Here is a 247,841-nt window from a genome sequence, read left to right as displayed (position 1 = left end):
GAGGAATATTACTTTGACTAATCACTCAATAAGTTACTGATACAATCAGGAAAGATGGGGGATAAGTGCTTTCCAAGCCATGTTGTACCGTGGGAAGCATGCTCGGGGGCTGTAACAGGGAATTCATGGGCAGGCATTTATATGCACCTATTTATCATTTTGGCTTAATTTCCTAGGCAAATGAGGCTCGTGCAATCAAACTGTCTGTCAGTTTGTGCCTCGTAAGGACAAGCAGTTGGCCACGTCGTTGGCCCATTTCAGACAAATTTCACCAGGGTGTAGAAATGTTGAGCAAAATGAAGTTCCTGCAGGTTTCGAGAAACTAGAGGAGCAATACAAAAAGTACAACCCCACAAGTTCCCTAACAGAAAGAGAGGCTACAGGCGCTCAGACACAACTGAATAACAGAGAACTTGTTCAGGGGAGAGGTGTTAGAAATATGGCATTTCTCTGGGACAGGGTTCTCACCATTGACCACAAGATGTGGGAAGCCAGCCCTCAGTAAGTTTGGACATCACAGAACTACATCATGTTTAATTTGTTTGTTTTCCTCCTCTGAATGTAATTCTCTTGTATTGTCTTTCTTTTTTGCACTGTCAGTTTTGCTGAGCTTGATTCCGTGATTACTGTGTAGGTAGGGATACCGGTTTCTAATAAAAATGATCATTGAACAGCTTTGAGTTTTCCCAGAATGATCCAATGAACACAGCAATTAAATAGATAGGCAACAGGTCTTTTATTATTTTTTTCTAAATCCTACCAATCAATGGATCAGGGATCCTAAGTGATGGAAATGTACAGTGAAGGTTGTCCCACACAAGTCACAGCCCATTCGTTTGGTTGCCAGAAATTAAGGAATGTACTGGCAAGGCATATGTTATTACCTCTCCAGCTACAAAGTACATTCCAACTGCAGATGTTTAGGCAAGAATGACTTTTTTTGTCCAGTGACTGAAGCTTACTAATGCCTACAAAGATTGTTTTAACACTCGCTGTCATTTATTAGTGGTCAGGAACTGAAGGAATAAAAAGGATGGACCTGAAGAGGTGAATGCTTCTGGGAAAAATGCATTTATCCTTGCCTGAGGTCATAGTTTGTGATGTTAGGGGAACTCAGGCTTTTTATAGCTGATCTATCAGCTGCCTGTGTCTGAGTGTCCAGCTTAAGTAATCAGTTGAACCCTGATTGCTGATGTCCTAATTTGAGGTGAGGACAAGGAGGGCTGTGTTTTAATGTAGAAAGTGCTATGCTACTTAGTATTCTGAAAAAAATAATAATAAAAAAATAATCTAACATAAAGTATCCCAACTCAAAGTTAACAGAGCTCTGATGTTTGTTTTCTGGTGCCTCAGTTCTGGCTACAGAACAGTAAATGGTGACTGACTTCTACCTCATGGATTCACCTAAAGATGCATTTTTCTAAACCACTCAGCATTCACGGGAGGAACAGGGATAAAACACTGGTCAGAAAGTTCTGTGTAGATACATGGAATGATTTAAACAGCATTCCATAGGGAGGTGAGAAAATGCAGTTACTGGTGGAGATGAGCGAGGAGGCTACCGTCACATTTTGAATATCTCGTTTGTGTTGTTTCCTGAACTGAATAGCCTTGTCATTTTACTGGCTCCAAAACATTATTCAAGCAATTAGTGCAGGTAAGCAGATGCATTAAAATGTGCAGTTGTTTTAACAGGACTAGGAAGTAACGGAGCTGTATATGCCACAGATCTACAAATTCATCATGTGTGACACATCTAGGATGCACTTGGAATTGCCGTACGTTACATCATTGCCATGACGTAACGTCATTGCCGTGCAGCCACCACAGATGGGCTCCAAGGGGCAGTACTCCAGTGTGTCCTGTGCTGGAGCTGTCAGTTGCCTGTCAAGGCAGAACAGCTTCTAATAAGCACTGGAATTTGATCAGCTTTTTACTGCAATCCCCAGAACAACACCCCTCATTCCATTACATGCTCCATTGTCCTTAACGTGACAGCTACCATAAAAACTGATACTAAACACTTAAAACAAATATTAGGATCCCGAATCATTTAAATACCATGTTAAATCATGAATCGATTTTAAGCAATGGTCAGATGATCCACCTTATAAGAAATTTGCAATTGGAAACCTCTGTGTTTCTGAGGGCTGGTGTTTCAAAAAAAAAAAAAAAAAAAAAAAAAGAAGTGCTTAATGATAATATGAATATTCTTATGATATTAGAGCCTTTAGGCATTTGTGTAACAGCATGTTATTTGCATAGAACAGAAGTGCTCTGAGACAGGGATCTGTGTGTATGTTGCTGGTGTGTGTTTTGTTCACACCACAGAGTGAAACGCCAACAGCAGCGCTCCGTCTGCCCCGTGCAGTGGACGTGTTGTGTAGTACGAGCAACTACATGTAAAAGTCACGAGGCTGGGCGTGCAGAGAGGTGGGAACAGGAGAAAAATCTCGCTCCTGGAGGAGCACCACAGTTTGGACACAGAGGTGTGGTGGCTTTTCCGTGCAGTAGGGTGGTGGGAAATCCTGTGTCCTAGCTGAAAAATTCTGTTAGGGAAGTGGGCTTCCCCATTTTACTGTTTCAAAAGATAGCAGTTGCATTCCATCTTTTATGAGTTAGAGGAAAATGTTGAACTTGGGAACGCTGACTACAGACATTGTTTTTTCTGATACGTAGAATAATCCCCAGTGATTACATTTTCCTGGTGCCTTTCCCATTGGGCTGACCAGACTGGAGGCTATGGCAGATGGAGGAGTAAATAGGTCAGTGAATTTTGGATTGTTCCATCCCCTGCTTTTTCCAGTCTTGTCAGACTTGTCCATTTTTTTTCACAGTCTTCTGGTTTTCTAGCACCTGAATAAAAGCCAGGATCTGATATCCTACAGCTGTAAAACTGTCTGGCCTTCCAGGAAAGAGAAATCTCATCTTTGTAATTGTTTCCATTAGCATTGCTCTTCGAGATAAGGTAGTGACTGATGAACTAGTGTAAATATCATTGATGTTTATATCTGTGATATCTTGGTGATTTTTTAAGGGTCTGAAATGGAGACTTTTAAGCAGAGTTTGGAAAGAACTGTTTACTTTGTAGAGTTAATTCGGGGAGAGAAAACAAGTACTCAGCAATGTATGTTTAAAACCTGAAGAAATGTAGATAAAGAACTTTAATTGAAATTAAAAGGAACTTGAGACTTTAACAGCCATGTTCACATTCATTTGCATTTTCGTGGGACTACCAGCAGCTCCATTAGTGATATTATCATGGCTTGCCAGACTCAGAAATAGAAACTGTTTTTCCAGTCAGTTACAAGGTTATCCCAGGATTGTAGTTTTATTTTAAGTTTAGTTCTTTCCTTCTAGATTTTGTGCTGCTTTTATAAACCAGGAAAATGTGTGCAGGCTCCTTTCGCAAAGTATGAGTATCTATCCTAATTGTTAGTTTTAGAAGTGCTTTACTGTTACGTTACAAAATAAAATGAGTTCCAGTGCAAAACAATTTCACACATTTGTTTGGGAACATAGAAGAGTACACAGGAGTGGAGAAAAAAGATGAATTTAAGAAAGATTTGTCAGAAAAATCTTGATCTCTTCTTTTGAAAGAGTCGTAACTTTTGTGTTTCAAGTGTCACTGTTGAACTTGGTAGGAGTGGTTGCACTTAAACACATAATGTACCTGTTTGCAGTGTCCAGGCTCAATTTGTAAAAGGTTATCCAGGAACTCACTGAGCTCTTGCTAAAGAAAAGAAGTTTTTAAATTAAGTGAAAACCCAGTTAATTTATTGTGTTTCAGAAAATGCTACAATTTCCTCTTTTTTTTTTTTTTTTTTTCCCCTGGTCTTTAGGACTTCACTGTGTGAGGGTTTTTTTGGTTGTTTTTTTGGTTAGAGTTTACTTTTTGTGCAAGTATTTGTCTTACCAGTAGCTCAAATGCCTTGAAGAATTTAAGTGGAATTCTGTACCATGTGAGCTGCTGGAGGAATAACATGATCCTGGTGTTCAGGTGGCTGAATGCACATGGCTGGACACCTTACCAGATGTGATGATACCAGTCCCCGGGTTTGCAAACCTTTTCTCCATTTCACTGGTACGAGTATGGCTCTTTACTGTATTTTAAATCATTCACCTTGGTGCACTGTGAATATTTTATATCTTAGATATCCAAAATTACTTTAGTCCTATTGGTGAGGAATTACTCTGGACTGCTTCCTGTTGAGACGGTGGTATTTTTTTTTTTTTGTTTGTTTGCTACCAAAACCTAATTGAGCCACATTTTTCGTGATTCAGTTTCTGTTTGAGTTCCCTTCTAAGGGTTTCTTGTAGCACTGTCTCCTCCTCCTCCCATTTACCAGGAGATAAATGCCTGCTGGCAGCTTTCAGTCGCTGCCACATCAGTTTTCCTCGCAGCTTTCCCTGGCTGTCCAGCTCATCAGTCAGTCTGGGATAAGGGATATTCTTGCAGAGGTTAGATTTGTTATGCATGCATATATAAGTGAGGATGACAAAGTAAGGAACCACTAAGCACCTTTTATATGGAGGTAGTCCTTAAAGCAGCAATTAATGGTTTTGTCAGTCAAGTTCTTGAACTAGCTGTGGAAATGACACTGGAAATTGATCTTTTTGTCTGTGAAAAAGCAGAGCTTGTCTTTTGGCTCGGATCCATGCAGCACTGTAATGACACACACAAAAAAAAAGATCCCAGGAGTTGTTTGGTTTTGCAGTTATTAAAACCGATGAGCTCAGCGTTTGGGAATGCTGCAAAAAGGGAGAGAAAACCTGGAGTAAGGCAAGGGAAACTCATACACAGATGGAGAGAAGAATCTCAGATAGTCGATGCCACCTAGTGGGAGCTCTCCAGAAGATTGAGCAGACACCCGGCTGCTGCTTTCCACCTTAAAGAAGCTTCGTAGGGGTTAGGCCGTGAAATAAAGCAATCATTGATGAGGGTGTGGGTGCTCAGCAGCACCAATAAGCACGACAGGGGCTGCGTGAGATGAAGACAACAGCTGGTGGACCATGTGTGGGTGAAAAAAGTGAAGTTAATTAAATCTTTGATAAAGCTCTGTTACAAGGGGACTCGTGTCTTCTAGTTAGCTAACAAAAAACCCCCAAACACGCTGCTCAGTCAGTGTAGAGGAGCTCTTTGCCTGTGATGTGACACAAACTAACTGCAGGATTGCTCTGAAAGGTGAGGGAGAGACATGAGGCAGTGTGCACACGCGTGATTTATTAATCATACCTGAATTGTAAGTGCTCTGAGGCAATGAAGCTCGTAAAATTTTGCAAGCATTTACACAACACGTTTACACTGTGAATAAAGAAGTGCTATGGCTGCTATTAAGAATTTTTATATGGAATGCTGCAACATAAATAATGAGCCTTGTGAGTAAAAATCTACTCGTCTGTGTTATCAGACGTTCTTGCATTCTGGCCATGATGACCAACAGCCTCCAAGAGGCATGAAGTACAGCTAAGTGCATGACTTCTTTGATTTTTTTTATTTGATTTTATTTGATTTGCTTCAGAGGTGATGCTGTATTCAGCCAAGTGTGTTGTGTCTGTGTGTTGCTCTTTTCAAAGCCTTCCAATTCATTGGGTGACTCAAGCAGACTTATCAGAGGGCAGCAATCTCAGATATTACATTCCTGAAAGTTTCATGCAAATCGGCGGCTGGGTAGAGGAGAGCAAGCCGTGAGGGAAAGGCTGGAATGTGGTATCAACTAGCATCTAGTAACATGGAAAAATACTGGAAGCACAGGAAAAGCCACCATTACTTTTCATAGTAAACTATAAAACACAAAACTTTTGAAGATAAGCTTCTGTTGGAACTATTTGTTTAGGCAAAAGTAACAGAAAACTGGTAGTAAAACAGGAATGTGAACAGGATTAGGGTATTAAGCAGCACCGGTGGTTTTACTCCGGATTACACTCTGAAGTGGAATCACATTGCTGGAGCACAGTCATCAGCATACCCCAGCACGCGGCCTGGTGCCGTGGCACCATTTAATGCGACAAAAGTTCCTAGCTGGAATACATTTGCATCCTGGCAGAAACCCAAGGACAGTGTTTGTCCTACCTAGATTTATCTTGCCATTTCGTAGTAGAATATCCTATTATTCTGTGAACATATTCTTACTATTTTCCACTCGTTCTGTTTTAAACGTGAGATAACCTTGTTCCCAGGTGGGGATTCAGAGCTACAATATGTGACCGCCAGCAGATCGAGGAACTGATGATTCCTCAAGAAGGTGCCCTGTGAGTTCATGAGGGTGGCAATTCACATAGTCCTAGGAAGAACAAATAGGAATGGACTGAGCTCCCTGGGACTCCTATGCCTCTCTCATATCCAGGCTCAAAGGGACTTTCCCTTCCTCCCCACCTGTTTGATCTGAAAAGACGAGGTTTTGACTCACGGGGCAGTTAGCCTGGCATCTGTAGGAGTCAAAGGTGTGTTTGCCATAAGTCAGACCAATACTTAAGAAGGAGAGGGGGAGAGAGAAGAGATACCAGCAACCTAGTGGCCCAGATCCTTGGTGACAATCCAGTGCATGTCTCAAATCCCCAGAGAATCGGGTGCACTTGGGAACCTGGATCGCTGCTGTTTGTCTTTGGATGTTTTGTGCTTTTTGGCGACTCTTATACTGACCTGCTAGAGGGGTAGGACACAAGATTTTGTAGGGCGAGTTGTACATGCATGTTATTTCTAGCATGTTGTTGTTTATTATCTACGCTTGAAGAGGAACCTCCTTTTCAAACGGCTCCACAGAAGTTTCTGTATTTTAAAATACCAAACTTAAGAGTTTGCATTATCCTTTTGGCTTTTCTTCTTACATATTGCATGATTCAAGAAAAAGCCTGAGCATATAGGGAGGAAGTGGCACAGACATATTGCTCATGATGAGAGCACTAAGCAAATGGAAAACAGAAAATAGAAATTTGGCAGAAGCAGTAAGGAAGATTAAAGTACATCTGGAGTAGAGCTGTGTTATTCCAAGGGGTAAAATAACCAAAACAATTGGAAATCAAAATACATTATTGGATATTTTAGCATTCAAATATCAGCAATGAGGAGAGTGAATTTGTCAAATTTTGGTAAAGTAGTATTTTATTATGTTGAGCTTTCTACAGTGACTCAGGTAAACTTCCTGGTTGCTTAAAATTTAAACTTGTTTTCTCTATAATGTGCCTCAAAGAAGGGAGAAGGCTGCTGTAGCAAAGCAACATGACTTTTGAGTTCATACAGTACCTGTAGAACAAACATGCTGATAGGAAGCTGATGGTTTTCTCCAGTTTTAGATAGCAGAAATGTCCGAATTTGAAGGTTACAGTCAGGTAAAATAATTCCTGACCTCCTACTCTTAAGAATGGTTGATTAAAAGTGTAATTCCTAATCAAATCAAATATGCATATGTATTTACTTAAGGTCTTCACTTCTCAGAAGAGGAGCATTCTATGTAATTCATATTATGTGCATAAAACAAAGACTGGAATTCCTACAGACAGTTTTCTGGGGTGACATACTGGTTCTGTTAAAGTCAACATCAGATTATTGAATATAGTATACTCAAGATTTCACTTTTACTTTCTTTTGACTTCATAATTTAATATATGATTACTTTGTTTTGACTTGACTTCTAACCTAATGCATGACTAATGCTGATATGCAGTGATAAAACTTCCTGTTAGAGTAAATCCCAAGAAACTCTAGAGATTTTATTGTCCATTTGGACTCACACCAGTGTTACAGTGGAGTATTTTTCATCTTTATTTCCACAGTAGAAGCAAGAGGCCCCAGCTGAAATATGACAGCCAGGCTGTGTTTTGGAGCAGTTTAGATCCAGAGCCAGACCTGTGTTCTGCAGTCTGAATCTTTTTCTAATTAAAATACACTTGATCTACTGTTACAGTGTTGAAGAGCTTTTGAAGTCAGACTCTCACTTTTTCGCTTTTGCAGGGTATTTTGAGGGAAGAAGGTTGTCTCTGTTTAATAGATTATAGTAACCGTAGACTAGATCACACTGTAAGTTTCATACTCTGCTTTGATTTGCTTGTCCTAAACATGAAATTTTTACTGCATTTGTCACAATGCTATTTAGAGACATATCAGATTTCAAAGTGGGCTTACTGAACTTTCTGAATCTGTCTTTTTTTTCCTCAAGTCAGCATGCACTGTCTTTTAGGGCTCTGTTCATGTGTCTCAGTGCAAATTTTGACGCTAGTTCAAGAAGTGGGTTTTATATGATTTTCTGAAGACATGAAGCCTCAGGATCAGTCAGGATTACCCTTCCTCTTTGGACACATGACTTATATCCAAATATGCCAATATTTCTCTATAAATATCAAAGGCACATGGCCTGGTCTGCAACAAAGTACATCTTTTAAAATGGAAAATAAATTTCTGGGTTTTGAGCGGGAATTACAGTATCTAGGATATTTTACTTCAAAATAGGTTCCTTTCCTTATTTCAAGGGAACAGCTAAAACCCTGACTTTAACTAGCTTCACGCTGCTAGCAAGGTACTTTTTATAGCTCACTTCGAAACCCATGCAAATATATCACGTTAGCTAGCTCGTTTGTGTGTGATGCAACAACACACAGCCGAAAATTTCAAGGTTCACAGAGGCTGGATGACACTCCATAATACCACTTTTGGGGAAAACAGTTGTTCCAGAAGAGCAGGACTGGGGTTAAGCTTGATGTTTGGCATATTAACTACCTTCTCAGGCAAGCTAGTACTCCCACAAAATTCCTGCTGAGTGAATATAGGCCTATAAATTTCATGGGATAGTAGAGTGCTCTGGGTGACCTGTATGTGCATGTATGGAAGCTACAGCATCTGCCAGGTCATTGTGCTGGCTGCTGTCGGGGGGCCAAAGCACAACTGAGTGCGCAGACACCGTCCTGCTGAGAGACAGTAGGTTGCCCTAAACATCCCCCTGTCTCAGGCTTCTCAGTTCAGATCCCTGGAGAAAACCTTAAAGTTGCTTCAAAAGTTAACCTGGAACATTAACATTTCTTGGTTCTAATAGGCAAGTTGCTTTTATGGCTATTACAGGTTTTCTCACCCTGCACCATTGATTTTCTCACTGTCTCCAAAGTACCTCTCTCTCTCCTGCTGCTGCCACAGGGTCAAAGGAGTTTGCCTCTTTCATTGCGTTAGCCTAACCCTAACATCCCTTCTTTTCCCAAAGTGCCAGCACCCTCTGTCTCGCAGTAATTGATTAATGTAGTTAAGTCAACTCTTTCCTTGGTGTAGGCAGCTGAAAGGCTGGTGCTTCTGGTTTAGCACACGAAAAAAATGGAAGACTTGCAAGAAATGGGACTCAGTTAAATGAGAAGCAGGAGAGAAGGAAGCACGTGGATATCGTTTGCCTTCTAAAAGGCACATGTAGAGTATCCTCTGGTGATAAACCTGCAAGTGGCATATGCTCAATATTTTTAGCTAGTACAGGATTTCTTCTGGCAATAATATACACTATTCAAGGTGGCAAAGCTGTTACCACTGATCACAACTTTTCTATGCAAACATGTAAAAAACTGTAGAGTGTGTTCCAGCTGGTTGGTGCATACCCAGGTATTATGCCAAGACTGGAAAGCCACAGGCTAATGATAATAGTCGTAGGTTTTTTTCACTTACAAAGGAGATTGTGCAATTAAGCATATGTATAGCAGTCTTATATAACAGGAAACTTCACCCAAGAGATCTGGTTGTACATCTTGAAATCACTGGAAATCTTTTTAGTACTGCATGGCCCCAAACCCTCTATTTATAAAACAGATCCAGAACATGCATCCAAGCTTTCTATCCTGTTTCCGTGCCATAATGCTTTGTTGGGACACAATTTAAATTCCTTTGAACTCAAATTCTCCTTGACTACAAGAAACATTGACTGGGATCCTGCCTTTAAAAACAGCAAAGTAAATGAGCCTCTATGTTCAATCACAAATAGTCAAGCCTTTGTTATCTGAGCTGCTTTTAACATAAAGATCTCCTCTGCCAAAAAAGAACAGCCTATTTGTCAAAGCTCTTTCCTGAGATGGAGGGATAAATCTTGTCAGAGTCCTCAGCAAGGCACTGTACAGATAAAACTTACTTGAGAGATGGCAGATGGAGGTTACAGTCTTCTTTGAATCAGGGAAAAGAAGAATTCAACCATGGCTTCTGCACACTACGTTAATCTCCTAACCACTGGGCTTCTGACTGTTTTGGATACCATGTTGAAAAGTCTTGATGTCATCCCAAGCCAGATGGGGATCATACTGTAAATCTCCTGTTTTTGTAGGCTGGGAGAGAGTTTCTCTCTTCAAATAACGAGCTGTTTTTACTGAAACAACCAATTAGGAACGTGCTTCTGCCAATTTATTTTCCTTTGCACCTGAAGATTGAGTCTGGAAAAAAAATTTTTTTTATGTTGTACCTTGGTTATACTGCTTCTCTGCCCAGTATCTTATGAATACCTTCTGCATCAAAGTTCATGTGGAGTTTACTTTGAGGCCATAGTGACCCCTGAGATCAGGACCCTGTTGTTGAACCAAACTTGGAAAAGGGATTACAAAATACAGGGTATGACCATTTCATTTTGGACGTGATAAGTGTGTGATAAAGAGCTTTTCACTAGTGTATCTCCATCACTAGAGCCCCTCTAGTAAAGGCCAGTAATGCTGCTACAACTGAAAAGAAGAGGGTGATGGGGGAGACAAAAAAAAGAGGCAAACAGGCTAATTGGTGATACTCAGCTCATTAGTAAGCTTTTTAAAACAAGGAAAACACACTAAAAGAATCCTTACTTGGAGTTTCCCAGTGTGTCTTATTTTCTATGTTCCTTCTACAATGCAGCTAACTTCTGGATGAAGACCACCTGTGTTATGCCATATTATGTGTTTCTGATGCATATTCATCAGCAAGAAGTTTATCCAAGCTTTTTTAGGAATCTCCATTTGGATTGAGAGATGTGTGACCTGTAACTTCATCTTTTCGTGGCAATAAGATGAAGGCAAAGGCAAATGACTCAAATATATTTGTGGTAGTATTTGCAGAAACGAATCCAACAAATCCAACAAATCCTTCTTGGCTTCTCCATAACCTCTCAGATGCTGGATAATAACTGCTTCGAAGTGAGTACATAATCCTCTTTTGGGGAGTGTTCAGTGAAATATGACTTCATATTTTAAGATGTGGCAGTGATGTGGAAGCCTCTGTATGCAAATCAACTGCACTGATCATTTTGTGCCCATGAGAAATTGTTTTACTTTTTAATGGGACAGGAAGCACTGACTACAGTGCAGTCATGTTACATGTTAAAAAGGAGCAGTATGTTTGTTAGCCAGTTTTAACACCTTATAATGAGCATATATAGTGACAGAAGTATTTCTTACAAGTACAGCCTGGTGGTGAAACGCCGAGATGTTCTGGCTCTCAGTTACCACAGTACAGTCCGACTTTCTATAGGTGGATGTCATGATGGTTGGTTGCTTTTAAGACTACTCAGGCGTGGTTATCTTAGAATCATAGAATGGTTTGGGTTGGAAGGGACCTCAAAGATCATCTAGTTCCAACCCCCCTGCCATGGGCAGGGACACCTTCCACCACATCAGGTTCCCCAAAGCCTCATCCAACCTGGCCTTGAACACTTCCAGGGATGGGGCAGCCACGACTTCTCTGGGCAACTTGTTCCAGTGCCTTAGAAATTGTGAAGAATTTCTTCCTTATCTCTAATATAAATCTCCCCTCTTTCAGTTTAAAGCCATTGCCCCTTGTCCTGTCACTACACATCCTTGGAAAAGCTGGTGGTGTATATCCCTGTACACCCTTGTGGTTCCAAAGTTCATTCTTATCTTGTGTTTAGCTGTTACAGCGTATGGATGGCGCTGACGTGAACTTCTCAGCGAGAGCAGAGCATCTCTGATCTGTACAAAAGAAATTGCTCTGATCCATCTGGTGTTTCCCCCTGACACAGGCATTTTGTTTGCTGCCCTTCAGGCCGCTGAACCCAAAGGGAACCCGTTTGAGATCCGCCCTTGCTCTCCTTCCTTCTCTCCTTGTTCAGTGATCTGCTTTAACTATAACTTCTGTACGTTTCTGCCCTGTTTGCCCTCTGTGATTCCTCAGCAGCAGCAGCATGTGCTCTGCTTTAGGTTTCTGCTGCAAGGAGTCAAATCCCAAGGGTCAGGAAGCACCGTTCTACGTGACTGTTCCACCGGGAACCTTCGCTGGCGCCCGGGAGCCTCGCGGGCCGCTCCTGTGGAGGCGCAGAGTCCCGGAGGTGTCCTCCCGGCACAGAATTCCCTCCAGCGGGAACGGAAAGGTGGGACCGGCTCGCCCTCGGCGGTGCCCTCCGCCCGGTGAGCGGTCAGCGCCCGTGCGGCGGGCGCGGCGGTGGCTCCAGCGCTGTCCGCCAGGTGGCGCCAAGGCACCACGGCTCGCGACAGGGCCCCCGGCTCCGCGCGCCTCGGTCGCGACAGGCGCCGGCGACAGCGGCGCTTGGCCGGGCGCGGGAGCGGGAGCGGCGGGGTCGGGCGCCCTGTGCTCGGCCTTCGGCTTCGTCCCCCTTTGGCCTGGCAAAGCCAAGTCCTGTGGCAGCAGAACCACTCCGGTTCAGGTGTTGGACTTAACAAATCTCCAGGTTCTCCAGAAGCTGGCTGCGGAGATGGAGCTAAACCCCAAAGAGCTTCCTGAAAAAAATAATCCTGGCTACCGAGTTCCCTAAAGCAGCATATCCTTTATGTGGATACAGGAAAGTGCTGGGTCCAGAAAATTCTCCTAGATCGTTGAGAGAGGATCTTTCAACCCATCCTCACGTTCCAGGCCACCTCTGTGTCACCGCCCCATTCCTGGTGTCCTCCTTCCCTTGGGTGCCACAGGCTTCCTGCAGAGCTAAAGCTGGATGGATCCTGCTCACTAGGTGGTTGGCATCTGCCTTCCAGAACCTCTCTTCCCAGTTTTCCGTCCCTCTCTCCGCACACCTGCTGAGCTGGGCAGTTCCAGGTGTACCAGGAACATTCGTCAGCTCTTGGGAAAGGATCTGCAAGATGCCGCAAAGTGTTAGTGCTCGTGTTCTGCACTGCTCTGATCCGCTTCCAACAGCCTCAGAAAAAATCCTCGTTCAAAAAGTACGTCTGGTTTCTGATGGTTTGGGCTGGCTTCTGGGTTTGGAGATGAATTAACCAGTGTTCTGTCACAAAAGCCTACTGTCTTCAGGGTGTGACCATTTGGTACACAAGTAAATACAACAGGATTTTTGCTTATTATGATCTTTTTGTTATCTGCATCGGGCAGATTCTGGCATTTTATGCAGGCAGTTTGACTGAAGAGCTTAGATACTTGGAGCAACAGCGTTTCCTCCTCCACAAAGTAGGCCACGAAGATGATCCAAGGGCTGGAGCACCTCTGCTGTGAAGACAGGCTGAGAGAGTTGGGGCTGTTCAGCCTGGAGAAGAGAAGGCTCCGGGGTGATCTTATTGCAGCCTCCCAGTACTTAAAGGGGCTACAGGAAAGCTGGAGAGGGACTTTTTACAAGGGCGTGTAGTGATAGGACAAGGGGAAATGGCTTTAAACTGAAAGAGGGGAGATTTAGGTTAGATATAAGGAAGAAATTCTTCCCTCTGAGAGTGGTGAGGCACTGGAACAGGTTGCCCAGAGAAGTTGTAGATGCCCCATCCCTGGAAGTGTTCAAGGCCAGGTTGGATGAGGCTTTGGGCAACCTGGTGTAGTGGAAGGTGTCCCTGCCCATGGCAGGGGGGTTGGAACTAGATGATCTTTGAGGTCCCTTCCAACTCTAACCATTCTGTGATTCTATGATTCTATGAAATACTATATTGATACTCTCCTTCCAATTCACTTGGCAGTAGACTTTGTCCAAGAAAAGTAAAAGCTGGTTGAGGCCACCTGGCCACATGTCCCAGTTTTATTTCAAGCCAAAAAAAGAAACGGTGAATAGGAAATAAAAAAATAATTTAAAAAAAATCCTTCCCCTGTTGTTGGAGATGTCATCCTAGAGTTCAAAGATGTTTACTATGTCACTAAACAAGAAACTGTAACTGTATGTGAATGTTCATCCAAACTTCCCACCAGCTGGTACACTTTCCTGTGTTAGCTACGTGTCCTTTACTACCTGAAACAAAGAACATTCTGTTGTACTGTACTCGTGGCTCGGGCACTGACACAGGTCTCAAGATAATGATGCTTGGAGCGTCCTATCTCTGCTTCTGCTTGACTTTGGGCGTGTTACATACTGTCTTTTTCTTCTCTGTGAATTAGGGATGGTCAGTTGCTTCTCCCCAAGTGTTGTTTACTGATACTATAGAAATGTAATCTCTGGCTGCATGTTTTTTTACAGCTGGTTTTGCCTCAGTGGGTATCCCTAGATGTTAATATAATGGAAAAAATATTTGACTGCTATAATTTTTTATTGCCTTTTTTTTTTTTTTTTCTTTCTGCCTATAAATTGCTGATAACATTCAGGAAAACTTTTCCAGAACTTTAAGGCATCGTTTGCCAGAGGTTTGTAAAGTGTTTTGAGATCTGCAGGATGAACATGCTAAAGCAGTGCCAGGCGAGACGATAATAGCCGATGTTTATTACCTTGATACAACCCGTTTCAGTGGAAACAAGTCATAAACTGCTTGTACCCAGCTGATGGAAACTGGGGTCTTACAAAACTTTCTAATTCCCTTCTTCCCCTACCCCAGCTCTTTGTCCTGCTTTTCACTGACCTCCTGTTCTCAGTGTGCTGGTGAGTTGCTTATTTTCAGCGCAAACTGGATTCACACAACCCAAAGCTTGCATTGTAAGTGAAGCACTTTGGTTTATGTTGCCTCATTATTTTTCTTCGCGGTACACCATGACACAAGGGTGTTTTTTGCAAAGCTTAATTGAAACCAACAGGTAACTGTCTGACTGCACCAGTTAGAAATGACCTACGAGGTATCAATTTAGTATACTTGGACTGCTTTTTTTGGCTCGTACACAAATATTCATGGCAAATTGGTTAAAAAACTATCGTAATAGAGTTGCTGTGGCACTGTGGGGTTATTTGTGTCTCAGAATTTCACCCCTTAAACTCTAGGTTTTATTTCACAAATAAAAATGCATTTCTGTTCATTTCTGCTGAATGGACATTTTACTACTGCGTAGTCCCAAATTTACCAGGAACTGCTTGAACTGGAGGCCTTCTTCAGGGCCCTAAAAGGAGAGGAAAGTGGAAATCTCTGTACATGGAGGCTCACCAGGGCAGCTCCAAACGGGGCTTTTGGTCACTCACTTTTCTCAGAAACAGCTTTTATAGGAAATGTTCATGGAGGAAAAATCCTAGTAATTTTAAAAGCATTGGAAACATATTTTTCTTTTCAATGGACATCTGTTGTGCTAAAGAGAAAACAGGGCTTAGAAAATAATGATGACTCTGTAGCTCCATATTATTTTCACTGTTTGTACATACCCAGAACAGACCATATTTGTCAAAAGTTTTGCTAAGCATTAGTAAGTGTTGATGTAAGTACAATATGCTGAAGTGTGCTTGTAGAAATCACATAATAATTCATAGAAATATAAGCAAAAGACAGAGCATCCACAGCAGTCTGGAGTTCACAGTGCTGGAAGGGAGCTCTTAATTCTATAGAAGAAATTATAAATGCTCCTGAAATGCAACTTCTGCCACTTTTGTTTGTCATTGACTGTGCTTTATTGGCAACTAAAACAAGTCAGTGATGGCATGAGGAATGTGCTGAACAAGGTCAAGTACATTTTAAGGCAGCAATTTCTTTCCTTGGTAACATAAGGCATAGACATTTCAACAGCTAAGTAAAGGTCAGGATGATTCAGGGTTAGCCTTAAAAGTGCTGGCCTTAAAAGAGTCATAAACACACAATGGCCCAGAGTTTTCTATTGTTCAACTGTTTTTATTGCTGATTACTCCAGAGTGAGCACAGGTAGTCAGTAACCATAAAACGTCCTGTTGGCTTTACACCTAAAGGGAGGAGAACACAGTGAGGGTTTTTTTGAATACCCAATTTTTGTACGTTGTAAACATGCCAGAAAAGCTCTATGCGTTATGAAAATTTCTTCTGGAGTCTGGGAGTTAAAAATTGGCTGGACTAGGTAGTGTCAGTCTTTCTTACAGCTTCAACAGAAGTTGGACATAGTCTCTTTTTCTGGAAGATAAGATTATGGGCATTTTGTTTGTTAGAAGAAGTTGTTTCACTGTGTGAGAATAATTCGTGTTTCCTAAGTATACAACATTTCTTTAGTATGCCTTTTCTGCAGTCGAAATGTGGCTGTGTCCTGTCCATCATCTGTCCTAGAAATGGAAAAATGAGTGACAGAAACGATTTGTTAAAAGTTGTTAAAATTATTCCACAAATGCTACAGGAAAGACACGTTGTTTATGTAGTTGCACCCAGGTATATATCCTTAAAGTGAAATACACTGGGGAAAAAAGTGGTCAATGGGGTGTGTTAAAGGTCTTTTATTTTCACAGCTGCTTCACTTTGCCAGCTTTGATTTGTAAATCTGTGGATTCTGGAACCCGAACTAAATATTAGTGGGATGCCCCATATAACCACAGGCTAGAACTGGAGTTTGCTCAGCAAAACTGTCATCCCCCACCTCCAAAGATCAGGTACTTTCTCAACATCCCGACCTGTCTAAGGCTTAATGGTAAGAAATATGTTTTACATGTCTAAGCCTAATAAAACAAAATCATCCCAGTAGGGAACAGGTGGAAACATTCACATTTTCTGGAGTTTAGACTGGTATATCACAACAGATACTGATTTCTAGAGACCAGTAGTTTATTATCAGTTTATTTCTCATAATTAGTCTGTCTGTGTACTCACATGGACTTCATGAGTCACATCTCAGCTCATTATCTTGGGAAACAGACCTATTATTTTTGAAAGCCATCCAGTCAATAAATTAGCTTGGAAGAAATGATAGTCCAAAACACCTTTTCAATAGACTGCTGTCATGCTTGGTTCCTATCAAAGAGAAGCCTGGATTTTTTGTCGTGACATATGGATTAACGGAGCCTTCCCTGCTGTGAGAAAACAAAAGGCAATTGGTGATGCATGGAGCAAACTGATCTTAAAACAGAGACATCAACAAAGAAACATGACAGCGTGAAAAGACAGAGTACAGTCTGCTGTCCACATTTACAAAGTCATTCTGTCTGTAACTCCAACATACATCTATTGTCTGTTTTTTTCCCAAATCAGTGACAGTGTTCCTTAACTGTAGCATCTCAAAAACACCCTGCACCTCAGACACAAGTAGGGGCGTGTTAACGAGTTTCTTTTGGTCTTGATCATGCTTTGGTGCTTGCTGTTGAGACACAATAAGCTCACCCAGTGTCAACAAGGAATAATTCTCCAAGCACAGTTCCTTTCTTTGCTCTGGCTTTCCTTTGCTCTTCCACAGCACCGAGACTGTATAGAAATTTCAATGTGATAGAACAGAACAAGCTGATTTGTCATATTTCCCCCTCATTATTTATGCATGGATTTGCCTTTTACCTGGTATAATTTTATTTTTTTTTATTCTGTTGTACATGCTTCTGATAAATTTAAATAGCTCACTACATACCGTTTAATGTGACCTTGTACTTGCCAATTACATCTCTCTGATGCATCTTGTTTCTAGGTACAGTACAGAGGCATAATGCAGCTGGTTCTCAGCTGGTGTAAGACAGGGGCTCTGTGCTGGATCAGCTCGTGTCTTTCACCAGACACTGAGGATCAGAGGGTTGTTAGGCTGTGGATGAAGGAAAGTCCTTGTTTGACAGTAGAAGTGACACAGCCATGATGGCTTTCTCCTAGGAGTGCATTTTCATGAATTTTGAACTTCCTGACGTGACTTTTAAAATTTTGCTTCAAATGAATCTTGATCATTATCTGCTGTTCAGGTGGACTAAATCTGTATGTTGGTATTTTACGCTTTAAGGATCTAAACATTTTTGATTTAGTGTCTTTAATAACAAATGTTTAGTTTGAATTTTAGAGAAACAGAAGTTTTGTTTCCTGTCTCTTTAAAAGTATCTCTCTTCTCTGGAATTCAGGATACTTGTGTCAAAAAGTTAATAGTCCATTGTGCAGTTGTTGTCATACTGGCTATTGCTTTTAAATGGGATTGATTCTTAAAGAACAGCTAATAGAGCTCTTTGCCCACTATCCACTTGTCATGGCTGTAGATAGAAAGAAACCTTTCAGCAAGAGAAACTATTGATTTTATTACACCTAGTACAGACTGTCATCAAAATAGAACCAGAAAGCTTGATCCTTCCCTTACTAATTCCTATTTTACACTTGTAATTCCTCTAGCTTGTTTCTATGAGAAATAAGTGAGAGAGGCTCACAGAACCTTCTGCAGATGGAAGGGCTGGAACTATCGTCCCTTAAAACATTGTCCCTTAAAATTACTCACAAGAGAAGCATATGGACTGTGTGACTTGCACAGAAACCCTGAGAAGTTGGAAGAAGAAAATGGTCAGATCTTACTTTACCCATAAAGCCTTTAATTATGGATGATATCTACCTGCTTGCATAATTCCTGTAATGTAAATATACCTGCATATCACATGCATTAATGGATTTGTCCTTAGGCCACCTTGGCAAGGCAGGGAGAATTTAAAGGGAAATTTGAAATTAAAAAACAACCTCCCAGTGCCTTAAGAGATGGAGGTGAAATACAAGTACTTAAATCCTGGCAGTGCAGTGGGAATTGCAAGCCTAAAGCTCGTGATGGCCACGTTTTTGATAGGGATGTTTCCCTAATGTTTAACATTCTGTTTCAGCTTGTGTCTCTGTCTTAGCAGGGCTCGGCAGCTTTGCCTGTCCCATGCTGACATCCCACTGTGCAGACTGCTGCCTGAGATAACCTCTCCAGAAGACATGGAGCCGATACCTGTCTTCATTAGAGATTATGCTGGAGGATACAGGTCTCTATCCTTGCCCAACAGTTCAAAAGAAGAGATTTTTCTTCAGTGTTTCCTGTACTTCTGCCAGTCTTCCTCTATGGAAGCACCTGACAAAGGAGAAATAGGGATGAGAAAGCAGGGATTTCTGGAGAAATGCTGTGAGAAAGAGGAAGCCAAGACAGGAATGTAGATGGATGGAGCTGCTTTGAGCAGCTCTGGCTCCTCAGTGCAGTGCAGCGTGATGCAGGAGCAGAAGGAGGCACTGAGCTGAAAAAGGGATGACTTGATCTTGATCCCTCTTCTAAAGATTGCTGGTTTATCTAGTGATTGCTTGATGTAAAAATCAGGATATTTCGAGACTGCAAATTCCAAACGGACATAGTTATTTTCACATAGGCCATTTAAGCCCAGAGGAAGGTGGGATTTGAACACCTTTGTCTTTTATACAAAAACATGTCTTTGTCTTTTATATTTTTCTGTTGGATAATTTAAATAGCTTTCTTCTTGGTGATGCTGAGGATCCATTTCTTCTTTGCTGCAAGATTAGGTGCTGCAACTCTACTTTCGGAGCTAAACAGCCTAAAGTTAATTTGTTTACAACTTTACAACTCTCCTCATGACTTCTTTCAAGTCACCTACGAGCTTTGAGAGCAAGAAAATAAACCTAATGCCCCATATAATTTTAAAGCCTAAGCTATCAAATTCTGGTTCCTGTGCTGTATTTACTGACTTTTAAGTGAAAAGAAGCCTTCGGATGGACAGAATAGTTTATCAGTTAATAACGTATATCGCTGCTGTGCTCAACACTCAAAGAGAGCAAATGTGAAAAACACCATAAATTTGAAGATTCCGGCTCAGTAATGCTGCAACAGCCAAAATACATCATAGCAGTTCAGGAAGCAAATTCCATTTTCACTGGGAATTATAAGAAAATGTATACAAAGAGAAACTGCTCTTCAAACTAGATTTTAGTACATATCTGTAATTCCTAATAACAGGAGCAGATGTCCTGGGGGGCTGCTACTGACTTCAACACACACGTAGCTGAGTGGCAGGGGAGAAGCAACAGAGGTGCAGAGACATCCCCCTTTGTCCACATCATGTCCAGACCGAGCTCTGAATGTCAATTGCATATTGCCCTGGTCCAAATTATCAGCTATAATACGAGCTAATTGATGTTAAGTGAATGTTGTCTACCACATCAGTTTAACGAAATTAAGTGTTTCTGGCATATTTTCCTACCATGAGTTCAGCACAAAAGCGGAAAGAATGCTGTTGCAAGGAATAACGTAGTAGGAATGAGATTTTGTTCTTCTGCAAAATCAACTTTGCAATTGCAATTCCATCTCCAGCCTTTTTCCTGCAAGCATCATTGCTGGAGATAAAGGTCTTGTAAAGAAAATTTAGGAAGCAACTTGCTAATGGTGTACAAAGATATAATAGAACCTGTCTTGTTCTTGTTAGCCCTGCAGTGTTAACCTTGGTAGATCTGGCTTATCAGAAAATATATGGTTATAAAACAAGGTGCTGCTATACTGAGGAGACAGTTGACACGTATTTTTCTATTTCTAACTAAACTATAAAACGTGATCATTTCCCTTTGTCAGTAAACATTGCAAATAAACTCAGCTAGCAAGTTTGGACTACTACTACTACTACTACTTACAAGTTTGTAATTACCCATGCTACAACAGTAGATGGGTGTATGCAAACTTGTGTTTTGAAATTGTAGCTGGCCTTTGCTTTTATTCAGCCTCTAGATGTTTTTCTGTGATCTAAAAGACAAATATATATTTCTCTCCTCCTAAGAGAAAGCATCACAGCATGCTGTAATGTCAGGGTTTGTTTGCCAATTTTTGGTTATTATTTATATTAGCATAAGGCTAAAGAACCCCAAGCAAGGTTCAGGATTCTATTGTACCCAAACACAAACCAAACAGATTATTCCCACTTCAGAGAGCAAAAGGCTGAGTTGTTGGAAGTCACTGAAAGTTAGTTAAATTGACAACCTCCAAAGCTATTTCATATAGTTACTTAAGGTAGAACCTAATTTTTAGCATGCGAGTTACTAGAAAAAGATAAATGTGCTATTCTTGTACCTGGGTCTGCAGCACACTATGGTTATGGTGATAGGATTCATAATTAAAAGTCTGAAAAGTACTGCCTGGTGACCAAATCCAGTTCCCTGTTATCATATAAAAACATATTTTAGAATTCTTGTAATGGACTCACAAAGTTCCACCACTAGTGGAAAAAAAAACTAGTAGCTAGGTTTTTTTTTTTTATTTTATTTTGCTCATATTCCTTGTGTTAGGAAGCTAGTCCAGACACTCACTTGTTAAACACTTAAAAACTCCCCCACAAATTCCTGCTCTAGCATACGTGTATGGCTAGTTTGGTCTAGCATGTTCTTATGCCAGCGTTGTCTGCCAGCTTTGCCAACATTTTTGTGTGTCCCTGATATTTATCCTGTCCCACCCTTCTTTTCATAGCGTGCTTTAAGAGAGCGGTCACATAACAATCCCTCTTTCTGCCCCAACCTTCATTCTGCTAGTTTAAACAAGCCTTATTTTTGCTTGTTCTGTTCATCCTAATAGGCCTGCTCCATACCTGCATCATGTTGGATTCTTTTCTTCAGACTCCTGAATAATCGAGACTGTACGTGGTATGCCAGCAGACCTCCTAGTAGGAGCAATATATCTTTATTGCTTATGTAGCACTACGTTCTAGGAGCATACTAATTTTTTTTTATTTTTTTTTTTACTGCCTTCTCACGCTACTGGCTTACAGAATCGTGTGAGTGACTCCATTTCTTCTCTTTGTGTGCCGTGGCAAATACAGCAAAGATTGTTGTTATTATTAGTCCCTAAGTGTATCCTCTAGCTTATTGTGGTTTTAGATTTCATTCACGTTTTACTTCAGCCTCAAAGTCATCTTGTTTTTCCAGCATGATATTCTCATTCTCTCCGACACCTCTCACCTTCTCACCAGCAAACTTCATGAGGTTATGCCTATCGTTTGTGCCATGTGCAGAGATAGCACTAATTTTTTGCCCTGAGACTCATCCTTGAGAGATTCATTAGTGGGCTTCCTATAACTAAACAATTCCCTTTTGAACACAACTCACCGTTGTATCCTCCTTAGCTTTTCTTGTTATATGGTGAGCTGTTTGAGGTTCAATTAATAATTTTCCACATGTAATAAATGCTTCACTGAAGGCTGTATAGATTAGAGTTTGCATCTAAAAAGTCAATAATAAAAGAAGAATGTTGAGTTAGTTTGGCAGGATTTCGCTTCATAAACTCTTTAGAATTTTATACCATCTCCATTGATATTTAATTATAGTAACCTTCAGAAATATTTTTGATTTTCAGAAAAATTCTGAGGTCAGTCTAAAAGCCTGTAACTGCTGACATTGCCTTTTACCTCCGTATATCTAGGTGCTTAATTTATTATTGTCTTGATACTTATATTAATAAAACATACTTGATTTGTAGGACTTGATCCACTCAATGCCGATTTTGTTGGAGTGCAAACTGCTTTTTTTGACTGTTCTATATTCTTCTCAGACACTTTTCATGTAAGTCTTTGTAGCGATGTGAGTTTATCCACAAGTTAATAATTGGCACAGAATTATTAGTTGGGGATTCCATTCCAACACCATTTTGTTGTTGTTGGATATGATCACGGTACAACCCGTTAAGCTGTAGATAAACAGACATGCAGGCATGTGTGAAATATTTAATTGCCACTTTCTTGCTGCAGTCCTGTGCTTGCTGTTTCATGAAGCATGGTCAGCGCAATTCCCATACTCAGAATTATTTTATTTGCATTTAGCAACAAATACTGCTGATGCTAATATCTGTCTCCCTTAAGAATTTAAAAAGAAAGCTTATTAAACCATTTTCAGTTCATCAACTCCCTGTAGACAAGAGCATTTAAATCCTGCCTTGTAATACGTAAATACTTATATATATGTGCATGGCAGTATAAGGTTAACTCTGTGTATTAAACGAGCTATTCCAGGATTTGCATGATTCCTTGAGAATAAAGGAAATTAAATACCTTTTTATGTATCATAGTTACTACAACGAAGAGAATCCGCTATGCTTCTCAAATATCCATGATTAGGAAAACAGGATCTATCTACTGCCAACTTTCTTAATAGTTCATTTATTCTTTTAAGAGCGCTTGGTTACTAACATTTGTTAGGGAAGCATGGGGGAAAGCTTGAAAATATCTTCATACTAACTGCAGCGTGCAGGCATCATAGTCTAGACTTGACATTTGAAAAGTTCCAAAAGTTCAGGAGTTAGGGAAGGATCTGGATTGAAGAGCTGCAGCACCATAAGGGAAAAATATGCCAATATGATTTTTTTTTTTTTTTTAAATCATGGACTCTGATATCAGAGTACTTTTGGAATAAACATTTCAGCATGCAGAATTCTCTTTCCTCATGTCCTTTAGTGTGAGACTGAAGTCAGACTGAGTGGTGGTGTTCACAGAATATGTTTGGGCACCTGAGTTTAACCCGTTTTGGTTAAAAAAAAATTCAGATAAATTTTTGGGTTTGTAGATCATATGGGTCGCTCTTGTCTATGGATAGGGGGCCCAGGAGGAGGGAAGGAGGGAAAAAACCTTCACTTTCTATCAAAATACAACAAAGTTACCTGAATTTTAAAACATCTGAAAATATGGGTCAGGTCTTGCAGTTCCTACTGATTCAAAATACATTCTGCAGTCCGTAAGTGTTAATAGGGGGAAAATAAATACAAAATCTTAGACTTTTTTGCTTGGATTTCAGTTTCATCGTTCCCACGAAATTCTCCTTGTTTCGGTTGATAGTTGGTAAATACATTTATAGTAGGTCCCTCGGAAAAAAAAAAAAAAAAGCACAGACAAATGCTCCTTTATGCTATGGATACAGCACCTTTCAAAGGCAATAAAAACATGAAGAATAAGGAAAAAACTCTCCTCTTTCATTTCATCCTTCCCTCCTCCTTTCCCTCTGAGCCACTACATTAATTAGCTGTCTGACTGATTACCCAGTCAAGGACTTAAGAGATCAATGGTGACAGTAGCCAGGCAGGTAATTTAGAGGAAAAAACCACTAAAGTGATGCTCTAATGTCTTCCCGAGAATGAAGTGTGGTCTAGTTGTGTCAGCAGAACAGACAGAGAGGGAAGTTACACTCAGAAACACGCGACTGAGTTTCAGTTCTTCTGCGACAAATTACCTAAAAGTGTATTCCTGGGATTTCATTAGCTCCTAATTGGAAGCAAACAAACAAAGCATTTATTCCTTTGAATTTTAGTATTTTAAGTACCGGTGATGCGCTCAGCACTGTGTTAGACAAAGGAGAAAATATAGGCTTTCCAAGCAGCTCCCATCTGAAATACATGAGCGATTCCAAAGGGACGGGGAAACCCTGAGGAGAATTCGACTTCTGAGCACTTTTTTCTTTGATATATTTTGCAACTGCATTTTCGGTGATGTAGATGAGAGTTACTAGTTTTAACATCTAAAAACCAAATTTTGGGGGGGCTGCCTACCCCAGAGGATAAATTAGAACGCTTGAAGTGTTAGGGCTGGTTAAGACTGTAGTTTTGCACGCAGCGGTTGCTGGAGTGTTGTTTTTGCCTGTTCTGTGTGGCTGAGTTCAGCCCTTTCATACAGCCGGGGCACTCATGGAACTATGCTATGAACTAACTGAAAAATTCATTAGGTGAAACAGAACTCTTTTATCACATATTGGAATATTTTCCGAATTTATTTGTTTCAATTTTCTTAGAGAATAACTCTTTGAAATTTCCTACCCTCTGGATAGATCAAGAATATTTGAAAACCAGATTGGGTTGTCTACCTGTGTTTGGTTGGCTCAGTCTCAAAGGGCTCTCTGTATTTCCTGACTTGATGAGCCTCTAAACCCTCCTAGCACGGATACCCCAAATTTGATTTCTGTGAACACATAAACATGTAGGTACTCTGCTGAGTTTTCGAACGAGTTGCTTGTTCAGCTGCTTGCAGATTTTCAGGAGGGTAATAGCACAGCCAAAAGAAAATCATTAAGAAAAGATTTGTTAAAAAATTAAAAACCATTTCCTCCTAGAAAATATTTAGTAGTATTTGCACTGCTCTGTGACATAGTGGATTGCTCTGAAGTTTCTAAACACTAATTCTTTTCTTTGTGTTGAGATGAGGCTGGAACAACTCCTTTAGGTTTATTTGAGTTACATCTGGCTCTCACCTGTGTAGGTCAGAGAAGATGCGATTTCCCCCCCAAATATGTGATTTGAATTTGAATGTACATAAGTACACTAGATTAGCCACTTATTGGAGTGTCATTATCCCAAATCCAGAAATAGATAAAAGTACTCCCAGCTGTTATTGCCTGCCAACATAAAACTTACTTTAGGATTATGTTGTCAATAGCGTGTTCTTGATAGGGTTTTGTTAACTAATGCTAAAGGGAAAAACTAAGAAATTAGATCAGCGGCCTTTTTATAAGTAACTGTGAATGTGGGTAACATTTTATTTTCTCAATCAGATGTAATAGCTCCCTACAGAAATATACTCCTGACTTGAATATCAATGGATCTCTACTTATTCTGACAAAAAGAAACACTTTATTTTAACGTTTTTTCCCTTTTAGAGAGACTGCTACGGGGTGAAATTGTTCAGAGCCTTTTTATTTTCCTCCCCTTCCAAGTGCTCCCGCTCTCTCCTCTGAATGAACCCAGACATCGATGAAAACCGACGTTTCTCTTACACCGGGCGAGCGCGGCTGGTGACTGTTGGACGGGTGGGGTGGAAGTGACTGGGGAACGAGTAGGACATTGACAGTAAATTCCTACACAAGGCACACCTCTGGAACCACGCGTGCCCGGCCTCTCGCCGCCACCTGCCCTGGCACTTGCAGGGCCACCACGAGGGTCCCCATGTCCAGTCCCAGCCAGGTTTGCTCCAACACCCGTTTGCTCGTTACGCCTCGTTCAGGGGTTTGGCCCTTTGTGGCTGCTAATGTCCGTGGATGGCTGTGCTGCTACCAAGTAATGGAAGAGGGGGTCACAGGGCAGAAATGCTCAGAAAGATGGAAATGAAGCAGGAATTTCAATTCAGAGCTAATGGATGGGGTTCGGAGGCTTCTATTAGCAGAAATTATCACTGTATTAATGTATTTCAGGCAGCATTTTTTACAGTTGAATATGGTGTTATTTTCCTAGTTATCCACTCCCTGACAAGTGGTTATAATCAAAGCTGTCTGTGAGCACTATTATCAGAAACTTACTATTATGTGCCGTAGGAAAAAATATCGGGGAACGACGCAGTGCCAGAAGGCTATTATATGTTTTAAAGATCTAGTGCAACGCCAAGTATTTATTTATATACCACTTTTACTTCCTGTGGAAGAAAATAATTTGAACTTAATTTTCTTGTCTTACCCAACTGCTTTAGAAAATGTACCTCCTGAAGTAAGTCCATAATTACGATTAACAACACGGGCTAGATCCTCAGGTACTGTAAATTAGCGTTCCCCCATTCACTGCAGTGGAGCAAAGCCAACTCATTGCCACAGGGAAAGCTTCCAATGGCCTTGGTGTGCTGCTTTACATCTTCAAGGGTATTAACCAACCTTCTTTAATACAGTATCATATAGAATTTACTCTATTTGGCAAGAACGAACTTGGAAAACGGATAAATCTGGCATTGTGTTCCTAGAAGTCTTTAAAATTATGTTGTAAGCAAAATTAATCCTTTCAATATATTCTGTTGATGAATGAAATCAACGAAACTGCTATTGCTCTGTTATGTGGTCTGGCTTTGTTGACCAACTTCATTTTCTTCTTAAATTTCACGTTAGCCGTATACTTGAAAATATTACTGTAATTCTAGCATAGCTCTTAAAGGTTATTGTGAAGGAAAGAACTCCAGTGAGACAACATAAAAGGGAAGTAATTACCTAAAAATGTTTATATCTGCATAGTTGACTATGAAACATGAAGAGAAAAAAAATCACAAACCATAGGGATTTTGAGGATGAGGACATGAGTAAGCAATAACAAATTCTGCACTTCTCAATTAATAAATCCTCAAGAAAGGTAAAGATTAATCAGATTAATTTGAGCAACAAAATAATCAATAAATTTTTAAAAACATTCTCTGTTCCAGGCTGGTCTGCCGTGCTCTCCGTCCAGTTGGCATTGATGAAAACGATGGTCAAAGACTAAGACTAGTGAAGAAAAATTCAGAATTCCTGAGGATACACTGATAGTTCGCATCTGAAAACAGGTACTATCCCTGTAACTTGTTCTTTCCAAATTCCCTGTCTCAGCATCCCCTCTCTTTCATTGTACACCTGGGAATTGAACAAACAAAGTCCAAATAGGTTTTTGGAACAATCCTAAATCAGGGATACTGTGAAGACAAATGGTAAATGTCTGTTACCCCAGCTGCTAAGTTAATTACTGTAATGGGAAACATCTTGAGAGAAGCATTGCATATGGTTATTAGCAATTAACCCACCACTCCAAAAACCACAATTCCTGCTAATAACAGAACACAGCACAGCCTTCCTAATTACAATCTCGGCACGAAAATTTCTATCAGAAGGGAGTGTTAAATCCTGTAACTATGATTTAAAAAGACTGGAAATGGAGATACTGAGGATTAGACAGAAAAAAATTAAAATACAAAAGGGTGGTGTGTTACTGATCCAAAGATGCAGGCACACTCATTCATGCTTGGGAATATACCACAACTTTCATGACATCTGTGTAGGAAGACAAAACCAGAAATGAAAATTAAAATGTTAATAGGGAGGGAAATATGCTTTAAGATGGAGACGATAGGAGGGGTCTTCATGAGAGAGAACTTTTCTGCAGAATTCATGATCTGGACAATGTTATAAACAGTGTGCTGAATTTGGATTTTACTGGAATCTGTCAGAACAATTTTCTAATCAACAAGAGAGGAGAGTAATGAAAACTATGTATTTTCCATCCCATGGAAAGTCCTTCAGTACTACATAGAAGACATGAGCTGTTTTTTTCTGACCTTTCTATACAATAGGATTAGATTATAGCTCACCTACACAAAGCCACCGAGGGGAATCGGCACTTCAGCTGCGCAGTTCAAAAGCTTCTTTAGCAGAGCAAGATGCAATTTAATTTACTCCTTTCACCAATTAGGAAAGGGAACTCTTTTGTCGACACGTTCCGTGCTTGGTTTGGTGGTGGCTATGATGTGGTTTGTAGGTATCGAGATCAAAGACGCACAATTGTATAGCAAATAAGTTTCATAACAGTAGGCATGTGTCTAGTTGGTCATGGCAGGGATGTGAAACATAAAGAAGTCACTAATGCTGCATCCACTACCCTTTTTTCCTGACGTAGCCCACTGTTACCACTGTAAGAACTAGAATAAATGAGTCTGCTTTTACCTCTGTATTATCTGTGTCGGCTCTGAAGATTTAACTGACTCGGGCACAGTCGGATCAATTATCCCAGTAGGCTTTTGAAACTGCTTTCACCAATGCTGGTTCCCTGCAACTCTTGCTCATGTGAATCATCCCATTAAAGTCAACAGCTTTGCAGGATATTCTCAATTAAAACACAGCTGAGGATAAAACATTAGATAATATTTGCAGGAAGGGCACATTGCACAGACTGGGTTTACATTTCAGTTCAGGAGGACGTCAGCGTCATACTTGCTCAAGCGACGCCTGCAAGGCCTTCTGTGCAAATTGCAAGGAGGTTTTGCACCACTCCGTCTTCAGAATTCAGCTCCAGCTGCATTTTGCTGTGTGGCCCCAGGCAAAGGTCTCATCCATTAAGTAGCCTTCACCGAGCAAGACACTCTGCACTTCAGTACCTCCCAATTTGCATGTTGCTGTTCCATTATTATTAATAACTGGGTGTAATAAATGTTGTGTATAATTTGTAATGATCACATACAGGTTTGAAAAATAATGTCGAACAATTTATTTTTGAGTTCCCTAAGATGGAAAAGAAGTAGAGTATTTTTTAAAGACTAATTTACCTCTTTTGGAAATAGCAGCTGAGCAATAAGATCCTTTGCTATTTTGCCATGATGCGATCCTGAAAATAATCCAGGTTGGGATGACAGCTCAGGCCGTAACGAACACTCAGCCTTGACATAATGAAGGTCTATTATTTTATGAAGAAAGATTTTCTGAGGTTTAGGAAATAAAATGATTAGAAAACTATGTGCTCTGCAGGAGGTAATGAGATTAGCTCAACGCAAGGTCCTGCAGAGTTAAAACTACTCTAGACACAAGAAAGGCTTAGCCATTCAATGGAAATTTCAGGGTACAATTAATCTCCTCTGAGGTCAGATAAAGGCTATATGTTTTCTTTACCATGAAAAAGAAATCAGTTGATAAAATCTCAAGGGGATCCTGTCAATGCAAGCTTCAAAGCAATGAACTATGTAAAAACAGATTTCTTGTTGTGATTGGTAAATGTTTACCTGCTTCAGCAAAGGTCTTGGAAAATAAAAACCGTAAAGGAAGCTGTGCTTGCAACGTGTGTGTAAAGGAGAAGAAGCCAGTGGATCTTGTTACGGGACTGAAAGGAAGACAAATTAATGCACTGTAAAACTGAGGCCGACCCCTAACCCGTAGGATGTCAGAGTACCCGTGCGGTTCTCTCTGTCGCAAACCTGTACAGGAGCCAATTTGGAGCAACTTGAGACCAAGCCCATTCCGCCGGAGTGGAAGCCGATCGCAGGTGTCTTCAGCATCGCTTGGCTCAGGGCCCATCTGCTCATTCACAGCCCAGTGCCTGGTTAGTCATGGGTCTCCAAAGATAGGAAAATTGTGGTGTAATGGACCCCGAGTCCTATGTTAGATCATAAAACGCTTAAGGTGTGTTTTTCTCATTCTTTATTTGCTGCTTTGCACAGTTCCCTTTCCAGGTCAGTTGGTCTCCTTTCTCTCACCAGTAAAGGGGAAAGAGTTGCCTTCTGACAGCGGTAAAGGTCTGGAGAGATCATAAAGATGAGAGGATGGGTGGTCTAGAGGATAGCGCACAACTCTGGGGTTTAAGAAACCACTCCTCGGTTCCCAGCTTTACATTCTTGCTGTCCCTAACTCTCAGCAGTAGTGGCGTTATCCCTCCCTCATGATGTTGGATGCATTTATTTTCACGGTTGCCTCTTTGAAGTGCTCAGATGTGATTGCAATGGACGCCACGCACAGAACAAAGAAGAACCAGAGGAAAAAAAAGAGAAGCCAAGATGCGTCTCTCGCAGTAAAGAAGAAAGGGCTTGGCATCCTGGGGGGGGTGGTCGGCTCTCCTCCGAGAACTGGTAACCGGCGCGAACAGGAGGTTTCATGGAACTTCGTATTATTATTCAGTGAGAACAAATCCCTCCTTATCTCCACCTCTCTGTGTTGTGCCCGACACAGGAATTCGGACCAGGACGAAAGTCCTTTTAAAGGAGGGGAACCGAAAAGACACTGCAGAGGAGGAGAGGCTGTAAGAGCACGGGCAGAGCCGGGCGGGAGGAGACCCAGCGGCGATGCGCTCCGAGCGCCTGGGGCTGCGCGGGTCGGGGGCAGGGAGCACCGAGACGCCCCGCCGGGGGAGGAGGAGGAGGAGGAAGGAGAGGAGGAGGAGGAGGGGGGGAGGAAGAGGAGGAGAGCGAAGAGAAGGAGGAGGAGGAGGAGGAGGAGGAGGAGGAGGAGGAGGAGGAGGGCACGGCGGCCCCTCCGCCCCGAGCAGCGGGGAGCTGGTGGGGGCGGGCCGGGGGCGGGCCGGGGCCGCCCAGCCAGTGGCGCGCCTCGCCGCCGCTTTAAATGATTTGGAGGGCTGGCGGCGGCGGCTGCTGCGGCGGGTGGTGGTCCCGGTGCCACCGAGCCGCGGCCGCCCACCGCCTGCCTCCCCTCCCTCGGCGGCGCGATGGGCGCGGGGCCGGCGTGCCTGTACCTCTGCCTGTGCTGGGCGCTCGCCGCCGGGGCGAGCGGGGCGATGGAGCCGCGGCTGCAGCGGGGCATGTGAGTGGGGCGGCGCTGGGTTGGGGGTCGGGGGGGCTCGCAGCACCGCCCGGGCGCGCTGCCTTTGTCTCTCGCCGGGTCGGGGTCCCGGGGTGCTGGCGGAGTTCCCCCCCGCTGGGAGCTGCTCGGTGTTTATCGCGGTTCAACTCCGCGACAAAGAAAGTTTAGCGGGGTGCGCCTGCAGCTTCGCCGAGGCGAACCAGGCTTCTGGTCCGCGGAGGTGTTTCTGAACGGCTCCTCGGGAGACTTCTAGCCCCGGAGGGGAGGCGGGCGGGCTGGCCTGACTTGGATTCGAGACCTGAGTGAGTGCGTCGGATCGCTGAGTCTGCCGCTTCCTTTCCATGGGAAAAGCGGACGGGTGGCAGAGCTGAGCCTGGTACAGCTGCCCCAGCCCGGGCTTTCTCGGGGATGACGGTGGGCTTTACCTGGGGGAGAACAGCAGTAGCATCAGCCCAGTAAGAAAATGTAAATCCAGTGAGGAGGAATAGAGACCACGCGCAGCCAGAGGTGAGGGTGATGGAAGGCATCCATCCATCCCAGCTGCGAGCACAGCTCCTTTGCAGACACAAAGGAGTTCGGCCCACACGTGTACGTACTGGTGCCTTTGCAGCAGGAAGTTTCTGTGAGGTGTTCTGCGTGGCATGGGCACCAGCTGTCCTTTGTTGTAAGTGCAATGTAACATTTCTGTCAAGAGGTGGTTTTCTGGTCGAAGTCTAAAGTAGAATAGCTGACAGTGTGTGTGAAATCTGACAGTTAAAGTTTTTGCTTATGGAAATTGAAAATAATTTCTGGAAACTGCTCCCCGGTTTGTGTTGGGTACCTTTTTCTCTGCAAAGCTCCTCTTGTATTTTTAAGGAATGTTCCCCCCTGGCCCCAGCGACCTGACAACAGCCTTTTCAGACATCTGTGTATATCCTAATGTCTAACCTCTTTTCTTTTCCTGTTTTTTTTTTTTTTTACGTAATCAACTTCATCCCATCCTTTTATAATTAATTTTTCCTGTATTTAGTTTCAATTTAGTTATTTCTTGTGTCACAAAATTGAAATTTCTAAGCCTATTGCTCATTAGCTTTCTATGCAATATCATGTAAATATGTATTTGCTAGAAGTGCTTTTATGGTGGTTTATATTGTTCTATTTTGCTAGAGCACTAAGTATCCATCACAATGTTTAGAGAGTCAAGTTTTCATTTTCTGGTAAAGCATTTTTCTTTAAGTGTTCTGTATTTCTTTCAGGAAAGCTTCTTGCTCTCTTTACAAGCAATTACTCTACTATAAGGAAGAATACTGTTGGCCTACATTAATCTATTTGCATTTGGCATATCAGTAATAACTATGATTCTGCACTTTTGAAGCTGGAGGTGGTGTTAACTGTGAATTGCCTCCAAACATTTTTTTTTCTTTTATCTTTTTAAAGATAGTGTCACTGAAAGAATATAGGAAACATTCCCTTCTGGAAACTATATGAGGATATTGGGCTGGAGTCATTGGGAGCAGCAGTGCACTGTTAGCCAGCAGCAATCAAAAAAGCCCACCCAAACCCCTATACCCCTATACCCAAGAGCCTTGGGTGCTTCTCCCATGAGGTGTATTCCTGCAATTACTATAATTTTTATTGCTTTCCTTGAGCTAGGGCAAGTGTGTTACTCCAAACTTACTTTACACTATTTAGGGACTTTACCTTTGATGTGGATGGAAAGACAAGAAGTCATTATTCCTGAGGAGTAAGCCTGCCAGCTTTCACCAGGAAACAGTGAAATGTCCAAAAGGACACTTTTCATGAATCACCTTTTTCTAGTAGTTCTGTATGGTTCTTTTGACACTGGTCATCTGCAGTCAATGGAATAAGAACAACAGATGTATCTCTTGAAACATACCATGCTGAGTGCTTGCTTCTTTAGCGTGTGCTGTTGCTTTGAGATCTTATGTGGCTGAGGATGTACAGAATATTCTTTGTAACTGTTTTTGTTCTGCTGTTAACTTGACGATTTGCTCCTAGCTAAAAATGCAAGGGATCTGTGTGGATGTTGGTATTCTGCTTCCAAGCCCCCTGAGGAGATTTAATGTAGAACAGATTATAGGATGACTAGCTATTTCCATCGACTACGTTTCCAGACAATTAGCCCTTGATGATCTTGTATTAGAAGTTAAGAAAACACTGGAACGACCAGAGAACAAATAAGCAGTTTTCATCAAAGAGCATGCTATTTAGGCCTTGAAATGAGGAATTAACCATCCCTTGTCATAAAAAGCATGTTTTTAGCAGCTCACTTTGCAGTGAGCTCTACAGTTCAAAATTGAGCTATATAACGGTATTATAAGTGTGATATGTCATTATCTAGTATTGAGTTTACTTTCAGGATGGTGTTTCACAGAAGGAGGTAGTTGTGGGACAGTGCAGAAATAGCAACTAAGAGTAGAAGGTTTGAGTTGCTAACAGAAGTGGTAAAGCCCTTCCTAGAGAAATATTCCACCACAAGTTTTAGAAGTACAGATGTTTGCTCATAGTTAGCTGTCCAGGACAGAGCAGAAGGCAGGAGTGGTTATGAGGTATGTGCTAAGAACCCACTTTGTGCAATAAATATTACCTTTCATAGTAAGGACTGAGACACAGCTCAAGAGCAGATTCTTCCCTTCCCAAGGGACACATGAGTGAGGACTTCTTTGGAAAAGTCATGAGATGAACTTCATCCCTGTCAACATTAAGGCCACTGACTTGCTCTGTGGTTTTGCAAATCCAGGATGATATCTAAAGGGTCTGATTTAGTTTTAAATGATCCACTCAGTCTAGCATTAAACCTGTTTTTGTTCAGATTTTTGAACTGCTCAAGTTTTTTGAGCAGTTGCATATTTTCACTCTATCCATAAGCAAGTAAACTTGATCACATTCCAAAGAACACCTGGATGTAGAATGGATTCTTGGCTGAGTAACTGTTTTCCAGTTTCTTCAATTCTATGGGGCACTGTAGGCTTACTCATGCTCCTCCAGATAAATTACATTCCCAAGAGCAGAATCTGGCATTCACATGGTATCTACAGTTGCAACACCCAAGCAGACTTGGTCCTTTAACCGTAACAGTGATTGAGCTACAGATACAGGACTATTGTTGCACTGTGTCTCGCTGCAAACAGGTTGTGGAAAATATTTCAAAGGACTGTAAATAACAATTGTTATAGGCAAGTAGGTGTAATTAAAAGGGTTAAGTCCACTTTTTTTGAGGACTGGAATGCATTTCAAAATAAACTGCTGGTGTATAAAGCATTTCCATACGAAGAGATGCATCTGAATTTTGATTGCTACAGTGGAATGAATTGCATGTCATTTTGAATGTGTTGGAATGCAGTGCAGAAAACAAAGTAATGCAAAAAAAATGTTTCTATAAAGTATATGGTGATACAGCTTAAGCTTGGAGCCTGGAGTTTCGTCATAATACTGTCCAAATGATGTGAAAAGTAGGTTGTATAATCATTTCTTGGTGAGAAATTGTCTGTATTTTCACCTCCAGTGATGCCAATTTGCAGGTGTGAGGAAAGTTAAAACAAGGGCTTCAAGTATGTTTAGTTTTTGGAGCTGAAATGAGTAATGAATGTAGTAGAATTGCCTTCTATTTCTTTGAATGGGATATCATATCTTGACAGATTTGGTAGTTAAAAAAGATTGCAGGTTTTCTAGTGAAAATAAGGACCTGATTTGACACTGTGATATAATTTAAATTTATATCTTACATTAATAAGATTAAGTTAGAGGTTTCTTATCAACTCTTTAAACCTTGGTTGAAGTGATACTGGCAACCTAGAGTCGCTGCTGAATTCTGGTTTAGACTACTGAGTTTTACCTAAACACTTTTTTTTCAGCTGAAACAAGTACTTTTTCCTAATCTTGCCTGCCTAGAATCTATAAGGTTGCAGTGAACCCTCAGTATTCTGGAATGGTAGCTACCTCCAGCCTTTGAGGTTTGGATAATGTGACATGGTTTAAATGCTTTGGCATCAAAGTTATGACAGTCTCATCCTGTTGTCCCCCTCCCCCTCCCAATACTTTAATATCCAGTAATTGTTGTGAGGAAAGAAAAATAGATCTTGAAGACTGATGTTTCTTATCTCTGAATGTGAGCATCATGCTGAACAAAAAATAGTCATTCTAGTCTGTGCACTACAGTGTCTTGCCACCAGATAGAGCTCATGCTGGTCAGCATTATAACGCACAATCACATTTTTCAAGAGTTTGTACTTCAAGCTTCTGTTTCAGAGTTTGTAGAGGAAAATTAATTTTGAACTTACTCTTTTAACAGATGGTAAAGGGCTCTTTTTTCCTCCCACAGTCTATTCATTGGACTTAAGATAATGAATGTCATCATGCTATAGTTCTTTTCCTGATTTATGGCATGTTTTCCTGTTCTTCAGGAGAAAAATGAGATCGAGGCTTCCTGCTAAACTCTGAAGTAACCATAAGACTATGAGAATACATTATCATAAAATGTGATAGCCTGAAGTTGCTGTATTTATCAAAAATGAACTTGATCTCATGATTGACTGGAAAATGTTTTGCAGTTTTATGAATATGTTTTCGTATCAGAGACACCGCATAATGTAACTACAAGGGGCTTAAAAATTTGCCACCCACAATAACATGTATCTACTGTTTGAGTCTTAAATCTGCAGGTTTAAGGTGGGTAAGCCCCTGCTCCCTTTCACTTTTAATGGGATTAGGTTCTTGCATTACTCTTCAAAAACGCACTCAAAGAGGGAAGAACTTGCCAGCATTTCTGTAGGTTTAACAGTGCTGCATTATGAAATGTTGATATAGTTTAGTTATTTATGCATACATTTGTTATGTGCATGTACTCTGTGTTTGCAATATTTCTGATTTCTAGGAGAATTGCCTCCTTTTTGCTTTGACTTCTCATTTCTTCTGTGTTGTTTATATCTAATGCTGCTTATTTATCATAGTTCTAGACATGCCATGATCTGGATATGACAAAGAGCTTAGAATATTTTTAATAAATTTGAAGGAACCTCCTGGTGAGGAGGGATAAGATTATTTGGTAATGTAAAACCTAGTCTTTGGATGACTCTTCAGCAGAATCTCCTGTGATGGAAGAGTTTTGGCTCTTGGAGAGTTAACAGACCATATTGCAGACTCGTGTTATTCACCAATTAAATACCTTCACTCTTTGAACACAGTTAATAGATTTCCTCCTTCTGAAATGTAAGCCTGTTATTGCTTACATTCTCTCTAAAATCTATTGGTTTCAATTTATTTCTGAGGAGAAAGAAATTTCCTTTCATTACTGTTAAATCAAAGCATTTTAAAATTGCATACTGAACATATGTGGTCTTGGTTTTATACTTTGGATTCTGTGCTGGTCTTGGTTTAAAACTTGTTCTTAATTGTTCTGGAGGTAAACTGGAGATTTTTGCCTTTTGCATAAGATGATGTGTGCTTTTGGATACAATGCATACACAAGATGAGCTGTGCTTTTCATTGTATTTCTCTCAGGGCCTATGACCTATGGATGAATATTTGATCTCAGGTGTGTGAAAAGAGGAGCATTATTTAGTAGAAGCACCATAGTGCCTTCCCTTTAAGTCAGGGCAGAACTTGGTGCAAATTGTTACTCAGTAGAGAACACCATGCCCAGACTGTGTTTTTAAGGACGCAAATTAAGTCAATATTGAAAATATATTGAAATATCTCAGGCTATGCTTGAAGGCTTTTTAAGGTACTTTGTGGTGTTGTCTAACAAAAAAAAGTGTCTCAAATTATGAAACACTTAAGTATTTTGGACTTAGTATTTTCAGGTGAGAATATTCCTTACAATACTCTGCAGTAGTTATCCTCCTATTTGTAGTTACTAGCACTCTTTCTGCCTGGCAGATGCATCATCAGTTGTGAAAAATACAGTTGCATGAACTTGACACTTATAATTGTATTCTTCATAAGACAAATTCTGTCCATTTCTTTTGTTATTTCTGGAAAATAACACCAGGAGCCATTGGGTTATTTACAACCTCGGTATAAATTTCTAGTCTGAAAGATACGAATGCTTGTTTGGATTTTTTCCAGTTTACCAGTGTTGAACACTAATCCAGTAATGCATGCTTGTTTATTTGCTGTGGGGTTTTTTGTGGCTAGAATTCATAAAATATTTAGCTCTACCAAAATTACTTAATGTTAAAAAAAAATCAAGTGGGCATTTGCATCAGTGGTGTCAAGCCAAGGATTTATAAGGGAGTAAATGACTTGGAATATTTTAACACTTAAAACATTGGCATGTAAGAACTTAAGTTTTCTTGCATATATTATGTGTTACTTCAAAACAAGCTTTCAAGAAAAGAGATTTTTGGCTCTAAACTGTTAAAATCTGGCATCCACCAGAAACGCAGTGAACAATTCCTAGATACTGATTGCCAAACTGAAACTGAGGATTTCTCTACCTTCTAACTGGTTTCACTGTCAAGCAATGTGGCACTTGCTGTAAACCAAAATGAGCTTTCTCTTCTTATGACACAAATGGTATGACATTTTTTCAGTGATTTTGATTTTAATATTTTAGCATCATGTCTTCCTGTGCCTTCTTGCCAAAAGCAGCTCAGGTGTGTGTACCTGACAGATTTACTGGGGTGACTTTTATTACTCACTCTTCTGCAGTGAAATGATAATTGAGATGGGTGTAGTTAATGTGAAATTTCATCTAGAGATGACTGCTGCTGTTTGATGCTTTCCTTTTATAATTTCACGGTTTTTAACACTCAGTTTTGTCTGAATTCTAGACAATTATTTGCTTTGTCTTAATGATGAGTACATGTGAACTATTTCTTAGCCTCCTTATATGTGACTTCCCATATGTCTTTCTAATTACATTAGAATTGGATCCTTGGGACAAAGGTCCTTAAATTGTCTGTGAAGCAATCTGCATGCTAGAAGGGGTTGTCAGTGCTGTGTGAGGCTTGGCAGGCCTGGTCAGTGATGCTGACATTCTCCTGGATGCTGGGTTTTTTAAGTCACTTGTTTAAAAATAACACCAGTGTAGAGATCTGTGGAGGTGCACAGAAGACAAGTGACAATAAAGATCATAATGGATTTAAGAAGATGCTAACATTAGGTAGTCTCTTCAATTGTTGTGCTATTATTTTTAGTAGTGAATTTTCATTTGTGTACAATAAGACTCATGCCAAAGCAGCCATGTTATGGGATAATCAACTATTTTGGGTACAGTAGATAAAAGTAATGTGCACCCTTCCCTGAACATGAATGAAGACAGGCATTTGGAGGTTAGCAGAGATGTATGCTAAAGTGATGACACCACATTTGCCCTCCTGTGAGTTTGTTTTACTTGGTGCTTTACCTGATCCTGTAGATGCTAATTAGTGCCTGCAGAGGTCAGCCAGTAGAAGAAACTGTAAAACTGGGTGTTGCTGGGGGCTGAGGCTATGTGACACTACTTAAAAAAAAAAAAACCAAAAAAACTGCTTGATTTAAAATGCAAAAAAGGTGACTTGGCAAATCATAGTTAAATGATTTGGATGTGTATGTTTATCTTCAGCTATTCTTGCTAATCAGAATAGATTATTCTGTCTTGGAGGAGGGAGGAAGATAGTTAAATAGAAGCTAAACGACAGGCGCTGCACTTTGATAGCAGTAGGAACTAAAAATCTTATTGTTGTTATAATAGCTGAGTGTGTAATTAATCATCTCATATTGATTTGCTCTTAATCTAGATGCAGTGCACAGAGGCTGAAAGAACTCTCCTGTTATTTAGCTGCTCTGTCTAATCAGAGAGAGGATGTGAATAAGACACAGCAGTGCATTAGTAACCTGTGGGGTTAGGAGAGTCTTCTGTGCTGGACCTTCGTCTGCAGATCCAGAGAAGGGTAGTGATAATGAGACCTAATCTAAATGAGCTTGGTGTTTACAATCCATATCCCAGTGGGCATATAAACATCACAAATATCGATACAGGACCAGTAGAGAGCAGGGATTGATTAGTGGTCAAGGGAGCAGGATGTCCTAATTGTCTCTGGTAGCGCTGATTAATTTTATCTGGGCAATGTGGGGAAATGAGCCTTAAAATAGATTAAGGGTAGAAAGGGGAGCTTTGCAGTTTAAAAAGGAAGAAAAGCCTTCTCTGTCATTCCAGCTTTTGTTGCTATTAAGCAATATATATCTAGAGATAAAACTTATCTATATCTTTGTTTCTATATAAATAAATATATGTAACTTGTTCTTTGGACCTTTTGTTTTTGTGACCTGTTTCCTAATTTGACTTTTTTCTGTGTTCAGATGAAATTTGCTGTTCTTTCCACTTGAGAACATTTATTTCAAATTTTTAATCCATATCCTATTGCATAAAACATCGTGTTGCAAACCTCTCCTCTACAGTGCAGCATGTTTCTGCATGGTGCCAACCTGCCTTTCTAGAGGTCTCTTTCGTAAGAAGCTGGGTGTGTTTTGCTGGTGTGGTTAGAGGTGTGAGGAGGCTCAGACAGTTTTCCAGCCTGAGAAGTTTCTAGCCAAAGCCATTGTAGCAATGTACAACTATGTTCTGATCAACACCAGTATATCTCTAGAGCAAAACCATTAGTTGTTGTCACAGCAGTGGAGAGTTTAGCCCTGACTATAATATTGGTTTCCTAAGGGAAGTTCTCACTTGACCTTTTCAAATTAAATCTGGAAAAGCACACAGACTATGCCTTTCTAAACTTTTAATAACAAAAAGGAAAGGAGCACTGACCAATTAGTGGATGGAATTCTGTATTTTCAAATAAGTCACTTCTTATGACAGGTTCCATCTATTGATTGTTTCATGGGAAGATCAATAGTGTTCAGGCTGCAAATTCTTCAGCTGAGGCAATGCAGGCTGCAACATCTCATTTCTAGGAAGATGTTAAGAGCATTTTGGCTTAGTGTAGAAGGTGGTGTCATTCACTTAGTCTCTGTGGAAAGACCTGAAATCAGCCAGCCAAATCATTCTTTGCTTCGTATTCATTAGTGTTTTGATTTAAAGTTTGCACTGTTGAAAGAAACCTTTAGGGATATCTTGATGTGTGTTTGCGCTCTCACTACCATTAACTTCTACCCACCTTTAGCTTCTTGATTTGAGCTGGGAAAAAGTGGATTGATAGGAGACATTTACTTTAATTGTCATTCAAAGAGCCAGGTGTTAGGATTATGCTAGGCAGAATAAGAAAATGAGTGTCGCAGAAGTAGGATGTAGCTTTTGAAATGGTGGAGCTGTTCTTTCTAGCTCTTATATATTCAGTTGTCTTCCTGTCTCCTCGCCTCCGTTTGCCCCGTTTGGACCATGTCTGCCAGGAGCATGTGCAGAAAGCAGCTTCTCTGCTCCCATGAGCAGATGGCCTGTACCTGTAGCTGTGTTTTCTGCTGTTATGTGAAAACCATGTACTTTTCACCCTAAGAGCCCATCTATTGCTATATAAAATTATTTATGCTTGGGTGAGTGTGTGTAAAAGAGGTAGCTGCACTGATAGTCTTCTCAGTCTTGTGGAATCATGGATGAGGATAAAACTGCAGAGAACCTCTCTTGAGAGATTGTGGACATGATGTTTCTATCATCTGTTCTCTGCCAGGAGTTGTGGGAAGGCTGCAGTCCCTTCTCAGGGGAGGTGAGTTGAGGTGACACTGGTGGTGATGACAGCTTGAGGCAGAGTATGTAGCACTGCAGCTCAACAAATGACCACAATTGCCAGTGCCTCATTGAGGACTTCAGGGATGCTGGCTATATGTCCAGGTGCTGTGAGATGCTGGGTAGGTGAGACCAGAGTCCACTGAGCTTGTGGGCTGCTTCCTGGAGTGGGCAGCAAATGGTTAGTGAGCAGAATAAAAGGGGTGAACATGCAGTGAGACTTTGAATAACTGCTTGAGCCTCAGGAGCTTCCTGAGCCAGGCTTGCCATCTTTGTATTTAATACACCTCCATGGTTACCTTTTTGACTATATTTTTTTGTATGAAGATACACATTCCTTTTTAAATTTTAAGTACAGGAATAAATTATATCTCACCTGGAGATGCTTTTAATTTTCTCTGAACTTTCCCTGTTGTGCAGTGGTTCACAGACATCATAGCCATATGATTAGCCGAGGCTGTTCTTGCTTCGTGTTGGTCTAATTATCTGTTTATTAGAATCTTAAGTCTTGAGCTGGAAGTGTGTAGGGTGTCTGTGTTTAAAGGGCGGTCTCCTAATGCGAATATTAAGAGAGCTTTCTGGCTTGCCCAAGTCAGACTGACAGGCTAATAATAGCCTTCATGTTAGTCTTGGCTAACTGAAAGCATCAGTATAAAAAGGCTTTAAGGGACTGGTGTATCAATCAAATCATAGAACATGACATGTATTTGTGTGTTTTGCTTATTTTAACACTTAAACTCCCATTAAGAAATATTTTCTGAATGCCAAGGGCATGGCAGTAAAGATAGAGCTGCTCTCCTCTAACATGCCATTACATCCACTTGAGGTTTCAGGTTAGTCTTAGGTGGCCTCTAATTAATAGAATGCCATAATATACAACTGTATTTTCAATAGCTGTAGTCTTGTTCAAGAAACTGTTCTTCAGTTTATAGGTAATGTACCAAAGAGCAATGAGTCAGATGGCTTAAAACCTGGTGTGTTGACTGTGCGTGGGGGAGTTGTGAAGATGGCAAATTGTTGGAGAGGGCATGTTTTATTTCCCAGCTTTGCCAGCAGAGGATTACATGTTATGCAATTGCTGCAATTTAATTATAGTGTAGCAGAGGTTTTGATATCTGCCTTTAAATTATCCCAAGGGCATCTAGGAGGAATGACTTACTTTGAATAAGTCTTAATAAACATATGACTTTATGCTGCTGGCGCGTGTTGTTCCGTGAGTGCCGTTTGTTCCTATTAACTATATCATAGAAGTCAATACAGCTATTCCTGGAAACATGGCAATAGCACATGAGTAAGAATTTATAGGATGGGCTCAGTGTGTCATTACAACAATTGTCAGCTTCTCTCTTTTATTTATGGAAGAGCGATGCATATGAATGTACCTTTATCTGGAAAGTTTTTAGGCAATTCTAATAAAAGGAGATATGCATGAATTATCAGTACATGATGTTCTATTCACTAGAGGGAGAGTCATTTTAAAAAGCCTGCTAAGTGAGACTTGGTTGCTAAGTAAGGCGAGGGTTTTATTAGACCAACTGACGTAATGGAAAAAAGCAGGCAAGATTTTGGGCATACAAAGACCTCCTTTGGATGTGAAACAAACAGGAGACTTTGCACTAAGAATGGTTTGGGAACAATTGCCCTGGACTTCAGCTAAATATGTTAAATGGTGGGGTAATTTGAAAGGAAGGGGTAGCTGGGACATGTGGGATGAATTGCAGGTACTGGAGACAACATGGGAATGTGGAGGAAGGGTGCTTTCTGGAGGAGTTTAAGGCAATCGGAAGCTGTGCTGCTGCTGTCTTCTGTGTTGCTTCATGGTGGTGGCTGCAGCGAGGGCAAACTCGGGATTGGGAAATAAAGAGCAATATAGAAAATGGACTCTGCAGTGGAGGAGGAAGAACATGAAGCAATGTGGGAGGGATGTCCACTGAAAGTGTGGTTTAGGATGATGGAGATGAGCACTTCCTCCAAAGCCTGGCAGAAAGAGGTATTCTAGTTCAGGACACTAATTTCTGTCAAGATAAGATTTTCTAGTACAAATATACTCTTTATTCTCTTTCCATCTTGAAATAAGACAACCAGAGCATACAGTTGTGGACTTCCTTCTCGTAACTTTATGTGGACTACCTGGAATTGCTGGGGGGTGGCTGGTTTGTTTTTTAAATCTGATCTGATTATCTACTGGAGTGGCCTTGCTGGGAGAAGGTCCTCTTTACCCTGAGGTGGATGTCCCAAGTAATTCCCCTTAGCTCGAGAGCTGCGGTACCTTTGGGAGACCTGGCTGGATTTCCCATTCTGAGTGTGCTTTGCATGACCACTGGCCTCTGCACAGCACTGGGAATATCATGGAGTTGCTTTGATTTGGTAGGCAGGGTTTCTTCTGAGTGTTTAGCTCAGCAGTAAAAATGATCACGCTTATAGTATTTTCCTGTTCCGCACAGGCTTAATTTAATGATGTTTGTAAACTACCTGAAGACCTGCAGATGAAAGATGTACATTTTTATGAGAAAGGCTACCTTGTGTGGTGTCCAGATATAATAGGGAGCTGTAAAGTACTTTGGACCTCTCAGAAAAAAAGGCACCATAAATCTGGAATGGGATATTAACAATATCCAGTGTCACTAATGATAACTTCAGCTGCCAGGCAACTGTTGGGCTAGAACAGTTCTGTTTTAGCAATGCAAAACCCTCTCCTGTTTTCTAGCACAGGCTCACGTTCATATCTCTGACAGAGAAAAAGAGCCAGTGTTACTCTCTTTGTTACACTCTAGCCTGAAGAGGGGTCTCAACCTGAAATTTGAGGAAGGACCTCTCTGCCAGCTAGTATGACACAGCTGCTGGATGATGTTTACCATTTGCCAGAGTTGGGTATACAAGGTCCCCGTTTCCTCCCTTTTGGTCATATAGGCTTAAATTTGCAAACCTTGCCAGCTAGAGCAGGCTGTCTTGAACTGATGATTTAATTATTCTGTTAACAATTTGTAAACTACTCAAAAAAACCCCAAACAACAAACCAAATCAAACAAACCACCAACAACCAATCACGGAATTATTTTTATTTTTGATACAGTAGGCTCCTTCCTTAAAAGACAACAAAACCCTCCGTGTTCTGTGGCTTTAGAGAGACCTTGCATGCTTTATGCATTTATTTTCTGACATGCTGCATTTCCTAATTTACACCAGGGCAAAGAAATCAGAATAAGGCTGGCAGAATCTCTGCAAAACCTTCAACATGTAACCTTTTTTTGGCCCTCATACCTCCTGAAATCCTGCTATTTTTGTAACTAGAGCTAAGTAGCAGGATGAAGATTACATGTCCTACAAAGGAATGCTTTTTTCCTCATTATTTTAGGAATGATTAGCAGAGAACAACAATGCTTCCCCTTATAAATTTCACGTGCTTCCCTGAGGGGACTGATAGCAAAGGAGGGCTCTTACAGAGTATATGTTATCCATAGCAATAGTTTAGATCATCTTACCTGCACTTGAGTCGATGGCAAAACTTCCACTGACTTGTGTGGAGCCTGAATTTCATCGTATGATTTGTTCAGTTTATGTACAGTTTTCCAAGGCAAGCACTGTGTTTTCATTGCATGTATATATAGAGAGAGGCTGGCTATTCAGTAGCTTTGAGCTGGGGAGGGCAGTGCCTATAGCTGTCAAATTTTTGGTTCCCACCCTGGCACATCAGCTCATATAGGGGCTGTTGCACGTCCAAGACCTAGCGGGGGGGACTTCAGGGGTCTTGGCATCGGCAGAGCCTCGGGCTCCCTCACCTCACTCTGCTCCTGGTACCATATTTTTAGCAAGAGAGCTGTTTGATCAGTTTGAGGTGAAAAAAGTCACAGAACTTAGAAAAGTCAGTATTTTTAAATCACAAATAAAATCTAACTGTTATTAACTGTTATACATAGCATAGTTTTATGTCTATTTCTCTAGGCACCTAAATTTTGTGTTAGAAATAATAGAGTATATATTTTTCTTTCCCTCAAGGCCAAATGTCTGTCCAGTGTTTGAGTTGGCACTGGTGGGACGCCAACAGCCGTGTGTTCAAGCCTTTAGTCGTATGGTCAAGATGTGGAAACAAGGTTGCACAGGGAGGAGGTGGTGTATGGGCTATGAGAGAAGGTAATATATTAACTGTCGTTATACATGAATTCTGTTACTGAACTTAGTATAAATTCTTTATAACTCTGTGGGTTTTTTTTTTGAGAGAAGCTGTAAACTGTTTCATCTCCTGAAATAGTTTAACTTAGTTACGGATGTGTTGTGTCCTACTGAGACTTGAAGCAAGTCTGTTATTACTGAGTGGAAAACACAACTTTTTTCTGTGTTTTGGGTGGGTCATGAAGTTCTTGGCTGGCTTTAGATGACAATTTTATATTGGAAAATGTTCCTGTCTCATCCTGTTTCAGGTGAAGTCCAGCTGTCAAGTCATCTCCTTTGAAAAATTGAACTTCTTTCTATTTCTGTCACATGCTTAGAACTGATGGGAGATCTGACTGCCCCAACAGCTAAAACCAGAATTTATTGCAAAACAAAGTTACTCACTTCTGACTAGCCTGAATACAAATTCATCAGAAAATATGTGGACAAAGTATATCAGAGCTATTGGATGTTATCAGGATGCATTTTGCTCTATTTGCTTTATTCTTAACAAGAACTACTGATAGGGGCTGAAAAATGTATAGTAAATATGATGTATGAGGACTTTTTTTTTACTATGAGATGTGACTAAACTGAATAGAAGTTGTGACTGTTCTCTTAAACTTACTCTTTTCAAAGGTCTGGGTACTACACAGTTTACAAGCAGGTGTACAGAATGGAGCGTCAGATGGTCTACAAGTGCTGCCCTGGCTGGGCCCAACGTGACAATGAACCTGGCTGTTTGCACTGTAAGTGGACAGCAAAACTATGACAAGGCAGGAGAGATGATATCCTTAACCTTGCTTTCTTACTTCGAGGAAGATGGATTTTGTTTCTTACTGTTTATAACTGGGATTTCCAGTTATAAAGAGGTAATCTGTTGATGTGGAAGGAAACTCCTTTTGAAAATAGGAAAGCTGTCATACACAAAACTACCGAGTATCTCTAATTTTAATCAGAACAGTGGAAACTCAATTTCTGATTATAGTTGTTGCAGCATTTTTGTGCCAGCCTGGCTTTGACAGGCCAACCGAATTTATTGCTGTTTCCTAAATTATGCAAAGAAATCTGCTGCAAAACACTTGCTGCTTGGACGTACCACTCATCACGGGGTCTGACTGGTTTTGGCTTTTTCACTAGTGTTGTTGCCATTGAAACAATTGTGTTTCTACCCCATGGTTCCTTACCTGATGAGAACTTGTTCCTATCAGTAATTTGTAATCATGACTGGATGCTTTCCTAAAAGATGGGATTTAATTTAAATGACAAGGAACCACTCCAGCCACTCTTCACAAGACATGAGTAGAAGATAGTGATTTACTCACTGTTTAGTTTTGTTAACTGTTTTGTCAGTAATTGTATTTACTGTATGAAAGTTAGCATCTGTTCCTATGTATTTTTTAATCTTCATACCAACTTGGGGGATGCATTCAGAGAACTTGCCTTTGTGATTGTCTCTTTGTATTTAAAAAACAAAGCCAAGCCTTAGAGGCATTCCTGTTAGTTTCAGCCTGAATCTACATATTTGGTGTGCATCTGTTTTTTTTGTAAGAAATCAGATATGTTTACAATCTGTATCTTAGTCTTCAGTGTGAAGGAATTTAAGGTATTTAAGCGCCAGTGGCAATATAAAATTGCTTTCTTCCTGAAACAGCAGTGCAGACTTGCTTTGAATTCTTTAAGGCACCAAAGTAGTTAAATTATTCTTTTATATTTGATACTCTTTTACAGTTTGGCTCAAGTATGTGGAATTTAACTTACTCTAAATAAATAATATTCTGCATTGGAGGAAGGGAAGTGGTGTAATTCCCTTGAACACATGTAACATCTTTTACTACACCAGTGTTTCTTTAACCATTGTTGAATTATTCTCTAGCAGTTCATGTCTCTCTTTTCTTTCTAGATTTAGGTAGTGTTTTGAATCCTGAGAAACTGTCTTCTGCCTCTGAAGCATATTTAGGTTAAACTGCACTATCTTAGTCTTATTTTTATTAAAGCTAAATGTCTTCACATCAACATGGTAGTTGTAGCCATGATAACAAGTTCTATTGCAGTCTAACCTTTCCACTTAAATAAAAAGCTGGGTTTCTGATTTGAAATGCCAGTTACAGCAGGATTGTGCCAGAAGGAGGCAATTCTGGAGGATCCTTAGCAAAAACCAACAAAACCCCAATGCTGTTTCTTTCTGTTTGTGTGTTAGTGCTATGTACTGTTGGCACTTGCTTCAATGGAGGGAAATGTTCTGAAGCAGGATCCCAGATGTGCCAGTGTCCTGCAGGATTTCAGGGTCCTCGCTGCCAGTATGGTGAGTCAAATGTAAATTCTCTCAAATGCATCTGGTGTTTGGATAAAATGCATGTTTCACAGTGTTTGTTAAAACACGAGCATTTTATGAACCTTGACTTAAAGTTGCCTCTGCTGCAGCCCAACTGGTTATTTGGTTATGTTCCCGTTTTCCAGAATTTTCCTTGTTTGGTATTGAATTTTAAGAAAGCAAGATGAACAATTAATTTTGTTCATATCAGATAAGTTTCTGTAATGGATACTACCATTGAATATCAGCAGTGGTGTCCAGCTGGAATATCTTTCTATTGCTTCTGAACTTGCATGTTTTTGTGGCACTCTTGCTAAATTTCTCAGCATTGCTTTTAGCCTTGTGAGAGTGAATTCTGAGTCAAAACAGTTGGGCAATAGGTAAAGAATGTAGCAAATGAACCCAATGTGCTTATTTGTAGGATTTTTTTTTTGGTGCATCTGAAAGTAGGAAGGCTGGTTTTACAGATCGCTACCAAATATTTCCAAGTATTCTTGAAATAATGTATGCACCAGTCCTTCATTTCAGTCTTACATTTCAGTAACTGTCTTCCAGAATAGTATAGACTAAATTCTATCGACTTAGATTATCACCCACTCTCAATGGGAATCTTTTTCTCTCACATGCTGGTTCACAATCTGATAAACCCAGAATGGGTTGTCTTGTGATTTATGTGAAATAAGACCATCACATACTCTGTAAAGCTCTCCAAAATTATAGAACTGCATCCATTTGGCTTCTTAAGGGGGACAAAAAGTCGTTCCTTCAGAGTAGGCTGTGACTGGGACAAAGGATTTCTTTTGTATTAGACAAATGATTATTTCCTTTTCAACTGAAGCACATTGTGTTTTGTTCAAAGAAAGGCAGAATTTTGAATATTTAGGTTTTTTGCTTTTAAATTCTAATATGTTCATGTCCTCACTTGGCTTGTCTGTCATGAAGTATAAGTGAGGAAGGATGTAACAACTGTTCACAACAATCCCTTTAAGAGCTGGAAAGCTAAACTCTGTATTTGATACATAGCTTGTATCATGCTTGCTTCATAATCTGTCATATTCTGATCTCTGGGCTCCACCAAGTTTTATATGATGGACTGGGTCTTGTGTGGGCTCTCTGCACCAAAACAGCTTTGTCTGTAGGGGTAGCAGCCTCCCTCAGTGAAGGTAATAAAGCAGCTGGAGTTGCAGCAGGCATGGTAAGTGGGAAATGCAGAAAGTCAGCGAATGCTACAACAGAGTTGTTTTAATTGAAGCCTGGTCATAGATTGTTCAGCCTGGAGAAGAGAAGGCTCCGGGGTGATCTTATCGCAGCCTTCCAGTACTTAAAGGGGGCCTACAGGAAAGCTGGGGAGGGACTTTTTGCAAGGGCGTGTAGTGATAGGACGAGGAGCAATGGATTTAAACTGAAAGAGGGAAGATTTAGATTATATATAAGGAAGATATTCTTCCCTCTGAGGGTGGTGAGGCACGGGAACAGGTTGCCTAGTGAAGTTGTGGCTGCCCCATCGCTGGAAGTGTTCAAGGCCAGGTTGGATGAGGCTTTGGGCAACCTGGTGTAGTGGAGGGTGTCCCTGCTAATGGCAGGGAGGTTGGAACTAGATGATCTTTGAGGTCCCTTCCAACCCAAACCATTCTATGATTCTATGATAATTCTTCATTTATAAGCAAGCATTTAAATAAAATGCAGAGCTCTTTACAATGAAACTTCTGCTGACATCAGAGCACAGTGTACCTATGTCTGCCTTCAAGTAATATTAGTTAAGTTAAGCAGACTCCAAGGGTGATGCTGCAATTGTGTATTTCTTCACTGCCCATAGAAACAACAAGTTTTATTTATGTAGCTTGGTAGGAACCCGAGTGACACCAATGCAGGTTGCTCTGTTATTGACTTACAGTATAGCTGCTGCTTCAAGGTAAGCAGGATCAGCATCTCCAAGGAGCTCATAATAAGCTTTTACCAAATGCAATATAAGTCTCAGCAAATTCTAAACTGTCTTTGCTTAGTCTTTTGAGTCTCCTTCTGTTGCCTGGAAATACGTACAGCACTGAGGCGTTTCCGAGAGGCTGATTATGTGGGTGTAGCTTGTGGATAGCACAGGTCAGATTTTCAAACTGAAATGAGATTGTGCAGTCTCCATTTCACAGACTGGTGACTGCAGACACTGTAAAAACCATGTGAGGTGTCCTGCAGTTGGGTGGAACTTTATCTTGGTGGTTTGTCTTCTTTCTGTTGGTTCCTAAGGTTTGAATGGAATTTCAGTAGTCATCATTTTCAGGTTTATACAGTAGCTGCTATCGCAGCCTGGCAGGAGTGAGTTTATAAATTAAATTCTGAGGGAGAAAAACCTTCTTTCAGAAAGAACGTTATGGACAAGTCATGTGCCTGACAAAAGCAAGGTAATTTAGAGTGTAAGGCCTCTTAACCATTGCAGGTGTTGCCAGTCAGATGCTTCTGAGGTTTGTATCACATTTGTTGCAAGCAAAACTAAAGAAAATGTACTTTGGAACTAGCAGCTATAGCCTCTGTCTTTCTGGCTGATGTTGGAAGATGTTGGAACGTTGCTCTTTTAAAGTAGCTTGAATTTTAATGTGACTGCATTATCTAATGGTAATATATTGTGGTTTTAAGTGATCCAGTCTGTCCCTTCTTCCTTACTTACCTGTGCAAACTTAATGTAAAATAAACCGTTTTCCATCCAACACTTAACCTAAAGGAAAAGGAATCTCTCTTAGCAGCATCTTTTGCTTTGAGGATTTGGTGAAACAGATGAGTGCTAGGAAAACCACAGTTTGTTTTTGGAACATGTGCTATAAAATATTAGTGAAAAAGATTTTACTATGGTATGTGAAGCTGTCCAAGGGGACGGTCTTTGGTACAGAGGCACACTTCTTTGTATCTCGAGACTGCATCCCTCAATTGTCGCTTTGGCAGGAGTGTTCAGGTAGCCCTCTTGAGGATTTCCAGGGGAAGGGAGGTTCTAACTGCATAGGATACCACAAACTGCTGGCAGAAAGCTGCCTGTTGGGCATCCTTGGTTGTAATCCTGGTTTCTGTTGATTTTGGTGTTGCGCCTTCCTGTCAATCTCAAGACAGAGGAAGAACCATGGGCATTTCATAACTGTACTTGCACTCATTTGAGCAAAATTGTTTCCTGTATCCCATTCTCTCCAACCTCTGTTTATCATTTTTCTGTTTCTGTCATTCAGTGTTGACAGCTAATTCTAAAGTTTCAGTTGTGCAGTGGCTCTCATGATTTCCCTTCTGGGCACTACAATCCACAGCAAATAGACAAGAAGTTATTACAAGAATATTTTCAAAATCAGTTACACTAAAAAAAGGAACATATATCTTGAGACTCTTCTAATCTGATTTTTTTTTTGTTGCATTTACATTTGCAGTTAAGTTAGTAAGTAGGTGAGGCTCCTGGAAGTCAAGTTGCAATATGCCTTGTCCTGGTCTGTCCTGCTGAAGCTTGTGACAAATCATTGAGAATGACTTATGACAGCCCAGTGCATCATAGCAATCTGTAGCAGAGACAAATACTTACAATTGGCATGATCACATCTAGTTACTTTTTAAAGATATGTGGTGTTTTAGCAGCCTGTAACATGACATTATTTCTGATTAGATGCTGAAAGGATTATGATTCCTGTAACAAACTTTATGTGGTTGTGACTAGAAATGCATTACTGCATCTCTTGTATACTCCACTCCATAGTTTTATTATTTTACCTACACAAGCAGCAATAAAAACTTTGAAGAAAGATTTATGAGTGAAATGGCCGAGCTCTTCATATAGCCATTACAAGGATTCAGTAACAGATTGAGCTGTCTCTTTCATTGTCTGCTGCAATTTGTCTTGTAGTAATAGACTTCTATCAATTACAGTGTAAACTTGCAAACTGTATTTCTTTCTATTTTTTTAACTTGTTTGGAAGTTGAGATTCCCATTTCTCTTGAGCCCAGTGAAAGGGAGGGAAGACTTGTAAGAAAAAAGAAATGGTAAAACCCAGCGCCAAGAAGAAAGTCTGCTGCAGTGCTGGCTTCATTGTTATTCACTAGTTGTCCTGGTAATCTTGTTCAAGGCTTGCTGGCCACCTGAGCTGGACATGGAAGTAAATTAACTTTGTTTAGCTTGTTTAATTCAGCCCGGAGACTTGTACTTGAACTTGCAGCTAGTGAAAGCATTCCAAATTCTACAAACAAGGGTAACTTTATTTACTCCTTGTGTACATAAAATTGCTCAATGCAAAATGAGGGGTTAGTTTTGACTCTTGAACGTTTTGTCATCAAACATCAAGTTATCGCTGGTTTTACCAAGTACGTCCTGCTGTTTTAATACTTGAAGTAAAAGCAAGAGTAAGAATTGAACAGGCTTTATAAATTCATGACTGAACAAAATCCCAGCATTACAGAGGTTTTGCAAGAGGCTGCCATAATTAGGAAAAAGAAGCTACAATTGAGAACTCTGAGAAGATGGATGTTATCAGAAGATGTTTAAAAGTAGGTGAGAAATGACCAGGGCAGGTTTGTCAGGAAAGTCATCTTATGACAACATGAGGTTTGTCAGCTTAATCATTTGAAGAAAGCTGAACACAATATTCCAGTGTCTTACAGATTAAGTGTCAATATATTTAAATTTTATATTGTAGCGTTTGCTGTAATACAGGTGAAATTTTAAATTATTTTACACTGGCTGATGTAGATTACTGAAGATTGCATAATTGGGAAGTATTTACCACATCTTGAGAGGCCGTGTGGTCTGCTGAATACAGTGCTCACCTGCTATTTGAGATATGAGCTTTCTTTTTCCACCTAACACTGACCTTGAATATGAGTTCAATAACTTTTAGCGAATTATACCACTATGCTTCACTTTCTTTGTATATGAAATGTTGATAATGATAGCTTATTCCTTTGTAAAGTGCTTTGAGACCTAAGTAATTAAGTGTGAGATAATAGCGTTGGAATGTGTGTAGAAGGGCAAAATGCACACTGCATGGGTCGCTAAAATGAAATGCACATGAGATAGATATTCATCAGTTCATTGACTAGCTGTCAATCTCTTCCTTAGCTCTGGTCACACACTATTAAGATATTGAACTATATAAAGATTGTAGTAAATGAAAACGTCAGCACCTCCTAGTCCAGGTAGATCAGCGTTTACACTGCAGATCTACATAAACCAAAGGTTTTTTGAAACCATTGATTAAAATGGCTTGAAGTCTGATGGATCTTCTTGCAACCAAAAATTGTTTTTCATTCACTGTGAAAAAGAATTTCCTTACATTTTCCTCCAGGAAATACTTCTTCCTGCAAAGAGTTATTTGATAAAACTTTGGATTAATGTCCTGTCTGCCATTCTGGTCTCTTGGAGAGACGCATATTTTCTTCTTTGAGACTGAAGACCTAGATGAGCTTTACAGGACAGTATATATCCATGAAACAGTGCTACAAATTTTCCTTCTTTATAGGTCCCTTAAAATAGCAAATGGCAAGCTTAAAACTCCTATGGATCTGTTACCTGTACAGATGTCTTTAGTTTTAATAGATCTGTTTCCCTAGTGGAACTAGATAATGTTTGAGTATTTGTGAGGGTAGGTTAGTTCTTAATGTGCTTACACAGTGCTGCTGACAGCAAGGCCCTCACTGTTGCCAGGGGTTCTGGTATTTTGTTTTCATATTTTGGCTATGAGTTTCTCCCATGTAGTCTTACCAAAGGCAAGATTTTTAACAAGAAAATGTGTAAACTAGAAGACAATACATAATTCTGCGTTATAGCCCGTAGGTAGAATGGAAGAGGATGGTGCAAAACTAATTTATGTTCAGATTGCTCTAGTTTAGTGCACATAGTCTCTTAAAGATTACCAGGGTCGTCATCTGCCCTAGTACAATCACTGTCCTGCTCCAAGTGACTCTGTCTCGCTAGTGAGCCAGTCATGGCAAAGAGTAGCAGAGAACTGATTAGGCTGCTTGGGATGGAAAGGTACCTGTCCTCTGGCAGAAAGAAGCCTTGCAACCGTCCTCTACTCGTAGTGGGACCTGGTCTCCTGTTTTTTCTCTACTCCTTTTCAGCTTCCAGGGAAAATAGTCCATCAGTCCTGTACCTTTTTCTTTGGCTGCCGTACTCTTCTCTTCTTGTGCTTAAGAAGCACTGGCTGACAGCAAATATGAAGATGTAGATGCTTTTGGTTCTTTATATGGCAGTAAAGGAGCACCAGTGCTGTGTGAGCTCTTGACAGCTTGAGAGCACCCTGTTGGCTGGGTATGTGCTGAAGCACTTCAAAGTTGGGCAGCCGCTCGTGCCTGCATTAGGGGCTGTGGTGATGAGTGTCTTTTTTTAGCACTTGTCAAAGTAATAACAGTGCTGTTGTACCAGAGGGTCCAAAACCCTTCCAAGTAGTAAAATTTGAAAACGTGGTGTGTTTCAAACAAACACAGCTAACAAGGTGTGTTGACACGTTTCATCTATCAGAAGTCAAGAGCAGACTGTGGCATTTCCTTTCTGTTTGTCATGTGTGAACCACAGAGGAGAGAAGAGCAGCATGAGGCGGTTTGGTATGATTGTGCTTTACAGCCTTTACTTCTCATATGGGAGGTTGGTCGTGGCCAGCAACTGATGCTTGATGTTGTGTTTAGGAAGTAGTCACTGCTGACACTTCAGCCAGTTCTAAAGCAAATGGGTTCAATTTGATGAAAGAGCAGGCAGTCTAGGTTTATAAACCACTTTGATATCAATTGGTCACATTGCAAATGCAGAAGCCCTTGATTTGGATGAAGTGGTTCAAGAATCCAGTAAGTATTTCACTCTGCTGTAATTCTTTCTGACATTGAAGTTTTCACAGATCCCTTAAAACTGTTTCGAAGGCTGTCTCAGGTGATTCTTATTCAGTGTTAAGTGTTCTATTGCCCAACATACATTTGAAAAATCCCCCTTATTTAATTTATTTTAGATGGTTTTGGGTTTAAAAATCCTACTTCACTTAGCAAGGACAGAGTTGTCCAGTCAGAACTGCTAGATGCATCTTTGTATGGCATAGCAAGTTGTGTGCTTAACTTGTGTAGAGTGGTCCTGTAGGCAAGAAAGCCAACCCAAAAGGACATCTAGAAATCTGCTCAGTCTAAAATAAGGATGACCTTTTCAAATTTCCCCTCTTATTAACTAAAAATCAGTATCTTATTTCGTATGAAGATACTGATGTTACTCCTGTGTTAGTCCTCTTAGTCTGCATCTCTTCACCTTCCTTGATATTGTCTGCAGCACGCTGGCATCAGGGAGTTCATACCAAATGCAGCCTTTGTATTTCTCGGTGTAATCCTCAGTGTATCATCAGCCTCTGTCAGCTTGGAGCTGTCAGGGCTAAATTGGTGTCCTGCTGTCACCGCTGCATTCATTCTGATGCTTCTTGTGCAATCTGCTTCTTGGTGACCTTGGAAGCTGCTGTCATGGCACTGCCTGTTTCTGCCTCGGGTGGGGGCTGCGAAGCCTCACAAGATCCACGCATCCAGTTTTGGCCCTTCCAGAAGCAATATAAAAGCCTGACAGCACTTAAGGCTTCCTTGATGGCATGAAAGTCCAGAGAGTCTATAAGCACAGAGGCAACTAAGATAATGCTGTCGAGGTCAAAAAGTAGAGAGGGAGGTATGAATGATGAAAGTATCCTGTGCTCGCACTTCAAAAACCATTTCAGATCTCATATCCATTCAAAACCACATCTTGTCTGTCTTTTGAAGAACTACACAATACTTGCATGGCTTGGAAGACTATTAGGGCAGGAATCAACTGAAATAGTGGGGTGGGGGATATTCAATTCTGTCAAAGTAGCTTGAGAGTTCACAGGAACAATAGAGAACTACAGGCACAAAGCCAGCTCTTCCTTGGGCTGTCATTAAGAGTGTGACACTTGGTCATTTTTAGTAACTGGGAAGTAGTGCTAGATACCTACAATTTAAGCAGGTACTTTAGTATGCTTTCCTTTTTCTTAGGCTTGGAAATGGTGGATGATTTTTGTTTGGCTTTTTTTTTTACTGTGTGATTTAAATTCATGCTTTGTCAGGGGCAAATTGGGATAAAAATTGTATTTATAAAGGATTTTTTAGAAACCAAATGCTTTAGGCAATTTTATGTGTTTAATCAAAAGTATTTGCAAGAGGAAGTATGCCAACAGACCTTTGGTGTTTAAAATTAGTGTATTAATCAGAACAATTATTTATAGTTAGTGAACTGAATTGATTGGGTTTTTTCTGTTATGTCCTCCACTACTTAGAACCAATCGATCTCATCCTGTCTTCCTTGTAGGAAAAAAGGAAAAACAGTGGTGTCTTGCTCTTTCAGTCCATAATTACCCTATCAACTTTGAAATTTTAGCTGTGCTAAAGTCTTCCGATGTAACCTTTTAGCAGGTTCTGGTCTCGCTGGATAGTTGGAGACCTTCAGCACTTCTGTGATATAATTGCCTCAAATCTGTGAAACAACTCTGTGCTGGTTGATTATCCCCCACCCCTGCATTAAGCCTGAATGTAGCATGTAAATTTCACATTAGATTTTTAAATGTTTAAAAGGAAAAAAACCCTTATTTTAAGTATTTAAAAAATAATAATCTGTTTCTAATGTACAATGTCAACCCCTACATGTAGGCCTGTCAAAACAATCATCTGCTGTCATTGAATAGTGCCTTCTGGGTTTGGTCTCATGGTGATTTCCTTTTTCTAATTTGTCTCCTGTATTCTCCACTTTGATGGCAACTGATAGGTATGCTGACACTTAAAACGGATTGTGATTTGAATAATAAATTATAGACATATATAGTCACAAATTAATACAGCTGTAACATTGGACCTAAATATAAAATGTCACAGAGGTGGAACTGATTAGAAACCCATGAGAAAGATGAGCTGAATGCTCTTCTGTGCAGAGACTTGCAAAAGACAAATGTAGTGCACAAAACACTGCAGAAGGTCCAAGCTATCTATAATCTCTCAAGAAAAAAGTTATGGTTAAGATAAGACGACATTATCTGTTCTAATGATGGATAACAGTTGATTCGGAGATTAATTCCAGTTGCAAACAAGATCTTATGAAGGATTCAGAAAAGCCCAAAAGCAGGGTTTTCTCCAACCTTTCTATTCTTTTTGTCCTTCCCCCTGCATTCACTTCCCTCTTCACGCATGTCTATTTTTGCCAGCGTTGTCTGTAGGAACAGCTTTCAGCTTTGGAAAGATGCGAACCTCTACGGATAAAAAGCCCTTTAAAGTAGCCACTAAAAAGCTAGGAGGAATAAAAGCTTTGTCATTTTAAAATGGGAATGGTAAGTAAAACACTGATTGAAAAATCATGACGGGCTCTCACCTGGGTATGACAGGATATAATAATCAGCCCATCTCGCTGAAATGCTCTGGAGTGCCTGGGCTTCACAGCCATTAGTGCAAAGCGACAGGTAGACAGACGGCAGTGGGGGAAACAGCAAACAAATATGTCAAAAGCAAATGAGCCTAAGAATAACCACTCGAGAGCATATTCACCCTTATTGTCTTTGGTACAAAAGGCTGTTTACTTTGTGCTTACTGCAAAAAGTAAAAGTAAAAAAAAAAAGTGGAAGAAAACTTGCTTTCCAGCTGCTCGCATTTATTTGATTTTGTTTCAGGAAATGTAGTAGCAAACCAGAGCAAAGATGAATGTTGGGCAGAGGTGCTTGCAGGTACATTCCCCATATCCCCACTGAAAGGTGGGTGAGCAGACCTCAAGCCTTCAGTGTGGTGCAGAGAGGTATCTGAGCTAGATCACAATCAATTAGGTCAGGTAATGCAGGTGAGTTTAAACAGCCTGTGGATCTGTGGCTGGACTTTTGCCAACACCCAGTTCATGCTGTTTTTATGCAACCCCTATATTAAAAAAGCTTCTAGATAACCCAAGGTTTTAAAAGATTTGACAGAATATCCAGCAGATTTTTTTAATCTTTATTCATGTATTTTGGGAGGTCTGCAGAGTGAATTTTGGGATGGTTGCTGTGTATCTTGTTCTCATCTCAACAGATAGCTCTTCCTTTTCTTTAACCTTCTTGCACTTGGAGTCAGAGGTCAGGCATTTCTAGTTTCTGTTGTGCCTTCTCACCCATCCTCAGAAGTGATTGGACTGTTGCATGTTTCCAAAGAGTTACCAATAGTAAGAGAACTCTTACAAACAAAGCTCAGTTGACTGTTGCTTTCTACTTCAGCGGCATTAGTCTAAGGTGTTGTTGCCGATTGCTTTCACTCTCCTGAAATGCTTTTGAGGTATTGTCATTGTGACATTTCTCATAAAAATGTGGAAATGGAGCCTTCTTGAGCAGCACTTCAAGCATTATGACTGAGAAAGTCAAATTTAGGTAGCTAATTATTTTTGCTGACCTAGACACTTTGTTGGCACACAGATGTGAACAGTTTTTGACTGTAAAAGGAAAAAATATACCTCTACAAGTGTGCATATGCAGCTATACAGTCAGGTCTGTATCTCTAAGTCTGATTTAAGACATGGGCAATGGCCTTTAAGAAATGTCTTTGTGTCAAAGGAAAGCCTGTGGTTCCTTGCCAGATTCCATTCTAGCCCTTGCCTGCATTTCTTTCGAGCTGGATCTTGGTACTTGCTTTATTCTAGAGGCTGCGTTTTAAGACTTAAGAGTAGATTTGTTAATGTATATCCTGTCATACCTCCTTTCTACAGGAAATTCCTTCCATCCTGTGCCTTGTCTCCTTGGCTGCCCTCTCAGTGCTTTTAAGGAAACGACTATTTGTTGTTAGCTATCATCCACCTAGAAATTTGTTTTCTCAGGTGTAATGGTTGCAACAAAGTTCTTCCATATAAATACTGTTTTACAGTCATTTAACAGTGTTCTTCAGTGCTGATGTTTATTTCAGCTAAAAGGGGCAAAAGAGTTAATTACATTGTCTAGAAATGGAGACAGAATCTTGCCAGCAACCACGAGGCATTACTGCTCACTTCGATATAACTGAACTCACAGTAGTGGCAGCTGGATTTAATTATAAGTTTGCAACCCTGTGGTTTCAGCAGCAGCTGCTGAAGAATGGATAATGCAAGTAGCCTTCGAAGCCATTCACATTAGAGATAAAACCTTGTCATTCACAGAGACAGCTGACTGAACAACTATTAAAATGAACAAAGATTTCCCCCGGGAGGCTGCAGGATGAGGTTTGTTTTTGGTCTATCTGGCTCTTGCTCAGATACGTCAGGCATTTTGTTCTATGTTTCCACCCAAAAATACGAGACTATTCACAAACAAAAGTCCTAGAGCATCTAATCACTGAACATACTGAACATTAATGTGTGTGCATGTGTTTTGTAATATAAGTGACTTCTGTGATGCTGAGCAGTCTAGGCTAAGCGTTGGTTGTGTGATTAACATGTGGCTAAAAGTTAAAAGAAATAACACTTACTGGATCTTGTTGTATTTCTGTAGCAGTCTTATGAAGTAAGCACTATCCCTGCCTGAAACATGAGGAGAGAGAGAGGGATGGGAGAAGGCTAAACGCTTGCTAAAGGCATCTTAAAGTTTCACTTTGGGTTTTTCTTTTTATTCAATGGTATGTCAGTAATAGAATACTACAGTTGACATGCTATGGAATAATATGTGGCTATTGAAATTATATTTTGATTTTTTTGGTTGGTATTCTTCAGTTTTTATAGAATGGAAAATTTCAAATTCCAAAGTGAATTTGTGTATTGAAAACTAAAACTAGAAGCTACAGCCTCCACAGGCGATTTCAAATATTTTCCAAGAGCAGGTCTAAATGATGCGGAAATTCTAAGTTTGACAAAGACTATATGTCTAGTTTCAAATTTGGCTATATTGATGCCAATCAGTATGATATGCTCTTTACACCTGGAAAAACTGTGTGCTGCTATGATTTCTTTCTCCAGGAAGGCAAAACTACTTCTGTGTCACTAGCTTACTTGCATGCCAGGGTATCTTCAGGAGAAGACGTCGTAAAGCAAATCTGTACTGTTCCATGTATGTATACAGACCCTGTGGTGTCATCTGTAACATAAGGACTTGCCCTAGCAGCTGTTTGAAAAATTTCTTTTCTAATGCTGTTGTGTCACTGGTAAGTTGCTACCTTTCTCCTAGCAGTTTTGGTGGTGTTTCAATGGTAATATGGGCATGTGACCTATAACATTCTTTATTAATCTCTGAAAGTTGTGGTGTAAGCTTAAGGTTAGTATTGCTTGTGGGTAATGATCAGTCTAGAAGCTAACTGTAGAAGAAAAAAATATCAGGACTTAATTTTATACTAATGTCAACGCATTAATTGGACGAAGCAAGTTTAACTATTTGTGCTTGAATTTTGCCTGCTCAGAAAGGCTTTAACGTCTCTAAAATGATTGTAATTGTGCAGTACAGATCCCAACAATTAGTCTTGAACTGTGGAGCAGGCTTTCAACTACTCAGTTCAGACATTCCCTGCTGCCATTTTCCAACATCATTGGTCACAGCTGCTTCCTAAATGACTTGCCATGCTCTCTTAAATTGAGGTGAGGAATCATTTGGAATACTGGAAATCCTTTTCTGTTTTCTCTACCGTGAGATTTGCTGTTCTCTGAAACAGACCCTGTTTAAGGTATGTTTTGTTTGGCACAAAAACCTGTGAAAGCCGGTCAAATTCCAGGCTTGAGCGTTTCAAAGCTGAGCCTTGTGTGGCATTTCTTAGGTGTTCTCTCTCCACACCCCCACCCCCTCCAATAATAATGAAGCACTGAATTATACTGCTTAAAGTGCAGCTTTTATGTGTCTAGGCAGATATTTGTCATTTCTGCTTTGTCACCTCTCCTGTGGAGGAAGAGGTGGCTACAGACGAGATGCTCTCCGGAGGTGCTAGCCCTGTGATTCTTTGAGATTTTTTCATTTCTATTGCATGTCTTGATCATTCTTCCTTCTTTTCTCTGTTAATTTTCCTCCTGTCCTCACTACTTTCCAAGACTGAAGCTGTGACTTCAACTTTAGATTCAGTTATTTGAAAACTGGTTTTTCTGCTGCTTCAGGTACTTTTGAAGAACCTCTTCTAAGTACAACTGAGGTTGAAAAGGCCAAATTTATTTTGTGGCCACCTGGAATAAAAGTGGCTACTCTTGTTTTTAAGATGTTTGAGAGATTCTGATGGTGTGCATCACTTGGAAGGTACTGAAGTGAGGGAAATGGTGTTTGTGCTATCCTTTTAAAGAAAGCTTATTTCTAACTATTTCCTTTTTTGTAAAATCTAATTGCTTTTGGTTTGCCAAGAACTCGTGGGCAATTGCTTTTCTCACTGTTACCCAGACTGCAAGTATAGCTTTTGTGTTCAGGGTTGCTGACCTGAATCTCTTTTCTCTCACTGTAATCGCATACTGTTTTGGAGCTCAGAAAAGCTAGCAGGAGTTAGGGGAGGCAATACTGATCTGTTGGATGGTAGATGTGTCTTACATCGTTTACTTCACATCTGAATACTAGAAATCCTGTTAGTACATAATATAAAGGCTAACTGAGGCAGGGGGGAAATAGCCCATTCTAGTGGAGACTTTTTGGGTTAGTCTTTCACTTGTCCATCCATCTCTTCTTCACCCCTACCTCACCCTGAAACGTACCTGTAGGTACAAGTGTGACTTTTCTTCTTTTTTTCCTCCTCCCTACAACCCTTAACTATGGCCTCTAGGTCCCAGTGTTGCATTTATGCTGTAAATAATGTAGAAACTGTAAATGTAACTTGTTTGGGATGCGGAAAAAGTCAAATTCAATATGATGTTAAGCCTCCTGAATATTTTTCTCACTTTGGATTTTTGTACCCTATGGAACATAGTCTTGAAAATGTGTGTAATGCTTGATGAACTGAATAACCTTGTCTGCTCATTGTGGTACTGGTAAGGACTGTTTATGTAAGTGATGTTTTCCAAGCTGAGGTCTGCAGTGTATCACTTCTCAACTGCTTTGACTGTGTGAAGATCCAGAGTTCAATCAAATCCTCTCTTCCCTGACTTATTTGCTTTGTGGTTAAAATCTGCTTTCATCGACTTGAAGGTGGTACTATATGAAAGTGTTTGGCAACTGAATTTTGAATTATTTTGACCTTAGCATAGTAAAGCAACAATCTCCACTTGTAATAATCTTCCTTTAGTTTTATTTGGTGTGCAAGGCAACAGGAAGGAGAATGTGTTAACAGCGTAGATAGCAGATAGATGTTCATCAGAGGGTAAACTTAATAACTGTGAAATAAGTGAATATATTAACAATGCTTGCTAAATTCTATGCATGGAGGGCAAATTCATCTGTGGCATGACTGTACAATTATACATTGATTGCAGCAGAGTTGTACTTCACATCTCTAGAGAATTTAGCCACAATTTGTTTCATGTTCCACCTCTGTTCCAGCCAAGTAAATTTGAGACAGAAGAAAATTGCACAACACAAGGGGGAAAAATGGAAAAAGAAACTGTAGGTGTAGCTCTGAGTGTTGCTCTCGTCATCATCCTTGTGTTTCAGATAGCTTTGTGCGACGATCCATTTATCATGGTAGTTGTTCGTTATCCTGCCAGCCACTTGGCATTATCATTTATTCTGACAAGCGCATAATAAAGCTGAGAGTTTGAGCTGATGAACTACTGTATATGTGAATAAATACTTCAGGATTTTGGGGTTGTGCAACTAATTCAATTTCACTGAAAACGTTTTCTTTTGGTTTCATCTAATTCTGTAAGAAAATGGCATGACAAATAAAACAGTTCACCAACAACTGAAATGCCATCAATCCTGTCAAGGAATATGGACAGCTTTTTGGAGGTGAAGGATAAAGCTAACCAGCAATTTAGGAAAGTGTATGAAGGGTAACATAACTCACTAAAATTTCAGAGAAAATTTTAGTTACCTGTTCAGAATAGTTCAAACTGAGGTTTTGTTAGTACCTGACTCTTCTGTCATTTTGGTCAGTACCTGACTCTTCTCTCATTTTCTCAAAATTCCTGCATGTCCTTAAATAAGCATTTGTAACATAGACATGATGTCTTTATTAAAAAAACCCAAACAGTTATGTCTGACTTGTGGTATGCTACATGCAGGCTATTGGTGCGAAAGCCTTGCTGGGCAGTTAGGGAGCTCCAGCACTTTGCAGTTCAGTTGCTGCATCTGAGGAATGATTCTTTCCACATACTTTAGCCTTAAAATAAATAAGGAAGGCTGTCTAAAGAAAAAGGCTTGAACTAGCCCCAAATATCCAGTCCCTCGTATTTGTGAAGTTTCAGATGTACCTAAACATTTAGAAAAATGAGATGCACAGGTTGCAGTGGGAGAGAACTCGTGGGAGAAGAACTGTGCGAGATTAAATGTACTCTGACCAGTTCTTGAAACTGGTCTACTCTGTCAGAGCAAGTTTTCCTTATTAATTGATGTATTGCTCTCATGCCTTCTCTGTGATTGTTTGTTTACATAAGCATTCAAAAATGCAAATTCAATGCCAGTATCTTTTTTATTTTATCTTTAATAGACATACCAAACTGTCAAGTGGAAAGTGTGTTATAGGAACAGCACATTCAAATTTATAACCAGATGAACATACTCCATCAGGGTAGCACTGTGCTCTGGGATTCAGAAGTAGGATATGCTTGAGGTATAGTTTATCATAGTGAAGGTTATAGTCCAGTTACCTTGCACAAACACTTCTGGCTGACCTGTGATGCAGTTCATTTTGTCTGTACAGTTCATTGGATATAATGCCTTGAGTTTCGTTTGCCCTTTATCCTGACACAGGTACTTAGTAACTATCACCTGATTTATTTTATTGGGCTTGTTCCCTTCCAGTATCAAATTTCCTGACTTAGTAGTTTTAAACAGGTCATATTTTTTTGCTCTGTTGGGAGGCCTATATTTCTGTCACCATTTCAAAGGTTTTCTATGTGGTCATTATTAACCTTATTCAGTGCCAACAGGAAACCTGTTAGATTTTTTTTGACTAGTAATGGTGGAGAACTCTTGCCTACATAGCATACTATCTTGACAAATGTGCCAGTCTCTCTTCTTAATGATGGTCTAATGTCTGTAGGCTAAATTAGTTGATGGTTTACACAGCTTTGCACTGAGGCGTGAGGACAAAGGATGGATTATTATACTTGCCCAGAAAGCACACTGATGTGGCTGGTGTCTTATGTTGTACACCTTCCTCAAGAAAAGAAAATAGATCTAGCCTCATTCTATGAGAGTGAGGCAACTGGAGGTTGCTCCAATGCTGTTGTGTTGGCATCCCAGTTGAGAGACAGTGGCCTTCCTTTCTCCAGAACTGTCCAGAAAGAATCCAGCACCTTTTCTGATGTCCTTTCACTGCCAATGCAATTCAGGATTGTCTTTCATCCACTGCAATGTCTTTCCTCGCTTTCTTTCTGTGTTTAATTTCGCAAGATGTTAGCGTAAGCTATGAGGCTTAGTGATAGGTGACTGTATTTGATAGACCCTAGCACATGGGCCAGAATGTGTTGTGGTCTCCTGTGGAACATAGGTCTTCTGCATGGCATTTTCTTGCACTGGAGTATGATTAGAGTTGGTACAGAAATTCTGGAGAGCATGTGTGAAGCACCTAGTCTCCTTCACAAGGTGGGAAGGACTTGTTGCTGTGCCAGCAACTCAAATCTGTGAAGACAAATGCTAAATGATGTAGTGTCCTCTGGCCTGTTTCTCCCTGAGGCTTTCCTTCCACTATATAAGATCTTATTCTTGTATTCCTGTCACTCAGCTCTTTAGGATTAATGCATAAGTGCTTCATCAGAGGATCTGAGAACTATATAGGATTTAGCATAGGTCTCCAGGCCTTAGAGAATCAACAGCCCTTGTTAAGTGGAGCAATGGCTTTTGAGTGTACCCACCAATAGAACTGCAGAAGCATTTTTTTCTTTGTAAACGCTTTCCCCATCTCTGATTTTGCGCAGCCTAACAGAAGCTACCTGCATTGCATTTGGCCTCTCTACCCTCTGTTTGAAGGTTTTGTGTAGCAGGTATTTAGCCATGTTTAAACTCTACACTGGGTTTATTTTATTTTTCTAGAGAAAATGAGCACATAACCTTTCAACAAATTATATGGTAGAAAATTAGATCAAAAGAAGTATATTTTTCTGATTGTTGCAATCTGCAGCCAACTTTTAGATTGCAAAAATAGGTCTCGGTGATCAAAAGTACCATATGCACATATTGACATGAAGGCAAGTCTGACTCAGTTGCACATCAGGCTGATGTCAAATGGAGGCAGCAAAGACACAGACCAACTGCAGTGTGGGAAGGATAAGTTGACAGCACTTTATGCCAACAATCCACAGCTAAAGGGTACAGAGGATCACTAGGATGGTGGTGCCTTTTCAGATTAGCTCCTGTGTTTTCCGCAGGATGGTGGTGGATCATCTTAATTGTATCATGATTCATTCTTCTAGCCTGTCTGAAAATCAGATACTTAAATGTAGAGTGAATGCTTTGGTATTCGTCTAGAGACCCCACAAGCAATTTATGAAATGTCTATGTCTGGGCGGGGGAAAAAGCATCTTCCTACATCTGGATGGATGCAGTGCCTAATAGGACAGAAAGATTTTCCTGAAGTTACATCTTCCTCCCAATTTTCCCTGCCTCTGCTTGCATGGATTGTTATAGAAAGGCTCATGGTTGTGTGTAAGTAACTGAATCAGTAACAGACATTTTCTCTTGGATTAATTGCTAGGGGTGAGTCTGAGGCACTTCTGCAAGTTTAAGGGCTTTTTACTGTTTGGGTGTTTTTCCTGGCTCAGTTTCTTTCTGATTTAAAGGTTTTAATGGTTAGGACTAGTGTGTGGTATTTGCATTCCTTCATTAGGAGTAATCTACTGCAATGTTTTGGGTTTTTTGAAATAAAAATTTGATTTTTATTTAAAAACCACCGAAAATCAAACATTCCCCACAATGAACCCAGTAATGATTATCAACCAAAAATATTCTGAACCCACAAACATGAAGAAGGTGAACTAGTATTTCTCCCCTTTCCTGTTTTGTACTGCCTAATGTTGCCAGATGAGCACAACAAGCCATTTTGTTAGTTCTAGTTATGTGTATCTCTCTCTCCCTCTTCCTCCAGTATCCTGGAATCAGATTAATCCTCTCTTCTTTACTTTTTATAATACTGCATTAAAAGTAAAAATATCAACCAGTCTTCCTCAGTTTCTTGTGACCTTTTCTGCTGAACAATCTATTCTTGTTTTGGATTAATATGAGGGTTTTAACATGCAAAACATGCCGTATTTTTTCAGATTACTTTCTTTTCTCACATGACATAGTTGCACTTCTAGCCACCTCCTGGGGACAACAGCAAGACCAGCAGATACTCCAGAGTGGCTCAGACACCTGTCCTACCTCTTACCACTGCTATAAATAGCAGCAAATAAAATTTTTATTCCTTTTACAAGCATGGAGTAATGGAGCTTTTCTTGGAGACTGAAAAAGAACAGAAGGAACAATCGCATAGAGCTCCAGCTGAGCTCTCTAAACGCTGTTTGAGGATACTGGCTATTCTAGCCAGAGACTCCTAACTGTCCTATCCATGTATTAGGGCACCTTCTCCGCATCCTGCTTAGCCTAGTTGTCCTCCTTGGCTCTCTGTTGGAGGTGTCGTTAGCTGTTCTGTAGGGCTCTTGCAACGTTTCATGAAGAGGTAGCATGACAGCCCCTGCATCTGGGCTTACAGGCAGGAACAAATATTGCTGAAAAATACATGACTGACCCTGCAAACTGTGCTTCTGAGGGACTGCAATGGTTCCCTAACATATCCGACTTTTTCCATGGCTCAGTCCTTAACTACTTTGACTTGTTTTCTGTCTGTGGGCAAACAGGCCCCAGGTTTTTCCTCATCTTACCCATCTATGAACTAAATGTTACAAATACTTTTTTTTAAGATTTGCAAGGCCTTTCTGAATCTTGCATATTTTCCTTTTCATACAGAATTTTATCTGTACAGAGAAACACTCGTTAAAAGCCTATTGTGTTCACAATGAAGGAAGTACGATTCTGTGGCTTGAAACCCACTCCTTTCAAATTTCTCTTTAAGGTATTGCAACAGCTACATTAAAACCAAGGAGATCTATTGATTTAATGCCCACAACAATATGGTATTGTGCTATCTTAGGCTTCTCTTATCAGAAATGTATTATTGATTGTTTTTCATTTTGACCAGATGGTAATGACTAGCAAAGTAAGTCTACACAAACTGCCAATAACAAAACACATTTGAAAACTTTCTTGCTGTTTTGTTTGACTGTCCTATACTTGTAACGATCTCATTCTTTCTCATACTTAAGATGAAGACAATGTTTTACTTATTGAGAATAGATTTAAGCTTAAAATGCAAGTTCATATAAACGACAGCACTTTGTAACTTGCTATTACAATTCATAAGCAGGAAAAAGGTGAATTTTTCAAATACTTGAAGAGACTTTGGCTGAAAGTACCCTGACTTAGACACTTTTTGGCCCTGCTGACTTTGAGGGAGGGATGTGGGACAGCAGAGGACTTGATGCATGATTAACCTCAATAAAATAGAGAATTTTCTTGATTCCTAAAATCTCTGGGAACTCTATATGAGAAACAATTCATCTTCAGGTTAAGGTATGTGAACACAAAACAAACTGTCCCAGCAGAATTTGGGAGAGCCAGAGCAACATGGTAAAATGCCATGTCATATATGATGGATCTGTCTGGCTGGGTCCCTCCTGGCTGCATGCACCCTAAGCATGTTTTGAAGCATGAATAAAATTTTGGCAAGTGATGTGCTATCACCATGGAGTAAATGAGAAATGATCCCCTTCTACTAGAAGCGGTGTTAGACTTCAGACAACTTCTGTTCTCATTTGTTTTGCTTTTGGGGAGGAGGCATGACTGAACCTTTCTGTCCAATGACTCCAAGTTGATGCCCAGTCAGTGTGGCAGAAAAAAAGTATGTGCTAGTTCAGGTGGAGAGGATAAAAAAATAGTTGAGTAGGAGGAAGAAGAGGAGTTTTGACTTATGTGGACAGCAGTGTTAAGTCATGTGGAATGACAATTCTGCAATTATGTCAATCTGGGACTATGTAGGCAGAGGGAATAGTCCTGGAGCCAGAGGAGAAAACTGGGAATAGGAGCCAGGAGAGCAGAAAATTATTTCATTGTTATTCCTATTATTTATAATATTTTTTTTATAGAATTTTTTTCCTGACTGGAACCAGAAAGTTAGTGATTTCTGATACAAACTAAGGTTCCGATCTCAGCAGTGAAATGCAGCTGCAGTCATCTATCTAGGATTTTGGCCGACTGGCTTGCTTAACTTTGCCCATCTGTCATCAGCATCCTTTATTCTGAGGCAGAGTGAAACTGGGAGTTTAACTTGAGATGCTTGTTATGCCTGGCATGTCACTGTTCATGACAGATCTGATGTACTCGTGCAGCAATTAATGGTGGTGCAGATTTTCTATTGGCACCATCATGTTTCATGAGTTTTCGTCATCCTGTACTTAGCTTGAAGTGAACAAAACACTGAATATTAGGGACATGGAGGGCTGAGATTGCAGATGCTGAATAAACCTGATCTGATCTCTTCAACTTCCAGTATATTAATCAATAAAACAAAGAGCTGTTCAATCGCTCAGCGTGATGTGTCCCTGGTCTGCACAAGCCTTGCGGCTTGGTCATTTCAGGGCCCTGGCTGGCATGGCTTCTAGATGCAGGGGACATCTGTCTCCCAAGAAAGTCTCAGTTCTGTGACTGAAGGAAAATCCTCTGGTTTCTGGGTCTGTAACCACTTGAGATGAGCTCTTATGGGTTGTTGCAGATGAGGGGTCTCTGGCAGCCATTGGCGTGAGCTGCTAGGCAGCTATGCTCTTCACTACTGTATGCCTCCTCCATGTTTCATCAGAATTTGCTTTCAACTTGTGTTTTCTGTAAGATATTTGAGTGAATGATCTAAAACCAAACAAGCTTGTTTTTCTTGGCAATTTCTCAATAGCCTTTATTGTATATTTAATTCTACTGAAGTTTCTGGAAGATTGGATTGGCATCATCCACTGTAGTGGTCCTCTTCTTATAGATGGTCAACAGAATGGACTTAGTACAGCCTTAAAATCTCTTCTACTGAGAATATAACTACTAGTAAAACTAGTAGAATAAACCACCAAGTAAACCACTTTGCCTCAGAATGAAATTGAGTGTACATATTTAGGCTAAAATGCAAAATGCTTTCAAGGAAGAGACAGTATTCAGCATCTATTCATGTAAAAGAAGGGAGTAAAACAAAGATAGAAGTTATCTTCACCAAATAAATAAAATCCACAATGCTGATCTCACTTAAGCCTATATAAATAATTACTCTGAGTTAATTTTGGGTTTCTGTTTATTCTGCAATGCGATTGTCAGCTGTTTATATGCAATTGTAGCTTTATAGCCTAATTCTACTGCTGTTGATGTGAAGGTCAAACTTAGTGTCCTTCAGGTGAAGGGGAACTGGACCCTTAGCTTACATCGTACGAGTGAAAATACATACGCAAGTTTTTGCATTGTAACAATAAATTGTTACAGAAAATCTTCCTGTCTCGGTTTTCGGTGACTAGAATGTGTTTTCCATGTTCAAACTGTAATAAGTGACAAGTTGAAACTTGCATTACCTTCACTGGTTTTACTGAGTATTACAGCATATTTCCAAATTGTTTTATAGGCATAATATTTCAGGATTTTGCTTACTGTAGCCTTTAAACTGAAAAATTGCCTTCTAGAGTTGGGCTGTCCCAAGTCCAGTTTGGCAGCTGTTCTGCTGTAGACTTGTACACTTCTCATTTTAAATCTTGTGGATTGAGTTATTCCATATTCCATTACAGATTTCTTATTTATATAACTTTAAATCTCAAAGGGACTCAAACAACAGTTGTGGCAGCCAATTCTGGACTGTGATTCTTGTGATTTATTTTTTTTATGCCTTTGCTGGCAGTCAATGTGTGTACTGGTCCTGACTCAGCTACTGCACTCTTTTGGCTGCTTTTTTTTTCCCCTTTTCCATTATTAACAATATCAAAGGATAACTTAATCACCTCAGCCTGGGTCTGAATATGCTTTTTTGCTGGTCATTTTTGGTCTTTCAGCCTGGAAGGCCTGGATCATCTAGCCTTTAGAAAAGACTTAAAGTAGATCTTTAATATAGGAAGAGATTCCCTGAAGCTTAGATTTCCTTATTTTATTCCCTTTGCCACTATTATGTGTGACAACTGAAATACCCAATAATAATAGTTTTCATCCATCGTTATTTAGATAGTTTTTTTTTTTTTCCCCCAAATACTACTTAATTCCTTCTCTGTTTCCCTGCTATTGATAGCAATGGAAAGGGCAGATGTTGTGTGATCTAGTGACTTTACTGTTTGCATAACAACCAAAAGCATCTACTAAAAATCACTTTCTGCCTTACAATAATTTAGGATGCAAAAATGAGCAAATATTTTTAAAATGTCTGTACCTTTTAATTAGCAATGCTACATGCCAATATTCTTGCAGTGAACATCCTCTGTGGAATAAAATTTTTTTAATGCCTTTTGGGATGTGGGGGAGTGGGTTTCAAGATATAATGTAGAAAAAAAAAAAAACCCTTTTCTGAGAGGTTACATATATACCTGCAGAAAGGTGGTGATGCGTGTCATTGAACTGAGTGATTGATTGGTGGCTTTGTGGCTTTCAAAATATGTTAGAGAATCTTCCTTTGTTTTAAAGTATGTTTTTCTGGTTTCAATAAAGGCAGAAGGAACAAGCTGCTTTTAGATGCTGTGAGAAATTCTGAACAGCTTCTTGATTTATTTTTTTTTTCCCAGCCACACTTGTGTTACAAGGTGGTAATTCTGTTTTATTCCAATTTTTAGGATCACCTAAGATACTTAGTAAAGTCAATGCTGTTTGTTCTTGAATCTGCCGTGTATAAAAATTGTCTCTTAGTGAATATGTAATTTTGAGTGGGGGGTGTGTGTTCATGACTACATACACATACATTTACAAAGGGTAAGAAAGAAGGTTAATTTTGCAAATCTGTAGTTTTTTTTAGTGAAAGATCTTAAAGCTAATAAATGGTGTTTCTCTGCTTTGCTTAGGGATTTTGGTTTATATACACATACAAATAAAGTCCAAGTCAGAGTTCACTATTACTAAACAGTCCCTGTGCATCCTGTATACATAAAAAGAAATTCTTTAAAGCTAGCCTCTTCCCAGCTAACCTTCTGACAAATGCTTACAAAAAGAGAAGAGCCTTTCTAAGACAAATCTCTTTCCCGGAGGATCTGGTCCTCAGTTGAGAATCCTCTAGGTCCAATGCTTCAGCTCTAGCCTGGATATTGAAATCTAGGTACCATTAGCTGGAGTGTCCCAATTACTTTAATTGACACAGACATATCTGAGGAGAGAGGCTGTTTCCAAGGTTACCAGGATTTGAATTACAGCATCACTTTTAAAAAAGAAAAAAAAAAAGAAAAAGGTGGGGGGAAAAATAAAGCCACTTTTCCCTCTAAATTCCAGTCTTATTAGAAGTCAAAGAAACTGTAGTAAGAGTGGAGCAGGCTCTTTCCAGTGCTAGTAAATATGATCCTAAGAAAAATTATCTAATGTCTTATCTAATGCAGTGGCCACTTTGATTTGCTTTTGATTTATTTGCAAAGTGCCAGTGTTATGACTAAATGCTCTTAAAGGATTGGTTTCTGGATCATGCCTGCAGCCATTGGGGAATATTATGAAACACTTTCTTCAGTGTCAGATCCATGTGCATGTCTGGCACAGAAAGAGAACACATCTTCTTTCATCACTCATTTTTTTTTCTGGAGAAATGTGCGTTACAGTCGATAGAAATGAGAGTTGAGCCTTCAGCTCTGTTCTATATTAATGTTTAAATGTTCATCTTGTTATAAGTTGGCATAATTCTAGAAATACTGTGTCTTCCAAGCACTTTTTAATAGTTGTCCAAAATAATTTCTGTGCTGTGATGCAACTCTTAGGTCCATTACTGCATTCCAACATCTGTTTCACTTTAGTGGGAATTTCAAACACTTATCCTCAATGTGGCATGTGAAGTTTTTATAATATAACTTTATCCAGTTTTCCAGGGACTTGTGGTGGAAGTGGCAGCGGGGTGGGAAGGGGGGGAGGTGCGGGTTTTGAGGCTGTTCTGGATTACAAGAGGAGGTACAAGAAAGGTTAATGCTCAAGAAAGTCTGTTCTGTGTCTCAATTGTCCTTCTGCCCCACTGCTGCCAACTTGGTACGTACTGCACCATAACACAAAGAACAGCAGCTTGCTGTGACATCTGGAGCTCCTGTCTGTCAGGCTGGTGGCTTTCTTTCCTCCACGGCATAGTTACGGATTTGAGTCATCCACCCCTTTTCCCTACAGGCACTCTTTTCCTTAGGCTTACTAGCAGTCATGGAAACCTTAAGGACCTGGCACTGATGGCTGCAGAGGATGAGAAAATGTTGGAAGGATGGAGGGAGAATGCAGCAGGGGCAGGGAAGCATCTATAAAATGTGTGTTGATCTCTGTCCTCTGGCAGTGAGTTTTGCACTTGGTTTTGGGATGATCATTGTGGGAATTGACTTGGTCAGTGCTAGAGCTCAACGCTTGCTGTTGTCTCCCCCTCAGTTGTCTTGTAGACTGAGTTGTGCTCAAAAGTTCAGAGGATCATTTTGTTCTTAATTCTATCTTTTCTAATTCCATCTTTCCTGTAACAGTCTAATGGAGAAAAAGGAAAATTTAACAGGAGAGTTCACAGAAAGTTAATTGGATGAACTTACAGGCAGAGAGTCTTTCTCCATCGTTGTAAATCAGGAGCAGCTTTACTGGCCCCAGTCTGAAGTCACTGCATATAATTGAAGGGAGAATTGGAGAGTTTGAAAACCAGCCTGCAAAAGGTTTTGTGGCAGAAATTATTTTAAGAGAAGGAGTTTCTTCTCCTGCTGTGGAGATACTGTGTCAAGTACTTCGCCTGTATGTTGTGGAACAAGGAAAGGAACCCAGGTGATTTATACCTCAGTATCTCCTGTAGATGTGATACACTTTCTGCTAATCCAGTTTGCTGGTTGAACAGGCCCAGTACAGTTTTGCCTCATGCTCTGGCAGACCCATGTTCCCAAAGTCCCTGATCGTCTGGAGCCTAAAACAGCAAAAGACAGTGAAAGTCTCGTTACTGGTTCAAACCTATTGATAAGTGTCTGGAAGTAAAATGAGAGAAATTCCACAACATCTCCAGAGCAGTTATAGAGCTGCGATGAGTTTAAATAAAGTTCAGTAAGACACACTGGACTCGCAGCCTTTTATGATCATCAGTCATCCATGTGGATGAGAGTGTTGTGTTTGTTATGGGCATGCTGTCAAGGCTCTGCAAGGCTCTAGTGAGGAATAGTTTGGAAGACTGTTTCATCACAAATTTTGTCATGTAAGAGTGAAAACAATTTTTTCTTATTGGACAACACTGAAATATACATGGCTCTTATCCAGCGAATATCTTGTTTTAAAGCCTTTCTGGATTATATCTGCTTTATTAAACTATAACCATTAAAGAAAATAAAAGGCTGTTCTCAGAGCCTGAGATCTTTTCATTAGAGAATTGGAGAATGCCACAATAGGTGGGAAGAGCTTGTGATGAATTTCTTTTCTAGTCCGTGGTTCAGGTGTTTACAACAGGAAATGATTTATGAGATTAATCTAGATTTCAGACTGTTTGGCAAGGAGAAGAGGCAAGAATACTCTGAACAGTGTAATGAAACTAAGGCATTTAATTTTTTTAATATTTGCCTTCAGTAAGTGAAGCTTGCCAGTTCTAGACATATGTGCTGTTACTGGTTTAATCATATAAATGATACATACACAGAAATGATACACAAGTCATGTATTTGGAATTAGTGTTCTTTATACCACCTCTGTGAAAAACAGCCTTTTTTTATATTCTTTTAGAGCTCTGAATAGATAATTGCATTCCTTAGTGTTGAGCTGGAGTTTTAAGACACTGTGACATGTACCAGGAAGTTTGTGTTAAGAATTGGACAAACCCTGAGCAAAAAGATAGTCCATTCAGAGGAGGCTTACAAAGAGGAAAGGCTCATTTTCTTTTTGCATATATCTTTTTTTCTAATACACAGAGTTATTCCAGTACTTTTATGCTGGGACCAGTACTGAGATAGAGATATATATATGTATACACATTGCACTGGGACCCAGCGCAAGCTGTAGAAGGAAGGAAATGTTTCTGGATGTGTCGGAAAGGGTGTTGGATGCAAAATGACTATGACAACATCACTCTACTGTCCATACTCACCTAGTATAGAGGCCAAAAGGTGCAGAAATGCTTTGTAGTGGCCTAGTTAAAGGCTGGCAGAAATCCCATCTGTGATAAACTATTGCAAATGTAACACACGTAGACATAACCTTAAATTGTTAAGAGGCCAAAGTGTAAAAACAAAAAGAACTAACAGCAAAAAAGAAAAACAACAAAAAAAAACCCAACAAACAAACAAAACCAACCAAAACCCACCAAAAATGTGGAGTACAATTGTAGCTAGGGTTTTTTTTTTTCAAGGAATACTACTATAAACCTTACTTCAAAAAAACTTCAAAAATTATAAATTCTGAACAAATTGCTTTGTTTTGACACTGTTTATCTAAATATTGTCTCTTTCTAGCAAATGTGGTTATGTGTAACACACAAACACATGTGTATGCTTTGCAGACATACTGTAGGAGTTGCTTATCGAATCCATTGAGACTGTTTAGTCATCCAGTGAGACACCTACCCATACAAAACAATGATTTTTCTAGTTCCAGTTTCACAAAAATAATGTTGGGGATGTGAAGTGAGATTAGAAACTTTTGTTTTGTTCTAACCTATTGAAAAATTGCTTTAACACACTTTGTGTCATTTATCTCCTCATTTATATTCAGCTACTGTTCTGGGATTTGCCAGATTCAAAGATTTTTCATTTTACTATTTCTCTGCTTGTTTTTTTTTAAAAAAAAAAAAGTAAAGAATAAAAATAAAAAATGTAGTAGCTGGTTACACTTCATAACTGTCTGGGAATGAAGTCATGGAAAAACTCTCATTGACTGTAGTGAACTCAGTTTTCCTTCTGAAATCTGTTTCTAATTATGAAAACAAACATTTTCCTCTTTTTCCTTTGCTGCCTTCTCTCTCCTTGCTTGCCTTTTCATCCCCGTTCTCTTGCATCGTGTTCAAATGATCTTGCATGTTGTAACAGTAATGACAGACTTACTTTCTTTTGCATGATCAACTTTCCTCTCTAATTTTTGTGCTCTTTGAAGATCTTGCAGAGAAGAAATAGCCCAATAGTATTTGATGCTGATGGCAAACAGAATGTGCTAAAGACAAGTCTGAAAAGATATACTTAGTTTATCTGTTTATCTCTGGAGTTGTTACTGAAAAACCAAAGGAGCTACATTCCTTACTAAAGGTATTAGAGGGTACATAAGTCTGTAAGATCTCACCCCAGATGCCTCACTGAGCACTCAATCGTCCTACTGAAGTTAAAAATGAATTTAGTAGGTGCTATAAGTTATCAAGTAGTTGGCAGAGTGGAAGCCTGTTTTGTAACTGTAGTACTCTACTTCCCCCACTGAAGCTTTTTATGTCTTCTTTGAAGAAGTGATTCTACTTACAATGGCCAGCAGATATTTGAAGAAAACAGACAGCAATGTTTTCTAAGTGCATACATGGTAAATAAAGCACAGTAGTTGCTTTAGCAAGCGTTGTCCTGATTTTGTAATGCCTTTGTAAAGAGGGAATTGGATGTACAACTTACTCCATTGTCAGGTAACCTCAGCAACCAGTTCCTGTGAAAGTGTACATGAAAGAGCCTCGTGTCTCCAGACGTCGCCTTGCTGCAATTGTGTTTCTATAACAACTTGAGGAATCATTAATAAATTTGAAACATAGGTTCTCCCCCCAAGCATTTCATGCAGCAGAATGGGGGTTTGTATAGGATTTCAAAGAGACAATCATGTTTGCAATTTATTTCCTGAGTAAAATAAATTACTCTTTCAAGCAGAATTGAGCAGATACGTTGTATTAAAAAACCCACTGATAGCTCTAAATGTTGTCCAGTGGATAGGTTGCTTAAACAGTAATTTTTTCTAACATTTTGTAAATTAACTCCTTTAAACCATGAAAATGTTTATCTGTTGAACAGTTCTTCTAATGTTTTTCTCTTCCTATGTTATTTTTCTTTTCTCTTGTATCTGGAGATTTGAAAATAGCTGAAGATATTTCAGGTTTTATACCCACTTATTTTTATTTTTAGCTTTTGTATTGCTTACCTCTTAGAATGAAGTTTCAAAGGTTGCTGCTGAGAAAATTCATTAATGATCCTTTTTTGAGATGTTTTTCACAGGGATTATATAAAGCAACTTCTGATCTCATTTCTTACTACCAGTTTGTTCTTGGGGTTGTCAGTTAATTTGGCTGTTCCTCAGTTTCTGAAATAAAACTGAACTTATCTTGTGATGAGATGTTTGACAACTGTTACACAGCAAACCAGAATGAGAAAGGGTAGTCACGGAAAGATTTTTAGAAACTCTATTAACTTTGTACATAATATCTTTATGTTTTTATGGTTCTTCAACGGTTATACCTTTGTGGCTGCCACCCTTTAAAAGAAAAAAAAATAAATCTAAGAAACAGTTTTCTGCATGTTAGCATTTGTTGCATTGCATCTGTAAGATCCCCAAAACTTTAGGAAAAATAAGTATCGTTAAGCTATATGCTCAAAGACTTTATGCATATTGCAGCATTTTCCTGTTCTGTGCTTTGACTTGATAATGCTGTCTGTTCACTGGTTATCATTTACAAAAGAACATGACTTAGAACTGTAATAAATATTGGCCAGTACCAATACTAACCTGACTTTAAAGTTATTCTTCCAATTTAATCTTTAGAGAGAGCAGATTTCGTTGCAGATACAGAGTCTTCCCTAATAATGACAAAATTTCGTTGTCGAAAATGAAATGTTCTGAAGAGCCTGTAGTTGACAGAGGTTTGATCAATATGTACTTCCTTAAAGATACAGTACAGCTTTCTGGTTAGAGAGGCAGTGAAATGATTTACCTTCTGTAGGACTGCTGTGTTGAAATACACCAAGCACAGCATCACAAAACCAGATAAGACACTTAAGCTAAAAGTCCACTGTAGAAGAACATATGTTGTTATTATGGCCTGTGTAGAACGGTCAGCTGTGTTCCTGGAGAGCAGCTTGGATGATTCCCATAGTCCTTATTTCCATTACTGCTGTCTGTGATGATTAACGGTTTGCTGCCCAGAATGTAGAGTTTTTACACCTTCTCCTCTTTGAAAATCTGTTGCTCTGCGCCAGCTATAGCTGCTTATTTAAATGACTCAAATACATACTTTCAGAGGATGAAAATATACAGGCGTTGCTGCGTAAAGTTGAGAACCCCTCTGCTAATTCTTCTCTTACATTCAATCAGGCTCGTTACTGAAACCATTTTGGGAAGCAGAGCCCAAGTCAATCCACTTGCATCTCTGTTGCTGTTGAACATAAAATGCCGACTCAGAGCTGTCTCTTGTTTGCTGTATAATTTTCAACCACTGACTCTCTTCCATGGTGCCCTCAGGAGGCTATTAAGAAAGTAACTCATTGTGGGAATCCAAAGTGTAGTTATAATAGTTTGCCATAAACTGCATAATGGAAGAATTTTATAGATTTTTAAGGCTCACTTTCACATTCTTTATTTCATCTTCTGCTTTGGATCAGCGCAAGGACCACGGCAGGCAAAGGATGGATGATTGCTGCCGGATACGTGAACTTTGCATCAGGGTGTATGGGAGTCAATGAACTGAAGCAGATGGTTCCTATTGGGCAAACAGGTTCTGGGAAATCTAATTAGTGTGTATTTTTACTCATATTTTTGCAAATACTAAGAGCACTAGTCATGATTTCAGGGCCTCTTGTGTGCTTTTACCAGATGCTTCCAATGAGAGATTCTTATTCTTTCTGGCAGAAAGATTAACGTGCAGTACCTGTCCAGCACACTCCGTACACTCCATAGTTAGTAACATTAAAAGACTGGAAAAGTGTAATAAACCCACACTAGCATAAGCAAGTGCACTGTCCCTCAGAGCATCGTAGTGGAGAAGGTTGAGATAGTTCACTGGAGAATGTAGTACTTAATATATCAACGCGCAGTAGTGCCAAAACCGAAAGGTTGGATGGAGGGGAGGAGGAGGAGCATGTTCCTGGTGATTTGAGGAAAAAAGAGTGACAAAGATACAGGGGTCATCTATCTACATTGAAATTACTGATGCAATATGGTAAACTTGTTTCTTGTTTAACTTGTAGGGGTAAGAAGTATTTTACTTTTTTGACAGTATTTCACTTTAACATTATTGCTGTGGAGTTGAGTTATGGATGAGGTACTCGGAGTGGTGAAAATACAAAGGAGTTTTGTTTATCCCCACCCAAGAATTACCCCTTACATGTGAAAGACAATAGACAGTAGCAGACAGGGAGGTAGAAAACCAATGTGAATTTAAAATATTTACTGTGTTAGGTTGTAGTTTAGTCGTATCCACGACCTATTTGTTGAGCTTCTTAGTAACAAAGTTGTTAGAGGCATTTTTTTGAACACAGGCAATGTTTTAGTTTTTTTCAGGGAGAGTTGTCCCTGCTTGGTGCTGCAAGGTGAGGGACAACGTAAGACAATATGCAAGGAGAGATGTCTGTTTTTATTTTTATCACATAGGTAATGAGGTCTGACATCTTGATTGATGGGACAGAGCTATTGGGGACCTTGGAAGTAAGGTAAGGGAAGAATATAGATGTTTGATGTTGCAGACAAGCAAGAGCCAGTAGAAGAAAGCACTGAGATTTGGCTGCAAATGCCACTTATCTGGACTGGTGGTTTCACAAGTCTGTACAGATATAAGCAAGGGAAATTGGAAAACACAGGCTGAAAAAAAAAAAAGTGCAATAAAATCTTTTTACAGTAGTCAACATGTAAAAATGATGAAAGCCTCGAAAAGCATTTAAGCTATTGAGATGAATACTCTGTCGTTGAAGCTGGTCAGCAGTCGGGCTCTGCAGGCAGACCCAGGTGATGTGCAGATCAGCAGGTTGCCTGACAGGATGGTGATGTGGTTCCTGGTAGATGAGAGAAGATGTAGCAATAACTTTTTTTCACTCCAGATAACACCCAAACAGAAAACATGGCAACCCTGTTCTCCCTCCTGCGATTAATGCTTAAAGGAGCTGGAGATTACCTCATTAAAACATCAAAACAATTTGTTAATTAGCTCGTCCATTCAAAAGTGCATACCTAGGAGTCTGATGAAATAATTGGACTGGAATGACTAGAATTCCAGTTTCTGTGGAAAAGCAGATTTAGAATTTTAAATCTTAGAAAGAGTAAGCAGTAAACTAGCTCCTGTTTTGAGCAAAATCATTTATGAATTGGAAAAATACAGATTAAGCTAGTGATAAATCAAATCTCAAGCAATTCATTTAACTGGAAAAGCTACCCTGGGGACTTGGATGGGTCTTAAGCTAGAGTTTTCTTCACCGTCAAGTGTTTGCTTCCTTTTTATCTGCAGCAGGGTCTGTCCTTGCATTTTATTTCTTCTTTTAATATTTTGCTTTTACAGTTGCTAACAATTTTTTTTATCTTCATTTTTGCCTTGTTATTTTGAGAAAATTAATCAAATGCATGACAATGATCAGAACTATTAATTTTCTGTACTTCATCACTTTTTTTTCGGTATCTCTTCTAAAGCTAAAATATATTTAGCTTCAGACCTGTGTGGCTGACACATTCCCCTTCCATAAGGGTTCTCTATTTTGGAAGTCCACTGAGACTTTCAAATAAATTGAATTGACCTGTGCAGCTCTCTGCCTGTTTGTCTCTTGCCTGACCCTCCTCTCATGTGGCAAGCATACAGATTCGAATGAATATGACTACATAGGAAAGCAAATTCTCTGTTTATAATTGCTTTTAATTGCTATTGCTTGGCAATGAAAAGTGCCAATACTCTGTTTTTTCCAGAAATGTTTTCTCTATAGGAACTTTTTGTTTGAAATTATAATAATCTATTTAGTCCAATGACTATGCCATGACTAGTTGCTAGAGATTATAATTGGTAGCTAATTGCAAGCTTTGGTTACGTGTCTAACAATTTGTTTATTCAGAAACAAATGTACCTTTTCTCAGCTGAGTATGATTCTGTCTTGGGTGAAATTAGTAGCTCAGTGTTTTGTTATTCTGCCCTGTGATCATCAACCCTGCAACAGTGGCTTTCCCTTTCATGTGCTATCTGTAGGAAATTTGTCTCTGTCAGCAGTGTTCCCTTATTCTGCATACCCAAGGATGTCTCTCTGTTTTATCAGGTGCTTCAGAATTATTCTGTGTTGTTTGAGAAGTCTCAGAGGAGGAATTTGTCCAGTCATTTGGGTCAGGGATCTCTTCCCTGTGCAGTATTTTCAGTCCAGCTATTGCAATATTATGCAAACACTTGCGAACTGAGAGGTATAACATGCTGTAAACAAAGGGGATGTTTATTAATAAACTTTGCCTGTGCAAGCTGCAAATAACAAACAGTAACAATGCAGTGCCTGATCTACAACTGCCAGTAAACTGAGGGTTTTTTTTGTTGTTTTTTTTTTAATTTGTTTGCTTGTTTCTTCGTAATTTTGTGTGTTTCCCCCCGCCCCCACAAAAAAAAAAGATGATGCTCTAAATGACATCTCACTAAAAAAGCAAAGGTTTTCATTTGAAAATTTGTCCTATCTTCCTTGGATTTGAATCGCTAATTCCTACGATTTTTCTCTGTCACTCCTGATAGTGGTACTTTCAGGGAAGTTTTTCTATATGAAACTTAGGAGGCCATCATTTTAATAAAAAAAAAATATTTGCTATAATAAGACACAGTTTTGTTCTTTTTCTGCATAGAGAGCACTGAATTGCTTTCCCTTTCAAGCAGCCTACTACAAAGTGAAAGAAAATGTTAAGTGCTTCAGATAGCTAGAGCAAAGCTAAAGGTTGAATAGAAATCTCTGCCTTGCTGCTAGCACAGACGGTCATTCTGATATTTTTGTGGCAGTTTGTTTACCAGATAGAAATATTTCATTCATCACTATCTCTTTTTTTTTTTGTTTGTTTGTCACAAGAACAGCATTGGACTTCATCTCTTTTAATCATGGTTAGTAGAACTAATACAAAGAGAGTCACAGTGGTGCTGAGAAGGCTGGTAAATTTAACACATTTTTTTTTTAAAGAAAAATGAACTTACATATGTGAAAATGAAACTTTTTTCTCACCTTAATGTTTAATCATAGACCTTGCAGCTCCCATTTTCCCTGTCTGGCGCTTATGGTTTTGATATGATTACTTGTACCATTCTCCAAACTCAAAAGCTCAAGGGAATGATACAGTTTTTCTGGATTAAGTTCACCTCTATCATTCCTAAAAGAGGAGACACGTTTGAACTGCTAAATCTGCCCAATATCTCTGCAGTGCAACGTCATCTTTATGCCTCAGATAGAGGGCAAGCGGGAGACGTGGCTTTATTTGAAATAACATGAATATTTAGGAAAACAGAGATGCAACTAATTTTTGTATGTCCTCTGTAAGAGAAGCACACTGTCTGGCTGAAATAACTTGACTGCTACAAAGCACAAAGTTTGAAGACGTATCTAGTCTGATACTGAATGTACAATGTTAATTTTGACTGTGTAAATTTTTGTTCTAAGTGTTGGCTTGAGATTTTTAAGCATCTAAGCCAGGAAAGTGCTCACAAGGATGTTACTGCCATCTTTGAGTGCATCCTTCTAATTACCAACAAAAGTGCCCTATAAGCATTATGCAGAATGGTCACAGTACAAATCCCAAATGTATTTAAAGCCCTGACTCCACTCAGTCCACGTTTTATTTCTTATATTCTTTGTAAACATGGTTCTTGTGAAAAAAGAAATGAAACCACACGAAACATCAGCTCTGGGTCCTTTTTTTTGTCTCAGAATGGGAGCAGGGAAGCCACCTTTCAAGTTACTGGACCACTAATGTGCCTCAATCTTGCTGTCCCTGATGGAAATCCTTCGAAGCAGAGAGTTGTCTTTGCTCCCACTTCAGGCTTCTAATAAGATAATTTGTGTAAATTGAGGTTGTTTTCAGTGTGGTGAGGTATCAGCTGCAAGCTGGGTTAAAGCCATTTATGTTTGGATCTAATATTGGGAGTACAGGACTGACTTGACTAGGAACCGTAGCGATTTTCAGTGTGTAGAATAAAGCAAACCTAACAAATGCTGGTTATCTTGATTTCTTACCATTATGTTACAAACAGTGGTGCTCTCAGCACTATGCTTATTTGAAAGCTCAAAGGCTGTTTCACATTAGACAGCTTTATTCTCTGAAAATACGTTCTTGTACCAGAGGAATTACTGAAATCTCAGACCTCCCTGCTTGGTCATAAGTCCTCTAAGCTTCCATCACCTTATTACAACGATGCTTTTAATGAGACTACGCAGTTCACATCTGGCTTTTACTACTGTGAATGTGTGACAGAGTACAAAGGGTTTATTGTTTAAAAATGAAGACCTGGGGCTCGTAAGAAAGCAGTAGGAGTTGAAAGTCACTCTAAACAAAATCCATTTAAAATTAATTCAAGTCTTCAAGAGGGTTTCTTGTATATTTTACATATCAAAGGCCTTCATCCCTTATTTATGATAGGTAAAAACTGTATAGGCCATTGCTTGATATTGTTTTGTCCTTATTTCACTATATTAATCCTTGGTTACTCTAGGGGGGTAGCATCTGTATTCAGTAAATCTATTTATCTTTCCTATCCATAAAGAACCAGCGAGCCTACGTTTTCTGTTCAGGGAAGTAGCTCTATGCTTACACAGTACCAAATATGTTTGGCTTTTGATGACAAGTAACGAATAATATTTGCAGTGGCAACAGAATAGCCTTCTGTCTTGTGGGCAGACCCTACAGAAAGGGTTGTGTCCACTGGAAAGCTCCCAAGCACTATGGAGAAGGAGATAGATCGGGGCAGGTCCAGGAGGGCTTTACTGGCTGCTGGATCCAAGCAGTTTGCGAGAGGGATTGCTGATCCTGCAAGCCAAAACCTCTCATGTTTTGGAAAGGGAAAGAGAGAGGGCATTGTAGAAAGCACTTTTTCTTCTGAAAGCAACATCTGTGGAATGACTTTAATGGTAATCTGTAGCTGTGAAGAGTGTGACGATCTTTTTTGCTGTCCAACAAAAGGTACTTGCACAAAGCCCCTTTTGCAAAGTGCAGAAGTACATTAACTTCAAGAATCGTAATTTTTATAACTCATTAGTATTCTTGCAGAATTTCACCATATGTTATGGGAGCGAGGGGAGTCAGGAGACCTGGCTCTGCGTTGGCGTTGCTGTAGGATTGTTTTGCATCATCTGTGTTGCTGGGTTCTTTTTGCTTTGCTGTATTGTTGCCTTCCACCTCCTACCACTTCTTTCTGGTTCCTTTGAACTGATTCGAAATGGGGACAGTTTCACCCTGCTATGTGCTCTCAGCTGTGTTAGCTTGGATTTTCCCCCAGAATACCTGTTGTTATTTTTCTAGCTAATTTAGCCACTCTGAGCTTACTCAAAGCTCGTAGGAGGTGCTGGAAATGGCCATTTGCTGTGCCATGTAGGCATCTTGCTTGCTTTTATACAGGTTGTTACAGCTGAGACCTCCAGATGATACTATATATTTGTCCTGCTTTTAGACAGGCTGATTAAGATAAAGTCAGGTTGTGTCCTTTTGTACTTCCTTTTGGTCTCTAATGTTACTTACTTCTCAGCATTATTTTCTTCATACAAAGAAATAAAACGTGGTGGTTCAAATTAATGGCATGTGTTCTCTTCTGTAAAGCCATGAGGTATGTTATTAAACAAATGATACTTTTAGAGAAATAGAAAATTTGTGATTGTGAAGTTACATTCAATCCTACTTAGAGCATACAGAAAAGTGTAAATGATAAAGCTAACCCCGGCATGACGTTTGAATAAAATAATTTTTTCAAATTAAAGAATACTGATGTTATCCTACTTGATAAGGATTTAATTAAAAAGGTCATTTCTGAAGCTGATAAGCACTTTCGATGCTATCTCCATGAGATTCAGTAATGTGGGGGAAAAAAAGCTCTGGGGTCACATATGTACACTAATTTTTGCTTAAGTTCATTTTTGAAGTTGGAAACCAAAAAATGGTGAAGGGGGAGAAATATTATGACAAAGCTTGTACCTTCATAGATGGCTTTACTTAAAAGGTAGCCTACAGAGCTTTTCTGTCGCTGTTGTGGGTTGCTAGGAGTCCTGGGTCAATTTTAGCTCGCTCTGGCTAGCTGAAGCCTTTGCTTTGTTTGCCGTATGATGTTGGTAAGTGCCCTGGTTGCTGTTGGCATTGAGGAGGGACTTGATGAGATTTAAGGTGCAGGTAAGTTGCACTGCAGCTGTAGAGTCTTTAGAAATTCATGTTAAGCACAATAAGCTACTGAAGCCTTTGATTTAGTGAAGGGTGATGAAGAAACAATTTGTAGACAGACTTGGATTAAAATATGAACCAGTTAACTTCACTGCAAAATGTCAGCGATTCTGTTGGTCACCTGCAAACAACTGATGGGCACAATTCATAGGTCAGTGTGAGTTTTGTTTGGCAGCTTGTTCATGGTACACTTGGCTGGACTGGAGTCCAGTCATCACAGGGACTGCTGCCAGCTTGACCTTGCTGGGGCTGACAATCTCCAAGTCAGCCCCATCTGTGCCATACAGAGGTTTGTGTGTCTCTGCGCGCTCGTGGGTGCTTACTCTGCTCATTTTTCTGATGTATGATAGATGAGGTCCTGCAATTTTGTTTTCTTGGAAATGACATTGTATTTCCTTTTTCTTCTATAGGGATTGATTTACTTTTTGTAATTCTTGCCAGTGAAAGGAAATTTAGAAGGCTTGGCTCTCTGGAGTCAAAGCAACCTCTGTGGTTTGGCATCTGAACCTATGCCAAAGTAGGAAAGATCTATCCTCCCCTTTGGATTTAGTCAGAATATTGCAAGGGCTTTCAATCCAGGCAGAGAGAAATATTTTAAGAATAGCTAATACAAACAGTTTTCTACAAATGCAGATTCCTATTGTTCTGATGCAGGTATGGATTTTCTTAGGTAAATTTTCTCAGGTAATAAATGGCTGAGACTTCCAGTACCAATAAAACCTTGTATTGTGTTGGTATATTTATCAACCAGCATGAAGTGCCAAGAAGACATTTTGATCATTTGTGATATCTCTGCTCCTGTTGTGCCATACTCCGTAGCATTGGTGTTCTCAGGGACTTTGGTGGTGCATATGCTTTGTATAAAATACAGTTCACTGTGAGTGAGGTTAGTGTAATCTGTCCTTAAAATTCAAGATAAGGAGTTTCAGCACCTCCAAGTTCTGAATAGTTGCTTTTGTAACACACAGCATGATGAGAAATAGAGCCGAGCAGTTGAATACAGGAAAGATCACCAAGGTCTAAGGGAAACAAATGCGAGAAAAAGTACTATGCTGAACAAGCACAAGCCTTTGCATTGAACAGACAACAGAAACTTTATCTTCTAGGGGCAAATTGTGTTATCTTTGACTGTTTTCTGCTTCTGGAGCAGATAACTACTTTGGCCACAAAGGTTTCTTTTCCCTTCATTCAGTCTCTCATTATGTAGCCTGATTTTTGCCTGTTAACCTTTCATGCTTACACAAGGTCAGAGCTTCTAGGATGTTTTGCTTTTCCCACAAAAAGCTCCGGCATGAGGAAAGTACAGAATGTAGTTTCATCTGTTGCAGCTCCTCAGTTAATACAAACTGCCGCAGAGTCGCTGAAATTGCAGGGCCAACTGCCAAATTGGGTTTGTCTGCCTCTTCTTCCTCGGGGGTGAGTTGTAGGCATCATACAGCAATGGGTTTTCTTAAATGACAGCCCTCTACCGCCTGATCTCTAAGCACATAGCAGTTTGATTATGTAAACTTCGTGATAAATGAGAGAAACTGAGGCACATTGTTGTTCAATGTTTGTGGACGTACAATGACTTAGTGAAAGTGGCAATAATTAAGATAAATTTCCCAATCTTAAGCTATTTTTGTAACTCGTATGTGCCAGTTTATGCAGGATTTAACCCTTGCTATCAAAGAGTACCTATTTTTATGGTTATTTGCTCATCTTCCTGAAAAACAGGTAGCTACTGTAGCTTGATATTTCCCCCCCCCCCCCCCCCCCCCGAAATGTTGGCTGCCCATATCATTTGGGGTATGTGAGCTTGACAACTTTGAAAATAAGAGTTCTGGATTGTAAAATGTTGCTCACAGTCTTCCAGAGTTCAGTCAGTTCTGGAAAAATAGTTTTTTTTCTTTGACTAAACACTTGAATATTCATCACTGCCATAGCACCAGTAAAAATGCTCTAGATTGAGTAAAATGCAATGTGGCATAAATGAGATCTTAAAGCCCAAACCTATCTGAAGCTAGAATACAGTTCCTCTGCCCTTGGCCCTCCCCCTCCAGATTAATGACACCATAAATTGAAACAAATTTGGAATGTGTATCCAGGTCAGGCCACCTTTACTCCTCTTGTCTTCAGCTTGATCCAGATACTCTTAAGTCTTTCCATTGTCTGCTTTGGGAATAGACCAGGCTCTAATTGTCCTTTTAGTGAGAAAGCTGACCTTTTGACTGATTATTTTTCTTTTGCAGAATTAATTTCTTTTTGTGTTTGAAAAGAGACTTTGGATGCCAATGAAATGACTTGGTTATACAAAGGGAACTTAGATTTAAAAATGATAATGATGATGACACTTCTCTTGCACTTCCCTTTGTGCCCTATAGAAATGTCCTGGTAGTATCACGAGTTGAAGTCAGTAAAGTCTTCCCATTGACCTGATCAAGCTCATACAAAAAAAAAAAAAAATTTCTCATGAAGCTTAATAAGGATGAGGTGTATCTTCTGGTACTGCTCTTTAATCTGTTCTATAGCAGATTGATAAAGCAATTGACTATAAAGAGACTAAAATATTTATTTGTCTATTCCAGTCTTTTTTTTTTTCAAAACTAGAGCATTCTAGGTTTGTTTTTTGTTGAAGCTTGACAGCATGAAAGATTTTGGAGAACTGGTGTGTGTTAATGAATGTATAGTTTTTCTAAATGAATAAAATTTTGAGTAATTACAAATTAGCATTAGAAAAACACTCTTTAAAAATGTTTTATGAATAACACGCCTCTATTGTGACTCTGTGACATCTTAATACTTTAGGTAATATTGTTTTAATTTGGAATTCCAAGAAACTATGACTTTTATGTATCTTTTCTGACTTTTTACACCCAAGAAGGATCTAGAGGTCAACCACTTCTTTGAAATGTCTTCTGTTTAGCTAAATCACAATCATTGTTCTTCTAAAAGAGCAAATGCGGTAATGAGATGCCTTCTTCCTCCCAAAGAAACTTGGAGCCAGGAAAGAAACTCTGTAGGGAAAGCAAATGTAACCATCTAATAGTTTACGAAGAATGATTTCTCCTCCAGGGTTTCTGTTTTGTGTTTTTAATCAAATGGATCTTCTTAAACAATGAGGCAGGTAACTCTGTCCTTACTTTCAATGCCTGGTTTCAAAAAAGTGCTGCTGTTCATCAAGTTAAGTGCTTAATTATTGTTCCCTAGGCCATTTACAAATATGCCCTGAAACAATCTATCAGTGTAAAGATTAATTGAAGTAATTTTGTTGTCTGGGGAAAATTTGAAGTAATTTTGTTGTCTGGAGAGAATTTCAGAAACTTTTCTTGATATTCCCTGCTTTCATGAGTAGGCATACAGGTAAGGTGTCATGGACTTGTGTTGAGGGTTGTCATGTGTTATACAACTTTTTTTCAGCTTTAGACAGTCTGTCACCATTCCTAAAACCATGTAGCTTTATTCAGGAGCTGATCCAAAGCCTGTATCTCACTTTCAATGAACCCATGGCTTGTGTGTTGGCTTCCTGCTGTGACTCAGAGGACCAAAAGAGCATCCATTTCGGTGATCAACAGGCTGCGATAATAAGAGGGAATGAAGAGACAGTGATTTTTCTTTTAACAACTAGCAAAAGTTGCTTCATTAAACCAGCATCAGTACAAAAAATATCTGTTCAAATAGGCAGAACCTACCTGATAAGAGGTTGGCGTCCTGAATAGCGTTTTGTGTTTGATGTATATTCTGCTTTTCATCAGTGCCTGTGGGCTTTGTGAAGTGTTTATGAACTTCTTTGCTTCTCTCATTATGAAAATACATTAACCTCCAGGCTGGAGCTCCTCAGTCATTGTGTCATATGCCAGTAGGAATAGGGAAAACTTTAAAAATTCTGTTCTCCTCTTTCAGTAGTGTATAAAGGTCCTGGTCACGCTTGGGCCCCCGTTCTGCTGAGCAATGTACAAGTACATAACAGGAAGATAGCTTCTTTCCTGGGTGTTATAATAAGATAAATATCAACTTAACAATAACAGGTGGAGGCAACAGATTGAGAGAGCACAAGTTAATGATGATATCGCTATAATTAAAGTATTAGCAGTGGTTATTTTACAGCAGCTGCTTAGTTGTCTAGAACAACCTATTCAGCTAAAGTAACAATGATATAGGTGAGAATGTAGCTTCTAATAATAAAGAAAACATCCTCAAGAAGGCATTACAGTTACCATCTTGTCATTAATGCAAATTCCTCTTACTATTTCATTGTGGTCATTAGTGATTCTGAGCAATTACTGCACCTCTTCAGAATCTGATCTAAAAGGATGGTACTTACGATGGTCTCAGAGCATCTAATGTAGCGAGATGTGGGTTTGCTTCTAACCCATGTTATTTTTAACACGTGTTTTTAAAGTTCCTGCTGATATCTGCGCTTTTTTGGGAGATTTTATTAAGGCTTAAATAAGGAATTTTTAAAGAATTGTCCATTCTCAACCACACGCTTGGAGTCTATAATTTTAAAAGTTGGTGGAGAGGCAAAGGGAATTCACATATTTGTGGAACCATGCTGACTGAAACCCTCACAAACAGCAAGTGGAAAGTGAGGCTGAAAGGCATCCCTTTAATTTTTTTTTAAAAAGCTTGAAGAGATGTGGTGTCTGATGGGCAAGAAAAGCAAGCCCAACAATACAGTGACAAATGTCCCTACAAGTGTATTCAACTGTCTCAAATTTGGTCAGACTACTTTGTCTTACGAGGAGTTGTTTTACATTGAGATAGTATCAGCCAGAGAAGGAAATTTAGGGATGCTGTGGTCGTAAGAACAGGAGCAGCTTCGAGGGAAGTACATTCTTTGAAAGAGGTTGGCATTAACTGGGTTTTCTTTCTGACCATTCAAAAGCCACAAAAATGTTGTTTTACAGTTTAGATTTCAAAAGATAACAGTCAGGTGTGGGCAGCTCAGGCTGAGGAGCGCGTGGGCTGAGGTAGGTGAGGCCCATAGTGCTTGTTCACTGACAAAGCTATGATGTATAAAATGTTTCTTATTTTAGTCTTTGCCCTCATTAAGATAAGACGATAAGGAATTTCTCAATGTGAAACTGCTGCGTGCAAAAAACTCAATTTCAAATAAAATTTGGAAGTCTGTCCTCACCAGGAGGTAATTGCTTTAGTCTTCAACCAGCTGATTAGTATGTAATAAATGACTGGAGCAAAACATATCATTAGTAATTGAAATATTTATCACAGCTCGTACTAAAATAGTGCCGACTCCTGAAGGAGGATGGAGTTGTAATGTGCACACACCTTAGTTTTTTGGTTCTTTTCTACAAAGAAGTGCTGCCATATGTATCCACCGAAGGTACGGTGAGTTGGGGAAGCTCTTGGCAGCAGCTCATGCCAGCAGAATCAACAAGTGTCCGTTGATCATCATGGTCTCTTCAGTCCTTGCAACTCTTCTATGGTTTCCAGTGCTCTAAGCTGCACCTTACCCCTCTGCAAGTGAAATACGGAAGCTGTTGTTCATTAAGAACAACTTCCTGGGAAAAGTGTCTCAATTCTTGAAATAATTTTTGAGAAAAGAGTAGAAAAATACCATATTCAATTAAAAAATTAAATATGAGGAATCTCTTGATGAAGTGGTCTACTTGGTTTTAAGCCGTGTAGCTTTGCAGCGTACCATTTAGCAATGTAAGCTTGCAAGACCTGAAACGTGTTGTCTTTGCTCAGCACATCACATATTATTCGTAATTAAAGTTGGATTTCAAGGGACAACTGGGCTTTGATATGCAGCTCCTCTGCTCTGCCTCCTCCCTTTCTGGTTCATTAGGGACCTTTGGAGTGAGAGGAAAAGCGAGAGATTTTCACTGCGCTTTTGCTTTGCGCAGTGAAAGGGTAGTTTTTGAACTGCATTTACAAATTTATTTTTTCATTGGACTTGCTGATTGGATTAGCAATACTGCTGGCTTTGTTATTACCCCTGATTAAAGTCAGGGCACTGGGGATCTGACAAATGAATTCTGTCTGTAGTTCACCCAGCACACGCTGTTTAATCCTGTTGATTGCAAGGCTTACCAAAATTGTTTAGTCACAAAGCTAGTTCTGTAAGTCAGCGAGGAGAGAAAAAAGGTAAATAAAAGATGACTCAGGAGGAAATGAGTTTGCAAATTATGTATACTCATATAGCCTCTATCGACAGTCCAGAAAATCTCAGTGTTAAAAGTTAGAGCTCTGGATGACCTTTCAGTCATCTGGTCTGTCCCTGCACGGATGCAGGGTTGTTTTCTGTGGTATACAGCTGAAGTCCTTGGAGGAAGGAGATTAGGTCTGACTACTCTGCCCATAAAAATGCACTCAGTGGCAAAGCAAAAGGAAGCACAGTGTGTATTTCACCGTTGCTCAGTCTTCTGTGTTCCTTGGGCCTCAAATCTCCTAAATGTGGAGGAATGGTTAAGATATTTTGCTTCCATTGAAGGTTTTTTTGCCTGCATAAAATTGAAGAGTAATGGCTCTTCACTAAGAGCAATAGTGGCAGGCGAATTAGTAAGCAACTATTTTCGGGTTTAATTAATTATCTTTGAGGTCTGGGGTTGTCATTGTTCTCCAAATACATTATGTCTGCAGTCCTCAATTTCTGCCACGTTTTTCAGGCTGCAGCCCTGCTTGTCTCCCACCATGTGCTGTCAAGTAATTAGGCTGTAGCCTAATTGTCGAGTAATCTGGCTGTAGCCAGATTTAGTGGTGATCCTTCTACTTTGCAAAGATTTTTTTTTTTTTTTTTTGAAGTGCACTATTCCATCTGGCCTGCCAGCCACTGCTCCTGGCTTCTCCTGCCTGTTCACCACAAGTGTGACTGGTTTGGTGGAGTTTATCGTAGAGTTCTGGTTTGCCAACCCTTGGGAGTCATGAGAACGAAAGATAGGTTATTAATGAGAGTGGAAGACTAGAACCTGCATTGAGTAGTTGGTTGCTGAGATTGTAGATTATACAGCAGAGATGATATTTTTTCATGACCTTTTAAGAAAAACCTTGGTCTTAAAATATCTTGCTAAAGACTAGAAGGACATGATGAGGTTCACCTTAAAAGGAGAATGTCTGGAGCTTCCATCCTTCTGCAAGTCAAGGTCAGGACTGGTCTGTCTTGCATGGGTTGGTTTGTGCTCCTAGAGTGAAAAATGGGAGGCACAAGTGAGCACTTAGACTCTTGTTTGTTGAGCCCTGCTCAACGACACTGCCTTAGGAGTTGAGAGTTGGCCTTGACTTTTCAGTTTTATTGCTTAATTCAGTACAGTAACATTGGAGATCTTCTGTCAGAAAACACTAAATTAGCTTTAGGCTGTAGAAGGAGGTTATATAAATGAGACGTGACAAATCAAAGCTTTTTTTTAAGGGTGTAATTTGTACTGAATACTCTTGGAATGAGTTTTGTGGATTTGGAAGCTGAATACTGCGATTTCATTGTGGCAGAAATATGTTTTGGTGAGAATTAATTCCTGAGTAACAGAATTATGTTTATGTCTACTCAGCCTCTATCCTCTCCAAGGCAGCATCTGGCTTATTCTTCTTCCCAATTTTACATTTGGATAAAGTCCGAGTAAGAAAACTCTGGGCTGTACTGCAGTTCACTCAGGGACCCAGACCTGCTTGGATCCTTTTCTAGCTCTCAGTTCGTTGCTGTGACAGGTCCTGGAAGGTCTCTGAGTACCCAGATAGAGAACCGATGGTTTTGTCTCTCTAATTATCTGACTTCTGTGAGAATTCACTGCATAGCTTGACCAGGTTTGCAGATGATGGGACAGTGTGGAGCAAAAATCAAGGAGAATTTTCACTGCAGTAGCTTCTCCTGGTACTTGGCTTTGTGTCACACCGTGGGGGATGGACTCTTCTGCCCCTCGCTGTTGCCCTGCCAGATGAGAGTTATGGGGAAGCTGGTAGGAATGAGCTGCCCTGGCTTCCCTTTGTGCCTCTGCTTCAGCAGCAGCTACTATGTGTTTAATAATCCTGCAATAATGAAGCCATAGAGCTGGGAGCATCTCTGTTCCCGTTAAGGTGGGGAGTGGTATTGGCCCAACAAGGTCGTTCTCACCACTGCCTTGTTAAATGCTTTTTCCATTGCTTCTCCCTGTCATGTTTGGGGGCTTGGCTTCTTTGTTTTTGTTAATAAATTGGAAATACACAGTAGTGCTCAAATCTTGCTAAATGATGTTTGGGTTGCCTCGTAAAACAAGATAATTGTGCAATCACAGAATGGTTTAAACATCTGATTTGGATTTGAAACAAAAATGCTGTGTAATTGCTCTCTAAAACTCGTAACTCGCACACGAAATGGATGTTATCAGGCAGATGTTCTTTTATTCACCAGCACACTCAGTATCTCTGGCTCTTAAGTACCAGGATAAGCAAAACCTGCTCAATTAGCTCAATTGTCTGTGGCTAACCGTTATGCTCAGCTTCTGGTTTCTAGTTACGGCTCTGCAATAACTCCTGACAGTTTTCTCACGCACTTGGTGGTGTTATACCAGTGAACTGAACCAGTGCTACAGGACATAAAAGAACACAAGTTGTGGGAACACTGGCACTTACAACTGCCCTCTGAAAGTTGATGATTTTAGGTTAAATAGGGTGAACACTGCATCCATATGTAAAACAACTCACACCTTGCTACAGAGTTACTTAGATGGAAGCCTTTTCTCTCATCAAGACAGAAAAGATTTTAAAATCTTAATTCTTTCAGGAGTAAAACTTTAAAACCTAGCTTAACTTTTTGCTGACCCAAAATTGAATATTGTCACTTTTGTGTCCACTTTCTCCTTGGTTTCACGTCTGTTTGCATTTTCTGAAGTAATTTCAGTAACATTTTCTGGGGGAGGGCTACAAACCTTCCAAGAAAATGTCACCTCTTCCACCAATCTGTGAGCGAATTCCAAAGAAAACTTAGTCTTTAAGTAGTATGTGAGGGGGCTTTTGGCAGGTCTGAAAGTATTATCCTGATAATGATACGATTCCAGTTGTTATTTTTAAGTTTCTCTTCTGAGAGATTCTGTAAGTGCTTAGAAGTTCTCAGGACTATGGAGTAGGTAGTTAAAGATGACTGGAAAAAAAAAATCTAAGCTAACCAGAATTTCTTCTGGTACTTCTAGTGCATGTTAGTGGCTTTCCCCTTGTCCCTTTGCGTGATTGTTGCCAGGTCTTCAAGTCTTCCTGCACATTATTTCACTATCTAAATAATTTCTTTTTATTTTCCTCTGCTGAAATCCATTGTGCTGTCACCAGATTTGCAGCACATATTGATCTCCAGTCAAGCACATACTCATCCTGCCTTTAGCAGCCTCTTGCCTGTGGACGGCTGCTTCTCGTTATTTCTTCAGTGGCCACTGTGCTCTCTGAGGTATGTCCATCATCCCGTTAAGTGCATTTGAAAGGCACTGACTCTCTGGTGTTCTCCAAAAAGAAAACCAGTAATAAATCTCTTCTCTCAAAAGCAATGCACATTATGGAACTCGTATCTTTCTTCCTTTTGTGCCCCAGCTCAAATTTCTATATATATGTATGTATATATAATTTTATTTTTTAAACATACCATGTTACAAAACATTCCAAGACTAAAAAAACTTAAAACAAAAGAAAGTTTACCATATAAGCTTGGAAGACTCGGTGCAGATGAATAACCCAACAGTGGCCTTATGTCAGATCTGGTTAGCAGTTAGATGGGAAAGCACGGGATGAGGCAGAAATTGCTTTTAAAGGTAGTGTGATGAGCACAGACTGTCTGGCTCTGTATTGAACCAAAGCCTAATCTTGGAAGTAAAAGCATAGGAGAGTAGTAGGTGATCGGCTTTGGATACTTTTAAACCCAAAACTTTATTCTTGTTGCCCTTTTATGCTGTGTTAACCAGCTAAAATCTAAATTGGGATGTTTAATTTGTCTAGTTAAATTTCTCTTGAGAATTCAAATTAGACTCTTCCCCCCAGCTCTCTGCTGCTGATTGCTGGCAGATTTCTCTTTCTATTCCTTTGTCACTAATGTAAGAGGAAATGAATATCCACAAACATGAACTTTTATTGCATAGATGGGACCATCTTCTTTCAAGTTCATTGTTTTTGTTGTACGTCAGCTCCTAGAGGCATCATACATGATTCGAAAAAATAGAAAGGCAGATATGGTGACTGAGGTCCACGTTACTCATAGCTCTAAATAAAACACGCTCCTGAGCTGTACATAAAAGTAGCTGTAGATGCAGTGAAGCAGCACAGAGTGTGCACGAAGACATCTCTGTCTTCTGCAGGACAGAGTGCTACCAGGAATTCTCCTTTCTCCAGGAGAACTAAAAAATCTTGTTGCTGAATTAAATAATAACTAGGAGAGGGAAGTTGAGGTCTTAAAAGAAAATTAAACCAATAACCACCATAGAACAAAACATCTTCTGATTTTGTCAGAAGTACTGATCACACATAGAAGCATTTATGGGATAATTTTTCAAGCAAAATTAGGACAAAGAGAGAAAAAAAAAAATCATGTGCAAGCAAGGCTTCCAAACCAATTTTAGGAGACTAAAACAATGAGCAGATCCCAAGGTACAGCATAAGATTGTAAAGGGAATGTAACTTGTATAGTTGACACGCTGGGAATCTGTGTGCAGTCATCTTGAAGTATTGTTAAATTAACTTAAAGTTGCCTCCTGATAAAAATTGAAGTGTTTTCTTTCCCACCTTATCAGACTTTTTCCTTCAGGAGAAAGAAAACCAACATTTGTTGCATTTAAAGTGTGCCTAGGCACCTTAAAATCTAGTCAGGACTAAAATGAATTAGGGATAAACATAGATTTTATTTCGGATCAAAACAGAACTTGCTAGCTGAAATTTCTGTGGCTTTTAGGGGGTCTGCTCTGACTGTGCTGGACAAGTCTGCTAAAGAAAGCTCTGCCTGTACTACGCTGGAATGTCAAATTCATGGTTCTCATTAACCTGGGAGGGATCTCGGACTGTTGTGGTTTAACCCCAGCCGGCAACTCAGCCCCCGACGGCCATGTGTTCGCTCCCCGCTGGTGGGATGGAGGAGAGAACTGGAAGAGTAAAAGTGAGGAAACTTGTGGATTGAGATAAAGACAGTTTAACAGGTAAAGCAAAAGACGTGTGCACAAGTGAAACGAAACAAGGAATTCCTTCTCCACGTCCCATGGGCAGGTGGGTGTTCAGCCATCTCCAGGAAAGCAGGGCTCCATCCGCATAATGGTGACTTGGGAGGACAAATGCCATCACTCTGAATGTCCTCCCCTTCCTTCTTCCTCCCCTAGCTTTACATGCTGAGCATGACATCATGTGGTGTGGAATATCCCTTTGATGATTTGGGGTCAGCTGTCCCAGCTGTGTCCCCTCCCAGCTTCTTGTGCCACCCCAGCCTCCTCTCTGGTGGGATGGGGTGAGGAGCAGAGACCTTGACTCTGTGTAAGCACTACTCAGTGATAATGAAAACATCTCTGCATTATCAACACTGTTTCCAGCACAAATCCAAAGCACAGCCCCGCAGTAGATACTAAGAAGAAGATTAACTCTGTCCCAGCCAAAACCAGCACATAGACTTGGGCAGTAACGAGATGATGCAAATACAGCACTTCCTTGGAGGACTTTTTAAAAGACTTAACCTAAATGGAGGATTTAACCTTTCTAGCAAATTCAGGTCTACCCAGCAGTGAAAATGGGCCAGCTTGTTAAAAATCCTCATCTCTTTATGCTGTGTCATAAGAGCACTGGTCCAGCGGAGCTGAAGGTGAGTGCTGCAGGGGGCCTGTCCCACGGCGTGGGGGCTGCTTTCCTTTAACATTCCATAGTGGCAGAAGATGAATTTCTCTGATTTGAAGCTCACCGCTTGCATCAGGCTGCAAAACAGAGGAAGGTGGTTATGAATCGTTAGCAGCTGGAGGACTGGATAATTTTGCAGCTAATTTTTCTGCTGTTTTTAATGCCTGATTGATTACATCATAAAGAGCTCAGAATTAAATTTTAGTTTAAGCCACTCTGCTACTTCCTATGATGAAACTGGCTTCCTTTGGGGTGGGACAGAGGTAAGTGATTTTGAGCACAGAACCTGTTTGGCCTAGGCTGTTGAGGGTTTGCAAAGCACTGAAGATTCGAGGTTTAAGCTTGGGTATTGAATACCTGCCACGTTTAGTGTTATTCTTGTTCCACTTATTTGTCCCCCTACGAGCGTACCTTTGGAGACAGCAAAGAGCTGAGAACAGAGAAACCTGAGCGAGGACAGCAGTATTGGAACAACATGAAATGGACATCAAATCCCTTTGTTATGTTAATATTTAGTGTTTTAAAATGAAGGATGCTGTTCAATAATGCTGTGGTATACCCTTATCCCAACTGGTGGTGTTTGTGTCTTTAAATTGCAAGTAATTAAGACTGGGCTATAGATTAACTCAAGATCCCGGTATTAATCTAGAGAGAGAACCTGTTTCGAAAGCTGGCTATTTCAAGATGGTTCTTGCTGGTTTTCTTTTATTTCTGTTGTTTGGGGTTTTTTTTTGGCAATATCTGCTTGTTGGTCAGTAGCCCCCACACACCAGAAAGAGAGCAGCCCACCCTTTACAGACTTAAAAACAATTGGTACCATATATTGTGTATACATCCATCTTCTTGAATGAGTAGGGAAAGAATTTGATTTGGGAAAGCTAAACTGTGCATTGCATAGCAGTATTTGAAACCTCTCCATCCAGAAGCTTTTGCTGACTTGTTAATAAGAGTATGAAGGATTTGGGGAAATAATTTTGATAGAGTCATATTGAGGGCTGTGATAAGAGAGTTACACTAATGAGGGCTGACTGAGACTCATTGATCTTGGAAAAGGTAGGAGAATAGTTAATTATTTCATCCCAGAGAAGATTAAACCATGTAGGGGAAAATGGGTGGTGGGATGAGATCAGCATTCATGAGATCACGGTGTTATAGGGGAACACAACATCCCTCTTGGAGGTTGGAAGGGGGTTGAAAATGTGCGAACTCAAGAAAGGGAGAAACAAGCAACTGGTATTTGCTAAAGCAAACGAATGTGAAATAGTAACAGGAATGAGGTTGTGAGGCCTGGGAGAACTTGAAAGCACAACACCTCAATAAGAGTTTCTAACACTTAGGAAGACGATGAATAATTCTGAAAGCATGCGACATGCGGATGTCTAGCAGCAGCCAGTGAAGGTGTGGAATTTGAGACGTCACTGTAGGTAAAAGAATAAAAGAAGTGTTTCAACAAGGAAAAGTTTCGCAGCACGTGGAAGATTGAAATGAGGCCATGCAAGATCATGGTGTGGCACATGTACTCACTGGAGCAGCAGAACTCTCCTTCTGTGAGCTCAGACAGGGCCCTCAATCGCCCCCTTTCCTTGGTAAAGTGGAAAGAGTGGTGTTTTCATAGGAGTGCACTGATGGTAAATGCATCAAAGACTAAGAGATTCCCATTAAATAATACAGACCTAGAACTGGAAGAAAGCTCTTGGCCACTGACAGAATTTCCAGCTACTATGAGCAGATGTGTCTTATTAATCCCTCTATAAACTTGTTAAGCAATTGCTTTAAAAACCTTATGTTCTAGTATTTGTATCTTTGTTTCAGATCTTACTGTCATTAAATATTTTTTTCAGTGCTGTTGTTGTTGTTAAACCATCTGGCAGTGGACGCAGATCTCTAGTTTTTCCAAGGTTTTTCTCATCTCTTCCTGTTGGGTTTTGGTTTCCTGGTCTGGTACCAGACAAATCCAAAGAAACGAAGAGTTGAGGGGCTAAAACACTCTTAATAATCTCATTTTATGGCCCATGTGCAGGCAGTTCTCGTTTGAAACATAGACTGAACCTTGACTGTTGCGATGGAAATTTCACTTTGTCATTGTGTTTAGTCACAACAAACGTTTCAGAGCATGAAATATCCTGGGTCTTGGACTTTTCATTTAAAGTCTGTCCTTTTTTTCAGGAACTCAGCAGAAAAAATAGGGGAGAAAGAAAGAAAAAAAAAAAAAAAGGGGGGGGGGGTGGAGAAGAAATCCTGTTCCTTTTCCTGCCTGTTTGTCTGCCTTCGTGTTAGTAGGAACGTTTTTCTCTGCATAGAGTTGGCCATGAAGGAAAATCTTCTTGGAAAGAAAGCAAAGCAGCCCTCTCATATCAGAGTGGGAAAGCGTTGTGCAATTGCTGTTCCCTTGTAGAACAGGACAGAAGGATGGGTGTCTCTCTTAAATACACCACTGTCCACAAACAAATGTTGTATCTTCATTTCAACTAAAAATGAAACTTCATGCTAACGCAAGCCATGACAGGACACCTACAAGTGACCAATCAGTTTGTGTGTGGCACTAGGTGGTGACTGGGGAATAAAGTTGCAGTAAATCTGGGAAGGGGAGAGATGGGAGAGGTGAATCCGGTGATGTTATTTTAGAACAAAAGCAGATGATCATTAACAGGAATATCACATGTAAGCCCTATAATGTTGAACAGGAGAGAAGGGACAGAGGGCAAACATAAAATAGTGTTTGAAGATGGTATTTTTGGTTTACTGTGACGTTTCATTTGAAAATTTTAGACGTGCTGCTGTAGATTAAGTGCAAAATATTTTAAAAAATACAGGCAAAAATTGTGATTGCTTTGTATGACATGCATGGACACAAAGTATAACTTTTCGTGTTCTGTTTTGCTATTTTGCTCTCGTTTTACATGTAACTAAACCACAATACATTATTTCTGGTTATCAGAAAGCAGATTTGTGGCATTAATTAAACACTCCTTGGTGCTTTCTCAAATGTACTGTGGCCAAAATAAAAAAGACAGGCTTTTTTGTTGTTGCATGTTAAAGCCAATTATATTTGCCCGGGGAAAGATTAGCTACAATAGAAGACATTAGCTAACATTTTTTCCCTCATTCGGGGTTGAGTGCAGTTCTTTCCTCTCCTTTTTACTTTCTGGTTGAAGACAGAGCAGAAATAGTGGTTTCTTCTCATCTCTCACCTCATCTTTTAATTGACTATTTTATTTAGGTTCACTTTTACTTGGGTTAGAGAAAGTCAGACTCCTCTCTGATGTTGTTAACTGTGTGACACTTTTTTTAAAAAAAACTTCATTTCTGTAATAAATCTTAGAAATGTCAGCTTGAATATGGGATAAAGTCCTTTTGTTGTCCTTCTGTATTTGCATGTTGGTCTTTTGTGGACTGAAATTACACTCTCTGTTTTCTTTACTTACAAGGTCAATGTATGACCCCTATTTCCACCTTACCATCCTGGTTTGAATTGCAGCTCCAGCAGTTAGAGCCGACATTAGATATATCTGCTTCCCCTCGAACAGCTGTAGAACAGAGAAGTCGACTGAACAGTAGTATCAAGTTCTGTTGATGCCACTCTCTTAATTCAGACCAATTTGAATCTCTAGATAAATGTTTCCATCCCAAGCATTTGTACATGGTTTCTATCAGCGTGTCAAATTTTTACTTAGATTTGTATTTCGTTTTGAAATCTTTGTTTGAGGCAGAATTGGCTCGAAGTGAAACTCCACAAAAAAAAAAGTCTCTTTCTGCTCAAGGTTGTGTCTGTTGGTTAAGCATCCTGTCTACCACTCTGATTTTGGATCCTCTTCTCACAAGTAACCCACAGACAGACACCAGACTCCCAAGAAAGTCTCGGTATGAGCCGCACAACCTCCACCTTGGAGCTGTGATGTGTACAGCTGCACGGATTCTCAGTATTTAGCAAAATGATCAATGTGAAAGAAGAGACATCCCTGTGGCAGCTGCTGCTGTTCTGGGTTCTTGGCCAGGATGGCAGCAGAAGTGCACATCAGCATCCTTGGTGCCATACGGCCTGAGACTGTTGTGTCACACGCCATGTGGAAGATGAGAGAGAATAATTTCAGCTGAGTATTTAGGGAAGGCTGCTGGGTGTTTTAGGTGCCTCCGTGTCCTCATATTGACCCTTTCTCTGCAGTGTATCTGCTTAGTTAAATCTTGTCAGCGTGAGGGTATGCGACACATACTTTTCCTTATATCGGATAAATTAGTCTGGTGAGAATATTACTCCAATAATAAATTTTACCTTATGTCTCCCGCTTCTCGTCCCTCCTTCCTGTTGTGAGCAGGCTTTAACATCCTGACATTCCCTTTAAGTATCTTTAGCGATGACTGAATGAATTTTTTGAGACTCTTATCCTGCGCGTTAGACAAGATTGGTGTTGGTGGCGGAGCTGATTTTTAGCTAATGACTTGTATTTGATATCAAATGCCCCATTTTAAATGCAAACAAAACATATCCTGCCAAAATGGAAACAAAGCGTCTTAAGCAAAGACCAGGCACACAGGGTTTGACTGATGTTCAGAAGTTATTTTTCTCTCTGTGAACTCTTGTCAAAGTGTAGAATTCATGAAAGCAAAAAAGAGCCTTGATTCACTTCACATGCCCTCGGGGGGAATGTATATGGCAAAAAGATTTAAAATTCTGATCCAGCAGCTTCAAAAACATGGCATCTGAAATAAATTATTTTCACTGTATTGCAGCAAGTGAACTTTCACACTGAAATTATTCCTTTTGAACTTCTGCGTGGTGTGCAACACAACTGTCTCGAGCCATACGGCACCAAGAAAACGCCGTCTTTCGGTGCCGTCGCCTTTCTGGCTCGGATTCGTGCTGACAGCTGTCAGACTGCTGTCCCTTTTTTTGTATTGATCATTTGACTGGAAAATGCAAAGATAATTAACAGTCTGATATTTCACAGGGCATTGTTTTAAAAACAAGGTGAAACTTAGATGGAAGGGATTCCTGGTGGAAATCACCCGGAGATTGCGTATTTCACTTAACTGCAATTTTGCCTCATAAATCTTAAGTGTTCTGTTCCATATTAAATGAATTTAGTGTCAGCAAATTTTAAAACTATGTCTGAAATGTCTAATGAGTTTATAAGCCACTAGAGAAGAGGGGATGCTTTGCTTGCAGCGTGGAGCTTAATTTGATATTCAAGGTCAGCACATCAAACTTCTTAATCAAGACCATAATGAGAAAAAACTATTCTACTCAAGGAAAGGAGCAGAAAATAGGAACAGTACAGGGAGGGGCATTTACGCAGCTGATTAACATGTTCTTGTTTTAGTCTTCTGTCAAAGTTGAACCAAAACTCTTTTATGCTTTTCTATTAAACTAGTGCATTAAAATGTAAAAAAAATTACCTTAGTTTCCAAGGGGGATTGGTAAATGGATGTGAAAGCACATCATTCCGTTTTATTAGCAAGGTGACAATGTTCAGGTGCCCTACATTTCAAATGGAAAATCTGAAGCCTTCAAGATTTAATGCATTAAATGTTCTCTTAAATTGTGCTACAATAGAAGCAGAGCACGGGGAAGGAACTTCAGGAACGCTTTGCAAAGGAGCTGGGAGCTGCTTTGGGGAATTAGTGAAGGTATTCTGTTTATATTAGCAAATGAAGATAAGAACTGCTCAGTTCTTTAGTAGCAGAGTTAAAATCTCAGTCCTTAGGGCACTCTTTTAGGTGGAAAAAACAATCCGTTGCTTTAATAATTTTATTTGTACAGTTGATAACAGGAATTGCTTCTGTCTTCACTAACTGATGACCAAGGGTTGCAGCAATAGTGTTGTAGCAGGGCTGCTTTTTGTGAGTGCCTTAGGCATTTGACCTTCTCTTTGCCCTTCAACTGGGTGTTTTTGGCTCTGTATCTGCAGACTACATAAGCGGAGTGTCCAAAATTATTTCAGTCTGAGATACTGTCAATATGTCATCAACTACAGCCCTCCTGGGGAGTTTTAAAATTCTTTCCAACACATAATGGATATATCTGTTTAAACAGTTCTTAAAATTCTGAGGAGATAGACAAATCCAGCAGAAAAATCAATAGTGTGTTGCTAGTGGCTCTATTATTTATTAATTTCAACACAACTCAGTGTACTTCTAGGTGAATATCAAAGGCCAGGGTTTTTTTAGTTTATAGTACATTATAAAGATAATATCTTAAGGGGGAGGGGGCTAATTTGAAAGTCTTTTGTCAGATAAACCTCTTCAGAAGGTCCATCAACTATACTCTATTCCTTTTCAAGTCTGAGCTACGTTTGTGCTAACGTGGGCATATAGACTGATATTTGCATGGATTTCTGTAGAAATACCTTTCTTCATAGTGTTTTTTTTTCTCTGAAATTATTATTTAGAATACGTAGCTTTTAGCGTGATCCTTGTGTCGATGATGTTCTGTAATCTTTCTAGGAAATAAAGTGAAGTGAAAAGTCAGATACATAGAAAAATTTCCTTTCGTTTATTGAGCTATCTGATGTGTCTCATAAATAAAGATTTAAGAAAAGCCGTTTCAGGAAGTATATTTATATTGAGAATAAATCAATTTTATCACAGCACCAGCCATTATTGCTCAGCATGGGTGTCTGCTGTAAATTGGCAATAGCTTGGGGCAGCTTTTAAATGGTAAGTCGTGATTACGAAGATATTAAAGCCTGGCACTATCCTGAAAACCAGTATGTAATGATGACACCTTCTTACTTGCAGATCTACTTCCTGCATGCATTGCAGTCCAACCTGCTGACGGAAGAAACTAAAATAGATTCTGTTTGCTGGTAGCTCTGCAGTCAGCACACTCCTGGCAATGGCAGTTGGGCTTTTCTCAGGGCTAAGCAAATCCACCCATACTCATTAGGAAAGCTCTGATAGCAGGATCGTCATGGCCAGGAATACATTCAGCAAGGAAAAAAGAAATGGTCAGGGTTTTCAGACTCAAAATGAAATTGCTAGGCTGATGGAAGTCAAGGGGAGGAAGCCAATAAACTGATCAAAATAGATCTAAAGATCTTCTGGGAATGGTGTAATCTCCTGGGCATCTCTTAGAGCACTGTGTTTATAAAGAAACAGCATTGCAACATTCAAAAAATTGCTGCTAGCAGGGAAGTGTCCTTCTTTGTTGGAAAAATGTGCAGTTGTAAGGAAAAATGAATTTTTTTTTTGTGTTTTGGTTTTTTTTTCCCAAATGCAAATCTGATTTGCAGGGAATTTTGTGTGGAGCCTAGTCAGCAGTATGCAAGGCTAGAAAGGAAAACTAAGCCTTGAACTAAATACTGGTTCTTTTGATGTATTCCTAGGAACTGTGCAAGCGTGCTGAGGTAGGACAGAATGGGACCTCATGGGGCCATGGTGGCTAACCAGAAGTGCATGTTTCATGGGAATGTAGGATAGCTGGAACAATCTGGGTAATAAGGTCCAATCTGCTGCTGCCATAGGTCAACTATGCCATGCAAGCCTTTACTTTTTGTTTGTTTGTTTTATTTTCAAACTGCTGTTGTGTTTTCATTTTCATTCTTTTCCCTTTCCTGCTTTGTAAACAAGCGACTGGAGATACAGGACACACTTCCAATCCTTTTTCCTGGCCACCACACCATTCCCTTCTGCGGTCTTCAGGAACTTACTGAGAAGACTGCCAAGAAGAAATATGAGTGTTTCTTGATTCCGACAGAACTGATTGAAGCAGGCACATGAAGCTGATGTCCTAGTCAATGCAAAACTTCCATCTCCCTCTTTAAATTGATAAAGTAAGGTAGCCCAGGCAGCTGAAATCAGCTCCAGGTGGATAGACATCACCCGTGGCTGCTGTTAACCTCCTGAGCAGCGTGCTTCCCTTGGCCTCTGGTTTCTATTTAACTTAAGTAGCTGGTAGGTGCCTATGAGTGTTTATAAACTGGTGACTAGTTATTTACATTGAATTTTTAAAAGGTTTCTGTGTGGTTCTCTGAGGGCTTTGCAGAGAGGTGTGCAACGTATCAGCTTTCACAGCAGGTTTCACATCCCCACACTGGTTGAGATTCGAGCCTTATGGTTAATTTCCACCTTATGTTAGGGAAACGACTTGTCACAGGTACAGAGGTGGTAACTTGCTCTTAACAGTAATAAGATTAACTTACTGTTTTTAAGAGGAATTTAAGTAGGAATTATCCTACTGGAGCCATCTTTTAACCTTTGTCTTATATCATCATCTTCCTTCCACATACTGAAAGTGAAAACAAAGTTTTAGAAAGTTCTCTGTCAGTATAATAGACCGAAGACTTTTATAATAAAATCATAGCACAACTTTTCAAGACTTTGTAATTTAGAAAGAACTGCCCATGAGATTTCTGTGTTATATTATTTTGATATTATTTTGTTCCTTTTGTTGGGAAAGTGCCATTCTCATTTTGGCTTCCATGCTTGATGTTATTTGTGTAATGTGGATATAAATTCCATTTGGAAAGTTTTATGGACTTTGTAGGTACTGCAATGTAAGATGCAGAAGTAGCTTAAACTATCTAAAAGCAACTGAATTTGATCCTAAACTGTCTAGTCATACTCAACTGCCAGTGCAGTGAAAATGAGTTTATTGTCATTTAAAATAAAACCATAAAAAGCACACGATAGTAGTTTTTAGAACCACATTTGGAGTTTGAATCTCAAGAGTTATTCTCTAGTATAATGAATCTTAGTAGTATAGCTTTGTGATCTATTTATATGTTTGTTTATGTAAAATTACCTTAAAATAGTGCATGAATTAGGCCAAGTTCGGTCAAGGAAGAGTCTTGGCAAAACACAGTAAGGCAGGAAGCCACGTGTGAAAAATAAGCTTTAATCCACTTAGTAGCTTCTCTGCATGAAAGCTGTGTCCATTTTATGAACCGAGTGATGGGGTGTGGATGGTAGAGCTCCTATAGGAAAATTATGAAGTGGATATTTGAGACAACGTATGTGCTACAAAGGCAGGAAATTTCATTCTATTGTTTCCTTTTGTTCTTTTAACAATAATATGCTTGTGGGTTTTTTTTTTAATTAAATGTTTAAGTGGATTCTCTTTGCCAACTGGACTGCATAGCTGTAAGTCTGAAGTGCAGTTTATTGTTTTATTTGGAATTCCAATTTACAATAGTAAGTCATTTTTTAATGTAGGATTTGAATTAGCATCTTTTTCTGTAATATATTTGAGCATGCATATATTGTATTCTAGTTTATGATATCAGAATACCTGTTAAATACACTTTTATCTTTCCCTTCACTAGAAAAGTCATTGTTATCTAAGATATACTACTTCTTTTGTTGAAGATAGAACTTTTTAAAGACCTTTTTCATTTTCAATAATTTATTACATATAAATCTTTGCTTATAACTTCATGAAGCCTTCAGGCTGGAGGCATTGTTAGAAGAAGAGTTATAGAAGGTAATCATTTTTTTTATATGCTTCTAATAAATGGAACTAGGCCAGGTAAGGGTATAAAAAAGACAATGCATAAGAAGGAAAGACGTGAAGACAGTGGATTGCATTTCTGTTCTAATCTGAATAAGAAACAGTGCACGTGCAACAGAGAGATTGAGTAAGGTTTGCCATGCATCTGGGTATGCAATACATTCAGTGAAAGGAAAATTCTTATTCTGGGTGAGTTCTTTTTTCTTTCTTCTCAGTAGCCCAAGTAGCATGTGTGTCAAGTGGTTACATTCCAATATAACTGGTTATCTTACGTTTCAGATATAAAAATATTTCTGATCTACGTTTGCAGGAAACTCAGATCAACACGCAGTCGAATTGTGGATGTAATTTTTCATGAAATACACTTGAAATTACATTGACTGTATGAAGATCGTTTTTAGTATTCCTGTTCAGTCTTGCTGCATTGGAACATGTGGTCAGAGTTTCAGTGTTTTCAGTTCAAACCCGAAGCGTTTCTGCTGAGTGGCAGGTGGCAAACAGGTGACTGAAGGAAGGTTAACCTAAGAGCAGCCAGGATTATAGAGCTGTGAGGCTATAAAGTACGAGCCAAATATATTTGTATGTTAAAAAACACACAGAGAACAACAACAAAAACCTCCCCCCAAAACCTGCTCCCCCTGAAGCACAGCCATCTTTCTGGCTGCTTCTCCCACCACTGATAATCCTAAAAAAGTTATTGATCGGGTACTGACACCAGCTTGGTAGTTTAAGAGCAGCAATTAGGAGACTTTAGTGCCTGTGCAGCTGTGCCAGGTGTAAAATCAGAGTCCTAGGGAGCACGCGGATTCACTTGAACCTAATGGTGGTGTAAATGTCCTGTGTGAGAGCTGAAGCCAACGCCGTGGCCTTGTCTGTCCCGTTGGGAAGATGCTCAGCTACCGTCAATCCTCCTGGATGCATTTGTTGAGGTTGGGAAGATGCTCAGCTACCGTCAATCCTCCTGGATGCATTTGTTGAGGTCCTCTTATTGTTGTTTACTCCACTTGAGGATGTGTCCCCTTTGAACGTGCTGCTGACACTGTGTGGGTGCCACTGTCCCGTTCGTGTATCCTGTGCATCAAAGGCAGCTTCTGCTCAACACCTGTCATGACGCTAGGGTAGAAATCTGGCTTTGCTTTTAGCGGGAATTAAAGGAGTTAAAATATTCACAATTCTCAGAAATGCCGCTGGTGGAAATGATGGTTTTCAGGATATTACCTATGCTGTGAAAAACGTGTTTTTGTATGTTTGTATATGCAAAAGAGAGGGAGAGTGTCAGGGACAGCCTCAGCACAAATGCAATTAGCAGCTGTGGGAGAGTTCGAGGCTCGTGGTGTTCAGGTACAAAATCAGCACAGAAAAAATGAAAACAAACTTCTATTTAATTCATCTGTCTTGCGAAGTGGTATGAAAAAAAACCACACAGTTGTACCAAATCTAACAACCGTGAAACCCAAATGATGCAAGCAGTCGTTTCTTTGACCTTCCCCAGTGTCAGGCTGAAAATAGAGTCAAGATGCCTCAAGCCCAGTGTCTCCTCAAGCTGGGGCTTCGCTGTTAGAAGGGATGCTCAGTCTGAGACACTACCTGAAGAGAAAGATTAATGTGTCAGTGCTGGCTTAAATTGTCAAGCAGGTAATATTTCTTTTTTTTCTAAAAAAGTAATTACTAGTGAAGTAAAGGATGGGTTCAGGCATCCAGAGGTTTAAAATGACATGAAGTATTTGGCGCTACTATTATAAAGAGGTGATTTATCCCAGTGGATCCAGAAGGCTGGTGCAATGAAAATATTTCTGGTTACTGTTACTGCTTACTGTGCATAAAATCCCTGAAAGAGAAATATCTGAACTCATCCTGAAGAGTAATACCGGAAAGAAATGCAGTATGTGTGGATCCTTGCAGTTTATGTATTCTTCATTTCATTCTTTTTTTTTTTTTCTTGAAAATTCTACTAAGCTACAAATAATATTTACTGCTGGAAAAAAAAATACACTTTGACTCAGTTGTTAGAACTGTAAACTGCAGACCTGTAATTGAAGTGAATGCAAGATAATTTGGCTGATTACCGATTTTCACAATGATAGGTTTCCTTGTTGCGTGTGAAAACAAAATGATAATGTTTAAGTCACGACTGCACCTTGGCAGCCTTTGAATTTGGATGTACAGAGCTTTCTTTAAGGTAATACCAGAGCCTCGTAGCGTAAAGCAGTAATTGATGTGACTGATCCGCGAGCGAACTCTGCAAGGTGTAAGATGAATAGCAATGAAATTGCAAAAGCTACAGTAATGAGGCAGGCTGTATTTTAGTCTGTTTTACTAGATGTGTGCAGCTGCAGATTACTCTGACTTACTACGTAGTAAAGGGCATCCTAATGTAAATTCTGAATTTTAGGTTGTGTTTATTTCAAACGGACCTCCAAACTGTTCAGTGGTTTTGGACAGAGATTTTGTTGGAAGTACAAATTCTCTTGTACAGACGTTGTGCTAAAAGGGGATTTATTTTATTTTCATAAATCTTCTTTCTAAGCAGAAACCCTGTGGTATTTGGACTCTTGCTTTTGTGGTGTTTCTCACCAAGTTGCAGGATGGTTTCTTGTACGTAACAAAACAGATTTTTTTTTAACTAATTCAAATTCTTAGAAGAAAGAACAAGTTTCCTTCAGTGAAATAGTCCTTAAACTAATAAAAATATAATCTCTTATGCTATTCTTTGGTAGTAAACCACTCATTTCTGAATCTGGCCACAATACTACTTCTACCAAAAGAAACCTCTGCAAACTAGCTTGTCTTCAACAAGGGCTGTAAGGCGTCAGTCTCAGAATTTCACATTCAATTATTCCATTCCCTAACCAATATATTTCAGATTTGAAGTTACAATTTTGCTTACTTCTTGACATAAAACACTTCACCCAAAGCACCTTTCCTTGGCCATAACTGCTGAAATGCATACTGGGTCCCTTATGCTACAGGAGGTGCCTTCCAGCTGGTTCCACCTTGGCAGCCCTGGCGTTTAGCAGATAGTTCGTCATTTCAGTCCTGGTCATTGTTGTGCTATGGTGGAATATTTGAGAAAACCACCAAGTCACGTAGGCCATGTCAAACGGGACTTTTTCTTCTGGCTTTATCAATTCTCATCCATGAAATTGGACATGAAACCACGATGTGAAAGCAGAAAATTGAGAAGGATTAATAAAATCATTAGCAGTGAAACTGAACAAGCCCACCTCTGTATGCATGTTGTGCATCCCACAAAGGATGGTTTGGGCAGAATTTTGGCAATATAAGCAAAGTGGGCATTTAGTCCTTAATTTCCTTTGTTTCTGCATGTCCTCCTCTTCATGCAGCTTCAGCCCTGGCAGCACCGCTAGGTTTGAATTTCTTTGTAAAAATTAAGACGAGGGGAAGGAGAGTTTCTGTTGCTGAAGATCAATGACAGCACTCATTGACTTCCGTGGGGTTGAGAAAACGACGTGTAGCAACCACGGATCGGGGAAGGATTGATGGGCTATTTCTGTTTGTATCTGAGGGGCGGGAGGAGTTAAAAGGGTCATGGAGTTTATGCATTATTGACAGAATACCCATAATGACTCCTTAGGAGCTATTATACAGTGATATGTGAAGGCCTTAGTTGGGGATGATTTAATTTATGAATCATTTCTGTGATGGATTGTCTGCTATGTCAGACTGGCTGCTGCACTAACTCGGTGTTCTTAATTCATTACGAGAGATTTTATGCAAAGTAATTGCTGTACAACAGCCACTCTTCAGAATGAAATAATGTGAATGCTTTTTTTCCTCCCCTCCTGCTAGTGAAAGCTTTTGTTCGTGTTATGAGCAATGTTCAGTTTGTGGAGTATCATCTGGAAAAGCTTTGCTAGGAAGCAAAGCTGCTAAAGAACAGAGCTTCTGAAATGGCAAATGTTTTTGCACTTTGAGGTCTAATCTTTCAGGTTTCAGGTTTACTTCTGTTTAATGAAGTCTCATGTTGATTCAAGCATAGGGAACATATTGAAATTCTTCGTTCACGAATCCTCCAGAGGAATTCAGGAATTGGTTCTAAAATATCGGAGGTGAAATTTAAAAAGGTCTTTTTATTATTTTGGTGGTTTTCCCATACGGTCTTGAGCGAGGCTTGTAATCTTTCTCTGCTTTTCTCTTCTTACTGCAAAACAAAGCTACTCCTGCTTCCTTTTAGAGAAAGTGGAAAACTGCTTTTTCAAGCAATGCAAAATGAGAGAACTCAGTTCTACATGTGTGGAGCCCAAAAAAATGGGCAAATGAGTTCAGAAGGACTAGACAAATTCTGTGCCCATCAGCAATGTTCGTATCCTGTGGCCCAGGTACAATTTTTGTCTCGGGAAATCTCAGCAGAATATGAGCAGAAGAGATGGCTTCTTCATTTCCCTCCTGATGTGCTGATTTCCCAGACATCGGCCAGCCAGGATGCCGAACCAGGTCAGGCTGTGATCATCAGAGACACTTCAGGTACCTTCTTTCTTCCTCTTGTTTCAGTTGTAAGCTCTTCCCAACAGAGACTGCCTTTCTTGCAGGGCATAATGGCAGCATGTGGTTAGAGCCCTGTTCTTCAAGGCATGGAGGAGATCATCTTCTCCATGCAGTGCAGGGGCATGCAGGAATATTGAAGTCAGCCCCAGAATAAGAAGCTGTGTTAATGTGGTACATGCTTAATTTATTCTGCTCCACAGGGGGTGAGTTGCTAGTTATTATTGAGAGAGCATAAACACAGAAATCCGAGGCATGGTTTCGATAGTTATTTTAAAATTCTTAATTCGTTCATTCTGCTTTCTCTAATTCAAAGCAGGGATGAAATTGTAATATGTTCCTCTGGGAAACACAAAAATGGATTCCTCTGGGTTAAAAAAAAATCAAGTGTTAGTTTAAAAATAACTCAAGTGATCTTTTTTCTTTCCATTAATATGTCCTATTTTTGAAGTCTAGAGATGAAACCTTTTTTTTTTTTTTTTTCCAAATAAATGGGTGCATAACTTAAAAGTGCAATCCCAGAAATACTGTAAGAGAGTACAAGCTCCTCTGCCTCAGACAAGATTGATGAGGTTGGCCTGACTGGCAAGTGTGCAGTTTACATGCTAATAGCAAGTAGGCTGTCTTGCAGGGAGAAAATACATTGCAGAGTAAGTGTGGAATGTTTATTAGTCCCAGTAAAGTGCAGCGGAGACAGTACAAATGATGTAAGAGGAATGTCGTGCAGGAAATATAAGTCATTGGATCAGGCATATGTGTTTCTTGGCCAAAACCCCTTTGTTTTATAATCAATCCATAAGGACTCAGTGCAGACAGATGTCACACTCATCATCTTCACCCCACGCCGGGGTCCACGGAGAGACAGCAGCCCCCATGGCTCCGGAAATCAAGGGTGGGTAAGACCTCGTAAGCAAACTTTAAGGCGACCCATACTTGGTTTCAGGGGCTGTGTGGCTTTCGTCACCGCTGGGTATCGACGCGCACGCGTGCGCGTACCTGCTTTGTGTTCTCACGCAAAATATTGCACGCACGGCAAGTAGAGAACAGTTTTGCTTTGCCCCCGTTTGCAGCAAAGTTTGTGGCAGTAAAAAGGTGAATGGAATTGTAGCAAGATGCCCTTTTGCATTAGCAAATCTCAAGCTTAGGATTTGTTGGTAGAGAAGGAAGGCTGGGAGGGTTTAAAATCTTGTGCTCCTTTTTATCTTACTAGTCCTAAATCTGAAGATTTTAAGGCACAGTGAGTGGAAACAAAACAAAATCTCTCTCTGCTGCTTCGCAGACGGTATATATTTTTGTACAAAGCACCTTGGCTTTATTGGCTGTAGCTTCTTTGTAAAAATAGGAAAAAATTTGTTTCCTTCACAATTTTACATAACCTACTGCTTATAAATTCATCATATTTTGATTTAGTATTACTGTAGGAGGTGGAAGTCACATTTTTTACACTTTACCTGTTTTTCCCTAAGTTATTCTTCTTGAAGAGTAGAAAATTCAAATTAGTTTTCCTTTGGGAATACTGGTTTTATAGACGTCCATCAAGAAATGTCCTACAGTAATTACTGTAACTTTTTTAATATTCCATTCCCAAAACTTTGCTATTTAATTTTGCTGGACAAGTCATGCAACTTTTCATTCAGCACAGCTAGAGACTTACTCAAATTGCCATTTAGCAAATTAGAGTGGAAATTTCCAACAAACTGTCATGGTGTTATCAACTGCAAATAAACCGAGGGTAAAACTGGCAGGAAGAAATGTGAGCCTGTGATGCCTGTCCAGCATTATTGAAAAGGTTTTGTTGTGGTTTTTTTTTTCCCCAGTGAATGTGATTTTTCTGGTTTCCTGTGGAATACAGTAAATCCATGTTACCATTTCTCCTGGTTGTGGATGTGATCATATTTACCTGTGCAGGTGTAGCTCTCTGAATTAATTATTCCTATAGATCTTGGATTCGATGCCCCTTGAAGCAGCTGGCAAACGTGGTGGGCTCAAGTAATCAGCACTTTGCTATAGAAACTCCACTCCATGTTTTCGGGGTTTGGTTTGCCTCTGGGTACAGAGAGAATCACACAAATAAAGGAAGTATGGACAAATATAAGCATCTGTTATATCGTCAGTTGTTGACGATAATCCTAAACAAAAAAAGCCACCTGCTCTAAGTATGCCCCAAAATTCGCCATCAGTGGCTTTCTAAACTCAAATACTTAGAAAACAAAGAAAGAAAAAAGAAAAACCTTGAAATGATGCTTTACGACATAAACAGAAAGTTCATGTATTGGAATGCTCTGGCAAGAGTTTTTAAATAAATAATAAAAAAAAAATCTCATCTCTGCATGCCATTTATCTATATCATTCCTCATTGGCATACTGGCAATCAAATCTCCTCCCCCGTTCTTTGAATAGCCTTTTCAAGCCTGTTTTTTTAATTGCTCTGTTTCCTTCTGGCATATAAGATCGAGTACTCTTTTTTTTTTTTTTCCTTGCTTCTTATTTGCAGTGTAATAATTTTCAGATACATGCTCTTCTAGGAATATAAAGTTTTGGGTAGTGTATTTTTAAAGCTGATTTACTGTTTTTCTTTTATTAGCTTAAGGGTTAGAAGCTTTGGGCAGATTTTAAAGTCTGTGTTTGATCTTTTTTTTTCTTTTTCCTGTGAAGATGACAGTTCATAGCAATCAGTAAGCTTTATCTCTCTGGGTTTTCTGAAAAATAAGTACCTCATTATGTGAGAATATAGTTTTACATTTTAAGCAGGAACCATTTCAGGAAGGGCTATCCTTTTAAAATTTTAAAACAAGGATGTGTAATGGTAAAAGACAATCCTAAAAAAAAAAAAAAAAAAGTAGCTGAACTGTATTCTCTGTTTTCTCAATGTAGGTTTTGCAATTCATAAGGAGGAAGCTGGCATAGTGTCTGGGATTTGTAAATCCAGCCTTGAGTGCAGGGATGCTCAGCAATGCATATGGATGCTGGTCACAAAGCGCAGTCCTGCCCTGGCTCTGAGTGTGCTCGTTTGGTCCAGGAACCTATTTACTATAATACTGTGGGTGACTTTTTGAATTGGGCTCATAAAAGGAAAATGTTCTTATTTACAGAGAGAATACATATCCTAGGAATCCTTCATTCTTCTTTCACATGTTCACAACCCTTTGATCTTTTATTTAGTGGGTATATCTGCTGTACAGTTAATACAGGTTTTAGCCTTTAATTTTGGGTGTGCAGTAATGTCCTACTCTGTGTAAAGCCCTAGTAACTCCAGAGCTGTCCCTGCTCTGGCTACTGCCCCCGAAAAGCAAGAGGGCAGGAGCTGCAGATGGAGGCTTGGAAGAACAAGCAGAACATCTGGAAGTGCACTGCTTCAAATTCTGCAAGAAAAAAGCAACTCTCCTTTTATTTAGAAATTAATTTTCTTCCCATTCCCTGCTTTGCTTCAGTACCATGTCCACCGATCCAATATCTAGTGCTGCTTGCCCCCTGACTCTCTTCTCTTGGTCTTGATCTTTCATGTTGTCTTCTGTTGTGGCTGGAACATCGCTGCTTCTTTTTAACGGAGCCCTTTTCTTCTCTCTTTTATGCTTCTCCTTTAAGGAAACAGCCTTTATTGTTTCTGTATGCTCAGCCCTCCCAGAGTGCCTGTTGTTCTCCGTTACCCAGCACAGAAGTACCACAGTAGTTGTTAATTGTAGCAGAGAACTGCAAGGCAACACATGACATCTTTTGGGTGTAGATAAATCATGTTACATCAATAGCTCTTGATATCTATGAACTTAAGGGACGTGGGTAAACTGCAACCCATCTGAAAGTGCTGGAGGTATTACTCTGTTCTAAAAAGATTTTGATTACGGTGAAGAATTATTTGTAAGAGTTAATCCCATTCTCTTTTCCCAGTGAAAAAAGAGGGAGAATCTCTGTCTTGCCTCAGTGGAAAGTACTTAACCGTTCAATTAGTAAGTTCATCTGGAAGCATGTGAAGAAAGGCACAAGAATCCTCCTGGGCATGCTGTATGAATACCAATGTATTAATTAAAATCTATCTAAATATGTCAGTATTCTGCAGCGAGGGCCATAACGAAGATATCGTGGGGCCATCTTTTTTCATAAACTCAGTGTACACAGACAGCATTAGATGTTTATCTTTTTAAAACCCACTTTCTTTCTGGGACACATAAAAGTCTGAAAGGCTCCTGGGTTTATACAAACGTCCTGTAACTGCGAAGAACCATATTGTCCTGAGGGCAGGGAGAGCTGCTGAGATGCCTGAGCGGTGGGCCCTGCAAAAGCAACCTCTGTTTGGGTTGTCCGTCTGCTCTCCGTTCTTTGTTGAAACTATGAAATGCACAATGTAAACACCTGGTGTAAATAGTCAAAACCAAATGTAATCTATAAACTTTGTTGCTTTGGGCTTAGGTTTTTAAATGCTCTGAAGTGCAAGTTCCCAGGCTCCTTAAACTTAGTGCTCAATCAGCAAATGTGTCCCTTTCATCTCACTGCAATGATCTGTTCCACCAGGCTCAGGTTTTGCTGTCACATTATTTGCTGTCTTTCTCTCTTGCTTTCTCCCTTTTTCCTTCTCTTAGGAGAAAGTTATTAGAGGAGTTATTCTCCTCTTTTCTCCAGTACTTTCAACCTAACTTCTAAAATTACTATTTTTGAGGACCCTAAGCCATTTAAAAATATAGCAAGGACAGATGCTGGGTGCCTTGGAGTCCGTATTTCCTCTGACCACTGTTATGAAAAGGACTAGAAACCAGGATTTGGCTGTTGGGTAGTGGCATGAATCCAAGAGACAGGGTTTTTTTGGGAAAATTAGCAGCTAGTGCCAGGCTCTTGCTAAATCTCAAGGGTGAGAGACCTCACATAATACTCTTAGTTGTGGCTTACAGTAAGTAGGAGGGTGTCATTCAAGGTGAAATCAGGTGCTGTGCTGGAAAATATTTGATATTCATATGTGCTGGATTTTATATGTGTGCTAGAGGTATTTAAAAGATGTGTAGTCGTGGTGCTTAGAGATATGGTTTAGTGGTGGACTTGGCGGTGTTAGATTTACAGTTGGACTTGGTGGTCTTAAAGGTCTTTTCCAACCTAAATGATTCTGTGAAAATCCAATGAATCCTACGGGCAGGAGCATCAGCGTGGCTGTGAAGGCAGGAGGATGGTGGGAGCCTGGCAGGAGCGGGGTCTGTCTGTCACGTTCACCCAGTGGCGCCTGTAACCAGCGCCGTGTCCCTTTGCTCCTTTGTCCCTTTGCTGGGCTTAGCCGTGCGCCTGCAACTGGGAAAGAGCAGAGGCACAGACACAGATGTTCACCTGTTGATAGACTGTGCTTGCCCTGGCAGTGTCCCTTTAAGCAAGTGCTTCATGTCTCCTGTGTTGCTTTAAAAAGTTCATAAAGTTTTCCCATTCGATTTGCTGTTGCTAGGTGCTGGGTGGTGGATTTTTTTCATTGTGCTTGTTACGAAGAAGCCTTCAGCAGGCTAAGAATATTTTATAAGGTTAGAAAATGGTGTTAAATGTTAATTAGCAGTTGCATAATCCCAGGTGGCATCCTCTCACATGCACTCGTCAATTTTTAATGAGTGTCACTCGTGCACATCAAACTCAAAATTAGCTTTCTTTCCCAAGCACTCTGTTTGATTTTCACACTCGCTTCCCCTCCCCTTCTTTTTTGATGTTACTGACACAATATATCATGCTGGCATTTGCTGTGGTTTCATCTCCAATGCATGTTGTCATGTAGCTAGTTAGTTATCTGCAACATACACACATACTCATCTCCACGGAAGCACATCTTCATAGAATCACAGGATGCATCTTGACCTTTTTTTATTTTCTTAGGCGCAGCTTCTAGTAACTTGAATAAGGAGAACTTGATGCAAAGGCACTTTAGGTTTTGATCTGAGAATTCAGAGCACCAGAGCTGCTATCCGAGCTTAACTGGAGGTGACCCTCACTGGCATTGTGTTCCATCCGTTGGAGCGCTGGTGTTGTTCCTCCAAATTAAAACTTGGACCAAAAGTCTCTGTATTTCCATGGAATTTATCACAAGTTAAAAACTAACAAGGAGTGTTGTACCAGACGTATATCTGCTAACTGGTGGGATGCTTCACCACCTTGTTATCTGTGCGTTGTACTGGTATAAACAAAGCATGACTAATCAGAGGTGGAAAGGATATTTCACCTCCCCCTTGCTCAGCCCTGTACGGGAATGCCCTCTATGGGTCGGTTTTGGTTTTGGAAGGTGTCATCGATGAAGGTTGCCGAGACCAATGATGCTTTGCAGATCTGCGCACGCAGGTGGAGTAACCTGGTGATTGCAGCCCTTGCATTGACTCTTCAGCCACTCTCAGGTGAGATGGCTGTAGTAGTGTTGCCCGAACAGCTGGTGTCAGAGAAAAAGCACACGTATAAAATGGATGCAAATAAAGGGACAGTCAGGCTGAGTAAGACCATCTTGACTCCTACAGAGTCTTTCTCTTGACTTTCTCATTTTGAGCAAAGCTGTAGGCTCAAATCTGTTAAGCAACCTCTTGATAAATCACGGAACAGCTGAACAGAAGCTCAAATAACTGAATTTTCACTGTTGATCATTTCCACTCGTCGTCTTGCTTGTTAAAAGCAGAACTCCCCCACATACACTCCCCTCCCTCAGCACACACGGTTTGGTCCTTAGCTTCTGATTTGATCATGGAAGTAATTTTACTTTGATCTGCATTTTGCCTTGATTTTTATTTGTTAGGGAAAGAGTTCTAAGCATCAGGATGATTTTGTTTTGTTAAATGGAGTTGTTAGTTCACTTGGCAGGAGTCTCTGTACAGACTTTGCTTTGATTTCCCCTAAGAATACCATGTGTTTGAAAAATATTGGCTTCTTGACACCATAGTGCCTGTGACCTCTCTTTCCAATAGCACAAACTCAGCTTTAAATTATTTTTATTAATCAAGATTTTATCTCTTACTAGAGATTGACAGTTTTCCAAAATCCTTTTGACAGCTACTGTTACATGCAAGAGGTGAACCAGAATTAACGATCAAGGGTTACAGGCCCAGTTCCTGCTGTTACTTACCAAAATATAAAAGGGAGGAAAACTCACTGATCCTCCTGCAGTTACACCAGCACAAATGAGATTAGAATCCGGTTGTGTGTCCAGGAAAATGAAAATGTCATGGCAATGACTTGTGTCCAACTTGTGAAATAAACAGATCAAGCGGGAGTAATTACATTTCTCTTCCACCCTCTCTGCATACAGACAATTTTTGCTATCCTTTGATGGTCTGTACGGAAAATAAATATGATAATAAATACTTCCACACCTATTGCTAGTTTGCAAGAATAATGTAGCCACTTAATAGGAAGAAATTAGCAAGTTGGTACACAAGGTGTTGAAATGTCAGAATGCCAGTATATGTCCTGAAAGCTTCCTACTTACAATATCTGTTTTGTTTCTTTTTAACTTACAGTAGCAAAAAGGGGGGAAAAAAAATTATACTGAGTAGCTTTTTTTTTTTTTTTTTTGTATCCCAGCGGTACACAGAAACCCTGATCATGGACAGACACCAACGCATGCACTGTCCAAGGAAGGCGGCAGGGATAAAATCAAACTGCTGCCAACTCCCTCTGCCTTGTTCTCCAGTGCAAGCAAAGATAGAAAATATTCAGATGTGCTGATTGAAACATATTGTGCTTTCATTTCAAAGTTCTTATTGCATGGGAGAACTTAAAAGATGGTTCTAAAGTTAATTAACCTGGTTTTGATCCTTCATAAGAAAAAGCAAGCTGTTCTAATAGGAATCCAGCCCTTGCTGCTTCTGATCTTGCATCTGCTCTAGACCCATCTGGAAACTCAAATGCAGTAGATGACTTGAAGAGAGAAATGGTTACTGAGTTTTTTCCAGTCTGGATCAGAAGTTGAGTGCTAAAAATTTAACGAGATAGCTTGCTATTGTGGGATTTGGCACCCCATTGGAGTTTCTTAAAAGCTTTGGATAGTATGCAGTATTTATTAGGACTGAGTTTGGACTTATTTTGACTCTCACTGTCTATCTTCAGGTTTTGGTACTTTGTCTTTCAAGAGATTTGGACTGCTGTCCATTGAAGCTTTGAAGAGAGAGGTACCATTAAAGAGGATGTGTTTTTCAGACTCTTTTTGTTGGTAGATTATTAGACAAAATACCAGCTTCTGGAAGATCTCCAGTCATTTCATGTGCATTTGTGACCACATACCACCAGGCGTTTGCCTCCTAAAAGCAGGCTTATTCTTCTGTGTCTGCTAAGCCATGTGCATCAGCCTTAAAATGCTGTCTGAATGCTGACTCAACCTGGGAGAAAGGAGCAGAAAGGTGTTTTCAGTGCATTACTTCATGTTCTGTTTCCTGACACATAATTATGTATTTTCAAACACAAATGCTATAATAAGTGAAACCTATTCATTTGGAGGGCAGGAGTTTTTCTTCCCTCCCTTCCTTTCTTTTAAATTATGATTTACTTAATGTAAGATATTCTACTTACCAAGAGGCAGAAAATTGGTTACTTCTGCCAATATTTGGAGTTATAAACCATTGCTTAAACTTTATGATAGCATTAATCCTAGTGTATAGATTGTTACTACGGTTAAGGACTGTCTTATCAGCTCTAACAGCCCTTGGTATCGCTTCAGGCCATTAAGCAACAAATTGTCTGTAAGGAATAATTTGTTGCATTTCTCCTACCTTGTTTTATAATGAAAGGTATTATATTCAGTGTTATGGTCCCTTGGCTTCAGTCGTCACATCCAGACAATGCCACCAGCTCTTCAGTCTAACTGCCCCATTGTTCCCTCTCTTGGGAATATACCTTGGAGAAGATGAGATCATTTTAAAAGTATTTTGAAGTAATAGCAGAGTTTTACTTGTTGAAATTTTGTTACTCAGCATTCCCATGAAATGTGTGTTCTAGTGGTTGGGTTTGTTTTTTAGTCCCTGACAATTTCTAGGCAGATACAGACTTCAGACTGTTTTGATCGTCTATTTGCATGTCAATATTGAGTTTTATGAATGCGTATGCTGGCTTACAGAAAGTTGTGACAGAAGATGAATGTCAAAAGACAGCATTACTGAAGAAATGTAATTATTGAATAAAATTATTACATAAAATTTGCCATGTGAAAAAAAAAAATTAGAATATGACCCTATTTTAAATGGAGACTAGGGAGATGTTTCACAACATCTTCTCACTTGCATTGTGTTTAAGTCTGATTTACTCAAACTCTGATTAATTCAAAGCTGTGTAATGGAAAGGAGAACCAGCCCATTGTTCTTGGTGGATTCGTTCTCTATGTTTACAGCTTGTTTTGCCAGAGAGGTGTAAGGGCTTTTTCAGCCTTTATAGCTTTCATTGCAATTTAAAGGAAAAAGAAGCAAAGATCCAAGTTCTCAAGAGACAACAGGATGGATCGAGCTTGCTTCTTAGCAGCAGCAAGATTGAATTGACTCACTGCGTGTACTATTGACAGGCAAGGTCCCTCCTGCACATAAACAACACCCCTGTCTCCATTCCTCTGCACGGGTGATGGTGGATGCACTTGTCTTTAGCCGGTGGGTCTCGCTCACCTCACTGTTTTCTTGTTTCATTCTGTTGCTTCGTTAGAATTAATGTTGTTTCTCTGGAAATCAGCTGAGAACTGGCCCAAACGCATCTCTGAAAACAGACTGAGGAGCTGGGAGCAATAAGCAATTACATTGCGTTGTGTCAAGAATCCAATGGCATTTGGGAGTTCACAGGTGTGGAAATATTGTGAGAAAAGGTAAGAAATATGTCAGGTGGTTCATTCGGTCTTCCTGGGCTGTCTTCTTTGTATGGTTCACTTTGAAACAAATGCTGGATTCCAGCCATTCCTAGTGATCTGCTCCAGACAGGTATTAGCGTTTCCCAGTTACTGACTTGGGCAGGGTGATTTAAAAACCTGTTAAATGCCTTTTCTCCTTCTGCTGTTAGACTTGAAGAGCCAAGAAAGTCAAGAGACAGCGCTGTAGAGAAAGCTGTGCACTAGTGAACTCCATTGATTTTGATGGAGCCACACTGACTGACACCACCCAAGGAATTTGCCTGAAGTGAGAGTCGGATTGTATTTTGTTTTCCATATTATTGAGAAAATTGAGTTTATTACATTCCAGTTGTCTTAGAAATGTGTAAATTTGTTGAAAGCTTTTGGTGACACAGGGAACAACAAGGACATAATTTGGCTCTGCAGAACTTTAAGCAGGAAGATGAGAAACTGGGGGTCTGATTTTCCTTTTAGGGTAATGTAGATCAGAAATAACTGCTGAAATCGGTGAGCTACACAAATGTAAAAATTGGAGAAAGCAATAAGCAAATCTGTCCCATTACCATTTTACTTGTAAACTCAATATATCTGATAAAGAAATCGTTTAGAAATAATAAACATGCCATTTTTACAGTCACATTTCAGAGCAGAACCACACTTCAAGGGCTATAATTGTGACCTACATTTTGAATTATTTGATAAGGCTGACCCCCCATGATGATCTCAAATTAAAATCTTATAAATTACCACTTTCTGGCAAATAGGCTTGCTGTTATCATTTCACTCTGACATTTATTTTTTGCTATGGGTCACTGCTTTATTAATGTAAGAGCTTTTGGCCAAGTGCTGTTCCCAAAGCATAGGAAAGACGTTAAAGGTTAATTTCTTGCAAACTGTGAGAAAATGTTACTTCTCGTTCATTTAGACTTGCATTACTGAATTTGCATTCTTTTTATAGTATGTGTATTAGTATGTAGCTGAAATCCCTCACAGCAAATCAACCAATAAATTGCACTGAATTACAGTGCAATAATGAATTGCTTGTCATTTGGTTTCCAACAACAATAACAAGAACATTTTTTCTGATGCTCTTGGCCAGACAATTAACATATTCTCTCTCGGTGTAACTCTGAAGTCTTTGGAGCTCTGCCTGCAGAGCACTTGGCCCAAAAGTCGCAAGTGCCATAAAAGTTGATTGTCGTGTCTTCATCTTGGGCTATAGCCTTTCTATAAAAAATTACGATTATGATGATAGATAATGCTTGGATCTACTGTGCGCCGGGTCTTCAAATGGACAGGCGATTCCCCTGGCAGTTTGTAGCTGTACCTCAAAGTTAAAACAGTTCTTGATTGTCCAACACGAGACCAGGTGGGCTAATTTTGTGAAGCATTTGTTCTGCACATAAGTAAAATGCGTTTGGTGTTTGATGAGGGAATTGTATATGAAGGATTTGTTGGGATTTGAGACCTGCCCTTCAGGTGATGACAAGGCCAGGAGGCAACAGGAGGGATGTGAATGCATAATTGCCCTCTGAATATTGGGGTGAATTTTGAGGTATTAATGTCTACCTTCCCCATGGGAAACTCTGTAGAGGGAACAACTAATTATCTCCATGCTCTGTTGAGATTGAGGAGAAGGAGCTGAACAAATGTGTGATACTTGCATGTTGTCTGTGTAAACAGTTCTTCCCTGGGGGATTGAGGTTGTTCCTAAAAAGAAGTGGGGTACAACATGAGATTGATCATAGTAAAGACACTCCCCCTCCCTAGATCCCTTTGGTATTACTCAGAGGAATTCAGCTGTGTAGAGGAGGAGGGAGGGAAACATTGACACAGCTCTTTACCAGACAGAAATGATTAAAAAAATGAATTATGGTCTGCACTATATGAGCTATCACTGGTAGTTCCCTGAAGAAATAGGTTAATAAAGTTGTGGCCTAATTAAATCACAGATCTTGTTTGTCGTCTTGCCCATTTGAGACTGACATCTTCCAGACTTTGCCATGACACCAGCCCAGAGGCTTACGTGCCTTGTGCAGGACAGCGCAAGCAGGTGAGATGCTTTACACATCGAGTCACTAAAGCATTCCCCTTTTGCACTGAGTGGGGACTTGTATCAATTAGTTTATTGTTCACTAGTTGAGGTTGTAGGTAGTTTATGCTTAGCATCAGGAAACATCTGTGTGATCTCTCTTGAGGCTTTTGTCATTTACTATACTGTCTGGTCTTAATTCTCTCCAATCATTTTGGCGATCGTGCAGTCTCCTTCTACTGCCAAGTTTGGAGGCTTCAGTAAATAGAAAATTAAATGTGTAACCTGGGTGTAAGAAAATCCTATATATCATAAAGGCACAGCTTCGCTTTGCACCGCATGACTCATTCTTACAGTGAGAGGAGGATTAGCTGTGTTAGCGAGGATTGTGCAGGGTTTACTTCGGTGCAAGCTGCTAGTTATTCAGAATTGTGGGTTCTCGGGGTAAGCAGGCAGATTGCACACCCTGTGCCTGGTACTGGTGGATAGTTGTTGCCCATCCCAGGTTTGATATTGGCAGAGGCTGGAGCTGCCTCCCAATAATGTTGTGTAAGAATTTGGGACCAGAAACCAAAGTAGTTCCTCGTTCCTGGCACTGAATGAGGTTCGTTTGCAAAATAGGAGTGGTGGAATATTCTCTATCATGCTGTATTTGCAGTGTCCATATATGATAGGGAATATATATATAATATTTCAGCTTCTTATCTTACCCTTTTATGACTTCATAAGGGTTAGGATATGAATCAGAGCGTTGCGTGTGTCCCTATTAAGTACATATTCACCTTAAAGTAAATTGGACCTTTTGAGATTTTATTCCTTCTTCAGTTTGTAAGCGTATGGTGTGTATGCTTTCATCCTGGTTTAGGCTTTTATTTTAAGTTAAGCTGACTGGTAGTTTTCAGTGAAGGACGTATAGCTATGGCTGTGAAATTCAAGAAGCCACTGGTACGTTTATGATAGCCTCAACAAATAGCTGTGACATTCCTTCCTCACAAAGCTCGATTTTGGATTCTCATTCATACCTAAACAAGTGCTAATGAGACCATTTTGGAGTAACTCATACAACTTTTCACTACTTTCTTGTATAAGAGTGGGATGTTTCATTCGGATTTTGTAAGCCAGCTTTTTTTTTTTTTATAACTCCAAGTGGATACGATTTTTTCTGTAAGTAAACATCAGGGCCTGCAAGGAGAAGAATGACAAAAATATGTTGGAGGTGAAAATAGATCAGTATTTGGCTCTTCATGCTATTTAATTAGGAAAACATTTTGTTCTTTTTAATTTAATTATTAGGTTGATATAAAGAACTTCAAGGATTTTGCCGTTAAAAAAATCTCATTTTACATCCATATACACGTTGACTTTTGGACTAGTTTGACATCATGCATGTTTCTCCAATGTATTTCTAGTGCAGACCCACAAGTCATAACACCTGTGCCGGTCAATCTGATGAAGGGGTCAACTGGTGGAACCTTCTGGCTCAAGGAAATCTAGCCTCTCGTTGGTAGCCTATTTCCTTAAACTGCCTAAGGACTTAGCAATTGAGTAAAGAGAATACATTTGGTGATGGGTCATCTAGCTTTGGTGCCATAATGCAAACTATGTTAAAGAACATACAATGGAAGTGTCCTGAGCTTAGAATTTTATCATAGCACTTGGATGACAAACTTACCAGTTTGTTCTGAGATGCCTGTAGATGCTATGCCTTAACTCTAAATTTGGAACTCACTGTGTTTAAATGTCAATACCAAATAATCCTTTTTTTAACCTTAGTGCTAATTAAATCTCTGTGATTTAATTCTGATGGTTTTAAAACTTTATCATCTAAGTATTAATGCAAACTAACCAATTTCATTTTTTTCATTACTAAGATGATACACAATTGTCTTACGTCTCAAAGGAGTAGAGTTTCCTTATTTTGCTCGCGTGCTCAGCCCAAATGTGCTGTAACAGAAATGCTGTTTGGATTTTATTTGAAAAACAAATAATGAATGGGAAAATCCATTCAATTCCTTTAGTAAGTCCAGATGATTCGTAAGGGTTACAGATTGCAAACTACTGACTTGAAATTTTTAAGAGATGTTTTCAAAATCTGTATTACCAAACAGCTGTACCTTCCTCTCACTTACACTGTCCCCTGCATCACAACTCAAATTAGGTCTCTTATGAACCTGCGGCACGGATTATGGCCATATCTCCAGCATCCTGCAAAGACAGGATACCACACAAACATGGGGGACGTGGCAGTGCTTCTATTTATTATTAAGTCTATGACAAGAAGAAATAAAATTGTTTCAGAAATGAAATATGATCATTTCAAAAATCTTATGCCAGGAGAGAAAGTGTTTCTCTGTGCTGTAGCAGTAGAACTGGTAACAATTGTCAATTGAGTGGATTAAGGAGAATAATGAGTGTCTCCCTTCTCGTATTGTTCTGCTACCCTGCTCTCCAGCTTCTTTCAGACCTTCGCTCTGGATGTCTATTATATATATCATTGATAGAAGACTGTAGGAATTTGTTCTCTAGGGAAACACATTTCTATTTTAAAGGGTGCTGAAATTGCTCCAAGATACAAGTAAATGATCAAAATGTGCTATCAGCTCCAGGTGTAATTTTTAGCTTATTGATTTTGGCTGTGGTTAGCTACAGTACATTTAAAACCAGACAAGTGAGGCAATGGAAAATAGGGGAATATCCCACAGTGGCACGTGCTGGCCAGATGATGCAACCGTTTTTCTGCTGTAAATCCTAGTCGTGTTTAAATTAAAAAGGAGGTTTCATTTAATGTAAATAGCAAGGATACAGTGTGCAACTTCAAAACAAAAAGGCAGAAATACAGTATTAACTGTAGGTATTCAGTGTTGAGGCTCCCAAGATGCTCTTTGACTAAGTTATTATTCTAAATTTAAATACGCAGTAGTACTTTTTGAAAATCACTTGTACAGACATGCTATTTCTCTTTGAGTAATAGTGATTTACCACCTTTTTTTTATCTTTTGACTGTCCGGGGTAGGAGCATTACCACACTGAAACTAAATCATATTTCTTATATCCTATTTCAATCTCTTTAGCAGTATTTGGCAGGAGAAAGAATAATATTATCTTTCCAAACTACAGAATATTCATACTTCCTTGTGAGAATATTAAAAATCTTCTGATATAAGGCACATTTTAATATCTTCAGTTACATGTACTCAAAGCAGACATAAGCAAAATATTGACTAATGTAATCTTTATATAAGGGAAGTTTTGGTATTTACTGTGTAGCAAGGACTTACGATCATTTTCTGGCACTTTCTAGACCCCGAGATTTAATAATCTTTTTGATTTGTCACTCTGATAGAATGAAAGTGCTCATGAATTTACTCTAAATAGAATTTTCTAATCATCCTCAGGAAAATCAGAAATATATGGCAGATTAACAAACCAGCCATTCTTCTGTTGGGCTAAAAGTACTAACATGATTTTAACAAGCCATGTCGTCTTTTAACACATGCAAAGGACCAAATTATCTGCTGAAAGACTGACATTATGTAAATGTAACATTTGCTGGACCTCTAAACCTTGTGATTAAATTACTGTCTAAATTATTCTGCAATATGAATGTCTCCTACAAAAAGAAAAGCTGTAAAAGAAATGACTGTGACATCTTCTGGGTTTGCAGTATTTCCATAATGAGTATTTGAAACGAACAGTTTGTATATATAACTCAAAATCTTAATGAAATAAGAAGAAAGAAAGTGGAAGATATGACGTGAGGAAAAACTTACTCTAAAAAGAAACAAATTTATGCCAGGGTTTCGGCAAGACTTTGTTAGCAGAAGAAGCATGGCTCAATTAAGAGGGGAATTTCATCTACAAATCAAAACTTGTCACTGCGGAGACGCTTCCCCTACCTTCCCTCTGTGGATGTGTTGGGTAATCAGTGGCAGGTAATCTGCTTTCGCTTAGGACTTTGAGAGAAATGTATCTGTAAAACAGCAAGAAATGAACAGAGAAGAGTGTGCTGAAACACTGATATTGTAAGTAATTATGTCCCTGAAAGGCTGCGTGTAAATCGTTCCCTGCAAATAGATATCTCCTCATGCAGAATAACTGATCAGTTAACTTGTACTGTATCATTAACTCATGGAAATTATCTTTTTCGTATTTCACTCATTCAAAAAATTAAGATCTAGCAGAACAAATGTGCTCCAGCAAATAGAGGAATTGAATCTTTTATTAATTGGCTACTTAGTAAGCTGTAACAACAACTGCGGAGAGAGGCAGCACTTCACAAAGAGCCAGTAATTGAGCCTCGTGGTACACCTGCGAGGTGAAATGCCTGACTGATATCCCTTTTCCCATTGCATAGCACTAGAGTCCATGGTGATGGAGAGTTAATGTTCCTCTGAAAATTGGTAAAGGCTGGGTTTTTTGTTCCTTTAGTGTCTTCATGAAGCCCCAGGTGGAAATCCAGCACAGATGGAAAGCAGCAGAACTGAGAAACGACTTGATATCCACCTTCACTGGAAAGTTAAAGATTTCTGCAAAGCTCAACTTTATTTCTTTGTTGTAGCTTTTATGCTTTGGTGGAGACCTTTTTCTCTCTCTTCTCTGTGCCTGTTTCTTGAACGGAAGGATTTGGGGAGGATGAGGGAGGCTGCAAGAGAGAAGGGCAGCTCTGGGGCCTTGGAGAGGGAGCACTCCTGCTCCTCTGCTCCTTCCTGCTCCCCTTCCTATTCACCCAGAATAAAAGATGAAAGGAGAAAAATATGTGTTCATTTAACTAAAGCAAGATGTTGCTTTATTGTTTTTAGAGTGGTTAATTTGAGCTCGTGATAAGGTAGATTGACAGAGAAATGAAGATTTAAAAAGGGTGGTGGTGGGAGAAAGGACAGGTGTAAAAGCAAACCAGCCTCAAGCAGATACTGCTTTTATGTATTTTCAGGCCTTCCCAACCAACTGAAACATCCAACTCAGACCTTCTCCCCAAGGATGTCTTGTAGTTTGTAAGACACCTTCTTTCGTTTGTGCTGCGAACTTTTCTTTCTGTCTTTCTTCCAGAAAATAGACACTGCGAATTTTCTTTTACCCAGTAATGCCAACCCCTTTCTAGGGAGAATTTTTGGAGTGTTTATTCACAAGTCTATTAGAAAAAATGGTCAGTATGGCTGGTGCTGGTTCTCAGCAGATGGATTTGCAGGGTCCTTTTTTTGCATGAATCTTGTGTTCTTTGAGGTTTGTTGTTACCCTAAGGGAAGCTGGTCCAGATCTGCCATCTCCAGTGATGTTTTGCAATCAAGACAATTGGTTCTCACATGTGGGAATCCCTCCTTGTTTTCTCAGCAGCTCAATGGGACTTTTGGACTCTTTTTATAATTTTTTTATGGTTGTAATGACCAGAAAATTTAGTGCAAACTTTTTACCTGCGATGCATATATGTTACCCTTTCAAAGACAGCAGCCAAGTTTCCTCTTGGACAGTGATGTTTTCCTGAGAACCTTATTCACTTACTTGCTTCATGTGTCAAATCCTATAATAGGAGAATCAGTTGTATGTTTTAGATATAACCAGCTTATTCAAATTCTGGGGAAATCCAGATATAATTTCCAGATTAGTTCATGTTCCCACAGGCCGAGTGATTGTGGTAGTGTTTTCAGATGAAGCAAATCTCTCTCAATCCTACAGATCCTTCGTGAAAACTCACCTCTTCTCCCTGTCTCCCCGTGTGATATTGTTTAATGAGAGAGGAAATGAAAAGAGGTTTAATTCAGGTGATTTTTGGACTGATGCTCCCTGTTTCAGTGTGCTGCTATCTGCCACTTCAATGGGATGTGATGGTTTATTTCTTTTTGCTAGAAAAAGCCTTTAATGATAAAAAAGCCTGCAGGTGTCCTACAGGTTTTCCTTCATCCAAACTGTTCCTGTTGTGCGGAAAGAAAAGCAGAAAACATTGGAGAGGCAAGAATAAAAATTAAAAACCAAACCAACCAACCCATCTAAATTGACCCCCTTCCCCAAAATATTTACAGATTCAACCACAATGACATCTTAATATTTGAAACTTCTTTTTTATTTGTGCCTCGTCCTCACTGTCACTCACTAACGTACCATGACCCCTACACAACTGGGAGAAGACTCCACAGAGTGACTTACTGGTTTGTAGTATTTCCTCTTTTGAAGCAGAAATACAATTTTCTGTGCAACTGGACCAAAGTTACTTCCAAGATTCGCTTCACTTTTTGTTTGAAAAGAAAATATTTCTGTTTTTTATTTCTCCTCTCCCTGTTCCTGTTTGGTCAGTGCCCCATAAATACATCTTAATATAAGCCCCTGCCCTAAGCAGTTCACTTTCAGTAATTGAAAATACAAGGAAAACAGGTAAGTGCAAGAATCAGTGGTATGTATACTCCCTGTTTTTGCAATTTATTTGAAATCTGGAGGAAATGAGATGCACAGGAAAATAGATGAGTTTAAATGCTTTGAGGGCGATGGCTGGTTCTATATTTGATTATCTCTGAAATATATATTGCTCTTAGTTATACTATAATCCCTGGTAATTGAGAAATTTGGTCATTTCTAGCACAAACAGAAGTAGTTTTTCAGTATCTTGCTATTGAGCTTACATTACCACAGGTTTACATTTGTGTAACTATAAACTGAACTTTATCATTAATTTTTCAGCATTAAAAAGAAAAAGTAGACTAAACTTCAGCTATAGATGAAGTATTTAAAATAATTTCCCAAAGACCTTCATAAATATGACATTGATTCATTGATATACAGACCATTAGCAGTTAGTCTCCTCTGTTCATCTATCATTTCAATTATCTCTAGACTTCCCCAGGGTCTTTGACAAATGGGAGACAATTTGCATTTTGTACATTAATGACCTTGGTTGAATTTGTAATTTTATTCCCCCCATCTTATAATTATACTTTAGCATTTGAGGGGAGAACCCCACAAAACTATAGTTGACCAGTTCATAATTTAATCACAATTGTACAGATGCTAAGGTGGGGGAAAAGGAAGAAATAAGGGAAAAAAGAAATGTATAAAAGTATTTTGCACTTTGTGAAGAACTTTTACCTGAGGATGGAGAAGATTATTAGGAGTTAAGCATGAGGTCTGTTCTACGGGGGAATGCTACCTCTCTGGGTCACAGGCTTAGGAGACCTGTTAGGAACACAGCCTAAATCTTGGCCTCACAAGAGTGGTTGATCTTCTCCCAAGTCAACTGATTTTTTCCCTAGAAAAGCTGTGTCTTGGTCCCTCTGACAATGCACAAGAGGAATTTCAGAAAATAATCCCTTAAAAAAGAAAAAGAGAAAAATCAGAAAAGAGCAAGCCATGTTTTAAAATGTGTATTTCAGAGGTGTATGGAGTTGTTGGATGTCCAGGCATCTAACATGGGGACACGGTTCACCATAGGTGAAAAAGTCAATTGCTAAAACAATTTCCACTAATAATTTTGAGTTGTCTAAAACTCCCAAATAATGACAGAACGGTTTGGGTTGGAAGAGACCTTACAGATCATCTAGTTCCAACCCCCCTGCCATGGGCAAGGACACCCTCCACTACACCAGGTTGCTCAAAGCCCATCCAACCTGACCTTGAACACTTCCAGGGATGGGACATCCACAACTCCTCTGGGCAACATGTTCCTGTGCCTCACCACCCTTGGAGGGAAGAATTTCTTCCTTATATCTAATCGAAATCTCCCCTCTTTCAGTTAAAAGCCATTGCCCCTTGTCCCATCACTACAAAGAATCCTTCTTAGCTTTCTGTTATATAGATTACCTGTTAAATTTAACTATTGATTTTCTCCTCTCCTGTCCTTGAACCTGTGGTCTTTCACTCTAGTGGTATGGTAACTAGGTTTTAGAGGTACTTTTGTTGCTCACTGTTCACACCTTTCCTACATTTAAAAGAACAAATGTGCAGAAGTATCCACATGTTGTCAGTTCTTTTCGCTCTTTCTTAGTGCTCGTAACGTGGACACCCTGGAGAAGAGGTATAGGTATTTAGTAAAATTTAGCGTTTTAAGCTTCTAGGTGGGCCAAAGATGTGATACTTTGTACACAGGAAAATGTAAAACTCATGACTTAAGTATGCTGTAATCGAAGATCAGTTTGATGGCCTGACGGCATCAGTTCCTTCCTGAGAAAGCTTTGCAGCCAACTTTCAGGGTTTTGGGACAGTGTGTTGTTTTTCAAGTAACGCAGGGCCACGTACGCGGCGAATGCGTCCCGCGTGATGAAGATGATCGCTGCCTTCTCTAGGACTGTTCCCAGTTGTTAAAAATTCTCCGTTGCCATCAGTAACGGCAGTGTGGTATCTGAGATACCAGAGTCTTTGCCTTTTCCTTTGAACATGAAATCACTGCTGTCTCTCAGACAGCATTAGGTGGTAACTGTTGGCAACAGCTACGATGTTAGGAGCGACGTCTGTTTCTGGCTAGATTTTCCGAACCATCCATAACATTATACTGCATGTACTTTGCTCATATATCACACTTTCCTTTTGTGCGTCAGAATGAATTTGGCTGTCTCTTCCATGCAAAAAAGTAATTAGCCTGGCTTGAATGTGAGGAGTTTATTTTTTGATGGGAACCGAAGGGTGAAATTCCAAATGTGGAAACTTGCGCTGGGAACTGATGTCGTCCTACGTCCCTGGCACTGCTGGTTCTCCCACCTAGATGCCCAGGCTTAGGAGGGGCTTATGCATATAGCAAGAAAGGTCTTGGTTTTAAATAGTGCTCAATCCAGTCTGGAGTATGTTCAGGCCAGGCTGTTCAGCCTTGGATCCTCTGACGTAAGTCATACAACTGTTTTTCTGCATGCTGAAGAGCCGTCAGCGTTTGGTTTGAAGAGGTTTGCCTAAATTAGATGCTCTGAGTGGTCTGTAAGAGTGAGGTAAAGATCAAGGTAAACATATTTATTGATTTATTTTCTCACTCTTCTGAAAACAGGACTAGGACTCCAAATAATACACATGCCTGTGGAATATGCTTGTCTTTGCCTCAGTTGCTTGTGTGCTGCACACAAGTGTTGGGTGGATATGTGTTTAATTCTACGCTGTCTATATGGCTGTGTTTGGATTTTCTGCCCCAATAGTGTTTGCCCTTTGCCTGTTTCTAATTTATTGAACATCTACAATAGATCTTAAGAACTTTAAATTTATTTCTAATACATGTTCTGTCTAAGAGTATTAAATTTAATGCTTTGACCTTACTGCTGCTCAAAAAATATAGTTGGTTATCCTAAACCAAACAATTTTGTAGGAGTGTGTTGTTATTCAAGATTTTACAACGGTATAGCCTTTCTTAATAGTGAGGAACATAAAAAATATGTCTGCTGTTTGCAGGGAGAGAGGTGGAGGAACACATGCTTTAAAGTGTAAAATGATCATGTTTGAAAAGGCCAACTGATGTAGTAACTTTGAAGTTTGAAATTATTTACTCCGTCTCACTGATGCCTTGCTGAAAACACAAATGCAAATTTCTTTTTGGTTATACCCCCTGAAAAAATTGGGTCTGGCTCTCCATCAAAACCAGATGCCTGACATCCAGATAGATTTAAAAGGCAAATTTAGTTTGTATTGGAAACCAGAGTGTAAAGTTTAGGTTACATAAAACTGGCTCTTTCTGGCTCTGGTATGAATCAGTTTTAGCAGTGCAGGATTAACAATTTCAGCCCTCTAATTTCTGCCTGTGATCACCTTTGACATTTGACAGCTTAAAAACCTTGAGATCACATATTTTTATAACCAGAACTCCCAGGCTGTAAAACTGTCTACTACCTCTGCTAACGACAGCCGCTGCACGTGGCGAGCACATGTGCTCGCAGAAGCGGGGAAGGTCCCGGGTTCAAATGCCCGTGTCAGGCTGAGGGAGCTTTTCTGCCAAATTGTTCCTTCTGCAGAGTGTCTGACTTACACCAGCACGCTGAGCCTGATTTATTTGTTTTAAAGGAGACCTCTGTGCTGTTCTGCTAGGAAGGGCCCTGACAAATCACAGCTGTTCTCTGCTACTCATTGTTAATTTAACTGGAAAAAGAAAATGTTATTTCTTCCATCCTTTGCTTCGAGCTTCTCACTGGTAAAAACTGTGTGCAAGTTAATTGTTTGTACATCTCTTTTTTTCCAAGCTTGATATAACTCCATATCCAAGTTTAAATGTCCTGCTTGAATTCCTTAGTGGGAATTCCCTTCCAGTTAGTGGATGCTCACCCCACTGCCGTTTCTGGTGAGAATCATAGAATCATAGAATGGTTAGGGCTGGAAGGGACCTTCAAAGGTCATCTAGTCCAACCCCCCTGCAAGGAACAGGGATATCTCCAACTAGATCAGGTTGCTCAGGGCCTCGTCCAACCCGGCCTTGAACGTCTCCAGGGATGGAGCATCCACCACCTCTCTGGGCAACCTGTTCCAGTGTTCTACAACTCTCATGGTAAAAAATTTTTTCCTAATATCCAAAGGATCCAGATCTCTCTGAAATATTCAGCTCCCGTTTAGCATCCAATGACAGAGCTGCCTTTCTGAAGCACCCAGTGGTTCCCCTTCATGGAGGCGCTCGGCACCGAGCAATTCTGCTCTTGGTGTGTGTAGGCTGTTGCATGCTGTGCTCTTCGGCAAACCTGCCCTGCAGTCACAACATGCAACAGTTAACAAGCACCCATTGGTGTCAGATAAGTTAGAAGAATTCAAGAATTCAGAAGACAAATTAGGCAACAAAGCCTCTGGGAATAATAGCTTCCCTTGGGTTTCTTTGCAAATTAAACTGATGAAGATTTAATCTTCCCCCCCCCCCATGGTTTCCTCTGCCCTTGACACAAAAGATCAGTTACTAGAAGACACAATGACTGAGTGCAGCTAAGTGGTAATGGCATATGTCTGTGTAAACCAAATAATGAGTTCTCATTTGTGTCTGTTGTAAATGAATGACCTGGTTGTATGGGTTGTGTTTCAGCCATGTGTGGAATGATTACAGGAAAGTTATTTTCTGTAGTAGAAAGTGAGATGACATTACAACTATAGTTAGCACAGGATTTTTGTCAGGGCAGTGAGTAATTCTGCCCACATAACTGTTAGGAAGATCTTCTAGAAATGAAAAACAAAAGATGAGAGAGAGTATTCAAGAGTACACAGGAAAAAAGAAATATTTAACCCATTTAAATCAGTAGTGGAGGCGTGCCGTTCATTGCTGTTTGATCTGATCCCAGGCTATATCTGATGATGAGTAGAGTCTGTTCTACTGGTAACTGACATTGACTGGCAAGGACAGCTATTAAGAAAAATAAGAAAAGAAAATAGGAGCTTCCATTTAAATCTCCATAATGAATTCCACTTCTAAACCAGAAGCTGGGCACACATCATCCTTTCTCTTTTACATTTCTCTTTTTTATTTCTGAGAAGTCTTTTACATTCTTTTCTGTTTGGAATGATTTTGAGGAAAAAAAAAACTAAAAAAGGAAAATTTTCATGATTCATGTCAAAAATGAACTAATTTGCTCACATGCTTAGTCTGAGGGTTAATTATATTATGAAAAAGAATAGTTTATAAGGGACTGGCTTATTACAATAGGAATGCCCTGAAATTTAAGCTGCTTAATTTGTTAGCTTGCTCTGACTGTTCTATTGCAATAATCAGCCTGTTTGTATGTTTAGCAGCAACTTCTGGACTCGAGACTTTGGTCCCAGAACAGGGGCTGTAGGCAGGCGGTGGGTTTGACATGCTTTCAGCTTAGGGGTTCATCCTGTGGCAGCACCGATCGCTTGGCACCTCTGATTCCGACCAAGCTGCTGGTATAACAGCAAACCATGTTTTGTGCCAGGTGGGAGCCTGCCCCAACGTGAACTGAAGGACCAAAAGGTACTGACTGTGTAAGGCTTGCAGTGTCCATAGTGATGCAATGGAAGCGAGGACACTCCTGAGTTTGAGATGTTTATTTTACAGGCTTGGAGAAAAAGAGCTGTACACTTGGTTAGATTGATTAGTTCTTTTTCTGAGTACAGAATAAAGACAGAGAATGAGACATAGCTAGAATGAAAATTTACTTTATTCTACGCTTACAACAGTACTTTTCGTTGTCATCTTTCTGCAACTAGAAGCCAAATCTGCAATTTAAATTTCCTTTACATGAATTTTTGGAAGCCAATTTCCAAATAAGCTTTCTTGTAGCGCCTAATTCCCTGCTCCTGCATGCTGCTGGCTGGAGCTTGCCCTGCTCAGGCTCCTGCTGTCATAAACTCAAATTGCTGCTATATGTAGATTTTCAGGTAATAGTTTAGCAGAGCTTTTAAACATCCCACATTGCACATGGGTACTGAAGTATGCCACCACTGAATTGATAAAATCTTGACCCGTCATTAAGGTTTTACCTGGAACAAGTGTATTTATTTCTGTGTTCACCTTTTATCCTGGTGAGTCTGAAAGGCATCAACACTGTACAGCTCTATCTTTATCTCTGCTTTTGTTATTTACGTGTTGGACTATCGTAGTGCTCTTCATAGGAGGTGACATCTTAAATTTCTTAAAAATACAGGTAGAGCAGAATGCACGAGCTGCTGCCTTCATTTCCTTGCTGTGCTGTATGTCGCTGAGCTTGTGTTTGGTCCTGAAGATGTTGGTATTAGCTAAGCCATGGGTACCTTTGGGTTATTTACACGTATATACTGGCTGTTGCTTTCCAGCTATCTTGGCCTGAGAACCTCCATAATTGTTCATAGCCTTAATTTTTATTTTTTTTTTTAACATATGGAAGCAACGAGTTCTTATGGAGATTTATAAAACTTAATCTTAATGACTGTAAATGCTAAGCTTTTAGAAACGACCTCACATGCCTGTTGTTTCTATATCCTTTTTCAATTCAGTTCTGATGACTTGATGTATTGGAGGTCATAGGAAGCTGGAGGACAGGCAGAAGTTCTGCATGTGAATTTTCTTGAGATACAGGAGCGAGAGAAGAAAGTTGGACATCTTGTTGGGAATAATAGCAAATACTGGGAAAGAGCCAGCCTTAGTTTGTGACAAGTGGCTGATCTCTTCTACTGATCTTGTCACCCAGGAAAGCAGAAAGCAGCAAACTGCGAGCCTGTCTCGGGTTCAAGTTACACTTTATGAATTCCCCTTTAGGCACCAGGACCTGGCACCAGGATCTAACTGGAATTTAGATATACCCCAAAGAGAAAGCGGTTATAGGGCAAAAGCACTTTTAGACAAAACCAAGGGCTTTTAAAGACGTCCTGAATTCTTTCTAAAGCACCTCCATTTTGTGGCATGAAAAGTCAAAGCAGAAAGAAATCCACCTCGGCAGAGCTCTGATGTAAGAAAAGTTGTGGTACAGCGAACGATACTTTCTTTTATGTTTTGCTCATAACCATCGTAGCAGGCAAAGGCAAACACTTGTCTAATTTGATAAAATATCTTTAATTGCAGCAACGGTACTTGAGGTTTGGGCTGGATGCATAAGCTCTGTTTGTAATCATAGTTCCAGCCCTACTCCACAATCATCTCCAATCATTGCCAATTAGCATCCGTTAGTCTGTTGTTGCTTAATTCAGATGCTCTGGGATGTTCAGTTGCATTATTCATACCTTGCCTGGGAAAATGTATTTTAAAATTGAGGACTATTATAGGATTTCATTGTACTGTGATAGATTCTTCCCCTCCGCCCCCCATTTTAGTTACTCGTTGGTGTAGAAAGGAAAACTTTGTGCATGATTTAAGTCTTGCATTTCACTTTTAGGAAATAGTTGTTCCTGCTTGACAGAGAGTTTGAAAGACCGATTAAAAAAAAAAAAAATCAAAGCTAGTATTTTTTTTTCACATAACGGTTTGATTTTGGAAGTTGTTGTTGAAAAATGTCATTGATGCTCAGGACGTTAGGAATGAAAAGAAGGAAAAAAGAAAAAAAGAGAACAGAGGACTGCCATAACCAGTGGTAAAGATTTTAAAAGGAATTTCAAATGTCAGTTTTCAGAACTGAGTGTAGTCTTTAGTGAGCAGAGAGCAGGAGGAGGAGAGGTTGGGGTGGAACAGGCCCTCTCTACCTGCAGCAGGGCACTGAACGCTCTGCGCTTGCAGGAGGTTAACTGCAGCTCTAGTCTAACACCGCAGCACTTGCCAGCATCTTGGGTGTTAGGAGCTGCTTGTTTCACTTATTTAAACTTTGGGCTTGTTTTTTCCCTCTACAGGATTTTATCCTGACTTCAAAGGATTTATTCTTAATGTGAGCAAGTGCCAATGATTGATGAATCTGTTTGTTTTTTTCTCTTCAGATGATGATTTTAATAAGGAAAAATGAATATTAGTCAAGTGTTTTCAACAAGGGACTTTGTTTGATTTTGGTTTTGCATCTAAGTTTCATGAAATGGAATTTTTTAGTGCCCCAGTGAGAAAAGAAAACAAACCATGGCAGAGACCCACATCCCGGGGGATGCAGGCCACGCACGCGTTCGTTACGTGACTGGCGTTCTCTGCATGTGGGAATGTGACATGGGGATAAAGAGGAGTGAGTGCCGCAGTAATTTCTTTTTTTTTTTTTTTTAAAAAAAAAGAAAAAAAAATAGTAAAAAGAGGAGGTGATAACTCGTTAAAGCACAAGTGCTACGGCTGCCAGTGGAGACGGTGGCAATGATGGGTGTTTTCTGGGAGTTCACACACAAAGAGTCTGTGCCAAACTCTCAGATACGTTTGTTCTACTAATCAGATGCTTGTTAATAACAGCTCAGATTTACGATACTTCATAACAGCACAAGAAGAAATATTCATCCTGTTATTGACTTTGTGGAGGAAGAAAACCTAATAAAGCATTAAGAGTGCTTAATCAATACACGTGTAGGACTGTGCTTGACTATCAGAATGAGCAGCTTTGTTTTCTATTCAGGCGGATAATTTATGGTTAGTGCTGGAAGTGATGGATGTAATTTACATTTTAGGGACAATTACTGTTCAAAGATGACTGTTACAAGGCTCTGGCACAAAACAAAGAATAGACAAATGCAATCTCTAGGGTGTGAGGGTTGTGGTCTCGAGCCTGTCCAGTACACTTGCTCATTACATTATATTTACGTATAATGTTGCTATGATGTACGTGTGTATGCATTAGGGTGAACTACATTGCATTGTAGCAGTGACTGGCCTTTAAAGTTCAAATCAACTTTCTCAGGTTTCCGGATTTTTTTCAGACATATGGTTTTGGTTGCGGACCATCTGGGCTATAATTTTAAAAAATAGTGTCTAAACCCGTAAGTTAAGGAGCCACCTATTTACTGGATCTTTAGCACTTCTTAAAAATTGAACCAAATTATTTAAATCTATAAATGGGAGGTTGTCAAGTGTGCATTATGATTTGCAGACACTTACCTATAACACCTCCTTATAAAAGCAAATTTTAATGCACTTGCATATATACTCCTTTGTGCATGTACCAGGCACTCAGATATATTAAGGTACATGTATAGATGCGTTTAAGTTGCACATTCTATACTATATTTAGGCTTTGATTCTAACCATTATGAGGGTTTTGTACCTAAAAGTATTCGAGTTATGTTTTCTGAGTTAGGAATGTACATCTCTAAATTGCTATTAAAGTCAATATAGACTGCCAGGGCCTCTTAGAAACAATAATCAAACCTCTTTCTTAGATATATCTAAGATATTAAACATTTAGATTCTTGAAATCAGACCATCTTCATCATAGTCTTCAGGGGAAAATCCCAACTGGGAAGAAGTGTTATTAGTGAAACGCAGTCTTCCTCCTAAATAAATATGTTCTCGTTACTTTGACCCCCTAATTGAAGCGCGATGTGTTAGCCTAACACTTTTAAACTAATCAAAATAACCTGCCGTCTCCTTGATGGTGGGCTTTGTTCATGTGGTATTGCAATAACAATGTGAATGATTTTACAGATTTTTATTCCACTTCAGTGATTTATTACAAGTCCAGCGAGCTCTGACACGCACTGAAGTCAGCGGCTTACGGGTCAGAGCACAGGTTAGCCCCAAAGGCTGGTCACTGAAATGGCAAATTTGCATGTGGTTGCATTAAATAAATAAAGTTGTTCCTCATATACAGCTGATAAATATAGAAACCTTAGATAATAGGTTTTAAATAGTGGGCTGCAGTTATAAGATTCTCTTTGTTAGCTTAAAAACGAGTTTTTATATGAATACCTATTGCATAAACTTGTTATGCAGGTAAAAATACACTTTAAAAATACTTTAGCCTGTAGGCAGTGGGTTAGCTGGTGTGTCCCGTAGATCTAATCATACAAATCGTTGCTAAAATGAAATAGTGATGCAGTCTGTTGTTCTCCAGCTGCAGAACAAGGGCCTCTCCTTGCAGGGTCGTTCCTGCTCGGTGCAGATGCTTTCACCTTAGCCAGTTTGTCCAGTGGCACAGCCAGAGCAGGCTCAAGCCCTTGCTGGTGCTTAAAGATGCTGAATTCAGCTCCATGCAGAGGACCCACAGAGCTGCAGCCCTCACCAATCGCTCAGCACTGAGCTGTGTCCAGTAGGCTTCTGCCCTAATGTTTTTCTGCTTTTCAGCAGAAAACTGATTTGGGTTTTTTTTTTTCATCTGCTTTCTACATTTGAGAGCTAGTTACAATGCACGTCTCTTCCGTTAGATTTAAAATGGGAATTACCAACGGAAAACACTGTGTCCAGTGTCTGCTTTTATACAAAGTTTTCATTTATTTGTAGGAAATCTGAAATCACCTAAACTTGCATAAAAACTTGGTGTAAGGTTGTTTTCCCTGGAGCTGGGATTGTCTCTGATTTGCTCTGCACTGTGATGTTTTCAGACAGAAGGTGAGTAGCATTGAACAAGAGGACAGAAGTAAATGGATTGGAATCAGTCTTTCTCCATTTAGCATGTAGCTCCTAGGCGTATTTAATTGGGCAAAGGTGATTTGTTTCATTAAAAAAAGGCATGTTCCCCCACAGATCAAATGTTCGATCAGCTTTTTAGATAAAAGAATACCTTTTTATGTAGTGTGCTTCTATAATACCACATGTGCAGGGAGTGTGGGACAGACACATGTCTACAATCCACATTTTGGAATACCAGTGGATTTAAAATATGCTGTGGATTTTTTTTTTTTTTGCACATGTATAGTAGGCAGATGATATATCAAGTTAACATCAAGTTAATCTAGGTGAAGAAGGGTTTTTTCAATTTTTTTTTTTTCCTTAAGACGTCACATGGCAGGATTGAAACCTCACAGAGTATATCCCATGGATAATGTTTTTGTGTTGCAACATTGGCTCTATAAATAAATGTGAAGCATTGCAGTAGCAAACATCACATTTATTTTTTCTCTTGAAGCGCCTACAGCGTGTCATTACAGATGGATTGATAGTCTTGATAACATTGAACTTTTGTCAGACCTAACCTGGCAAACTTGTTACATGTCAGAAATTTTCCGTCATTTTTCTTGCTATTCAAAAGGCAAATATATTTGCAACCTTGAGTGACATTGACTGTGGAAAGCAGACAGAAATTCATCATTTGACAGAATTATTTTTGTTGTTGTTTTTTTCTTTTTTTTTTTTTTTTTTACAGTGGCAAAACTGTAATTGGATTTTTAAATTCTGACTACTCTGTTTCAGGAATATAGAACAGCTGATTGTGGCTTATAAAAGCTATATGAACTGTCTTTTTACAAATGTAAAACACATTCTTGATTTCTTCACATTCAGATAATTTATTTTTGTGCTTCTTGGACTGAGGCAACTTCTGACCTTTCTTGCTGGGTTGTACAAAACAACTTGGCAGGGTGCAGGCAATGGAGAAGGTCTTGTACAGGAGACAGTACAGTGAAGGATGCAGATGCTTACAGAGCAAATTTTTGTAACACTAAGTTTAAAACTAGTGAGGGTATGTCTTCAAATTTAAGTGCTGTGTAGTAGGGACAAAGCTGCATCAAAAAGCTTGTTTTACTGTCTTACAATAAACTGTGATTTAATTCATGAGTTATGCTCATTGTCTTTATATGAGGTCTTTGTTTTAAAGAGATATGAGGATGAAAAGTTGGGGTTTCTGAATATAGCAGAAAAAGCGGTAGTGCAAGAAGCAGCAAATAATTGGATGAACATATTTCATCAAAGGATGAAAACAAATATCAAGACAGAGACAAGGAAATCCTGGACAGACCATTAAGAACAGAGAGAGGTGGAAGAAGAGGAGGTTATCAGTCATGTAGCACCAATGCTCTTTTGGGGGCAAAACTCCTAGGTGAGCTGCAGCATTTTGTGCTGAACAAGGAAGAAGATGATTTCTGATTGCTACTAGAAACACACTGCAATCAAAAGGAAAAACATTCTATACATTAGTATGCAATAGCACTGTACACTCTGACTGTATTATACGCTAGCGAAATCAAGAGGATAATGATTAGCTCCTTAGCTAGAAAGGTTTTCTTCCGATATTTTGGTTCAAGATACAGACACTGGTGTTAATAAATTGGGCTGTACATGGTAGACCACATCACTTAGTCAATATTTTATGCTAGCAGGTCATGTAGCATTGTAGATGCTAAACACAGTGTAGAAGAATAAAGTAGTTCTTCCCATTATTTGGTTTAAAAGCTAAAAAGAGCAGGAGGTTTATTAGTTTTCAATACTGTTAGTATAAATAGAAGTCGAAGCTGTGGAGCAGCGTTATTATGTGGCTCATTACTGTTTATTACCACAAGGCACATCAAGATGTCTGCTAGTTAGAGGGAGTAAATCATTTGGAACATGCCTGTTTTGTCGATCTTCTGCACGATGCTCAGCGCTAGCGTGCCTTCTTCCAGTGCTTTGAGGAACATGTCTGAAATCTGTCGCTTGTCATATGTTCTCTCCATCTCTTGCTGAAGAGAAGCAAACAGACGAATGTCTTATTTTGGTGCAATTTGTTTTTGCGTTTTTGAGCAGAGGGGAGCGTTTTTCATCAGAAGAGTTTGTCTGAATTGTATTCTCATGAAATCGAGGTGAGCCTTGCTGACTTCACATGAGTTAGGATTTGTTGTGTAGCTCTGAGTTAACTTAATATGTGGTTTGTTTTTTTTTTCTGTAGCTTGCTAGTGTTTTTCAGTATCACTGAGGACAAAGAAACTGTTGTTGTGTCCGTCATTACACTTGAATTTAGAGCTGTAGAGTAATTAGATGGATTTAGTGAGTTTGTGCCTCTTCAGCTGCATTTTAGTAAATATTGGTGTTTCATGATACACTTTTCTTTTAGCTTTTTTATAGCCTGAAACCTCCATAAAAATTTCTTTTAACCTCATTGTTTTTTAGGCAGGATCAGAAATGAGCTAGTAAATTAAGCTTAAGCTCATCGGAAAACCAACAAACCTTGGTAAATTTTAGACTTTAACAGCTAAGGATTGCGGTTGAAAGACTCATCTCTCTTGCGTGAATGTGAAATTCTTTCTTTTTTTGATTTGTCTTTACATTACTTTGTATTTCGTTTAACCAGAGTCTAATTAGAAGTTTTTTTAAAAAGCCATGTTCCCCTGTTGGAGATGCAAAGTGCTACTAATACGAAGTAACTACCTGCAATTTTTACAGTCATGATGATACTTATCTTCTATTGCTTAATCTTCCACCTCCTGCTCCTCTTGCTGTCTAGCCTGAATGTAATGTGGGGTCTCTACCAGTTCCAAAGGCCTCATGGATGTGAGGTCTGTCACCTGCGTCCTCATGCCAGGCTTTGAGAACATGATGTGTCCCCTAAGCCCTGGCTTTCCACTTACCAACATTCTGAGGAAATCTGCTCTGCCACCAAGCCAGCTCAAGACATTTGTCAAAACATTGACCAAAAGACACCCACAGCCCACTATTCTTAGGCTGATTTGTTGCTGCCCCTGCTTACCTCTGCGATGATGACCTATGTGGCTGGGTGACACTAACTTCAGAGAGAGCAAAGCAAGCAAGAAAGCGTCGCATTCCAGAATACATGAAATCAATGGAGGGAATACCTGCTAGCTTTATTATGTTTACTGCCCCATTTGACAAATTTTCTAGTTTGGAAATTCTTCCATACCATCTGTTGTCTCTGATTCTGTTCAACAGAGCAGTATTACTGGCCTGATGGTTTCAATCACATTTCTTCAGAAATTCTTCTGCAGGATATATAAATGGATGAGTTAAAAAGAAAATGTCTCCACTATTGATTTTTCTCTGCTATTGGCAGGTCTATTTACTTACTGATGTGGTTCTTTAATGTTCTTCATTTATGTATAAGGATCTAATTTTTCCTCTTCAAAACCAGGCAAGCACAAACTTGATCAGGTGAACAGGTCAGGTGTGCAGTTATTAGCACACACTCATCCGAAGGAAAGAAGGACCTTAATTGATTTACATCTTCCAGAGGTTTTTCATCTCTGCCATGAATTCTAGAAGCAACCTAATGCACAAACGAGCTGATGGAAATGACAGTACAAAGATAGTCCCTGATCTTGTTGCACAGAAGTGGGAAGCTGGCGAGCTGGGGATGAGCTGAAGCTGGGTGGACTCTGCAGCTTACCTTGCGCGGAAAAGAGGGAGGAAAAATCCCACCGTTGCACCTCTTGGTTGAGTTGACAGACCAAGCAACATAGCTGGGAGCCATGGCTGCAGTGGTTCCCTTCAGGGTCCTTAGCTGTACGTCTCAGTCACTCTGTCACATCAGAATCATGCACGATTGTCTTCAAACAACCAGGTAACGTGGCCAATGCCCACTCTTTACTCACCACCTAATACTTTCTCCCAACAGATGTAAATGAGTGCACCACTGAGAACGGTGGCTGTCATGACCAGTGCTGTAATACCATCGGCAGCTACTACTGCAAATGTCCAGCTGGCCAGAAACTGGGGGAAGATGGAAAATCATGCGGAGGTAATGTTTTGTGCTATGACTCATTGCTATTAAGAAATCAGAGAAGACATTGGAAAGGAAAAGGAAATGTTAGCTTTTATTTGGAGCCAGCTGAAGAGTGTATACTCAGAGTTGTCAGGAGTGCAGATCTTCTCATGTCTGGATTATGAAGATGAAACTGTAAGAACACTTCAAAGGGTTGGGTTTTTGTTTCCTTTTTGTGGAAAAAATGTTATCACTTAACCTGGATTGGCTGTGCCATGTTCTGATTATGGAATTTCCATCATCAATTTAAAAACCTGAAGAAAGCGTGTATGTTTGATAACATTCCATCTGTGTCTAAAACAAAGTGGTTCTTATCAGAAAATACACATACATTTTTGCATTTCAATCACGATTCCACAGCTAGAGATTAACCAAATAAAAAAAGGATTTAAAACCACATGCTACGTAAACCCATTTGTCGTTTTCCTGATGGTAATACAAGTCTGGTTAGAGTGTTATGGGGTAAAACTTGTTGTTATGCAAAAGCTCAACTTTGTGTACTCAAACATCACATAAGCTTAGGTTAGAACACATAATGACTTCTTAAAGATGCACTGGTAAACATTGAGTGGGTGTAAACAAGCCCACCTGATCTGTTGACCTACCATCACTACATTTTTTGCATCATCAGGTGCATCACAGGTAATGAATGCTGGCTGCCGTGTGATCTTGTGTGCACTGCCTGTGTGCCTGGATTGCACCCTTGATTGCATTTCCTTGCTGCACTAAGTATATCGTTGATTTTTTTTATTACCTCGAGATGAAAGGTGCTAGGTGGGTTTTCTTGAACTGTATTACCATCTTTTCACGAGAATCCCATCTTCTCTGACTTCTCCTGTTGCATAGTATCTCACAAATTCCTTTCTTCCAGAATTTCATTTTACTATTGTCATTTGGCATCTTAAGATTTATACAAAGCAATGAATTTCCTGGCTGTGGTCATATGCTTTATCCTAACTTTATAATTTATTTGGCTGCACTGCTTTTTTCACTAGAAGATGGTAGAATTATTTTCCACAGCAACCTATCATTTGATATCCAACTTGACAGTGTAAATAAGCTTGTAGGTGGTTATTTTATTTTGATTGAAGTCTTTCATTATGGTCCTCCATGCTTTCATTTTGGCCTTTTGAGAGCTCAAGCCAGAAATACTATGCATGATTCACAGATTCCTGCTACTTCACCTCAGCCTTCTCTTGCCTCTTTTGGGGACTGGTTAATAATATGCCCATGAACCAGTGTATAGGTCTGTATGTTGATGACTACTTACAGCTTTCAGATCTGAGTAAAACTTGTCCAAAAACTAAGTTTTTGAAAGCAGGGGTCCTACTTATTGTAATCCTAAATTCTTTAGCATGCAAGAGTCTCACTTCCTTTAAAGTAGTTTTCTGTTAATAAGTTAAATTAGTGTTTCTTCTGCAGAATTCTTCTATTCTCAAAATATGCGTTAAATTCTAGTGTTTTGACATTCTTTAAAAACTCAAACAGAGCTGAAGATATTTGACTCTTGCACTATATACCATCTAACCAGGAATTACAAAAGAATATATTATTAGCTGGTTTGAAGCTGCTTTTTGAAATCTTCAGACAAAATGGAAATGTACAATAAACTGGAACCGCTCAAGTCATAGAACAAAGTGAACATAGCAGTGACACTAATTAAACCTGAAGTTTTGTGGAGGTGATAATGATGATGAGCATATGGCTATACTGACTTGCAGAAAGGCAACTTCAGTCAACTCGTAGCTGTCAGATATTACAATATAAGTAACTTAGTGGTGGATTACTACATAAGGGAAAGAGAGCTTCCAAACAGCACTGTGTGTGCTGCTGGAAAGTGCTAGTCTTTCAGGACGTGACACTGGTGTTTTATTGATGCCTCTGTGTTGCTCGAAGGGGTCTTTTTGCAGATGAGAGTAAAACGGCTGCTCATCGTTCCGGTTAGCCAGCACTTTTGGAGGAATAAGGCTTATAGTTCTTCTGAGTGGTTACTTTCTTTCTTTATAGCATCGTTGTGCTTTATGTTACCCCTTAGTCTAAACTCGAACATTAAATAGACGTGTACTATTGTTCTGCTCCCATTATCCGTCTCATGGTTGGTTTTATTTCACTGGTGTCTGAAATGATCAATTGGTGTGCAGGTTTTTTTTTATAAGTCAAGGTACAAATAAGGTGTATCGTTAGAAAAGCACTATGGAGGTAGTACAGATTTTATTTGGTAAGTCATTATTAGTACAAAGATTGATCTTGTTTTTCAGAAACAAACTAGAGCATTCTTCTGACAAAAAGGAAAAAATGTCAGGAAATAACTGTATTATTATTTTTTTAAAATGGTTTTAGCCATTTGTAGCTGTTTAATGCTAAGGAAGGGAAAGTGGATAAAAATTCACTAATCCAACAACATAATGAGGTGTACTGCTGATTTGATCAATAATAGCTGGGGGTTTTGTGAGCAATTTTAGGAGACCCAAAGGCCTAATTTCACAGCTAGAATGAGCTGAGAATGCTCAGTATCTCTCTTTTTCTAGGGTGTCAAAGGTGTATGCAAGACACAAGGCTCCATGAATATGAACAAGATAACAGCATAAAATAGGCGAGATAATCTTAAAATACATTATGACTATCAACGTGGACTAAACTTTCCCTTTCTTGGGTGGTTCTGCAGCTGGTTAGAGCCACGTGGAGAAGGGGCTGGAGCAGCGCAGCCTAGGACACCCCACGCTCCTTCCAAGGCCTATAAGGATCTTCTCTAACTAATTGGGAGCTCTTATGGCAGGATATATCATTCAGAGTTATGTGGTATGTAAAGTCTTACTTCGCTTCGTTAAGAGATATCAAGAGGCAAGTGGTAGTAAGGTGAAGGCACGTGCATCTATATAGAAATGCCAGGCAGAGCAGTGAACTGATTAGCCTTCCAAAACTAATTATCTATATGTACTGCAGATTTTCCTCTCCAGTGTTCATGGACAGAACTTCAGTTTTCTTATCTGACAGAGAAATATTTTTTGGCAGACAGTTGCGTAGGCGTTACAGATTTTGACATAAAGCTCATGCTTACCTCTCGCTTTTCGTGTGTCTGATGGAAAGTAATGATGAAAAAGGTTTAGGTTTAAATCACTGCACAAATAATACAACAAATTAATATTTGACATTTATTAGGATATGGCCATCGGCCTGATTCTGCGCCCTATGCATCTGTACCAGCCGTTCAGTGTTTCTGGGAGCAGTCTGGTTAGTGTCCATGGGTGGATTTGCTCAGAAAGCTGTATCTTGGTCTGAGTAAGGGAGAGGAAGTATTTGTGTGTCTGTGTGTACGTGCAAATCAAATTTACCTTTGTGCAATACCTCCTTACTTGTTAAGCAGAGGTACCACTGACTTCTTATGGGATACTCTGCAAGACGTACAGATATCCTTGGTTTATATTTTATGCTAATGCAAAACAATCCTACTCAAACATCGCAAAGAAAAAATGATATTTTCCAAACATAAATGCCATTTTAAAACTCAATTATTGACACAAGTCCAGATCTTTAAGGATGTTGAGGCTACAGCTACAAAAGTGCGTTTTCACACGTGAATAGACTCCAGAAGTCAAATAAAAAAAGGTCGTGATCTTATGTTAACCTTCTTTGGTAAACTGTCGTTTCTTATTTATATTATTGTGGTCTCATCTGTCAAGGCAACTGAGGGAAGTTAGAGACAAAGAAGTCCTATGATTAGCTGTTGATGAAAAGAAGCTTTTATTTGACTGATTAGAGTAATATTGCAATCACCACAACCCCATCTCTGGGCATCCCTGGGGGTTTTGGTCAAACCTTGGAGCCCTGGCAGGTCTCTTGACCTTTGCCAGAGGGTCTTTCGGAGTGGCCACATCCAGAGCCAGTGTGTGACTTTGCAAGACCACCGCTGTTTACCCCGGTAATGTAAGAGTCACTGGTGTCACTGGTTTAGCCTGATCCCAGGTCGCATGGGAACTCTCCAAACACTGTTGCCACAGAAGAGTTAATAGCTGGACTAAAAGAAATACTGAAGGATATGTCTAAGAGAAAGAAAATGTTTATTAAAATGACCTCAGCATTTATTTAGTCTGTAAGGTTTGAGGTGTCGATCGTAACTTATTCTTGTCATATTCTGTTTTTGTCAAAGAGAATAAACATGCTAATTCTGCATTTGGACCGTTTTTCTTGCCCAACAAATCAATGCACCAGGCTTCTGCCATGTCCTTTGAAAAAAACCTGAAGAACATGAATACTGTTTACCTCTAGGGAAATGCCAAGGAGCTTTGTAATTTATTTATTAATTTTTTAATAGAAGAGGAGAAGTTAGTCTACTGGGGGGATTCAGGATGCTTTTGCATTTTCTTATCTCAGAAGATTGGATTTAACTCATAATGCTCTGGCATGCCATGACACAGTGTTAGTTATTTTCAAGAACACTTCAATGGAAGGAGAATAAGGAAAATAAATTGTATTTTACAAAAGGAAAAATACACCAGTTTTGATTACAGTTGCAACAAGTACCACTCTGCATGAACTCAAATGTTGGAGCAATTGCGTGAAGGCACTCCTAGATTGGGTGAAGCCACCCAGCCTTATTCATCTTTCTCTATTTCAAGACCTTGCCTTGAGATATGGAAATAAAACCAGATACAGGACTTGTATCACAATTATGTAATTATTTGTAACTGAATTACTGTGCCCACTTAGTGTCCACTTCAGAGAATTAGGAAAACGGACAACTCCATCGTGTGACTTTAATAGACTCTCAGTGAGCAATCTTCATAACTAAGATATTTTAATGTAATTGTTTTATACAGTAATGCAAAAAGGAAGAGAAAAAGAATAAGCGAAAGAAAAAGAATTGTGAGAGAAAAGAGAACAAAGCATAATTTCTGGTATTTCCAACACTGTTGTTAGGTGCTCTCGGGTATCCTGGGACTCTGATGTGGGTTCTTATACAGCTGAGTCAGAAAACTCCCAAGTTTTAAGTTTCAAAACATAAAAAAGCTGTGAAGCACTGTCAGAGTCTGAAGAATAAACAGTTTCTCCTCCATTAGTTTGTACATCCAGAATACTGGTAGATGTGTGATCCTTTGAAGTGCATTTAACAAGAAGCAATAGCTGTTTTTACATTGAAATATTGTTTATTTACGGTTGCTCGTAGCTGTCAAATCAGTATCTTTAGTCACTAATAAAAAGCATAATTACTACTTTTAATTTCAGATCCCAGTTGATAAAAATCAAGGCTTCCCTTTCTCCTCTTATGAAGGGAAAGATATTAACTAAGATTAAGGATTAATTGTGCATTTTAAAACCTATTTAGCATTATGCAGTCAGGCTTCCATCGTTTTCTGGAGACTATTGAATTTAGGCAGGAGAATGTGATGTTTGTGCATGGCTGCAGAGAAGATCTGGACACAAACTGTCTTAAGACATTTATAGCTAGATTTGCAAACCTCTTTGGGAATTCAAAATTAATTTCTGCTCCTGAGTAATTCCTTTGGAAATTCTCGATTCTCGTTTTTAAGCGTTTATCTCTGGCTTTCGAGAAGAAGTGAAGGCTGGAGGTCGTTTGTCTGACCTTCCCTGTGCACCCCGGTGCTGCGTTTGGAGCCAGCTGGGATCAATAGTGAGAAGCTGTTGCACTCTCCCAGGCAAGCAGTGTCATCTTTCTGCATTTGTCTCTTCGTGGTGGTACTACAGCAGAAAACGTGCTCAAAATAAGGAGTGAAAATTGCAACAGATTCATAGTAAAGGTAACGTTAACTGTAGCTTATTGGACTTTTAAGATGAATTACCTGAATCCTGATTAATGACAAGCCCAAGGCAGGCAGGAACCTGAGCTGAATTTTGGTGGGCTCATTCCAGGCTCCTTGCGGCCATCGGCACGTAGCGGATGCCATGGGTTGGTTTGGTCAGTCCCCTCTCATTTTGTGCACCCTCCCAAGTCTAATCCCCTCAATTACATGCTGGGGACACACAGACCTTTTCAATCTTATTAAAACATACCATATACTAAACTGAACAAAATCAGAGTCATTTTGGGTCTGACCTGTTTCCCTTCAGTCAGGGAAGGGTCGACACGTCACTCGGACCAGAATAGACACTTCCAACCTATTTTTTTTGAGCACTTATGTGACAGTCTTAGCTGAGAAGAGCATCTGATGCTCTGATAATTGATGTATTTTTGAGTTTTAGTCACATTTGTTTATTTTTTTTTTCCCTGATTTGTGCCTGACTGTTGCTGAAGTCTCCTCACTCCTCTCTTGCTCACTGAACAAAGGCGGCTGTGAGCTAATCCGCGTAATTTCTCACATCTGAGATCCCTCAGGGCAGATGAACTAACAGTTGTGACAGCTTCCTCCAAAGTGAATGTTGCCATTGAAGAGTGAGCTCGTTTATCCTGGATGCATGTTTTTATTGACTGGAGCTGAGGACAGGCACAGTCAGTCTTCAGTCACTTTTCAAGCAGAAGTTTTATGCAGAAAATTGGGTAGAAATGGCTGGTGTCAAGAGCAATATCCTAATCTGAGGCTCCAAAGCAACAGCTGAAGGAGTCCTCCCTGCATTTGCAGCCTTGGCTCTCTGGACAGACTGGAACCACTTATATTTCAAGAATGCAATGATTATTTCTAGATAATCTTGGTAAATATCTTTTTCCCGCAGAGGAAAAAAATCTCTTTTTCTCGTGAAGGCTTTTTTTGGTGTATAGATTTTTCTCTTTGGCTGTTTAATTCCACTGCAGCATTTTAATCGCAGCCTTTTGCATAAACAAAGCATGCAACTGGCAGTTTAATTTTCAGGTTATGTAAGGATTACAGAGGGTTGGATGTAACACGGCGTTATCAGCGTGTCATACGTTTCCTGCAGCACATCTTCTGCTGTGTTCCAAAGCAGTGTGTGTTTTAAAAAGCACGGTATTATTCATAAACCGCAGAAAACTGACACCCCGTTCCGTGCATTTCGGTTATCAGACGAATTATTGATCGCTGATCTGACACGGACTGAAAGGGAAAAATTGTCTCTAGATGTCACAGGCCTCCCAGTTAACAACAAACCAAGAGTCCCATCCCCACGACGTCTGCTGGTCTAGTCCATATGGCGCTTGAAGGCTCACCGTGCGTCACGGCTGATTATAGACTCGGCACATGGGCTGCTTCCCCAAGGCTTCCAGCTCCTGCGTCTTCCTCCGGGATCTGAAAAGCCTCACATGGGCTCTACCAGCTGGAAGGAAATGCTAAGTGAGAACCATAACTTGCTATTATCTTTGGAAAGGAGTGGTTGTGTCAAGTACAGGGAGAACGACAGTGGTCCCCTTTGTGGTTTCTGGCTCTTGCAATCGTTTGGGCAGGAGCAAACATACTGGCCTGAAAAGTTTTCTTTGTCCAAGCTACTCGATGCATAAAGCTTTATTGGTCGGCTTTTGAAAATGAACACGTTTAAGGTTTGGAAATGTTGTAGTATTTGCTATACCAGTCAGAGATTTAATGTGGTTTAATTAATGCAAGAGCTTTGAATAGGTAGATGAAAAGCACTATATAACTATATGAAAGGACTATTGTCCAGACAAAATATAATATTTAGGAATAATATGACAAAAATGATAGACTGCAGTACAAATATGTTTTGAGGTATTTCTAGGGCTCTGATTAGTTTATATTAGCTAGTTTCTAGCATTTATGACTACCTCTGAAAGGCAGGTTATAGAGAATGTTAACGTTCCACTGGGCTGATTGACAATAATTAGTTTATTTTAAAGGAAAGGAAAGAGGCATGGTATTGTTGCAGCTGACTAATGTGAATTAAAAGCTGGGTAATCTTTTCTGCAATTACGGAGCTGCAATGATTGCCGTTGTCAGAGAAGAAAATACAGTCGTACTTTTAAGAATCATTGTGTAGGAAGAGCTTTGCAAGCCTGAAATTGAAGCTCTGGTCATGGTCTCCAAAATTATTATGGTTGCTAGTAATTTTATGCAGAAGCAAGACTTTTGAATACTTAAATTATAGCTTGTTTGTAGCAAGGTATTTACCAGCAAATATAAGCATCTTAAAAAACAGCACATGAGTCATCTTGGTGTTCGTTTTGAGCACATGGAAAATGTAAATTGCAGCTGACTTATTCTTGTGTAGAGAGGCAAGGCTTAGAAACCTTCAATTCGTACTTTAAATGGAAATTATGAGAGGAAAAATGTGCCCGTTGCCTTTCAGTGGAGAGTATTGTGCAGGGTAACTATTGCTTTTTCTATAGCTTTGCCTACAGGCTACGTAAACAAGGACTAAAGGCAGATACAGAGATAGGAAGAAGTACAGCTCCTAAGTGGTGTTTATATTCCTCTTTAGAAGCATTTAATAGCAGTCTTCCCTGGGATGACTAATAGAAATCCCATTTTTTGTTGAAATGCCTGTGGATTTTACGAGCCATCTGATATATCCTTAAAAAGCTTTAAAACAATTTGTGATAAAATCTAAACTAAACAGAAATCTGTGAGCCTCTCTGTTCAAAGCATCAGCCCAAAGGAAGCCATCCAGACATGACTGTCAGCAAGATAGCAACTGCTGGGAGGGCTACAGTTCGTTATTAAAAGATCAGTAGTTTGATCAACATCGTATTGGATTACTCAAACTTCAATTACATGAGTACCTGAGGGCTTTAACTGGGATTTATTAGAAAACCAGCTTGAAATAAACCTGCCGTTGTTGCATACCGGATCTTTGAAAGACCTACCTGAGAACCTTGTTAACAGTTCCTATCCCAAAAGAGATTCAGTGTCAGCCAAGGAGTTCAAAACCAACGAATAAAAATGGGGCAATCAAGTGATTAATTTGATGTCATTCTTAATCTCAGTAACAGGGGAAAAAAAAGGGCAAGGGGAAGGAATCTTCTGTGCTTGGTGACATTGTTTGTTAGGAAGTTGGTATGGACAGGTTTGGAATGTGTTAATGTCACTTCTCTCTTCTTGTGGATGAACCTCTACAGAGTCACGACTAATATATGTCATAAGGAAGCAGAGCAAGACAATCTGTGTAACGTGCTGTCTTTTGCTCACTGGAGATTTGTCTTGCAGATCAGCCTGGAGTTGTGATAGCTCCAGTGAGGGACCGGGGCTTGTGATGGTTTCTTGAGGAAGTGCCATGTGAACTAATGGCGGTAGAGCAATGCTAGTAAGCCAGGTTTTACGGAAATGGAGAGAATTGGGCTGTGGTCTCGTCTAGGTGAGGTTGACAGATATGGAGCTTGGTGGTTGGATGGTGTGTTTTCCCTCCCTGTTCTCCTAGTCCTGCACAGTCTTGTCACTGCAAGTGCAGTGCTAGTGTTACACGTTTCACGTGTTGAACAATACAGTTCTGACGGGTGATTGCTGCTCCCAAACCAATTATTATCAAGATGGGCTTATGTTCCAGTCGATTTGCAGGACAAGTCTATCCATGTGATGTCTTAAAGCTTTTTACCAACCCAAGCAGGACATTTGTCACAAATAGCATTCATGTTTCCAACCAGCAGACTATGCGTACTGTAAGCTGGAAACATCAGATTAGTAAGGTATTTGCATGATTATCATTTTCTTTTGCGTATTTTACCTACTGTGTATGGAAAAGACATTTCTCTGTGCATCCCACTGTAGTAAAGATACTGACTGAGCTCAGCAAGTGGGCATTAATATTGCTGCCAACAAAACCCAGATGTTCTCATCAGATCAGTCATGCCACTCTTTTTGTTCCATAACTGTTTTTTCAAACTGTCATATCCCGCCGAGAGAAGATGCTGATGGCCCAACATACAAACCCCCTTAGTACATCTCAGACTTGAATCTGCACAAGGAGTTTGGGCTGTGTCATGCTGTCACTTGTTAAGTACATCTCTTCGTAGAGATCTTTTCTTCTTTTGCCACCCTCCCACCTGCCAGCATGGCCTTACTGAATTGTGCTGAGGAACTGTATTTAAAAATTGATAACCCCGTAACAAATCTTGCTTCTGCTATTATGCCCCATGTCAGAAAAACTTGCAGGAGCATTGCGGTGAAGCTGCTGATGCTAGTGATCTCAAAGCCTATTTCCTAAGCAGTAATTACATAAAACTTTAATTATTGTGTTTCAGCCCACACTGCTGCAGTGCACGGGCAAAGCATCCTCTTCCAGCTTCGCTGTTTGCAGCCGGTACATTCCCTTCTTTTCTGCAGGAAACAGTAAAATTAACAAGGCTGTTTTCTTCAGTGTATAAACATTTTTTAAGATCGTAAGTTACGTGTTTGTCTGGATTGTTGTTCTTCAGATTGTACCCCTTGCTGTTTCATGTGGTCCTTCACTTATCCTGTTTTCCACTGAGAGTCTATGTCCATCTGTGTGGGTTTCGTATTGATGTGAATTGGAGTTGTCAAGTGTGTACAGTTGCCAAAATATCTATTAAAATAACCCCACTGTGGAGGCTGGTAGCACCATCAGTCTTCCTTTTTGGCTTTACTTTGCTGAGATGCTGTGTACTACTCTGAGGTTCAGAAATGGACGGTTCTTTTATGATTTAAAGACTAAGAGTGGAGAAAAATGTACAGATCTGCTTTGGGAAAAGATGGGGAAAAGTATTTCTTCCCAGCTCTGTGAAAATGTCACGGTGTTGTCTGCGATCAGTCCATGAAATTGTCATGTTCCTTACTTTAATTCTGTACCCTGCTTTTTCTTGCAAATTATCTGGTCCCAATAACTGCTTAAAACTCAAATATATGTATATACGTCTATGTGTGTTATGTTTAATGAAGAATGCCTTGAAACTCTAATTAGGGCTGCTTGACTCCAAAGCAGTTTACATATCACAGGCTTACACAGCTATCAAACAGATGCTTCTCCTTTTTTTTCATTCAACTGACATTTTCATTTTCTCTGCATATTTTGAGGACTGAGCAGTGATGTGTTTTGACTCCTGAGGCTACAGACGATATCAAAATGAGGATTAGAAATGAAGCTTTACCTGTCAATTAAGTTGTTAAGCTTGTCTTCCACAGCGTCTACAATTTCAAATGGCCCGTTTATTGAATTTGAAATAGTTTTCATTCTTGACCTTGTTTAAATTGAATGGACAGTTCTAATTATAATCTTCAGAGTTTTCAACTGCAACATATGGTTTGCATATAGAGTTGTGGATGAGAAGCTCTTGTCTGTTTATCGAGCTAAACCACTGTTAAATATCTCAGGAGAGATTGACATGTCAGGCATTGAAAGTAAGCAGAAACCAGCAGTACAGATATTGGCCTTTTTTGTCTTTTCACATCACTCTGTCCAGGAGATCTGCTCGTGAGGGACATCTGAGAAATGAACTGTGATTGTGGGATCCGGTCATTGGTGAGGGAACAAGTCGCCACTTTCAATGGTTGCATTGTGCCAGTCTTCACATGAAAGCAATATAAAAAAAAGTTTTTTTAAAAAAAAGCCTTAAAGCATCTTTTTCCCTGATATATTCTTCTCCCGCCCCGACAATGAATTCAAATTGCCAAGACCTTTGGCAAATCAATGTCATTCTTTTAAATCATCGATGGCCCCCACTAACAGGGTTGCGTGACATCTCACAGCAATTTATTCGTGTATTTATTCTTCAATAAGGCCAGTGACAGATCAGGAAATTAAATCCAGGTCTTTAAGACTTGATCAGGTGGATTGTCCTTTTCAGTGCTTATAGGTGTCTTCTCCCCAAAAGCGATTGCTGCTGCTGAGCCTGTCCCCTGGAGCTATAGGGCTGCTTCTACTGGGCACGAGTGCTGAAAGCTGCTCTCTGCCATTCCTTCACACTTCTCCCCCCAAAAAACATACCTCAGATTCCTCTATCCTCTTCTCTCCTTGAAAATAGTCGTCAGAAATCCATCTCCCTTCAGACCTGACCATAAATATTTATTACCTAACACAGATGTAGTCCCGTGGATGATTCTGCTGTTCAGCATTTCACAGTGCCACCGTCCCTGTTCTTTGGTGCTCTAGGTATAAAGACAGGTAAACCAGGGGTGAGAGAGAGAAAACACAACCTGGACACAGCTAGAAGTCATAGCTACCTGGAAAACATCTGAAATCTAGGGCAAGGTACCAACTACAGGGTAGAAAATTCCTCTCTGCAATGTGACTGGATCACCAGGGAGGTCTAAAGGAAGGTGACAGACTAAAAGACAGTTAATCCAGTACAAAAAGCTTTGTTTTTTAATGCTATCGATTTTCAGGGGAAAGTAAATAATCAGATAACTTGGAAAGCCTGTTTCTGTGCATGGCTAATTGGGATGGCCCTGCCGAAATAGGTGCTGGTTAAAGCTGCTTTGTCCTTAATCCCGGGCAAAGAAGAAACATAGTGGAAAACTCACTGCTCTAACAAGGGTCCTCTTTCATTGTGGAGTTGGTTCATAGGGACTAAATTGGGTAAGGAATCTCTTAGCCATGCCTTTTAAGCAATCTCTTATCAGATGTGACATGCTCCTTTCAGTACGGTTTGCTGAAGCTATTCCATTAATTAATTTTGTTGTAGCAGCCTCGCCTCAGCCACCTGTGACTTACTGAAATTTCAGTAAGCTTCAGCAGCGATTGGAGCTAACCTGGCTGACTTTGAACTGGAGCAGACAATGGATGCTCATATAATCCATCGGAGGGGCCAGGAAAGGGCAGAAACAAATAGCTCAGGAGCAAAAATAAAAGCCCGGGAGCGCTAACAGTTCAAAATGACCCAGCTGCCTCCGCAGGAGCACGTTTATCTGTGCTGAAAGCTGTTTCACGGAGGTGTTTTAACATCAGGTTCTAGTAGACCACTCAAAAGAGCTTGTAGCATATTTATGTCTTTTTGTGAAGCATAAAAAACCCCTAGACTTCGTGGAAGGTTTTGCAATTTAAAATCTCCCAGCTATCAAAAACTGTTCTTTTCCCTCTTCACCGCTCGGTTTGGTTCAATGAAAAGACAATATTTTTTTTTATTACTATGAACAGAAATTCTTGTTGAATTTTAGGCTTTGTTTTTTTGACCAGACTTTAAACTCGTATTTTTCTTCCTAGAGTCAATACTAATGTCAAACTTCCTTCATTGTGGAAAAAATAGGCAAATGTTTTTCTAGCAACGGGAGTTTCAAAACTCCTCCGATCAGACTTTCAAACCCTGAAAACCACTTTAGTGTTAGTAAAACGGGAGAGATTATTTGAAAAACTTCTGCTGCAAGAGCAAATTATGTCGTGCTTAATAGTGAGTACATTTGTGAGTGGATTCATACTGGCTGTCAAATTACGGACATTTTCAAACTCGACACTTGGGGAGACTGTGATTTAAAGGAAGCTGTGAGTTGAATCTGTCATAAATTTATCTACTTACGGCAATAGCAGCTCTTACTTTGTTTCACTTTTATAGAAATAATTTCTGACTTTTGTGATCAGCTTATGAATGGCTGGGAACCAAGCCTGTTTCCCTTCCTTCCCTGAAGTATATAAATTATTTAATTTAGAAACATACTAAATTAATGTGTAAAATCCGCCATGTAAATTAGTGGGGAAAGACCATATGATATTTTCACTTGGTAACTTGTGTGAGGTTTAAACATGCTTTGGAATATATAAAAGAGACTAATCACAGCGCCATTAACAAATAACAGAAGGTAAAGCGCTGTCATACATCTCTGTTGATTTTAAATACCACGTTAAATAGCAAACAATGAGGGAGTTCTCATGTCAGATGTACTAAATGATCTGCAGTTGAAGAGACTGGGCAAGCTAGTCAGGGCAAGGGAGTGGTAAGCCAGATTTCTCTTAATTTATCTCCAAATAAATGCTCGAGTTGAACATTTTATCTGCTTGTGATAATTTTAAATATAGCCTCTTAAGGTTTCTCATTGTGGTTCTTTATGTAAGATCTAATCTTCCCTTCCCTGTTTCTCTGTCACTGCCATTACTGACTGGTTAATCCTCACAATATTGTGTAGGGACCAACGACCCACAGAGCTCCCTGGGTAAAGGAGAGACAAAACCCTGAATTTTAAGATAAAGCTGCAAAGAGTAGACCGTGCTTCCTCTTTCTGGTCATGATTTTTTATAAATAATTACTATAATTATTTTTAGTTATAATCTGACTTTAAAACCATCAGCACAAACCACTCTCTAAGTAAAGGCAAGGTGGGTTTTGGGTTTCCCTGCTTGCATCCTTCCGGCGCGAGCTGGGGGGACTGTGGTGACTGGAAAACGGAAAGGTATGGGTGTCATTCATTCCAATTTTCTGTAGTATTTCTTGGGCATCTGGTAAGAAGGGTGCAGTTCTGCTTCTGTGAAAGTCGTTTGAGCCGGATTCGCAGATGGTATTGTGATGTTTTGCCACCTACCCAGAACGGGGAGAGATCTTTTCATCCGTGTCAGGTCTCTGGTGTTTGTGGGGTGGGTAACACAACTCACAACTACTGGGTCTCTGCCTCTCTTCATGTGGTTATTTACTTGCTAAAGTAAAGAGTTTTTGCCAAAAATAAAATAAAATAATAATAAAAAAAGTCTTCAAATGATGAGGTCCATACGGTCCGGTTCTGGTTTCTTTCTCCAGCAGTGCCTGGGCACTGTGAAGAGGAAATTTGTTCTCTACTCATCTAACAGAAAGTACTGGCTTCAAACAGTTATCAATCTGTGCATGTTTTTACAGTCAAGGGAGAGGAAGCCAGTTCGTTCGTCACCCAGAAGAAATGCTGCTGGCTCCATGAAGCTGGCTGAGAGGTAAACCTTGCTCTGCCGCCCTGCGCCTGCCTAGACCTCACGTTGTGCTTTTGACAGTGTCCTTGGTGTGAATGCCATTCCTGGGATACCCTTGGCACATCATCTCATTCCATTCAGGATTCTCAAAATGCTTGTGCTGTCATTGGCTTAGCCAGTCCAAAGAAGGGAACTCAGGTCTGCAGTAGAGGCTGTATTTTAAATAACCTTATACTTTTCATTTTACTAAAAATGTGCAAGCAGGAAAAGTGTGCAATAAACTTAATATCAGAAGACCATTTCATCTTGTGCTTTCAGAGCAGCTGCACGCGTGCACAGAAGGCATGTGAAAAGCAATAAAAGTTGCAAATAATGCAGTGCTTTAAAAAAATAAATTGAATTAGAAGGAAAAGCAGGCTTGCCTTTCAGTATTTCTGCAGGTGCTTTGAGATCTGAAGTGGCAGTTGTCCTGCACCAGAGCCCAAGTAGATGCATGTGCCTGCGGAGGGTCACTGCAGACCTACGGCAGAGCGGGTGATGCACTGATCGCAGGAGCAGTAGCTGCGGAAATTGCTGGGCAGGTTCTTTGGGAAAAAAGGATTTAAAAGCAAAGAGGACTTGGGATTGCATGAAGTGCCTGTCCAGTGGTTAAAAGAGAGAGACAAACATTTCTGAGGCCCTTTGGAGGCTCGTGAGCCCTCAGGTGTTTGTTATATGCAGGGTTAAGGATGTACCTGGTTTTGCGGTATAAGCACACCAGCTCCCCTGTGTTCGGAGACGTGGGAGCTGTGGCTGCAGCCTCTCTTGACCTGCAAGTGATGCTAGGGTGTTGCAAGTGGAGAACTTTAAAACCGGGAGCTGGAAAACAGCTCACCCGCTCATAACTGTCTTGCGCAATATGGCCAGAAAAGCAAGGAAATGTTATAAAAATGGAGAGGATGCTGGAAATGCTCAGTTCTGCTGCCATCAGAACTGTTTTCTTTTGGGGGGCTTAGTTTTGCATGTTGTCTACATTTCTTAATGGTTTAAAAATTTAATGTGTTAGTAGGGAACTGATCTGGCAACATCTTGCTCTTTTTTCTTTTACAAAGACATGATTGCAGGTTCACTTATTATCTGTGTTTAACACTGCTGTCTGTTTATTTTTAAGGAACTGATTGATCATAGCTGTTCCTAAATGTTCTAGTAACAATATGAGAAAAGGCATTGATGTGATGACCCTGAATTCCAAACAAGCAATCATTCAGCTCTGTATTTAAACAGGTTTTGGGGAGGGAAATCAGACTGTTACCAATGTGACCCATCAAAACAATTGGTAAGAAATTTCTGTGAAGATTAGCAGAGTTCCCTTTCGGGGGTATAGAGGACTTCAAAATCCGTAACTCCATCAATAGGATCTGCCCTTGGAAAGGACACAGTGCTGGTAGCAGCTTGTGCATTTGTACGCCGCATCCGCTGTTCCCATGTTTGGGACATGAGATGTGTGTCCTTTTGGGATGGAGGAAAAGTCAGCGTGCAGTTGTGATGCACAGAGCTCAGTCCAAATGTGCAGACCTCAGAAGCAAGAAGAGCTAAAAAAGGAGCATGTCATGGTGGTTAGAGTAATTTACATCCTAGGAACGTGTAGGGTTGACTTTTGGCTTGCATGACCGACCATAAGCTTATTCCTGCCAGCTTATTCCCAATGAATAGTGGGTAAATGGGGACACAATCCCTGTACATCCTGGGGCACGTGCTGTGTATGAACAGCATGGAAAACAGAGATACCTTCAGTGGGGAATCCCACTAAAATGCATCCCTGAAATCTTCTGTAGGTGAGGAGGAGGATATTCACATACCGACTGCTCTATTCATCCAGGAGAGTAATCCCCTTCACAAGATAGCCTTGGGACACCACACCGTTCTCATTTCACTTCTCATCTCAGCGGATTGCTCTGCCTCTCTTTTGTGGGAATGCAGTTGCTTTCATCACGGTCTGGCTTGTGATAAGCCAGCCATAAATGGCTTGAAATTCGGGTTATTCAGATAAGCGTCCTAAATTGTAACTGTAGAAAGTTGAGCACGTAGCTGTTTCAGTTTGATCTGCAGTGGAAACTAATCCAAATTTAATTAGTGTATTGTTAAACAGATACAATCTTCCATAATCCCATAATATTTTACAACTACAATATGATTTCACATTTTAGAATATTTTAAATATTTTTTATAACTTCATCATTCTATAACAATCTTATATTTCTGTAGTTATTCCCATGTAGGAAAAGAAATGGCTCCTTCTGTACCTGTAACAGCATAAGGTGTAGTCTTCCTGGTATATACGTCCTTTACTAGTATAGCAATTTAAATATAAAAGTCCAAATAGATTATATTTTTTAACTTTCAAGTGGAGTTCAAGCATTTAGATTAGTGTCTCTGTTGCAGACTGCTCCCCAGACAAAATAATTAAGGTATTTTTCTTCTCTAACTGGGGGCAAAGTTGTTTCCTGGCCTTGAGATGTAGAAGAGACTGAAAGGCAATTGCACGTTGCGTTTTTCTTGATTATATCTGTAGCACGAGAAGGAACCTTTCAGCATATAATCCTTAAAATATTGATTTTGCAGAGACAGCCTGAGACTAGAAGGGATCATCTGTCATCAAACGGCTCCCGCAGCGTCCTGGGGAGAGTTGTGGAGTTGCGTTGCAGGCTCGTTGGTCTCGCCTCTGGTTTCCCCCCTGCTTGCTGCAGGGATTTTGGGGTTGGGTTCGGAATAGCTTGTACATGCCAGTATTTCAGGGTCTTTTATTTTTCATATAATTATATTGCCTTTTAGCAGTATAATTGCCTTATGGCCTTTCGGGATGTGCCGGCATGAGGGAGACGCCGTTGAAAGAAGAGTCGCGGCGGGTGCTGGAGCTGCTGGGTGTGGAGCTCCTCCGTAAACCAAGTCACTTCTTTACATGTTCAAATAGAGACTGACAAATAGAGCTAAGTCCAAGTGCTCGTTTTTATTAGCCAGACTATTTTTTCTCCTTTATAAATGCTGATATTCTAACTTAAAACTGTATTTGGTGTATTAAAGAAATTCCGCAGCTGATTATAGCCTGTAAAATTAATACATTGAAGCTCCCAGTATTTCGGTTCATTGAGGTATAAATACTAGAACGTGGTGTACCGTATAGTTCAGCTGCTTCCTTGTTATATTTTTCTGAGCCTTTTTTTGCTTATTTTATTTCTGTGATATTTGAGACAAATAGTTTCCTGGTTTTGATTTCATCCTGGCATTTTCCAGCAGGCTATTTTTTAACAGTGTAACATTCAACAAGATGAATAACATTTTCTGTTTACTGTTTACATTAAAAAAAAGCAAACCTTCTGTTTAAAAAAAAAGTATTCCAGATGTCTCCAGGCAGTAGGAAATATATATAGTATACAGTCTAATAAAACAGCAAATATAGGAGAAGGATTAAAGTGACGTGTGTTAGCAAATGGTCTGAATTTAAACACTCGTCGACACCAGAACTTCATTTTAGGTGAGTGAAATTCACATGTGAAGTATTAAAATTTAACTTTATAAATTAATTTCCTTAGGACCAGGACGTTATGCATTTCCAAGTCATCTTTAAAACTTCCTTTTCCGTTTAATTTTGATAAGATTTTCTAAAATGGAATAAACATAAAAGCATTAAAAAATGTAAACCGTGAAAGCTAAATGCAAAGCAGATATATCAACAGCAGAAATATGAAAGCCAGACTTCTCATTCCTCAAGTGTTATATGGGGGGGGAAAGCCCCTCTTTGTATGTCTGTGTTCTGCTCAGCTGCCAGCTCCCTTCCCCGCAACAGCAATTGCAGACCTACCTGTTGTTGAAACCACTTTTTTCCGTCTTTAAATCCCAATCTCCTCATCCACATCCACTTGGGTGGGTAAATCCCTTAAATGATTTGAGAACGTGATCTAAAGAGCAGTGAAATGGATGGGAGTCCTTAACGTTGAAAGGTGGGCTCTTTATAGATGTGTATTGCAGGAGAGAGGTTTGGTGTCAGCAAGAGGAGAATGTCTTTGGTGGCCAGGATAATTTGGTACCAGCATCGCCTCTGGGTGAGAGGGAGGGAGGTGGAGTTGCTGTCTCTGGGGGCTGTTAAGGACAAACAAATTCTAGACAAGCATCTACCAGGTGAAATTTTGTCAGGAAATGGGCTAACTGACCCTTATTTCCAAGGACTTCTGCGTTGATTTTTAAGGCAATGGTTGTCAACATGCCAATCAAATGCTATTTACAGTAATCTGGTGTTGCTGAAAAGATGCAGAAACTGCTTATGTGATACTCTTGGAAATTCAGTTTTGTGGATCTGTTTTAAACTTTTGCCTGTATCAGCAATAGTGTGGCCAGCAGGACTAGGGAAGTGATTGTCCCCCTGGACTGGGCACTGGTGAGGCCACACTTCCAGTACTGTGTTCAGTTTTCGGCCCCTCACTACAAGAAAGACATGGAGGTGCTGGAGCATGTCCAAAGAAGGGCAACGGAGCTGGTGAAGGGTCTAGAGCACAAGTCCAGTGAGGAGTGGCTAAGGGAACTGGAGTTATTTAGCCTGGAGAAAAGGAGGCCAAAGGGAGACCTTACCATTCTCTGTAACTGCCTGAAAAGAGGTTGTAACAAGGTGGATGATGGTCTCTTCTCCCACATAACAAGCAATAGGATGAGAGGAATCAGCCTCAAGTTGTGCCAGGGGAGGTTTACGTTGTATATTAGGAAAAATTTCTTCACTGAAAGGCTTGTCAAGCATTGGAACAGGCTGCCTAGGGAAGTGGTTGAGTCACCATCCCTGGAGATACTTAAAAGATGTGTAGATGTAGTGCTTAGGGACATGGCTTAGTGGTGGACTTGGCAGTGTTAGATTAAGGTTGGACTCGGTGATCTTCAAGGTCTATGATTCTATTCTGTTTAAGTAAACTTCTCTATCTTTTTTGTCCATCATTGTCTGTCATTCTCAGATGAAACTTTACAGCAGTGTTCTCAAGCTAGTTTCATTTGACTGAATGCAATCCCCTAAAATGTGAAATACAGAAAGATACCTGCTTAGGTTTGGAAAAGGTATCATCAGGGAATCACATAATTTTTCAGGGAAGTCATCTGAGAAGATACAGAAAGTTCAGGTGAACATGAGGAAGCCTGAGGGACAAGATTCTTGGAAAATGTGGCACAAAAATCATCATTCTTCTCAAATGTAGTGTCTAAGCTCTCAGCGTATTCAATGGTTGAGCATATACTGTTGATTGAGAGCGTGGTCTCCCCTCTTGCCTGGCTTTTTTCCATTGATGTCAGTTGTACATGCTCATACCCTCAAGAGCACCCGCTAATAGGATTAAAGGCCTGATGCAAAAGGAAATCTTCATACAGCAAACTTTTACAAAAGCCCAATGTTTGACCAGTGGTACCTACAAGCTCAGATGTGTTATCTTACCCTGATTCTTCCCCTGTATTTTTCTCTTGGCTCTGAGGAAACAGTCATGTCACAGATGCAAGAGCTTCGGAAGTAGGCACTACAGAGGCAGCGCCCGTGGGAACTTTAAGAAACACCATAAAATTTCAATTTTCTTTGCTCTGTTTACAGCGCAGAAGGAAAGTAAACAAAACCCCAGCCTGAGTGTAATGGTTGCATTATGCATAAGCTCCATGCCGTCCAGGAGAACCAGAGTATGTCTTTGCTGAGGCTGTCTTGTAATTCTTGTCGTCTGCCTTCCTTCTCCAGACGTGGACGAGTGCTTGGTGGTGAATGGGGGCTGCCAGCAAGGCTGTGTCAACACGCACGGCTCCTTCCACTGCCAGTGCCGGGTGGGATACAGGCTCCATGCCGACGGACGCACCTGCATAGGTAATACAACATTAACAAGCCCTTCACATACTTCAAGACATGTTTTTCTCTGCTAACCCTGTCTTTGTCTAAATGTTTGTAGACTTCCTCAGCCTGAGTTTTGCCTAATTCACCAGGGATGTTGATATCCCTTCCAGTTCAAGTAGTTTGTGAGAATCCAGATGTTTCCAACGTGTTCTTCTTTTGAGAAAAAAAGCAGGACGGTGTCTCGTATTTCTGTGATGCAATATTGTGAAAACTTCTTTTGTCTTGCAGCAGGCATTAAAGAAATAGGGAGTCTTCATTTCCAGTGAAAATGTTTTTCCTATTCTGAGCAGTTTTCCTTTGTGTCACATCTGCCTGCATGTTCCAGTCATGCCCTGGGCTTGTCTGCCCCCGTTACTCTTCCTCTTACTTAGTCTTTTCGCCTGTTTTTTCTGAAGTGGTACAAACAATGGATAGTGAAATCTCCTGCCCATGGATGCCTGGCAGAATTCTTGCTCTTCCAACCAAGGAGTCCCAAAGCGCAGCTTGTGTTTTAAGTGATGAAGACAAAATAAAAGCTTGTGGTTGCCACCTTGAAGTTGGATTTAACCTTACAGTAGGTGACCACCTCTGTCGGACTACCCAGATTGGGAAGCTGTAGGCTTTCCCAAGTGGCGGCATGAGCAGAGGCAGGAGGACATCGTTAACTGGGTTGAGGTGTGAGATGATGAAGTAAAATCTCTGCGACTGTGCTACAGTGAGCAGAGCAGACAATCCTCTTGGGAAGATCAAGAGCAGAGGCCAAATTTGTGAATTACTGAGATACATTGAGAATGTGGTGCTAAGGACTGGTAGATAGAGAGGGAGCTCTAAAAGGCTAATGAATATGTTCTCAGAGGTTTTCTCTGGTTTTCAGAGAGTGCATGAAGAGAAGCCCTACCTTTCATCTCCTCAGCCTTTGCTGCGTGTTGAATTTTTTAGGTAAAACAGTAATGCAGAATTGTCTGCTTGGGTCTGTTTTACATTTTAGTGATCAGGCACAATGAGAAGGATGGATGGGGTGGGGTGAAAACTCTCCTCCAAGGCATATTACATGAATGTGTAGTTTTGTGCTTATCCTTTTAGCTCATGCAATGGGTGCCCATGCACATGAAGCTGAGAGTTTTGAGCAGTTTTCCTGAGATTCTGCTCATGCTGTGGCCTGATAATTAGGGTGCTATAGATTTGTGAAAGCTACGGTTGCTCAGAGGAATCCCATTCCAAGAACTAGGCATTAGAAAACAGTAGGAAGAGGGTAGATATGATCCCAAAGGCTATACCTAGTTTTTCAGATTTGGTTAAAAAGCCACTGGTGTACAGTATGGAGTTACCCCATGTATGCTCATGTAAACGAGAGCACCATGGAGCTCAGCAGGTCAGCCCGTGACACAATGCCCATTTCTGTGCTCGTGGAAAGGACTAGCATCTCTGCCACCAGAAATAAACCCTGTGTTTCTCCGGTTGGACTCTGAGCCCTGAAACAGGAGAGACAGAGTTAATTCTGCATCTTGCTAAGAATAATAATAAAATATGCTGTCCTTATATTGCATTTAAATCGGTACAAAAGTCAAGTTGTGGAATTCTGCAAAAAGGATTAAAATGTTCTGTCATTTGGGAAGGAGAAAAGGATGTCATTTGTTTAAACTTTCAAGCCTGATTTTAGGTAATATGAGAAGAATAGTCAAGTATGGTTGGACCACATCTGCAGAATAGGTTCACTCATAGTTTGGTCATTGTCTCGGTTCTTGCACAAAGTCCCTTGGTTGTGCTTAATGTCACCCAAATATGTCATCAGTCATTTCTGGTATTATCAGAGCAATAAATTACTGACACGATAGAACACAAGACGTCCCAGTGCTCAAGCTGTGGGAATACTTTTTTTATTTAAAGAACTTACCCTTTTGGGTAAGGTTTACTGTATAGAGAGACTTCCAGTGCTTTGGTAATTAACTGCTCTTAAAAATACGGTGAAGTCTCAGTCTTTTCTTGATTCTCTTAGTTGGAGAAGGAATGGGTAAGGAAACACTAATGTGAGAGAAATAAAATTAATGTAAAAGCAGAACGGTTCATATTTAGGAAGAAACACTAGTGGTTTTCTGTGAATTAAAAGAAAAGAGAGAAATTCGTTTCAATCTGATCAGCTCTGACCAGGGAAGACCCAGAAATGAAAGATGTGATGTTTGTCTCTCTGAATAGTCTAATTTTCAGCTGTTGTGGAGAGATAATTTTACACAAAAAGGACTAAAGTAGCTTGGGGGTAGGGGGGAAAGGAACAAGAGAACTGAATAATAAATGGAAAAAGTAGATATTGTGGCAATTAAACGAATTTACCAGTGTAATATGTAAAACCTTCTGTGGACATAGAATAGTAAAGTTCTCTCATAGCACAAATAAGCAGGAAGCTCAGTTCGGAGTTGTCCTAGCTATGAGCATTATCAGAAAGCAAGTTTTCATTTCACAAATACAAGTATTCACAAGAAGTTATTAAAAATACTTAACGCAATGTTCAGTTCTGTTTGCAGTATCTCAGAAATTGTCAGAGGAGAAACAGAAATAAATCCTAAGATGAGAAACAGGATTAAGTTTCAGAGAGAACTGCTATCATGATAATGGATATCCACAATACGGAGCGGAGGATATTGAGTTCTGTTTCAGCTGTTTAGACAAGACACCAAAATAAATGGATACAATAAGCTCTCGTGCGTTGGAGCACAAGACAGTTACTAATTGATGAGGACAGAGAGAAGCATTTCATATAAACCAGTAATCCAGGAGTGCCTAGCGTCGGGATTTGGGCACTAACTGCTTGCACTGACCGTTGGGGATGGAGAGTTTGCCTCTTCTGCTGCACCAGTTTGTACATTCAGTTTGGAGCACTCATCATTTCAAGAAGTAAACCCAATAATGCACCTCTCTTTTGACCTAGTGCAGCTAAGCAGAAAATCTAGCGTTTCAAATGGGGCTTGCATTAGCAATAATATTTCTTCCGTGGATACATTAGAGGATGTAACGATCTCTCCCACATACTAGGAATAAAAAGGGATTATGCTCTGGAAGTGAGTTGTTTATGGAAGGTGATTATCTCAGCTGCAGAAATAAGAAACAAGCATCCCTTTAGAGAGGCTTTTAGATGAACCCAGCCCAGATTTCTGCTGTGTTCATTCTTTCCACGTCGTCTTTTTCTTTTTGGCAACCCTATGTTTCTGGGAGCAAAAGTGCCAAAATCACTTGAGGGGAAGCAGATTTTGCAGCCTAGATGGCTTGGAAGTCTCCCATACATAAGGAAGTGGATCTATCTTCTCGTAAGATATTCAGCCTACATCTGAAGAGTCAAAAACCTGGGATAAGCTACTTTCTCATGTGATTGCATGGAAGATTACTGAACTTCTGTCACAAGCTCTTTCCAGCGAGTCTGGTCCTCCTACCACATCGTCACAGTGTGTTTGAGATCCTGACTAACTGCTGGTGGTCCATCACTAGTATGAGCCTCAGAATACCATGGTTTCAAGAAATCTGTTTGGACTTTGTCACTTCTCCTGCTCTCATTAGAAACTTCTTGTAGTCTAAGGTAAACAGCCTCTAAAATGGGTTGTTCCGTGATAACTAGCCTGGGAAAGTGAAATACTTTCTTCTTTAATCTTTTGCTGATCTCTGATACTTTTTGTCATGCCAGTATCCTATCTTTTTCAATGCTCCTTTTCTATCTTAGCTTTTTGGTCCCACAAATTTTGTAAAATACTGAATTCATTTTTCGATATATGTGCCAGACTTCAACGTTCACTACAAATTAAGTAATTAGAACAACCAAAGGTAACACTGTCCAGTTTTTGGTTTTAATGCCTTCATTACATTAATGTAATGAATTTAACTTCATTAAAGTTTAACTTACTGGTGTCTGGAAAGTAGAAACTCGGACAGAGAACATGTTTATCGTAGTATCGAGCTGTGTTGTTGGACTGACATAAATTCATTGTCTTCACTGGATTTTATTTTTATCAACTCCTAGAAGTGAAATCAGAGTGCAGTCTTTAGAACCCTGGTGCCAGAGATTCATCTCTGTTAATCTTTGATGTCTGCTTTATGTAGAAAAGCTGTGATTTGAGATGTAGGGTTTTATGGAGACCTTCACACACTAAGGCTCTTAATAGAGGAAATAACAAAGAAAATATCTCTACAAATCTATAGTCTGTGTTTTTCCACATGAATAAAAACTCAGTATGTCTGAAGTTACATTTGATAAGGTTGGACTTAAGGTGGTGGAAAACACAGACTTGTAGAGACCGCATGTTCTAACCCTGTGGTTGCTACATATACCTACAACTATGGCTTTATACTCAGGGTTTTTTATAAAAATATAAACATGATTATAAAAAATAATTACTTGAGAAACGTATATTTCTCAGCCATCAGCAGATCCTTGTCTTTCCTGTGTGATGTCTCCCGCTGCCTTCCCTGGGATGCTGCCTCCCTCGCTCAGCATCGCCAAGCGTTGTTCCCTGAGAGTGGGAGCCGGGCCCATAGAATCATAGAATGGTTTGGATTGGAAGGGACCTCAAAGATCATGTAGTTCCAACCCCCCTGCCATGGGCAGGGACACCTTCCACTACACCAGCTTGCTCAAAGCTTCGTCCAACCTGGCCATCCAACCATGTCACTGTGGCTGACCAGTGGGACTGGTTTTCTACCAGACTTGATGAGGAAGTCTTTGACAGTGGAGGGCATGCCGTGTTTCTGCCTGAGCCCCACACAGGTACTCAGACCTCCAGCTGCGAGCCCCTTTCTGAGAGGTGGAATTAGACTTGCAATGTACCAAATCTCTCCCTTTTTCTAATCGAAGATGCGTTGCTGGTGTCTGGCAGCAGAAGCACAATTCATCCTCTTCCTTCTCCGGTGGCATTTCTCATTCAGTCTGGCACCTTCTCACGTAGCTGCAGCAGCAGGCATGATCAACCTGGCCATGGCTGCTCCAGAGCCATCCCTAACTCCCCGTCCACGGCAGAGCCCCGTGCTGGGCCAGGGTGTGCGACCCCACTGGCACAAGCTCTTGGCACTGGAGTTCCTTGCTGTCCCCTTCTGGCTTCGAAGCCTCTACAATTCTGGGTACGGCAGGCTGCTTCTCATCTCCCCTTACATCCAAATTGGCTTTTGTCCAGAAAAGGAGAGAGAAAATGGCACTTTTAAAAATCGAGATGTATATGCTGTCGCTTGGAGCCGATTTAAGGCGTTTTTTTCATCTTCTGAAATGTTTTCATCTTATTTGAATATTCTTGCTGAAAAACAGGGCTTTGGATACAAATGTGCAGCAAGCAGGAAGCTTTGAGCATATCGGGTCTGCTGTTTCCCGTGTAGAAATGGAGCTGCTTTCAAGTCACATCGCTGACCAGGCGGGAGGTTTGCAGACACAAGTGGAGATCAGAAGCCAGGGTCAGGTCCAGCGAGCAGCGAGGCATCTCCTGGCTACTGCTGTGTGTGCATCCACGATAATGTCCAAAGTTGCTTTTCTTTTTGTCTTTTTAACGCGTATTTGACTGCACAAACTAAGTCTTTGGTAATTGGTAGCATAGGGTGAAATGCATCCTACAGCAGCTTTTGTGACTAATGTTTTCTTAATGTCTATGACAGATAAAAGAATTAATATGAATATTCCTAAAATGAATATCAAAGCTCTTTGCTGATTTCACTGGGTCTGGAGTTTCATACCTTCCACGAAGGACCGAATAATCTTCCCAGCTACTCCTGGAGAACATAATACATCCCTGCTGTTAAAATATATATAGATGCGGTCCTGCACACGCTCACACTTAAATACGTACGGCACAACAACAGGTTCAAACAATCCATCTCGTTTTTATAGGCAGCGTGCGAATAGGTGTGGGTGTGTGTTAACATATTTTGGCAGGAGGAGAAATGTTCCTCCAGAGGCTGGGGATATATGTTGAACAAAAAAAGAATATTAATTTGCTTGGGTAAAAGAAGCAGCATCTTTAGAGATGTACTAAAGGGCCTCTTGTTCCTTGTGGTTTACTTTGTAAGTCCGTTCTGCGGAGCTTGTGACTCCTGTTGTTTGCAGCTTCCTATGCATGAGGCTGAGGAAATAAACCTGAAAGACAATCTCTTTTTTTTTTTTTTTTTTAAATCAATGATAGCAGGGACAGAAAAAAAATAACGAGCAAGTGCCAGTGGGGCTGCTCGGTTTTCCCTCCTTACCTCGGTGGATTCTCGAGTGCTTTGCTGCTGTCAGATCAAAGGGTGGCTGCACTTCAGTCAGCATCGCAGCTCTTAGATCTGCCTTGCCTCTCGCTGGAATCGGGGGCTTTCGCCGAGGTGGGACGCTGTGTCAGACAAGCGCGGTGAATGCAAAGGGGAGGAATCGCGCAGGGGTTGGGGACAGGTGCGTTTCTGACAGCTGTTCGCCGAGGCGCTCTGTGTTTTTACTGTCGTTTATGTATTTAAAATCGGAGATAAGTTTCTTAGGTTGTTGACATGCATTCCTTCAATGCTTCCTTGGCTCCAGCCGTCAATTCCTGCAGCGTTAACAAGGGGGGCTGCGAGCAGGAGTGCGTTCAGCTCGGTGAAGACCGATACAAGTGCCAGTGCCAGTCGGGCTACCAGCTGAAGACGGATGCCAAATCCTGTGAAGGTAGGTCCTGTGCTACCTGCCTGGAGACACACATCAAAGGCGATTTAAAAGACCCCAGGGTAGTGCTTCGGGTCACTGTTTTAATTCTTATTTCACCCTGCTTGACAAAAGCAGCTCTAGGAATCGCTTATTAAGAGGATTAAAACAACATGTGTTTGAGGTGTGAAGTTCACGTCGGTTCACATCTTCAAACAAGGTTTTGGCCTCATAGACCTCTGACTGTATGTTGCACGCTGACAATGATGGCATAGGTTAGGAACTTAAGCATGGATTAATTCTAGCATTTTATTACTCATCAGGCTGTATATAGACTTGGCCTGTATACCATGTTTTATTAGTGAATCATAGAATGATTCTATGATTCTATAATTCATGTTTTATTCTACGTAAAGCCTTTCCTTTATCTGCTTTTGGCTTACGTTGCTCCTAATCGCAGTCTGATTCATTCATCCTCCCCTTCAGGTTTCTAAGCAAACACTCTCACAAGCAGAACAGAAACGCTACCTTTGGGTTTCAGTATTTTTTTTTTCTCTCGTATATCTTAACATATTCATCAGTTTTTAAGGCAAGCCCCCCCTTCCCCAACACAAGCACACACACATGGTACCCTTGAACATGCCAGAGACAGATAGGGCCAAATTTATGGATTTATTGTGCTAAAATTCCTGTCACAAAACCGTTTCCATATGGCTCCTCTTCTGCTCAGGGATTTTATATGCTGTGTATAAAGTGTAAGTAAATCCTGCTGTTCAACTTGCTTCCAACTCATGCTGTGTGCAACGAGTGCTTGGCCTTTGGGTTTGGCCTCCCCGAGTCCTGCCCTCCACAGAGACTGCACACCCTGCGCTTCATCGAGCCATGTCCTGTCCCTGAGATTGTCCGAACGGGTGGGAAAAGGGGGGCGTTAGTGGGCACAGGACATTAGAGACCTTCCTCCTCAGTTCTCCACCTTCCTCCTTGGTTCTCCAGCCTGTTTCCAAACCTCTTGCGACTCCTCCACTCTCCAGCACGCAAGATGTCCTTGGCCAAGCCAGTTGGGCATGCGGACCCCTGCATAAAACTTTTTGGGTGGTTTTTATGGTGGTGTGGTGGGACAGAGGTTGGATTGGCAGGGTCTGAGTATGGCGATGCCCGGTCGGATGGGAGTTGTGCCATGGGCAATCACGGAAGCAGTACAAACCTTCGCGTGCCGCTCTGCGCTCTGGCTCAGCCTAGCAGCAAAACGAGCAGCCTCAGTCCCCTAATTAGTGAGGTTTTGCCACCGCGCCGGCAGCTGTGACTCTTCGCTCCCTCGCATCGTGGGGCTGATGAGGGTCAGCCACCCACTGAAGGCAGCAGTTCGTCACCAGCCATTAATTACTGAACAGTGGAGAAAGGGGCAAGGTCAGCTTCGTTGGCAGGGGAGACCTTGTCTGGAGTTCACGTGTGTGTCTGGTTACCTGTGGTTTAGGGTGGTGTAAATCCAAATGTAATAGCGCAGCCTCCCAGGAGGACAGCTGTGGTCAGTGGAAGGAGAATCTGTCTCACATGGGGAGCTCAGCTGGCAAAATGAAGAGCAAGTGAGATGTTTTTCTCCCATAAATACCTTAGTGAATAAACACCTGGGAGAAAAAAGTGCTAGTTAAGGTGATGGACAAGATTTGTACGGGAACAAATGAGCATAAAGTGGGCATGAATACATTTGTGTTGGCAATTAAAGGTGTTTTAAGTAGAAAAGGTGGGAGGAGGTGAGCGTGGCTGCTTTTAATTTCCAGCCAGAGAGGACGGCTGCTGTAGTGCTGGTTTCGACAGAGAAGCTACAGCGTCAAGAGGGTATTTGCTACAGCAGGCATAGCCGTGCTGAAGGTGTGAGGTCCTCCTTGCTGACTGCTTGAGAGCTAATGCCGCAGCTCGTAGCCTTGGAAGGCCATGCAGAAACACCCAAGCCTAGCAGGGTGGTGCAGCCTTCAGCACGGGGGCAAAGCGATGCGATGGAGTGGTGCGGCAGCAGACAAAGTGGTGAGGCAGCTGCTCCAGGGGTGAGGCATGTATGGATGCGGTCAGCAGTGGCTGTGATACTTGTGTAAGAGGATGTGTGAGATGTCTGCTAGAGTGAATTTCTTGTTGGGTTATCTGAGGATGGTAAGAACAAATATCTTTCTCAATCCACTTTGAGTTTCCCTTCTACACATCAATGCTATTTCCACTCTTAATCTTTCCTGCCATGGAAGGAGATTTTACTCCTTATCACTTTATATTTTTTCCAATGTAAATTCATTGTGGCTGTGAGCAAGAAAATTAACTTGGTAAGGCCCAATTCTCTTTCTTGAGGAGGTCATGGCAGATAGGACTGGAGAACTGTTCTTTGTAACCTTACAGTGAAGGTCTGGAAGGTCCACAGCACACACAGAGCCCATACTCACACTTCACCAAGAGCATTGCTGCCATCCCAGGTCAATGCATCACCATGGCTTTTTCAGATGAGGTTCCTAGATGTCCTGGGACATCTAGGAAATGAAACAGTTCCAATAAATTTTTGCTATAGTGTTTAAAGCTTGGAATAGAGCTTCGTAGGATGGAATCTGTTATCCACAGTTGTTGTTAAGTCAAACAATAAGAGCCAAATATGTAGGAAAAAGAACACTAATGAGTTATTTTTAGCTTTTTCTGAAACCTGCCTATAACAGGAAGGAACAGATATGTCAGTGGAAAACAAGTCAATCAGTGGTTGCCTTACATCCTGAAGATCTTTCCTTTACAAACATTTTTATCTTATCTAAGAACTTCCAAGCCTGCTATCTTTATTCAAATTACTATGTTTTACCAACATCTACCCTATAATTTGTTGTTTGCTTGTTGTCATGTCACAGAGTATTACAAGTTTTACTCTATGCTGTAATCATTCTCAAATTAAAGCTTTAGATGCTCTGAAAACCTTTATAATATGCAGGTTTAACAGAAGCCGTTTGATAGTGATTTCATTTAATTTACCAAATAGAAAAAGATTCAGCAAATAATTCAATATTTCATATTGGCAAGGAACCAGTTCTTGCTTTAAGCTAAATCCTTTGTAGCCTGAAAATTGTCGAACTGCAGAGCCAAGTTGTCAGCCTTGAAAGTGTCACGTAGGATGAAGTGCTGCTGTCCCTTGGAAAACTATTTGCAACCTATTGTGTTGAAAGTCCAACAGCAAATTTTGCTTCTACGTCCTTAACAGTGATTTATTTATTTATTTATTCGTTTCTTTAAAACTGTCAAGTCAAACTCAGCCTGCAGTCTTGAACGGTTATGTTCTTGAGATGGCAGGAGGAAATGAGGGGATTTGAAGGTGTTCTGGGGCAACATCCTCCTTTGCAAAACAGTGGCACAAAGTGCTGCTGGCTGCAAAGAAAAATGAAAATTGGAGGAAATTTAAAAAACCCACCCCATGTTTAAATGTATCTATATCTGTGCATGTGGTTAGCTGCTGGCAGTGCAAAGCAGCAAGGTCTAGAGGAAAAAACCTTCAACCTTTCCCCAGGGTTACTGAAACCCTGACTCCACTGCCAGTGCTGTTGAACTGATGTTGACTGTCTTCCTGGTGCCCTGATATAAGTTGACTTGTAGAAAGCTCAGGATGGCCAGTGAAGGAGACATCAGGCTGGAGGCGAGTGAGGAATACCAGTCAAATGTCTCAAATCAGACAATAACTAGTGAACTGCTAAAACTGAATTAGAGCTTGAATTGTAAGGAAATAGGCTTAACTTTGGAAAAGCTTTATTTGGAAATAAACAGAATTCTAGAGGACACATTTTCAAAAGTGTCCTCTAAATTTGCCTACGTGATGTTATTCACCAGCATGTTAGTGTAACTAGTTATGTTAGTGTAACTCCAAACAGAAACCTCAACCTTGTGCAGTGTCAGATTTTGGTACAAAAACTCTGGCTCTTAACCCAAATCAGACCTGCCCAAACAGTCCCAATAGGTCTAGTTTTGTGAGCGCGAAGTCTTTATTTGGGCAAGTACATCAGCATGCTTCCAGCTGATATGTGTTCATAAACCCCAGTGAAATCTTAGAGGTGGAGACTTCTGCAGACATTTTATAGTGTTTCTGAGTACATGCCGCTTAACGCAGCTTATCCTTGCAATGGTATGTTATTCAAAAAAAGAAAAAAAATCTTGATGTACAACATGAATGGCATATGTTTTTAGACTGAAGGAGATGTTTTGGGGCTCTTCAGCAATTATTTCCTCTATAGACCTTTAAATGCACATTGTTCCATGGTGAACTCCACCCTGGTACGTGTTTATGGGTTCACACATATTGGAGTGCTAATTGCTATTGTTTAGAGCAACTCTTGAAATCTGTTCAGTTACAGCAAAATAAGGATGAAGTGCACTTTCCTTGTCCTACTTCCAAAGTGTGATACAAGCCCAGTTTCCCGCTGTTTAAAGCGTTGTTGCTGCTCGATGAAAAATGCTCTCCAGCAACAGAGAAAATAACATACAGAAAAGCAATAGCTTTACTATACGCCAAATTCTGTCAATTTTTTTTTTTTCTCCAGTTTAATCTCTTCCAGCTACAGTAATATTCCTTGTTAGTTGTAACGATGGCAGGTAAGACCATTTTCAGACAAAAACGTGATCTTTAAGTTGACAGTGTGCTCTAATTGGTTTCAGTGATAAACCCCTGCACAAGTGGGAATGGAGGATGCTCACAAATCTGTCGAAATGAGAGAGGAATTGCAAAATGCGAGTGTCATCCAGGACGTTATCTTTCTACAGACAAAAAGTCCTGTTTAGGTAAGAAACTATGGACTGTTTATTGGGAAGAAAGGTATTATTCAGCACTCTGGCTCACTGAGCTTTGAATGGAAAGGAATATGTGATACAAATATACATATGCATTTTGAAACAGCAGTTCTCTCCGTGATATTTATGTCAGCCAATAGTCTTGAAGGAACCATTTTAGTAATGAAAATGACTCTACGATCTCTTAAATGATACTTTCTAGCAACTGGATTTGTAGATGCTGTGGTGTTATTCTTGTAGGGTCCCTTTAAAATAATGTCCCAGTTACAGCTCTTGGAAAATTGGTTCAAGTAACACTCTGAACCAGGTCACTGAAAACCTATTTAGAATTCAAAGGGCTTTTTAGCTGGAGAACTGTTTCCATATTAATAGAGAAACTACTGTGAAGGAAGAAATCATGAAGTGTAAGATTTCCAAAGAGGGTAGCTTAAAAAGTTGGATTCCAAAGTCCTGTATTTAGTCTAGGGTTTTAAGAAAGATCTAAAGCATTTCTGACCCGAATTGTAGAGGAATTAGAGACCAAAATACCTGCTTTTCTCTTTTAATGAGATGCTTGGAACGTAGGTAGTTTATCAGTTCTATGAAGTAAAAAGCACTTATGGACTTCATGGTGCATGGATTTTTAGCAGCCTTGTCAGGATCAGGGTACGTATTCACACACTAATTTTAAACTCCTCCTTTTGAAAACTTGGCCAAAATTTTGCCAATACTTAAATTGTTATCTTACATACAGAGGGTGCTGGGTGCTTTGCAAATTCCTTACGTCCTACCTGAAGTATTTTACACAGTTGCCTGTAAACCCTTCTGCAGGTAACACACCTCAGTGATTCCCCGGGGTCTCTTACTGGCATTACTCATACGAGTAAGATTACTGAAAAAGCAAAACAGTTTCAAGTAGTGTAGACACTTCATTGATGATTAATAGATGGAAACAGCAGTGGGTTTAATTCTAGGGTCAGCGAGTTGCTCATTTTATCTCGGATACGCGTTGACAATTCTGTTAATTTATGTATATACTAAGGCACTAGGTAACTCACAATGTTAAAAATTGGAACAAATTTACTTCCTAACCTCATGGCAACAGTCTTTTGAATCACTGTGTCATGTCTTACCATGGATATACAATTATTGTTGGGGTTTTTTCTCCTGGAAATTATTCAACGTCTTTTGCAACATTCGGGCTGGTGTTTGGCTTTTTGGAATCTGAGCTAAGAGGAGACAGAGGGCAACTAAAGTGTCATACTTTAGCTATTAGCTGTATTTCCAAGATATGGAGAAACACGTGCAGGATGGTAGCTGTGGCTCAGTTTTCCAACTTTTTTATTTTTCTATTTGAAAAAGCAGAAAAAGAGAAAAGAACATTTGCAGCATTTGCCAACATACTCTACTTGCAAAGTGACAATTGTTACAGAAAAAGGAGAAATAACCCATTTTATTCTAAACAGCAGCTACTCACATTGCTGCTCCAGAGCAGCTGTCATTTATCCTGAAATTTTCATGAGTCGGTGTGTGGTGTTTGCACTGCCTGGGGCCTCTTTTTGCAAGTAGGCTGATTGCATCCGTAAAGCTCCTTGTGTTCAAGTGCGAGAGGCCACGAGTACGGCACTGGTTAAAGCAGGAAAAAAAAACATGTTTGAAAGTGGTTTGCTGTGGTAAAAGGTGAGGAGCTGCATACTGGACTGTCCTCTCCGGTGTGCAGAAGACTGACCCAGGATCGTTGCGATGAATAATCTGTATTTTGCAAGCGAAGCGTCAGAACAAGAGAAGGAGCAGGAGGTCGGTTGGGGGTTTGCCATGTGCAAGATGATGCCAGTCTTTGCAGGGAGGCTGGTGTTTTCTGCAGCTCTGCTCCACAGCAGCACTATTTAGCGTAAGCTTTTCTTGGTATGGTTTCTTTTTTTCCCCCCAATTATTCCTTATTTTCTTGCTCCTCCACTAAATTTTTAGGAAGATGAGTGGCTTTGGTGACATTGAACTCCAAAATACAGACTAGTGAGTGTAAAGCTGAGGAGCAGACTGTTTGACAGAGGACTGGGTGAAGATCAGTATCCTCACCTACAGCTCTTCACCCTTTTTTCTTTTCTTATGGGGGAGGTGAAGCTCCTCTGATTACAGCAGGTGCCTCCACGCTGGACTTCTGCAGAAGAAGTTGCAGGATTCAGGGATGGGACAGAGAGGATCTGTTTCCATTGTACCTGTTGAGACCCAGCCACTGCTTTTTTCTAATAATTTGAAAATCAGGAAATAATCAGATATTTCCTGCACCATTAATTTAAATATAATGACTGTGAGGACCTAGTGATAATTTTAGTGTACTGGGAGACAGGACGTTTTTTCTGAGTTTTTCATGTGGCTTCTTTTGCTGTTGGTCTTGTTATAGGAATAATAAACAGGCTACTTTGGCTGATACTGTAAATATGATGTCTGATATTGTAAATATTCATGTTGAAAGGTTCAAGGTCAGCAGTGTTTGGAAAAACAGATTATTTTGGAGAATAATGTTGTGAGTTCAGTGTTCCTACATTCATCAGATGCTGTCGTTTGTAGAGTAACATCAGGATGCTCTTTTCAGTGTGTATTTGGAAATACACCTGTGTGCATGTAGAGCAGTATTATTTTTTTATTTTAATATGCAAATGAATGTCCGTGCCTTTCTCTCTGTTTCATAGACATTGATGAGTGTGCAGAAGGGAGAGCAAGGTGTGCTCATCGTTGTGTGAACACTCTGGGATCCTTCACCTGTGTCTGTAATCCCGGCTTCGAGCTGGGGGCTGATGGAAAGCAGTGCTACCGTAAGTGACGCTTTTACAGCTGTGCATTTCAGGCTATCTTATCTGCAAACTGCCACGCTTCATTTTTAATTCGGTTGGATTAGCACTCCCAGCAAAATAAATGTATGCAAAAGCTCAAGCTTAATGCTATTTTCTTCATCTGCTGCTGCTGGTTTTGCAAATTGATACATTCCTAAGCCTGTGTTCACAGACTTTCATTACCGCATTTCAAAGAGCCAATAGCCCTATTGGTTTATCTTCAGAGTCTGGTGAATTCTGTAGCAGGGCTACCAAAAATATTGCTATTCTATGAAACATATTAATTCCTGCCCTCCTTCTCCCAGTTTTCTTATATGCTGGGATCTGATGCAAGAGAAAACCAACACGATACGTTCTGCTCTTGTCTTTCTCTGTCTAGGTTTACTTATATTTCTCCTGAGATTATTGGCACTATTAAGTACATGCTTTAAGAAAAGGGAAAAAAGAAAGATTAGAGATGAAAAAAATATTTGTACGACTAAAATTTCCCAAACTAAAACGATGCTGAGCCTTGTTGTCTTCCCTCACATACTTACCTTTTGCCAGCAGGGTTTCTTTATCAACACTGCTTTTTTTTAAGAAGGGGACTGACTCCCAGCGCTGTTAGTTGATAGGTGATCCCTGGGCAGTCCTTGAGGGCAAATTTAGATTAATAAAGGAGGTGATGTGGAAGAGTTGGTGTTATTATGGGCCTAACGTAAGCTCACTGGAATGCAGACAAAAGCATGACCTGTTTTAGCAAAGAGGTGGGCAAGGATCCTTCAATCTAATAATACTGTGCAAGAACTTTCAGCAGAATTTCCTTAGGCAAATATGCTGCATGCCAGAGAATGAATGCTTTCTTTAAGAATGTGTGTGTAAAAAAAAATACTTAATAAGGATGAAAATCAGTTTCAAAGCATTAACATACATTAAAAACAAAAACCAATTATGTGAGAGACATCCTGGGGAATTATTTCATAGGTGATGGGGAGCTGTAAGTAGTGCTATGGCGGAGGAAATCCAATTAACATATAGACACGAAAAGATCTGTTATGTGGATAAAAAAGTGGTTTAGACCACTTAGATTTCATTGTGATTTTCTGATAATAATTTTTCTGGGCGTTCAGCAAATCTCAGGGGATGGCGATTCTCTGTGCCTTATGTACAGTATTACGGAGCAAACAATAAAAATAAAAACAGTCTGCATATATTTATGGTTGGGATTATCTCAGTGTTTGAGCAATTTGCAATCTTTGTTTATTCTCTCATTTCCCCAGTGGCGTGGGGAAGAGCTGTTATTCCAGTTTTACTGATGAAGAACTGAGACAAAGTAAATAATGGAGATAGTGTATAAAGTCAGATTCCACATTTGATCGCTGGGTTTCCTAAATCCCAGCTTAACACACTGGGCACGTTGTTCCCTGGGGGCACAAAAAGGGATCAGAGCCACCCACACAGATGTGTCCGTGAGTTGTGGCAGTGGGGAAAGGCCGTCCTTCTGCACCAGCTCTGATGGCCACCGCTCTGTTTCTGGAAGTACGAATGGCTCCCTTCAGGGAGGGTGTTTCTCAGTTCTCTTACATAGGATGGGAAGTTAATTTCTCTCTAAATAGCTCTGTAACAAGACAACCTAGCTAATTCTTCAAGAGAAACTTTATAACTGATCTTCTATTTTCTTTCTATCCTGAAAAAATTGTTTATTGAAGTATCTTGGTGGGAAAGAGATGGACAGATGTTCCTTTATGAGGGTTTCTACTGGACCTGGCCAAAATATTGTGAGGACTGTCCATCACAGCCGAGCATGGGAGGGTGGGGTGGTCTGTCGGGGAGAAGGGGGCTGGCGATGACATCATACCGCCACCCTGTCTTAATTGTAGGGGGACAAAGTCTCAGAGGAGCTGCCACGTTCCCCCTCGAAGGGATATCCACGGGTCAAAACCTGCGGATTGTTTTCCTTTGTGATTAGGTGTCAGGCTCAGCAACAGGACTCCACTATGAAAATTTTAAGGCATTTGTGTTCGGTGGGTGTTTCAGAACCCAACTCTTTCCCATTCACTTACAAAACTAAAAGCTGCTTTTTGGAAAACATTAGCAGTCTGGGTTGAGACGAATCACCTGGGCTCCTCAGATGGTCCCTTTCCTCCTTTGGAGCAAGGGCAGAACTCACTGTTGGGTTCAAACAAAGCATAAATCTCAGGAAACCCATGAACGCTTCTGTAGCAGACAGACTGCTGAAACGGTGAGCCGGTGTCACGTTACCAAAGTTGAGAGCATCCACTGTTATGACACAAGGAGACGAATACCTGGAGTTCAGTGACTCCAAAACATGCTCTTCTGGGATGTGTGTGGGAGCTGAGTTTATATTTCCTGCTACAGCAGTTGACTTATGGATGCTTTTTTGCAGAAGGCTGATTCTCCAGCGCCTCTCCCCCGTGCTCGCTTTTTAACATCCTTTTGATTTCTTTCTCCGCAAGGCATCGAAATGGAGATTGTCGATAGCTGCCAGGACAACAACGGCGGCTGCTCTCACCGCTGCGAGCACACGGCTGCGGGGCCGCGCTGCTCCTGCCGCGACGGCTATCGCCTCGGCTCCGACGGCAAAACCTGCGCAGGTAATTGGCGGCGAGCGCTGCGTCTCCGCGGGAGCAGGGAGGAGGTGTGGCGGATCTCTGCCAGGGCAGCCGGCAGGAGAGATGATGCTCGAGGAAACACCTTCCCATCCCCTGCCCTTCTTCTGCAAGTTTTAATTAGTGCTGTCCTCTGGCGCTTCCTCAGCCGCTGCTCCGGCTTGCCTTGCTCTGCGTGCTTGCTGGGATTATTAATTACCGAGGGGAAGGAGTTCTGCCTCCCAAATGGAAGATGACACTTCGGTGCATCACCAGGTGCCGTATCTCATTGTGTCCACCCCAAGCATCACTTGCCTGACTTTTTTCCCTTCCCTTCCCTTCCCTTCCTCAGCTGGTGTCGGAGAAGAGGATCGGCTCTGTCCGGGAGCGGTAGCACTGCCGTTCTGAAGCGCTTCATGTGCAAACTCCACTTTGCATTATGGAATTTGCTGTATTTCCATCAGATTTTCTCAGTGATGAGATTGCACTTCTGGCTGTGAGAAGTCTCACTTAGGAAGTGAAAGCAATAGAGTTAGATTTGTTTTTATTTCAAAGTTCCTTCATGTTTTAAATGGTTTTATGATGTGATTTTTTTTTTTTTCGTTTTTGTTTACAGCCTTTGCTATGCAAACTGTATCTCATTCTGATTTAGACTTGCTGTCACTATGCCATTAAAATTTTAAAGAATAGCCAAGAAGAGGAGGGAAAAAAAGAAAGGAGAAAAAAAAGAAAAGAGCAAACATCACAGAGCAGTATAGTAAGTCATGAAGAGAAGCAGAGAGAGGGAGCTCCGGTGAACGTGAGAGGCGTTACAGACAAGAAGAGTCTTGCAGCACAAAAAGCCAAGTGCAGGCGAGAGGAAGGAGCAGTGGAGGAGGGAAGCACCGAGGTCTGCAAGGGCAGCTGGTGCTGGAGCTTAAAAAGCAAAAGAAAAGCAGGTCAGGGAGGCGGATTTGGACCCCGAGCCCCGCAGCAGTGGGCTGGGTTACGCAGTCTGGTTTGTGTAGGGATGAGAGGAGGCAGAGCAGCCTCCTGCCCACGGCCCGGCTCCATGACCTGCTGATGGAGATTTCAGAGGGAAGTGGTTACTCTGACCATAGCGAGGGAAGCGAGAGCCCAGGGGAAGGGTTTGTCAAGGCTGAGGACATGAGTAGCTGCTCTTAACAGCAAAAATCTCCTGTTTGTTGGATGCACATTTCACATTCCTAGACAGACAAGGTGCTGTTGCTAGACCCCAGAGCAAGACATGGTCTGACGTACCGCAGAGGAGCTCGGCTTGTGACATTTCTGGAAAACGCTCTGTGTCCAAATAACCTGCATTAATCATTTTCGTGCTGACCCCCTCACCTCGATTGATTAATTACATTTTCTTTCTCCTCTTTCTCCTGCCGGTGTTTCCTAATAACGTTGGTACTCCTTCCAAGGTTAATTGAGACACTGACCTTTCCCATCCGCGGCTGCTCGCCGGGGTAACGTTCAAAAGCATTTTGCAGACTCAGCGTTGACAAGGTGGCCCTGGAACGGCCACCAACCTGCTCGGCAGGCTGCAAGGGCTGACATCAGCTGGGAGCCTGCAGGGAAAAGATGACAGCTAGATTCTCGTATCTAATCACCGGAACGGTGGTGTCGATGATACCAATTTCCGGATGGACACAGGGCAGGAGAAGGCAACGGGCAATTAGTTGTCAAAAAACTACAATTGCACCTAGCAGGCTGCTGATGCTCAGCAAACACTTTGTTTCGCTGGTGTTTTGCATGGAAAAAGGTTGAAGGTACAAAAGTGCAAACGGTTAAATATAGATTCCTGTTAAATAGATGATATCTGTGGGCTGGTGAGACCCGGTTGTTGTCTGTTTTGTCAATCACCTCGTGGTAGCTAAGACTTGCAGAAAACATTCCTCTCCCTGGAAATGGGAAAGACGACAGTGGCTGTCTTCTAACTTCTCCCACAGAAGAGAAGTTGTGGTGGGTGCTGTGGGAGAAGTTAGAAGACAGCCACTGTCAGGATTCAATGTTTTATGAAAAAAGCATAGTTGCTGCTGAGCAAAACTGCAGCAGCAGCTCAGAGCGTGTCCAAGGGCTGAACGAGCTGCCCCTTCCTTGCAGAGCTGGACGAGTGCGAGAGCGGAGAGTCCTGCTGCTCCCAGTTCTGCATCAACTACGCGGGCGGCTACGAGTGCGCCTGCAAAGCGGGATTCCAGCTGAACGCCGACGGCTGCGCCTGCGACGGTGAGTCCTGTGGTACCGGTGGCTTGGTCTAAGCACAACACTGAGTAGAAGACATGCTGTCAAAGCTCATCCTAGGGCTTTGGGGACATTTCCCCAATAAGAGAATTGGTGACTGTATGCCGGCTGTGCTGGTAAGGTTTTGCAAATGTATAATTTCCACTTTGTGAGACTGGAATACAGTAATAATCCAGCGTGGGCAAGTGGGGCTGTGGGAGACGAGCCAGCAGAGAGGAAATTTTCCTCCTCTCTCCATGGATGCTGTATATTGCTGTGTGTTAAAGACTACTTCTACAAAAGGAGAGCCCTCAAAATAACCGAGGGATCAACTGAGCTTAACAGCTTAAAGCAGCTGTTTTTCACTTCAGACAAAAACATGGGTGAAATAATCTGTTCCGTGGTGCCCTGAAATGTTTTAATATCTTCAATACTGGTGAGAAATGGAGAGCCCCAAAGTACTGAGAAAATCAGGTTTTCTTATGCGCAGAGTAATTTTTCAGATGCAGCTAAGGCACAAAGTGCACTCTCCAAGCAGAGGTACTTGTACCTAATCAGCATTGATATCTCTGTCTTCTAGACGTGGATGAATGTCGTCTTGATAACGGCAACTGCGACCATTTCTGCGTTAATTCTCTGGGGTCGTACGAATGTGCCTGTAAGGAGGGTTACAGGCTCGGCGTTAACAGATGGTCCTGCATCGGTGAGTTATTTTTACATCCTGAAGGCCATTAAAGTGTTTCCCACGGATTTAAAATGTGAATTCAACTGGGATTTTCACAGATTCTGGGAGCCCAACTTTGAGCCATCTCTGTGCATGTCGCCAGAGTAGAGCTACGTGCAACATGTGGTTCCCAAGTTCATCCTCAAGTAATGGGTTTTGCCGAAGATTAATGGGAGATGAACACTTAAATCCTCCGGACATGTTTGAAAACCTAAACCTCATGCTTTAGAAAAAAAATATTATTTTGACAGTTTTCTTGCACCTTTTGATGGAGTTTAACATCCAGTGGAAAAAAGGTAGCCAGATTCTGCTCTGATGAAGTGAGGCAAGTTTTCCACTGAAGTCAGTGGTGTGTTTCTGGATTTCTGCCAGTGTAACCAGTACAGAGGTTAGCCTAGCAACTTAATTTTATAACCAAGTTTAGCACCTGCTAAACCTTGGGCAGAGTTTGATACTTTAACCAACTCCAAAAAGAAAGCCAACTGATTTCCCATCATTTTCAGGCTCAAATTTTAGTTTTTCTTAAAATAAATTGGACAGCCAGCCTCACTTTATATTTGTCGTCTCCAAAATGACCTAAAGTAATGACATTCATTAACTAAAAATAATCTCAAACTTCGAGTGAGGAACATTAAACTTCCCATTTAATTTTTTTTTTTTGACTCTCCAGGACCAGAGTTTATTTTTAGAAGAAAGGAAAAGGAAAGATTTTTTTTTTAATTATTTTTTTCCTCTATTTTCTGTTATTTGGATAGCAGAAACTCTGTTTATAAATACATATCCTTTGAGGTCCCTTCCAATCCCTAACATTCTGTGATTCTGTGATTCTTTGATGAGAAGATGAATCAGCTGTGACTGCTGTGCAAGACTGCACATGGGTGTAGCTGGAAAATCTACCAGCACAATAAAAAAAAAAAAAATGTAAATGAGGAAAGCATCGTGGAGGAAGACTCAGGGCCAGGTCCTGATGGCACGTGTTTGTGTGTGTCAGCCCTAGGTGGGGAGGAGACGGATGTGGAGGAGGCAGCGGGGTTCGCCGGGACCTCGGGGCTGCAGTTCAGAGGTCCCCCCCAGCTCCTTCGCTACGTGCTCGGTTCGCTCTACGAGGATGCAGACCCACGAGGAGAGCTCACCCTGGTGCACAGGGTCGGTGAGTGAACAAGTGTGGCTTTCAGCCATCACTGGGAAGGAGGGGATAGTCTTGGAAAGAAGATTTGGGGCGAGAATGAAGCTAGACTGGTTGAGGCTTAAGCCATTGGGAGGAGCAGAGGAGGGATGAGCATTAATCCTGCTTTCCGCCTGTCCTCCGTGCCAGTGTGGAGGAGGCATTGCCATGTGTCCCATCCCAAATGGGACATGTTTGGGGAACAGGAAGGCTCCCCTTGCCTGGATGCAGCAAGGAGGGATGTGGAGGGAGGCATGGGAAAAGCGAGCAGCACAGTGAGCAAAGGATGGGAGGCTTCTTGGAAAAACAGGGTGTCTGCAGAGAGTCCCAGAGGCAACAGACAAAGATCCTGTGCGTGCCGGGAGCAAGAGGACTGCGTGGGTTCCTGCAATGCACAAAATCCACCCAAGCTGCTCTACTGAGAACGAGCCCTTGGGAAACCATCCCTTTCTCCTAAGAGCAAGGAAAGGGGAGTGTGGGGGCATGTGTGCCTGTTTACAAGCTCTTTTATAATAATTGGAGGAGGTTTGGCTTAAGAAATTTGCATTCTTGTTTGTGGAAAAAAAACAAACCTCTGGAGATTCCCATTCCTTTTGATGCTTTGAGCATATTCTCTGGGAAAAGCACAGACCCATCCACATAGAGGCCAGGCTGGCCAAGGGCTTGGCACAACTGGTGTGGCAAACAGAGCACATGTGGTCACAGGAATGGGTGCAAAGCAGTTTTGCACCACATCTGCACTTTGCATGGCTTCAGTCTTTCCACCTGAAGGTAGAAACTTCACCACTTGAAGAGTATTATGAGTTGAAAACCTCTGCTTTCTTTCTGATGAGTGCAGTTAAATGCTGGTGGGTCACCAGGGAGGAATGAGATTTCCTATTTTTGTTATATATGTCCTGTGATTTTTATATGAGCTTTAATTACTCATCTGAGGACTGTGCCCTACAGGCAAAAATCAGGAACTGGTCTTGGCTTTAATAAAAAATTAACTTATTTTTATGAGCAAAATTGTTTAGACCTCCCAAATCACATAGCATCCAGCCAGACTCAACAACACTGATAACCAATTGGGAAACTGATAAATGAGATAACCACAGGCAAAATTATCAGGCCTAGAAACCACAATCAAATATTTATTGACCAGTTTTTGCATGTTTTATTTATGTTCAGCCACATAAATTTGGGTGTTATCAGTCATAGCTGAGCACTTTTTCTAAAGGTGAGGCTTCACAGCATGTGAGGATTTGTAGGAAATGTAATGGAGGAATGAAACTTTTAATGGTTTAGTAAGCTCTTTTACCTCCCAAATATTAACTTATTCCATATACTTTTGACATATTTTTGTGCTTTTATCTATAATATTAAAAAAATCACTTTAAACAATAAGCTGCTGCAAGTCATTACCTTTTTTTCTATAGATTGAATGACTGTGTAATGTAGAAGCGTGACATTTTTAATGGTAATCTGTATTCTTCTCCTGAAGTATGAATTTTTTAACCTGTTCCAACTGGGAGCACTGGGATTCTGAATGTCCCTGAAAGCTTGGGCATTTGTTCAGCTTGAGAAAAAGGAACAGTTGGGTGCTGAGACCTAGAGGAAATCTGGCCTCAACATAGAGAATTGCTGGTGAAAAGCACCCAGCCTGCTGACTTACTGTTAGCTGAAATAATCTGCCAGCTCGCTTTCAGGTGGTGTTCAAAATCCCCTTCCAAAAAGCCTCCAGCCACAGCCAGAAAGCCTCGAAGGCAATAAACTGACCATGTGGATAGGATCTTAATGTCACTGAGATATTTTAGCAGAGAGTAACATTTCTTTTCAATGCCTTTCTCAATAGACCCCACGAAGAGAGACCATGAGGGTGCACGTACGTGCAGTTGTACTTGAGTGCAAGGGAGAAGGGGAGGATGGGGAAGGTGAGGGAGGAATGCGTTCTCATATTAAGTTTCTCATATAAACTAAACCTTCTTTTCATATTCATGAAGAAGAAAGGGAGTGATAACTGCATGTTATGCTTTGTTTTCTTAGAATAGCACTTGAACTATGCTGTTAAGAATATCACTTGACTGTACTTAAATAGTACTGCGTACGCCTCCTGCAACAGAATAACAAAAAGAAAAGGAAGGAAAAGATTCTCTCCCAAGGAATACTTTTGATTATGTACAGTATTATCAAGCATTCAGTGCAAACCTACTTTTTCCAAAGTGGCAAAATATTTGCTCTTAAAAGGCAGTTTGAAGTGCTTTTCGATGGGGAATTACAGCAGTTAAGGGAATAAATTCCAGCTAAAATCCCAGCTTTCCTTTTATTTAGATTCTAAAATTTGAAGAGGAAAATTTGGGAATTTCCATTTGGGACTGTATTTTGGAACGACTCGGTCATATTTACAACACTACCAATATTAACGCTAACAACGTGGATACTTTTTTTTTTTAGACTGTCAGTGTTGTGCAGGTTCCTTTTTACACTTGCAGTTTTGGAACAATAGGTAAGAGCTTGTGGAAGTGTTTGGCTTGGGTGTTTATTAAACCTTCTGTATTTTTTTTGATTTCAGTTTGCCTTGATAACACTTTTGGCAGTGACTGTAGCTTGAGCTGTGAGGATTGTCTGAACGGAGGCAGATGTAACGGTGAACGCAGTGGCTGCGTTTGCTCACCGGGGTGGACCGGCGTCATCTGTAACGAAAGTGAGTACAGCGTGTGTGAGAGGTGGGGACTTTGTCCTCCTGCTGTGACGCCCCAGGTAGGTAGGAAATAGAAATAACCTGTTGGACTTTTAATCTGTAAAGCTCTCTAAGGAGCACAGCTGTCTCATAGGCAGATCAAAATTTTATTGTAATATGATATGTGAAACAGAAAGTGGAAGGGATGCTGTAGGAGCTCTCAAACAGCGAAGTCCCTGCCCTCCGGTGCGGTACAGTGCAGTACCGCTCCTAAGCGTTTTGTTGGTGTTCCTTCCTATCCACTCTGCTGCTAAAAAGTGCCAGAGTTTGCCTGCCATGCTTCGTTCCACAACTTGCCTCGCTGACTTTCAGAAGTCTGTCCTGGCAGGTGGTGTGACAATCTGGATGGACATGTACACTAAACTTGATTTTTTTCCATTGTAGCATCCCAAGACTTTGCGTTTTTTTTTTTTTTTTTCTTATGCTGGTAAACTCGAACCTGGATTTTTGCTTTCCCTTATCTTGGGATGGTTAAATTTTAATATTGGAAATTGTATTTTTCAGAATTCTCTTACCAAGTCAGCCAGTGCCCTTTGTAATAACTTTTTACTCTCCTTATTCCTGCTTCCTGGCAGAAGATCTTTCTGATTCAGAAGTATTTGTCAAAACCAACTGGAAAGAGTGGTGATTTCTTGATGTACCGCACACCGTTCTTCATCTGCAGTTTGGCAAAACTTGTCTGTTGCAGGTCTCCTGCGTGTTTGGGTTGAATCCCTCTATTTCTGGGTGTATGGTATGATGGCCCATCATACTCAAAGTCTGTGCTGTCACTGATTAGACAAAGAGACAATAAAGAATTATTACTTAGCATCAGTAGACAGCAATCTTCAGGTTAATCACCATCAAGATTGTTTAGGAGGCATCATCACAAGGACAGAAATATGGAAAAAACAACAAATGGTTGAAATCAACAGTCTGCCTGTAGTTATTTTGGGAGACTGATTGTGGTTTTGGCTTGTAAACACAGGGGACAGATGAGAGAATAGGAAATAGGAGGATTAAAACAGTATTTCTAATCTACCTAAGACAATTCGACTTAGGATATTCTTCTTCTATTCATGATGTTCTAGTGGTTCAGGATAGATTATAAAAATTTCAAGACAGGATACAAATTCTTTAGTTCACTTCATAAATAAAAATAACATTTTTGCTCTGTATTTACAGTAGATATCCATGTGTATAATCTGGTGGAATTCACCTCTGGAATTTAAGGAACTTTAATGGGACTGTGTTATTGAGCCAAACGTGCCATCCAATGAAGTAGGCATTGACAATGATAAATATGATATATAATCTGTATGAGTTAGCCCTATGTGAGTGCTTTCACTGTTTTCTCTCACATTCTTAATATACAGCATAGTTCATGGGTTTAGGATAAGCTAAACAGTTGAGAAAACTGGAACTAAATTTCTGTAATAACGCACCAAAGAAACCAAATGGAAGTTGATGTGAAATGTCAAGTTTCTTAATGTACATTGATAAAATGTCAGTTAAATCAGATGACGCCAGCAACTGTATTTACTCGGCTAACTCAGGCTGCAAACAGTGGAGCACGGCTTCATTTCACAATTTGTTTTGCACTGGAGCGATGAGGGTTTTAGGAAGGAATTCCATGCTGATACAGATCCATTTCTGCCATGATCATCTGGGGAATTTCAGAGAGTATGTTAGAAAAACACGACGTTATTTTTATAATAGTATTTGGGAGAAAAAAAATAATGTTTAAAATAACTTATCTTCAAATATTCAGAATTGTGCTCTGATTTTTAAGCTTTATACTTTATAGGCAGTGTTTCTGAGTCCCATGCATTGCTTGGAGGGACTATGTGCGGGGGAGAACTTGGATACATCACATAGTACTTCACATAAGTAAGCTTGGTTAATTCCAGTGTCTTTATAAAATTATCTAGTAAATATTAGATGGATGTGCATTACCTTATATAAAAAGAACACAATTTTGTTTAGAGCCCACGTGACTAAAGAGACTCTTTCCTCTCTCAGTTTCGGTGACTGGAGTCTTTATTTTGTTTCGTTTCTAGCAGAAGGAAAGGATTTCTTGGCCCATTCATCTTCCCTGCTTTCTCCGCAGCTTGCTCCCCGGGGACGTACGGCAGAGGCTGTGCCAGCATTTGCAAGTGCCAGAATGGAGGGTCCTGCGACCCCGTCACGGGGCAGTGCCGCTGCCCGCCCGGCGTGCACGGCGAGCTCTGCGAAGACGGTACGGCTCCCCTTCTCCTGCCGGGTGTAGGGTGTGCCTGGAACCTCACCGCTTCTTTCCCCTTGTTTCTGTCTAGATCTAATCGCGCGTGGCACATCTCAGGAGCTCGTATGAGAATGTTCTCCCTTTACTAACACCCTGTGGCTTGCCTTGATGTGGCTTTTGTTTAAATAACAGGCAAGACAAAGGTTGAGGGAAAGCGAGAGCCTTGTAAGGATGGGCTGCGTGGAGCCCCAGGTCAGCGACAAAGTCAGCGTGGTCTTTTCTGTAGCGCCAGCTGAAAGAGAGCTGGTTTGGTGCTCATGTTTCAACACTGAAGAGCTGATGTCCTGTTGTGTTTGTGCCCTCAAAAGGCTGCCCGAAAGAATTCTTTGGGAAGAACTGTAACAAACCGTGCAACTGCGCCAACAACGGCCATTGCCACCGACTCTACGGAGCCTGTCTGTGTGACCCCGGGCTCTACGGGCGCTTCTGCCATCTTAGTAAGTCTCCATAGTTTTTCAGATCTGTTTATTTAATGCATACACAATTAACGGTCTTAAAAACATTCCACGTTTGGAGGCTTTGGGTTCTGCGATGAGCTGGGAGTAGTGGGAGGACGTGACTTTTGATGCGTGCTGGGAAGCCTGAGAAACTTCATTAATCTTTTCCTCTAGCAGTTAATTTGTGCAATAAGGACTGAGATTTACTGATGCACAAAGGTGAGGACGATAGGTGGGGTTGAGTTGGGCAGTTAACACTGGGGTCCTTGGTGAGGTTAAAGTCTGGTTGGAGCTAGTTAGTGGCTGCTGGTACGTTTGGAGTGGGAACTGAGGAGCAGGGCTGGCTGGGCAGGATGAGGGCAAAATGTTAAATGGAAATAAAAAGAATTGAAACAAAAATGTCACAAAATAGATGGTCAACTTTCTTTGCACTCACAGGTTTTGTTCATAAAATCTATGCAAGATTGAAAAATAGTTGTGTGATTTCTTATTTTTTTTTTCATGAAAGCTTTTCTCTTGGAGTGTACCCAAATATTTTTTTCATTCAGAAACTTAACTAAGTTGTTTGCTTGGAAACATTTCTGGTTCTTGCATTCACCACATATTGCCTGAAATGAAATGAATTACTTAATGTAGGACTCATGTAAACTATATTTTACACACCCACACATTAATAGGCACTGTCATAGGAATGTGGATGTATTTGCTGAGAGCGAAATGAATGTTTTGCAGCGGTTGCATTCTGCAGCAGTGTGCAATTTCAAATAACTCATGCATAATTACAGAGCTAATGATTCTTTTCATCTGGCTGCAGCCTGTCCCAGGTGGGCCTTCGGAGCTGGCTGCTCGGAGGAGTGTCAGTGCGTGAAAGAGCACACGCTGGAATGCAGCGCAAGGAATGGGACTTGCACCTGCAAGCCTGGTTATCACGGCAAAAAGTGTCAGAAAGGTACAACAGAAAGCCAGATTCCCTGTATTCCTTTGTCCTAGCGTTATTTCTTGTTCTTCCTCCCATTTGCTTTCTTCAGCTGCTGCTGCTACTGGTATGTTCATATTCTACTAATTATTTTGTCTGCAGTTTTTTGTACAGCAAACTCCATGAGTGCCTGATGTCGCAGGGCTTAGAGGGACATCGGGGGAACACAGCTTAAGAATGCAGGAGTTTAACAGAAATCTAGAATCCAAATTCTAATACAACCCTAAATAATGACAGCTGTGGGAGTTTTCACTTTTATTCTTTCATTTGTCCACGCGGGCAGTAAATAAGTGACAAAAACTGTGTTTCGTGGCAGCAGGATTATTTGTAAATGGTTTCAGTAACGCTACTTTTCCTTCAGATTTGCAGGTCTTTGAATTCAACTTATTCTTTGTAGTTTTTGGGGGTAGTTCAAAGTGAATAGTATTCCACATTCGCGTTTGTGTGTCTGTCGTCCCCTCCGGACCGTAATGGAGTAACGCAATAAAGATTTTCCCTTCAGATCCCTCCCTGGGCAGGCAGGAACGTGTCGAGTTTATGACACTAGTTCTGAGGGGTTTCATGAAGAATAATAGTGATGATATTTAATATCTTTAGCGTTCTTGGGGATGTGCTTAGTTCTGGGGGAGAACATCCCTCACCCAGCACTGGCTTTACACCAAGGCAGAGAGCAGCAGAAGGTACAGGCAGATAAGAAGGGTAATTTGGGAATGGCTGTTATTGAATATATCCTGAAGTATTCTGCCACTCTGTTTCTGGGTTGTATTTAAGCAGTAGCTTCTTTGAAATGTCCATGCAAGTGTTTATTAAGTATTTATACTTTGTTATCAGGATGCCTAAAATGAACATTATAATAGATTTTCTGCAAATTTCTGCCGATTTCTTTTCTGCCTTTTGTTCATTTTTCTTAACTCTTCCTTTTTTTTTATACATGTTCTGTCTGTACTTGCATTTTCCAGAGTGCACACCTGGATTTTACGGGGCTGGTTGCAAACTGAGATGCAACTGTCCTCCTGATGTGTTGTGTGATCATGAGATGGGAGTCTGCAAGCATCCATGTCCACCTGGGTTTCATGGAGAAAAATGCCATTTGTGTAGGTACTCACTGCACGATTCCCTGGGAGGTACACTTTGCTGGGAAAGCTTACTCAAGAAACTTGCGTTCAGATACAGAAGTTGCAAATAAAATGGTACATTTGTTGTTGGTACAAGTTGGCAGTTCCCCACTGAAGCCAAACTGATATTTGGAGCCCGGCAACTGCTGTGTCACTCTGCTTGCAGAGGTCGAGGCTCAAGGCTGAGGCCAGTTACTAAAACTAACGTTTGTCTGGGTAACTACAGCTCCTTCTAAAGCTTCAGGCACAGATGTTCTAGAGCTCTATTGCAGTTAATTACAGACAACCGGTTGCTGAGACACTGGTGCTAACACAGATCACTTTGTACCAGCACAACTTTGTTTAAAATTCTTGTTGATGGTGTCTCCTACCGTCTTCAAAATGCTTCGTTTTACTAATTGTGCCTTTGGATTTCTTTTGACCAGCTTGCCAGCCTGGGAGCTTTGGGGTGAACTGCAGGCAGAGGTGCAGCTGTGGAGGAGCACCATGTGATACAAAGACAGGGCAGTGTCTTTGCCCAGCTGGGAAGACTGGTGCTACATGTGAGCAAGGTGTGTTTGGTGCTGGGTTAGGGTAGTGAGTGTCTTGCTCTGATGGACTCAGTAGGGGGTGGAATTATTCTCTTTCTCACCAAAACTGCTGCAATGCAATAGGCTTCATCTGCAGGATGGTTAAAGGATAAGTCTTGGTGCAGAACATATGACATATGACATCCACCACGTGGGATTGCTTGTTAAGGAGGGAGTGTGATTCGGTTACCCTGACCCATCTCTCCGCTCCAATTAATAATCGTGATTTGCATGCCGGGCTGGATTTATACAAGTTGAGCAGAGATACTGGGGGCATTGCAGCAGCTCCGAGTCCCAGAGTGGAGCTTGGAACTGTGCTGCCATATGCCACAGCGTGCCTCAGGAGCTGATGAAGGCCCTTGGCCAAAGACAGCTATTGTGGAACCAGCAAGTGAAGGACCTGGAACAGAGGGAGGAATCAAAAAGGAGAGCATTATTGTGAGTAATGAAGTAAAGGGATGAAGAAAGTCTCAGGGACACTGAACTACCAAGGGGCCACAGGATGCTCCTCTACCACTTGCAGAGCTCTTGCTGTTACGTGCTGGAGGAGCGTCTGCTCAACGCGAACCTGGACCCGTGGCCCAAGGCTGCACGGAGCAGGAACCTGGTGAAGGAGGTGGAGTTGAATGGAGACCTGGGCTCCACTTCCCATTCCTCTGGACTGGATGACCATCCTGTCGCTGACTCAGTCCACCAAAAATACCACAGTGGCCCTTCCTTCCTGCATCTGTCTGCAGATCCCATCCTCTGCAGATTTCCTTCACTGAGTGCAGTAATTAATTTTTCAGATATGTCCAAATACTTCTGATGTTACTGTATCAGAAACCAAACACACAGTGATGGAAGTTGGAAGAGAGCCTTTGGGTCTCTCTTTAGATGTGTTCTCAAGTGCTGCAGTACAGGGGTGTGTTGACTCTTTCAGAAGGTTTACTGTGAAAGCGCTGTATGTCTGTATAGAGATGATATAACAATCCCTTATCCAGCTTAGATTTGCTATATTATTTTTAAATTGCTCAAGGTAGCTACAGAAGTCTATAATTGCCTTGAAACAGAAAATGGCATTGGGAGCATCTTGTGGGCTTTTTTTCCTAGATTGCCCAGCTGGCTGGTGGGGAGCAGACTGCCAGTCCTCCTGCGAGCCCTGCTCCAACGGGGGCCAGTGCAACAGAGAAACTGGAGCCTGCGACTGTCCCCCTGGCTACACTGGGACGTCCTGCTCTGCACGTAAGTCCTCACATTGACCTTCTCCCTGAACAGAAAGTCAGTTTTATTTTTACCTTCTTGCAATTTTGTGAGATGTTTGTTACATTAGACGCGCTGATCCAAGAACAAGTATCCTTCAGCTTCAGGAATTCTCCAGGTTGTATTTGACAGGAGGAGATTACAGATAAAGGCAGATGACAAGCTAAACCATCAGAAATGGATGTTATTGTTAGACCTAATTTATGGCAATATATACTTAGAAATACAACGTGTAAGAGCCACGATACTGACATTGTAATGCTGGTTGCTTGGCAAGAGGCGCTGACCAATTGGCCTGTAAGGCACCACGCTTGGGTTATGTTTGGAGCAACACTCCTTGACGTGTATAATTTAGGATTAAATAGTAGTGAGGATGAAGGAGTGATATCAGTGCTGTCTCTGCAGACCCACCAGAGCCCATGGAAATATATTCAAGTAACTGGACTGTGCTACCATGGTCTGGCTCCTTATCCAGCCTCTGGCTATTAAAGACTGCTTGAGTATGGCTGTCGTGCTGGCACAGACAGACTCTGAGGGACAGCGCTGCTTCGTGCAAGACCTCAGTGGTGGCATATTTTTTTCTCTTTATTAGTCACAAAATTGCTTCTGGCGGAAGTTTGCTCAGCAGTATTTTTTTCCTCCACTGATTGATCCCGATGTGCAGGCGATGTACTCGAAAGTCACTCAAGCTATTCCCACTTTACAGGGCTCAGCCTCAGACACCTCGTATACAAATTACAGATGTTTCTTTTGTTTTGCCGTTTTGATTTCTGGATTCAGCTAACGTCTGTTTTAGGGGGCAAGCTGTTGCTGTCCTGTTTGAAGAGATTAATCCGTGCCTGAGTTATTATCTAGGTGAAATTGCAGTCTGTTCATCTGTTTTCAGCCTGCCCCGATGGTCACTATGGAGAGAATTGCCTGCTGCTGTGCAGCTGTAGCAGCAGTGCTCAGTGTCACCACGTCACCGGAGAGTGCACGTGTCCCCCTGGCTGGACTGGCCACGACTGCAAACACCGTAAGTCAAACGTTGTGTTCCCTCCACAGGGCACACAGCATCTCCCAGGGACTGAACTGCGAGTGTAAGAGCCAGCTCTGTTTGTTCTTAGTCTGTTACAGTTTTTTAATATACTTTTGCTAATCTTTCTGCTTCTGAAGTTGTGTGTTTATGGGTTTGCACAGCCTGGGTGGTTATAATCCTTAATTATCTAGGTTCAAAGTGTTGAAATAGATGGCTGATGAAGCGCAAAGTATTGATATAAGCTCTTATTTCAACACTATGGATCCCTTTGCCCAATACCATCTGTCCTGTCAGCGTTTTGACTGACAGACAGTTTTGTCTTTCATTTTCAGCACAGATTAGTTTCAAGATTAATTCTCAATTTTTCATTTTGTTTAGGGGAGATTTATTCAACAAGTGAGTGGCATGTACAGTCGTGTGTCTTAGGGTCACTTCTTAACTTGTGAATATAAATGCTGAGAGAAATTCTGTTCTCTGGAAGAGCAGAGCATCTGTCTGTTAACTTTAGCATCGCTCTCCGTATTGATGGCCGTGCAAGAGTGCAGATTTGCCCTTTTGGATAGCACCATATGAATGTTAAGCCATCTCTCTTGATTCATTCCTTCTCCTGTTTCACGTCCTTTCTGCTTGATTAATTATAATCTCTTTTGCAAAAAGGCAACAGAATACAAACCTCTTTCTCAACTTGGACTTAAACACATAAAATAATATAAATTAATTGCCAGTGTTGACAGCAGTAAGTTTTGGACCTGGCTTCTCAGGCTTGGTGCTGAAGAAAACTCTGGGCAAATCGGAATTTTCCACCAATATCAGTACTTTAAAAATCAAACCAGTTTTTATTGTGTAGAGCTATTTAGACAGCTTTCTATAATTCCCTAGGCTGTCTAAAGAATTAAGAAACCACGGGAAAGAATAGCTTTTATTTCTATTTGGGATAAGATATGAGAGAAGTTGTTTTGCAGAGGTGTCTCAGTAAGACAGCTCTTCCAACTGTTGCAGACTGGGCGTGAAACAGATGCCCAACTCCAAAACCAGGTTTCTGTTGCCCTAATTGGCACTTTCATCTTTATCCTTTAAAGAGAAGAAGGAGATGCTGTGATATGTTGTCATAATCATGTCAGTGTTAGGGGATTTTGAGAAAGCAGTAAATTAACAAAGATTGTGACTTTTCTCTGCCTGTGTCCATGTTGCATTTCCCAGTATTTTGAGGAACATATAGTGGCTGCTCACAAATCTGTCTTGTTTTACCCATTAGCTCTTCTGGTTATGCAGATTTTTTGCTAAGTGAGTCAATAGCTGATATTTTATTTCCACAAAATTACGCATTTGTGGCTGTGGATCGATGGATATGGACTGACTACGAATGATTAAGCTTTATGTGGATGGTGTAATATCTGCCTATGGACTCCTACTTTCAGATGAAATAAATCAGCAAAAATTGTATTTATTTCCATTGATTTGTGCTGCATGCTGCAGCTGAGAGTTTAGTCCAGAGCGCCTGAATCTTAAGGAGCCATTTTGCATCTTTTCTGTTCTCTCATTTAGATGCAAAATAATCTGTTAGCTGAGCTCGAAGTTGATTCTCAATGTAAATACTGCTTTATGTTGCAGCCTGCAACAGCGGCCGTTGGGGACAGCGCTGCGAAAACACGTGTGTCTGCAATAACAGCGACGGTGGCTGCGATCCGGTCACCGGCTCCTGCTTCTGTGAGCCGGGATTCACTGGGAAACACTGCGAATGGAGTAAGTTGCCTCTTTGCCAACAGAGGGAATTTGCAAAACCGAGCAGCAGAAGTTGTGTTTTTCCTGATAATTCCCTCCAGGAGCACCTCCAGGCTGTACCGCCTCCGGTCTGCCCAGCGCGTCGCAGGGCTCTCGGGTTTCATCGGAGTTAGATAGTTTCCCTAATTTGGATTCCAGAAAAGCTATTTTCAGACTTATTTTGGACTCAACATCTATTTTTAATGTTAAACCTCATATGAGTGATAGCATTGATGTATGTTTGGCTTGTGGCATAAAAGTTTCCATATCTGTTTTATTTATCTGGTTTTAGATCTGCACTGTTTCTTCATAAATCTTTTTTTAAGGCTAGGCATATAGAAATGCTTCACATGCACACAACAGAAGCAAAATCAGGAAGATTTAGGGTCCTCTATTTGTTAACAACAAAAACACACAATGGCCTTACCAAAGGCCCATGATCTCCACTAGTCTGTCTCTAGCAGAGGTCAATAGCAGATGCCTTAAGAGGATAAAACAGGCATATAGAGAATTCCTGATATGTTTCCCCAGGTTTCTTCAATTTGTCACTCAGGAGCTTATTGAGACTGAAGGAATACCTCTATATTTAATACAACTTGATTTTTTTTCTAATTAATGTGCCTATTCCCTTTTTGACTCCGTGTAAGCATTGGATATCCACTTCATCTTGTGGCAATAAATTGCATAGTTAAGCTGCTATTATTATTATTATTGTTATTATGCATATATGTTGATGTTGTGAAAGTAAATAATCTGTTAGTTTAACAATCTTACAGTAGCATGGATGTAGCTACCAGAGTCCCAGTAGCGTAGGCAGAATTAACTGCTGATGTCACACAGAAATGTCAAAACGATTAATCTGAAACGCTGACCTAAGACAAAAACCCTGGAAAGTTGATCTTACAGCTCTTGTTGCTGTTGGCACAGAGGGAATGCAAGGACAGTTAGTTGGGAAGACCAAGTCCCAGAAAAAGAGCTGCCAGCTTCACTTCTCTTTTGCTCTTGACCTCTCTCGAAACAGCATCTCTGCAGACAGAAAGTAGCCGAATAGCTGGCTGTAATCTTCTCTGGCAAGGTAATCAGTGAAGCCATCGCCACCGACAAAACATCTGGCAATGCCTCATGTTCTGTCTGTGGGTTTTCTGTTTCATCTCAGTCCTCGCTTTTTTCCCCACTTTAATATTGTGTGTGTGTATGTATATATATATATGTATAAAAAATGCATGTATATGTGTGTGTGTGCAAGAGTATAAAAGCCATAATTCTTCCTTGAATTTTTATACTGCCTTGGAGGTGAGATCTTTTCTCTCCCTGGAGAGCTCCTCTGCTCCTGAGGCATCCCTGGCCTCTTGCTGCAGGTCGGACTCTCTCCCTCCAAGGCTTTGCAGGCGGCTCCGGCTCTCCAGCAGGGCGGACGTATCTCGGCACGCGCTGCAGCAGCCCGTGCCTGCACGAGCAGGGGGCAGATTCTCTGTGACGTGGACTGAGAAATCATTTGTGCAGTGTACTGACCCGTTGCCATCACCTTGAAAGTCTCAGCTCCAGGCTAAACGCCGTAGCTTTGAAGAAAGCTCAGCTGAGAGCCCCACACCTATTTCTGCACTGGAATGCTGTTTTCCACTGAAATTTCAAGTGAAAAGTAAACACTGAGGATGATCAAGCTTTTTAAGGCACAAGTGCACTTCTGTGTATTTACTCACTGAAGTAGCGTAGGAGGCATGATGCACGATGATCTGCAGCTTTGGGAATAGGAGGTGAAGCAAAGGGATGTTGCACTAATTCAACCCTGCGTCTGAATTTCAACTGTAAGTGCAAAAAATGCATTCAAACATCTCCACGTTTAAACAACAGCCCATTTTCTGACACAGATGATCGAAAGCAGAGAAATACTTCAGATCCCTTGCTATCCTTCTGTCTCCCATCCCAACCTATAGCCTCTATAAGAGACCCAGGAGTTGGCTCCAGTTGAACCAAGTTCACATCAGCTCCTACCGCTGCCCACCTCCAGCACCAAACAGGCCACACCAAACTCATCACTTTATAGCACATGTAGAGTTGTCTTTGAGGATCCTCGTTGTTTTTGAATTTCTGTGATTCCAGATTGCCTGAAAATACTTTGGTGATTTAAATGCTAAAATCCTGTACTTCTAAAAGAGATTTGGCAATAAGCTGCGTAACTTATTTAGGGAGGAATTGACAAGACCTTCAAACATGAGTAGAGGCCCTGTAATACTGTGTTTAGCCAAGTATATCTCTCTATTTCAGCCTGTCCAAAATATCTAATGTGAATTAGGCAACTGGCCTTATTCTTAATTGATTTTCCTATAATCCTGGAAGAAATTATTTTCGTTCTCGAGTGTTGTTTTCTTTCTTCAGATAGTAAGCACCATGCAAATCTTTTAAAACTCCTTATGTTAACTACTGTGGAAATGGAATTGTTAATCTGTCCCTCAGATGAAATGCTTTCACTTGAATTTTTCAAAGCAGAGCCTGAAAGTAAAATATGCAGCATTCAGTTTGGAGCTTTCCCAAGGAAGTCACCACATTTCATATTTTCTCCAGCTTTCTGGGCAAGGAGGATTTGCAGGAAAACAGAGGATAGGGCCTCAAAAGGAGGCGCAGAAGCTGAGATCTTTCCTCCTCCTGGCTGATGAAGTCCCAGAGGAGATGTGCACATAAGCAACTCCAGACCTGCGTGCAAAGTGTCAGCAAGCAGAACCTGTGAATTCACAGACTTAGCAACCATCGGATGGTATCAGTTTTCTGTGCAGAATTTAGTCTTTCAACACCCTGGCGTTTTTCTAAAATAGACCTTAATAAAAACAGCCCAAATTACCTGAACCCCAAGGAGAACACTTAATCACATGAGTTTTAAGGCATTAAATTATGCCTCGATTCTTCTTCTGGAAATAGTAAGAATTCCCATGTATCTAAAAATTCCCCGTTGATCCCTGATCTGCTTCAAAATTAACCCATCATCTGGTTTTGATTCCTCCACTGCAGGATGCCCCGAGGGAAGCTTTGGCCCGAGCTGCGAGTCCAGCTGCCAGTGCCAGAACGGAGCTGCCTGCGACCACGTGAGCGGAGCCTGTACTTGTGCGGCGGGTTGGACAGGAACCTTCTGTGAAAGAGGTACAGCCACTCCCTCCGGTCCCTTTCGAGTTTCTGCAGATGGGTTTTTTTTATGCAGAGGGCTGGTTTTACCATTTACAGCACCCGGTCTAAAGAAAACATTTGACTTAATTAGAAGGCAATACTGAAACGTGCACTTCCATCCTAACTCAGCAAAGCATTTTGGTGTGTGCCTAGCATTGGGCACATGTTTTACCATGATTAAAATTAGATACATGCTTGAGACCCCTGCTGTATCACATCTTTACGAAGACTCTTCATAAGCAGAGCCTTGCTATTGTAACACTGAGCAGAAAGATATTTGACCTGCCTGAGACTTGCTTGTTCCTAGTGCATGTCTGAAACATTTTAGAGAAAAACATGGAGCTTTGCATCTTCCCAAAGGAACTTTTTAAGAACATGTATGCTTTAGCTTTAACAAATCCAACAGGTCATCTTCAATTACCTGATCATTTGGTAATGTGTTGGAAAGGTTGGACTGGATTCCTTAGATATGTTAGTCAGTCTGGGGCATTGTCTAAGGAGGTTGCTGTCATAGAGTCATAGAATGGTTTGGGTTGGAAGGGACCTTAAAGATCATCTAGTTCCATGGCCCCTGCCATGGGCAGAGACACCTTCCCTAGATCAGGTTGCTCAAAGCCTCATCCAACCTGGCCTTGACGCATCATTGTGCAGATCATAAAAAATACAGTCTTGAATACAACAGAACAGCATGTAGTCAGTCAGAAATTGGGAGTTATTTAAGTGTAAACGATTGAAGATTCTACAAACGATGATCATTAAACCCGAGTAACAATAATTTTGCTTAGAAAGCAGCTTTATCAGCACGTTTCTGAAAGTAGGGTTACAGCTATGAGAGAGGGAAGCAGCAGCACTCGCAGGCAGCTGCTGCCCTCCCATGGGAAGGGAGGTGCTTCACAGCCTTACCAGGAATAAAGCAAAGCATCCCACTGACGAGCTCAGATATTGCTTGTTGTTTCCCTCTCATTCTTACCCAGAATTATTATACAAAATAAATACTCTTTTCAAGGTTGGGCTGCAAAGTGTGCCTCAATTTATGGTATCTTTACTGTGTCTCTTTTTGAAATGATTTATCTGAAGTCTGGTTTCATAAGTCTATCTTTTTTAAAATTATTATTTATTGGGAAAGCAATACAGTTATCTGTGTTGCGATGTAAATCTGTTCGTTCCAGCAGGAATCAAAATGTGGACAAAGAGGCTAAATATCCTTCACCAAAATTTGTGTGAAGAATATGGAGAAGCTTGCGTGATGTCTATCAGGAAAAAAAACCCAAACAAACGCTTCTCAGCTTCCAAATCAGTCATGTTGCACGTTTTTATCTTTTCAAATTACTGAAAGAAAATTGTGGAGGAGAGAGTAGAATTTAGCGCTTACTGTTCATGACTGTACAGTTTTTGTAAGACCCAGTTTTCTACATATTTTCTGCCAAGCAGGCAGGGCGTTTGCTCCGAGCTGACCTGTTACCTTTTCACATAGAAAGTTTCAGCCAGAATGGTTTGGCTGCTTCCAAAAGATGAAGACGAAGGAAAACGAGTGGGTGGTTTGCCCTCAGTAGAACCTTCTTGGCACCTTTTCTGTGAGGAGCTGTAGCACTTCTGTTTTTAGTGGCTTGGAGACTGGCAGGGTTTCCTTCTGGCGAGGATGTGCTTTTTGCCGTCCTCTTGGCAATCCACCCACGTTGGCCAAGCTTCTGCGCTTTGCAGACAAGAACGTAGAGATTGAGACCCGGTGCGGCTGAGTTGCCTTGGACTTCTCCCATACTGCTGGTGCTTCATCCCATGGCTGGGAAGGACTTTTCCATCATCGCAGAAATGTTGAAACTGAAACTTTTGCAGCTTTCTAAGTTCAAAGTCCCAGGAGAAGATAGTACCTTACGAAATCTAATTTTGATTAATATTAATAATTATTATTAATATCACCCCCACACAATGCACGTGTTTGGAGCCTGCAGTTGTTGCTTCTGGTATTTTGCATTGTGGCAACGTGGGATCCACAGTCACGCTGAAATTGCAGAAGTCCCAAAATTTGCCTTTGTGGTTTTTTTGGGATTGGTTTTCTTTTTTTCAAGCGGGAACAAAGTACAGCTCTTCCTTTTCATTAATTTGCTACCTTCAGTCTGAAGTAGGGCTTCATAGGTTTACAGGCCAGTCCCTGTTGCAAAATGTCACTTCAGTGGTCATTTTCCAGTTCTTTATTTGCCACAAAAAAATATCTTCTTATTATTTATTAGCTTTCTTAATATAATCTTAGCCCTTGCTGAGTCTCAACATTGGGATTTTGTAGTATCCGTCTTTATGGTGAAGTTAAGGCTTATCCAGCTTGCTCTGCCTCTGTCGATGCACACTAGCAACTGTACAAAGCTCTTGGAGGATTTATGTCACTATGGTCCAGCAAGCCTGTATTTGTCATTTCGAGCATTTGTGTTACCAGCTGACGTGCTGCGATGACTTGACCAGTAACCAGTGTTCATCCCCAGTGAGGCAGCCGACCTAAGGGAAAAGAAACGTCGTGCTTGAGTGTGACATGGTGTTTGGGCAGGGGTGATGCTTCAGTTGTATTTCAATTTTAACTGAATCAAGGCAAACTTTTCAAGTCTCTGGACTTGAATATTTTGGAGATATGACCCAAGAACCTTATATGTGATCCAGTGTTCTCTGAAAAGAGTGTAAAGAGTGAAGACAGTGTGATGACTCAGACCATATTTGTAAATATTCAGTGCAAATTGGTGTGTACTTACACATATTGCCTGTCAATAATACAGGTAACAGCCAAAGCCACATCAACATCATCCACCAGCACAGGACAGTTTCTAAGCTACCCAGTAGCAGGAGATACTGTTGCTCCAGGTTTCCATTTCGTGAGACTTTACTGTGAATCATTTGGGAGTTGACTGAACCTCTGCCCTCAGCCAAAAGACTTCATGCTTTTGTCTGCCCATCAGCATCTCAGTTCTGCTTTGCTCTGAGGCAGCTTCAATCAGCTGTTCTTCATCTCCATCTGGTATCATTCAGTTGTACTGCTGCCTCTCCAGTAGTGACATGGTCACATATAATAATAATAATGGGTAAGAATGAAGCTATCAAACCACTTTCTGAAAGAACATTAGACATTTCTGAAAGGGGTACGTGCCTGCTCCATCTTTCAGCTCTGCTCAGTCCATTGTAAAAATTAACCTTGTGACTCTTGTAACTCTTTCAAAAGAGCTGCAAAAGGAGCAGAACTGTTTCAGTTGCAAAATAGTTAATGTTTCCAAATAAGGCTGAAAAGAATCTACAGGGAAACGTTTGCAATCCACATGGACAACCTAGGAAAGGCTTCCTTTGTATTTTCTTGAAAGCAGTGATACAGGTCTTCACAAGGTCTGGCATTACCAAAGGAAAATGAATCCTTTTCAGTGGTTCCTTGAGAGTGATGCTACTCGCAACGCCTCTAGATATCTTACCTATCTGAGTGGTTATGTGCCCAGGGAGAAGGTACTTGTGGCATATGTGGAATTCTAGCTGTTCCTGAACTGAAGCAGCAATTAATGCCTCTGCATACCTGGACTGCACAAAGGCAGGAATCATAGCAAAAAACGACTTTGTAAGTCCTTTCTCTATCCCATTAAAGCACAGACAACGTAAGCAGTATCTTCTCCAGAAGAGATGCCTGCTGTGATCACCCACTGCAGCAGGGCTTTGGTTTTAATGCACTTACAGCTAAACAGGCAAATGAAAAAAAAAAAAAAACAACCCACAACAAAAAAAACCCCGACAAAACCCAAAACCCCACCCCAAAACCAATTCTTGTAATAAATAGCTAAATATATCAATGCTCTTTTCAAATAAATGTTAACATCTGATGTGCAGGAAGCCTGGGCCATGGACTCCTGATGTCAGGCAGCCCAGCTGCCCACCCAGCAAACCCAAAAGGAGCCAAGGTGTGCCTGCCTTCACATCCATGCTCGCAGCTCTGTTACGAGCGAACAGCGCCATGCCGAGCGAGCCGGGTCACCCTGTCCCGCACCGGGCTTGCTCTGCCCCTATTTGGGAAGGCAATTGTTACAACTGATTTACTGCTGTGAAGTGCTAAGCATCTGCTGCTCCCGCTTTGAAGGTTGTGATTGTCTTCACTGCACCGTAATTTCGTTTAATTTCGTTCCCCGCTGCTCTGGTATGTATGACCCAAGGCACGTGTCCGGTTATGGGATCAGGTCAACAGAAGAATTATCCAGTTTGCTACTTGATCTGACCAAATATCCCAAAATGCCACACAATTAGCTCATAAACTTGAGGCAACAGGAGTCTCGGCCTTTTTCTGCAGCGTGTTTATTAATTGATGCATTAATGACAGCAACGCACGGCCCTTGTGGAGTGCAGGGCTCAAAGTTTGCATCTGAACTGCTGTGTAAATCAGCACTACTGCAGGACAGGCTGACCGGGCTTCTCTCTTGGGATTTCAACAGTTAATCATTATCCTAAGATAGCCCAGCAAGAGTTCTATTTTAATAAGATAAAAAGGGAAAATAAACACACTGCATGCTTAGGAATGGCTGACGATGCTGTGTAGTCCCTGCATTGAACAAAGGAAAACTTTGTCAGCCTTTGAAGTCACCTAGGGGGAAGTAGGAGAAGTCCCTTCTCATATGCTGTGCCATATGCACTGCTGAAATGTGGTAAATAAGGACATAAAGATTGAAACCACATCCTGGTGTCTCTTCCTTACAGCTTGATAACAGCTCTCTCCCCAGTACGAACCGAACAGAGGCTGAGGGGTGCGTTAAAGTTTTATATCAGTATGAGACACTTCTCTGTTTTTCTCAGACAGCACTTGGAAAGTGGTATAAGCCTGAAATCTTTCGTATGCCAAAGAAGAAGCTGCAGTGTGGACAGGATGAAGGGAAGAGCAGCCTTTTGATTTTGAGTAGATGAAACGATCGTATGTAGTCACAAGCTGAGCAGGGAGCTCTGAGAATAGGGAAGCCAAAGCAGATGTTGTGGTGTATCACGCCACCGCCGTCACTGTCTGAAGGTCCAGGTTTGCCTGTATCTACGGATACTGAATTTTCCTTCCCTGTCTGCCAAAGCAGACAGCAGTGCTTTCTGTTAGAGGACTGAATTTATGTTTGTGGAAGAAGCAGTACGAGTAGACTGGGACAAAAAGCCTGGGTGTGAAGAAGACACAGAGCAAGGAAAAAGGACAGAAGAGTCCAACAGTGGAAGATGCATATGGATAATGGTGTTATTCTGACCTGGTAGAGAGCTGTGAACTTAGTGCAGAGGGACATTGGGCAGCGTATAGGACGATATACGATGATAACTGTCCTAAGACTCTATTGGGAAGCCAGTCGTTCTGATTTCATAGTAGAAGGATGTGAACTGACTTTTAAACATAAGTTTATATTGAACAGGAGGACAAAAAAAACTAAGTTTTGTTTAATAACTTATTTAATGAGCACCGTTGCTCCTGAGACCAGGTGATTCAGAGGTTCTGTGGAAGGAATGACATACAATTGTCTATCTGCAGATTCAGTATCGTTTAGTATAACATAATTATGCATGTACTTATACAATCTAAACACACACACATCTCTATATGCATAGAGGTGAAATTAAGGCTATATAGGCAACATAATTACTAATTTTCTTTTTTTTAACTCTGCATAGCAGCCTTAACATTCTTGTAATGCAGCCTTTGGGGTACGATGTGGCCCGCTGACGGGCACCGATGGCTTATTTTCACTGCTGTCAACCCTGGTACAGATGTAAATTGACTCTAAGGGGCTGCTCTTCCTTGCTGCTCTTCCTTACCTGTCCTAGATGTAGGTACCAAGCTCCTGAAGCTGCCTGGCATTGTTCTGCTACCCGTGATTTGTCTCGGTTTTTTCTACACATTCTCTTTGCCAGGTTTTCATTTCAGCACTGAACTACAACACTGTGGCTTATGTTCACTGTTAAAAAATCTTTAGAAAGGTGTCAGGAGAGTAAATGGGAGCATCAGGTTTGCATTTCAAAAGACAGGGAGATAATCAGGGATGGACCCCTGGTCTTGCGTTAAGTTGAATTATTTCCTTTCTCCTCTGTCCATGACGGAAGCACAAGTACTGGCTTGTGTGAATCCATTCTCTCTCCTTGTCATGGATTTATGACTTTTTTCCAATATATTCTGAGCTGTGTTTTTCTAATCTGTTGCTTGTGTAAAACAGGTCACGTTTACTGAGATACACATAGCAGAATTGCACAGGCTTAACCTTTGAAGCAACTTCAGCTCTCAAGTGTAGTCACAGAGCAAGGTGTGACAAAGCATCCATGGAAAGAAGAGCAGCACCTCGTCTTTTCAGATCTCTGAGCTAGAGTTTCTACAAAAACAAAAACGAAAAACCCCCAAACCAACAGGAACTCTGCTAAAAATTAATGTTTTGCATTTTCAGCTTGTCCAGATGGATTCTTTGGGCTTGACTGCCACCAGGTGTGCAACTGCAAGAATGCTGCTGGCTGCGACCACGTCCTGGGAACCTGCCGCTGCCTCCCCGGCTGGCTGGGAGAGACCTGCGAGCAGCGTAGGTACCGCTGCGCTCCCCATCCCTGGGCACAAACCCCTTCAGTGCTGTCATGGGTTTTCTTCTGGGAACGTAGAACGACCTACCAGGGTTCAGTTTTTAGATAGGCCACATTCCTTTCCAAAGATGCCAAAAAAGGGAACAAATTTTGATAGCTGTGTAAATAATCAACTTTTTATTTTTTTAACTGCTGTTGGCTCTTGTCGAATGTTATGAGCAGCAGTTTTTAAATAGCAGAGCTGTCTCCTACCATGTGATGAATCTCTGCTTTTTATTTTTGTGCAACATTAAGAGATGAAATGTTACTCTGTTTCTGGCGTATCTCATCTAATTATCAATTATAAAGTGACAGATTATAAATGCACGAAGTAGAAATATCAGAGCTGGGACTATTTTGTTATTTGAGCATGACTAAATAGTTTTAACTAATTCTTAGAAAAGTTGTTTGTTTTTTTTTAAAAAAAAAAGTCAGATTCCTAGATTTTCACAAGTATGGATTATCCTACAATATTTAAGCTGATCAGTTTTTTTTGGTATGTTTGTGTGTATGGCTCTCCTGAGAAATCGTTCACTAAATTTCATGGGAGATTAAGTGATTTTCTTTAGCTACGTGGCATTACATATGGAGATCACTAAGCCTGTTTGCAAAATTTAGCAAATATGGGTTTTTTTTAAGATTTTCAGGTTTAAGCCTCTCAACTTCCTAGTTTCACTTTAGGATGATGTCATGGTCTATCTTTCCTTTTGAAAACATGACTGCCGTCTGCAGGACTGTGATGTAGAGCTGGGGCCCAAAGCAGCTCTACAAGGAGCCAACTTTTGTTGTTAGTGAACACTTTCATAAGGCTTTTTTAATCCATAGGTTGCAGATTTCTGCAATAGAAAGTTGATTTAGTTTAGAAAACAGAGAGAAATTATACTTGTATTGAAACAATTCTATACACCATGTTATAATCAGCCTCTGTTTGAGGACTCTGCTTGCTCTTCATAATCTTCTTCCCTCGTTTGCCCCCATCATGTGATACAGCCTGTCTTCTGAAAGGGCTTCTCCTGCAAAATCCCCGCAGTTCCGATTTACAGGGGGGTTGATGCTGGTGAATCTTTCAACTTTTTAGATATTTCTGCAAACATCCCACCGTTGCAGTCCTTTTTGCCTCCTCATGGCCCCCTCATAGGAACACTTGGCACTCTGTCTCCCACCACCTACAGATGATTGTGGTAATACCCCTCTGGGTGTAGGTTAATGAGCTGACAGTGAAATAAATGCAGAGCCAGAGCCATATAGCCATACTGCAGAGCAGAAAAGGTGCTGCTGAACAGGTACAGTGTTTGTTTCTTGGTCACAGCCCACTTTTACTGCCCTTCAGCCAAGCCATGGCGTTAGCAATGTGTCACCTTGGCCCGTCCCCACTCCCTAGGGTGCATTAGGGATGGGAAGCTTTGTTCCTGTGCCTTTCATTAAATTCAATTAAGAAATGCAGCTCTTTGTCAATGGCCTTCTGTGCCCCCCTCTACTCGCATGAGAAAAAGACTATTTATTCTCTTTCGCTGGAGCCATTAGAGCTTTATGGCTGGTTGATTTATTCCTCTTGCTGGTGAAGATGCCAAAGCCTCTGAGGTCTCTTTTGCCTGTAAGTAAAAGAGCAAGGTCAGTTAACGGTGCAAAGAATAACCTGCTTTTCTCTCGGCTAGAAGATGAATCTTCCTTTTGATTTTAAGACTGGACTTCAGCCACACTGCTCCAAAGCTGCTCGGAGTAAGGCAGCCGTGGGTCGGAGGCGACAGCTCACCACTCCCCATCCTTGTTGGGTGTTTAATATTCACCTTGCCCATTCCTGGGACTCGCCAGCTCTAGCAGCTGGAAGGACAGCACTCGTGTTCAAGTAATCAGATTGCAGACTATATGCTGGAGGATATTGAGAAATAATTTTGACATCATGGGATTTGAATTGATCTTAAGTTGGGCATGCAGTCCATTTTATACACTGCTATCTAATTATGGGCAATACAGACAGTAATGCCTTTTGTTTGAAGCTGCCTAACACTTTCCATTACAAGACTGTGTTTTTCAGTTGCTTGTAAATGAATTATATTAATCTGGGATGAAATCTGCCAAGCAAGCTCTGCCTCAGCTTAAGTCTGTGTTTGGTGATTTTTTTTTTTAAATTTATTTACTTTGGGGGGTTTTTTGAGTCTCCCCATAACATATTTTATGTTTCCAAGAAAGAGGTTTAGGAAAAGTATGTCGTCTATTTTTCTTTTTTGGTCATGATGCTTCAGTGATACAGAAGTGAGGACTTGACATTTGGCATCTCTTTGTGCTAGGGATGTAACCTTACTTTCTGTATACAAACTCGTCCAAATTTTGCTGTCTCAAAATCAAACCAACCAACCAAACACCAAACAAAACAAAACACACACAAAAAAACAAACAAACAAAAATCTCATGTTGCATATGGTCTGTAGAAGCTGAACACAATTCAGCATCTGCATTTTGCCCTGATTCTATTAGTACTATAAATGCCTCTTCCTGGAGCTGTTGCTGGGGCTCAGCAGGATGTTCACAGAAGCAGGTCTTTGTGGTAAAAAAGAGACCACACTGTTTGCAAAAGAAATGAGTATGGAAAGATTGACTCTGCTAGAGTCTCTGCTCAGAGGTGCTGATAACCAGGGGCTTGACATTTCATGGTGTGTGAGCACTTGGCTTTGCAAATTCCCTCTTCTTTTGAAGCCAAAGCTTTGTTTTGGGGAGAATAATCCACAGGAGCTACATGAAATCAAAGCTTTTGGGCACCTTGTAGAGTCATAGTGCCCATCGTTTCCCTATGCTCCCGGATGCTTCTGATGGCTGTTGACTTCCAGTCTGGAAGAAAATGTCCAGTTTCATCTGTTCCTTACTCTTGTGTGCAAAAAGGGATTTTAAAGACTGCAAACGAATAAATCCTCCTCTTACAGAGGAAGGGCATCAAGAGGGAAATTTTGAAGCAGGAGGAAGTCTAATAATTTAGACCTTTCTATTTCTTCTTCCCTTTGCGCTTATCATGAAGAAAGGAGAAAAGGCCCAGGCACATTTGTACATTCAGTTGTGGAACTTCATAGAACAGCTTGAATATATCACTTGTTACTTTAATCTTCAGGAAAGTACTTTGATAATCAGGATTGTCCTACCAAGAAGCTAAAAGAAGTTTATATCCACCCAGTAGAGTAATTAAAATTTTATTCTCCAGAAATTTCTGCTTTCTTACCAGAATTTTCACTGGAAAACTCTTGTCTTCTCAGTAAGCATAACGAGAGCTTTGAGGGCTTTGCCTACATACTCCAAAAACCTCACACGAACCACTAGTAACCTGTCAGGGGACCTGGTTATGAGCTGGTTTTTCCTTTGGCTTGGTTATGGTATCATTCTGGTCTGTATTGTGGAAATATTTAGTTCTGTTTCTAAAACTGAGCCAGAGCTCTGTAGGATAGGCTGAACCTTTAACTTGGCAACCAAGCCTCATTTGCAGAACAAACTTTTAACTGTGATGGGACTGAGCTCCTGCACTTTCTTGTGGTTTCGATGTGGATGAGGTCCAAGCGATGACAAAAATGAACACTATTGAAAAGTCCTGGGAGAAATGGTGCCTGTGAGAACCGCGTCGGGAAGCTGGAAATCCTCAGATGGGAAGAAAAGGGCTGAGAATGGGTCAGATAATGTCAACCAAGTTCATCCCTGAGGTTGGGATGGTTTCACTCCTCCCTTCAGTCCCCTGGGACGTGTCCTCCTGCAGCACTGCGTCTTGTTCTGCATATTGACACCCTCAAAGGTGGAGAGGTGGTCGAAAGTCATCCTTTGGGTCTGATCCTGGGAGATGTCACATTCAGCGTGTGCAGGACACTCTTCTGGATCAGGGATGGGAGCCTTTTCTGCCTCTCCAATGCATGCCAGCAGCACTGCGGGGATGAGAGTCTCCAACAGCTTCGTACAAGTGAAGGACAGCCTCCACATGGCAGGAGGCTATCCGACTTCATCAACTCATTTGGTATTTTTGGGGTGATACCTGAAGAAAACAGGGTAGCAGTACTGTCTAGTTTCCACCATTTTAACCTATCCAAATCTCCAGTGCAATGGAGACTACGGGAGTTTTATCGCCGCTATTTTTCGTAGGCAGCAGCGCTGAAACGGAGCCGCAGCCAGCGTGCGTTTGCGAGATGGCCACATTAAGTTTTCACCTGGGAGCCAGCTGCTTAACCGAATGTGTTGAAAATATCACCCCTCTCTGACCAAAGAATGAGACTCTGGGTGAGCAAAGGCATCCAGCTGTGAAAAATGAACACTGAAAACAATGAAGTTGTCAGTTCTTTTACCAGGATGCAAATAAATACCTGGGCTGTCAAGCTGGTGGTTCTGCTGGACCATTAGTTTAGCACAAAGAAATTCCGCAGGGCAGGGGATGGCAGCTGCTCCATCACCCCAGCGATCCTCCCTTCAATAAAAACCTCTTCAGAATGTACTATGATACATATTTTTAAGCTATGTTATTTAGTGTCAGGCGTGGTTAATATATGGACATAGGGGCCTTGATGATGTGAAAAGTGTGTTGTGGGAAGCTGGTTTCAAACCGATTTCTCCAGCGTTGAGTTGTGTCTCAGGTTTGCTCTGTGTGATGCCTCCTTTGGTGCTTCCTGATTGGGGGTTTTATGGATTTTTCTCGTTGCAGCCTGCCAGGGGGACAGCTATGGGCCAGGCTGCAGCCAAGCTTGTCACTGTCACAACGGAGCGCTCTGCCATCACGTAACCGGGACGTGCCTTTGTAGCCCAGGGTGGAAAGGAGCCACCTGCCAAGAAGGTACAGTTGGAAATTCAAACCCCTGCCAGAGGATGATAGGAGGGAAAAATAAAGCTTCTGCTCAGGGGGCTTTGTTAGTGTATTAATTATCAGCTCATTACCCTGTGTTGTCATTTGTTTTGTACCCGTGCAATAACGTGGCTCAGTCCATTAAATAAATCTGTGATGACGCGTTGCAGGGGCCGAGTGTAGGAGCTCGGTGTGCACAGGGCAGAGTCATAAACTGGAAAGAGAACTGGTTTTGAAGGCTGTCTGATTAAGGGAGAAAAGGTCCATAAAACTCACGTTTATGACACTGAAACAAAACTGTTTCTTTTCTATGGCTCATTTTACCATCCCGTGCGCCCGACTGATCCTCATCATTACCATACGCTATTCCAGACATAGGCTAAATCCAGAACATGTGAAAGGCATTGGGACTTCCAGCCTTGGCAATTAGACCAATGCCTGTGATTCAAACACAACCCCAACTCCACGGAGCCTTAAGAAAAGACGCTGGCAAAGAAAGGCTGCGCTGAGGTTTATGTTACACATCCTAATCCCCTGCATCCAAGCTGCTAGAAGTCTGTCCATCCCCATTGCAGAAGGCTCCTTTTTCTGTGCCTCCTGGCGAGGTTCCTGGCCCTGCAGCAGTACCACGGAGCTGGGGATGCTGCTGCGGGTGCTCCTGAGTGAGCCGGGGTTTGGAGTCAGCACCTCCTTGCAAGCTACGGCTGCCCTTCAGCATACCAAGAGGATGGTTAGGGAAAGGAGATGAAAGCTGGTGGGAGTAGAAGAATATATAAATTAAGGAGATCCCCCTTTAAAACCTAATGAGCTCTTTCCTTGAAGGAATAAAAAAATTGGGAAGGCATCAAACTGTTCTTGATGACGTGTATGACACGACTTAAAATTTTCTGTTCTCCATGAAGACCTCAAATACAAAACCTAAGCAAAAGTTCAAAAAGCTGTTGTCAAATGTGAAGATGTTGTCAAACATATCCTTTTTCTTTAATGGTATGTTTGGGGACTTCTTTTCTCTTTGGAAGTAAGGAGGTAGAGTGAGTGTGTGACAATGAGTGAGCCATCCTCTGGTGTCTGTGCTTTTGCAGAGTGAGAACTTGCTCCTGTTAATATCTTAAAAAAGTGCCACTCTGGCACGTGACAGAGGTGTGTATTTTTGTGCCAAAAAGTTAGGTTCTATCCATAGGAACCAGTGGTGGGAATTACTAATAAAAGTAGGTAAACTGTGAAATGTCATCAGCCAGCTGTGGGTAGCAGGATCAATTAGAAAAGGAGTTGTGATTTTAACAGGACTGTATAAAGAAATTCTGAAAACAGGGAAGTCAGTAACTCCACTTCTTGGTGTTGAGAAAACTGGTAGGGACCAAGAGATGTTTGTGGGAGGTATGAACAGAAAACCTTGAGGCCATTTGGTGGGTCGTAATTCACTTCAACTGTTTTTTTCCCAGGTGAGTTTTACACTGGTCCATGTAATTTCTTATCAGTTGTGGCCCCATTTTTATTTGGTTGTACTTCCAATAGCATGTCCACCATCACCAGGGCGAGAAGGGGTGTAAGCTGGGAAAGGTTGTGTTTAACCTCTGTCCTTCTCCTGCACTTCTTAATGGAAAGCTTTTGTCCTACCTCCTCTCTGCAGCCTGTCCTCCTGGATGGTATGGTGCAAACTGCCTTCAGCGCTGCGTCTGCCACGGCCAGGCAACGTGTGACCGGGTGACGGGCGAGTGCCTGTGTCCCCAGGGTCGGACGGGCATAACATGTGAGCTGGGTGAGTCTCGTCGCCTCCTCCATCCCTCCAGCACGTCGTTTCAGTCGCTCTGCCAGGAAATTCAGTTCTGGTGAGGTCTTGCTTGTGGCAGCCTAGAAAAAAGAGAGAAGAGCCAGAGGGCTGGAGAGCACCAGGTATGGAGAGGCTGAAAAAATTGGGATTATTTAGTCAGAGACTAAAAGACTGAGAAGAGATATGGTATTGGCACTTGAACATACCATGGTGTTAGAAATTTACTGGACAAAGGGGAGGAATAAGCTATTCTTTCTCCCTTGAGAACAGGGAAGATAGGTAATGAATTCAATTTGAGGAGAAAAAAATAATAAAAGAAATCCTCTGAGAGAAAAAAATATGTATTTTTAGAGAATTTTGTCAAGAGAGGCTTCAAAATCTCACTCATCAAGGTTTTTTTAGGACCAGCTTAGGTGGCTCACCATGTTTCAGAGGCATATGTGTTCTTCCTGGCGCGCCTCCAGCCTGGCCCCCCATCGGTCTCCCCCATCTCGTTTCAGAGTGTGGGGACGGGAGGTACGGAGAGGGCTGCAAGCAGAACTGCAGCTGCCGCCATGGGGTTTGTGACCAGCACTCAGGGAAATGCATCTGCCACGCCGGCTGGGCTGGGGACCGCTGTGATGTTGGTAAGGGTAGCAACTCCTGCAGATGCTTTATTATAATAAATACTTTCTTCTGCAATCAGCCTTTTCTGCCTCCTCTCTATGAAGTCCGTTTCTATTTTGTATCTAAGTTTTCCAGTATTCTCTATTCCAATAAGAAGTAACGCTGGTGTGAGCACTCACCATATGTCTCGGGAGCCCCACAGGCAGGTCTCTGCCTAACTACAAATACTCACCCTTGTCCAAATCATTTTATCTCCTCCTACTTCTGCTCCCTGCCTGCCAAGAAAAGGAAGGTGTTTCTCTACCTTACGGGTACAAGGAAGAACATACGAAAGGGAGTGATTTGTGAGGAGAGTTTGCCAGATCAGCCACATGCTGCTCCGTCTCTGTAAGTCATCGAGGGGAGCTCAGCAAATTGGCCTGTAGTGGTTGCATGTGGTGCAGATTGCTCAGATTTGACATCGCTGTCTGGCATGTTTAGAGCCATGTAAATCCCTGAAATAGAAATCTCGTAAGCAGTAGATATCAGATGACTTGAAATGTGCCTTCAGCTGACACACTGTGCTTTTTGCAAGCCACAAGCAATTTTCTGGTGTCTCCTGAGGTGCTGAGGACTCACAAAACCTCAGCCACCGGTGTGACCTGTAAAGCCTTCACAGTGCTCACCTTCCTTTTCTTCAGGCCTCACTTTCTCCTCAATCACTTTGTAGAGAGGTGTGAGGTGGAAAATGGTACGTGGCCACCGTGTATTTTCACTCTTCAAACAACTGTCCCTCTGTATGCATAATCGTGTACAGGTGAATGGCATCACCATCTCTACAGACACCATCTGGATTTGTACTCTAGACTGTGACTAAGTCTTTGCCAAAACCTTCACATGCAGACTCATGAATAGCCAACACTAAATGCTTTTAATATTTTTAATATATTCGCTTTCAATGATATTTTCTGGGCACGCAGTCTTCTAAAGATACATCGCCATGTGCAAGGAGAACGATATTGACTCATGTACCGATGACGGGTGCTCTCCGTGCAGCAGGAAGAACTGTTGCTCTCTCTGCTTCTCCCCGCAGTTTGCCCCTCGGGATTTTTCGGCGAGCGGTGCGAGGAGCAGTGCGACTGCGTGCACAGCTCATCCTGCCACCATCAAACCGGAGCGTGTCGCTGCGAAAAGGGATGGCGAGGGAGGCACTGTGACAAACGTGAGTGTCTGCTGGGCCTTTAAGGAGGGAAGTTCAGGTCGGTGCGTACGTTCCTCCTCAATCCAGAGCCGGTGACAGGATCCTTTTGCTCCCGTGTTGCTCCGTGGGATCAGTCTGGAAGTGTTCCCGGGGATGGTTGCAGAAGATCTGTGGGAGGGGGGTGTCTTCACGCTGTCCTGCCTGGCCCCTGCCCCATGCCCTAACGAGGATCGGTTGCACCGTTGCAGCTTGCTTGGCCGGGCGCTACGGTGCGGGCTGCGCCCAGCGGTGCCGGTGTCCCACGGGTACCCCCTGCCATCACCTGACGGGCCAGTGCGGCTGTCCTCCGGGATTCACCGGCTACGGCTGCGAGAAAAGTAAGTTTGTTTTAAGAATGCGAATACTTTCCTTGGAAATTAATGAAGGAATTAATTTCTTCAATAAAAACCTGATGATATAAACGCCTGAAGAAGAAGGAGGAGGCAACAACCTCATGACAGTGAAGATGGACAGGGGCTGTGTGTCGCTCACCCAAATGGTTTGGCCGGTTCTGACCTCTGTGCCCGGCGTGGTTGGGACTGGTGAGGTTTGCCAGCTCGAGTTTTGCAGCTCTCAGGCTGTCAGGGTGCAGCCGGGGGCTAAACTGGATCAAAACAGACTGAGGAGATGCCAGGTGAGCCTGACTCCTGCCCCCAACCATGGGTAAGGCAGCAACTCTGCTTTCTGTTGGCTGTGGCCCCATGAGAGACCGTCTATTCCTGTGGTCAGAGCTCATGGAAATGTCATTATCTGGTTTTTCTTCAATGTTGAATTTGGCCACCTTTGAAAGCAGGCTCGTCTGTGACCCCGGCTGCATAGTTTTGACTTCGTTCTTCCTTACGTTCTGCCTGAGCACTGCTTTAGCAAAAAGAAAAACAACAACAAAAAGAATTAAAATAATTGACATTGGCGTCCCATGTCCTCCACTAAAGGACTCTATATCCTGACCCACAACCAGGGCAACTTGATGGAAGTGAGACATAAGAATTAGACACAGAAAGTCCAAAACCTGTGGACAGTGTGGCTGTCAACAGGCGAAATGAAACCAGTAAAGGTGTTGGTGCTACGACAGCTTTGCAAGTTTAAACTCCCTGCAAAAGGTAGAATGTCTTTATCCACCCACCTGGTCCCCCATGAATTATACTGTTATTTTAGTCAATTTTACCTGACATTTCCCTATGATTTTCTCTAGTGACAAGAAAATTGTATCTGGCCCTTGACAGTTGGGCGCAAATTGACTGAACGAAACAAAATCAAGCAGTGAAGTAACCCCCAAGTAAATGTAATAAATCCAAAGTCCCAGAGGAGAGCGTCGTTCTGTAGGCAGGGATTTTATTTAATAAATTTGAGCTCGCTCTTTGTTTGAGTGCTATATTTACCAAGACAAATTTAATTTATTGATTTACATTTCCTCTTCCCTAAGCTTGTCCAGCGGGCACGTATGGTAAGAGCTGTAACCGAATATGTCAGTGCTCTGCCGAGAATGAGGAGTGTCACCCGGTGACTGGCGACTGTGTGTGCCGCCCGGGCTACCACGGGGCCCGCTGCACCCTCCGTGAGTATCAGCTTTGGGCTCCTTTATTCTAAGCGAGGACCGAGTTATGCAGAAGCATGGGCTGGTGGTTTGAGTTCATCTGTGTTAGTACCTTCAGCGTTGGCTGAGATAAAGTAAGAGTAGGTTGGCTTGATTTATAATAATAAAAATACCTGTATTATTGCAAGGGATTATTTTTTTTTAAATATATTGTTTTCATAATTTTTTTTTTTTAAACAAAAACCAAACTGGCTCATTTACCAGCTAAATTCATTCCAATTTCTTGCCATGCTCAAGAATATCAATATCATTCTCTATATTTACACCTCTGATCTTCAGCGACACCTGATTATTGTGTAGCTCTTTCATTTCCAAATACCTAGGCTAAAATACTTCCTGAAATCTCTGCATGCTCAAGTAAGGACAAATGGTTATTAGAAAACAACAAGCTGCAATTGGCAATAAATCTGAGTGATTCATAAAGTGAGTTGGGTTGTAGGGCCTTCTGTGGAACAATCAAATTAAACAAATTGTTACTCTGGATTGAAAAATTGTGACTAGTGTAGAGGACAAAATGCCAACTGGCTGAACGCTCCATCGTAAAAACTATTCCCAGATCCACATGCCTCATGCTGGTACTTTGACATCTATAAAGTTGTTCCTGGTGGAATGTGGCAACTGATAAGAAACATGTACCAAAGTATCCAAAAAAGGAGACAGTTAATTACCTTTTTATTTACAACTTTAATTTTGTGTTTACTCCATGGCTTCTAATAGTCTCATTTAAAAAATGAAAAAAAAAAAAAAGCTGTCGTCTTTCATGCTCAGTTTTCCTGTCTTTGACAAACGCTGATTTTCCTTTCCGAGAAATCCAGTGCTTCTGTGTTTGATTTGCTTGCTTTTTTGGGTGACAATTTGGATACAAAGGCCATCTGCAATATAATGTGGCTCTAGTAAAGATGAAACCTGTGCTTTATTCCTCAAGTGGAAACAGGAAGGAGGCTCATTTTAGAGATGGGTGTTTGCATTGCCGTTGTGTCATCACAAGTTGTACTTTGAAATATAAATGTAAATGTAAGGATTGATTCTATCCTCCTTTGTACATCAGTTCTTGCTGTAAGTGAGATTAAAATCCAGCCTTCAAAATCTAGGCTAGAGCTATCTGAATCCATTATATATTAGATTATAATAAATATTATAGTAGAGCAGTAGTGGAGATCAAGTATTTAACAGTATCGTTTTAAAGGACTTAATCATGGTTAGCCTATTGCTTTTATGTAGTAATCTTTCAGTAGTCATTACCTATGTGTATAGTGCTAAATCTCTACAGTAAACGTCCTTGAGCTTGCTTAGATCCTTAAGATTTTTCTTCAGAATTTTAAAATGTACACAGAAGTTCTGGTATAAAAGAAATTGCTTACAAATTGAACCTGTGTTGCATTGAGAGGGGATTTTGCTATGGGCTCCTGTGTAGCTAGGATTCAATCTATGGCGTATGGGATGTGATCATCCCTGGCACTGTGTTCTCTTAGATTCCAAAAATACACGGTATCTTGCACAGCAAATTCTCACTTAATAAATATAGTTTTGTTAGATGTTTACTGGAGAGATAATGGAATAGTAGAGCTTTGCAGAGAGAGAAAAGTTGTCTTTCATCTACGTAGGGTTTTTTTTTTTTTGTATTCTTTCCTATGCCAGTCTGACCAATGGACAGGCAGACACAAAAATGGAAGGGAAACAGTTTGTGGGAGTTACTTTCAGGTTCAGGTCAGTGGAGTGAGAGATCATGGACTTGATTCTGAAGTGACTGTCTGATTACCAAGTATAGCTAGCGTGACTTCGATGGGAATGCTCCGTGTTCCTGCCATCCTCACTACAGAGAGAACTGGGGCCGCTCCAGGATGAAGAAGCATTCAATATAATATTAAAAACAGCCTAGGGAGCCGCTCCCAAAGACATGAAATGGGCTTCAGTCCAGTCAACATGTGGTTGGATGCTGCTGGAAATGGTTTCTGGCAACTATTGCTATATTTATAGTACTGTGAAAAAAGGTTCAAGAAAGTATCTATAAAAGGTGTAGTTGGCTGGGAAGTAAAATTTCCAGGAGCCAAGAGCAACGAGGCTTTCATGTTCTCAAATTTTGGAGTGAAGAGCTGAAACAGTCTCTTGGCAGGACCCAGAGGAGGCAGACAAACTAGCAATAAGGTTCCCATCAATTGTCCATAACTCAGTGGATGGGCAGATCAACTTGAGTGAAGTTATGAATAAAAAGCAGTAAGTGGTGTTGTAATGGATACAAAAACCCATACTACTCATCTGTGACATTTACTGGGCTGAGTGAACCCTGAGCCAGAAAGACTTCACCAGCTTCACCTTCAGGCTGTAGGTAACAGGATGCTTCAGAAGTGACTTTTCAACAATGCAATTAGTAACATCGGTAAGAAAAGCCCTGGTGTATCTAATTGGTATGAAAAGATTTAGGAGCTCTTGGTCATGGCAAACTCACTCAAATCAGAAGGAAAAAAATCAGGAAATGAGTTAGAAATCTGGCTGCTGCTCCTGCCATTGTCAGAATAACATAGTCAGATGAGCAGGAAACTGTTAAATTAGAAAAAGTTTTTATGAGATAACTAGTGGTTAGAGGCTAACCCTCTCTATAAAGGCACTGTGTAAATCCCCCTAGCTATCTGCATAGAAGTTCCCTGCAAAAGTAGTATCAGATGAAAGGACCTTGTCAGAAATCATGTGAACATAGCAGCTGATGTGTTTGCCCGGCTTGTGCTGCTCCCTGTTGAACTGAAATAAATAAAATACTGCAAGGGTAAATAAATTGGTAAGGGGGGAACTACTGCATCCCTTTCAGAAACGGAGCAGCTCTTGCTAGTCTGGAGCTGAGGAGCAATTTTGAAAGCTTTGCTAGGGAGAAGCAACGTGTTTGGGAGTGTGGAAAACAACTAAAAAAAAAAAGAGAAAAGCCCAACGATGACCGAAAGGAAAGGGAGGAGGAAAAGAGAAACTCAGAGTCCAATTAAATCAGTGAATTTGGGTGTGTCCTTTGGTGGAAATGAAATGATGTTGCAGGGCTCACTCCTTGATGCCAGAGTTTACACATTAAACAGATTTTCTGTACTGACAGATGGAAGCACTGATGACAAAGTATTCATTGAGAAGAATCCATGGTTGAGAAGGGCTAAGGAGAGTATCTACATGTTATAAAAGTGTGTATCTGTTTAGTCTTGATGATCTGCTATTCTGATTTGAGCAGAAGCCAATTTTCAGTTTTATTTTAAAAGGCATCCCTTTAAAGCTTCACTGTAAACTCTACCTCTCTATTGAATAGTTCAAAAAATCCAGAGATTTCTCCAGCCACTCAGACCATGCTTTCATGCCTTCAGAAAAGAGAGAAAATATATGAAGTTATTTATCCACAGATTGCAAGAGATCTGTTGCTTGGAGACGTGCAAATATTTCCAAAGTAGCCACAGGCTTTTGTTTTGCCAGGGGAAGAGAAGGAAGGAAGGTGCAAAGAAATGACAGCTGGAGGTAGTAGTTGTTAAATTCAATGATGATTGTGTTGCTGTAAAAGCACCAGCTTCTCCCTCTTCCAGCACACTGGAAAATTAGGAGAACAACCTGCATCTCCAGAGTTCAGCGGTGGCACACTGGAGGCAACCCTGACAGATGAAGGCACCTGCCCAGCAGCTCTGCCCAGCCCTTTCCCTCAGTTCCAGCCTCCATCACTCTAAAGAGTACCTTGAAGACATAAGCTAAGCGTGGCAGATGCATTCATGTCTTCCTGATCTTGTACTCAGTGCTCTTTCAACATTAGGTGTCCAAATAGAAACCCGAAATACTCACTATCACCTGGAAAACCTCTTCATGGACATCTCATTGCCATCTAACACTGGCTCAGCATTACATCCATGTCTAATATTTCTTCTGGTTATTACAAAATACAGCTGCTTGGTTTTTTTCTCAGAGAATTTTCTGGCTTTGCATTTAAAGCATCTCTCTCCTGTACCTATCTTCTGAGAAGATGTCTTCTGAGATTTCATGTTCCTGTCGTGTGCACATTTCCATAGTCTTCCATCCACAGCCCACTAGATGTGCCAGAGCAATGCAAACTCCAGTTTGGAATGAGAGTAGATTATAAAGGAAAGAAGCTTTCTCCAACTTAAACTTTTTCAAAAGATGAAGCCTGCCCCACCGTCTGTAACTGGTCAGTTAAAATGACCGCCAAAATGGGCAGAGATAGCTCATGGCTTCTCGCCAACACAGGCAAACCAGGCTGCTGCTGCCCAAAGGAAGAGGAACCAGGGCCCCATGTCTCCATCTCTGCCATAGGAGGGAAAGGTGGAACAGGGTTGACTTGGAACAGAAATCCAAGAGGAAAACCTCTGAAGAACTGGACTCGCTTTTCTCACCACCATCACATATGAGGAACAGGAGGAGCAGGCAGAGCCAGGAGCAGTCGGACCAGACTCAGCAGCGGCAGTTGGTCAGGCTCTCCAGAGGTTTGACGCTGCAAGTCCACGCTGCCTTGCTGCCCCAAGGAGTACACTGCCCGAGGCAACCATCTGCTTGTCGATGCCCGCTCCTGGCCCTCTAGAAGTGAATAGAGTCAGACAATGAAAATCTAATTTTCGTTGAAAGCAACAAAGTGCTTATGACATGAAATGCAGTGGACCCTGTAGCAACGTAGCCTAATTGTTATTTTGTTCCTTTAAAACAGGGTGTCCGAAAGGCACTTATGGTTCAAACTGCCAAAAACCCTGTAAATGCATGAACGGAGGCCACTGCGACCCCGCGTCGGGAACTTGTCATTGCGCGCCTGGTTTCATTGGAGCCGACTGTAGTAAAAGTAAGCCAACATTCACGTTCTGCTTCTTTCAAAAAACAGCAGAGAGAATAATCTGCATGAGAGCTTGTCAGTAGAAAAACAGACAGATCCCAGCTACCTCCTCCTTAAATTGTAAATCAGGATTCCAGCTTTGTAAAAAATCTCTTGCAAAATATTTTCCCTCTCTTTTGCGTGCCTAGAAGCAGGGACGCTCATCCCAGGATTACAACCTGCTTGCCCAAATTTATTTCTAGAGCCAACTCAGCATGAATCGCTCAAGTTCGTTCTTCCCGTCCAAAATTTCTAGGTTGAGAAATTATCTCAATATTTTGCTTCACGCTATGGTGCCATTAGTTTCAATAAATGGGAAAAAGATCAAGTTTTGTCATGGCAAAACTGGTAAAGACTCCATGGCAACCCTTCTCTTGCTTCTCTACTTCAGAGCTAAATTGTATGGCTGAATTCCTGTGCTATTTCCAAAGCTATGATCGCTAGGAAGTACTCTTCAGCTTATTCACAGAAAGGCAAAGCTTTAATGTCTAGTAGCCCATAGCTTTGCTCTTTAGCATAGGACAGTATTAATATTAGGGAAGGAAAAATGTCTTCAGCTGGAAGGATGAGCAGCTGATATTTCAGTTGTACAATCACCTTTTTGGTAGGAAGCCTACTAAATGTTCCATGTGAAACATGGATGATATTTATAACCTGAAGTAAAGTTTTAGAGGAAGAAGCAGTCGTGTCTTTGGATGGGTTTTTGTTTCATACTTGTTGCTTTGAAGCGCGTTAGCTGGAACGAAAATGAAGCCAACTCCTACCTATAAGATCCTGCCTATATTAAAAATGAAAACTGGCGTTGGGTACCGCAGGGTGCTTAACAAAAGGCTCTGTTTCCTTCAGCTTGCCCCGAAAACCGATACGGGAAGGACTGCGCCTTGTTCTGTGCGTGCGGTAAAGGTCGGTGCGACCCACGGACTGGCAAGTGTACCTGTCCTCCCGGCCAAATGGGACCCAGCTGTCAGCAAGGTAACAAAGCGGGACCCAAGGTCATCTCGTCAGTTGGGCACGTACTTGTAACAACCAGCAAATAAAACTCAGCGCCAAACATTGTTTGTAGCTGTGTCTCCCAATGCCTTTGCTTGATAACGTTGCAGTTTGCTGTGCTCAGCCCCCATCCCTCTGTGCTCCATCACCCTGCCTTTGTCCTGCTCCTGTCTCCTGCCCACACCTCACTGCTTTGCTCCACCACACTCGGTGCCGTTGCACAGGTTTCTCCACAAAGCTGAAGTGACAGCTTTCAGAGACTGCAGTCCAAACAGAAGATAAAGATGGGGAAAAGGGTAATTTGTGCCACACGTGAGCAGTGCGATGGCGCTGTGGATGGATGGGACTAAATTTAGAAGTAAATTAGTTGAACTGAAAAAGTGAAGGGAGAGGATTTGCTGAAGAGGAGGAGTTGTGAGATGGGGCCAAGGGAGGAGAGCAAGAGGAGTTAATGTGGAGTGAAGCAAATCAGGAGATACGCCGAGATGGAGTATTTGGATGAAACTGCTAATAATAATCATAGAATAGTTTGGGTTGGAAGGGAACTTTAAAGGTCATCTACTCCAACCTCCCTGCAGTGAGCAGGGACATCTTCCACTAGATCAGATTGCTCAGAGCCCTGTCCAACTTGACCTTGAATGTTTCTATGGATGGGGCATCTACCATCTTTCTGGGCAACCTGTTCCAGTGTTTTGTAAATATGGAGTAGAGTCTCCCACAGCCCTCAGGAGACATGAGACACTTGGGATACTCTGTGGGGAGCATGTGTTTGTATTTATTCCCTGTCACCTTCATCCTCTTTTGGGATGCTAATTTTTTTTTTTTTTTTTCAAACTTTGTTAATTCTCTGTAGTGTGTCCCCAGGGACAATATGGCCCCAACTGCCACCTGACATGTACCTGTCAGAATGGTGGTATCTGTGACCACGTGGATGGCAACTGCACTTGCGGGCTCGGCTGGACAGGAAGATCATGTGAGAAAGGTAATTTTCTCCTTTGGTGATAGTGAACGTGTACATTCAAGCAGGGGTTTGCAGTGCCTACAGACCCACAAAAGGGGACGATTATTGCTTAAATAGACTCTCTCCCAACTGCATTCATCTCTGTAGCTTCTCTCATGCAGAGCTGCCCCTAGTTAGAGCTCTAGGTCTTTTTTCAGAGACAGTTTCTTCATGAGTCCTGGTCTGTAACTCTCACAAATTCCTTTGCACCAACTCTTATTTCTTCTCCTGTCCAACTTTTGTGCTGTTTTGTTTATGGGAATATTGTTTTGTATCTTCTTTCATGTGATCCTCTGAAGTCAGCAGAAGCCAGCATCTCCCACTTCTCATTACGTTCTCTTGTTAATCTCTTCCCTTTGACATTGGATTGCAGTTGAACTTCCCACTCGTTGACTTCTCTGTTAGCACAGTTCTGATGACATCTGTCCAAAGCAATTGAGACTGTCTTGCTATCTCACCCTTACTTCTCCGTGGCAGCCCTCCCATACACAAGACAAAGCACACTTAAACAGAATAAACTCAGTTTTCATTTCAGAAACCCTCCTGCCAGCCCAGATCAGAGTTTTTCCACATCTTTCTGTCCGTCTCCCAAAAGTCATTCTCCATTTCTATATTCCCATTTCTCTCTCCGGATAAGAGATAACTGTATAATTTGGAAACCATGAGTTTACTGGTATGATGTCAAATAAATAGTTCTGAGTTCACATTCAAGACAAAGTCATCGTTACATCATAAGTGTCACGGTGCAATCTCCCCAACACGCTCTCAGGCCCTCATTTACAGCCTTCCTGTCCCTGATATCTGTAGAATATCCACCCCAAACTCCATACAGATCTTTAACAAGAACCAGTCTTTATAGAGGAGTGTCCCTATATAAAAGCATCCTATAAAAGTAATGCTTTTTAGCAGAATTCTGTGCAATTGTTTCACTTTACATCTGAGAAGACGCAAGAAACCCACTTGATGCATGCATGTGTGCAGAAAAGAAACTGAGAGAAAAGGAAAGATGCTAAGTACATGGAGCCACTCACAGCGTGACCACCCCTGAAGAATGGTGCTAAAATACTCCCTCTAAAAAAAAGTGCAGTTCACCAATAACTGGCTAACTTCATGTTGCATAGGCCACCTGGATTCATCTCTGTTTCTCTGTTCCTTCAAATCTCTTATGAACATCCGTAGGATGCGTTTGGGTTGCAAAGCCCCAGTAGGGCCATGGAGGTGCCACCATTTGGAGTAGTGGATAGTGGGGGTACCTTAGAGACATGGTTAGGTACAGCATCTCTGGTGGCAAGCATGGGGGTCAGACACGCACACGTCGCATGTGAGGACTGTGTGTTATGTCACCAGAAAGAGCTTTGCTGTTTATCTTTTGGCAGAGAGTGCCAAGTTATTGGAAATTTGAGTCTTGATTTCTGCAGCAGTGGGGTTTTGAGTGTGTTTTGACTAGAAATCAAAGACAGCTAATCAGGCATGCTTTTTCTAGTGATTAGATATGATGTTCTTGAAAGATCTTGTCTGACATTTGCGGAGTTATGAATCTGATTATTTGGCTGGCCACACTCATTTAAGTTGATCTGCCCGGATTCAAATTATCACAGCAGTGGGAAGTTAACTTATGCAGAAATGATGCCTGGGTTAATTATATTGGCACAGTCACTTTTGCATGACTTGGCTTTCAGTAATTTGAGATGTGTTTGGTTCTGTAAAGGCAGATATCTCATTATACATGGGAAGTCTGTTGCTATGTGTGAAAAAGAGATCCTCCTGGTTTTATTAGAAATTGGAATAGTGTGAACTCCAATGATAACACAGAGGAGGAAAAGCGACGTGTTTTCTTTCACACTTTCTAAGTGCCTAAAAGAAAACATTGCTGTAGATATAGGAAAAAAAAATAGAAGATACCATTTATACCATTTAATATGAGGCTTTACAACAGATGGTGTGGGTTCAACATTGACTATATGAAGAGACAAATTAAAAAAGGTGAACTATAAAAAGTACAAGGAAATTACTGTTCAAACATATATATAACATAAAAGATTTCTCATCAAAGTGTGTAAGTCAGTCATAGTTGTGCAGAAACGCTGTGTCTTTGTAACAAGCATTCTGCTTGGCTCTGCAAGTTACAGTATGAGCACTGTATCTCAGATATACGAGTTTTTGTGTAAAAGCTTTGCTGGATGAGGTCAGTGATTTTTTTTTTTTTTTTTTTTTAATTTGTCTGTTTTTCTGCCCGTGTCCTGCCAGCAGAATGTCTCCCAGGGAAGTATGGGTCTGACTGCAGCTTGGACTGCTCGTGCCAGCACGACGGCACTTGCGACAGGTTCACAGGCTGCTGCCGGTGCCCCGAGGGATACTACGGCCACTCCTGTGAGCACAGTAAGTGGGGGCACCATGGACAGCCTGGGCAGCCCATTGGCCAAGTCACAGGACATGGGGCTTCAGAGTAGTCAGGCAAACACCTCACTGGTTCAGTTACAATTTTTGGGATGTCCCAGATCACCCAGCTGCTTCCACATCGGAGTAACTCTGACGCTGGGGTGGTACAAGTTTAAAAGCGCACGGCCTTATTAGAGTTGATGATAAATATTATTAGAGTTAATGATAAATATAATTTTTATTGGCTCCTAGGGAACATAGCTGAGAATACAGAGGATTTTAAAGGGATATATGTTTTCCTTCATAAACCTTCCTCACTTGATGCTTTCGTTTTTCAGGGTGCCCCCTTGGATTTTATGGGTTAGGCTGCCTTCGTGTGTGTGGCTGTAAAAACGGAGCGAGCTGCGACGCAGTGACAGGACAGTGCATTTGTCCTTTGGGTTATCAAGGTGTCCACTGTGAAAAAGGTACTTGTACCCCTCTGATGTAAAAGAACAAACCAGACAAAACCAAAATAAAACTCAAAAAGCCCCATGTCATTACTCAAATATTTGTTTGTTGAGAGCAACTTCTTTCATATTTTGAGCTTTATGAATATCCTGAAACACTGAATTTGGGACTGTTTACCTGTTCTATAGCTGGGTGTTCTCATTTCCCTATAAATTAACTAATCTGGTTTTGATTAATACGGTGAAAGTCCTGGTCTCCGTGATGTCTTGCAGCAATGAGTTCCACATGTTGTTTATTAAAAATAAGTCTCTTTTACTGATTCTAAATTTTCTTCTAAAACTCCAAATAAAATTATTAAATAGGTGCACGTCAGACCTGTTGAGTGTTATGGAATGGTCTTCTAAAGATTTCTAATTAAAAGCAAAAATAAGTGCCAGTTACATTTCTGGGACAGATTTACAGATACCTTTGATAGATTGGATTAGACGAAACCAACACAAAGAGGGTTCATATAAATATTATGCCTATTCTGCTAAGTTAGATTCTTCATTAAACTTGGCATTTACACTAGCTTCAGTGGAGAGTTTATGAGCTTTCCTCGGAGACATCTTGGAAAAACTCCTCTGGCTTAACGTACGTCTTGCCATGCCATTCAAACATGTGTCTAAAAAAGCACTCTCACTGTCAGGCTGCGACAGGGGCTGGTTCGGAGAGAGGTGCCGGCACCGGTGTGACTGCGGAGATGCTCCTTGTGATCCAGAGACTGGGAAGTGCCTTTGCCCACCTGGGAAGACTGGAGACAAATGTGACATGGGTAAGGGTAATGTTTTCTAAAGGCTGGACTATGTATAGTTAAACCATTATGACCTGTTGGTCTAAGCATAACTGTAAAAGGACATTTGCTGGTATTCAAGAACACATTGTTTGTAGCAAATTACTCTTACGGGTTATCAACAGCTTTTCAACAGGCTGTACCTCTGATTTAATCAGTATTTAAATCGATACACCGATAGGAAAATTATTTATGGGTCAGCTGTAAAATGTCATTTGCCTTGAGTTTCGGAGAACACGCACTGGGGAAGAACATACCAAGAAGCCTTCAGTTTTGCAGACATGGTGGAGAAGACTCCAGAGTGTCCAAATGGGCTTGAAGTGATCCGGTGGCCATGTGGTTTATCATATGGACATTTGTGACCCTTTTCAGACCAATGCAAAAGTCTGTCCAGCTCTGTGTTGGCTTCCCTGAGAAGCAGGGAGGAATTCCTGCAGATGAGAGGGTAGCGGACCTGCAGCAGCTATGCCAGCCTCTGAGGTTCAGCAGTAGTCCAGGAACATTTAATCCAAACAAAATTCCCACATTTGCAGCACAGGCACTTGCACTGTGTGTTCGAAAAATGGTTGGCCCATGAGAGCAGGATTATTTTGTAACAAGGGTATAAAAATAGGTGAGAAAATTCTCCCGTAGGGAAAAACCAGTTCCATCGCTGTGCCCTGATGAGATGGTTGCAGGTTGAGAGGCAGCAATGGCAGATGAGATTTTTGAGTCAGACTGATCGCAGTTATGACAGAGTAAATTTAGAGTAATCGCTGGAATAAAGGAATTGCCGCGGTTTAAACAAGTGTAAGGAGAGATTTGTGATCCTAACGCTGTGGTAAACAAGATAAGAGGAGTGAACATCCATATGCTGCTATTGGAGGTCTATACCAGGAGCCATAATCCTCCCAAGCCCCTGAATCACAGCAGAGGAATATTATTTCTCCTTCTGTTCTAGGACGGGGCAGGAATCAGCTTTAAACAGCCTGTTATTGCAAAGTCATTGCTGGGAGCTGAAGTGCCAATGCAACCTGCAAAAGGAAAATGGGGAATACTTTGCTTCCCTCTCCGCGCTGCCCTGCGGTCAGCCATCGGAGCCACCCAGGCTGCAGACGTCAGCCGACACGGCGCTGGGCATCCGGGGCCCTTTCCAGCAAAACTTTAGGCAGAAGCGGAACGCGAGGGGGAAGCTCAGCACCGAAAATGCGAACCGAGGTTTTGCTTCTTGCAAACTCTAGGAGTCATTTTTATTTTTCTTAAATCAGTTAGGGTAGCCCCCGTCCATGAAAAGCTGTTACGGGGTAGTTTTTATTTGCATTTTTATTTTCAATTAGGCTCAGTTCATCTGTGATATAACTGTGAGCAGCTGTGACTGTGCAGCGGCCATAAAGATAAAAGGCCTGATTTTAATTTGAACTCTGGTAAAGCACCCATTAAACAGGCAAAATGTTAATTAAAAAAAAAAAAAGAGAGAATATAACAGACTTTTATGGGTGCTCTTTTTTCTGTAGTAAATTAACATTGCAGACTTTCAAACAGATGTCTTAAATACACATTGTTATTAACATGAAAATGTGGTATTACATAAATTAAAATCAGGTCCAGAGGTGTTCGAGGAGACCTTTTCTCATAACATTTCCTAATTGAAAAGGTCAAGCTCAGCACGCGGGGAGCGTTCTGCCCCGTGTTGGGGCTGCAGCTGATGCAGGGCTCAGCAGCACTTTTATTTACTTTTTATTTACTTTTATTTAATGGTGCCTGTGTGAGAAAGCGAGCGCCTTTGTGATTGAAAGTATTTTCTAGCTAGGCGAGGACGAGAAGGCTATGGTTTACGGTGTGTTTAGCACCCTGCCTTGTGACCTGCTGCTAACTTTTCCTTCGTGCTGTTACTCTGCATTAAAAAAATTGCGATGAGAGTTTATCAGCCCAGGTATGAAACGTATTTATGTTTGGGAGTGAGACATTTCGTGAGTTTAATTTGCCAGGAGGCAGCAGAATTGTGCAATTGGAGTAAGACATAAGAATATATATAAAATGCGTTAATTTTAAATTTCATGTTCTTTGAGTGAAGGTTCTTTGCTGGCACACACCAACGTTCACGCCGTGCAGTGGAGAAGTGCAGGAGATAACGTGGATCCAGGATGCTGACAGTAACTTTCCTGAGCAGATCCCGAGATCTTTTCTGTTGGGCTGTCAACCCCTGTTTTCACACAAGTAATGATTTCCATTCTGAGAACTTCTTCAGCACAGCTGGGCTACAGTTTGGGCAGACCATGTGGTAGATGAAACTTGAAGACTGCAGGGCTTTCCAAAATGTCATGTTTTAATGTTAACAGATGTAGACGTCTAAGTAGCTTCCTGATCCCGGAGAACAGGGAAACTAGTAGGGAGCATTCACCCTCTTCCAAACACTTCTGTCCTTTCAGAATGCAGGTCAGACCAGTACGGCCCCAACTGCTCCCTGCGATGCCAGTGTGGCAGCAAATCCCAGTGCAATCCGTACAACGGGAACTGCATATGCCCAGCCACGTGGATGGGGTCAACCTGCAAAGAAGGTAAGACAAGCTGGAGCTGTGCAGCCTTTCTTAGTAGAAGAAATCATAGACTCAGATAGTGGTTTGAGTTGGAAGGGACCTTAAAGATCATCTAGTTCCAACTCCTATGGAATGATCCCATGCATTGACCATGGTGGTGGTCAGTGGACCGTTTGGACAGGAGTATCAACCCACCATGCAAACATGGTGCTCAGCAGCAGCCACTACAGTTTCTGTGTTGGGCTGTGTGAGGCAGAAGCCATTCTGCATTTCCATCTCTGGTGAAAAACTCAGAGTCTTTAATAGCGGCAGCTGTGCTTGGAAGGGTTGTGTTGGTGTTTGCTGTCCTCCTAAGGGTCCAGGCACCTAATAGTGCAAGTGCCAGCAGATATTGCAAATGCTAGGAATCATTCCAGGTGGTTGAGATGTCTTGACCAAGCTGAACTGACTCATTACAGTGGTTTCGCCTCAGAGTAGGCTGCAGAGGTCTTGCACAGCCAGCTCAAGGATTCCCGAGGCTGCCTCCAGCACAGCTGTGCTGGAGGGTGGCATGTTCTTCTATCTCTGCCAGTATGAAATCATGCTCTGAAAAAGTTGATACCCACAGACCCTGTAAGATGAAGGAGGAGGTTTACTTGCTCTGTGTGCCATCATGTTCACTTACTTTTTGTAGGGTTGTCAGGTTTTGAAGAGCATGGTGAGATGTGATGAGCCAGATAAGCAGATAAAACATTGGAAAACAGATTTGGATTGATTTGTGAGCGTGCTAAAGCACTCATCACACTATCACAAAAGGGTTTGGGTGGGTTTTTTTTTTTTATTTAGATGATTTCTCTTAATGAGATACAGTACTGAGTGAAAGTTTCCTCCCACTTGTAGTCTAATCACAAGTGGCTTGACGGTGATACCATAAAATTCTGCGTTCAGTTTAGAAAACACTTTGGGAAACTTCCATCTGAGAGATTTTTGATTGTTTTGCCTGCTCTATGACGCTGTGAGGAGGTCGATGTAGCTCAGTCCTCTACCTTCTTTTGTGAAGAGTACCACGTACTGAATTATTGAAGTGTAGATTGTACAATCTATATAATATTTCACTGTTATGTTATGTAGACCTGAAACCATGTTTCTACTTAATTCTCTAGGTGGCCTTCCAAAGCTTCCTTTTTATGAAGAACAAACTCAAGAAAGAGAGAATATTTTTCCAAGGGCTCTACAACAGTAACATTCGGACTAATAAATGAACTGTTTTATATGCACAGACGGTATTTGAATTTGGATATGAAAACAGCTATTCAATTCAGCTTGATTTGTACTGAAGTATTCACACTTCTTATGGAAGACTGCAGAGGCTGTTTAGTAGCTGAATCCTTTTAAAAGGTTGAATCTGTTTCATGTATTTATTCCTAGCCTCTTACCCCTCCATTAACATGCCAGGACATTCTTTCTGATATATAATATAATTCATTGTTTGAAAGCTTGGACATGTTTTCAGTAAGACCAGCTCCAAAGAATATCAGGATAAGCAATATGTAACAAATCAACGTGCAGCGAGCCACACCGCGTATAAGTGACTTTCTAAACCCACTTGACAGCCAGTGTTAACGAGCATTTCACGGATTATGAAGCCGATATGGATTCACTGCAAAGTCACATTGCACAGAAACTACTGGGATTGACCAAATTAATTCCTCTTTGAATAACATTGTGTGTTCTAGGAAAGCATTCATTCTAATTTTAAACTCACAACTGAAGAATGCCCCACAGTCCTCGATAAGTTGTTAATTAATTTGAGAATACATACCACACTTCTAGTGTGGATTGACTGATTGGAAGGTCTCCGTTTATATCTGAATCCGTCTTCCAAAGAGCATGGCGTCATCTCTCAGACTCTTCTGGCTTTCTGCATTCTTCTGTCTTGTCAGTTGAGTTTTTCAGTGGTTTGTCAAGTCAAACTGTGCAACAGTTCTCATAAAACTCTTTTCTGTATTTGAAGGTACTGTTTGATCTTGGATGGAGAAAGCAGATAGTAAGCAAAGATAGATGTTTAGAGGTAATCTCTGTGTTCTTTATATAAAGGATTATAATGTGCTTTTACTTGGCACAATGGTTTGATTAAGTCAGCTTTAAAAAGTCTCGATACCATTCAACAGCTGCTATTGGTCACTTGATAGAACCAAGACACATTTTGGTGCTATTTTGTCTGTTTAGACAGATTGTTCTTTAATATAGGACTATGTCGTTATGAAGAAATAACGTTCTCTATTTTAATATTCTGAGTTAACCAGATTGAAATATTTCAGAGTGCCTTTTTATACCTCTCTTTAGGTTAGGAGTTACAAAATCTCTCGAGTCTGACTGTACCAAAAGTGCACTTACTAAAGAGCATCAGCAGACTTGGTAGTACAGGCAGTTCCAGGTCTTGTGTTCGCACTGCCGTCGCACACCGTAACAAATTGCAACTCTGCAAGAGAAGATTTTTGCCTTAGAAGAGGCAAAGTGACTATAACTGATGACAGCTTGTGATTTTAAACATGTTGTTTATTGTTGCGGTTGGATAATGAGTAGGTGAAGCAACGGTTTTACCCCATGGTTCACCTCGGGTCTTAAACACATCTGCAGTCAGTAACTGTCCATACAAAGCAAGTGACACCTGCTCACCTGGGAGTTTAATTCAAACTGTGATCTGTTGGAAGCAATACAGGCTTAGCAGGTGTATTTCAAGCTTCATTGAAGTCTTATTGTTGTTATCATTGCTTCATAGGTATTGGAATTCATCCTAAGCACAGTAAGATATTTGTGAATGTGTCAAAATTAATTAACCGATTGTGCTTTCAGCCAGAAAATCACAGGGGCTGATCTCTTGTCATTTCTTCTTTAGAGCTCTATGAATGTCACTGGAAAGTTTACTCAGTCTAAATGTGACAAAATTGTTGTTGTCCCAAAACTAGGGAGAAGTGTGTGGCTCTCAGCAGGGCTTTGCTATCAGCTGTGACATTTTAAATGTTCTTTTGGAGATGTGATGGCCTGGGTCTGATCCTACAATTATGTGAATTTGGGGCAATTTCTCTGAACTGGAACTGATAAATTAATCCTGTGTGAGACAGATAGATATAATCTTAGCAACTGCTGGAGAAGAATGATCCAAGTTAAGCAATTGTTGTATTTTGATCTTAACTATCTATTTACAGCAGAGCCAAAGTACGATAGTAATGCAAGCATCGCATTATATTTAAAATTTTTCATAGAATCATAGAGTTAGTTAAGTTGTAAGAGACCTCTGGAGGTCCAGGCTTCTCTTCAAAGCCTGGTCAACTTCAAAGTTAAATGGAGTTGCTCAGAGAGTCATCCAGTTGAGTTCTGAATGTCTCCAAGCATGGAGATCCCACCACCTCTTTGAGCCCCTGTCCCAGTGAAAATTTCATGCTCAGGATTTTTTTTTCCTAGTCTCTAATAGAATTTCCCGAGTTTCAACCTCTGTCTACCGCTTCTCATCCTTTCAATGTGTGTCTCTGAGAAGTGTTTGGCTTCATTTCATCTACAGCCCCCATGGGGTAGTTGGAGACAGCACTAATACCTCCCCTTGATCTTCTCTTCTGAAGCCTGAGCAAGCCCTGCTCCCTCAGACCCAACTGTATCAGCCCCAATGACCTCAGTGACCATCCACTGGCCCCGTTCCAGTACGTTGGACACTTCAGTTTCGGGAAAGATGCCCAATGACTGGTGTGGTTACTCAGCAGTTAATGCATAAAACTCAAGAACTTAGATTTTGCGGTTTGACATCAGTTTATAAAATATACTGGGTTTTTTTTCTTATCTATGTATACTGAGATGTGATTAGAGCAGCTAATGAAAGGGGATACCTTTCTCAAGCCATATTATTTACACCTGTGTATACTTGTTTACATTTTCCACAGTACCTTGATAATAGAATTGTAAATATGTAGTATAAAAAAGATTTTTGTATTAAGTATTTTTAAAGGATGTCACAATTTTAGGTTCATGATGAAACACATTTTAAGTGACTGATACTGAGCCTGTGCCAATGAATTAAGAAGCCCAGGTAGATCTGCCTGGGAAATATTTGAGCAAACTTTTCTAAATCAGAAAATGCCAATTCATACAAAACCATTCACATGCAATAGTCTTTTTTTATTCATTCCTCTTTCAAAATACTTCTTTGCTTCTTTATGTTATTGCCTTGAGGAAAGAAGTTCACTTCAGTGCCATTAAACAGATCGTTCTGTTTTGGGGCTCAATATGACTTTTTGTTCCAGAACAAAGTACAGTCATATAAAGGCAAAAATCAAAATCTAATATTTCAAAAATACTAAAAGGTGAATTTTGATTGGGGTAGTTTTGAATATCTCTTCTTGCTTCTCTATTTGTGAAGGTTTTCACTTTTTTCCCAAGGCAGGGAAAGTGTTTACAGGATGTATTTTTCTAGAAGAGCCAAAGCTTCACATCATTAGCTATTAATTAAGGAAGTTTACGTGCTTGTGATGTCATTAATATGTTTTGATTCTGCTCCTTACTGCAGATGAACAAATTTACCTAATTCCGTGCCTACAAAATAGTCTTTATTAGACAGCATGGACTTTTTTAATGGAAAAACTACTGAATCAGCTTTTCCATAGATTAATTTTGTGGCAAGTAAGTGTAATTGCTACTAAAATAATATAACTCTGCTTATTTGCTTCATCAGATTCCAGTGAAAGACTATCAGGCTGATACTGTCCTGAACATAGCACTGGAGCTAGTTGAAAATGAAAGTGAAAACTTCAGGGAAAATGGTTTTTATATTTAAATTTATGTCCATCTTCCACTTGGTAAGTGCCTTTCTTGGCTCTCTGTTTCCCAGAGGGCTGAAATTAATTATGTTTCTTGAAAAGAACGCTCTGTGTATTCCACTGTAACACACTTGTATGCACAGATAACTCCTTTCAGAAAGGCATTTAAATCATTTTGACCGTGCAGTTTCTGTGCCAAATCCCACTCTCTTACCTTGTTGTGTATTCCAGATAACTTCAGTTTGAGAAGAGTGGAAATGAGTTGAGTGTAACTCAGTGAGTCCAGCAGAATCTTACTCAATGTGAATTCATAAAACCAGAACAACATGTTTTAAGTTAGACTTCAGTATTTATAACACTATCCTCCTAGGAAAACAATCAGAATTTTAAAAATTCTCCGCTTCCCCTGCCAAAAATTATTATTCTACTTTTATCCTTTTTATGTTGAAGAACCGTAGCTATTAAAGTTTGCCCAGATTTCTTGCCAACCATATTATTTTGATTGGCTGCAGATTTCTGTTTGTGTAAGTAATAACCATCATAGTATCAGGAGTTGCCAACGGGACAAACATGGAAATTATACCTTTATGTCCTTCCCAGAAGAGCCAAAGACACATTTTGAAGCCATACTGTTGATCTGACAGTGACAAATAGTAACGATTCTGTTAGAGTTTATCTTCTTATCAAAGCAAAGAAAAGCTTAGGAAGGGTCCTTGAGAGAACTGGTGGACCAAGAAACCTCCGTCCTTGTATCCCTGTGATAATTTTTTTTTATGCAGTTAGGTCAGAAGCCTTCTCAGACCCCAGTTCTTGAAGGGCTTTTCCTGCACATTGCCCTGTGGCTGACCGCAGCAGCTCCATGCGTGAGCCGTGACCGTGCCCAGTAATTCTTTTGTGGGGTCAAAGCTTTAAATTCTAACACTGTTTAAAGTCATTTCCAGCGGTAAACGACGAATCTCAAACTTATAGAGCATAAATTGTTTATTCCGTTCTTTTTATTGCTTTTAATAAGCACTTGCATAGCAATATTATTTCTTTGTGAATTTATAACCCCTCTTCAATGAATATGTGAACTGTACTGTACTTTCTGTTGTACAAGTATCATAGTGAAAGGATACTGATTTTTTTTATATATATAAATATGCCTTTAAAACTTGGTCTTGTTTTCTCCTCATTGACAGTCTTAAAGCAATAGGCTTGTGTTATGGATGAAACTTTACTCTGTTAAACTAATTCATGTTCTGAGCAAACACACTGGGTTCACACCTGCTTTTAGTAGTTTGTGTAGAATAAATAATGGCCTATACATAAATGGGCTTATATATGATCCCTGACCAGAGCAACTTGTCCAATGACCAAGCCTGATAAATAGAGGTTTCTGGCACTCGGACTCCAGAGTGTTAGAAATATTAAAAATGCAGCATAAATCTTACTGGAAGAGGATGGTCATGAAGTGTAACTTTTCTGGAAGACGTGGGCATGAAGCACTTTGAAGGCATTTGAAACCACACACCTGCAGGCTTCCATCAGCCTTCTTGGACACTTCCCAGAGCCTAATACTTGCCAAACAAATAGCCTGGTTCACCTTAAGGGTATTGTCTTCTCCCATTGGCAGGAGCTAAAGGAACGCATGTGCCTGTTTAATGCCAAATAATGCAATAAGTGTGTGCTGGTTAATTGGAAGTAACATGCTAAATTGAATTAAAAATGAGTAACAAAGAGAGTGCAGTATATCAAGCTGTCAGAGGAAAAAGTGGGCAGAGATGGCTAGCTGGCTTCTGGGAGAGCAGCTCTGCAGGCTTGGGCTTATTTTTGAATTTTAGAGCAAACATTTTAAATTGAGCTCTGTGGTACTGCAGGACTTTGTCATATGTGGTTTGCTTCCTTTTTCATACAGTTTTCAACAAGGAGTAGAATAATTAAGTTCATTTGTTTTTTCATCTTTTTAATATATGTTCTAAAGATAGCACTGTAATCATTGCAGCTTATTCAATAATTTGTTTGTTAGAAGCAATATTTAAACTATTCAAAGAAATAGTCGACGTTATTGCAGTCCCAATGATTGCCATTAAGAGCTAATCAAAAACTAGACGTGGTAGTTTAACTGCCACGAGTTAGCACTGATCTATGTCTTAAACTTTTCAAAAAACCATCTCTTTGCAGCACTTGAAAAGTTCAGGTATGCCTGTAGTAGATATTTGGCACCGGAATAAGAACAATCTCCTGACCATCCTGGAGACACTGCTCCATGGTATGGTCCCTTCAGCATCTTCAGACACTGTTAAACAAATCTGTAGCCAGCACTGCTTGTCTCTTATTTTAGGCAACATTAAAAGTTCACAGGGTGTTAATAGAGTATTCTGTATGCACACAGTAAAAAAAAAAAAAAAAAAAAAAATCTCCAAAGCCCGTAAATGATTTAAAAATGACTTTAAAGTTCTGTGTGATAAGGCTCTGCTTTGTTCATTCCTTCAAGCGTGGTAGTTAAAAAAATACAACTCGGTTGTGTTGTTTTATATATGAATAAAGATGTCAGCAACTAGTCATCCAACTGTCCATGCCGTTTGGCAGTATCTAGCTTCCTTTTCAGTAATAGCCCAATAAATCTTTATCTTTTAGTAAGCTGATGACAGCGAAACATCTTGAGAAGCTGCATGTGGTGTAGATATTACAGTTAATGTTTAAAGTGCTTCATGCCATCATCTACTGGGTGTTTTTTCCAGTCCAGATGTAACATCTTGGCTTAAGGCATGTGCTCATGTCTCCCTCTAGTGATTCCAAGGGCCTAATGATAATTAAACTAACTAATTATTTTAAGGTCTGTGATTTCTTGGTGTGAGAGATCAAAGAGTGACGCTTGCTGCTTCTTAGAGGTCAAATCTTGGCTAATTACTTAATAAGTAAAGTACAACCTACTAGCATCAGTCGTGGTCCATCTGAGCAAAGGCTGCACAAACGTACCAAGGTGAAGGTTCTGCCCTGGGACCACCATGTTTGTCCACAGCAACTGCAATCCATCTCTGCTCACGTGGCCTTTTTTTGCTTGCACAAACCTCCTACCAAAAGTAATACAAAATTTGCAGCTTTCCAATGTACAGAAGTTTCGTACTTCTCATCAATGTTTTCTTTCTACCTACATGTCCTTCTTTTCCTTCACGTTTCTGGATGAACAACCTATTGTGAAACTTCAAGGTTGTCTCGTCTCTGTCCCCTGCTTTGAAGGTGGCGTGGAGGCTTTCCAACGTGGGAGCACCAGAGTTAACTGAGCACATGTCGCCTGGTTAAGTGGAGCCATATTTGGGGTGGAAATGCTCCATGTTCCCACCCATTTTGCTGCTGTTCCAGTTCTCATTAACAAGAAACTGCCCTGTCATTTCTTTGTTATTCTGTAAGTCTTAGCGTGCTATAAATTACTTCTTACAAAGTGACTTAATGAAAATTCTCTGGTTTTCGCAGCTGGAGGGTTTTTTTTTCAACCAGAAATCCAGTTTTAAATGATTTACACCTCCTCTAAGATACTCAGTAGGATTCCTTGCTGTATGTCATCAGCAAAGAGTAAGATTGTTGATAGCAGAGACTGGGGGAGGAATTCCTGCCTGTCAGTTTGTTTTTTTCCTGTTTCTATTTGACATTTAGACGTTTGATCAGCAACCTGATGTAGTGGAAGGTGTCCCTGCCTGTGGCAGGGGGGTTGGAACTAGTTGATCTTTAAGGTCTCTTCCAACCCAAACCATTCTATGATTTATGTTGTGGTAGCTGTTGTAGATATTAGCCTTGCACTCTAGGTGCATGAGAAGGCCACTCTTAATTATTACTTTAAGCTTAAGGGTACATATGAAGTACAGAACAGCAAGTGTAATAACATCACATTAAATATGGGCCATATTCCTGGGTTACGAGGGATGGGAGGTCTGCAGGAGCCGTCCCGCAAAGAATGGCTCTGCCGGGGCATCGCTCTGCTCAAGCCTTTTGCAGAGCCCTTGTCCACCTTCTCAAAAGCAAGAAGTTTGAGCAGACACCTTGCAGGACAATTAGACCTGTTCACAGTCACATTAGCATGTTTGAATTTTTGCAAGAGCTAGTGAATTATATCAGAAAATAGTTATTTTTGGCTGCCAACGTGGCAAAACCACTTAAAATACAAACTCAGGAATGTGTTGAAAGGAGACGGTTTGCCAGTGCAGCTATTGTAGCAATACAACCCCCTCTGATCCAGTGGGAATCTTCCCTCCAAGGTATGATATTTTAAAAGTTAAGATGGAGTGAAACGCCTGAAAAATCTTTAGGTCTGTGTAAAGAGTGTTGGCAGGGGTTGGGTTGGTTTGGTTTCTTGTTGCAGACCCTTGTGCTGAGAAGTGTTACTTGGAGTTTTCCTTCCCTTGGGGAGCTTTGCAGATTAATTTGGTGGTCCAGTGTCACCAGTTTGATAATGTGCTGCCTACGAGGAACAATGGAGAAATGTGACTCGGGACAGTGCATCCAGCCCTTTAAATCCAGGATTTTTACTCTTAAAAAATTTAAGTATACTGTCATGATGAATTTGCAGTGAGTTTTCTCTTGTTTCTGATTTCTAGCTCCAAAAATAGCCATAATTTTTGTTAAAAAAAAAACAGTGCTACTCCCAGGGGTGCAGGCCTCCTATGCTTCCCCTTCCAACCACACCAGGTCCTCTGGAGAACCAGGACTGCCTCCCCTGGGAAAAATCAAAAAAGGTCTGTAAGGCTTTGAGACAGAATGATTTCTCCTAAACATGGCAGCAGTTAAAAATCCATTTTAAGGCATATCTCAGCGAGTGCTTGTGCAAGCAGAAAACAGCCCCCAAACACTTCAGGAACTGAAAAAGGGACAAGTCCTGTTATCTTGAGTACGTCAACGGTGTTTCAGTGCCCTGTGCTACAGCTACCACGTGATAAGCGTGTGCCAAGCCATGGGAGATGTGAAAAACATCACGGCCGATAAATGAATGTTTTATTTTGAGTAGGCATGAAGGAGGATGTTGAAAACTGGGTTTCTTCCTGACTCTGCTGCCAGGAATACAAAGCACCACACAAGAGACTTTGAAGGTCCCTCTGGGAAAAATGCCATTACCAGCTCAACTCTGGTGTGTTGTCCAAGTTGCCCTGAAGGAATCTCTGCCAGAAACACCTGTTAACAATAAGGACTTGTTAATGTTTCACAATTATTTTCCCAAGTATGTTATTGCTACACCAGTCCCCGACACAAGAAATTTTGGCAAACATTAAATACACGATACCTGTGAAAACCTCTGGTCTGGCTGCATCTGCAAAGACTGAGATAAAGCTGCGTCTGCAGGTCTGGTAAGGGCTCAGCAGGGAGGGATTAATGGAGTGTGTCGGGCAGACATTTGGGATCCTTTGGGAACCAGCATCAGGGAAGAGAAGGTGGTCCATGAGTGAAAAATAACTTACTCCAGTGCCTCCTTACCATGGTATTAGAAGTCTTATTTGTCATTATTTGTTTGCCTAGCCTTGTGATTTTTAGTTTTTAATCTATCCTTTTCCAGTTCCCAAAGCTGACCCACTTCATTAGAGATGAAAAAAATCTCGGACTTTTGCTTTTCCTGCCATTTCCCTGACATGGGGCACACCTGGCCTCACACAGCATCTCCCCCTGCTTGGTATGCAGTCAGGAAGAATAAAAAGCTGTGCCTCAGTCAGGACCACAACTTTTTCCAAGAAAACCAGCAAAAGTACCTTTTGTAGAAGAAAGTTAAGCAACAAACCGTTTGGGGCACATCCTAAATTTTCAGTACAGAGACTGAAAAAGGGAATGGAAGAGACCTGCATTGGTGGCCGTTTAGGGAGAACTTCTTGTATTTGCCCCAACCCTCTGAAGGTGTTGCTTTGTCACCAGCTTCAGTTCAGACCAGATACAAATTCATGATTTATCAGAAATCTGAGCATCCTTCTTCAAGGTGTATTTACAAAGCTCTTGATAGGCATGGTAGGCTTCGCCTTGTGAAAGTCAAGGCTGACCAGGCTGTGTAGCTTTGCAACTAAAGAAAAACCATGAACAGCCACTTCTCTGCCTGATATCAGGCACCATTGAAGTTTATTTTGAAAGTTTATCCTCCCAGCGTGAACACCGCTTTCAATATATGTGTTACGACAGTGCTGTACCTTGATGGATATCAAAAAGAGACGTTGGATTTTGAAAAGCGGTACTAAGAGCCTGTCTTCATTCTTGAGCCTTACAAATATCATCTTCAGGCTTCATGCACCTTTCCAGTGGTTTTTTTTAATTTGACTTTCTTCTTAAATCTCATCTGTTTGATACAGCTGATGGGCGAGCTATTTAACAGCATACATTTCCAATTAGTGACAGAATTGCTAAATGATATAGGTCCTGAGGAATAATTGGTGTTGATGGAGCAACGCTTCTAGATTCTCATATGTTGCGTGTCACATCCATTGCTTGCAAAAGATATTCGTGGCCTGTGATGACAGAGACAGATTCATTTGGCTTGGCTTTTCCAGAGGAGTAGGTGAATTCAAACCCGCTGAGATACAAGAGGGAGCTGGAGCTCCTGCACCCTGGTAAGTGCTCTAGCCACCGAGTGATTTGATAAGGAAAACACTGTCTCTGGCTATCTTCCCATAGGCTTATAAATACAGCTTTATCATTTGGTGGTTTTTCTCTTAACTTGAAGGAGCATATTGGTAATTTTTTCAGCCTCCAAAAATGTCTGAGGGACTCAGTAGGTGGCACCCTTTCTATTCCTTTATTTTCCACCAAACGTCAAAAATAAGTCAGAGCCGGAGCTTGTGTATGTGTGTGTTAACCAAGTTCAGTAAAAATGTAAATGTGTATTTGTCTCCTTAATTGAATATAGTATATTGTGAAATCATTACTGTCAGGGCACACTCGGGCTTATACAAACGCTTAAGTAAAGAAAATATATAAACCTAGATTGACTTGAACAATCTGAATGTGATAGGGGACATCTGTGTTCAATAACGTTACTTTGGTAAGCGGTGTTTAATATTTCATGTCAAAGCAAGGAGAGTAATAGAACGGGGTATTTTCTGAATTCTTAGATTGCTGAAGTTTATGGCACGGCGTAATATATAATCTGTCCTTTGTCAAGCTCACCAGAAAGAGCCCTACTGCAGCTGAAGATGTAAAGTGCTCTAATATATATGTTTCTAGACCTCTCCCTGCTCGAGGAATTAATCTTGGAAGGTGCTGAGTGCCCTGAAGTGCCAGTGAAGTCAGTGGGATTTGAAGTTTCTCACAGCTCGGTGGACGGGGATCCTTACAGGGGCTAATTACCCTCCTCCGGTCCCCGGCCAGGAAAGCCCTTAAGCTCTGCTTAACTTTTAGTATGTGAGAAGTCCTCTTGAAACCGGCATTGCAAACGCTGCAGAGATAATGTCCAGAGGTCCAGCTCATGCCTCCATCATCTCATTAAATAAGAGCTGCTGCCTGACCTCAGGAATTTAAAATCTGGATGTGAAGAGGTGAAAAAAAGGGAGAAAACTCCTCGTTCAGCAGCAGGTCTGCCATCGAGGGCTGAGCCCAGAGTCCCCCAAAATGGCCCAGAATCTTATCTGCTGGGCTTCAGGTGGTGGAGAAGGTGGCAAAGGCCACTTCTTCGCTCCAAGGGAAGTCTATGCACAAGTACATCACCAGCTTGAGGACTCTGTTTGCCTTCAGAAAGTTCAAAGAGAAACATTTCTAAGTATCTTCCAAGTCTATCATTAATGACCAATTACACTGATGTTTTTGGATGTATTTGCACAGAGTAATTAATCTACAAACAAATCTTTCTTTTGTACTCCCCCCCCACCCCCAATCTTTTGTATTTCGTTTTTAGGTGAAATTCTGTAGTGGAAGTGGCCAAAAGAAACATGCTTTCCCAAGCCTCATGCTGAATGTCTGTCTGGATATTTTCATTTTAACTGCAGCTTGGGAAAAAAAATGTAAACATGGTGCTGGTATCATTTTTACGTTGAAACTGTTCTTCCCCCTTTTTCAAATAGCATTATAAATGTTTGCTCATAAGAGGCATATTTATTCATCCAGCCTCTGAGAGAACACTGTGTGCACAGGTAGTAATAAAAATGTATTAAGGAGTGAGAGAGATTCCCCTGGTAAATGGCTTTTCTCTTGACCTCCTCTTAAGCATCTTAGCGGGGCTCTGCTGCTGCCTCTCTGAGGAAGTATGTTTGCACTGGGGAGGAAGAATTTTTAAAGTTGGAGAGTGTTACAAACAGTGAGCAAATAAGTGTGGGCTGTTTTTTTTTTTTCTTATAATGCTGGAAAAAAAGTCTTACAAAAAGATGTGGCATGCAAAGCAGTCACACGCAATGAACGTTGTTCCTAACAAGCTATATATATTCTTACAAGGTAGATGATCTATGTTATTCCGTAACTTTATTTTTTTAATCACTAATTTCACAACAAATAGTTTTTTGGCATGACTATTCACTGCTCCTGTGTTTGATATTCAGATGTTGATCAGATACTCAACATCTGACCATGCAGCTTGTCTGGCACATGATATTATTGTCCCCTGATTACCAGCACAAGTATTTGTACGTGCAAAAATTATTTCCAGTAACTCTTTTGCATGAGACCACGGCATTGCTTTTCCATTAATTTGATTCACTCAAACGTTTGTGGAAAGGAAACGCAAAACAGGAGGGATTGTAGCAGAAAGAAATTCATCAGGCTGTTTGTATGACTAAGGGCAGGACTTCCCCGCTTTGCTCACCCAACTCTCTCTCCTATCCAATTAAACGTGCACTTGGCAGTCGTCAAACTGAAAGACTCAATTCGCCATAGAAGCTGGAGATGGAAAACACCTGCTCAGATCATCTTCCATCCAGTGTAGAGGCATTTCCCTGCAGGACATAGGTCATCCCTAAATTCTGCAGCTGACATGCTTTATACAGCCTCAACTGGCAACATCCTGTCCAGTGCTGCACTTCATAAATCAGGGTTAGGCCCAGTAAATCGGCAAGGAAGAGCAGTTACCAATGGCATATCTCTCTTCCCAATGGCTTTCTTATGTTTCAAGGAATCAGTGGCATGTCAGAAATGATACTCTCACTCAAACACTACATAGTATCTTGATAGTGCCGTATCTTGCCAAGCAAGAACATAAGCAAACACTCAGGTCTTCACTGGGGACTTGAGCAATCGCCCACCACAGCCAACATTCCTCCCAGCTGTTTACGCGTCCATCATTGGGTCGTTGCTGCTGTTATCAATAGCTGATGTTTTTACCGCTATATTACTATGTCATTTTTATCATTCCTGGGTGGGAGGATGAGTTAAACGATGAATCTGTGCATATTTGTCACGATGGGAGCCTCCAGAGCTCCATGTTTCTGTGGAAACCTGGCCCTGGTTTAGCTGAACTGGCTTTAAAATCTGGCCCCATCATGGGTGCTCAGCACTCAGAAACGGAAAAAAAGCTGGCGCTGAGCTCCACTTGGAAATCTGCTCCCAGATGTATGGATGTTTGTTTATTTTTACGTTTAAGAGATCTAGAAAACTGTACCAAGATGCAAAATAGCAAGACAAAAAAGTCTGCAAATACTAATCTTCACCGATTGGCATAAAGCGGATGTGTATTCTTTCCATAAATTTTTGGGTAAGCTTAAATTACAAGAGGCCAAAAAGAAAAGATCAAAAAAAAAGCCTATCTCAGCCAAGATCATTATTTTAGAATATCTGTAGTGCCAAAACAATAAAAGTTGCACAATTTCACCACACATACCCATTTCTTAACCCATTCTGTCTTAGTCAAAACTCAACAGAAGTCGATGACTCCGGTAGACCGCAGTGGACTTTACACTGGGCTGTGGCAGCTGGTGTCCTGCTCCTGGTTATGGTCCGTTGGCCTGTTGAACTCAATACAGGTAATATTGGACAATGTTGGGTTAATTCCGCCTTATCTGGTGAAGCAGTGAGTATTTTGAGCAGAAGTCCCTTGAATACTGATTAGAAATAGTGCACTCTCCCCTCCACTAGACATGAGTTGGGAGCAAGCTCTGATGAAAGGCTGCTGCTTCACTTACTTTCTGAAAAAGTCCTCTGTGCTGTATTATTGCGTGTCCACCTGGGCCTTGAGATGAAGTTTTTGAAAGTGCTCTTGAGATACCTGTAACATATGGTGACATTTTCAAATATTCGCCATGCTGGAGAGTCCGTGCTCTAATGCGGGGAACTGTCACACTGCTGCGATGCTGGAGAAATAGCAGAAGTCTAGCTTACAGAGCAAAGATTAAATAGTATTGTCCAAATTTTAACAAGGTTATCACAGTGGGCCTGGGAAAACTTCAGGCATGTGGTTCTCTAAAGGAAAAACTTTGAGGTATTGTTAATTAAATGACTGCTGTGTTTTTACCTCCCATAAAAAACTCCACCTCCCATAAAAGCTTTTTAGCTTGACAATGCATTAGGCAGAGTTCTTGCCCAGTGTCTGCCTGCTCTTGAGCAAATGCTTTCTTACATTGCTCTTGGGGCTGCACAAGCAGATGTACCTCTGATGCCAGCACCCCAACCCAACCTGTGTCTGGCTGGAAGGGTCTCAAAATGCTCCCACCACCCTCATTTGATCACAAGTGACACAAAGGCACTAACCTCCTGGCTGATGACCGCAGCTGGACAAGACGGGAAGAGCATGAAAATGTTCAGATTGCCATGAGTGAGAAGCAACACAACATCCGTATTGCCTCTCTTGTTCTTGGCATTGCAACAATGCATAGTTTTCTGTTGTCTCTGGAACCACTCAGGCTTGTAATGAATGGAGTACCAGTGATTGGAAACGTTCCTTTTAAGCGGATGTTTCCATTACTTTGTTTTCCTCTTTAAGCCTTGTAATGGTTTTTTCAAGTGTCAGCAGAAGGGCTGAAGCATCTCTTGATCTTGCAGATTGCATGTCCATGTGGACCAGTCCAGGCACGATGTGGAATTTTCAACACAATGTTCACTTGTTCTCCAAACTCAATGTTTGGATTATTTCATTTCACTGGTACTAAGAAGGGGAGACTTCCAAGGTCTAGTTTTTTAAAAGCGATTGCAGACAGTAATTCTGTTTGCAAACCTGATACTTAAAGCTGATTTTCAGAAATGCTGAAGTCATCTTCTTCTCCATGACTCCACACAAAGTCATGGGAGTTTGATATCTCTGAAGAACTGAAAAAAACAGTGGCCACCCTTTAAAATATCAGTTGAATTTTTAGAGTTGGTTAGGACACTTCAGTTAAAATTAAATTTTAGAAAACAATTTGTCAACACCAAAGCTCTGTGGAGGATTATATGAATTTAGACCATACCTTCCACTGTCTCCACTTCTTAGTCCGTGATTTACCCAAATCACAAGAGTGCTGCTGCTTTAAATAGCTCAGTGGTCAGGATAGCTCACATGTGTGAGAACTTGGATTACAACTCTCAACTGAATGCATCTGAGAAGAGATTTGATCTTGAATTTCCCACACCCAAAGACCTAAATTCCAGGATATTAGCAAGATAGAAACAGTTGTCAGGCATCTATCTTGTTCTGTTTGGGGGGGGGGAGCGGGGAGGTGGAGAGAGAAAGGGAGATGAAAAATCCCTTGGCTTCATCCCAGCGTGGAAACCTTTTCCCATCTTAATTTAGCTGAAAAAAGAGCCAAGACTAGCCGCCAATGCCTTAGTAATGTAGGGACCCTGTTCAGTAAACTGTTTAATCCCATACTTAAGTGTACCTATGGATATGGCTTATGTTGAAACTTGCATATTTTGCTGGATTAGGATGGATTTAGATGGAAATTTGAAGATCTGGAGAAGCAAGTCCGTGTTTCTGGTCCTTCGGTCTTTGTCCAGGCAGACTCCTTACTGGTCAACAAAAACTCAGGTAAGAGGAGACCAGTTCCCCCTTCGGCAATGATGACTGGTAGAGGTTTGGGCTCAGGTATCTGCTCACCCATTTTTTTTTATGTCTGTAAGATGTGATACAGATCGTCTCACAGTATTTCAGTCTCTGAACATCTCACACCAGCCTGAAACAGAGCAGCCATGCTCAGAAGGTGGCTCTGAAAAAGCCCCTAATGTCACACCTACTGCCAGCAGCAAACACAGATGCTTAATGAGAAGGCATACATGTCACCTCACCTTGATCCTGTTCCACTTCAGCAGAAATGTGTGGTCCAAGTAAATTAGGAAGCCCAGAAAAGGGACCATGAGAGTTTGCTCATTGGTTAGGTTGGTAGCCTGGAGAAGAAGGATATAAAAGAGGGATATCCTGAATCCTCATCAGTGCAGTAGAGAAGTCCCACGCTCCTGTGCTTCCAGACTTGCTAGATGCATTTTCATGAGCTCACAGAAATGCAGGGTTGGCTGGGACCTTGGGAGGTCACATTGTGAAGCTGCTGCACTGATGCCAAGACCATCCCTGACGTGTTTGCCTGCATAATTATTGCAAACCTCTTCTCAAGGGACTCGCTAACTTCATTCTTTTCATTAAGTGCTCCACAACTGCTCCACAACAGTTGGGAAGCTTTGCCTAACTGACATCCAAGCACACCACCTCTGCTGCAGACACGGGCCATTTCTTTCCCCGTGGGATACAGAGTTGTTCATTGCCCTTTCCATAACCACCCTTTGTGCACTGGGAGATGATGAGCACCTCTCCCATGTGAAAACAAGCACTTTTTCAATTCCCCTCAAGTTTACATGTAGGTATAGATATAGATAGATATAGATGATATAGATATAAATAAAATGGTACTTCAGCCCCATTGCACTCCCAAGTGCAGCTGTTTCCAAGGCTGCAGCACAGTCGTTTCTCCCCAGTGATGCCCTCTCCGGAGCTGTGCCCCTCTTCCAGACCTCTGTCCCATCCACTGCGCAGCTCCGGTTGATCACCCTCACAGCCATGCATCCAATGGCCCTGAGCTCCTTCCCTCACACCATTTTTCTAGGCTTCGTCAGACCAAGCTGATCGGGGGCAATCCAAGTTCTCCCCACATCCCCCAGGTCCAAGGTCAGGAGAGGCTGGAGGACCTGCAAATGCTGGTGGCCACATGGAGTGACCCGTTATCTGGCGGCCCCCGCGCTGGTATAACGGCATCATTGTTGGTAAAAGAAATATTTTGGCGCTCAGGCGTGACTCTGCCCCACAGGATCATAGAAGTGATTTAATATTTTAAACTCTGAAACATGGTTTTTAACAGTTTCTGCAGGGTGCAAGGGCACTTACAAGATAGCACTGTATTAGTCACTACTATGGGCCACCTTCTGAATATTATAAACCTTAATTTACTATTTTTATAATCTGAATGGACTTTTTAAGTACATCTAAGGGAATTGGAGTGAGGAGAAACATTGCTTAATTCAGCCATTGCATCCTTAAAGCCAGATTGGAAACATGGAAACCATATGTGAGCTTTTAGCTAATAAAACAAAATGCCAAAATGTGGCGGCTGAAGCTATTGCACCCAAAATATAATTGCACATATGCTCATTTACTCACTTATAATCAAAACATTAAAAATAAAAAAAAAAATCTTTGATACCCAGACTAGGTGTAACTGTTGGACTAAGTTATTTTACAAAATTATTTTACATGGAAAGAATGTGCACAGGGTTTTCTAATGGCAATATGAAAAGCAAACTGTATAAATACAGCCACACACAGCACCAATTGATAATGTTCCACCTGAACACAAAAAAGTCCTTAAAATCCTTTAGCAGGCCAAATTTATATTCATTTTACTATAAAGCAATCTTACTTTTAGATGTCTCTAGACTACATATTAATGGTAAGTATGGGGTTTTATGCTGAGCGTTGGTTTTCTTTGTGCTGGATGAATTTTTTTTCATTATTACAAGTCCTAAATAGATATTTAGCCCTGCCAAAGGTGCCAGAACTGAAATCATCTCTTTACTTAAACACTTCATCCCTCATGTCCTGACTGTCTCTACAAACATTAGTTTCAGCTGGTTTTAGTCTCTCTCCAATCCAAGTCTTACTGTCCCAGAACTGATTGGAGGTTTCACAGAGATGTTGAAAATGAGCTGCTTAAAAAAATCAGTTGGAGCAGACCCTGCTCCCCATTAGGAGGTTAAGGACCATACCGTCCTAGTTCTCCTCCTGGTTTTCCCTGTGATATCAGTTGGATACTCTCAAGGAATCTCAGCTCAGCTGAAAAGAGTTTTGCAGTGCGGCCCCTCAGGAGGTGTTTGCTGGAAGCCAGGCAGGGATGGAGCAAAGAACATTTATCGCATCAATCTTGAATGCCGACGTCTAGTGCAAGGCTGGACTGCTGATGGGGCAACAATAAATCCATTTTTCCTGTGGATTAGCTGTCAAGAGTGGGAAACGAGAGGAGCAGCATTGCTCTCTCTGACCGATAGGCTACACTAAAACTTGTCTGAGCGTAAACCTCAACCTGATGTGGAACGAGATGCCATTGCCCAGCTGGAAATAACGGGAGCAGCTCTTTTACTTTGGAGGCATTGACCTTCTTGGTACTGGCCCAGGGTGCCCTCGCCACGGGCAGCCCCCGCGTCTGCTCTGAAGCATCACTCCCAAAGCCAGGACGAAATTCCTTGAAATTAGCCAAAGTGACTGAAAAACACGTGATGTGCAGGAAGAACTAGATTTTTCAATCACCAGCCCTTTATTTTTTTAGAAATATGAGAGAAGGAGGTAAAAATTATAACGTGTCTTCTACAAGGATGCGAGAGGAAAATTAATTAATAGGGAAGCAATTGGATGGGAACATGGGTTAAGTGCCTGGATCTGCCACTGGCTTCTTTCGCAACCGTGGCCAACATCCATATTTCTTCCTCCCT

The 247,841-nt window shown here is 40.9% G+C and overlaps 1 protein-coding gene across 1 annotated transcript; it reads left to right on the top strand.

Annotated features, from left to right (window-relative positions):
- The first annotated feature begins 30,826 nt into the window (after positions 1 to 30,826).
- On the top strand, positions 30,827 to 229,465 carry LOC104375131 (uncharacterized). The gene is made up of 38 exons (XM_086618244.1): positions 30,827 to 30,921; positions 44,564 to 44,698; positions 45,356 to 45,465; positions 46,917 to 47,021; positions 141,829 to 141,951; positions 162,380 to 162,502; positions 169,020 to 169,145; positions 173,784 to 173,906; positions 176,585 to 176,707; positions 179,182 to 179,319; positions 181,420 to 181,542; positions 182,117 to 182,239; positions 183,252 to 183,410; positions 185,977 to 186,108; positions 188,234 to 188,362; positions 188,716 to 188,844; positions 189,659 to 189,793; positions 190,780 to 190,914; positions 191,361 to 191,486; positions 192,597 to 192,728; positions 193,633 to 193,761; positions 195,376 to 195,507; positions 198,529 to 198,657; positions 205,089 to 205,217; positions 209,918 to 210,046; positions 211,686 to 211,814; positions 212,327 to 212,452; positions 213,505 to 213,633; positions 213,861 to 213,989; positions 215,075 to 215,206; positions 219,918 to 220,046; positions 220,923 to 221,048; positions 221,920 to 222,048; positions 224,317 to 224,445; positions 224,784 to 224,912; positions 225,584 to 225,709; positions 228,136 to 228,264; positions 229,386 to 229,465. The coding sequence occupies exons 1-38, from the start codon at positions 30,827 to 30,829 to the stop codon at positions 229,463 to 229,465; spliced, it is 4,794 nt and encodes a 1,597-aa protein (XP_086474370.1).
- Positions 229,466 to 247,841: the final 18,376 nt, after the last annotated feature.

The sequence above is a fragment of the Tauraco erythrolophus genome, chromosome 11 (assembly GCF_009769465.1).
Source record: "Tauraco erythrolophus isolate bTauEry1 chromosome 11, bTauEry1.pri, whole genome shotgun sequence".
NCBI lineage: Eukaryota > Metazoa > Chordata > Aves > Musophagiformes > Musophagidae > Tauraco > Tauraco erythrolophus.
The sequence above is the reverse complement of the archived record's forward strand: the minus strand, read 5'-3'. Positions and strand labels throughout refer to the sequence as shown.

What these genes read in the sequence shown, in the direction of transcription:
- LOC104375131 (XM_086618244.1), top strand. Translation starts at nt 30,827, where the DNA reads ATGGGCGCGGGGCCGGCGTGCCTGTACCTCTGCCTGTGCTGGGCGCTC. An exon ending in CCGCGGCTGCAGCGGGGCAT is followed by an intron (nt 30,922 to 44,563) that starts GTGAGTGGGGCG and finishes CTTTCCCTCAAG; the next exon opens with GCCAAATGTCTGTCCAGTGT. An exon ending in CGACGGCAAAACCTGCGCAG is followed by an intron (nt 179,320 to 181,419) that starts GTAATTGGCGGC and finishes CCTTCCTTGCAG; the next exon opens with AGCTGGACGAGTGCGAGAGC.